The 288,358-nt window shown below is 48.0% G+C and overlaps 2 protein-coding genes across 2 annotated transcripts; one reads left to right on the top strand and one right to left on the bottom strand.

Moving 5' to 3' along the window:
- The first annotated feature begins 51,446 nt into the window (after nt 1–51,446).
- On the top strand, nt 51,447–182,347 carry TNIP1 (TNFAIP3 interacting protein 1). The gene is made up of 18 exons (XM_075344341.1): nt 51,447–51,582; nt 86,533–86,671; nt 95,724–95,861; nt 104,527–104,627; nt 113,937–114,008; nt 121,443–121,637; nt 130,236–130,330; nt 132,952–133,072; nt 134,877–134,966; nt 139,006–139,071; nt 139,291–139,422; nt 141,192–141,320; nt 141,440–141,568; nt 162,916–163,041; nt 165,993–166,061; nt 175,752–175,931; nt 176,034–176,118; nt 176,853–182,347. Exons 2-18 carry the CDS (start codon nt 86,572–86,574, stop codon nt 176,894–176,896), a joined length of 1,872 nt encoding a protein of 623 aa, XP_075200456.1. The 5' UTR covers nt 51,447–51,582; nt 86,533–86,571; the 3' UTR covers nt 176,897–182,347.
- A 305-nt stretch (nt 182,348–182,652) lies between these two features.
- On the bottom strand, nt 182,653–210,645 carry GPX3 (glutathione peroxidase 3). The gene is made up of 5 exons (XM_075344342.1): nt 210,458–210,645; nt 189,460–189,613; nt 185,676–185,793; nt 184,870–184,969; nt 182,653–183,216 (listed from the first exon to the last, which is right to left on the bottom strand). The coding sequence occupies exons 1-5, from the start codon at nt 210,539–210,541 to the stop codon at nt 182,974–182,976; spliced, it is 699 nt and encodes a 232-aa protein (XP_075200457.1). The 5' UTR covers nt 210,542–210,645; the 3' UTR covers nt 182,653–182,973.
- Between the last annotated feature and the right edge of the window lie 77,713 nt (nt 210,646–288,358).

Below are 288,358 nucleotides of genomic sequence, written 5' to 3' on the forward strand. Positions count from 1 at the left end.
GCAGCATAAATTGCTAGTATAATAGCTTTGTAACAATGAGCTTGGATGTTCAATGCAGACGTGCTGCAAATATCTTTGCACCAGTGGGACACTAATGAAGTCCAACAGCCACTTTTAGGATGCCACTGAGTTTCCTCAGTGTTTGGTATTATAATGGCTTAGTAACAATGAGTTTGAGTGTGCAATGCAGGCAGACGTGCTGCAAATATCTTTGCACTAGTGGGACAATGCAGAAGTCCAACAGCCACGTTTAGGATGCCACTAAGTTTCCTCAGTGTTTGCTAGTATAATGGCTTAGTAACAATGAGTTTGAGTGTGCAAAGGGCAGGAGGGTACAGTGGCAGGGTTGTGGGTCTGGGTAGAGGAAAGGAAGCCTGCCTTTCTATCCCTCCTAATGGGGAAATGCAGCGAGGATATCCCTGACCTTAGCTACACAGACGCTGTCATCTTGTGTAGCTGTTACAATCTGTTTTCACTGCCCTGCCTGTCACCTACGGCTCTGACCCTGCCGGTATTAGCTCTTAAAAGGACTAATAGAAACTTCTATCCCTATTCTGTATAGCGCTATGTATAGAGTGTACACAGCAGTATCGGAGTTAGGAGCTACGGCAGCGGTGACTGACACCAAGGACGCAGAAGAGATAATGGCGTCCGGACGGGCAGATACTCGTTTTTATAATGCAGGGACATCTGACATGGACATCCTATCACACATGCCGTTGCTTCTCTGGCTAAAAGTCCACTTAGCTGTGTGTGTGTCTGGGATTGGCTGACATGCTGGCCCGCCCCACTACACGCGCTCGCTTAGGGAAGGAAGACAAGGAAAAAAAAAAAATGGCGATCGCCATTATCCAAACAGCAGTGATCTGAATGCGCTGTTCCCGCACACTATACACTGAAATGTCATAATAGTGTGAGTCACAGAGTGACTTACACTATTACAGCGGAAAGCCAGCTAGGAATTAGCTTGTCTTTTTGCTGCTAGAACCGTTCTCGAACGTATCTAGAACTATCGAGCTTTAGCAAAAAGCTCGAGTTCTAGTTCGATCTAGAACAGCCCCCAAAATCACTCGAGCCGCGAACTGGAGAACCTCGAACCACGAACCGCGCTCAACTTTAGTCTTGAGAGCTTCGTAAGCACTGAATACAGGCAGTGTGGTGCACAGGCACAACAGAAAGTCTATGACCCCATTCTCCACTGTACGGGTTCACAGGCTTGCCAACCGGTGCACAAATAATATTGCTATCAAGAGGCCAAAGAACACGGCCAGACGGTCAATGAACTGCAGAATATTTCTGGATACACCTGATTTTGCCAAAATTTAATGACTGAATGTGCAGCCTTCACGGACGTAAGACATTAGGGCACATAATTTTGGGTCCTTTGTTTTAGTGCAAACAATAGATGCTGTTGTGGCAGCGGTTGCACCCTTCACTTGTGTAACAACGCTTTCGCTTGTTAAGTTATTTGTCTATATGTAACAGCGTGAAGTGGAAATTCCCTCGTTTGTTCCTCTTTAACCCTAAACTTCCTGATCGCTGCGATAGGCAGGTTACATGACTTGTAGAGAGAACCGTGCAAGTCATAATAAATGTTGATCTCATATGTTACCAAAGCAAATACAATAATAACACTGCAAGATGCCATAAAACATGCAAACTGCAGTGCAACCATGGACTAAATGCAAAATGTGAACATGAGCTTTGCTGCAGAACAGTGCTGGGAGATGTGGTGTCCAAGATTCACGCACTATTTACTTCCAGCAGAACTGCAAACAGCTGATCGGTCAGGGTACTGGGTAGCAGGCTCTGATACTGACAATCCATCCATATCTAAATTCTGGAAAACTGCTTTGGGTTAATTCCATCTTGTGCATTTATGGCATATAGTCAGGATAAATCAGAAATGTTTAATACCGGATTTCCCCAAAAATAAGTCCTACCACGAAAATAAGCCCTAGCAGGAAATTTCAGCCTTTTCAGAGTAAGGCTTAAATATACAGTGGCTACGGAAAGTATTCAGACCCCTTTAAATTTTTCACTTTTTGTTTGGTAAATTCAAAAAAGTTCATTTTTTTCTCATTAATGTACACTCTGTACCCTATCTTGACATAAAAAAACAGAAATGTAGAAATTTTTGCAAATTTATTATACAAGAAAACTAAAATATCACATAGTCATAAGTATTCAGACCCTTTGCTCAGTGTTGAGTAGAAGCACCCTCTTTTGAGCTAGTACAGCCACGAGTCTTCTTGGGAATGATGCAACAAGTTTTTCACACCTGGATTTGGGGATCCTCTGCCATTCTTCCTTGTAGATTCTCTCCAGTTCCGTCAGGTTGGATGGTGAACGTTGGTGGACAGCCTTTTTCAGGGTCTCTCCAGAGATGCTCAATTGGGTTTAGGTCAGGGCTCTTACCCATTGTAAGCTCTACTCTGAAAATAAGCCCTAGTTGTGATTCAATAATGAAGTGTCCATGCAGCTAAAAAAGTTAAAGAATTCTGCAGGACACTTCATTAAAGAACGTGGACACCCTCAAAAGAGAGAACGAAGATCCTGAAATCTTACTCACCAGACCCCAAACGGGAGGACCTGCGGTGGAAGGCATCAATGTGTTCCCCCACAGGTCATCGATGCATTCCACCACAGGTCCTCGCGCTCCACTGCATTGCGTCTCAGGCTCCCCTGCCGGCTGAAAGCCACAGGAAAACTGAATGTTGTATCTTTGTATCATCTGATTTGTGATTTTGTGTGCGATCTGATGTATGTAAGTGTGTCGGCCAGAAGTAGGTGAGGACCACTGTGGAGTACACCTGTTGGCAGCACCCGCCGAAGACCGCAGGAGGACCTGGGAGTAACGCAGACGTCCAGGGTCTGGTAAGTATAATTCTCCTGGGGGGTCTGCCTTTTTTGGGGATGTAAATGTACCCCCAACCTGTGTTTCCCCAATAGTAACCTCTACCCCGAAAATAAGCCCTAGGAAATTTTTCGGAGCAAGAAATATAAGACAGTGTCTTATCTTCAGGGAAACATGGTACATATGGGTCCAGCTGGGACCTTGAAAAGGGCACACAATGCTGTCAGTGGAGTGGTGGCGATGAGCAACTCTCTCCATTCAGTTAGGTATGTGTATCACTTTTCTTCGGCAACAGAGAAATGGCCGCAAACAAGCGCCTCTCGACATTCAGTTACTTTCTACATGAATGGACAGCAAAACAGGGGGTACAAGGGGGACACCATAACAAAAGTGGACCCTATCGCTATTGAGGGGGAAGATGGGACACCTCCTGCACTCACCTGCAACTGTACCCTACACTCCTAGCCAGTCCCTATACAGGTTCCTCAACTGTCACCGAACAGGATACCCAAGACCCTAACAGACCCTGTAATAGCCCTGGTTAGAAAGCTGGCAAGTGAGAGACTCTAACCCCACAGTTGCACTAAAACAACACCAGTGGAAGGGAAGACAGACAGGAGAAAACAACAAAAGACAACATCCAACAGACTGCTGCAGTCAGAACCAGGACTGCAGCCTAGACAGCAACTTGCAATAAGGGCTCCACCAGCTCCTTCCACCTCCAGGCCAAGCATCCAAATGAATCAGAATAACCAGCACCCTCTACTGGGAGAAGAGGGTATATATAGGGACTAGGAGTGGTCCCAAACTGGAAGAACCTGAGGAGGTAATGAGAAAGTTGCTGGCAAGGGAAACTGAAATTAACCCTTAGCTCACCAAAGGCAAAGAAACTATATTTAAAATACATAATTGTACATGGCATAGCCCTGAATCTGTCACTAGTCTCATAATGCAGAGAGATGGTTGTAACAACAACCTTAAACAGCGCATGCGCTAGATTACCTATCTTTGAGGGATAGCAACCAAGCTAAAGAACATTTTTGGGATTCTTCAGAAGTAATTTTCTAAGTATTTAAATTTAGTGAGGCTGTCTGGGCACACGATATTGATCAGTAGCCGGTTGGTAGGAATCCGTCACCCAGTGCCCCTACTGATCGGCTGTTTTATGCCCTGGCAAAATAAGAGCTGTACTACAGTACCCGACAGCGGTGGCTACACTTAGAAAAGAGCTAAAGAGTGTAGCCCCAAGCAAAGGGTTAACATCTAGATGCCAGGGCAAAAAACAGGTCATCAGTGTGATCAGTGGAGGCATTGGGAGTCAAACCCCCACTGATCTGCTACTGACAACCTATTGTGAAGGTAGGTCATCAACACCGTATGCTCAGAAATATCCCTTTAATTTTGTAGCTAATGCACTAATATTGTCAAACGGTATTTTGCTCTAAACTCACCAAGTGTCATGGCGGTGTAGTGCCCCTGAACCCATCAGGGAGCTACAAGGTACTGCATCCCCAGCAGGATGCAGGGCCTTCCCCCTAGGGACCCAGAAAACCAGTGCCGGTAACACACAAACACTCCAGATAATCCCTGTTTTTCCCCAATCATCCCCCATGGAATGGTACAGGCTAGGGTCGGACCAATGGATGGCCGCCTAGAGGTGGGGCCACTCCAGTCCACTAGACGACCAGATGGGAGGGGCAGACAGTGAGAGAGACAGTAGTGTGTCAGAGGAAGTGAAAATGAACAGACGAACGGAACGGAATGAACCTGAGGGCCCAGGCGATTAGTTGCCGGTGGAGTGCTCCCGGAACTATGCACCAACGGGGTACAGAATCCTAGGTCAGGCAAAAGCTTCAGGCAGACCTGATAAAATCTACACAGTGAGGGGACCATCAAGGACCTCACTGACCTTGAAGTTTGGGACTCAGTAGCAAAGGGAGAACCAGGGACAGGACCAGAGACTCCAACCCCACAGGGTTCACGCTACCGTCATAAAGACTGCTGAAGAAGACAACCAGGAGGGAACCCCCAGCTCTACGCCACAGGGACCCACCAACCAAAAACTGCTGCAGGGGAAAGAAGCCACCAGGTCACTAAACCGGCACTGGGACTAAGGGGACCTACGGTTAAGACCAGCCAGCCTCGGGTGACCAGTTTCCAGCTTACTGTGAGTAAAGGAACAACTTACACTGCAACCCCTTGTGTGGCCTACCTTCTTTCTGCACCCATCTATGTGACGCCCTGGCAAAGCCAGGTTGTCACAGAAAGAGTTAATCCTCCTTGGTAATCTGATCTCACACCGGTGCAGCAGGACAAACCACATCCCCCAGGGTAAGAGAAAAGCAGAGCAGAGGGGAGGGGCTGGAGCAGAGTGTTTGGAGAGACAGACAGAAGAGGAGTCTGGAGTTGTAGCTCCCAGGCTCATAGTGAAGCGTGCTCCGAGAGGGCCAGGACAGGCTGCAGTGAGGAAGGGGCCAGAGGTAGCCGGGCAGGGTAGTGGCCCCCCGGTACCTGGGTGACCCGGATCACTGCAGGGGAGTGGACTCCCCGTTCCCGGCTGAGGAGAAGGAGGAAGAGAGTGGAGAGAAAGGCACCTGGCTGCAGGGAAAGAACAGGAGCTGCTGCACCGTGTGTGGGACACTAACACCCCCGTACCGAAGGCTGCGGACACCGGCAATTCCTAGTTACCAGTGACTCTGTGTGAACTACTTGTGAGTACGCCCGTGCCCTCGGGCACCGCACCGCAGCACTGCACCCTGCTCCCTGCTTATCCCCGAACAGGCCCCGGGACCAACTGCCCCTACCCACGGAGGGGTTAACATCTAAGCTGCACCCCAACACCGCTCCCGGGAGTCCCGCACCTTCATCGCAGCGGTGGTGTCCACAATCACCACAACCATGGGTGGCGTCACGGACATTCTCCCTTAACAAACCCCCTTTTACTGTGGAGCCTGGGATCACAGACCGGGTCACGCTACCGTGATACCCACAGAAGTGACCCCGTGGCCCGGATCTGAGTACCCCCTGGTCCCCGGGCGACACATCTACATCACCTGTCCTCTGGGGCCCGGCCCTGCTTGCAGAGGGCTCAACATCCAGGCTGCCACCAAAACCAGACCCAGTAGTGAACATTGTGCAGCGGCTGCTCCATCCCTATAGCCGCAACCCGCAAGTGGCGTCACGTGATAAACTTTTATTTACTCTTTCCTGTAAATATACCCCTTTTTCAAAAAGCACCCAGGGCACAGAACCAGGCAACGGCCACAAAGTACCAGTTTGCAGTGAGTAAAAAGAACCAGTACACCAAACTTCCACTGTGGCCTACCTTCTTTCAACACCCACCTGCATCACCTATCCTCTGGGGTCTGGCCCTGCTTGCGGAGGCTGCCACTAATACATTGTGCAGCGGCGGCTCCATCCCTATAGCCGCAACACTGCAAGTGGCGTCACGTATAAACTTTATGCAACAATCCCCTGTAAATATTTCCCTTTCAATAGAGCACCTAGGGCACGGAACCAGGCAACAGCCACCAAACTGATATTCCACAGTTATACACTGCCCGGGACCGAGTACCCCATAACCCTGGTCGACACAGTGGCCTCAGATGCTATTCAGACCACAGACTCGGACACTCCTCACTATACTTTCTCTGGTGATTCTGAGTTGCACAGACAGGCTCAGGCATCGACCAGCTGTGGGCTCATTAATGACCGTACTAGCAGCAGTTAATTTCTGCTAGCCTGCTGTTTACCTTTTTGGCCTACATGTTGCTGGAGACCCACAGGTACGCCCCACTGTTACAATTTACCTTTGGCTGTGCTTATTGCAGACCCATTGGGTTTTGTCTATTGCTCGGTTGTTTGTATTACCTGGGTCCTTGCCTGTTGGTGGGGCTTGTTTGGTGCCTTGTTCCGGTAATCGCCTTGCATTATCTTTGGGCTGTTTCCACCGGACCTTCGCCAGTGATAGTTCCTGCTCTGCAGTGTCCATTTTTGGTTCCCGTGAGTTCATTCTGATCCTTTTCCCGCCATCCCAACTTCACTCCCTGTCAACCGTTCCATCCATCTTATCTGTACTCTCTGAATTCCTGACTCTTCGCTTGTCTTGTCCCATCAGTCCCACTTCCCCCTTTTGGACTGACATTTCCCTTCGGCTTCTGACCCTTGCTCTCTGACTATGGTTTTGCTCCCCATCTGTATCTGACGTTACCTCCTGGCTACTGAACTTTGGCTTCCATGTGACTTTAGCTCCTCTTCCTTCTTTGCATTGACGTGTTCTCCTGACTCTGACTCTCAGTGCGTACGACCATTCTGCTACCTCCCTATCTAAATACTGGTGACATCTAGTGGGCAGATGCCGCATTACACTTAGGCGCTCTACATCTCTGCTGTTTACCTGCACCCCCTGGTGGTAGCATTACACCCGCCTTTTTAAGATGGTGGAATCTGTCTTCCTATGCCCACTATAGCGGTCTGCTAAACCGGTCCAATTGCTGTTGTTTTCCAGTCTGGTAATTTACTGCATGTTGCTTGGTGTCCTTAGGAATTCCTCCTGTGGTCTGGTTCTTTCTTCTCTGCTTTAGTTTTCCTCCTTATCACTTATCTGTTTACTTTGTGTGAGTGTGCTGTGTGAGAATTTTGGTTTCCCCTGTTTATCTATCACTGTTGGAGTTTACACGCTTCTGTCCTGGCTCCCCCTAGGGTAGGGAGGGAGGGATAGTAGATCAGGGCTGGCCAGGAGCAGGGGTAGGAAGGCGGCCCAGACATCATCACCTTTACACGTATCTCTGGGATCAGGGACAGCCTGATGGCCAGTTTAGAAGCCCCGGACAACCTGTGACAAACACAATATTGTTATAGCTCTAACGAGCAGTGATTGTTTACTGGAGGCAAAATATCCTTCCAAGATTAACAATTTGAAGGGTCATCTAAACAGGTGAAGCTAACATTTTTCCCTGTACAGTAAACATCATTAGGGATCAGGTTTTCAGCCACACTCCTGCATAAGCTTATAAAGCCTACTTAGTAAAACAACATGTTTTACGATATTAATTATGGAGTATCGGTAATTTACACAATTGTGACAATGTGGAAAAAAATAAAACAAATAATCCTGATGGTTGAAAAATGCAAAATATACATAAATTCAGCAACCTGCACATATTAGATTAGAATTACTCATGATTGATGTCACCTTAAACAAAACACATCCCAGAAGGAAGTGAGAAACTGGCTCTAAAATACTGGAAGTCCCATTATACAAATGCTTTACTGTATATAGTGCACATGGACGGCTGCATTCCCCAGTATAAATAGTTACCACTGGTAGTCCTTACTGGCAAGGGATGGCTTATGCAAGATCGTGGTATTATTCGGTCCCATGGAATCAGTGTATCATGAGGAACAGAGGATACCCGTGTGATACCGAAATATTACAAGGTACATCCTAAAGGCCCCGTTAGACGCAACGATGTATTTAACGATATATCGCCGCAGTCACGGATTCCGTGACGCACATCTGGCATCGTTAGTGACGTCGTTGCGTGTGACACGTACGAACGACTGTTAACGATGGAAAATACTTACCAACTCGTCCATCGTTGACACGTCTTTCATTTTCATAAAATCATTGATTGTTGAGGACGCCGGTTGTTCGTCGTTCCCGAGGCACCACACATCGCTACGTGTGGCACCTCGGGAACGACGAACTACAGCTTACCTGCGGCCGCCGGCAACGAGGAAGGAAGGAGGTGGGCGGGATGTTACATCCGCTCATCTCCGCCCCTCCGCTTCTATTGGGCGGCCGCTTAGTGACGCCGCTGTGACACCGCACAAACCGCCCCCTTAGAAAGGGAGGTAAGTACGTGTGACGACTCCTAACGTTTTTGTGCACCACGGGCAGCGAGTTACCCGTGACGCACAAACGATGGGGACGGGTGCTTTCACCAGCGATATCGCTGCGTGTATCACCCCCTTTACTGTAATGGCTCTAGGGTCTCCTTACTAAGACATAAGGAGCAGCCAAACCTTACAATTTAACTTCTATTCCATAAAAATAATGGAAGATTTCATGTAGAACTATAAACTGATCCTTAAAGAGCAAACTTTTATTTATATATACAATATTTAAATCACAAAAGTAAGTACACCCCTCACATTTTTTATTATATCTTTTCATGAGAGAAGACTGAAGATATGACACCGTGGTACAATGTACAGTAGTCAGTATACAGATTGTATAACAGTGTCAATTTGGTGCCCTCCAAATAACTCAACGCATAGCCATTAATTTCTAAACAACAAAAGTGAGTACACCCCTAAGTGAAAATGGCCAAATTGTTCCCAATTATCCATTTTCACTCCCCAGTGTCATGTGACTCGTTAGTGTTACAAGGTATCAGGCGTGACTGGGGAGCAGGTGTGTTACATTTGGTGTTATCGCTCACACACTCTCTCATACTGGTCACTGGAAGTTCAACATGGCTCCTCATGCTAAAGGATTGTCTGGGGATTTGAAAAAAGGAATTGTTGCTTTATATAAAGATGGCCAAGGCTATAAGAAGATTGCCAACACCCTGATAATGAGCCGCAGCATGGTAGAAAAGACCATACATTTGCTAAACAAGACAGGTTCCACTCCGACCTAGCCATGGTCGACCAAAGAAGTTGAGTACACGTGCTCTGCGTCAGACCCAGAGGTTATCTTTTCAAAAGACAACGTTGCTGCAGAGGTTACAGAGGTGGGGTATCCACCTATCAGTGATCAGACCATACACCACATACTACATCAAATTAGTCTGCATGGCTGTCATTCCAGAAGTAAGCCTCTTCTAAAGATGATGCACAAGAAAACCTGCAGTTTGCTGAAGACAAGCAGACTAAGAACATGGATTACTGCTGGAACCATGTCCTGTGGTCTGATAATACCAAAATAAACTTATTTGGTTCAGATGATGTCAAGCGTGTGTGGCAGCAACCAGGTGAGCAGTAGACAGACAAGTGTGTCCTGCCTACAGTCAGGCATGGTGGTGGGAGTGTCATGGTTTGGGGCTGCATGAGTGCTGCTGGCTGTGGGGAGCTACAATTCATTGAGGTAATCATGAATGCCAACATGTACTGTGACATACTGAATCAGAGCATGATCCCCTCCTATCGGAAACTGGGCTGCAGGGCAATAATCCAACATGATAATGACCCCAAACACACCTCAAAGATGACCACTGCCTCGCTGAAGAAACTGAGGGTAAAGGTGCTGGACTGGCAAAGCGTCTCCAGACCTAAACCCTATTGAGCATCTGTGGGGCCTCCTCAAATGGAAAGTAAAGGTGAGCAAGGTCTCTAACATCCACCAGCTCCATGATATCGTCATGAAGGATGGAGGAGGATCCAGTGGCTCCTGTGAAGCTCTAGTGATCTCCATAACCGAAAGAGTTAAGACGGTGCTTGTATATAATGGTGGCCACACTAGGAACCCACTCCAATCAGTTTAAGGCGATTTTTAATTTCTTATTAGCAGGTTCCGGTTTACCCATAAAACTGAAGGCTGTTCAGCCCAGATAGAGGCATCATTAGACAAGGACCCAGCATATGAAATACGACTTGATGCTGGCTGCTGGGTTAGCGTAAAATTGGCCTTTTTTATATTCTAAGTGTCTCATTTTTTAAATGTATTTCCATAGCAGTTATGTATGTCCAAGTTTAGTACAAAAAGAAAGAAGAAGGTATACCTATTAAGGGATCACCAAGAAATAATATCGTATATAAAAGGATCTTTATTACACAAGAAAATACACAGATCTCTTGACTGGGAGTCAAAGCACACACAGTGACATTTAAAAACACTTAAAAACACATACATGAGTCCCCAAGCCAAAAACCAAAGTTATGAATACAAAGGTGAATTAGAGAGAATATATTACTTGACACCCCTCTCAAAGATACAGTATCAAAGATTAATAAAGTGGCCTGCTGTACAGCGTGCAATTGGATCCCCACAATACAGTTGAAGGTATAATGTGATATACAGATTGGGGCAAGGACTGAAAAAGATTGGTAATGCAACAAGGGAGACTACAGTATCTCCAAGGTCACAAACTATCATAAAGGATGGCAAATGGATCAAATGAGCTCATTCGATATAACCTGTACACATTGATCAAGCAGAAATATAAGTATACAGAATAAACAAAAGAACAAAATACACAAGCAAGGCCCAATTGTACAAACTCTTATTAGAGCTAGCGTGTTGTAATATATATCCAGGGTGTAACAGTAAACATTGACAGTATAGCTGAGCTTACAGAGGCGGTAGAGCCAATATGCAAGATTACCAAGTAAATGAAAAGGTACAAATACAACATGCAATTTTATCAAAAATCTGAAGGTTGTATAGAGTATGTTATAGTGTACACACAAGGTACAGTAGTACTGTGTAATAAAGATCCTTTTATATACGATATTATTTCTTGGTGATCCCTTCATAGGTATACCTTCTTCTTTCTTTTTGTACTATATGCCCCTGTATACCTGGAGATCCCATAAGGCTGCTTTCACACCTCCGGTTTCTGCAATGCGGCACACTCCGGCACTTTGCAGGAAAATCGCAACCGTTTTTTTTTGCTGCCGGTTGCGATTTTCCTGCATAGACTTTAATTAGTGCCGCATGGGCTTGCGTTCCATCCATTTTTTGACGCATGCGGCAGATTTAGCCGATGCGGCGGCCGGATGGAACGTTGCCTGGCACGTTTTTTCGTGCGGCAAAAAAACCGCATCGCACCGCATTCGGCATGCGGCGCATTTTTCAATGCATGCCTATGGCGGCCGGATGCGGCGCGATGCGGCAATAACCGCATCCAGCCGCCGCATGCGGTTTTTGCCACTGCGCATGCTCAGTAGCATGCCGCAAGCGGCAAAAACCGGACTGACCGCAAAGGAAAAACTTATGCAAAGGATGCGGTGTTTTCACTTGCACAGCCGGATTGAGCCGCACAGCTCAAGCCGGATGTGTGAAAGCAGCCTTAGGTGGTGCCCTTCCCTCTTCATACATTGTATGTCCACGTTTAAATATTCAATGCCTGTATATCTTAGCATCTCAGAGTGCAGCTATTTATTTAAGAGCCCGATTGTCAGCATTATATGATATTATATATTGTCAGCTGAGGTTGTTTGACCCACGATCAGAGGAGGACTTTAATCTGGTGACCATAATATACTCACCTGATGCTGGTCTTTAACTCTATACCCTTTCTACGTGAATTGGCAGGTGTGGTGGCAGTAATCACACCACCTCGCCAGCTATTGAATTAGTCACGTGATCATTGCTTTCTGTTGGAATTTTTCAGTGTTGCAATGCAGTCTGCTCCACCATTAGCCAAGATGTGGTGTAATATTTCACAATAAAGAAAAAAGATGTAATTGTCAATATTTTCCCCAAATTCTACAAAAAGAAAACAAACAATGCTTACATACGTAAATAAAGATTTTTGTTTTGTATTTTCTGTACTAATTGAGCTGTGCTCAAACTATTTCAAATGCATTGATACACCCCTAATGAAGCCAAAAGAGCATCCTTTTGTCATCTGACGGAATGGTATATGTCAGTATTAGTGATGAGCGGGCACTACCATGCTCGAGTGTTCAGTGCTCGTAACTAGTGATGAGCGGGCACTACCATGCTCGGGTGCTCAGCACTCGAAACTAGTAGTCAGATGTTCGGACGGGCACAACTTGTGTACCGAGTATAATGGAAGTCAGTAGGTAACTTGAACATTGCTCCTAAAGATCTTCCCATTGACTTCCATTATACGCGGTACACAAGTTGCGCCCATCCGAGCGTCTAACTGCTCTTTCCGTGTACTGAGCACCCAAGCATGGTAGTGCCCGCTCATCACTAGTTACGAGTACTGAGCACCCAAGCATGGTAGTGCCCACTCATCACTAGTTACGAGTACTGAGCACCCAAGCATGGTAGTGCCCACTCATCACTAGTTACGAGTACTGAGCACCCGAGCATGGTAGTGCCTGCACATCACTAGTTAGGAGTACTGAGCACCCGAGCATGGTAGTGCCCGCTCATCACTAGTTAGGAGTACAGAGCACCCGAGCATGGTAGTGCCCGCTCATCACTAGTTACGAGTACTGAGCACCCGAGCATGGTAGTGCCCGCTCATCACTAGTTACGAGTACTGAGCACCCGAGCATGGTAGTGCCCTCTCATCACTAGTTACGAGTACTGAGCACCCGAGCATGGTAGTGCCCGCTCATCACTAGTTACGAGTACTGAGAACCCGAGCATGGTAGTGCCCGCTCATCACTAGTTACGAGTTCAGAGCACCCGGGCATGGCAGTGTCCACTCATCACTAGTTACGAGTACAGAGCACCCGAGCATGGTAGTGCCCGCTCATCACTAGTTACGAGTACAGAACACCCGAGCATGGTAGTGCCCACTCATCACTAGTTACGAGTACTGAGCACCCAAGCATGGTAGTGCCCACTCATCACTAGTTACGAGTACAGAGCACCCGAGCATGGTAGTGCCCGCTCATCACTAGTTACGAGTACTGAGCACCCAAGCATGGTAGTGCCCGCTCATCACTAGTTACGAGTACTGAGCACCCAAGCATGGTAGTGCCCGCTCATCACTAGTTACGAGTACAGAACACCCGAGCATGGTAGTGCCCACTCATCACTAGTTACGAGTACTGAGCACCCAAGCATGGTAGTGCCCACTCATCACTAGTTACGAGTACTGAGCACCCAAGCATGGTAGTGCCCACTCATCACTAGTTACGAGTACAGAGCACCCGGGCATGGTAGTGCCCGCTCATCACTAGTTACGAGTACAGAGCACCCGAGCATGGTAGTGCCCTCTCATCACTAGTTACGAGTACAGAGCACCCGAGCATGGTAGTGCCCGCTCATCACTAGTTACGAGTACTGAGAACCCGAGCATGGTAGTGCCCGCTCATCACTAGTTACGAGTACTGAGAACCCGAGCATGGTAGTGCCCGCTCATCACTAGTTACGAGTACAGAGCACCCGGGCATGGCAGTGTCCACTCATCACTAGTTACGAGTACAGAGCACCCGAGCATGGTAGTGCCCGCTCATCACTAGTTACGAGTACTGAGAACCCGAGCATGGTAGTGCCCGCTCATCACTAGTTACGAGTACAGAGCACCCGAGCATGGTAGTGCCCGCTCATCACTAGTTACGAGTACAGAGCACCCGAGCATGGTAGTGCCCTCTCATCACTAGTTACGAGTACTGAGCACCCGAGCATGGTAGTGCCCGCTCATCACTAGTTACGAGTACTGAGAACCCGAGCATGGTAGTGCCCGCTCATCACTAGTTACGAGTACTGAGAACCCGAGCATGGTAGTGCCCGCTCATCACTAGTTACGAGTACAGAGCACCCGGGCATGGTAGTGTCCACTCATCACTAGTTACGAGTACAGAGCACCCGAGCATGGTAGTGCCCGCTCATCACTAGTTACGAGTACAGAGCACCCGAGCATGGTAGTGTCCACTCATCACTAGTTACGAGTACAGAGCACCCGAGCATGGTAGTGCCCGCTCATCACTAGTTACGAGTACAGAGCACCCGAGCATGGTAGTGCCATCTCATCACTAGTTACGAGTACTGAGCACCCGAGCATGGTAGTGCCCGCTCATCACTAGTTACGAGTACTGAGAACCCGAGCATGGTAGTGCCCGCTCATCACTAGTTACGAGTACTGAGAACCCGAGCATGGTAGTGTCCACTCATCACTAGTTACGAGTACTGAGCACCCGAGCATGGTAGTGCCCGCTCATCACTAGTTACGAGTACTGAGCACCCGAGCATGGTAGTGCCCGCTCATCACTAGTTACGAGTACTGAGCACCCGAGCATGGTAGTGTCCACTCATCACTAGTTACGAGTACTGAGAACCCGAGCATGGTAGTGCCCGCTCATCACTAGTTACGAGTACAGAGCACCCGAGCATGGTAGTGTCCACTCATCACTAGTCAGTATGGCTATTCTTATAGTACTCTGTGCTTGTCTACTTGGCATGCGTCCTGGGTGATCAATGGGGGAGAGGGGGCAGGTTGCCAACAAAAAACTCTACGGTGCGGAGCTGCACATTCTCGACCTCTGCTCCATTTATTGTCAAAAATAGCCGAGCTGGCTGCAATCCAGGTATTGTATTACCTCTTGTCCAATTGATAGGGGATGATTTACTATCTTAGGAGTAACCCTTTAATAACACTAAAGACAACTTGTCACCAGGTCAAGAGTGGAGAGTTTCTTCTACTAATTTTATTCCCACTGCTCCCCTGAGTATGCCTTTTTCCCTCTAAATTGCTTACATGACTCAAGTGATATGAGCTTTAGTATTTGTTTTTATTTTTATGGTCTTTAATAAGGGGGTGTGACTGACAGGTTAACGATGCTAAGCAGCTTAAAGACACGCCCCTGAGGATCCTGTGAGCCATGCCCCTGAGGACCCTGTGAACCACTCTACTTACTAAAGACAATGCAAATTAACACTAAGTAAAAAGGCCTATATGTCTGGATGCATATGGTGTCACAGGTGTGTCACAGGTGACAGACAGTCATGTAATTTCTGGCAATAGAAGGTTACAGCATTTGGCTGCGCAAAATGCTCGCTGACTTTCTATTTTTCCTGCTGTCAGTATTGATTGGTATAGATAGCTTTCCTACTGGATTTTCATCTCTTCCCCTTTAGGACCCAGCAGAGCTCTCCTTCTTACCAGCTGGTGACTTGGTGCTTAAATACTACTGGACTGGTGCCAGTGATATCATACAGTTCATTCTAGCTCTGGTTGCAAGCAGGTGGCTTGCACTCATCTGTAGGATCATTGCTGAACTCCTGCCTGTGTCATCTATCGATAAGTAGGTCATCCTTTTTCTCCCATGTGTCTTCCTTTAGCATTTAGTGGGTTTGACAAAGAGCTCATCCCACCCGTTAAAGCACCAGGAATCTGGCTCGGCGCATAGGTGCAGAACCTATCTAGATGGGTGGTGAGGGACCCCAGGGACCAGCTATAGGTTTGGTCAGGGGTCACCATCTCCCCCTTCCCTAGACGCAGGGCTCTCCTTCCCTTACCTTTTGTCGCTCGCATGGTACTTCTCTGTACCTAGTGTGACATAAAATGAAACACTTGGTGAGCAGAAGGAATACAATAAGAACAAAAACTGTCCACCTTTGACCTGATGACAAGTCCTCTTTAAGCTGCAAGAAAAAAAGGTGATCGCTCTGCATCCAAATGCCCAAACAGATCACTAGGACTCCATCAATGTATCATGTTTTCATCACATGCCATTCATTACATACAGTCATATGAAAAAGTTTGGGCACCCCTATAAATGTTAACCTTTTTTCTTTATAACAATTTGGGTTTTTGCAACAGCTATTTGGTTTATTGTACTAACAGAAAATGTGCAATCCGCATTTAAACAAAATTTGACCGGTGCAAAAGTATGGGCGCCCTTATCAATTTCTTGATTTGAACACTCCTAACTACTTTTTACTGACTTACTAAAGCACTAAATTGGTTTTGTAACCTCATTGAGCTTTGAACTTCATAGGCAGGTGTATACAATCATGAGAAAAGGTATTTAAGGTGGCCACTTGCAAGTTGTTCTCCTATTTGAATCTCCTATGAAGAGTGGCATCATGGGCTCCTCAAAACAACTCTCAAATGATCTGAAAACAAAGATTATTCAACATAGTTGTTCAGGGGAAGGATACAAAAAGTTGTCTCAGAGATTTAAACTGTCAGTTTCCACTGTGATGAACATAGTAAGGAAATGGAAGAACACAGGTACAGTTCTTGTTAAGCCCAGAAGTGGCAGGCCAAGAAAAATATCAGAAAGGCAGAGAAGAAGAATGGTGAGAACAGTCAAGGACAATCCACAGACCACCTCCAAAGACCTGCAGCATCATCTTGCTGCAGATGGTGTCAATGTGCATCGGTCAACAATACAGTTTGCACTTTGCACAAGGAGAAGCTGTATGGGAGAGTGATGCGAAAGAAGCCGTTTCTGCAAGCACGCCACAAACAGTCGCCTGAGGTATGCAAAAGCACATTTGGACAAGTCAGTTACATTTTGGAAGAAGGTCCTGTGGATTGATGAAACAAAGATTGAGTTGTTTGATCATACAAAAAGGCGTTATGCATGGAGGCAAAAAAACACGGCATTCCAAGAAAAGCACTTGCTATCCACATTAAAATTTGGTGGAGTTTCCATCATGCCTTGGGGCTGTGTGGCCAATGCCGGCACCGGGAATCTTGTTAAAGTTGAGGGTCGCATGGATTCAACTCAGTATCAGCAGATTCTTGACAATAATGTGCAAGAATCAGTGACGAAGTTGAAGTTACGCAGGGGATGGATATTTCAGCAAGACAATGATCCAAAACACCGCTCCAAATCTACTCAGGCATTCATGCAGAGAAACAATTACAATGTTCTGGAATGGCCATCCCAGTCCCCAGACCTGAATATCATTGAACATCTGTGGGATGATTTGAAGCGTGCTGTCCATGCTCGGCGACCATCAAACTTAACTGAACTGGAATTGTTTTGTAAACCGGAATGGTCAAATATACCTTCATCCAGGATCCAGGAACTCATTAAAAGCTACAGGAAGCGACTAGAGCAGGGGTCTCAAACACGCGGCCCGTCAGGCTGCTTCGTGTGGCCCCCAGGCCCGTGCCCCTGTTCACTATCGCTGCAGGTGCAGGGGCCGCAGCCACTGTCTGCACTTGGTTAGATGAATGTTTTGCCGGCGCTCTCAGAGTCAAGGGCTCTGCGCACGCAGCGCCGGCAATACAATCATCTGCCATAAATCACTGACAGTGGCTGCGGCTCCTGCACCGGCCGCGATAGTGAACAGGGGCACGGGCCTGGGGGCCGCACGAAGCAGAGATGAGGGAACACGGGACAGGTGAGAAGAATGGTGTTTTGTGTGTATATATATATATATGTGTGTGTGTGTGTGTGTGTGTGTGTGTGTGTGTGTGTGTGTATGTAGGACGGCACATTAACCCCTTAGCGACCTATGACTTACTGGGTATGTCATGGCTCCCTGGTACTTAAGGACCCATGACGTACCCAGTATGTCATGGCGAGATCGTGGCCCTGGAGCCCCGGTGTCTGCGATCGCTTTGCATTGCAAATACCTTAGATTCGGGGAGGAGGGGACCTCAGGAGGGGTGGTGTATCCTCCCCGGACCTACGGAGGCTGTGATTGGCTGAGCGGCGTTCGTCAGCCAATCACAGCCACTGTAATGTTTCAGCCATTGAAAATGGCTAAAACATTGAAATCCAGCCATGTCAGTGCAGCTGTAGCACCAATCATTGGCTGGAGCTGGGTGACCTTAGTTTCACCCGCCCCCAGCTCTGATTGGAGAGACCGGCCTTGTGACCGATCTGTCCAATCACTGTGGATCTGGGGCCAGAGACCACCCCCTCAGTTTCACTCCGGCGTCTGTGGAAATGAAGGGAGCGATCGGTAAGCTATAGCGCCCCTGCCCCTTTTCAGCCGCCACTGCCACTGCCCCCGCCCCCGACCCATTACTACAGCATGGGCACATGACTATAGGATGGGGACAAGGTGGGCACATGACTACAGGATGGGGACAAGGTGGGCACAGTACTATAGAATAGGGACAAGGTGAGCACATTACTAAAGCATGGGGACATTACAAGGATGGGCACAATACTATTGGATGGGGTCATTACTATAGGATAGGGATAAGGTTGGGGACATTACTATAGGATGGGGACTAGGATGGGCACAGTACTACAGGATAGGGACATTACTACAAGGGGACAAGGATGGGAAACATTACTATAGGATAGGGATAAGGCTGGACACATTACTATAGGATGGGCACATTATGATAGGATGGGGATATTACTATAGGATGGGGACAAGGTTGGCACATTACTATAGGATAGGGATAAGGCTGGGGACATTACTATAGGATAGGGACATTACTGTGGAATGGGCACATTACTAAGGAATGGGACAACTATATGATGGGGACAGTACTACAGGATAGGAAGATTGCTACAAGGGGAGAAAGATAGGGAACATTACTATAAGATGGGTTCAAGGCTGGGGACATTACTATAGGATAGGGACAAGGATGAGCACATTACTGTGGGATGGGGACTAGGATGGGGCACAATACTACTGTCACGCTCCCCGGCTCCCCTGCCATGCTCCCCGGCTCCTCTGCCTTGCTTACCGGCCCCCCTGCCACACTTCCCCGCTCCCAGGTTGCGCTCCGCCGCTCCCGTGCCAGGCTTCCCGGTCCCCCGCTCCACAGCCTTCCTGCTCCATCGCCTGCGGTCCCCAGGCAGCCCGGTCCCCGCTCCCGGCGCCCGTCGGCAACCCGGCCCCAGCCCGGCTCTCCTGCTTCCTGCTCACCGCTCCCTCCCCTGGCTTCTGGCACCCGGGCCTCGCGCATGCGCGTTAGGGCGCGCGCGGTCATTGACCCTCTCTTAAAGGGCCAGTGTCCTCCAACAGGATATTGAAGGATCAGGTACTGGGTATATAGGGGGATCCTTTCCAAGTGGGCGGGGCCTGTTCTTCGTGTTTTGCTAGCTAGGAGTCAGGTCTCCTTGTGTCTTGCAGTATACTCACCTATCTCTCTCCTAGAGCCGCTCCTGCCTCGCCATCCGGTCCTGACGATACCCGAACCCCGAACGGTGACGGCCTGCCATCCCGTCAGTCCATACCATCTCTGATCCCTGTGGTGACCCGTCTTCTCGCTCCATCGGTTCCGGACTCTGCCTGACAACATCTCGGCCTCCGAACCTGAGCTCCGTCACCCGGACTACCTTCGGTGACTCCGTGGTCCCAGGGACTTCTTCACTCCACTCCTTCGAACGGACTGTCCTGCTACCTGTAGTGCTCCGGCTACCGGACCCCTTGCCTTCAGTGAGGTGTTCGGCCCAGTGGATCCACCTCCCGGGTCTGCCCGTCCACCTGGCCCTAACAGTAAGAACAGGCCATGGATCCCGCCGAAGCACTAGCGGCCCAGCTGGGCACCCTGCAGCAGGAACTCGGACGTCAGCGCGAGACTCAGTCCCGCATGCTGGCCTTCATGACCTTGGTGGATACCCGCCTGCACACACTGCAAGCATCTGCCACGTCCCTGGCATCTCAGGTTACCACTGCACAGTCCACGGTCACGGTTCCCGTGGCGGCTCCCTCGGAAGCATCTAAACTTCGCTTGGCCTCTCCACCCCGATATGCCGGAGATCCCAAGACCTGCAGAGGATTCTTAAACCAGTGCTCCCTCCATTTCAAGCTGCTTCCGCACCTGTTTGCCTCCGACCAAGCTAAGGTGGCGTTTGTGATGTCCCATCTAGAGGGTGAAGCACTGGCCTGGATGAACCCCTTGTGGGAAAAGGAGGACCCTGTAACCACTAACATCCAGGACTTCCTGCAGGCGTTTAGAACCACCTTCGACGAACCCGGCCGTGCCGCCGCATCCGCCTCATCACTCCTCAGGCTACGTCAGGGGACCATGACGGTGGGGCAGTATGCCATCCGCTTCCGCACTTTGGCCTCAGAATTGGGCTGGAACAATGAAGCCCTCACCGCCGCCTTCTGGGAAGGACTCTCCAGTCGTAGTAAGGACGAGCTGGCAGGCCGCGATGTTCCTTCTACTCTGGATGCCCTGATCGCACTAGCCACCCGCGTGGACCTCAGATTCCAGGAACGATCCAAAGAGGTGTCCCGTGAGAGACTTCCGATACGGCATTCCTCTCCTCCGCAGAAGCCCGCCGTACTTCAGTCAACGTCGTCTGGTGTCTCTGTCCACGAGCCCATGCAGATTGACCGTTTGCGGCAGTCCGAACAATGCCGAGCAGAACGGCTCGCCAAGGGCCTCTGCTTCTACTGCGGAGAGGGCACACACCTTCTACGCTCCTGTCCAGAGAGGCCGGGAAACGCCAAAGCCTAGGGTTGGTAGGAGAGGCCACCCTAGGTGCTGGGACTCTCTCAGACCCGGTTACGTGGACTGTTCAAGTGACAACGGGAGAGACGCGGTTCACGGCCGAGGCGTACCTCGATTCCGGGGCAGCAGGCAATTTCATCCAGCAGGCCACGGTGGACAAGTACCAGGTGCCTGTTACTCCACTCGACAAGCCCCTCGTGATTGCCTCTGTAGATGGGAGACCCCTCTCTGACACCATCTCGTGGATCACCAAGCCGGTGGAACTACGTATCGGTGCCCTGCACACCGAGAACATCGCTCTCTACGTCCTCCCACACATGTCACATCAAATCCTGCTGGGACTCCCCTGGTTACGGACACACGAACCGTCAGTCAGCTGGGGTACTGGTGAAATCACCCGATGGGGCTCCTCTTGCCACGAGAACTGTCTGAAGACTATACAGCCCATCCGACGACCTCCAGTTCCGGAGTCCCTGCCGGGACTGCCCTCGGCCTATTGGTCCTTTGCGGACGTCTTTGATAAAAAGGAGTCAGAGGTACTGCCGCCACATCGTCCTTACGACTGTGCCATCGACCTACTCCCGGGAACTACACCACCTCGAGGACGGATATATCCGCTGTCTCCTGCTGAAACAAGGGCCATGTCTACCTACATCACAGAGAACCTGGCAAGGGGATTCATTCGGAGATCCTCCTCTCCTGCTGGAGCAGGTTTTTTCTTCGTTAAGAAGAAAGAGGGCGACCTACGCCCATGCATTGACTACCGGGGATTGAACCAGATCACCGTGAAAAATAAATACCCCCTGCCGCTCAACCCCGAATTGTTTGATCGGCTTAGAGGAGCTCGTGTGTTTACCAAGTTGGATCTTCGGGATGTCTACAACCTGGTCCGCATCCGCTCTGGGGACGAATGGAAGACCGCATTCAATACTCGCGATGGGCACTATGAATACTGTGTGATGCCCTTCGGCCTGTGTAACGCACCAGCAGTCTTTCAAGAATTGGTGAACGACGTGTTCCGGGACCTTCTCTACGTCTGTGTGGTGGTATATCTTGATGACATCCTGGTCTTCTCTCCGGACCTCCAGACCCACAGAGAGAACGTGCAGCTGGTACTACAAAGACTGAGAGAGAATCGGCTGTACGCCAAGTACGAGAAGTGTGTCTTCGAGCAGTCTTCTCTTCCCTTCCTGGGTTACGTAATCTCCGATACCGGCCTGCAGATGGACCCAGAGAAGGTCTCTTCCATTCTCAACTGGCCCCCACCTTCCGGACTGAAGGCAATCCAACGGTTTCTTGGTTTTGCAAACTATTACCGTCAGTTCATTCCTCACTTCTCTGCCCTGACTGCTCCTCTCTCCGCCTTGACCAAGAAGGGGGCTAATCCGAAGGACTGGTCACCTGCGGCCGCCGCCGCATTTGGCTCCCTGAAACAGGCATTTGCTTCCTCCCCTGTGCTCCACCGTCCTGAGTTAAACCGACAGTTCACCTTGGAGGTGGATGCCTCCTCCTCGGGAGCCGGAGCAGTGCTCATGCAGAAGTCCTCCTCCGGGAAGATGGTCACTTGCGGTTTCTACTCCAAGAGCTTCTCAGCGCCTGAACGCAACTACACCATCGGTGACCGAGAGCTATTAGCAGTCAAACTGGCTCTGGAGGAATGGCGCTACCTTCTGGAGGGAGCAGTGTACCCCGTGATCATTTACACGGACCACAAGAACCTGGAATACCTGCGGTCTGCTCAGCGACTGAACCCACGGCAAGCCAGGTGGTCCTTGTTCTTTGCCAGGTTCGATTTTCAGCTCCATTTTCGACCCGCGGACAAGAATGTACGAGCAGATGCCTTGTCCAGGTCCTTCATGCCCATGGAGCAGGAGGAGGAGACATTCCAGCCCATCATCTGCCCTAGTAAAATCATTCCAGTGGCCCCTGTCACCCTGGCCCAGATACCGCCCGGGAAGACCTATGTCTCTGAGACTGACAGGCAAAAAGTGTTGCACTGGGGCCATGCCTCGAAAATAGCCGGCCATGCTGGTCAGAAGAAAACATGGAGTACAATTGTACGTCACTACTGGTGGCCATCCCTTCGCACGGACGTCGCTTCTTTTGTCTCAGCCTGCTCCTCTTGTGCCAGGAACAAGACGCCCAAACACCTGCCATATGGTCGTCTTCTGCCTCTGCCTATACCCTCCGTTCCGTGGCAACACATTGCAATGGACTTTATTACGGACTTGCCCCTGTCCTCCGGACACACAGTCATATGGGTCGTGGTGGATCGGTTCTCCAAAATGGCTCATTTCGTCCCTATGGCTGGACTGCCCTCTGCCCAGGAACTCGCTGACGCCTACATACAGCACATCTTCCGGTTGCATGGCTTTCCCTCACACATTGTGTCCGACAGAGGAACTCAGTTTACCTCCCGCTTCTGGAGGGCTCTCTGCAAACATCTGGGAGTGACTCTGGACTTTTCTTCAGCCTACCATCCTCAGTCGAATGGCCAAGTGGAACGAGTCAATCAGATCTTGACCTCCTTCTTACGTCACTACGTCAACGCCCATCACGACGACTGGTCCACGCTTCTTCCTTGGGCTGAATTCTCCCATAACCACCACGTCAGTGAGTCCTCCTCCAGCTCTCCCTTCCATGTCGTTTACAGACTTCAGCCTTCCGTCCCATTACCTGTATCCTCTTCCTCGGATGTCCCTGCTGCTGATGCTGTAGTCCGTGACTTTGCAACAATTTGGGACTCTGTCAAGGCGTCCCTTGGACGTGCTTCCCTGCGGATGAAGAGAGACGCAGACAAGAGGCGTCTGGATCCTCCGTGTTTCTCTCCAGGAGATCTGGTCTGGCTTGCTTCCAAGTACGTCCGATTGAAGCTGCCATCATACAAGCTGGGCCCTCGCTACATCGGGCCGTTTAAAGTCCTCAGCAAAATAAATGAGGTCTCCTACAAGCTGCAGCTCCCGGCCACGATGAGAATACCCAACTCCTTCCACGTCTCCCTGCTCAAGCCGGTTGTCCTTGGTCCCTTCTCCGCTGCTGCCAGTTCTGCTCCTCCTCCTATTGCGGATGATGACATCTATGCGGTAAGGGATATCGTCGCCATGAAAACCGTACGAGGCCGACAGTTCTTCCTAGTGGACTGGGCAGGGTATGGTCCTGAGGATAGGTCCTGGGAACCCCGGGAGAATGTGGGTACTCCTCTGATATGTGCCTTCCTGTCCCGGTTGCGGGGAGGGGGGCGTGGGGGAGGGGGTACTGTCACGCTCCCCGGCTCCCCTGCTAGGCTCCCCGGCTCCCCTGCCATGCTCCCCGGCTCCTCTGCCTTGCTTACCGGCCCCCCTGCCACGCTTCCCTGCTCCCAGGTCGCGCTCCGCCGCTCCCGTGCCAGGCTTCCAGGTCCCCCGCTCCACAGCCTTCCTGCCCCATCGCCTGCGGTCCCCAGGCAGCCCGGTCCCCGCTCCCGGCGCCCGTCGGCAACACGGCCCCAGCCCGGCTCTCCTGCTTCCTGCTCACCGCTCCCTCCCCTGGCTTCTGGCACCCGGGCCTCGCACATGCGCGTTAGGGCGCGCGCGCGGTCATTGACCCTCTCTTAAAGGGCCAGTGTCCTCCAACAGGATATTGAAGGATCAGGTACTGGGTATATAGGGGGATCCTTTCCAAGTGGGCGGGGCCTGTTCTTCGTGTTTTGCTAGCTAGGAGTCAGGTCTCCTTGTGTCTTGCAGTATACTCACCTATCTCTCTCCTAGAGCCGCTCCTGCCTCGCCATCCGGTCCTGACGATACCCGAACCCCGAACGGTGACGGCCTGCCATCCCGTCAGTCCATACCATCTCTGATCCCTGTGGTGACCCGTCTTCTCGCTCCATCGGTTCCGGACTCTGCCTGACAACATCTCGGCCTCCGAACCTGAGCTCCGTCACCCGGACTACCTTCGGTGACTCCGTGGTCCCAGGGACTTCTTCACTCCACTCCTTCGAACGGACTGTCCTGCTACCTGTAGTGCTCCGGCTACCGGACCCCTTGCCTTCAGTGAGGTGTTCGGCCCAGTGGATCCACCTCCCGGGTCTGCCCGTCCACCTGGCCCTAACAACTACAAGGGGACAAGTATGGGCACATTACAAAAAGATGGGGAACATTACTAAAAGATGTTGGCCAAAATTTCTATATAGTGATAATTGTAACACTATTAGTTACAAGAAAGGGATAAAATGTAAAAAAAAAAAAAAAAGAAAAAAAAAGGCTTGACATTTTTTTTTACCATCAATTTTTTTTTTATATTTAAACAAAGAATGTGCACCTTTATTATAATAAACAAGTGAAAAATGTTCAAAATCAGTGATCCAAAAGGTGTATAAAAAAATATATGGTACCAATAAAAATGTCACTTTGTCCTGCAAAGAATGCGGCCCCCCAAATTATTTTTTTCCTTTGTGCGGCCCATACACCCAGCCGAGTTTGAGACCCCTGGACTAGAGGCTGTTATTTTTGCAAAAGGAGGATCTACAAAATATTAATGTCACTTTTATGTTGAGGTGCCCATACTTTTGCACCGGTCAAAATTTGTTTAAATATGGAATGCACATTTTCTGTTAATACAATAAACCTCATTTCAATCCAGAAATATTACTCAGTCCATCAGTTATTAGATATATGAAACTGAAATAGCTGTTGCAAAAACCCAAATTGTTATAAAGAAAAAAGGTTAACATTAATAAGGGTGCCCAAACTTTTTCATATGACTGTATACTTCCTTTTTTCTTTTCTTTTTATTTTCCCACTGATTTATGAAATGCCGGCAGTGGTATCTTATGTTGCCTTATTGTTTTACAGAATTTCATCACTGACACAGAACAATTGGATTTATAGGTATGACAAGGATAAATGGCATTTACTGTGCTTTTAGCAATAAATCTAGGAAGAAAAAAAATGACATGACATTTCCAGGATTTCCAAGTTCATATACAGTATATACAGTATATTCTAATATACAGTATATTCGGGATGTCACACATATTGGAGGAGGCTGATGGACCGCTCTGGTCACATGAACCTCCACCAGCAGCCATTGTATGGACAGGAGATCCGTGAAGGAGAAGAATCTGTAAAACGTCACTGTGCGCAGAATTAGGCAAGTGAGTATTATGATCACATCGGCCATTTTTATGCAGATTTTTTACCTCTGCGCTGCTCTGCGCTTCAATGCTTATTGGATGAAGCAGATCAGGTGATGGGTATTTGTCTTGTGCTGCTCCTGCAGTGGTTGAACTGCTTGGATCTGGGGGGTGATTACTCGTAGCTCGATGGCGTCCGGACCCGGGGGCTAGGGGCCACACTCGAATAAAGAAGGGGGCTATTTACAGGGGAGATATAGTTTGTGACGCCACCCGTGATGTACGGTAATTGGGAATACTACCGCTGCCAATGGGAGTATCCGGGGTGATGGAGTGGGGTAGGCAGGTGACGTTGCCCTCCACGGGTAGGGGTAGCCCCGGGACTCGGTGGGAAGCCGTGGGATGCAGGGGTCACTCAGGTACTCACTCAGTCAATAAGCAGACGCTGACAACCGGGTAAACCAAATCTCGGGGTATCGCTGCTGCTTGAGGGTCCCGTCCCCAATGGTGTTACCTGGTGATCCGTGACCTGCCTCCTGGCACTTAGTTTAACTTCAACATGGTGGCCCAGTAGTCTGAAACTTGCCAGGCCCTACTCCCCACTGTGGCTAAGTATGGGAGCCTGCTCTCAGGGCTCACGCTTGGGATTTTCTGAACCGTTTATTTGCAAGGCCCTATCCCCCTCGTTGCGCTAATGTCCTGATTCTGGAGCGGGTGGGAACAGATCATAAAGGCTCCGTTCTCCTCAGGTTAATTGTCGGGTTGCCTAAAGCTTCTCCCCGACCTAGGGTCCGTGTACCCCGCCGTGTCTTTGGTCCCGGACCGGTGATAGTGCCAGGCTGCTGACCGTCGTCCTTGACAGGTCCAGGCACCTAGCCGCAATCCCCTATGACCGGGGGTCTGACTCCTCTAGGTCCAGACCACCGTCTGCAACCTAGACAGCTTCTCCTGGGAGCCACCACTCTCAACCTCCTCTCACTCTTCACTACCGCCTGCTCACTACACTCACCTCCCCTCCCTGACCCCCCAGGTGGGCGACTCTATTCCACTCAAGCCATCCACTGGTGTGTCTGGTGGGTGTGGTGCAGGGTGTATCTAGGATTTGATTTGCTGTTGTAGGCAACACTGTAAGATAGGGACCCAGAACCATGAGGGACTTGGAATACTGCACGGGAGGGCAGTTTGTGCAGTACCCTGTGACGACCTGATAGTCCAGGGGCGTCACAGTGTAATGAGGAAGGATGTGGCCTAAACATACAACGGACGCTATCAGGCTGTGCACAATTATTAAGCAGCTTGTTTTCTAACCCTCAGGCAAAATGGGGCAAAAAATACATTGTGACCAGGCAGCCATTATCCTACAGCGCTGTTGTATTCCAGAACTGCAACCTCCCTGGAAGCCCAGAAGTACAAGATGTTCAGTGCTCAGAGGCGCGGCCAAGGAGAGGATGCTGAAAAATACCACCACTGAGCTAGACACAGGAGTACAAGGTGTTCAGAAACAATGCCGAGGTGCGGAGGCTGAACCCGACCACCACTGAGCAAGATACAAAAGTACAAGGTGTTCAGTGCTTAGAGACATAGCTGAAGTGAGGAGGCTGAACATAACTGTGCTGCCCCCGCGTCAGCAGCCTGCCGCCGCTGCTCGGATCCAGATCCGCGGTGGCTCGAGGGGTCTCCGGACCCGAGGAGTCAGGGTCACGCGGCCACTCGGAATTAAAAGGGGGTTATTTACAGGGGATTGTATGGACAGTTCGTGACGCCACCCGTGGTGCGTGGTAAGGTGTAGTACCACCGCTGCAATGGGGAGTACCCAGGGGCGATGGTGTGGGCAGCCAGATGTTTAACCCCTCCACGGGTAGGGGGAAAGCCCCGGGGCTCAGTGTCCAGGACACGGGAGATAATGTCTGTCGGTGTTGGTAACAGGGAGGTGCTGTTGGGACGGTCAGGGACCACTTTAGTACTGACTCAGTCCAGTAACGCTGACACCGACAACTGTGGTAAACCAAAGTTCTTAGTACCGCTGCAGCAGGGAGGGAGCACACCTGAATCCCGTGCCTGTTGGTGTTGCTTGTTAGCCTGTGGCCTTTTCCGTGGCACCTCACTTCTAACTGGTCCCTCTAGCATAGAACTATCGGGTCCCGCTCACCAGTATGGCTAACTGGGTGAGCTTGCTCTCAGGGTTCACGCTTGGGATTTTCTGGACTATGTAGTGGGAAAGTCTTATCCCCCTCGTTACGCTAGTACCCCGATTTTGTAGCGGGTGGAGAACGGATCTTGAAGGCTCCGTCCTCGTCGGGTAAATTGTCAAGACGCTTGAAGCTCCTTCTCGACCTAGGGTCCACGTACCCCGTCGTGCCCTGGCCCCTGCCCAGTGATGGCACAAGGCTGCTGGCTGTCTTCCTCAACAGTCCATGCCACTTGTCACAATCCCCCTGCGACCGGGGTCCAGCTCCTACCAGGCCCAGACCAACGTCTGCCACCTAGTAAACCAAGGAGCCCAGCTCCTGACCTCCTCTCACTTTCACCTCCAACACTACACTGCCCAAGTGGGCGACCCTATTCCCTTCAGGTCAGCCACTGGTGTGTCTGGTGGGTGTGGTGCAGAGTGTTCCTAGGATTTTGATTAGCCTGTTCTTAGCAACACCAAAGGTCAGGGACCCGTAACCAAGGAGGAGGTGGATACTGTGCAGAAGGGCAGATTTCACAATACCCTGTGACGACCTGATAGGCCAGGGCGTCAGACAACCACCACTGAGCAAGACACAGAAGTACAACGTGTTCAGTTCTAAGAGACATGGCCGAGGTAAGGAGGCTGAAAACGACCACCAGTGAGCTAGACACAGAAATACAAGATGTTCAGTGCTCAGAGACGCGGCCAAGGAGAGGATGCTGAAAACAACCACCTTTGAGCTAGAAACAGGAGTATAAGGTGTTCAGAAACATGGCCGAGGTGAGGAGGCTGAACCCAAGCACCACTGAGCAAGACACAGAAGTACAAAGTGTTCAGTGCTAGGAGACACAGCCGAGGTGAGGAGGCTGAACCTGACCACCACTGAGGAAGACAATGAAATACAAAGTGTTCAGTGCTAGGAGACACAGCCGAGGTGAGGAGGCTGAACCCAACCACCACTGAGCAAGACACAGATTTACAAGGTGCTCAGTGATCAGAGATAGAATAGAGGTGAGGAGGCTGACCCCGACCACCACTGACCAAAACACAGAACAACAAGGTATTCAGTGCTTAGAGACATGGCCAAGCTGAGGAAGGATGAACCTGACCATTATTGAGCAAGACGAAACATTAAGCCTGGGTCAAGAAATATCTGAAGACAGATTGCTCATAGGTTTTATGGACTGATGAGATGAGAATAACTCCTAGCGGATCAGATGGATGGTCCTAAGGCTAGATCACTAACGGACACAGACCTCTAATACAGCTCAGACGTCAGCATGGTGGAGCTGGGGTCTACTATGGACAGGGAATATTACAAATGAGCTAGTTGGACCTTTTCGAGTTGAAGATAAAGATACTTTATATTCAATAGTATTTTTTTAGGCCTCATTCAGACATCTGCAAATCACAGAATGCTCTTTTGTGTTTTCCCTGGATAGAACATGTATCTAATATAGTGTATAAGACAATTCAAATATCTGTGTTTTCTTCTGCAAATGGTATGTTAAAATATAAATTAAATCATATAAAATATTAGGTTTGCATATAGTACACATTTGCTAATGACCTTATACAGTGCTTTTTTTGCGGCGGTACGCTCCGGTACGGCGTCGGCGTACCGGAAAATCTGAAGAGCGCCTCTGGTCTGTCCACATGGCTAATTTGTAAACTATACAAATTAGCCATGTGGAGCGAAAGCACAAGCCAAAGGCGTCTCCAGGGGGCGCTGTCGTGCTGCCTGATGCGGCGGTGTGGAAGTCTGCCGGGTGGGAGCCACTATTCTCTGAGCGCAGCTGTCACGCTGACAGCCGCACTCATAGAAAGTGCAGCGCGCGGCTCTGCTCAATTGTCCTAGTATCTGTCAGACGCGAGGACAATTGAAGCGGTGATGCCGGAGCTGACTTCCGGGTCAGCGCGACGGCTGTCATGTGATCAGCTGATCAGACTGCTGACCCGGAAGCCAGGGCTACAGCGCAGAGGCGGCAGAGAAATGTTGAGAAGTGCTCCACTGTGGAGCTGAAGAAGACACGGATGGAGGATTATTATGGGGTAAGAGGGGAGTATTTATGAAACAGTATGGTGGAGAGAGGGGGGGAGAGGGAACTATCTGTGGACACACAATGGGGGGGACAGAGGGTGGGGGAGGGAACCATCTGTGCACACACTATGGGGGCGACAGAGGGTGGGGAGGGGGCAATATGTATATACACAGTATGGATGGGGGAGGGAACTATCTGTGGACAGAGTATGGGGAGAGAGAGGATGAGGTTTCATGCATGGGGAGAGAGAGAATGAGGGGTGATGTATGGAGAGAGAGGATGAGGTTTCATTCATGTGGAGAGAGTATGAGGGGTGATGTATGGAGAGAGAGAGGATGAGGTTTCATGCATGGGGAGAGAGAATGAGGGGTGATGTATGGGGAGAGAGAGGATGAGGTTTCATGCATGGGGAGAGAGGATGAGAGGTGATATATGGGGTGAGAGAGGATGAGGTTTCATGCATGGGGACAGAGGATGAGGGGTGATGCATGGGGAGAGAGAGGATGAGGTTTCATACATGGGGAGAGAAATGATGAGGGGTGATGCATGGGGACAGAGAGGATGAGGTTTCATGCATGGGGACAGAGAGGATGTGGAGCGAACTGGAAAGAAATTTTGAGGACACAGAATAAAGAGTGACATGGCATGAGGAGCAAGTGGGCAGGATGGGGAGTGAGGTGGAAAAGTATATGGACACACAGGAGGTAGTGAGGAGACAATATGGGATGAGACGAATGTGAGGGGCACAGAATAAAGACTGGGTAGTGGAGGGGGTGGTATGGAGAGGGGGCAGAATGGGAGGACAGTGTGAGGTTATAGCAAGGAGGGGGAGTGTGATGAGGGCACAGTATAAAGACAGGGCAGTATAAGCGGACACAGTGTAAAGGACAGTGTAAAGAGTAGGCTCAGTATAGAAAGAGAGGCAGTGTGGAGGGCATGTACCATAAGAGGGACAGTGTGGGTCATATTTTGTGCAGAGAACACAATAAGGGGGACCATTATTTATTCTGGGGCACTGCGTAAAGCAGATATTTTTAAGTAGAAGTATTATAATCATTTTGCTATTTTAGGGGCATCGTGTGGGGATGTGCTGCAGAAGACCGGAGAAGATGGAAATCTGCAGAGACGAGATGTGAATGTGAAAAGTCATCATGGCGTCAGGACAAGATGAAGAATAGAAAGAAATTACTAGAGACAACATCATCTATAAAGGTACCGTCACACATAACGAGATCGCTAGCGAGATCGCAGCTGAGTCACCGTTTGGTGACGCAGTAGCGATCCCGTTAGCGATCTCGTTATGTGTGACACCTACCAGCGATCAGGCCCCTGCTGTGAGGTCGCCGGTCGTTGCAGAATGGTTCAGGCCATTTTCTTCAAAGGCGCTCTCCCACTGTGACACACAGATCGCTATGTGTGACAGCGAGAGAGCGACAAATGAAGCGAGCAGGGAGCAGGAGCCGGCGTCTGACAGCTGAGGTAAGCTTGTAACCAAGATAAACATCGGGTAACCAAGGTGGTTTCCCGATATTTACCTTAGTTACCAGCCTCCGCAGCTCTCACGCTGCCTGTGCTGCCGGCTCCGGCTCTCTGCACATGTAGCTGCTGTACACATCGGGTTAATTAACCCGATGTGTACTGTAGCTAGGAGAGCAAGGAGCCAGCGCTCAGTGTGCGCGGCTCCCTGCACACACAGCTAAGCGGTGTGCGCCGGTAACTAATGTAAACATCGGGTAACCATACCCGATGTTTACCTTAGTTACCAGTCTCCGCAGCTTCCAGACGGCGGCTCCGTGCAAGCGCAGCGTCGCTTGCACGTCGCTGCTGGCTGGGGGCTGTTCACTGGTCGCTGGTGAGATCTGCCTGTTTGACAGCTCACCAGCGACCATGTAGCGATGCAGCAGCGATCCTGACCAGGTCAGATCGCTGGTCGGATCGCTGCTGCATCGGATCGCTGCTGCATCGCTAAGTGTGAAGGTACCTTAAGGTCCCTGAATGTAAATGTTTATTTGTGATACTGACAATGTCTTATCATTAGGCCTTGGTCCCACTTGCGCATTGCTTCTGATGTGAGCACAATGGGACCCCCACTGATCAGCTGATTATGGTGCAGGTGTCCGGAAATGCTTATTTCTGAATCTGCTCCGTCATCTGATGGTGTCCGCGGCCAGGTACTGCACATCAGCCTCATTGATTTTAATAGGAGACTGCTGCCACTATCAGAAGATGGAGCAGATCCAGAACTGAGCACTTCCAGCCACCTGCCACCACCGACACCTAGTGTAGGGAATTGGCGGGGTTGCCAGGTGCCGGACCCCGACCAGTCAGACATTGGAGACCTATCCTAAGGAAAGGTCATTAATGTTAAAGTAGTGGACAATCTCTTTAATAAAGTCTTGTGCCGTCTGACAAGTTAAGGGTTACTATGTTTTTATTTATGTTGTTAGCAGCATTAAAGGGGTTGTCCAAATTTGTGATGAGTCTGCAGTCACTCCTTGTGTCACTCTGTGACTGTAGCCTTATGAATTCTCACAGTGTGCACACTGCACGCTGTCAGGATTCTCTGGTGCCAGCGGTGACAGTGGGAGGTTATGAAGCTGCAAGTATGCGATTTACATAGATGTGGTCACAAGCTGAACAGACATGCTCAATGAAAATGAATTGACTGAGGCTGGACCCATCAAACCAGAATGTGGCCAGAAGTATACAAATCCCATACTTGTGCTCACATGATCGTCCACTCTCTCCACTGGCACCGGCACACCGCGCCGCAACCCCGCTACTCAATGTTGGCAGTCAGCGTGCCTGGCACCACCCCCAAACCCCTCCCCCCCCCCGCTCCTCGCCTCAGAGATGCGTACCAGCAAATATTTTTTTACAAAAAAAGCACTGACCTTATCTATCTCTGTATACTCTGGTTGGTGGCTCGACTAACATTCAAGGTTTCATAGAAAATTGGGTGAAATATTGTCTTCAAACAATAAAATAGACTGACAACGACAACTGGACTGTTTTCCCGTAGCTATTTCAGATATTGTATATATTGCTGCAATAATTAACTTATGAATACTATTAAAAACAAAAAGCTATATGGACGATTGTCTCTTGATGAGGGGGTTTGTCGAAGGGAATATTTCTGATTTATGAAGAGGCGCACTCTTTTTAATGAATCAGGTGAGGCACGTAGTGATGAGTGCCACTACCTGTGTCTTGCCACGAACGCCGTCGCTCACCATAAATTTGTTGAAATTGCATTTTTTCAGCGCAACCTCGCATCGCGGAAAAAATTTAGACTTTTCAAGAATCTTAACCTAGGACACCAGCACTATAAAAAATAGTCACAGCCCTACCATAGATTGTGCCTGAATCTTCAGACCTGAGTATAACATCTACAATATGGATGACAAACTTAATTAAAAAAAAAAAAAAGTAATATATATATGTTACCGTACGTATATATACAGTTGAAACCCGAAGTTTACATACACTATCTAAAAAGAGACATCTGCAGGTTTTTCCCACTATCTGACATGAAATCAGAATACATTTTTGTTTTAGGTCAAATAGGAACAAAATTATTTATATTTGCCAAATGCCAGAATAATGAGAAAGAGAATGTTTTATGGCATTTTTATTACTTTCTACAAAGTCTATAGTTTCCCTCCATTTCATTAGTATTTGGTGCCATTGACCTTACACTGTGTCACTTGGATGAGACGTTTTGGATCTCCTTCCACAAGCTTCTCACAATAGTTGGTAGGAATTTGGGCCCATTCCTCCTGACAGAACTGGTGTAACTGAGCCATGTTTGTAAGTCACCTTGCTCGCATCGGCATTTTCAGATTTGCCCCTAAATTTTCAATAGGATTAAGATCAGGGTTTTGTGATGGCCACTCCAAAACATTTACTTTGTTATCCTTAAGCCACTTTGTAACCAGTTTGGCAGTATGCTTTGGATAATTGTTCCTTTGGAAGACCCATTTCCGCCCAAGTTTTAAGTTGCTGACTGATGTCTTGAGATGTTGCTGCAGTATTACCACATAATCTACTTTCCTCGTGTTGCCATCTATTTTGTGAAGTGCACCAGTCTCTCCTGCAGCAAAAAAACCCCACAACATGATGGTGCCGCCCCCGTGTGTCACAGATGGGATGGTGTTCTTAGGTTTCAAAGCTTCTCCCTTTCTCCTCCAAACATAACAATTGTCATTATGGCCAAACAGTTCCATTTTAGTTTCGTCAGACCACAGGACATGTCTCCAAAAATTAAGGCCTTTGTTCCTGTGTGCATTTGCAAACATTAATATTTTTTTTTATGTTTCTTTTGGAGTAATGGCTTCTTCCTGGCAGAGTGGCCTTTCAGCCCATGTTGATAAAATTCTTGTTTCTCTCTGGATAATGACACAATCTTACCAGCTTCCGCCAGCATCTTCACAATGTCTTTTGCTTTTGTTCTTGGGTTGATATGTACATGTCTAACCAAAGCACGTTCATTTCTGGTACACGGAGCTCATTTCCTTCCTGAGCGGTATGATGGCTGGACATTCCCATCTTGTTTGTACCTGCATATAATTATTTGTATAGGTGAACAAGGCACCTTCAGGTATCTGGAAATTGCACCCAAGGATGCACCAGACTTGTGCAAGTCCACAATTCTCTTCCTGAGATCTTGGCTGATTTCTTTTGACTTTCCCATGATGCTACACAAAGAAGCAGTGTATTTCAGATGTGCACTAAAATATACTTATATTATCCAAAATAACAGATGCACTCAAGTAAAAGGGAGGGGGGAAAACTGAAGGGTGTAAATAGTGAACAATGAACTGTGAATATGCATTACTGCCCAGAAAAAATGAAAAACATTTTTGGGAAAAAAATAGTTACTTAGCAAATAAAAATGGCCAAATTTTCTTGGGCTCAGTTACCACGCCAAGGTATAACGCTCATCTGGGTCCTACGCTAATTTCTATGTCTCTCTTGTATAAACTGACCTCTTATATGGGCTGGAAAAGGACCTGCAAAAGAAAAATGAAAACACCTAAAGTAACTGGGAGGAGTGCGCAGACAAAGGACATGACTCCATAATACAAGAATAAGTTTAGGAAGTGCCGGCAATACTTTTATTTTTATATTATGGAGTCATGTCCTTTCTCTGTGCACTCCTTCTGCCAAGAGATTGACAGAATTACATTGTTGCCCAGACACATTACTGAAAATGCTAGAATTGGGAGGAAATTAACTCTCTTCCTCCTGGGAGTTGCCAGCTTTGAGTCATAAAGCGCGTCTGATAGCAGCTTCAATCACTGCTCAGTATACAGTGGCACTACTGGGCACTTTGATTGACAGCCAGTTCTGCAGCACATCTGTGCACAGCAAGCTGTCAATCAAAGTTTTGGGGCGTGTTTACAGCTGCTGCTCCCCGTGACTGAAGGTGCATTGGCACGCCTTTATGGCTGCAAACCAGAGGCTGCTGGGAGGAATAAAGTTAATTTTTTCCCCGAAGCTCTGCTTTCAGAGCGGCGGCCAGACAGTGATGTAATGTTATTTACCTGCAGATTGACACTACACGTAACACTTATGGAATCGAGAGTGTCCGACAAGTTATGTGCACCCTGCACCAAATCTTACTCCAGTTGGGGACTGGAGTATGATTCTGGCTAAGAAAAACCACAGAAACTATACTTCCCAACAGACCTGTCCTTAGGACAGAGAAAAGTGCAATGAGGCTTCTCAGTAGTAGAGCTATATAGACTAACAATTAAAGGGATCATTCACTATGCAGACAGCCCCTTCTCATTTGCAGTATTCGACACATACCTCCGCCCACCTAGACTGGAGTCCTGTGGGCTCTTGCTCCTTCTGGGCGTAATTTTCAGCAGAATGAAGTAAGAGTGAAACTGACTGGCTGCAGGGCTCATGTGCCATAAGAATGTCCTGGGAGACCAGACGTCGCCAGAGCGGGTGCCTGTATCGGGGGTGAGTATAAGGCATTTTTACTCTACATGGGGAATAGTGAAATAGAGAAGGGGCTATCGCGTAGTGGATGACCCCTTTAATTTGATTGGTATCACCTGTCTATCCTTTCAGGAGGACAGACTCCCCGTTGGTGCTACTGCTGAAAGACAACAAGGAATGGATATGTAGCATGCCTGAAAGAAGACATGAACACTGGTCCATACGGACGCCCGGCTCCTTCGCCAAGGAGACTTCATGTATGGGTGTGGCTTTGGGTGGGCTGCATGACACTTACTGGTTTCTTTAGGCTAGTGTCTATCACTCTGCTGCTGGTCCTCATTGTAGACGAAACAGTAACCCATGTAACACCAGAGTTCACTTAGCAACCAAATTTGTGGAGTTCATGTTTCACATCGTTATGACAGACATGGCCTCACTCCTGACGGTTCTGATTCTACTATTTTTGGGGTACTCTTTCTCGACCTGTCCTTCGCTATCTTGGAACTTGTCCTCAAGCTGCCAGGTCTGAGTCTACGTCCCCCCTCTTCCTTCCACCTTTGTCCGCTTCTGAGCCCCAATGGCTCCCTAGTCACTTAACCCTCTAAGCCCGCTGGGGTGAGCCATAGGCTTCGGACCTCTCGAGGTTACCTCAGGGTTCCATGACTGGCCGTCTCACTAAGGCAACATCTTCTCTTACTCAAACCCTATAATGAACTAACACCCCAAGAGGCCCGCACTACTAGCCAACCCAATTGCTATCTGCACTCCTGTAATTAACCCTGTCCTATCGGATATCTACAACTTATCCAAACAAATTTATAAGGGTCACCAGACAACAGACAAATTTATAAGGGTCACAAGACAACAGACAAATTTATAAGGGTCACCAGACAACAGATAAATTTATAAGGGTCACCAGACAACAGACAAATTTTTAAGGGTCACCAGACAACAGACAAATTTATAAAGGTCACCAGACAACAGAAATCATTCGGAAAGAGACCCCCATGACCACGAAGAGACACGAACCCTCAATCGTATGATCCGAAGTCAGACGCCTTATCCATTAGGCCATGCGGTCTTCACACCGCTGCTCCAGCCTGGTGGCGCCCACGGGTAAATGGCCCCACTCTGCTATATTGAGAACCTACACTCTGCTATCAGCATTTATTTATAACAATCAACACCATACAATATACCTTTCACAATACAGGTAGACAACTGTAGCATAAAACAGCATAGGGACTCGACCACTTCATCATACCCATGGATCAGTACAGAATTTGGGATCTGTGCCAGCACGGACGCAGTAACATATACCTCCTGGAGCGGTGCCCGTGGGGAAGCAACAATCAATGCATTTGTTTGAAAGGATAATATTGGAATCACCCTCAGTTGTTAAGGAGCGATGAACGATAAAATAATAATAGATTGCTAATAATACATCACCAAGCTTCACGTCATACGTGGCTCCAGGACGGCCTTTCGTGGACATACAAGGACTGCAAAATAACATAAAACAATGAGGAAACTCCATTTGAGCAGGTTGAGCACGGATTTCCCCATGGCCTCAGGGTGAAGAGAAGACAAAAGAACCATCAGAGATGACATAACCTCTCCGCTAGGCAGGTTATGTGCTGTTATGTGTTATACATATATCAATCTCAAAAAAAGGCAAAAAGCCTAGGGTTTGCAGCAGATTGGAGGATTTTTTTTTCTCATATATGAGAAATGGTCCATATTTTTTGTTGTTCTTTTGGGTTTTTTTGTGTATATTCATGCTGAGGGTTTTGTGAAGATTTTTGGGACTGGAAACTCTCTAAATGCTCCTCAAAAACTTAAAGTCTCCGCTCCAAAAATTCAGCAAAAAGACTGCGAAATCCCAAACCTCTTTTCCCAAAGGCATGTTTACAGAGGTTTTTTTTTTGCCAAAATACTTAATAAAAACTGTTCCAATAATGTTTGGAAAACTTTCCTTATTCATTTCTATGGGAAGTCAACTTTGCTTTCCATATAAGAAGTTTTTTTTCCTGAAAAGGTTTTATAAAATGGCTAGGCACGATACCTAGAGGACTCTGACAGAAAAATACACAGAAAAGTCAATGGAAATCCACAAACTAATACATTTTGTATGTGTAGTGTTATATTCTGCATATAGTGACTTTGGCCTCCCTTCAACATTTGCGGCGATGGTGGAGTAGGGCGCTGCTTCGGGCTGTGCGGTGGGTGTCCCAGACACTGGCTGCGGGCGCTGAGAGTGAGGCAGGCAAGATTCAGAAACTGTCGGCTATGCAGGCTTCAAAGAAATGGCGCCTGGAGTCGACGAGTGCGCAGATTGAGCTCTCGGTTCAATGATAAGCTGAGATCTCATCTGCGCATGTGCCACCTCCGGGCACCATTTTCCTTAAGTCTGCTGCTGGGAGATCAATGGGCCGGAGGCGACGCGTGCGCAGATGAGATCTTGACCTGAGAGCACCATTATTTGAACCCCGCACCGCCGCCTTTTTCAAGTTGGCCCCTGCCAGTGCCTCGCCGCACAGCAGCCCCAGCAGCGCAGCACCTGCAGCGCCAGCAGCACAGCACAGCGCTTTTAGCCCTAGCAGCACAGTGCCCGCAGCATCGCTGCTACCTCCTGCTACCCCTCTCCACTACCTCCCGGTAAGCTACATTCGGATTAGACATAGCCCTCATTTTCCTCCCAATATTTTTGAAGGAAATATAATTCGAAATAGGGTAAGTTTGTTGGTGTAATGTGGAAAAGTTCACGGGGTATGAATACTTTTTCAAGGCACTGTGTGTTTTCTTAGCTAACCATCAGTTCTGAACTAGATGCTCACTGATGTTCCTTCTGCAGACTACAGAGAAAAAAAAGGACAAGGCATGTTCAATTTCAACATGCCCAATTCTGTGTTCTCAAGGGAGATAAGCCAGTGCATGTGCATTAATTTAGTTCACTTTCTTCAATTGGAACACGTTTGCAAAGCTAAAATGACCGTGACATTGTCTATGCTGATTATGAGGGATAGATATTAGTGATGAGCGAGGACTACCAATCCTTGGGTGCTCAGTACTCGACATGAGCAGGTCGGACAATTGAAAGGAGACTTAAGGCTACTTTACACACTGCGATATCGGTCCCGATATCGCTAGTGTGCGTACCCGCCCTCATCTGTTGCGCGACATGGGCATATCGCTGCCCGTGCCGCACAACATCGCCCAGAGCCGTCACACATACTTACCTGTCCGGCGACGTCGCTGTGACCGGCGAACCGCCTCCTTTCTAAGGGGGCGGTCCGTGCGGCGTCACAGCAACGTCACTGAACCGCCACCCAATCGCAGCGGAGGGGCGGAGATGAGCGGGACGTAACATCCCGCCCACCTCCTTCCTTCCGCATAGCGGCCGGGAGGCAGGTAGGGAGACGTTCCTCGCTCCTGCGGCGTCACACGCAGCGATGTGTGATGCCGCAGGAACGACGAACAACCTCGTTACTGCTGAAGTAACGATTTTTGGGAATTAGGACCCGTGTAGCCGATTAGCGATAAATCACGCTTTTGCGACGATTTTACATCGCTGAACGCTGTTACACAAAGCTATATCGCTAACGATTGCGGAAGTGCGTCACCAAAACCATGACCCCAACGACAAAATTCGGGCGATATCGCAGTGTGTAAAGCCCGCTTTAGGCATCTCCACCATCAGAAGTATCCCAGAGATTATGGATAGCATAGGGTCCCCTAGCTTGAGTGACAGCTTAGGAACCCCGGTTCCCTGCTATCCCATAGTCATTGTGACAACTTGGCACACTAGTCAAGCCCGTTCAAGCTTCTGACTGCTCGTTACGAGTACTGAGCACCCCATAGTAGTGCTCGCAAAATACTTAATCAGTCGATCAAATAAGCATTTGCCCAACACCACAGACCTTTATTTACATGCTTTAAGGGTGAGCAGTATTTCAGGGAAAATCCCAAATGCACACATGGTTGCAACTTGTCATACCTTGTAAGACAGGTTCTCAGAGAATAGGTCTGGGCTAAGTTCAGAGGAGGCCGGTTACTGCACTGTTATCAGACAATGTCTTACATTATATAATGCAGTCACCCTGATGGTCTCTGCTATGTGTAGCCCCTGTTACATAACTTTTAGCTTTACCCTCTGTCCAAAGTAAACCACAAGATATGACAATGGTTGGTGCAAAAATTAACTACATCCTTAGGCTATGGTCACACGATCATCCGATAAAAATTGTTCCAGTTATGCGACGCAAACTGTGATCAGACGATGATCAGAGTGTGATCTCATTTTCTCAGAAGTGGTGAAAAAAAAAGAAAAAAAGTTTCTCCACTTTCTCTATATTCAGTCCATGAAAATCATTCCATGGACCTATAGAATTGAATGACATCTGATACGTGGATAAACACCAATTAACACAATCAAATAATGGGGATATTAAACCAGCCAAGTATAAACCACCAACAACATGTGCAATGCATATAACAATTGAATTTTATTGAATAAAAAGAAGAAGCACCGCAAGTGCGAAATGTGCGTCGGGTGTGTTGGACGCCATTACGTTTTGTCTATTGACCTCTTTATAGGTATACTATATGTGATCATGGCATATTTTATGTTTTCCTGGTTTTGTTTATTACTTTAAACAACACACTTGTGTTTATATATTTTGTCTGATTGATATACCAGGTATTGTTATATTTTTTGTATTATTCCCATTATTAATTTTGGCTGTTGTCATCAACATGATATAAGGGGGGTTGTTCTGAATTGGTATTCCCAACATAAATTTACATCTACCCTTTTTGTGGGGTTCTGTTTTTTTGGAGGCAGCCTGGTATGTTTGTGATTTTATACACTTTTTTATTGAATACAATTATTTTGTTATATGCATTGCATATGTTGGTGGTGGTTTATATCTGATACGTGTAAGCAAATTGTGCAATTTTTTTTTTTTTTTCCTCGGACAGACCCGGTTTGGGAAGAAAAAAAAAATAGGACATATTCATGACTCCATACAATAACATGGGGATGAGTGCCATCCATCAAGATGATGGTTAGCAGTCGTCAGATTTTCACGGTTGTGTGCACAAGCCCTAAGTGTAATTTTGTGATGATCACTGGTTTTATTCTAGGTACCGTGGAGGGTTCCCTAACTGATATCGATTAGCTGAATTTTTCTGCTGATGCAACTTAAAAAATTTAATCCTAATTCAGATTTTCCAAAAATATGGAGTCATAGCGGGCGATGGGCATGTTTCGTAGACTGCTCGCCATCGTCGGATTTCCCCAAAATATGGAGTCATAGCGGGCGATGGACATGTTACGGAGACTGTTCACCCTCGTCGGAATTCCTCAAAATATGGAGTCATAGCAGGCGATGGTCACTTTTCAGAGACTGCTCGCCATCGTCGGATTTCCCCAAAATATGGAGTCATAGCATGCAATGGGCACTTTTCAGAGACTGCTCGCCATCGTCGGATTTCCCTAAAATATAGAGTCATAGCAGGCGATGGGCACTTTTCAGAAACTGCTCGCCATCGTCGGATTTCCCCAAAATGTAGAGTCATAGCAGGCGATGGGCATGTTTCAGAGACTGCTCACACTCGTCGGATTTCCCCAAAATATGGAATCATAGCGGGCAACGGGCATGTTTCACACACTGCTCACCTTTGTATGATTTCCCCAAAAGATGGAGTCATAGCAGGCGATGGGCATGTTATGGAGACTGCTCACCCTCGTCGAATTTCCCCAAAATATGGAGTCATAGTGAGCAATGGGCACATTTCAGAGACTGATCACCTGATCACCTTTTTCAGATTTCCCCAAAACATGGAGTCATAGCAGGCGATGGGCACGTTACGGAGACTGCTCACTCTTATTGGATTTCCCCAAAATTTGGAGTCACAGCGGGCGATGTGCATGTTTTGGAGACTGCTCACCGTTGACGGATCTCCCATAATATGGAGCTATAGCGGGCGATGGGCATGTTATGGAGACTGCTTACCCTCGTTGGACGTTATCAAAATACGGAGTCAGCAGGCGATGGGCACGTTACGGAGACTGCTCATCCATGTTCTTTCCAGTAACAGTTGATAGGGTCCAGTCTCGTAGTCTCATTAGTTGCAGTTTTTTTATTACAATCTGTTACATTCCTCCATGAGTCATGTATGTTAGTTGTTTTTTTTTAGCTAATGCCTTCATGTGACAGATGACATGCAATCCACTGAACAACCACACCTATTGTGTAAATGTACAATGCGTGATCTGAACCCGCACTTTATACTGTGGCTGGAAATGGGGATTTTGTGCCCATATTATTTCAAATAATTACTTGGTGTATTCCTGTAAAAGTATTGAAGATTCTGAAATTAAAGGGGTATTCCCATCTCCAAGATCATATCTCGATATGTAGTAGGTGTAATAATAATAATATTAGCAAATACCTCCAATTAGAAATGTTATACAGCCATGTCTCTTAACTCATGTGCAGGGCATTGGAGGACCTTATGGATCAATAGTTATGACCACTAGCAACTAACTAACTGTGACTATATCTGTGGATACCTAAGCTGTAGGGCTGAGCGGATCCGGACTGTAATAGTCCGGATCCGCGCAGTTTCAGCGCTATATCTGTGCCAGACCCGGGCACGGGATTCAGGGTGCACGATCCGGAATCGGCAATTAATAAAAATAAACAAAACAAGAAATAAATGAGAGTTTCATACTTACCAAGACCCTGAGTCATGGCGGCACACTGCTTCCAGGTCGCGCATTCACTTCCTGTACTATCCATCGTAATCACACAGCTTTCCGTATTTTCCCCGCCCACCGGCCGTCCTCTCATCTGTGATTGGTTGCAGGCTGACGTGCCCCCAACCTGTGACAGTCTCTGCTGCGGTCATTGCTTATCGTGGCTCAGTCATAGGCTACACTCAGAGCGGGCAGCCGTGCTCTATGGCTGCTCGCTCTGACATGTAGCAGAGCTGGATGTGTCGCCGTGGGACGTCGTGTGGATTACGATGGAGTTGGAGGGGTGTGTTGGGGTTAATAAAGTGGTGAAGGAAGAAGAGAGTTTTGTACTTTAGTTCAAATAAAGGATTTTTCTCTGTCTTGTTTATTTACATTCACTTACAGGTTTGTGCGATGCAGGTATCTGATAGACGCCTGTGCCATCACACAACCCAGGGTTTAGTAGCAGCCATACGCTGCTATTAACCCCTGCTATTACCCCGATTGCCACCGCAACAGGGCAATCGAGATGAGCCGATATCACACCGGAATTGTCACATCTAATAGATGTGGCAATACCGGGCGGCTGCGGGCTGAGAATATACCAGCCCCCAGCCGACGTTATCATGGCTGGGGATGAAAATTAGGGGGAACCGCATGTCATTTTTTTTTAAATTATTTATTTAAAAAAAAACGAATGTGGTTTTTCTTAGACCGCAGTCACACTTGTGAGGGACATCCACGAGTCTGACATAGCAGCACAACCGCACACTTCTGACAGGAGCATGCATGTGTTTCTAGGTACATGCATGCTCATGCTCAGAGAACGGCAGGCTGTGCCGGGTGAGGTCATGCTTGGCAGACCCGCATGAGTCTGACATCACCGGCACAGCAGTACTCTTCTGACAGGTGCGTGCATGTGTTTCTAGGTTCATGCACGCTCATGTTCAGAGAACGGCAGGCTGTAAAAAGAAAAACAATAGAACAATCGGGGAGCTTAACACCAATAAGGCACCAGGCCCCGACGGTTTTAACAGCGAGTTTTATAAGGCTATGAGAGATCTGATCTCGCCGGATTTAACTGTTGTATTTAATGCATTTTTGGAAGGAGAGGAAATTCCTAAAAAATCAAACGTAGCATATGTCAAATTACTCCCTAAGGGAACTAAAGACCTGGATGATCCCTCTAGTTATCGACCCATATCACTTATAAACCAGGATTTAAAAATAATATCTAAGATTATGGCTAATAGATTGGCCATGATTCTTCCAAGGATCATTACAGAGCACCAGGTAGGGTTTATTAAAGGGAGAAATGCTGTCACTAATATCCGGAAGACAATACTAGTGGTGGATGCGGTGAGATTGGATCAGATAGAGAGTGGGGCAAGACCCGCTCTAGTTACACTCGACGCAGAAAAAGCGTTTGACAATGTAAATTGGAGCTGGCTGGACAAAGTACTAGAGGCCACAGGGATTGTAGGCAAAATGAGGCTTTACATTAGGAATCTTTACGCTAACTCGGGAGCTAGGATACACACTCCAGGTTTTCTATCAGATGTGTTCCCTTTGATGAAGGGAACAAGACAAGGCTGCACGTTATCTCCCCTTCTATTCAACTTGGCCATTGAACCATTATCAAGAATACTGCAGGGGAATAGTTTTAAAGGGATTAAGGTAAGGGGAACTGAAATAAAGACAGCACTTTTTGCCGATGATGTCATACTATATATGGGGGACCCTAACGTGGATTTGCCACAGACTCTAGCCCTAATTGAAAAATTTGGATTAGTCTCAGGATTCAAATTGAATAAAAAAAGTGTGAGATCCTGTTCCTAAAAGGGGGGAATGCAAGAGATGGTTGTATATGTGGCATTCCTATAGCACAGACATCACTTAAATACCTGGGAATTCACATAGGAAGAACGGTGGAATCAATTTACGAGATGAATTATGGCCCACTAATTAGGAAAATTATAGCACAACTAAAGGGATGGAAGGGTCTGCCTCTACCACTACTGGCAAGGTGCCACCTGATAAAAATGATGAGCTTTCCTAGACTGTTGTACCCATTCCAGACGATCCCGATATTGCTAAAACTGAGGGACGTAAATAGGCTCAACTCAGCGTATGCGGATTTTATATGGAGGGGGAGGAAACCTAGAATAAAGTTACGAACACTGATGAAGTCAACGGAGGAAGGAGGTCTCAGTTTCCCAGATGTTCGGGGTTATAACCTGGTGTGTATAATGAGACATGTGTTTGATTGGATGAGAGGAACGAGCAGGCACTCGGACTATGGCATGGAAGCCAAGTATGCATCACCGTGGGATTTGGCGTCCATTTTACACTCTCCATTGTCCAGGGCGGATGGGCATATAAGGAACTCAATCTTATTCCGAGACACTATGCTAACATGGAAACTGGTAAGAAAAAAATTGGGACTGTCATGGAAAGTATCTAAGTACTTAAATCCCTGGGCATCTCCGAACTTTCCAATGGGACGGGAAAATAAGCTATTTACTAGATGGAAAGAGAAGGGCGTCGAGAGAATGAAGGATGTCATGAATGTGGAGGAGAGAAGGTGGCTGACAGGACGGGAAGTGCTTGACAAGTATGACCTTAATAGCTCACATATCATCCAATATGAACAACTGAAGCATGGAGTATTTGTAGATTTGGGGGAGCTTGGAAAGGAATTGAATAAGAGTTTGATTGATGAGCTTATGGAAAGTGATGTAGCAAGTGTAAATGTTTCCCAAATTTACCGAACATTTCGGGGAATGCTTATATCTTGCGAGGATAGCCGTACTCTAACAGCGTGGGGGAAACAATTGAAAGGGCAGGAAGTTGTAGGGGATATATTGAAGGGATGGGTACAGATGCGGAAACATGTTACCAATGAGAGATGGAGAGACACCCAATTTAGAATTTTACACAGGGCTATTATGGGCTTCAACATTCCGGGAAGAGATATGCGGTGTCCTAAATGTCAAAGAGAAAAAACAGATATGCTACATGGACTATGGGAGTGTAAGGAAATTCACAGGTTCTGGAATCAAGTTAGATTATTTGTCCAGGCAACATGGGGAATTTCTGGAAATCTAGAGCTAATGGTGTGGATTTTCCATTCCTTTGAGGGAGGAGTAAGAGGGGGATCGGACATGCCGGGAAAGAAGAAATATACAATAGTACATGACATAGCCATGATAGCCAAACGGTCCATCTTAAAGCATTGGATACAAAGGGAGGGACCATCCATAAAAGAGGTCATCGGTGAATTACATAATTTATTGAGGCTGGAGAAAGTGGAAGCGGAAAGGGACAAAGACAGGTTGACACCCAAGTTCTTTGGGAAATGGAGAAACTTCATTGAAAGTCAATTTACTCAGGGAGAAATAGATAATCTGATGACATCTTTTGTACAATCGGAATGGTACCTTCTGAATGATAGCCAGGACAACCTGGGTAAACTGAAAATCACGTAGGTGTGGGTTCCGGAGGGAAGGGGAGACGAGACACTAAGGTAGCAACAAGACGTGCCAGAAAATTTGGAAGCATTCGGGGTTGGCTCAGGGGCTTAATGATTCTAATTGACTTGTATCGCATCTGTTATTTCTTAGTACTTTTGCCTTGGTTTAATAGAGACCATATCAATCAGATAAACAGTTTAAAATATCAAGTTGGGGCATCGCACCCTATTATGTCACATATTGTCAGACAAATGTTTTTCCTTGTGTAACCTTGAATATCTTGTTATGTTTATAAAAAATTGGAAAATCAATTAAAAGTTTTGGAAAAAAAAAAAAAAGAAAAACAATTCCTGCGAGCAGGTGGAAATTTGGTGCTGAAATCTGGTGCAGACGATTTCAGAACCAAAAGTGCACCTCTTGGCAAAAAAATCGCAGAAAAATAACTGCGGCAAAAACTGCGGCAAAAATAATACGTAAAAACACAGCGGGTTTTTTTTGCCAGGAGGTGTAGATTGGATGCAGGAATATGGTGTAAAAATTTCAGCACCAAATTTGCATCCCTTGGCCCAAAAAATAAAAAATAAAAAAAATTCTGCCAGCAAGTGGAAATTTGGTGCTGAAAGCTGGTACAGATGACTCCAGCACCAAATGTGCACCTCCTAGCAAAAAAATGCGGCAAAAAACGTGGAAAAATAACCGTGGCAAAAACCGTGGCAAAAAAATATGTCAAAACACCGCGTTTTTTTGCCAGGAGGTGCAGATTGGATGCAGGAATATGGTGTAAAAATTTCAGCACAAAATCTGCATCTCCTGGCAAAAAAAACCTGCAATTTTTCTGCTAGGAGATGCAGGTTTGTGAGCTCAGTGACCTCCACCTGAGGTCAGGTTACCTGAGATCAGAGATGAAGGACTGTGGGAACCTCCAGCTGTGACCGCAATTGACCTGAGTGACGTCACCGCTCAATGCGCAGCTCATTCATTCTCTGGAGATCACAGAGAGCGGTCGTGTTCTATGGCCACTCTCTGTGATATTCAGATGTAGCAGAGCTGAAGCGGCGTGGGACTTCTGTGGATTACATCGGAGCTGCGGGGTGTTGGGGTTAATAAAGAGGTGAAGCAGGGGGCGTTTGTATTTTATTCCAAATAAAGGATTTTTCTCTGTGTCTCTGTTTATTTACATTTACTTACAGGTTTGTGTGATGCAGGTATCTGATAGACGCCTGTGCCATCACACAAACCTAGAGTTTAGTAGCAGCTGTGTGCCGCTGCTAACCCCTGCTATTACCCCAATTGGCACCGCATCACACCTCCGGGAAGAGCCGGTAATGTACCGGTATTGTCGCATCTAATAGATGTGGCAATACCAAGCGGCTGCGGGCTGAGAATACCAGCCCCCAGCTGGCGGTATCTTGGCTGGGGATGAAAATTAGGGGGAACCACACGTCGTTTTTTTTTAATTATTTATTTAAATAAAAAAAAAAGCCGCATGCAGTTTCACTGCAGTCACACATGCAAGGGACTCGCGCGAGTCTGCCATGGCAGCAAAGCCTCGCACGTGTGACTAAATACACAGCACAGATACAGCCCGACAGCTGGGGCTGCAGCCGCGAGCTATATCTGTGCTACCGATTATTTATTTTTACCACCATGCTGACCGACAGTGCACTGCTTTCCCCACCCACCGGCCTGGCGCCTGTGATTGGTTGCAGTCAGCTGACACGCTGCTGTCGCGGGCGGCGGGGCGCTGCGCTCGCTAACGCTTGGGTCCGGCGCTGCTTCTGCTGCTGCTCGGTGGCTCGAGCAGTGGGCCGGATCCGGGGACTCGAGCGGCGCTCCTCGCCCGTGAGTGAAATGGGGGTGGTTTGTTTGGGGATTTAGTCCGTGACGCCACCCACGGGTTGTGGTGAAGATGGGCACCACCGCTGCTGGTGACGGGGATCCCGGGAGCGATGGTAGGGAGCAGCTAGGATGTTGTTTTCCCCCTCCGTGGGTAGGGGTTGGTGGTCCCGGGGCCCGTGGTGAGACGGGGAGGCAGAATTGGTGAGGTGCAGGGTTGCAGGGACAGCGCAGCGCGGTGCCGGATGGCACAGGTGTACTCACTCAGCAAGAGATGCACAAAGTCTCCGGTAAACCAAACGGCTGGATGGACGGGTCCCGCAGCCGGCTGCTGTGTCCCTCCCCGGACAGGTGATGGTGGCTGTCTTTCCCTGCACCTTTGTGTACTATCTTGACTACGATGGGTCCCCAATGGTAGTCCGCTTCCCGGTGTACGGATGCCGGAGGAGCCCGTTTTGCCCGCAGGCGCTGGCCCTTGGGTCTCTAGCAGTTGGCGGTGGCTGTATACCCTCACGGTGCGGACAGTTGCCTTCTAACGGGTCTTTGGCTGTTACGAAACCCCTGGGGTTCCTGTCACACTCGGATTTGACTGTTGACGGCGACTCCAAGCCTAGTCGGGGTCCGATGGCCCTGCCTGTGTGTGCTAGCTTCACTTCGCTCCCCGGTCGGTACCGGCGGGACACCGCCCGACACCGGTCCTACGGTTCCGCGTTGATCCACCACTCCTGCAGACGGCCACCACCGTCTGCCAACCTTGCTGTCCATGCCTGGGCCACAAACCCAGACACCCTCCACTTTACTCCTCTCACTTCAACCTCCAAGACTAATCTCTCTCCAAGACTAATCTCTCTCCAAGACTAATCTCTCCAGGACTGTGAACTCCTCGGTAGGTCGGGCCAACCGCCTGGCTCCGCCCCACCTGGTGTGGACATCAGACCCTGGAGGAAGGCAACAAGGTTTTTGTGTCTGGCTAATGTAACTGTCTGGGGTGTGGGGGTGTGTGTGTGTTACCTGTGACGACCTGGCTAGTCCAAGGCGCCTCACTGCTACTCAGGGTGGGGGCGCGTCTAGCTGCAACCAATTACACGCATCGGTGGGCGCGGAAAACAATGAATATTGAATTGTTGGCTCCGGAAGGGAATAGCGTGACCCGGAAGGTGTGTGCCGCCATAACAGTGCCTCGGTGAGTATGCCGCGCTCGATCCTACCCCCCTAACCCCTCCACAAACGTTTTTAACCTCCGAATTACGGTCCCCATTGATTTATATGGGCACCGGATTCCGGAGTGGATCGGACTCTTTTTAAAATCTGACAGTGATCCGCTGGTACCGGATTTTTGCCCGTTCGATCAACTCTACTAAGCTGCAATGCCCTGCACATGAGGTAAGAGACATGGCTATATCAGGAGAACTATACTACATTTCTAATTGGAGGTATTTTCTAATTTTATTATTATTACACCTATTACATATTGGGATAGGATCTTGGAGATGGGAATAACACTTTAAGGAAACTCAACAGAGTGGCACCAAAGAGTTGAAATTATGTTATCCTATTGTGGAGGCACTACTGCTGGCCTCATTCCAAGCAGTGGGATTATATTCAGGGGTGGGATTCAAGTTTTTAACAACATGATCCTACACAGTGGATTTGTGTTATGTTACGTGTCATCTTCAGTGCCCTGCTCCCCCAAGTGTCAACTATAGTATTCCCATTTGCTAGTGCCCCCCTCCCTAAATATCCACAGTGCCTCAGAAATAGAAAAAAGTGCCCCTTCAGGCATCAGCCAAAGTTCCCTTCCTTATTCCCATCATAAAGTGTATTTTTGGATAGTTCTTGTAAATACAAACAATGTTGCCATTTACTGTTTCTTAAAATTTCCAGCCATTCTTGAGATATTAACACTTTATTTCTTTTGTTTACAGCTGGTTGCCTTGGAGACCGACCACAAGTGCTGGCCAGACAGCAGTACACACACACAGCACTCACCAGCTCCTTTCTACAGAATGTTTAAAAGTGCTTTTATGCATCTGAAGTGTGCTGTTACCTCTTAGGGGTACTTTACACGTTGCGACATTGCTTCTGAAATATCGTCGGGGTCACGTCGTTAGTGACGCACATCCGTCGCCGGTAGCGACATCGCAACGTGTAAATCCTAGATGCGCCGATAAACGATCGCAAAAGCGTCGAAAATCGGTGATCTGTGTAGCGTCGGTCATTTCCATAATGTTGGATCGACCGCAGGTACGATGTTGTTTGTCGTTCCTGCAGCTCCACACATCGCTGTGTGTAAACCCGCAGGAGCGACAAACATCTCCTTACCTGTGTCCACCGGCAATGTGGAAGGGAGAAGGTGGGCGGGATGTTACGTCCTTCTCATCTCCGCCCCTCCGCTTCTATTGGCCGTCCGATTAGTGACGTTGCGGTGACGCCGAACGCACCTCCCCCTTGGAGGAGGGATAGTTCGGCAGTCACAGCGGCGGCGTCGAGCAGGTAAGTGCGTGTGAAGCTGCTGTAGTGATAATGTTCGCTACGGCAGCAATCACCACATATCGCATGTGCGACGGGGGCAGGTAATATCGCACTGGACATTGCTAGCCGATGCTAGCGGTCGCAACGTGCAAAGTACCCCTTAGTCCTGGCCAGTTTAGGTGCAGTGCTTATAAAGGTGGTCGGTCTCCTAGGCAACCAGCTGTAACCAAAAGTGTTACTATTCCAAGAATGGCTGCTTTAATAAGCAGTAAATTGCAGAAGTGCCTCATAAACCTCAATAGTCTCTCCGTTATCGTACCGACCTGGATGATCTTGTCGCCAGAGTCATCTTTTGCCTGCAGAAATGCATGGCATAAGCCCCCCCCCCCTAAAAATTGCCAAGTCTTGAAAGAGTTAATATTTCCCTATTCTAACACAGCAAAAAAAAATGCTGCGTGTTGAGATTTAATTATAGTCTTTTTAATGGTTAGTGACATTTTCCAGTTTAGTTTCACTTTGCAGACTCCTCAGTCTCTGCAGCCTCTGTCCTCACCAAGCAGCTCCAGCATACAAGGTGTTACTAGAAGTCTCCTCTGTGCGCATGCGCAGACTGCTACTGCCGTACGTGAAACTGTCGCACTGGACCGCGGCTTCGTAGCTTCGCAGCTAAGCGGAGATGAGGGGGTGTCCTCTGATCAATAGGGGCGTGGCCGTGAAAAGACCGGAAAAGTCGTGTCCCTTGGAGTGACAGCTCTGTTGGGAGGCGGGCTTTTGCGGTCCCTGACGTCTGCTCGCTGATTGGCTACCGTCATGCTGGGAATTTCCAATCTAGTGTTGTAGGAAGTGGTCAGTGTCCGGGTCGCATTGTGTCTATTCATGGCTGCGGGACCCTGCAGAGCGCACGGCGGAGGGAGCTGAGCGCACACGGCGGCGGAGGGATCCAGGTTTGTTTATGTTCTTCTTCATGTTGCACCTCATTCCGCTCCATCTGTACAGAGACCTATTGCTTTCCCTGCGGTATTATTTGCAGGCTCTGGCTGTTGATAATTTATGATTGGGATTTTATAGTATAGTATGGTATAATCCATATATAGTACACAATACATGTATAGTACAAGGCGAAACGCGAATTTGGCGAAACCATCGAATAGGTTAATGCAAGGTTTTTTTGTTGCAACTTGCAAATATGCAAAATAATTTGAGATCTGTTATCATTCCCATCATTGATGAACCTCAATTGCCCCAATATGGGTTAATTAGAATTCAGAACTACAAGTCCCTGCAATGCGTTCCCCATCTATAAATATTCGCACGTGCGCTGTCGCGTCACATTGTTTCGAAAATCGTAGACTTGGATCCGTCACACAACAGATGCCGCCTGCGACCGCCTGACCCAAATCCATTAGGGACTATCGCGTTTCGCTGCGTTCTCTGACGATATCGGCAAAGAATGGCAGCCGACCCTCAAGACCTTCACCAGCTAAGATGGGGCCGTTTTTTTTTTAGTTTTTTTTAATATACAGTATTAAATCTCTAAAAAAAAAAAATATCCGTTTTTTTGTTAATTTTTACCTTTTTGTGTGTAATTTATTCTTTTTTTGTGATTTATTTTAAAATATTTCCTACTTTTTTTGCGATACTTATTTTTTTCAATAATTTTTTTATCTTTTTTGATAGATTTATTTCTTTTAAAATAATTTTTACAATTTTGTTGTGATAGGTTGATTTAATTTTTTTTACCTTTTTTATCTCTAAATATTTTCCACCATTTTTGATAGCTTTATTTTAAAATTGTACCTTCTTTTTCTGCGACAATAGATTTATTTAAAAAGTTATTTTTACCTTTTTGTTTTGTGATACATTTTTAAATATTTTCTACCTTTTTAGGATTTATTTATTTTAAAATAATAACCTTTTTTGTGAGATTTTTGAAAATAATTTGTAACTTTTTTATGATAGATTTATTTATCTTTAAATATTTTCAACCTTTCTTGGGATATATTTATTTTAAAATAATGGTTACCTTTTTTTGATACATTTATTTTCTACCTTTTTATAATAGATTTATTTATTTTAAAATATTTACCTTTTTTGTGATTTATTTATTTTTTAAAAAATAATTTTTACTTTTTTATGATAGATTTATTAATCTTTAAATATTTTCAACCTTTCTTGGGACATATTTATTTTAAAATAATTTTTACCTTTTTTTTTTTTTTAATTTTTTTTTTATAGATTTATTTAAAAAAAAAAAATTGTACCTTTTTGTGATTTATTTGTCTCTAAATATTCTCTACCTTTTTTGGGATATATTTATTTTAAAATTTTACTTTTTTTGCAATTTTTTTTAAAAAAAATAAATCTTTTTACTTGTGATACATTTATTTTAAAATATTTTTTTTACCATTTTTTGTTAATGATTTATTTTTTTATTTTATTTATGTCTTTATTTCAGACATTGTTAGGGTCATAAGATATATTTAATTCTGTTGCCTATTTTAATTGCAAATTCAGCCTCAATCACAGGACCCCCCCGGGACTGGACAGGGGGATCCATCCTAAATCATCACTGAAGCGTTATCTGCAGTCCAACCCGATGTTAGAGGGTCCAGAAATGATGAACACCTAATAATATAAGCGTAAATACAAGATAAACTTCAATATATAAAAAATGAAAGCAAGCTTACAACCCTGTTAACCCAAAATTAAGACCTACCCTGAAAATAAGCCCTAATGGGGCTTATTTTGAGTATGCTTAAAATATAAGCCCTACTCCAAAAATAAGCACTAGTTGCGGTTCCATAAGGAAGTATCCAAGCAGCTAAAAAAGTTCAAGAATACAGCAGGAGTCTTCATCAAAGAAAGCAGACACCCCCAAAACAAATCTGGTATGTACCCACCACTATAGGACTGTTTCTGCATCACAAGAATAGCAGATCAGATAAGAAAATGTGCTGTAATATATAAAAACATGAACATTTCTGCACCAAATACTCGGCGTGTGCACATAGCTGTAACGGTAAACCAAAAATGTGTCCCTTTTAAGGTGCTACAGAGAGATGGTAGTTCACCTTATGGATGTGGCAAGATAATTAGTAGAGATGGCTAAAAACTGAGAACAAGATCAGCACTAAAACCACCATCAGTAGGTCTGAGAAAATAAAGCACCAAGGTACTGTATACCCATATCATATGTGGTGTTGAAACCAATGGTGACCAGGAACTCGGAGCCGCCGCACCCGACGCGCGTTTTGCTATGAAACCTTCATTCGGGAACCTAAAACATCATTCCAGTGTTATCTGCAGTCCAACTCAACGTTATTGAGTCCATAGTTAAATATAGTTTAAGCAAAGCAGCGGTGCCCATCCCGGAAGGGGCCGTGCCCATCCCGGAAGGGGCCGTGCCCATCCCGGAAGGGGCCGTGCCCATCCCGGAAGGGGCCGTGCCCATCCCGGAAGGGGCCGTGCCCATCCAGGAACTATTCCAATCAGTACTCAGTGCAGGGTTGGAAGCGCTGCTGTGAAGAGATAAAGAGGTCTCTCTACTTTCTTTGTGATCATGAATGTTCTTAGATGTGGGACCCCCATTAGTTGGTATGTTGTGTATTAAAGGACGGGGACAGATTAATTGAAAATGTGTTATTTTTGGCTCATGATATAAACAGGATAGTATACGGCTGGGACACCCACCGATCACGACAATGGGGCCCCACTTAAATGGAGGGATGGTCCCACGTAAGCACTTTTGATCTACGGTATGGGACTGATGGAGCTCAGAGTTTGGAGACCAGAGGGCATCGCTCATCGTTCACCATCAGAAAGGAGCAGCAGAGGACATGTTTGACAGTAACCTGTAGGTTTGGGCTTCCTAAACCATGGACAGAATCAATCAGACACCGGCTCTTTTTTTAAAGCCATGTATGTTTTACCCTAAAATGAAAAATCTATCTCGGGACTATGCACCTCAGATGACTAGTCCATGAGTCTGGTCCATTGAGATTCCATTGTTTAGATCGGAAGGGGTCCCATCAGTTGCCAATGGTTAATCTTTGTAGGATCCCTTTAACTATATCTTTGGCTGTCATTCATGATGTTATGCTTGAGCTCCACACTCTTCTCTGGAAATGTAGTATTACAGAATATCCTTTTGTATAGACGGGCTGTTTTCAGCCAAGTGTCGGCTCTAAAGCATGTCCAGCACCCGCACTCCCACTGATTAGCTGTTTTCATTTCCGATGGCTGTATACAGTCATGGCCAGAAGTGTTGGTATCCTTGAAATTGTTCCAGAAAATTATTGCAATTACATTTGTTTATCATACACAAGTTTATTTTCTTGTATTGGAACAACACAGATAACCCCCCCCCCCCCAAAATACAGAAAAAAGTCAAATTGGACTTAATTTCACACACAACCCCTAAAATGAGCTGGACAAAATTGTTGACACCTTTCCAAGATTGTGGGTAAACAACTTTGTTTCAAGCATGTGAGACTCGTTCAAACTCACTTGTGGCAAGTAACAGGTGTGGGCAATATGAAAATCACACCTGAAACCAGATAAAAAGGGGAGAAGTTGACTAAATCTTTCCATTATGTGTCTGTGTGTGTCACACTAAGCATGGAGAACAGAAAGAGAAGAGAACTGTGTGAAGACTTTAGAACAAAAATTGTTGAAAAATATCAACAATCTCAAGGTTACAATCTCCAGAGATCTTGATGTTCCTTTTTCCATGGTGCACAACATTATCAACAAATTTAAAACCGATGGCACTGTAGCTCATCTCCTTGGACGTGGAAAGCAGAGGTAAATTGAACAGTTTCAACACCAGATAGTCCGGATGGTGCATAAGCAGCCCCAACCAAGTTTCTAAGAAAGTCAAACTGTCCTGCAGGCTCAGGGGGCATCGGTGTCTGCGCAAACTATCCATCCACATTTGAATGAACTGAGACTCTATGGAGGAGACCCAGGAGGACCACACTGCTGGCACGTAAAAAAGCTAGGCTGCATTTTGACCACATGTACGAGACTAAACCAAAATGTTTCTGGGAAAGTGTCTTGTGGACAGATGAGACCAAGACACAGCTTTTTGGTAAAGCACGTCATTCTACTGTTTACCAAAAATGGAGTGAGGCCCACAAAGAAAAGAACAAGGGACCTATAGTCATGTATGGTGGAGGCTCAAAGATGTTTGGGGTTGTTTTACTGCCTCTGGCACTGGAGGCTTTGACTGTGTGCAAGGCATCATGAAATCTGAAGATTACCAAAGGATTTTGGTCCGCAATGTAGTGCCCAGTGTGAGCAAGCTGAGTTTGCATCCTATTTCATGAGTATCCAGCAGGACAATGACCCCAAACATACTTCAAGAAGCCACCAGGAATGGATGGAAACAAAGCACTGGAGTGGCAGCAATGAGTCCGGATCTAAACCCATTGACACCTGTGGAGAGATCTTAGAATTGCTGCTGGGAGAAGAGAAGACGCCTTCATATATGAGAGACCGGGAGCATATTATAAAGAAGAATCCAAGGTGAAAGGAGTAAGAAGCTTGTGGACGGTTATAGGAAGCCATTGATTGATTGTAGGTATTTATTCCAGAGTGCGTGCAACCATATATTAAGTTGAGGGTGCCAACAATTTTGACCGGCCCATTTTGAGGGTTTTGTGTGAATTATTTGTTTTTTTTTCCCCTCTGTTTTCTTAGGCTAGTTTCACACTTGCGTTGAACGGTATCCGTTGCATTGCGTTGTGTAACGGATGCAACGGATGTGTTGCATATAGTGGTACAACGGATGCAACGGATGCTGCAAAACAACGCAATTCGTTTTGATTTTTTTTTTTTTTAATTTTTTTTTTTTACAGTTTTACCAGCGGCAGACTATTGGGAACGATCAGCTGATCGCTCCCAGTAGCCGGTCGCCGGGTGATCAGCTGATCGCTCCCTGCAGCCGACCGCCGGGTGATCAGCTGAGCGCTGTCACTTGCCGGCGCCCGGGCATGCTGGCGGGCGGGCGCTCAGCTGAACGTTCGGCCACCGCGAGCCAAAATAAAGTTTGATTTAAAAAAAAAAGAGCATGCGCAGTGAAATCCAGAGGATTCCGCTGCTCAAAACAACGTTACATGCTGCGTTCCTTCCGCTGGGCGGAAGCAACGCAGCGTCGCCCAGCGGAAGCAACGCAGGTCCTTTTGGTACAATCCGTCACCCATACAAGTCTATGGGAAACAGCGGAATCCGTTAACGGAGTCTGCTGTTTTCCAAAAGGGCGGATTGTAACGGAAGGAAAACAACACAAGTGTGAAAGTACCCTTATTTGTGTTGTTCCAGTACACACAAAGGAAATAAAAATGTGTAATTACAGTAATTTTCTGGGAGAAATACTTCATTTTCTGAAACAATTTCAAGGGTGCCAACACTTTTGGCCATGACTGTGATGAGGGCACATTCTTGGAAAACCCCTTTGATAAAATTCTGAGAGCCCGCAATCACCACAAGGAGGACTTAGTGAAGTCAGAGGTGCCAACACTTTCGGCCATGACTGTATAGACACCACGGCTCCGTTCGCTGTGTAGTGGCCATTTCCAGGTACTGCAGCTCAGATCCTATTCATTTCATTAAGAGCTGAGCTGCAGTATGTGAAGATGTCCACTACGCCGTGTTCGGAGCTGTGCCGCTCGGCTCCATTCGCTGTTTACATTCCGCCGCTGGTGTTGATCTTGGCGGTGCCGGATGGCGGACCTCTTATAATAATAGCCTATAGATATATGATGCCTGGAAAACCCCTGTCTAGGTTGTTTTATTGATAGTCTTAGGTTTTCGCACTGTTTATAGCGACGTGTTGCCCAGCGCTGTGGCTTTGGTCTCGGAGGTTTATTTTCTTCTATACCTTTATCTGTTCGTCGCTGTGGTTTGCAGTCAGAACACTGATCGGGATCTTTTCACATAACATGCGGTGAGTACAACTACGTGACTGTGTGCGAGACCGACGTCATCCAGCTCCTGACACCGCGTACTGCAGAACCAGCGCAAAGGGAGGAATCCATGACACCCTGACCATGAAGATGATCGCACATTTATATGTGATGTCTGATATCTACATAATAAAGACTGGGGAATATATATATATTATATATATATATATATATATATCTCTATCTATCTCTATCTCTATCTCTATAATATATATATATACACGGTATATATATTATATATAATATCTATATATATATATCGTGTGATATATATATACACACAAACATCCTTGGTGGGGAAGGGGTTAAGCATATTAACACCTGTTTCTACAATCCTGCAAGCTATATATATATATATATATATATATATATATATATATATATATATATATATATATATATATATATATATATATATATATATATATATATATATATAAAATGTGTCGCCCTGGGCAAGCCAGGGGACACAGGTCACAACACCACCACACCCCACACTCCAGGTAGGCACATCACAGCTAACCAGAAATCCTTGTTGCCTTCCTCCAGAGGCTGATGATTCACACCAGGGGGTGGGCCAGGCGGTTGGCTCCGCCCACCAAGGAGATCACAGCTTTGGAGGCGGGAAGTACCAGGCAGTCCAGTGAGGGACATGAACGAGTGAACAGCAGATTAGCCCCGGGCAGGGCAAGAGTGAAGTCTAGCTGAGGGCTAGAAAAGAGTAAACAAGCAGTGAAAGTAGAAAAGTGGAAAAGGAGGAAAGCAAGTGAGGTGACAAGAAGGAAGGAACGCCTGAAGGGTCCAGCTTTGTGTAGGGCCAGAACAGCAAGGTCAGCGACGGCGGTGACCGTCTGGAGTGGGACCGTTTGGAAGTTCCTGGAAGGACCCCGTTGGCTGTGTGCCCGGTGGTCTGGAGCAGTGTTCCGAAAGACAGTCAGCACCAGGGCAGGGGCCTCTCGGACCCCGGCAAGGCTAGGAGTCGCCAAATTTGCCGAATCCGTCAGTGAAGGGGACGTAGATCCCCCAACAACCAAGTCCCGATTGACGGCAACAGCCCAACCTGAAGCAGAGAGACACCGCCACCGCCAAGGCACCAGTTTCTCAGGGCCAGCGCCTGCGGGCAAAGTGTAGAGCTCCTCCGGCCCAGATTGTAGTCGGGGAGCGGGTAACCGGAGGGAATCCACCGCTACCATCAGTCAAACATAGGTGCAAGGAAGAGGGACATCACCGTCAACTACCGGGAGTGCAGGTGCAGCCGTCTGTGGGACCGTCCTACCAGCCGTTTGGTTTACCGTACAAACTGTGTCCAAGTCTCAGGCTGAGTGAGTACGACAGTGCCGCAAGGCACAGCGCTGCCCCCGCGTCCCTGCGCCCACCAGGCCCCGCACCTCCTTCTCCACCACCGGGCCCCGGGATCACCAACCCCTACCCACGGAGGGGCAACACAACACCTGGCTGCTCCGCATCACCATCCCCGGGACCCTCGAATTGAGCAGCGGTGGTGAAATCACCACAACCGTGGGTGGCGTCACGAACTATAACAATTCCCCCACACCCAACCACAATCCCCTTTCACTCACGGGCGAGGAGTGTCGCTCGAGAAACCCTGGGATCCGGCCCACAGCTCGAGCCACCACTGAGCAGCTGCCGGACCCGAGCAGAGGGGGCGAGCGCGGTGTGCTGACACCCTCCTCCCCGCCCGCGACAACTTGGCGTCACGAACAGGATCTTACCGCTCTGCCGTCTGGTAGAGGTGCGCCTTGTTACCGCCGGAGGCATCCGGCAGGAAAATTTCAGAAGCCGCCATCTTTGGCGCGAAAAGTTCCCGCTCGAGCGTCTTCTCGAGCAGTAGAGGCGCGAAGGCCAAGACCCCGCCCCGAGAGAGGAGGGGCCGAAAAGAGCTAAGGGGGACGCGATGGCGGCTGGCCGCATGTAGCTGCGGCTATACAAGCAGAGACGCCAGGACTCTGCAGACTGACTGGGTTCCTGGAAGGCACGATTGCCAAGATGTACAACCCAACGCCCAACGAGGAGGCCCCCGCGCCCGGCACGGCGACGTGGTTGAGGGACCGGACCGTCCCACTGAGTAACCGTCTGCAGGCTCATATGCAACTCCTCCTGGAGGAGTGGGAGACCGACATGGCGGACGTGGTGGCTGCTATGTGGCGACGCGAGGCAGAAGAGGATTTGGAGGAGCGGGTAAGCGACCCACGCCCCTGTATTCCTGAGGGATCGGCCGTTGGAGCTGAGGGGCCCGGCCGGCTTCCGCTCACCCTGCCTCTCGCCCCGCTACCCCTGATAGTTGCTGCCGCCCCGCCATTAGGCCCGCTACCTGCCCAACCGGTAGCGATACCCTGCCCAGCCGCTCCGGCGGACCAGCCGGCTGCCGACGATCGGGACGTCCCTGAAGTACACCAGGGGGAACCGCTAGAGCCGCGGCCCCTTAACAGCATTGTGCCAGAAGCCCCGGCAGTGATGGTGCCAGGCCCCGAGTCCGGGACCGTGGCCTGGATGAGGGCCCGGGTGATTCAGTTCCACCAGCGCCAGCAGGAACAGATCTTCAGGATGATGGAGCAGTGGACCAACGAGGTGGAAGAGCTGATTACAACTGCCCCGATGTGCGGAGGGGAAATGGATGTAGCAGAGTCGACTAGTGACCCACGTCCCTATGTCCTACCAGGACCGGCTGCTGCGGCTGAGGGGCCCGGCCTAGTCTCGGCCTATGGACCGCCCTCACCGTTACTGATGAGGCGCCTCAGTGTAAGCTCGCCTAATATGCTGCTCCGTGCTACTGCGGAAGGGTCTGAAATGCTGGATGCTGGAGGTCAGGAAGCTGCGACAGCTGGCGGCAACCCGCCTGACGCAGGAACAAGAGATGACGACTCCTGCCCTAGCCTCGGGTCTGCTGTTGAGTGCGAAGAGGCAGGTGAGCGTACCTGCTGTGTAGGAGACCCTGTGGTTGTTCATACTCCGTGTACCGGTGGAAATGGGTACCGGATGCCCCTGTCACCGCGGGCATGTCAGTGCATGTTGGATATGCTGGTGGCAGAGGATGGGTCCGCCGCAGCCGAGGAATCTGAGTAGGGCAGCGGATGCCCGCAGCACCGTCCCCGTTGGGACCACCATTGTTTGTTTGTTGAAAGTTTGAAAAATGAAAATGATAATTAACCGAAGTTTACCTGATTGTCTGCTGTGATTGCAACCGGCTGGAGCCGGCACAGTTGTCCCCGGAGGGACCGTTTAAAAATGCATGGGAACTATCCATGGACAAGCCCGTGAACTTGCAGGGCAACCACAGACGTTAGTGGCTTGTAAATATGTTGGTTACCGTTACCGTTTTCCGCAATGCCGCCTCCGGAGAGGCAGGTTGGAGGGAGGGCCCTGAGCAGAGCAGGCCAGGGCCCAGCCGCCAAAGGAACCGGTGGCTACCCTCTGGAGGGAAGGACAGATCCCGCTCGGGTACCGTGTGCTGGACTGTGGGTCAAGGGGTGCTGCCTGGGTTTTAGGGGCAGCATCAGGGCCAGGCTGCTTGGGTGGGAGAGAGCGGAAACCGTAACCGTAAACCGTTGCAACGTTAAAAGTAAATGTGCCTCCCGTCTTGGGAAGAAGTTATTAAAAATGTTATTCATGTTTGCTTAACCTTGTTACCCCTTTTTCAGAAAAATAAAACCGGTGTAGGACGGCAGCCCGCGGACGGTCTGCATTTTGCTAAGGGGGAATGTGTCGCCCTGGGCAAGCCAGGGGACACAGGTCACAACACCACCACACCCCACACTCCAGGTAGGCACATCACAGCTAACCAGAAATCCTTGTTGCCTTCCTCCAGAGGCTGATGATTCACACCAGGGGGTGGGCCAGGCGGTTGGCTCCGCCCACCAAGGAGATCACAGCTCTGGAGGCGGGAAGTACCAGGCAGTCCAGTGAGGGACATGAACGAGTGAACAGCAGATTAGCCCCGGGCAGGGCAAGAGTGAAGTCTAGCTGAGGGCTAGAAAAGAGTAAACAAGCAGTGAAAGTAGAAAAGTGGAAAAGGAGGAAAGCAAGTGAGGTGACAAGAAGGAAGGAACGCCTGAAGGGTCCAGCTTTGTGTAGGGCCAGAACAGCAAGGTCAGCGACGGCGGTGACCGTCTGGAGTGGGACCGTTTGGAAGTTCCTGGAAGGACCCCGTTGGCTGTGTGCCCGGTGGTCTGGAGCAGTGTTCCGAAAGACAGTCAGCACCAGGGCAGGGGCCTCTCGGACCCCGGCAAGGCTAGGAGTCGCCAAATTTGCCGAATCCGTCAGTGAAGGGGACGTAGATCCCCCAACAACCAAGTCCCGATTGACGGCAACAGCCCAACCTGAAGCAGAGAGACACCGCCACCGCCAAGGCACCAGTTTCTCAGGGCCAGCGCCTGCGGGCAAAGTGTAGAGCTCCTCCGGCCCAGATTGTAGTCGGGGAGCGGGTAACCGGAGGGAATCCACCGCTACCATCAGTCAAACATAGGTGCAAGGAAGAGGGACATCACCGTCAACTACCGGGAGTGCAGGTGCAGCCGTCTGTGGGACCGTCCTACCAGCCGTTTGGTTTACCGTACAAACTGTGTCCAAGTCTCAGGCTGAGTGAGTACGACAGTGCCGCAAGGCACAGCGCTGCCCCCGCGTCCCTGCGCCCACCAGGCCCCGCACCTCCTTCTCCACCACCGGGCCCCGGGATCACCAACCCCTACCCACGGAGGGGCAACACAACACCTGGCTGCTCCGCATCACCATCCCCGGGACCCTCGAATTGAGCAGCGGTGGTGAAATCACCACAACCGTGGGTGGCGTCACGAACTATAACAATTCCCCCACACCCAACCACAATCCCCTTTCACTCACGGGCGAGGAGTGTCGCTCGAGAAACCCTGGGATCCGGCCCACAGCTCGAGCCACCACTGAGCAGCTGCCGGACCCGAGCAGAGGGGGCGAGCGCGGTGTGCTGACACCCTCCTCCCCGCCCGCGACATATACACACACACACACACACCGTATTTTTCGTTTTATAAGACGCACCGTGTTATAAGAGGCACCCCAAATTTAGAGAGGGAAAAAAAGGTATATAAAAATGGGGTCCGTCTTATACTTCGGTGCTGTCATGGTGAAGTGGGTCACAGGAGGCAGAGGCTGTGCTGGCAGTAGCGGCGGGTCCGTAGCGGCGGCAGCAGCAGCAGTGGGTCAGTAGTGGAGCAGGCCGGTGCGGTGAGTGTCCCAGTGTCCGCGGTCCCGGTTCAAATGATGGCGCCTGGAGCGGCGCATGCGCAGATGGAGCTCTCATCCAAGGGCTCCATCTGCACACGCGCTGACTCCCGGCGCCATCATTTGAACTGGGACACTCTCCGCACAGCCACCGCAGACCGCACAGCCACCTGCCTGCACACAGAGTGGCAGCCAGCAGGCCCGCCCACCCGCACAGAAAGGCAGCCGGCCTCCAGGACAGAGGAAGCCGCCGCCAACAGGCACCCGGTCGCCGCACAGACAGCCCCCCCGGTAAGCTATATTGGGATTTTAAGACGCACCCCTCATTTTCTTCTCAAATTTTTGGCAGGAAAAGTGCGTCTTATAATCCTAAAAATACGGTATATGTCTTTGGCTGTGTCTGTCCTTTTAATGCGGGCTCTCACGGTGAGCCTGCATTATTCCCCACACGTGTCTGCTGATCTTAACAGCTGACATGTGCTACTATCAGAAATCCACCCACACCTGTTAAGCCCTTAGATCGAGCTGCCAAAAACCCAACAGCGTGATCTAACCCCTGTGGCTGTCATGACTTATTTTCCGGAAATGCCAGCAGAGAGCCAGCACTCACAGGAGATCAGCATTTCTGCTGTACAGAACGGGGCTGATCCTGACGCTGAAACCCTGCTCTGATCAGCAGAAGTCCAGGCATAAAGCCAATAAAAACTGTAAAAAAAATAAATAAAAAATGCTTTTAAAAATATGAAAAACAAAAAAACCCCTACAAGTTAAAATCAGCCTCCTTTTTGCCCCATTGAAAATCAATTAAAAAAAACAAACACATATTTGGTATCACCGCTTTCAGAAATGCCCAATCTATCAAAATGTAAAATCACCTTATCTGATCGGTACAAGGCATAGCGATTTAAAAAAAAAATCAAACCGCTAGAATTTAGGTTTTTTTTTCACTACAACATTGAATTAAAATGCAATAACAGATGATCAAAACATGACATCTACCCAAAAATGGTAGAAATAGAACCGTCAACTCAAGACGTAAAAAATAAGCAGTCACTGAGCCCCTGATCCCGAAAATGAGAACGCTACAGGTCTCGGAAAATGGTGACAAAAGCGCAAATTTTTTTTTTTTGTCTTTTGAATTTTTTTTCATGACTGTAGATCAAAATGAAAACTATACCTGTTTGGTATCTACAAACTTGTACTGATCTGGGGAATCGTACTGCCAGGTCAGTTTTATCATATAGTGAACACGGTAAATAAAAAACCCTCAAAACAATTGTAGGATCGCACTTTTTTTTTTTTTTTTTTGCAATTACACTGCACTTATAGGGCAGAATGGTGTCATTTAAAAGTACAACTCGTCCCGCAAAACACAAGGCCTCATACGCTTATTTTGACGGAAAAATAAACACGTTATGGCTCTTGGAAGAAGGGGAGAAAAAATAAAAAAAAAACAAAAACGGAAAATTGCCAGGTGGTGAAGGGGTGTAAATGTCAAAGAGCACTGGTTTGTAATGGATGATGGTTCAGGTCAGGTCTAGTGATCACAGCAGCATAGTGTCAAGTCAAAATTCCAGGGAGGTTTTCCATAAAAATGCTTGAGTTCCCCATTAACTTCCATTATACGAGTCGACCCCGTCTGAGAGTCCGACCTGCTTGTTATGAGTACTGAGCACCCGAGCATTGTAGCACATGCTCATCTGGGCCCTATAGGACATATTGTGGATATGCCATTAATTTCTATGGGGTCTTATTCCCAGGTAAACAACAATTATTGAACCACTGAAGCCGCTCTCTGGTCGATCATACTTACTAGGTTTTTTATATTAATTTTACAGGACAGTCATAATCGTGTGATCGACTATCTGATCATAAACGTTATAGTGGCTCATGTGATCGTGCTGATGGAAATTTTCCATATACACATGTCACGGGGTCCTTCTCCGATATCACGCAGTCAACAGAGCAAGAGATGAGTGAACAATCCAAAGAATATTTATTCCATGCAATCCAGAATTTTCATCAAATAATCCACCACACAGAGGGTAAAATAGTCCAGTAATGGCATAAATGTCCCGATGATGAGTCACAATCCTCCCCCAGTCCTTTTCCAGGCAAATGGGGGTTTCTCAACGGCTCTCTGGGGTGCTGCCTTTAGCTGCAGGTTTTCCCTCAGAGGATCAATCTTCTTCCTTGCCTCTTGAAGTTCTGACAGACTGAACAATCTCCCAGGTAAACAGAGAGTTTAGGTGGATCCCAGGCCCCCCTTCCCCAGACTTAGGAACAAAAGCCCGGCAGGGGGTGATTAACCTAATTTAACAGGACACAGAGTACACAGAATGGACACCATCTATTCTGCTCTAAAAATACCTTCCCAAAATTCTAGGTATTGGAGCCCAGCAGCCTAGAATCTGGTTTCACACATCTGTAGAACATGGACCAAGCTCAAATCGAAAGACCTGGTGGTGGGACTGGGTATTGTAATCCGAGCACAGTCCGTGTGAAACCGTAATTAGAAAAAGTAGTATGTAAAAATACCACCCCTTATGCTAATCAGCTTAAAATAGTCCACTCCGTGGGTCCAGGTCTTCCAAGCCTCCTCTAATCTCCATAGTCAGCTCGCCCCTCTTCCATTGTGGATAAAATCCCCTACTCTACGCCCATGCACTTGTCAGTTTCCATTTTTCACTGTACAGCACCTGCACGTGTGCAGTGTGGGTGTAACACTTGCAGTCGATGGTGTTGCTAAGGTGGCGAGTGAGAGTGGACCCACTGGACCACAGGGGGGACCCAGGCTTACCCTTTAGTGGGAGGGGATTAACTAAGCGCCTGCTGCAAGGCAGACACCAGGTACCACTTCTATGGCAGTGACCAGGATTGTGGTAGCTGACCCCCGGGACAGGGGACACTCATGTATGGACACTGGAGCAGGCAGGTACAGGCGGGATGGTTTAGGCAAACAAGTATGGTGAGTTCGGCAGGGTAGACAGGTATGGGACACAGGAACAGCTAACTGAACAGGAGCATGGTACCTGACAACTAGCTACCAGACAGGCGCCGGCACCTCCCCTAGTGGGAGTGTGCCTTAAATACATAGTGCTATTCCGGGAAATAGTTTGCCGATCTTTTAAGAGGGGGGCAGATGCCCTAAGTGCATTCCCGGGGAGCTGTGCAGTGTGCACAGGCCCCAGAGCCAGAAGTGAGCAGGAGTACACATAGACGGCAGTGGGGGAGGACGCAACCCAGTCGTGATGTTGAGTAAGTAGATGTCCCTGTATGGATGTGGGTGCTACAATAGCTTGACTTTTCTTGACAAATGAGCCAACTCCCAGGTCCATGTGCTGATCCTGATGTCACTTCCGGGTCAATGGCTTTACCACTGCAGCGTGTAAGGCAATCTACAGGACCTCAGGACCGGCGCATGCGCAGAAGAGTTCATTCCTCTGTCCAGAGAAGGGCATAGATGCAAAAACAAATTACCGTAAAATTAAGATCCAGGAAAGTCCATTTTCTTTGCTCAAAAAAGGTCTAGACAAACTGCACATGCCCTGTGGTTATGTGTTGTATGGATGAAGCAGGGTTGTGGTTGACGAGGAGGGCATCATGCAAGGAAGGCGAGACTGGTTCAGCGTGGAATCCATAACCCGCTTAGTCAGTCTCGTTACAGCCAGCTGACGGCTGTAAGCCCATTAGCATACAAAGAGTTGGACGGCTGGGAAGGTTTTTCTTTTTGTTTTTGTTTTTGTAGTGAGATTATGTGGCAGAAACTCTCCAAAAACCGTATGTTTAAATACAAGTTTTGATTGGTGCATTGGAGATTTTCTGCTTAGAATATTCTGTGTGGAAAGCATGGTGGCAAAGCTGACACCTGGTAACAGGAGGCAGTATGTTATGCACGCACCTATGTTTAAAATTAACCTGATTGCAAGTTACCTGGACAGGGGCTGGACTGTACAACGGGTCTTCTGCTCTGGCCTCGGCCCTCTGCCTGCTTCTGGCGTTTGAATGACAAGTCACTGCTTTGTGACCGGCCTCCTGTTTCGAAACTTTCATCAGCGCTGTCCCTGGATGGTGCATGCGCTGGTTGATTTCCTGGCTGGTCTTCAATAAATTGGCGCTGGGGGTGGTGCATGTGCAGGTTGATTTCTTAGGTGGTCTTTTTAATGAATTGGGGCAGGGGGTGGCGCATGCGCAGACTGAGATCTTGACTGCACATGCGCCGCTCCTTTGTCATGGCCTTATGTGATCTCAGAGGCATCTGGGATCAGGAGGTCACAGCGTATTGTTGGTCGCAGATCCGTTTTAGTGTCCGCTTGTCATTTACCTTAAGTTGGAGTGTATTTTATTCCATACCGTACTGAAGGGGATAATGTTAATTTCTATCCTGCAGTGATCTAACAGGTAGTTGTAATCTCAGCTGCAACCACTCCCTTGTGCTATAAATATCCTCTCCTCACTCCTCCCTATGCTGGCTATAGCTCATTCCTTAGCTGTCCATGTTGAAGGAGATTGTCTCAGCAGAGCTGTGTTGTTGTTCTTATTGCAGCTGTGACATTCCTGTTGGAGGAACTTTGTAGTGCTCTTTTTTGTGTCTTTCCCCACCTGTTTGTCTTACCGCCCTTATGTCTTATTTGCAGTAAAAGACTAGTATCTCGTTGGCCTTCACAAGTAGGGGTGAGTTCAGGGCCAGCGAGGGCCTAGGCATGTGATCGGTGCTTGGGAGAAGGAACGTTAGCGAGAGCAGGGACCAGCTTCAGTTGAATGATAGATGTCCTCACACCCCTTTCCCTCGCACCAGGGTCCACTGTTGTATCGTTTCTCCGCCCTACCCTTGTGTGTTGCGGAGCTCCCTGGGAGTCCACTTACACCTAACCGGACCCTGGTAGTCACTACATGACACCTCAGCGCCATTTTATTTCAGATTATGCACATTTGCCTCATGAGCAAGCAATTCTCAATGATCGTCTAGATGACTTTCTACTGTTTACCTCGATGTGTTGTGTACTTACTGGGGTCCAATTTATGGATGTAGCCTGGAAATGGTTATGCTTCTGGTTAGTTTTAAAGAGAACCTGTCAGCAGATTAGGGACCTATAAGCTGCGGCCACCACCAGTGGGCTCTTATATACAGCATTCTAACATACTGTATATAAGAGCCCAGGCTGCTGTGTAAAGATCACTTTATAATACTCACCTAAACGGTCGCTGCGGTGGAGTTGGGACATATGGGCATCTCCGTTCTCCGGTGCTGGCGCCTTCTCTTTCGGCCATCTTCGTCCTCCTTCTGAAGCCTGTGTAAATGACGCGTCCCAGGCGCACTACCATACTTGCTCAGGGCAGATCAAAGTGCGCCTGCGCAGGACCTCAATGCCGGCGAGTGTGGATGACGTAGGACGCGTCATGTACACAGGCTTCAGAAGAAGGACGACAAAGATGGCCGAAAGAGGAGGCTCCGACACCGGAGAAGGGAGACGCCCATATGACCCAACTCCACCGCAGCGACCATTTAGGTGAGTATTATAAAGTGATTTTTATGTTCTACACAGCGGCCTGGGTTCTTATGTACAGAATTCTAACATACTGTATATAAGAGCCCACTGGTGGTGGCCGCAGCTTATAGGCCCCAAATCTGGTGACAGGCTCCCTTTCAAGTGGTTGTCCAGGATTAGAAAAAAGGGGTTTGCTCTCTTTTCCAATAACCTCACTCTTAAACTGACTAAATCTGAGCTGCTATACCGGGTATAGACTTTACACAAGAGTGGCGCTGTTACTGGAAAATCCATTTTAAAATATTGGAGTGGTCTTTGCAGTTGCTAAAATACTCCATAGTTTGTCACTTTCTGGGCAGGTAAGGTGATCACCATTGTGGCTGCCAGAACAGTTCCCATAGGGGCTGATTCCCAGAATCCTGATTTGCAAATCTGTCACTATAGTGTGATAAATCTGCCCTTTCTACTTGCGCACTTCGCATTTGTCGTGGATTTTATCATCGTGATTGATGAGGTCTTGCTTTCCCCTCTGTACAAATTTCCAGTTACGTTAACGATTGTGTAATCGAAGGAGAGATGGAATTTCTCGGAGCAGAATCCAAAGGAGGAGCTGCATTATGATGGAGGACGGCGGACTCATCAGGAGAGGATCGTGTCTATAGAGTGTGTCCACCCATATCCTGTCCACCGCCATTAACTTGAGAACGGCGGCAGCTATAGGCATAGAAGTGGTGTCTAGGTATAGTAAAGTAGCCATGTGCTACGTAATGAAACCACCTATAGCGCCACCTGGTGGAAAACAACGGAGTTAGCATTTTTATCTGGAAAACGGAACGAGATAGAGAAAAAAAGTGAATTACAAAGTTGTTGGGCATCATCAATTCAATATGAATCGACACCTTGCACATAGAAATGCCATGATTAGAACGTGTAAAACTCACAAGGCTGCGGACGTGAAGCGATACCTCATGGAGACCTCCCTACAAGTCATTGGGTATGGTGGCTGTGTGGAGTGGCCTCCACCCTCACCTGACCTGACCCCATTGGACTTCTTTCTGTGAGGTCACATCAAACAGCAGGTGTATGCGACCCCTCCACCAACATTGCAGGACCTAGGATGACATCACAGATGCTTGTGCAAACGTGTCACCTACCATATTGCACAACGTGCAGCAAGATACAGTATGCTGTGCAGAGTTCAGATGTGCATTGCAGCTGACGGGGGCCACTTTGAGCATCAAAGTTAAATGAGCGCCATATGCGTGACCAGCATTCAATGTTTTGGGGGGTCATGAGTTTCATATCATAGTATTTCTGTATGCAAGGTGTCGATTCGTATTGAATTGATGATTCTCTACAACTTTGTAATTCACTTTTTTCCTCGATCTCGTTCCGTTTTCGAGATAAAAATGCTAACTCTGTTGTTTTCCACCAGGTGGCGCTATAGGTGGTTTCATTGCGTAGCGCATGGCTACTTTACTATACCTAGACACCACTTCTATGCCTATAGCTGCCGCCGTTCTCAAGTTAATGGCGGTGGACAGGATATGGGTGAACACACTGTATAATCGTCTGTTGTGTCCATAGAATGGTCATTACACTGTAATCTTATTATTTTGCTTTTTTTTTTGGCTTTTACAATTGTTTTTAATTGGGAGTCAATGCTATAAAGCTCAGTTTACACTTCTTGGGTATTTTGTGAAGAGGAAAGCCCCTGAGAATGTCACGTTAGCACCTTAGGGGTGAACTGAAATTAAAGACACTTCTCGGGGTGACTCTTCTTCCAAATTCCTGATTATTCTTCCTTATTTCGTGCAGATTTTTTATGCTTTCTTTTTATATGGCAGGGTTATAAATATTTAACGCAGGGTATTTTCGCCCGTTTTTTCCCCTTTTGAGGATTTAGCTTTAATTTTCAGTTGCTATTGGAAGGAGACTAGCTTGCTATGATGTCTCCCATGCATGTTCCTGTCTCCATGTATCACATACACAGAAGCAGCCGCATGGAGGACATTGTACAGCAGTACTGAGCAGTGTGACTTTGAAACGAGCACTGGGGTGAGATGAAACACTTACTAGAAAGCAGCAGTAGGCTGTCTTTCTTCTCTCACTATTATCTTCTTTTCTTCTTCCTCCTCTCAGTATAAAATTTAATAAACAGCTATAATCCAATCTCTGAAAAGCTGGCAGTCCGATTTGATCACATACTCAGAAGCAGCCACATGGAGGACATTACACAGCAATACTGAGCAGTGTGGCTTTGAAACTAGCACTGGAGTGAGATGAAACACTAGAAAGCAGCAGCCTGTCTTTCTTCTTCTCTCTGTTCTCTCCTTCTTCCTCCACTCTGTATAAAATTTACTGTAATAAACAGCTATAATCTGATCTCTGAAAAGCTGGCAGTCTGATTTGATCACATACTCAGAAGCAGCAACATGGAGGACAATGTACAGTAGTACGGAGCAGTGTGGTTTTGAAACCAGCACTGGGATGAGATGAAACACTTACTAGAAAGCAGCAGCAGTCTGTCTGTCTACTCTCCTTCTTTGTCCTCTTTGTATAAAATTTAATAAACAGCTATAATCCGATCTCTGAAAAGCTAGCAGTCCGATTTGAGCAAATACTCAGAAGCAGCCACATGCATGACATTACACAGCAGTACTGAGCAGTGTGGCTTTAAAACCAGTACTGGGGTGAGATGAAACACTTACTAGAATGCAGCAGTCTGTCTTTCTTCTTCTCTCTGTTCTCTCCTTCTTCCTCCTCCACTATTATCTTCTTTCCTTCCTCGTCCTCTCAGTATAAAATTTAATAAACAGCTAAAATCTGATCTCTGAAAGCTGGCAGCCCGATTTGATCACGTACTCAGAAGCAGTCGCTTCTGAGTATACACACACACTGAGTATATACACACTCAGCAGTACTGAGCATTGTGGCTTTGAAACTAGCACTGGGGTGAGATGAAACACTTACTAGAAAGCAGCAGCAGTAGTCTCTTTTATGCTCACTCTGTTCTTCTCTCATTCTTCCTCCTTTGGGTATAAAATTTAATACACAGCTATTAAATTATATGATCTCTGAAAGCTGGCATTCCGATTTGATCTGTTTTTCAGGGTGAATGATGAGTTCAAGAGTCGTGGGAGGATGGAAGGGTTGAGAATAGAACCTACGTAGTAGTGTCTCATAATCTAAGAGAAGAATATATCTCCGATGAGACATTGTATATTTTCCTATATTTGCCTGTACTTCTGATTTCTCCAAAGTCTGTTGAAACGACATTGATTACTTAGAAGATGGCCACTACCTTTTTTTTTTTTTTTTTCTGATTGATGGCCTATCCTCATCATTGGCGGGGGTGAAACACTCGGTAACACCACTATCCAGCTGTTCCTGGTGTCAGCGGGAAGTTGTCGGTTGGTGTTGGAACACAGCAGCTACGTTAAAACTACCTCCTATTCATGTGAACATGGCCACTATAGATATGACGGAGCTGGTGTATTGCGGCTGCAACCGACCACCCCTAGCTGGTGCCTGTAACAGCCCAGACGGCAGGGGTACCAGGTGTCGCACCCCCAATGATCAGATTTTAAAGGCCTATCCTAAGAATACACTGCTCCAACTTTAAGAACAAGCTGCTCCTAACAGCCCCTGTTCTCCTGATTACCCCTAGGATCAGACGACTTTCCTCAAATCCCGGTATTTTAACTTTTTTTTTTCTTAGCCCTGAGCAGGGATTCACCGTAATCTCTCTGTACCCCCAAACGGTATAAAAAAATGTCGTTTTTTTATTTTGCATAAAATTAAAAATTTAAAATAAATGCTGAAATGCAAAGGGGGAAAAATAAAAATTGCTGCCTCCCCTCCCCCCTCATAAATGTAATTGTTTAATGGCTTGTTTTTAACGGGACAAGTTGTATATGGCACGCTACTGGTTTACAGATTAACATAATAAAAAAATATAGTAAAAAAAAAGCACTTGTTTAACCTTTATTCTTTTAAAGGTGAGCATAGAATAAAACAAATGACTGGGTGGGATAGATAATATGGCATTCTACAGCTTGGTACCAAAAATGTATATTTTTCTATATTTTGGAGTTTTTTAAATAGGGGACTTGAAAGTTTGATTACTCGTTTGGGCTCTGGTTTGGCATGGTAGCTCATTTCTACCCTAAGATCCCTTGTCAGTGGCTTTGATGGGCTGCCTGAGGAAGAGCCCTCCTTCTGTCAGACATCTTAGATGCCACAGTTCTGTTGACAGCAGCATCTAAGAAGTTTTTACAAAAGAAAAGGGTATTCTCAGCATCGAAAGTTATCCATTATCTACAGTATAGGTGTTAACGTTTTAGACGTCGGATTCCAACTTATCAATGGGGAAACGGTGAAATGCCTTGTTAGAATGAAACAGTAGCCACCACTCCATTAATATGACTATCTGAGAAAGTTGAGCACAGTACTTATATTTGGCAGTCCCATGGAAGATGAAGGGTGGAGTGGTTTGTAGGTGTGCCCACTAGGGAAGAGCAAGCACTACCGTTTTCTGTAGTCGTTAAGAGCAGTTGATGCTCAGATCGGCGCGGTTCGAATACCCAAGTATAATGGAAGTGAATGGGGAAAATCAGTTTTTTTTTTTTTTTTTTGGGGGGGATCTTCTAATCTTCTATAAAAATGATAAAGTTCCCCATTGACTTCCATTATACTCGGCTACTTGAGTGCCGCCAATCTGAGCATCCAACTGCTCTCAACGAGTACCAAGCATGGTAGTGCTCGCTCATCACTAGTGCCCACTCTCCGTCTGACAAAGAAACATTCTTCGGATCAGTAGGGGTCCCAATGGTCGGACCTTTCCCCCCTCCAATTGGTAGGCTATTACTTATTTTTTATAAACCTATAACTAGATAGTCATAACCCCCCACCTCAAAAAAAAAAAGCCCACATGCGAAACGTGCGTAGGGGTCTTGTAGACACACAGCCTTGACATATTTACTTTTTGTAAAATAAAAAAAATTAAAAGGTGGTTCTCTAGATACTTCTATATTTGCCTTCTGCTACAATATGTGACACAATAATCCTGAATCATTGGTGCAGTTTTGAGACAGTGGATAGAATTTGACGGCTTTGCGTCAGGATTGGAGGCATCTTGCTGCATCTCAAATCTTCCACCCTTTGCTTTGAACAGAGACCAGACTTGTTAGATCAACTATTCGGATCAGTGCTTGGGTAATGAGATGGTTCTCTATGAAATTGACTTAAAGGGGTTGTCCACTACTTTGTCATTGACGGCCGATCCTTAGGATAGGTCATCAATGTCTGATTGGCTTGAGTCCAACACTCTGCAACCCTACCAATCTGCGTCTCTCGGTCCCGGCGGTGGCAGCAGAGAGCCATAAATGCTCAGTTCCGGCACTGGTCTGTCTTCTGATAGTGGCCGCGGCCCATTCTAATCAATAGGAGGTAGATGTGCAGTACTTGGCCGCGGCCACTATCTGAAGATGTAGCAGCCCCGACACGGACTTTCCCATTATTAACGATAGGAGATGACAGTTGGTGCTCATAAAGTTCTACGGAGAAGTGTAACTGTCACTCCAGGAGAATGTCTTTCTGTCTCTAGCTTCTCCCCTCTCCATAGAACGGAAAAGCACCAACTGTCCCCTCCTACCTAAGTAAGGCTACATGCACACCGTGAGTATTTGGTGAGGTTTTTTTCACCTTTTAGTATTTGTAGCCAAAACCAGGAGTGGGTAAAAAATACAGACATGGTTCCCGTGCTTCTATTATACTTTTTCTTGATTGTTCCACTGCTGGCTTTGGCTACAAATACATGTGTAAGAGATGTTACGGGTGTGTCACGGTCACGGGTGACACAGTCAATTGGTTTCTGGCAGTAGAAGGTCACAGCGTTTGGCTGCGCAAAATGCTCCCGGACTTTCTATCGTTCCTGCTGTTGGTATTCATTGTATTAGGTATCTTTCTTGTTGGATTTTCATCTGTTCTCCTTTAAGACCCAGCAGGAGCGCTCCTTCTGTCCAGCTGATGATAATCAGTATTCTCTTGGTGCTTAAATACTCCCCTCTCCCCTGGACTGGTGCTGGTGATATTATTCAGTTCATACAAGCTCTGGTTGCAAGCAGGTGGCTTGTACTCATCTGTAGTATCGTTGATGAAGCTTGCTGAACTTCTGCCTGAGTCATCTGTGGATAAGTAATTCATGCATTTTCCTCCTGTATCTCCTCCTTGTATCTTCTCTAGTGTTTAATGGGGTTAACAAAGAGCTCATTCAACCCGTTTCCTTTTTAGGGCCCAGCACTAGGGATACCTAGGGTCAGGTATCCGGCTCGGCGCCTAGGTGAGGAACCTCTCTAGGGTGGAGAGGGGCTAGCACTAGGTTTGGTCAGGGGTCACCATCTCCTTCTCGTCTAGACACAGAGGTCCCCTTCCCTTCTTACCGTTCGCTGCTCGCTTGGTACTTCCCTGTACCTGGTGTGACAGGAGACATAGAAGAGATTTACTAAATACAGATTTTACCCATGAATTGCGAGTGAAAGATCAGTCCAGGAGGCAGAAATAGATCACAGGGGATGAAGGGTCAAAATCTGTGCTGCCGATAGAGAAGATGCACCAAATGTGAAGAGGACAAGCCAGGTAAGTATATTTCAAGTAGTTTATTAAGTCTACGCGTTTCACATTGTCAGGACAGAGACAGCTATAACCTGTCCTGAAGACGTTTATACTGTGAAACGCGTATACCTAAGACGTTTACGTGTTTCGCACTATAAACTTCTTCAGGATCGAGAAGTTTGTCCTGAAGAAGTTGGTATTGTGAAACACGTCAACTTATTAGGTCTACGCATTTTGCAGTATAAACTTCTTCAGGACAGGTTATAGTAGTCTCTGTCCTCAAAAAGTTTATACTGCGAAACGCGTAAACTTTTTAGGTGTACGCGTTTCACTATATAAACTTTCAAGACAGGTTATATTAGACTGTGTCCTGAAGAAGTTCACTGCGAAACGCGTAGACCTAATAAACTTCTTGGAATATACCTACCTGGCTTATCCTCTTCACATTCTGTACATTTTAGCCCTGTTCTCTATTTCTGAAATCCGAGGGGCCGCAGCAGCTACATCTTTGAGCATATTTATGGGTTGGGGTAGACAACCCCTACCAGGTGAGCACTCCGCGAGTTCAGATAAGACCCTATTACGTTAGTCTTTCCTTTAGTGTCTTCCAGGAGGAGACAGAAGCAGATTTCTCTCATAAGATATATTATTATTATTATTATTTATTATTGTAGCGCCATTTATTCCATGGCGCTTTACAAGTGAAAGAGGGTATACGTACAACAATCATTAACAGTACAAAACAGACTGATATAGGAGGAGAGAGGACCCTGCCCGCGAGGGCTCACAGTCTACAGGGAATGGGTGATGGTACAATAGGTGAGGACAGAGCTGGTTGCGCAGTGGTGTACTGGACCGAGGGTATTGTAGGTTGTAGGCTTGTTGGAAGAGGTGGGTCTTGAGGTTCCTCTTGAAGCTTTCCACCGTAGGGGAGAGTCTGATATGCTGAGGTAGAGCGTTCCAGAGTATGGGGGAGGCACGGGAGAAATCTTGTACTCGATTGTGGGAAGAGGAGATAAGAGAGGAGTAGAGAAGGAGATCTTGTGAGGATCTGAGATTGCGTGCAGGTAGGTACCGGGAGACTAGGTCACAGATGTAGGGAGGAGACAGGTTGTGGATGGCTTTGTATGTTATGGTTAATGTTTTGAACTGGAGTCGTTGGGCGATGGGAAGCCAGTGAAGGGATTGGTAGAGTGGCGAGGCTGGGGAATAGCGAGGGGAGAGGTGGATTAAGCGGGCCGCAGAGTTTAGGATAGATTGGAGAGGTGCAAGAGTGTTGGAAGGGAGGCCAGAGAGCAGGAGGTTGCAGTAGTCGAGGCGGTAGATGATGAGGGCATGCACTAATGTTTTTGCTGATTCTTGGTTAAGGAAAGCACGGATCCGGGAGATATTTTTGAGTTGTAGTCTGCATGAGGTGAAGAGGGCTTGGATGTGTGGCTTGAAGGCTAGAGCAGAGTCGAGGGTTACTCCAAGGCAACGAGCTTGTGAGACTGGGGAGAGTAAGCAGCCATCGAGTTGATGGAAAGGCTTGTTGGAGGAGATGAGTGAGGAGGAGGAAAGACAATGAACTCTGTTTTGTCCATGTTAAGTTAATATATCACAAAGTGTCTTATTTTCCTCTGTACTATTGATTTATGAAATAAAAATGAAAGTGATGGTTACTCCTTTTAAGGTATTTGCTCCATTTTTTTTATTTTTGGCGGAAAGATAAAGAATGACCTTATAAGTGGTTGTTTGTTGTGACCGCACTTGGGAAAGTAAAATAATTTCTAAAAGGATAGAGCCTGTGAAATCCCCAGCATTTTTGGAATACTATGCCTGACGTCAGCTCATATTGGTAGAAAAACAAGCGAAGGAGACCGCGGATTTGGCATCATCATGACCCATGAAAGTCCCCGTGTCAGATGCTATACCGCTGGGACTTACACTACAGTTCAGAAGTTTGGGGTCACCCGGACAATTTTTTGTCTTTTCCATGAAAAATCCTACTTTTATTTATCCTATGAGTTGCATAATGAATAGAGAATATCGTCCAGACATTGACGAGGTTAGAAATAATGATTTTTACGTGAAATAATCATTTTCTCCTTCACACTTTGCTTTTGGCACAGAATGCTCCTTTGCAGTAATTCCAGCTTTGCAGACCTTTTGCATTCTGGCTGTTAATTTTCGGAGGTAATCTGGAGATATTTCATCCCGTGCTTCCCCCTCCCACGAGTTGGATTGGCGTGATGGGCACTTTTTGCACCATACGGTCAAGCTGCTCCCACAACAGCTCTATAGGGTTGAGCTCTGGTGACTGGGCTGGCCTCTACCATTACAGATAGAATACCAGCTGCCAGCGTCTTCCCTAAATAGCTCATGCATAATTTGGAGTTGTGCTTTGGGTCATTGTCGTGTTATAGGATGAAATTGGCTCCAATCTAACGCTGTCCACGATGTAAAATGGAGTGATAGCCTTCCTTATTCAAAATCCCTTTTACTTTGTACAAATCTCCCACTTTACCAGCACCAAAGCAACCCCAGACCATTACATTACCTCCACCATGCTTCACAGATGGCGTCAGGCACTCTCCCAGCATCTTTTCAGTAGTTCTGTGACTCACAAATGTTCTTCTGTGTGATCCAAACACCTCAAACTTCGATTCGTCTGTCCATAACACTTTTTTCCAATCTTCCTCTGTCCAATGTCTGTGTTATTTTGCCCATATTAATCTTTTCCTTTTATTAGCCAGTCTCAGATATGGCTTTTTCTTTGCCACTCTGCCCTGAAGGCCGGCATCCCGGAGTCGCCTCTTCACTGTAGACATTGACACTGGCGTTTTGCGGGTACTATTTAATGAAGCTGCCAGTTGAGGACCTTTTGAGGTGTCGATTTCTCAAACTAGAGACTCTAATGTACTTATCTTGTTGCTCAGTTGTGCAACGGGCCTCCCACTTCTTTCTACTCTCTTTAGAGCCCGTTTGTGCTTTCCTCTGAAGGGAGTAGTACACACCGTTGTCGGAAATCTTCAGTTTCTTTGCAATTTCTCGCATGGAATATCCTTTATTTCTAAGAACAAGAATAAACTGTTGAATTTCACATGAAAGTTCTCATTTTCTGACCATTTTGAGAGTTTAATGGAACCAACAAATGTAGTGCTCCAAATTCTCACCTAGCTCAAAGGAAGGTCCGTTTTATAGCTTCTCTAATCAGCAAAACTGTTTTCAGCTGTGCTAACATACTTGCACAAGGGTAGACGTTGACACTGGCGTTTTGTACTATTTAATGAAGCTGCCAGTTGAGGACCTGTGAGGCGTCGATTTCCTATTATTTGGGGGGGCATAAGTATGTCTTGGGGCTTGGGCACCTGATCTCTTCTGATTAGTGGGTCATATTTCTAGATATGGAGGACAGAGCTGCCACCTGCACGCGCTCACAGGCCTCTGTCATAACATTATAGGACGGGTTTCTCTTTGTACCAAGCCGGCGGCCATTTTTATTCTCTAGTGAACCCCTTTAAGTGACGGCATTTCCTTATGATATCCCACAAGTGATGGGGATACCACCTTTTATATAAGATGGTCACTTCTTTGGGGCCTTCATCCACCAGTTGTATAAAGCTTTGTGGGATCCAGCCCGCTCATGCATTATACAGACAAACCGATTATTGTAATGAGAGCTGTCTAGCACTTCGAGGGGTTTTCCAAAATCCTAAGAATAATTAGCCAGAGGAAGGCAATCGTGGCATAACAAAAGAACCCACACTCACCTGTTAGATGGCCCTACAATCAGTAATAAATCATACTGGGAACTTCCAGCAATAAGCTCTTATCTGCGGGAAAACCTCGCAATAAGTGTTTAGTTTCCCTTTAGCGCCCCCCCCCAGGGGAAATTAATTATTATCCAGTGTCCTCTTCAGTAGGTTGCCTGTAAAATGCGGGACAGGACAGGTCCTCCGAAACGAGAGGAGTTCTTTATAAATACTCAACACTCCACAAAGATGAGGATCACTTCGAGTACTGAGCACCTGAGCATGGTAGTGCCCGCTCATCACTAGTTACAAGTACTGAGCACCCGAGCATGGTAGTGCCCGCTCATCACTAGTTACGAGTACAGAGCACCCGAGCATGGTAGTGCCCGCTCATCACTAGTTACAAGTACTGAGCACCCGAGCATGGTAGTGCCCGCTCATCACTAGTTACGAGTACAGAGCACCCGAGCATGGTAGTGCTCACTCATTACTAGTTACGAGTACTGAGCACCCGAGCATGGTAGTGCCCGCTCATCACTAGTTACGAGTACCAAGCACCCGAGCATGGTAGTGCCCACTCCTCACTAATTACAAGTACTGAGCACCATAGCATGGTAGTGCCCGCTCATCACTAGTTACGAGCACCTGAGCATGGTAGTGCCCACTCCTCATTAATTACGAATACTGAGCACCATAGCATGGTAGTGCCCGCTCATTACTAGTTACGAGTACTGAGCACCCAAGCATGGTAGTGCCCGCTCATCACTAGTTACGAGTACAGAGCACCTGAGCATGGTAGTGCTCACTCATTACTAGTTACGAGTACCGAGCACCCGAGCATAGTAGTGCCCGCTCATCACTAGTTACGAGTACCGAGCACCCGAGCATGGTAGTGCCCGCTCATTACTAGTTACGAGTACAGAGCACCCGAGCATGGTAGTGTCCACTCATCACTAGTTACGAGTACTGAGCACCAGAGCATGGTAGTGCCCGCTCATCACTAATCACTAAAATTTATTTTCTTGTAATCCCATCGGTTTGTCATCCCAAATGGTTTATATGTCGATCCTTTTAAAAATAGATAAAGCAGCAAAGTTGGGAATTCCCAGCTTCCTCTTCCCTGAGCCCCTCCTCTCTGCGATCCATGACGGCCTATCACTAATTTTTCTCAGGCTCCGATGGCAGGTGGCTGACAATAATCTCATCACATGATTTACTGTGTGTTTTATTACCTTTTTTTTTTTACCACATTTACTTTTTTTTTTGCTTTTACCAGTCTGTCAACTTCTATAATTTACAGGGGAGAATCCCACCTAAAAAAAGACCTTCTGCGTAGAAGTGAAACTCTTCGTCGTCTTCTTAGAAAATGCCAATTCTCTTACGTGACTCTAGAATAAGGGATCTACAATAAGTAAATAACCTGCCTTTTTAAAGTAAAAATAAAGTAAAATAAAAATTAAAAAAAAATTCTACGAAAGGCTGCCAGGAAGTTTCCTTCGTGTGTGTGGAAAAATTTTGGGAATTTTTTTGACATTTAAAAAAAATAGTTGGTAACAAAAAATTGAAGAACTTGTCATTAGATCCTTTATATAAAAAAAAAATAAGCCCTGCGGAAACGTAGATAATCAGTGGCGCCACAAAATATTAATAAATGGTAAAATTAGACTTAAGTTTTGTTAGTACCGCATCGGGAATGCGGTGGTGCTACACTGGTGTCAATGAGAGCCTAATTAGGTAATCCATCCTAAAATTTACATTAGACTTGTTCCACACTTCTACATTTCCGGTTCAAGTTTGGACCTCAATGTCTGGACCTCATGTATCAGTTGACTTGATGGGAATATGTCCTACTGTGGCAATGGTTAAAGTTGCTACGCTATTCAGTTTCCCCCACACTGCTCGATGGAGGTTGTTGACTGCGAGCCCCATAATTTTCTGGGAGTTTAATAGTAATGACCTATTCTTGGGATAACTCAATATCATATCAGTGGTGGCCTAATTCCCCCCCCCCACCACCACTAATTTGTTTATTATGGTGCTCTTAAACTGGCATAGGTCCATAAAGGATGTAGTGGCCATGAGTGGTACTGAAGGTCTCATTCATTGAAGTAAATGAGATAGCAGCAATACCATTCAGGGCCACAACATAATATAGGGCACTGTAGCAGTTACATTGCACTAGAAGTCTTCATTTTTTGATGGGTGGTAAATTGAAGTCAATATTGATGATCTGTCCTAAGGATAGTCCCAGAGAACCCTTTAAAGAGGACCTGTCACCAGGTCCTAAGTCACCATTGTTTGGTCATATTTTATTCTCACTGCTCCCCTGTGTATTCCGCTGTTTGAATTTTTAAAATCCGCCATATGTTTCCAGAGATATCAGCCTTTCTATTCAGTGGTACTTATTATGGTCCTCGGGGGCGTGTCTCTTATCCTGTGAGTCACGCCCCCTTGAAAAGAATATAAAGGCCCATATCTTCGGAACCGTATGACGGATTTTTAAAAAATAAAAAACAGAATACTCGGGAGCAACAGGAATGAAATAAGGCTACATTTGACAGGTCATCTTTAAGCGTTAAAAGTTACTTATACAATTGTTTTCATACTTCGGCAGCATAGCTTTTTTTTTTTTTTTGTTAGTTTCTTTCTTGTAGTTTAGGAAATGTTAAAGTTCCCCATTTAAACATTCTGATCTGATTGCTGAATTGTTCACACATGCTACAAATACTGAAAATATCAATTATTGTGTTTGACACATGAAAGTGACTTGCGGGGTGGGGGGGGTGATGGGAAGCAAAAGAGCTAAGGTTGTGATGGTGGAATATGGGCGGGTTGTGTATAATTTTGTGTAGGTTCGTATTTTAGGTGTGGTGTTCTGTCCATTCTGTGTACATTGTCCTGTTTACAGACTAATCACCCCCTGCCGGGCTTTTGTCCCTAAGTCTGGGAGAGGGGAGCCTGGGATCCATCTAAACTCTCTGCTTACCTGGGAGATTAGTCAGTCAGGCTGGGAAGGACAAGAGAGAAGGAGTAAGATTCATCCTCCGGGGGAGAAGCTGTGGCTGCAGGCAGCACGCCAGAGAGCCGCTGAGAAACCCCGATTTCCCTGGAAAAGGACTGCTGGAGGATTGTGACTGATCCTCGGGACATTTATCCCATTACTGGACTACTTTACCATCTGTGTGGTGGATTATTTGATGGACCTTCTGACTTGCTTGGAATAAATGTTCTTGGGATTGTTCGATTACCTCTCGCTCTATTGATTGTGTGATATCGGAGAAGGACCCCGTGACAAGCTTTACTACAGAAAACTGTTCTTTGAGCCTGCAGCAAATTGTCTCAAAAGTAGGTCTCGTCTCGGTTAGGAAATACCCGTTTGTTTTCTGTCTAAATTTTGCTGAATATATATATATATAACATGCATATATAAATACGTAACATATACACGCATATATACAGTATATGTGTGTGTGTGTATGTATACGTGAATATATATATATATGTATGTGTATAATATAAATAAATATATATATATATATATATATATATAATATATATATATATAATATAATATATAATTTTATATATATCAGAAAAATTTAAAATATATATATATATATATATATAATTCTGCGTCTAACACTGAAAGGATATAAAATCTCAAAAAAAATACAAAAAATGAAGATATATTTTAGAATATATTTTATTTTAGGTTCGGGGTGAAATAAATTTTCTGTGGGGGATCTTAAATAAGATTAAATCTATTATAAAATATAAATTTTTTTTTAATTTTTTTTTTTTTTTTGTGATTTTATATCCTTATGGTATTAAACACAATAGTTAAAGAGATTGTGCACTACTAAGATTTTGATGATCTGTCTCTAATATCAATGAGGGTCGTACACCCAGCCCCCCACAGATCAGCTACTAACAGCCCTACGAGTTGTGAGCCGTACACTAGTGGTCTCTGCTGGGAAAGAAAGTGATGACAGGACATTCTTTAGTCACATGGTGTTAGTGATTGGCTGCAGTGGTTAAGTCACTGGAATTGAAGGGTGTTCTATATATTTTATTTATTTTTTTCAAGTCTTTAAGTATGCCCCAACCCACATCCGTATCTCTAGAATAATGCAAAATCTGTGTCCGTGTTCATCTTTGCATGTTCAGTTAGGCTGCTTTCACACTATGTTTTTTTAACATACGTCATGAACGTTTTTTGCTGTAAAAGCGGATCCTGCTTTTACAGCAAAAAACGCATGCTAACGCATGTTATTTTGCAGGATCCTGTCACTGGATGTTTAGGGGCGGGCATTGGAGTCATGTGATCGGGAGTGAGGGGAACTAAACGTGCCAGACTGGGAGCCGGCTTCTTACAACTGCGGAGGTTCGTAACCAAGGTAAACATCGGGTAACTTGCTTGGATACCCGATATTTACCTTGGTTACGAGCGTCTGTACACGTAACCAACGTAAACATCGGGTAACTAAGAGAAGTGGTTACCCGATATTTACCTTGGTTACGAGTGTCCGCAGCTCTCAGGTGGGGGAGAGAGACAGGGGAGGGAGGGGGAGAGACAGAGAGAGAGAGAGGGAGGAAGGAATGAGAAGGTGGAGGGAGAGGGTGAGAGAGGGAGGAGAGAGATAGACTGATCACCCGAGGCTGGTTTCTGTGCATGCTCAGTAGAGCAAGCAGGATCCTGTCTATCAGCACGCCAGCGTTCACCTGCGTTTGCATGCTGTTTAGTCAGGATCCAGCGATTTGCAGTATTTGGACGCAGCTCAAAAAACGCTACAAGTAGCGTTTTGGAAAAATGTTAAAAAACTGCAAGTCGCTGGATCCTCACTATAACGCACGCAAACGCAGGTGAACGCATGTTAACGCGAGTCCATTGCAAATGCATTGAAATAAAAACGCATTTGCATTGGATCCGCTTTTGCGTTAAAAAACGTTCATGACGGATGTTAAAAAAACGTAGTGTGAAAGCAGCCTTAGTCAGTAATGAAGGCTATGATGATGAGCCATATTTGCGCTGTATGGATGTCTCTGACTCGCTCATGACTCTGCTTTTTCCTCCAATGTGTCACATGCTGTAAAGTTGATGAAGAGTCATCCTCATGATTTTTTTTTAAGGATGTCATGAAGACTAATCATTGACTGTCTAGAAAAGTCCCAGAGGGGGATTTACATATCAGCTGTCTCGGACACTCTAATTCAGAATTTGCCCATTATGCCATCGTCTATATATTGCCAATCCCTGACTCTAATATGTATGGCGGCCTCCTTATTGTCTCCTGACAGATGATTGTAGGGGAGACTAAAGATTCGTAGAAGTTTTACACCAAATCCTTTTCAAGAACAAAGGGATTTTTACTTGTATTATTTTTCTACTCATTACCTAGGTTACCGGCCTCCTCCGCTGTCTATCAGCAGTGGCCAGTATCCTAGGCAACGAGCGCAGTGCTTGCAAGCTATTTCCTTTTCATATAAATTTGGATGGATTCGGGAAACTTAAGTGCTTTTTTTTTTCTCTTTTTCGTTGTGGGAGAGGGAAATCTGCCCCTGCTTGCAGCAGCAGGGCCAGAGCAGTCATCAGGAGGATACTGCCCCTTGACAAGCAGGAGGCAGGGGAAAGATATCCTGAAAATCTATGAGAAAAACCTTTTTAATACCTGATCCTTTTGTTTTCAGGGGAGGTAAGGCCTCACAATGCTTTCTGTTCCATCGCCATTTGGTACATATGGACGCTCAGCTGTTCTGAGCATGCATGTGTGTAGAGAAGTGAGAGGAGACAGCTGTCAGACGTACTCTTTAGCTATTTTATTTTTATGGTTTCTTTTTCTTTAATATAGACTGCTTTTTTTTTATCTACGTTGGCTCTGGGCAGCGCTGGGAAAATTTTACTGATAGCATGTTCTATTAGATAAGGGAATTGTTTTGCGTTTTTACTTCTCCATTTACTGTAAGATTGAGTTGATCATTTCGAAACTCAATTTTTGTGGCCGCACTGTTACAATATTATGTGGACATTAGGTTATGGAGTCAACATATGCTCGTTGATTTGTATTTGTATTGCTTGGGTGGGTGGGATGTGGGGGGATTGGGGGAGGGGGTTACCTGGCACATAGCGGGCAAAAGGTTTGACATATGGAGGTGGACACGCTAGTTCACTTTAGTAATTGGTGCCCCATGGATGCTGAAGCCAACCGTCCCTTTAATTGGGTGTCCCATTTCTAAAATGATCAGCCTGATATCAAATTAAGGTTTACTCACCCTCACCAGGTCCAGTGCTGTCTCTTGGGATTGTTCGCATGTGTAGCGGTGATATGCTGCAGCCAGTCATTGAGCTCAGCGGCTTGGGCTGACATCATTGACCTGGCCGCCGAGCGTAGTGATAGGCTGCAGCATTGTCTATGTGATGTAGCCAATAAGACTGGAGTAAGCTATGGACCTGCGGAGGGTGAGGAAAAGATCGTTTAGTTAGTTTTTACATTACCGGGCCAATAATCTTGGAAGCAAGGCAGCCCATTTAAGTGTCACTTTATATACAGAGTGACATCTACCATCTTCTACTCTAACGTTGGTGTCCCCCCATGTGGATTTTAAAGGGTACCCATCATCACATTTTTACATATGGGAGTAATGGTATTGATGCATAGGTACTTGTCCCCCAATAAAATGGATACCTTTTTTGTAGAGATCCGATATGACAGTCTTGAGATATCCGGTAGAGAAGCCATATGCAAATCAGGCTGAGGTACACTGGGGGCGTGTCATAAGAAGCAGTCTGATACGCCCCCAGTGCACTTTGAGACTGATTTGCATATTTTCCTTTATTAGATATCAGAATATAGGAAAAATTTTGTTTTGGATGACAAGCGCCTATACAGCCAAAAACAGAAAAATGCGCTGACGGGTTCCCTTTTAGGACTTTTACTTCTCACTATACTTTAAGTGAACCAGTATACTTTTTTTTTTATACTTTTGTATACTTTTTTTTTTATAATATATATATATATATATATATATATATATATATATATATATATATATATATATATATATATATATATATATATATATATATATATATATATATATATATATATATATAATTATGGTGGTCCAAAAGTAGATTGACAGTATGTGTAATAGGGTTATGAAGGGGGAGGTTTATCAAACATGGTATAAAGTGAAACTGTCTCAGTTGCCCTTAGCAACCAATCAGATTCCACTTTCCATTCTTCGCACACCATTTGGAAAATGAAAGGTGAAATCTGATTGGTTGCTAAGGGCAACTGAGTCAGTTTCACTTTAGACCATGTTTGAAAAACCTGCCCCTTCATAACCCTACTACACATACTGTCCACCTACTTTTGGACTACCATGTGTGTATGTATGTATGTATGTATGTATGCATGTATGTATGTATATAATTAGATATATAATAAAAGAACCTGTCCCTTTTAAAGACCCTATAGTTCAGCCACTGATCTGCAGAGCAGGGGGCAAAAATATATATAAAAAAATACTCGTCTAAATTAAAAAAAAAAAGGATGTCTCGAACTCTAGGCGGACCAGGCATGTCTCTGATATAGGCAGCTCGCAGCCACCACTAGGGGGAGCATGTTACAATGCAAAGCTGTATGAATGAGTGTGCAGTGAGCTCCACCTAGTGGTGGCTTCGGATAACGTGCGCTGATAACGAAACTGAGAAAAGGGAGGAAAATAATTTAAATTAATGATAGTGACAAAAAAGCAATAAACTATTATTGATCATCAGAACAAATGTAAAATGTAACAGTTGTTTGTTGTCTTTTTGTATTTGTATTTTTTACCACTGTGAAGTAACTCCTGCATATTCTCTCCTTTCGTCCTAGAGATGTAAGTTTTCCATCTGGCGGATGTGACGCTGATTAATGGAAGGCAGAAGTCCATATAGAATATATGATCCAGGTGGCAGTGCCCCCAAAGTGGTTAATGATCAGTTGGAACACATGGCAGGAATCCCAAGTCTTGGTAAATGTCACATGTATAACCATATATCGGTGTACACAATTTCATATCTAAATGGATTTTCATCCACAGGTTAGGTGATTTATTTTCTGAGTGCTGGGACCCCCAATAAGAATATTAATAGGCATCTCAAGTGTTTGCGTTTTATCGGAAAGGTGGTCATGCGTGTTCACTATGGGACTGTAGATCTGGGGCTATTATTGCCTATCTCCATTAGGGCATCTGTTTGACCACTGCTTTATTTAAACACTTCCTCAATGCAGAGACCCCCTTTCTTTTCCTGATATAGACCTATGACCGCTAAATGATGTTGGATATAGGTGTATGTGAGTCCTTGATACTCACAATGAGACCCCTTTCTATCCCACCTTTGGCTTGACGAGAATAAAGATTTGGCATCTAGTGCCGATAATCGTGACTCTAAATGCATCCAACCCCTCAACCCTGGGAGCCTCTCCCACTTTATACAGTGGGTGAAATAAGTATTTCAACACATCACCAATTTTCTAAGTAAATATATTTGTAAAAATGCTGTTGACGTGAATTTCTAACCAGATGTCAGTAACAGCCTATGCTATGCACAGGCAAAGAAATAAAATCATAGATGTCCATAAATTAATTAATGTGTAATAATGAGAAATGACACAAAATCTATCAGTAATTAAAAAACAATCCTGCCACAAAAATATCAGCTTTTTCAAAAGATGGCTTTATAAAAGTGCCACACAAGAAACATCTCATAATGGGTAAAACCAGTGAGCTGTCTCAAGAAATCTACAATCTTATTGTTGCAAAACATACTGATGGCATTAGTTACAGAAGAATTTCTAAACTACTGAAGGTTCCTGTTGGGGCCATAATCTAGAAGTAGAAAGAAAATCATTTCACTATATGCCGGCCACAAACAGGTGGTCCCCGCAAGATTTCAGACAGAGGAGGGAAGAGCATTATCAGAAGGATTGTCCAAGAGCCAAAGAGCACCTATAGGGGGTTACAGAAATATCTGTATTCAGCAGGTACAATTGTTTCAAAGAAAACAATAAGTAATGCACTTTCCCTCCATGGCCTGTATGCACGCTCCTGTATGCACGCTCACCACACCAGACTCCATTGCTGACCAAAAAGCATGTTCAAGCTCTTGTAAAGGTTGCTCAACAACATATAGACAAACCTATGAAATATCGGGGGAATATAGTCTGGTCAGATGTGACCAAAATTGAACTCTTTTGACGCCATAATACACACCATGTTTGGAGGCCAAAAGGCAAATCCCCACCAAAACGATAGTGAAGTTTGGAGGGGGGAACATCATGGTGTGGGGCCGTTTTTCAGCATACGGCACTGGGAAACTTCATATGAAGGAAGGATAAATGGACAAATGTACAGAGACGTTCTTGATAAAAATCTGCTGCAATCTACCAGGATGATAAAGATAAAACGAGGCTGAACATTTCAGCAAGAGTAAAGGATGCTTTACACACTGCGACATCGCTAACGATGAAACAACAAAGAGCCAGCACCAATGTGCACTAAGGCATCAAATATTCCAAACTGCATTATAAAAATTTTAAATTAAAAAAAAAAAAAAAAAAAAATTTTTATAATGCAGTTTGGAATATTTGATGCCTTAGTGCACATTGGTGCTGGCTCTTTGTTGTTTCTTTGTTGAATTGGTCGGTGGTTGACCTCCACCTTGCTATGCACCCCAATTTGGGATGTATTCCATCTGTATAGATTTTGGCGTTTGGTGACTGTTCACATTGGGTCATCAGGCTTTGTCCACAGGCTATATATATACTTCATGCAGCATTTGCTTGGACCTGTCCCGCCCACAGCCATGACTCAGTCATGGGTACGGGACTGCAATAGACCAGGTGAGTGCTGCTGAGAGCAGTTCTGCTATTTATATGTGAGGCCGCATGGCACATTTTATAAAAATATTTTAGTGTAGGACTGCTTCAAATGAGATTTGCCGTGACGTGGCGAAGCAGCTCAAGAAATTGCAATTTTTTGCCAAAAATCTCCAAAAAAAAAATTTTTATAATGCAGTTTGGAATATTTGATGCCTTAGTGCACATTGGTGCTGGCTCTTTGTTGTTTCTTTGTTGAATTGGTCGGTGGTTGACCTCCACCTTGCTATGCACCCCAATTTGGGATGTATTCCATCTGTATAGATTTTGGCGTTTGGTGACTGTTCACATTGGGTCATCAGGCTTTGTCCACAGGCTATATATATACTTCATGCAGCATTTGCTTGGACCTGTCCCGCCCACAGCCATGACTCAGTCATGGGTACGGGACTGCAATAGACCAGGTGAGTGCTGCTGAGAGCAGTTCTGCTATTTATATGTGAGGCCGCATGGCACATTTTATAAAAATATTTTAGTGTAGGACTGCTTCAAATGAGATTTGCCGTGACGTGGCGAAGCAGCTCAAGAAATTGCAATTTTTTGCCAAAAATCTCCAAAAAAAAAAATTTTTATAATGCAGTTTGGAATATTTGATGCCTTAGTGCACATTGGTGCTGGCTCTTTGTTGTTTCTTTGTTGAATTGGTCGGTGGTTGACCTCCACCTTGCTATGCACCCCAATTTGGGATGTATTCCATCTGTATAGATTTTGGCGTTTGGTGACTGTTCACATTGGGTCATCAGGCTTTGTCCACAGGCTATATATATACTTCATGCAGCATTTGCTTGGACCTGTCCCGCCCACAGCCATGACTCAGTCATGGGTACGGGACTGCAATAGACCAGGTGAGTGCTGCTGAGAGCAGTTCTGCTATTTATATGTGAGGCCGCATGGCACATTTTATAAAAATATTTTAGTGTAGGACTGCTTCAAATGAGATTTGCCGTGACGTGGCGAAGCAGCTCAAGAAATTGCAATTTTTTGCCAAAAATCTCCAAAAAAAAAAAATTTTTATAATGCAGTTTGGAATATTTGATGCCTTAGTGCACATTGGTGCTGGCTCTTTGTTGTTTCTTTGTTGAATTGGTCGGTGGTTGACCTCCACCTTGCTATGCACCCCAATTTGGGATGTATTCCATCTGTATAGATTTTGGCGTTTGGTGACTGTTCACATTGGGTCATCAGGCTTTGTCCACAGGCTATATATATACTTCATGCAGCATTTGCTTGGACCTGTCCCGCCCACAGCCATGACTCAGTCATGGGTACGGGACTGCAATAGACCAGGTGAGTGCTGCTGAGAGCAGTTCTGCTATTTATATGTGAGGCCGCATGGCACATTTTATAAAAATATTTTAGTGTAGGACTGCTTCAAATGAGATTTGCCGTGACGTGGCGAAGCAGCTCAAGAAATTGCAATTTTTTGCCAAAAATCTCCAAAAAAAAAAAAATTTTTATAATGCAGTTTGGAATATTTGATGCCTTAGTGCACATTGGTGCTGGCTCTTTGTTGTTTCTTTGTTGAATTGGTCGGTGGTTGACCTCCACCTTGCTATGCACCCCAATTTGGGATGTATTCCATCTGTATAGATTTTGGCGTTTGGTGACTGTTCACATTGGGTCATCAGGCTTTGTCCACAGGCTATATATATACTTCATGCAGCATTTGCTTGGACCTGTCCCGCCCACAGCCATGACTCAGTCATGGGTACGGGACTGCAATAGACCAGGTGAGTGCTGCTGAGAGCAGTTCTGCTATTTATATGTGAGGCCGCATGGCACATTTTATAAAAATATTTTAGTGTAGGACTGCTTCAAATGAGATTTGCCGTGACGTGGCGAAGCAGCTCAAGAAATTGCAATTTTTTGCCAAAAATCTCCAAAAAAAAATTTTTATAATGCAGTTTGGAATATTTGATGCCTTAGTGCACATTGGTGCTGGCTCTTTGTTGTTTCTTTGTTGAATTGGTCGGTGGTTGACCTCCACCTTGCTATGCACCCCAATTTGGGATGTATTCCATCTGTATAGATTTTGGCGTTTGGTGACTGTTCACATTGGGTCATCAGGCTTTGTCCACAGGCTATATATATACTTCATGCAGCATTTGCTTGGACCTGTCCCGCCCACAGCCATGACTCAGTCATGGGTACGGGACTGCAATAGACCAGGTGAGTGCTGCTGAGAGCAGTTCTACTATTTATATGTGAGGCCGCATGGCACATTTTATAAAAATATTTTAGTGTAGGACTGCTTCAAATGAGATTTGCCGTGACGTGGCGAAGCAGCTCAAGAAATTGCAATTTTTTGCCAAAAATCTCCAAAAAAAAAATTTTTATAATGCAGTTTGGAATATTTGATGCCTTAGTGCACATTGGTGCTGGCTCTTTGTTGTTTCTTTGTTGAATTGGTCGGTGGTTGACCTCCACCTTGCTATGCACCCCAATTTGGGATGTATTCCATCTGTATAGATTTTGGCGTTTGGTGACTGTTCACATTGGGTCATCAGGCTTTGTCCACAGACTATATATATACTTCATGCAGCATTTGCTTGGACCTGTCCCGCCCACAGCCATGACTCAGTCATGGGTACGGGACTGCAATAGACCAGGTGAGTGCTGCTGAGAGCAGTTCTGCTATTTATATGTGAGGCCGCATGGCACATTTTATAAAAATATTTTAGTGTAGGACTGCTTCAAATGAGATTTGCCGTGACGTGGCGAAGCAGCTCAAGAAATTGCAATTTTTTGCCAAAAATCTCCAAAAAAAAAAAAAAAATTTTTATAATGCAGTTTGGAATATTTGATGCCTTAGTGCACATTGGTGCTGGCTCTTTGTTGTTTCTTTGTTGAATTGGTCGGTGGTTGACCTCCACCTTGCTATGCACCCCAATTTGGGATGTATTCCATCTGTATAGATTTTGGCGTTTGGTGACTGTTCACATTGGGTCATCAGGCTTTGTCCACAGGCTATATATATACTTCATGCAGCATTTGCTTGGACCTGTCCCGCCCACAGCCATGACTCAGTCATGGGTACGGGACTGCAATAGACCAGGTGAGTGCTGCTGAGAGCAGTTCTGCTATTTATATGTGAGGCCGCATGGCACATTTTATAAAAATATTTTAGTGTAGGACTGCTTCAAATGAGATTTGCCGTGACGTGGCGAAGCAGCTCAAGAAATTGCAATTTTTTGCCAAAAATCTCCAAAAAAAAATTTTTATAATGCAGTTTGGAATATTTGATGCCTTAGTGCACATTGGTGCTGGCTCTTTGTTGTTTCTTTGTTGAATTGGTCGGTGGTTGACCTCCACCTTGCTATGCACCCCAATTTGGGATGTATTCCATCTGTATAGATTTTGGCGTTTGGTGACTGTTCACATTGGGTCATCAGGCTTTGTCCACAGGCTATATATATACTTCATGCAGCATTTGCTTGGACCTGTCCCGCCCACAGCCATGACTCAGTCATGGGTACGGGACTGCAATAGACCAGGTGAGTGCTGCTGAGAGCAGTTCTGCTATTTATATGTGAGGCCGCATGGCACATTTTATAAAAATATTTTAGTGTAGGACTGCTTCAAATGAGATTTGCCGTGACGTGGCGAAGCAGCTCAAGAAATTGCAATTTTTTGCCAAAAATCTCCAAAAAAAAAATTTTTATAATGCAGTTTGGAATATTTGATGCCTTAGTGCACATTGGTGCTGGCTCTTTGTTGTTTCTTTGTTGAATTGGTCGGTGGTTGACCTCCACCTTGCTATGCACCCCAATTTGGGATGTATTCCATCTGTATAGATTTTGGCGTTTGGTGACTGTTCACATTGGGTCATCAGGCTTTGTCCACAGGCTATATATATACTTCATGCAGCATTTGCTTGGACCTGTCCCGCCCACAGCCATGACTCAGTCATGGGTACGGGACTGCAATAGACCAGGTGAGTGCTGCTGAGAGCAGTTCTGCTATTTATATGTGAGGCCGCATGGCACATTTTATAAAAATATTTTAGTGTAGGACTGCTTCAAATGAGATTTGCCGTGACGTGGCGAAGCAGCTCAAGAAATTGCAATTTTTTGCCAAAAATCTCCCAAAAAAAATTTTTTATAATGCAGTTTGGAATATTTGATGCCTTAGTGCACATTGGTGCTGGCTCTTTGTTGTTTCTTTGTTGAATTGGTCGGTGGTTGACCTCCACCTTGCTATGCACCCCAATTTGGGATGTATTCCATCTGTATAGATTTTGGCGTTTGGTGACTGTTCACATTGGGTCATCAGGCTTTGTCCACAGGCTATATATATACTTCATGCAGCATTTGCTTGGACCTGTCCCGCCCACAGCCATGACTCAGTCATGGGTACGGGACTGCAATAGACCAGGTGAGTGCTGCTGAGAGCAGTTCTGCTATTTATATGTGAGGCCGCATGGCACATTTTATAAAAATATTTTAGTGTAGGACTGCTTCAAATGAGATTTGCCGTGACGTGGCGAAGCAGCTCAAGAAATTGCAATTTTTTGCCAAAAATCTCCAAAAAAAAATTTTTATAATGCAGTTTGGAATATTTGATGCCTTAGTGCACATTGGTGCTGGCTCTTTGTTGTTTCTTTGTTGAATTGGTCGGTGGTTGACCTCCACCTTGCTATGCACCCCAATTTGGGATGTATTCCATCTGTATAGATTTTGGCGTTTGGTGACTGTTCACATTGGGTCATCAGGCTTTGTCCACAGGCTATATATATACTTCATGCAGCATTTGCTTGGACCTGTCCCGCCCACAGCCATGACTCAGTCATGGGTACGGGACTGCAATAGACCAGGTGAGTGCTGCTGAGAGCAGTTCTGCTATTTATATGTGAGGCCGCATGGCACATTTTATAAAAATATTTTAGTGTAGGACTGCTTCAAATGAGATTTGCCGTGACGTGGCGAAGCAGCTCAAGAAATTGCAATTTTTTGCCAAAAATCTCCAAAAAAAAAAAAAAAAAAAAAAAAAAAAAAAAAAAAAAAAATTTTTATAATGCAGTTTGGAATATTTGATGCCTTAGTGCACATTGGTGCTGGCTCTTTGTTGTTGCTAACGATATATCGTTGGGGTCACGGTGTTTGTGACGCACATCCGGTGTTGTTAGCGACATCACAGCGCGTGACAGCTAGGAGCGACGATCAACGATCGCAAAAATCGTTGATTGTTGACACGTCGCTCCTTCTCATAATATCGTTGGTGCTGCATGCCGCTGGTTGTTCATCGTTCCTGCGGCATCACACATCGCTATGTGTGACACCGCAGGAACGACGAACATCTCCTTACCTGCGTCCACCGGCAATGCGGAAGGAAGGAGGTGGGCAGGATATTCCGCCCGTTTATCTCCGCCCCTCCGCTTCTATTGGACAGCTGCCGTGTGACGTCGCTGTGACGCCGCACGAACCGCCCCCTTAGAAAAGAGGCGGTTCGCCGGCCACAGCAACGTCGCAGGGAAGGTAAGTACATGTGACGGGTGTAAGTGATGTTATGCGCCACGGGCAGCGATTTGCCCGTGACGTGCAACCGACGGGGGCGGGTACACCCGCTAGCGACATCGCAGTGTGTCAAGTGCCCTAATGAAAATAAAGATGCTAGAATGGCCGAGCCGATTACCTGAGTAGAATTCAGTAGAAAATTTATGGAAGGAACTAAAGCTCAGAGTTTATAGAAGGAGCTCACAGAACCTTCAGGATTTGTAGAGTATGTGGAAGAATGGGCCAAAATGACAGATGAGCAATGCATGTGACTAGTTTCTCCATATAGAAGACGATTGAAGCTTCTTCACCAACCAAAGCTTTTGTACGAAGTATTAAATAAATTTCAGTAAGCGTTTTCAATACTTTTACCCTGTGTCATTTCTCAATATTACATATAACCTAATTTATCGACATCTGCGGTTTGATTTATTTTCCTGTGTGGATTGGATGGGTTGTTACCGACATCTGGTGACAATCATGTCAATATCATGTTAAGTAATATATTTACTTGGAAAATTAGTGACGTATTCAATACTTTTTCCAGCTGCTTGTTAACCTGCAAATTTTGTCTATTGTAAAGTTGATGGCCTTAAGCGGGCTTTACACGCTACGATATCGCTAGCAATTGCTAGCAATATCGTACGCAAAAGTACCCGCCCCCGTCGTGCATGCGATTTCGTGTGATCGCTGCCGCAGCGAACATTATCGCTACGGCAGCGTCACACGCACTTGCCTGGTCGGCGTCGTCGCTGTGACTGCCGAACAATCCCTCCCTCAAGGGGGAGGGACGTTTGGCATCACAGCGATGTCACCGCGACGTCACTAAGCGGCCGGCCAATCAAAGCTGAGGGGCGGAGATAAGCAGGACGTAACATCCCGCCCACCTCCTTCCTTCCGCATTGCGGCAGGTAAGGAGACGTTCCTCGCTCCTGCGGTGTCACACATAGCGATGTGTGCTGCCGCAGGAATGACGAACCACATCGATAATCAACCATTACTGATTTTTGGTTTTGGGACGACCTCTCCATGGTGAACGATTTTCACCATTTTTGAGGTCGCTTAAGGTCGCTGGTAAGTGTCACACGCTGCGATATCGTTAATGATGCCGAATGTGCGTCACTAACAGCGTGACCCCAACGATAAAATATTAACGATATCGTAGCGTGTAAAGTTCTCCATTAGACCGGGCTTCATAAGTGTCCAAATATGACAGTTGCTGCCGTTTCAACATGATTGCCACTTTGCGATCCCACCATAGGGGATAAAGGGGTGCGATTGGCGATGGAATGATATCCCTTCCTTTTCCAACTGCTTCAATGACTGACAGCGGCAGTGTATGGGTGTATGGAGCGGGCTCTGCTCCTGATCCTGCTCCGTATATGTATACCAGGGGTGCCCCTATGATTTCCAGCTTGTGACCCCCTCGGTCAACAGCTATCAAGCACATTTATGAGTGACTTTGGGAAAAGGAAACCCCTGTTATGTCCTAGAACTGATCGCCCCGATCTGTTACCAGTGTGCGGTTGGTTTCTTTTCTCCTCCAGCACTTTCTCTTTCCTTTCTTCTCCATGTGTACACATCCCACACCTCCCCTCCCCTCTATTTCAGCTCCCTCTCCTCTATTCTGACACTCTCGTCCTCTTCTCTCAGGAGAACTGCTGCAAGAGTCCCAGAACGTGGCCCAAAACCTGCGCCAGAAAGCAGAAGCCCTCATACAAGACACCCGGGATCTACAGACATCTTCTCCAGCAAATCCTCATGATCTGTTCACTGGAAACATGACCGAAGGTGAGAATTTCTCTGATTTTCCAGGGGTGAGCCCTGATGTAACTGACTGACTGTGCAGATCTTCAGTAAAATCCCTTTTTATCAACCCTTCATGTTCAGGATTGAGGGGTCCTAGAGGTCGAAATGCCTCCTGCATACAGTGATGGCACATGCTAGTCATTACTTTATAACATGGGGAAAACTCATTTTAATTCCAATAATCCAAAATTCTAGTAATGGAGCACATGTTTCCTGTTACGGCATTCTGGGGACTGGGAAAGCTGGGTGTCAACCTCTAGTAAAGGGCATTCAGGAGACTAGGAAAGCTGGGTGTTAACCTCTAGTAAAGGGCATTCAGGGGATTGGGAAAGCTGGGTGTCAACCTCTAGTAGAGGGCATTCAGGGAACTGGGAATGCTGAGTGTCAACCTCTAGTAGAGGACACTAAAAACTAGTGGATGCAATTTTTTATAATTTGACAACACAGGGTCTTGAGTACTTATTCATAAAGTTATTTGCTTTTTTTTTTTTTTTTTTTTCATGGATGTTCCTTTATCCCCTTTAACCTGTCTTAATAGTACAGTGCACGTTGGATACAGGTGTAAGCAGCGGGCTCAGGAGCTGAGCCTGCTCTGTGCTGGATAGGTGTTGGCTGTGTTATTCCCTTCAACCCCCTGACAGCGGCATTTAAAGGATCCTTTTCTAATATGTAGTGGGTGTAATAATATTAGCAAATACCTTCAATTAGAAATGTAGTATAGTTCTCCTGATTAGCTGTGTCACTTACCTTATGTGCAGGGCATTGCAGGACCTTAGTTATCCATGGTTATGACCATATGTATAGTCACCGTTATTTAGTTAGTTGCTTGTGGTCATAAACATGGATACCTAAGGTCCAGCACATGGGGTAAGAGACATAACTAATCAGGAGAACTATACTACATTTCTAATTGGAGGGAATATTATTATTATTATTATTACACCTACTACATATTGGAATAGGATCTTGGAGATGGACAATACCCCCTATTAAGGCACGTGATCCCCGGGGGCGCAGCGTTTAGGGAAAACATTGGCTCCTGCCCTACAAAGTGATTATGAATGGTGTCGGACCCATTGCAGCCATATTTTTATGCCTATGAAGCCCTTCATAAGAGACCGTATAGCTATATTCTCCAATAAAATCAATGTTTTTTTGTTAGAAAATATAAAAATAAATTGACTTTTCCCTTCTTTAAAAACAAGACTTATTAAATACACTTTTTTTATTTTCATTTTGTCGTGTCTATAAAAGTCTGGTCAAAATTATAAAATTATTTAACCCATACAGTAAATACCAGAAGGCAAAGTGAAGAAACAAAAATCCCAGCATCATGTAGTTTTTTGTGGGTTTTTTTTCATGTTTTTTTTCATGGTCATCCACAAATGTAATAAACGCGCGCGTTTTTTGCCACGGGTGCGGTTTTTTCCGCAAAAAATGCACAAAAAACAGTGTGTGAACCTAGCCTAACTGTGCTAGAAGGCTAAAGGATGTTTAGAAATACCTTGAAAACCCTTGTGCAAGTATGTTAGCACAGCTGAAAACAGTTTTGCTGATTAGAGAAGCTATACAACTGACCTTCCTTTGAGCTAGGTGAGAATTTGGAGCACTACATTTGTTGGTTCCATTAAACTCTCAAAATGGCCAGAAAATGAGAACTTTCATGTGAAATTCGACAGTTTATTCTTGTTCTTAGAAATGAAGGATATTCCATGTGATAGATTGCAAAGAAACTGAAGATTTCCTACAACGGTGTGTACGACTCCCTTCAGAGGAGAGATCAAACAGGCTCTAACCAGAGTAGAAAAAGAAGTGGGAGGCCGCACTGCACAACTGAGCAACAAGACAAGTACATTATAGTCTCTAGTTTGAGAAATTGATGCCTCACAGGTCCTCAACTGGCAGCTTCATGAAATAGTACCTGCAAAATGCCAGTGTCAACGTCTACAGTGAAGAGGCGACTCCGCGATGCTGGCCTTCAGGGCAGAGTGGCAAAGAAAAAGCCATATCTAAGACTGGCTAATAAAAGGAAAAGATTAATATGGGCAAAAGAACACAGGCATTGGACAGAGGAAGATTGGAAAAATGTGTTATGGACAGACAAATCGAAGTTTGAGGTGTTTGGATCACACAGAAGAACATTTGTGAGACGTCGAACAGCTGAAAAGATGCTGAAAGAGTGCCTGATGCCATCTGTCAAGCATGGTGGAGGTAATGTGATGGTCTGGGGTTGCTTTGGTGCTGGTAAAGTGGGAGATTTCTACAAGGTAAAAAGGATTTGGAATAAGGAAGGCTATCACTCCATTTTGGAACATCATGCCATACCCTGTGGACAGCGCTTGATTGGAGCCAATTTCATCCTACAACAGGAGAATGACCCAAAGCACACCTCCAAATTATGCATTAACTATTTATTGAAGAAGCAGGCAGCTGGTATGCTATCTATAATGCAGTGACCAGCCCAGTCACCAGATCTAGACCCTATTTAGCTGTTGTGGGAGCAAAAAGTGGCCATCAAGCCAATCCAACTTGTGGGAGGGGGAAGCACGGGGGTGAAATATCTCCAGATTACCTCCGAAAATTACCAGCTAGAATGCCAAAGGTCTGCAAAGCTGGAATTGCTGCAAAGGAGCATTCTGTGCCGAAAGCAAAGTCTGAAGGAGAAAATTATTATTTCTTCATCGTTCCTTATGGGAGACCCAGACCATGGGGTGTATAGCTTCTGCCTCCGGAGGACACACAAAGTACTACACTAAAAGTGTAGCTCCTCCCTCCGAGCATATACACTCCGAGGATGACAAATCCAACCAGTTCAATGCTTTGTGTTCAGGAGGTCACACACACACATGCATCCTCTGATTTTTGATTTTTGATTTTTAATTTCAAAGAATTGGAAGAAAAGCGGGTCCATCCTGGACTCCCGGCATGTCCCTTCTCACCCCACTGTGTCGGCGGTGCTGTTAAGGTTGATTTTACAAGGCTGGAGCCTTCACATGCCGCGCTCCTTCACCATCCCTCGGGCTCTGGCTGAAGTGGGAGCCATCACGGTTCTCACTGCTTTGCAGGAGACCGGTCTCCATCCGCAGCCCTGTACAGGATCCTGTCGGACGGAGCGCTCACCTCCCAGGGACCTGGCACCTGCATCTCACAAGCTAAGTACTGAGACGTTATTACCACAGATAGTGGTCTTTTCAGGGGTCCCTTGTACTTTATATTTTGGGGAGAGTGTGTTTTATGACTGTGTTAACATTTCCGGCCGGTTCTCCAGTTTTCACTGGAGAACCGCGCCGATGGTGCCTGCACGCTGGCCGCATGTTGAAATCTAGGCCCCGGCTTCAGTTGCGGCCTACTTTCGGTTTCACTCCCCCTGCATGTCAGTCATGCAGAGGGACAGTGTGGCTCCGCCCAGCGGCTGTTCAGCACAGGGAACGGACACTCCTCACTGAGGAAAGATTCCCTCTCCTGTATATCTCATTTGTCCTCCGGATCCAGCTCTCACAGTAGGCCCCGCCCCCTCTCCTCGCTCTGGCGCCATTTTCTCAGCGTTCTCAATGTCTGCATAACACATTATGACAAATGGGGGCCTTGGGCTGGGGGATCTGGAGGGCACAGAGATGTCCCTATGTTAAACGGTCTGGCAGCCACAACCTCCGGTTGTGCAGCTGCTTATATACTCTGTTTATATACTCTGCTGGGGGTCATTCTGTACAGGAGCCCCCACTTCTGCAGCATGTCTCACATCAGAGCAAGGCTGTTCTTAATATGCACTGCATGTAGACTCGTACTGCCTGTACCGAGCACATAACCACATTGTGATGCTTGCTCTAACATAGTGGTCCCTCAGCCTGGAAGCTCATCAGTGGTCCCTCCGGCTGCTCCGGCTCCGGTGGCTGATCCCCCGGTTTGGGTAGAATCCCTCTCTCCAGGGGACAGCTGTCCCGGACACTGATGACCATGCATCAGCCCCCTTCTCAGGGCGCTTCTGCTGCTACGGCTCGCTCAGCAAAGCTCACAGAGGATTCTTCTTCTGGTCTCAGTCCCCGTCCTCCTAAAATGGAGTCGCAGGGTCCCCTTTCCTTCCTCGTCCCGCAGCTCTGATTCACGAGCGACTCGCAGGACGAGGAGGATGCCTTTACTAGGGGCTCGGACGGATCTGTCCGAAGGTGACGCAGATGCTAATGAGTTGATTGCATCCATTATATTTGTACTGGACCTCAATCCGCCTGTATCAGGGGAGCACCCCTCTCTGGCAGGAAAGTATCAGTATACCTTGCCTAAGAGAACAAGGAGTGTGTTCCTTATCCACTCCAGTTTTCAGGCCACTGTGACCAAGCCCAGAGCCTGTCCTGACAGACTCTTCCCAAAGCGTGGTTCTGATGACTGTTTCCCCCTTCCACCAGTGGTGGTCAAGGAGTGGGCTCATTCACCAAGGGTGGACCCTCTGGTGTCTAGACTTTCAGCCCGGACAGTTGTATCAGTTGCTGACGGCACCTCTCTAAGGATCCCACTGTCCGCCAGGTTGTCCTTCTGGCCAAATCTATATATGAGGCGGCGGGGGCCTCGTTCTCCCCATCTTTTGCAGCAGTGCGGGCTCTCAAAGCCATCTCTGCTTCTCTGGAGGAGATGCATTCCCTCACCAGGGATTTTATGCCCGAAATGGTTGCCTTAACTTCCAGGCTTCAGTCTTTTCATCCTATGCCATGTCTGCCATGCTGAAGACTGTCACCGCACTGCGGTGGCCTCGGCTACTTCCCTCGCTATCCGCAGGCTCCTGTGGCTTCGAGAGTGGAAGGCAGATGCTTCTTAAGAAGTTCCTTGCTGGGCTCCCTTTTGCTGGGACCAGTCTATTCGGTGAACATCTGGATGAAATTATTAAGGAAGTTTTTGGCAGGAAGTGTACTTCCATGCCACAAACCCAGGAAACCTGTCCAGGGCAGGAACCAGTCGAGGTTTCGTTCCTTTCGTTCCACTAACTGGTCGTCCTCTAAGCCCTCGGCCTCGTCCACTAACTCAGCCAAGGTTCGTAAACCAACTGGCGCATGAAGCCGCGTCCTCAGAAGTCCGCAGGAGCTGCGGCCCCCAAGGCAGCCTCCTCTTGATTATCTGGCCGCGCCAGTAATGTCCTTGGTCGGTGGCAGGCTCTCCCTCTTGGGCGACGTGTGGTTTCAACACGTCTTCGATCAGTGGGTGTGGGTTACCATCTCCCACGGCTACAGAATGGAATACTATCCAGCCCGCCAAACAGATTTTTTCTGTCAACTCTCCCCTGCTCCAAGGCCGCCGCCTCCTCACAGGCCGTGGCATTCTTGCAGGCCAATGGAGTAATTGTACCAGTTCCCGACTGGGAACGGTTCTGAGATTTCTACTCAAATCTCTTCCTAGTCCCCGAAAAGGACGGTGCTTTCCGACCTGGATCTCAAGCTTCTCAACAAGCATGTCAGGTGCGGCATTTTTTGCATGGAATCTCTGCGATCAGTCAATGACCCAAGGAGATTTCTTAGCAGCCATCGACATCAGAGATGTCTTTCTGCTTGTGCCAATCGCAGTTTCACACCAGCGTTGGCTACGTTTTGTAATCGGAGAGGAACTTTTCCAATTCGTAGCTCTCCCCTTCGGGTTAGCCACGGCCCCTCATGTATTCACAAGGTCATGGCAGCAGTGGTTGCGGTTCTGCACCTCCAGGGGTTGGTAGTGTTTCCTTACCTGGACGACCTTCTAGTCAAGGCTTCATCCAGTGCAGACTGTCAGCGGAGTATCTCGCTCACTCTCAGCGGAGTATCTCGCTCACTCTCAGCGGAGTATCTTGCTCACTCTCAGCGGAGTATCTCGCTCACTCTCAGCGGAGTGTCTCGCTCACTCTCACCACGCTTGCAAGTCCACTCTGACCCCGACCTAGGACCTTACGTACCTAGGGATGCAATTCGAGACTCTGCTGGCACTTGTGAAGCTGCCCTTAGTCAAACAGCAGTCCCTTCATCTGGCGGTTCGCTCTCTGCTGAGGCTCCGCCGTCATTCCATCAGGCACCTCATGCAGGTGCTGGGTCAGATGGTGGCGTCAATGGAAGCGGTTCTCTTTGCCAGTTCCATCTGCGTCCCCTGCAGCTGGACATTCTCCGCTGTTGGGACAAGCGGACCTCTTCCTTGCACAGGCTGGTGGCTCTGTCGCCACAGACCAGGAGCTCTCTTTTGTGGTGGCTTCGGCCCCTCTCTCTGTCCCAGGGACGCTCCTTTCTGGCCCCGTCCTGGGTGATTCTCACCACGGATGCCAGTCTATCCGGTTGGGGAGCAGTGTTTCTCCACCAACGAGCACAGGGCACTTGGACTCCGTCCGAATCAGCCCTCTCAATCAAGGGCTGGAAATCAGGGCTGTACTCCTCAGCAAGTGGTCTTTCTAGCTCTCTTAGTTTTTCACCACCTGTTGGCGGGCAGGCACATTCGTGTCCAGTCAGACAACGCGACAGCAGCTGCCTATCTCAATCACCAAGGCGGGACTCGCAGCCGCCTAGCAATGTCGGAAGTTCAACGTATCCTTCAGTGGACGGAGGACTCCAAGTCCACCATATCCGCAGTCCACATCCCAGGCGTAGAAAACTGGGAGGCAGATTATCTCAGCCGTCAAACCGTGCAGCGGCGAGTGGGCCCTGCATCCGTCAGTGTTCCGGTCAATCTGCCGCAAGTGGGGCACTCCGGAAGTGGATCTAATGGCATCCCGGCACAACAACGAGGTCCCGGTTTACGTGGCTCGCTCCCACGATCCTCAGGCCTTGGCAGCGGACGCGCTGGTTCAAGATTGGTCCCAGTTCCGTCTGGCCTACGTGTTTCCCCCTCTAGCTCTCTGGGCAAGAGTCCTGCGCAAGATCAGAATGGAGGGCCGTCGGCCGTACTCATCGCCCCAGACTGGCCCAGGCGAGCTTGGTTCCCAGCCCTGCTCCGTCTGTCCGTAGAGGTGCCGTGGCATCTCCCGGACCGCCCAGACCCTCACAGGGTCCGTTTTCCGCCAGAATTCTGCGGCTCTCAGATTGACGGCGTGGCTCTTGAGCCCTGGATCCTTACGGCTTCAGGCATTCCTTCCGAGGTCATCTTCTCTATGACTCAGGCTCGGAAGTCTTCCTCGGCCAGGATTTACCACAGGACTTGGAGAATTTTCCTGTCCTGGTGTCGTTCTTCCGGCCATGCTCCTTGGCCGTTTTCCTTGCCGACCATCCTGTCCTTCTACAGTCCGGTCTGCAGCTAGGACTGTCTCTCAATCCCTCAAGGGACAGGTCTCGGCTCTGTCAGCGTTGTTCCAGCGGCGTATCGTCCGGCTGGCCCAGATGCGCACCTTTTATACAGGGCGCATCTCACATCATTCCGCCTTACTGGCGGCCTCTGGATCCCTGAGACCTTAATCTGGTCCTCACGGCCTTACAGAAACCCCCCTTTGAGCCTCTTAGGGAGGTTTCGTTGTTTCGTCTTTCACAGAAAGTGGTCTTTCTGGTGGCCATAATTTCTCTCAGGAGAGTCTCTGATTTGACTGTGCTCTCTTCGGAGTCACCCTTTTTGGTCTTTCACCAAGACAAGGTGGTTCTCCGTCCGACTCCGGGTCTTCTCCCTAAGGTGGTGTCTCCTTTCCACCTTAACCAGGACATTTCATTGTCTTCCCTTTGTTCGGCCCCTGTGCATCGCTTTGAGAAAGCGTTGCATGCTTTAGATTTGGTGCGGACGCTCCGGATCTATGTGTCACGCACCGCTGTTCTTAGGCGGTGCACCTCTCTTTTTGTGCTGACCACAGGTCAGTGCAAGGGTCTCTCGGCTTCTAAACCGACCCTAGCTCGTTGGATTAGGTCGGCCATATCCGATGCCTACCAATGTTCTCAGGTTTCTCCCCCGCCGGGGATTAAGGCGCACTCGACCAGAGCTGTCTGTGCCTCTTGGGCTACGGCTCAGTAGGTCTGTCAGGCTGCCACTTGGTCTAGTCTGCACAACCTTTCGAAGCACTACCAAGTGCATGCTCATGCTTCGGCAGATGCGAGCTTGGGCAGACGCATCCTTCGGACGGCTGTCGCCCATTTGTGAAGTTAGGTTTTGCCTACTTCTCAGTTTCTGTTTATTTCCCACCCATGGACTGCTTTGAGACGTCCCAAGTAAAGTAAAGTAAAGTAAAAATCATTATTTCTAACCTCGTCACTGTCTGGACGATATTCTCTATTCATTATGCAACTCATTTGATAAAGTATAATTTTTCATGGAAAAGACAGAATTGTCGTGGTGACCCCAAACTGTATATATATATATATATATATATATATATATATATATATATATATATATATATATATATATATATATATATATATATATATATATATATATATATATATATATATATATATATATATATATATATATATATATATATATATATATATATATATATACATAATATATATATAATATATATATACATAATATATATTATGGTGTGTTTGTTGAATATATACTGATGCAGCTGGGAGTACTTCTGTATGTTGATGATGGGGTAGATCTTCTGCTCTGACCCATCTTTATATATGGCACACATTTCTGAGAAGATATAGGCGGCCTTGTCACTTCTGTACATTTTATATATTTCTGGTGTACTTACTCATGGTTTTCCTTTACATTTCAGTGCCGGAAAAAGTAGAAGATTTTTTGCATGTTGAACTGTCAGACGTAAAGGACTCCAAATCAGATGTTCAGATCACGGTCATAGCCAAAACCCCAGCAAGTGTAAGTGGTTCTTGTAGTATAAGATTTTACTTTGCCTAGAGGAGTTTTTTGTTTTTTTTTTTACTTCTTACTGCATTTCACATACATAACACTGGAGGACAAAGGTGTATGATCCTTTTGAATAGGAATATTTTATTACTAGAAGTGCATTCAAAAATATACCGATACGGACCTTAGATTGTGAGCCCCAATGGGGACAGTGTTGCTAATGTATGTAAAGCGCTGTGGAATTAATAGCGCTATATAAATGAATAAATATTTATTATTATTATTATTATTTATCTGTAATTGATCGTACAAGAAGTCGCCTCAGTCCTGCACAAAAAGGCTCTGCTATTAGCACAGGCATAAAGAGCGATTTCTTAAGTACATACCACCTATGAGCCTACATGACATAAACGTCTTAGTATGTAAAAGTGCATTTACAGAGGCCACACATAATATGTATACATACCCATATTATCAATGAGAGCCAAATAGCTGAAGCCACAGCACCTGTTCGCTAATGGAGGGATCCCCAATGCACGTTTCGCAGTGTTAGTATATCAGCTTCATCAGGGGAAGGAAAAAGTTGTTGCACCAGCCAAAGATAGTTCTTATTGCCGTAGTGTGGCTATACGCGTCATTGGGGCTGCCTGAAGTGGCGCATGCATCCAACACCACAATCCAGGCAGTCAGGGCTGACAGCGCATGCGCAGAAGTGGAGGTGCGTCACCCTGGCTCCCGAGCATGCGCAGACCCCCACATAGATGGTAGAGAGAGCGACCGTGTGTGCACAGCAGTACCCATAGTTCAAGGAATTGGAGTCTAACAGCTGTACAATATTTACAATGGAAGTCTAGAGGGAAATTGAGCATTTTTCCTGGAAATCTTCTTTTCTTCGGCGCTCCATTGGGAGACCCAGACGATTGGGTGTATAGCTACTGCCTCCGGAGGCCACACAAAGCATTACACTAAAAAGTGTAAGGCCCCTCCCCTTCTGGCTATACACCCCCAGTGGGATCACTGGCTCACCAGTTTTCTGCTTTGTGCGAAGGAGGTCAGACATCCACGCATAGCTCCACTGTTTAGTCAGCAGCAGCTGCTGACTATGTCGGATGGAAGAAAAGTGGGCCCATATGGGGTCCCCAGCATGCTCCCTTCTCACCCCACTTGCGGTTTGTAAGGTTGAGGTACCCATTGCGGGTACGGAGGCTGGAGCCCACATGCTGTTTTCCTTCCCCATCCCCCCTCAGGGCTCTGGGCGAAGTGGGATCTTACCGGTCTCCAGGCACTGAGACCGGGGCTCCATCCACAGACCCAGGGAACCTGCTGGATATGGAGCTGAGTATCGTCAGGGACAGGCCCTGCTACATTAAGGTACTCTGTGTCCCCGGGCAAGCGCGCACACACACACCAGCATTGCTGGGAGTGTTAGTGCGCCGGGGGCAACAGCGCGGAGCGCTCGTGCTATTATTCACTACAGCTTTGCTGAGTGACTTTATGTATTGGGAACTGCCGCGCCGGCCGTTGCTGGGTGTTTTTGACATTGTGGCGCGGCTGGGACTTGTGGTGCGCCGGGGACTTCCGCGCTGGCCGTGCACATGGACGGCCGCGCTTATTACTCGAGTCCCCGGCTTTGCGGCCTAGTTTTCGTTTCGTTCCCCGCCTCCAGCCCTGCCAGTCAGGGGAGAGGCGGGACGCTGTACAGACAGTCAGCGCCGAGGGCTGGAGTCTGCTTTGCATTCTCCAGCCCCCTTCACTGGACACAGTGGGACGCCAGTTTACCGCTCTTGTCTGGGGCACGCCCACGGCCCCGCCCCTCGTCACACGAGCTGGAGAAGGACGCCGGCAGCCATTCCTGCACGCAGTCCGAGCTGGGGAACGGAGACATGCTCTGGGCAACAACACAGGGCTCTGGCGACCACACACCCGCGTTATAGGCGGGCGGTAAGCAGCACCTGAAGTGCTGACCCCACTAAATACCGAAGTGTCCATTTGTATTTTATGCTTGTATGCTATACACTGCACTGTAGGTCGCTATCTTTGGCTATATGCCCTTCTAGATGGCGAGATAACAGCAGCAAAAACGCAAGGGTGCTAAGGCACAGGTTTTCTAGGCTGCTTGTATTGCATGGCTGAAGTGTTCATTTGTACTTATGCTTGTATGCTATACATTGCACTGTACGGTCGCTACTCTTGGCTATATTCTCCTAGAGGGCTGGACAACAGCAGCAAAAAAGCATGGGTGCCAAGGCACAGGCTTTATAGGCTGCTTGTACTGCATGTGCTGAAGTGTTCATTTGTATATATGCTTGTATGCTATACATTGCACTGTACGGTCGCTACTCTGGGCTATATTCTCCTGGATGGCCGGACAACAGCAGCAAAAAAGCAAGGGTGCCAAGGCACAGGCTTTCTATGCTGCTTGTATTGCATGTGCTGAAGTGTTTATGCTTGTATGCTATACATTGCATAGATGACTAGAATACAGCAGCAAAAAAAGCAACACAGGCTTTCTATGCTGCTTTTCCTGCATGTGTTACTGTTCCACCGGCAGGTTCCACTGACCCCCATTGTGTGCAATGCTCCCCTGTAGCACTTGGTCAGCCGGGGTCTCTACTAGAGGTGGCCAAAGGAACCACCTGTGAACCCTGTCCAGGGACAGGGACGGAGATTGTCATGGGATGGAGACTTTGCGGTCCAGACAGGCCATGGGCAATCTTGATTAATGCTCCCTGGCCACCCTCATTTGGAACGCACTCAGTGCTCCGGGGGGGTCCCAGGCATTCCAGGGTGAAGGCTCTGACACGGACGGCAGTCCCAGACAGCCGTCCCAGACAGCCTAAGCTAGCTCGCTGGGTGCGGCACTCGGCTTCATCACTGGTCAAGGTCCCAGCAGGACGACTCTCTGTATGATGAGGCAGACGTAGCTGATCAGGGCTTTGGTCCTGACACCGCTCTCAATCCGGATACACCGGATGGTGACGCCATAGTGAATGATCTTATAGCGTCCATCAATGGAATGTTGCATATTTCTCCCTCAGCTCCCCCAGTGGAGGAGTCAGCTTCACAGCAGGAGAAATCCATTTTCAGTACTCATGCATAGATTGAGTACTTTTTTCTGGCCACGCTGACTTCAGAGACGCAGTTCAGAAACACCACGCTTACCAGATAAACGTTTTCTCCAAACGTATTAAGGATGCACGTTATCCCTTTACCCTGACGTGGTAAAGCACTGGACCCAGGGTCCAAAGGTGGATCCCCCAATCTCCAGGCTTGCGGCTACATCCATAGTTGCAGTGGAGATGGGACTTCACTTAAAGATGCCATTGACAGACAGATAGACCTCTGGTTGAAATCGGTCTGTGTAGCTATCAGAGTGTCGGTTGCTCCGGCATTCGCAGCCGTACGGGCACTCTAACCTATTTCAGCTGGTCTTGCGCAGCTGCTCTTGAGCACATGTACATCTGTGCCGCAGGTGGTGTCCTTAACTTCGCAATGTCTGCATTGCGACTTACCCTAGTAATGCTGTCCTGGGGGGACAGTCGAGGTTGGTCCTTCCCAGGCTCGGGCAAGTCCCAATGGTCCTCGTCTAAAAGGGCTCAAAAGGCTCAGAGGGGCTCAGATTCCGGCCGGGCTCATTCACGCCCAAGGAAGGCAGCAGGAGGAACCGCTACCAAGGCGATCTCCTCATGTATTTCAGCTCTCTCTCTCCGCATCCGCGATTGGTGGCAGAATCTCCCGCTTCTGGGTACATTTAGCTGCCACAGGTCACAGACCGGTGGGTGAGAGACATTGTGTCTCACGTGTACAGGATAGAGCTCTGTTCTCGTCCTCTGGCTCGACTCTTCAGAACTTCCCCCCCCCCACCGAGCCGATGCTCTTCTGCAGGCAGAAGGAGTGGTAATCCCTGTTCCTCTTCAGGAACAAGACACGGTTTTTTCCTCCAATCTTATTGGGGTGCCAAAAAAGGGTGTTTTTTTCCGTTCCGTTCTGGACCTAAAACTGCTCACCAAGCACGTGTAGGCCAGGCGATTCCGGATGTAACCCTCCGCTCCGTCATTGCCTCAATGTCTCAAGGAGATTTCCTAGCATCAATAGACATCAGGATGCTTATCTCCACGTGCCGATTGCTCCAGAGCACCAGCGTTTGCTACGTTTCGTTATTGAAGACGAGCATCTTCAGTGCGTACCACTGCCCTTCGGTCTGGCGACAGCCCTACGGGTTTTCACCAAGTTCAGGGCAGCAGTGGGAGCAGTCCTGCACTCTCAGGGTCACTCTGTGATCCTTACTGGACGATCCACTTGTCAAGGCACCCTCTCAAGAGGCATGCCGACACAGCCTGAACGTGGCGCTGGAGACTCTCCAGAGTTTCGGGTGGATCATCAACTTTTCAAGGTTACATCGGGCACCGACCCAATCGCTGACATATCTGGGCACGGAGTTTCACACTCCCTCAGCGATAGTGAAGCTTCCGCTGGACAAGCAGCGTTCACTACAGTCGGGGGTGCAGTCTCTCCTTCAAGGCCAGTCACACCCCTTAAGACGCCTCATGCAGAAGCAGTCACTTTCGCGCAGTTTCATCTGCGTCCACTTCAATGGGACATGCTTTGCCAATGGGTTGGGGAGTCGACGTCCCTAGAAAGGAACGTTTCCCTTCTCAGACGGTCAAGGACTCTCTTCAGAGGAGTCCATCCTTCAGATCAATGTTCTGGAAATCTGGGCAGTGCATCTTGCCCTGCAAGCCTTCCAGCAGTGGCTGGAAGGAAAACCGATCCGAATTCAGTCGGACAATTCCACAGCGGTGGCAGACATCGCCCACCAAGGCGGAACACGCATCGCCAAGCCTACCAGGCAATCCGGCGGATTCTGATGTGGGTGGGGGACAGAGCATCCACCATATCCGCAGTTCACATCCCGGGCGTAGAAAATTGGGAAGCAGACTTCCTCAGTCGCCTGGGCATGGACGCAGGGGAATGGCCTCTGCACCCAGTATGGTGTCAGGAAATCTGTAGCCGCTGGGAGATGCCGGACGTCGACCTAATGGCGTCTCGGCACAACAACAAGGTCCCGATTTTCATGGCGCGGTCCCACGAGCAAAGAGCTCTGGCGGCAGGCGCCCTAGTTCAGGATTGGTCGCAGTTCCAGCTACCCTATGTGTTTTCTACTCTGGCACTGTTGCCCAGAGTGCTACGCAAGCTCAGCTCCGCTTGCCGCCGCGCCATCCTCGTCGTCCCAGACTGACCGAGGAGGTCGTGGTCCCGGATCTGTGGCATCTCACGGTCGGCCAACCGTGGGCACTCTCAGACCGGCCAGACTTACTGTCCCAAGGGCCGTTCTTTCCACTGAATTCTACGGCCCTGATCCGGCCTGTGCGGCCATCGAGTCCGAGATCCTAGCGTCTTCAGGATTATCTCAAGACGTCATTGTCACCATGAGACGGGCTAGGAAGCCGACGTCTGCCAAAATCTACCACAAGACGTGGAAGTTATTCTTATCTTGGTGCTCTGCTTAGGGAGTGTCTCCCTGGCCATTTGCATTGTCTCCTTTTTCCCCCCTTCCTGCATCTGGATTGGGAAAAGGTTTGTCGCTCGGCTCCCTTAAAGGACAAGTCGCAGCGCTGTCGGTATTCTTTCAGAAGCGCCTAGTACGACTTCCTCAGGTACGCACGTTCCTGCAGGGGGTTATCACATTGTCCCTCCGTACAAGAGGCCGTCAGACCCATGGGATCTGCACAGGGTATTAATTGCTCTCTAGGAGCCGCCCTTCGAGCCTCTGAGGGATGTTTTCACTTTCTCGACTTTCACAGAAAGTGGCCTTTCTGGTAGCGGTCACGTCTTTTCGGAGAGTGTCCGAACTAGCAGCGCGGTCATCCAAAGCTCCCTTCCTGGTGTTCACCAAGATAAGGTAGAGCTGCGTCCGATCCCAGAGTTTCTCCCTAAGGTGGTATTCCCTTTTTATCACAATCAGGATATCTCCTTACCTTCCTTTTATCCATTTCATCGATATGTAATGGCTTTGCATTGTTGGATCTGGTGCAGAGCACCCAGAATCTACATTCCCGCACGGCGCTCCTGCGCCGCTCGGTTGCACTCTTTGTCCTTGTCACTGGTCAGCGCAAGGGATCGCAGGCTGCAACATCCACCCTGGCTCAATGGATCAAGGAACCAATCCTTGAAGCCTACCGTTCTACTGGGCTTCCGGTTCCATCAGGGCTGAAGGCCCATTCTACCAGAGCCGTGGATGCGTCCTGGGCATTACGGCACCAGGCTACGGCTCAACAGGTGTGCCAGGCAGCTACCTGGTCGAGTCTGCACACTTTCACCAAACATTATCAGGTGCATACCTATGCTTCGGCGGACGCCAGCCTAGGTAGAAGAGTCCTGCAAGCGGCAGTTGCCTCCCCGTAGGGGAAGGCTGTCTTGCAGCTCTAACATGAGGTATTTCTTTACCCACCCAGGGACAGCTTTTGGACGTCCCAATCGTCTGGGTCTCCCAATGGAGCGCCGAAGAAGAAGGGAATTTTGTTACTTACCGTAAATTCCTTTTCTTCTAGCTCCTATTGGGAGACCCAGCACCCGCCCTGTTGTCCTTCGGGATTTTTGGTTGTTTTCGGGTACACATGTTGTTCATGTTAAATGGTTTTCAGTTCTCCGATGTTACTTCGGAGTGAATTTGTTTAAACCAGTTATTGGCTTTCCTCCTTCTTGCTTTTGCACTAAAACTGGTGAGCCAGTGATCCCACTGGGGGTGTATAGCCAGAAGGGGAGGGGCCTTACACTTTTTAGTGTAATGCTTTGTGTGGCCTCCGGAGGCAGTAGCTATACACCCAATCGTCTGGGTCTCCCAATAGGAGCTAGAAGAAAAGGAATTTACGGTAAGTAACAAAATTCCCTTCTTTTTTGGTTCATTCTGCCATTAAAATTAGCAACTAAACAATTAATCTCCAAAATATGGTAACCAGAAATGATGCCTAAAAATATACAACTTATTTGGCATAAAACACAGGGGACATTTTATAAAGGACCCTGGAGTTAAAAATAAATACATTTAAATAAAAAATTGAGCAAAAATTTACCTCTTGCTTTTTTTTCTGCCTACCTTACCACTTTAAAATCTGTGAAGGAATTGGGCCTGTGGTATCTCAGCAGTTCCTCCAAAAATTGGCTCCATTATAGTGAAAATTCAGATTGTGGCATACAGTCTGCCCATGATATGCCAAAGTGAGTAAAAAGTGTGGTCCTCTTAAATTTGACACTTTTCACTATAGCGCTTTAGGACTTAAGGGGGCTTTACACTGTACCGATATCACTAGCAATTTGTAGCGATATCGAGCGTGTAAATACCCGCCCCCGTCGCGCATGCGATTGTTTGTGATCGCTGCCGCAGCGAACATTATCACTACGGCAGCGTCACATGCACTTACCTGGTCGGCGGCGTCGCTGTGACTGCCGAACAATCCCTCCCTCAAGGGGAAGGGACGTTCGGCATCACAGCGATGTCACTAAGCGGCCGGCCAATCAAAGCAAAGGGGCGGATCTGAGCGTGATGTAAACATCCCGCCCACCTCTTCCTTCCGCATTGTGGCCAGCGGCAGGTAAGGAGACGTTCCTCGCTCCTGCAGTGTCACACATAGCGATGTGTGCTGCCGCAGGAGCGATGAATCACCTGGATAAACAACCCTTACCGATTTTGACTTTGGGACGACCTCTCCATGGTAAACGATTTTCACCATTTTTGAGGTCGCTGGTAAGTATCACACACTGCGATATCGTTAATGACGCCGGATGTGCGTCACTAACAACGTGACCCCGACGATAAAACATTAACGATATCGTAGTGTGTAAAGCCCCCTTTAGTCTGGCTAACATAATTCTGTTCTTAAAGAGGTTATTCAAATAACAAAAGTTATCTTCTATATATATCATAGGGGACAAGTTGCTGATCTGTGGGAGCTCAAGGGCTTAAGACCCCATTTTGAATGGAGTGGAGGTGCACATGCCCAAACTCTCCTCCATTCATTGTCTATGGGACTATTGAGTAAGCGGCAGACCAACAGACAATGGATAGAGCAAAGGTCAGGCATGTGCACTTTTCCTCTTCTAAGATGGGGCCCTGATCCCTGGAGATATTATTTATCCCTAACCCATATGATCGGGGACATTGTCCAAATTGTCTCTCCAGGAAGGAGACAAACTCTAGCGCCACCTATTGGAAGTAGCAATCCTAAAAGTCAAAAGTGACTCTCCAAAGAGGCTTTTCATATGACCTAGGATTTATGCCAGATCAGAACGTCAATTTGCAGACTGTGTTTCGGGTGATTGTCCCTAGTCAGTGCAAAGTATGGGATCTGATCTGGCTTATGAGAAACTATAGTATAGTTTGTCAGGTCTCCGCAAGGAGAATAGTCTTCCCCGTGGTCCCCACTATAGCTTCTCATGCAGCCAGATCAGATCTCATACTTTGCACTGATGAGGGGCAATCACCCCGAAACACCGTGTCTGCAAATTGGGGTTCTGATCTCGCATAAATCCTAGGTCATATGAAAAGGCTTGTTGGAGAGTCACTTTTGACTTTTAGGATTGCTACTTCCAAAAGGTGGCACTAGAGTTTGTCTCCTTCCTGGAGAGACCATTTGAACATTTCCCAGAGGGGCTTTTCAGTTATAAGACCCCCTCGCTGGCAGCCAGACTGGTTTGTCAGGTCTCCGCAAGGAGAATGGTCTTCCCCGGGGACATTGTGTGATTTTTGGAAAAACCCCATGATGTACATTTTTCCAGTGCCTCAAAAAAAGTCATCTTTGTCCTAAGAATAGGAAAATAAGTTATGATTGATGGATTACTGGGAGGGAAAAATGGTTGCAGGTCTTCATGTGCAAACGAGCTTGGTCTCCAAGGTTTTCAATGGCATTTCTAATATTATTGTACAGAGTCAGGCTCTCACAGGGGACACATTTCCCCTCCGACGCCTTGTCCTGTATACACCATATAAGTGATACTGCATGTCTAGGACCCCCTTAGATAGACCATTATGGTTACTTGTTCTCTTACTAGGAGAAAGGGATAATTGGTGATGATGATGATGATGAGCATTATTCAAAAACAGGTGGTTTATGGATTCAACGCGTTTCGAAGCTGCCTCTCTTCTTCATCAGGAAAAAGAAAAAATCCAATCCTGATGAAGAAGCCAGATTGCTTCAAAATGGTTATAGCTGACTATTAATGCAGAAAACGTACAATTCCTCGTGGCTATTAGACCGCTCTGTCATCAGTCGCCAAACTACAACTAAACCCTCGTCGTAGTCCTAATAAACTATTCTCTTTTAGGGATCTTCAACAGAATTTGACATCCTGGACCCTAGTGAGAGGAGAAGAAGAACTCCTGAATCCCGGCTGTCGGTGAGTGTCACAGAGGTGGATTTTCCTTGGTGAAGTCTTTAAGGAGTCTGAAACGCGTTAGCTTCATCAAAGTCCTTATGTCACTCTGTGCTAGTTAGGCCAGGGCCACACGGGGCACTAGTGCGATCCTCGCGTGACACTCGGCTCTTTCTGGCAGCACAGCCGGAGCCGAGTGTCATGCGAGTGTCTCTGCTACTGAGGTTCGACTGTGCGAGCGGAACTCAGCTGCGGGGGGCGGGCCGGCGCTGAAGAGGGGAGGAAGGGATTTATCTCCCTCTCTCCTCTGTAGCCGGCTATTGCCATTCTCGCTCTGCACTCGCTGTAAACCGGTGTACTGCGAGTGCAGTGTGGTTTTTCCCATAGACTTGAATGGGTGCGAGAGAAAGAGTCTCGAATTGCACTCGCAGCATGCTGCAATTGTTTTCTGGGTCTGATTAGGGCTGAGAAAATAATCGCTCATGGGAGCTGACACATAAGGTAATATTGGTCCAAGTGGAATGTAATGTTTTATCGCACTCCACTCGCACCATTTTTATCGCCGTGTGGCTTTCCTAGCACCCAACATTTTACAGGATATTAGTTTCTTATTGGATCATATTTTTCTTTTTTTAAATGAATTGACTTTGCAAAAGATCTTTAAAGGGAACCTGTCCACAAGTTTATGCTGCCTAATCTGAAAGCAGCATGATATAAGGGCAGGGAAACTGATTCCTGCAATGTTACTTACTGTGCTACTTCCTGTAGTTTTGATAATTTCCAGCTAATAAAACACTGATTTTATCATTAGAGGACTAGTAACCTGATGCCATGTAGTCCAACCACACCTACACCACTGATTGGCAGCTTTCTGCTCATACACAGAAAGCTACCAATCAGTAGTATGGGTGGTGTTATACAGTACTGGTAGATATGCAACAGATAACTGCAGCAAGTAGCCCAGTAAGTGATACTTTGCTGGAATAAATGTCACATGTATGAACCATCAGGGCTTTTCTTGTGGTTCTGGTGTTTATTTTTTCACAGAGACCATCCTAAGAACATTTCTTAGAGGGGCTTCTTTAATATCAATGGGATTGACTCGCGAGGACAGTCACTGTGTGGTCTAAATGACCTGTAACTGTTTGTTGTGCTGTTCCTCTGTTGTTCCTCCTAAAAATGTAGGAGAAGTTCCTGTTACCAATTACACTGTATAGCGACACGACACGCCCCCCCCCATCACTGTCTAATCAGTGCTGATCATTCCAAATTGTGAAGTGACGCACCGCCATCACTGTCCAATCCGTGCTAATTATTCCAAATACTACAGGGACACACTGCCATCACTGTCCAATCCGTGCTGATCATTCCAAATTGTGCAGGGACACACCCCATCACTGTCCAATCCGTGCTGATCATTCCAAATAGTGCAGGGATACACCCCATCACTATCCAATCCGTGCTGATCATTCCAAATTGTGAAGTGACACACCCAATCACTGTCCAATCCGTGCTGATCATTCCAAATTGTGCAGGGATACCCCCCCTCATCACTGTCCAATCCGTGCTGATCATTCCAAATAGTGCAGGGACACACCCCCATCACTGTCCAATCAGTGCTGATCATTCCAAATTGTGCAGGGACACACCCCCATCACTGTCCAATCCGTGTTGATCATTCCAAATTGGGAAGTGACACCCCCATCACTATCCAATCCGTGCTGATCATTCCAAATTGTGCAGGGACACACCCCCATCACTGTCCAATCCGTGCTGATCATTCCAAATTGTGCAGGGACACACCCCCATCACTGTCCAATCCGTGCTGATCATTCCAAATTGTGCAGGGACACACCCCCATCACTGTCCAATCCGTGCTGATCATTCCAAATTGTGCAGGGACACACACCCATCACTGTCCATTCCGTGCTGATCATTCCAAATTGTGCAAGGACACCATTTGGAGAATGGTAACTATCAGCTTCATATTTAGTAAATTTCTAGGAGTAAAAGAGGAACAATACAATGTGGAAATATAGGAAACAAAGCTCCTGAATTCTTTTGTTTTGTTTTTTTCCATGGGGAATGGAAGAATTTAGTAAAGAGTGAGGACAGATCTACTCTAAAGGCTTCCCCTGGAAAAATCAGCTTTTTGCCTCAGGTGCTAGGAGGCGAGACAATACCTTTTAACCCTTCAAAGACATCGGCTGTACATTTATTTTGCAAGGTTTTGATGGGTTGTCCTGGCAGCTGGGGACCTACTGATGGCCTCCGTGTCTGCCATGTTAGTATATCTATGTATATCCCTTACACTTCACTTACTAGACTGCTTAGTGTATAGCCCTGTACATATATGTGGGCTTTACAGAAAATCCCCCAAGTACAAGGGCTGTACAAGAGCTGTCCCCAAGTACAAGGGCTGTACGAGAGCTGTCCCCAAGTAGAAGATCTGTACGAGAGCTGTCCCCAAGTAGAAGGGCTGTACGAAAGCTGTCCCCAAGTAGAAGATCTGTACGAAAGCTGTCCCCAAGTAGAAGATCTGTACGAAAGCTGTCCCCAAGTAGAAGATCTGTACGAGAGCTGTCCCCAAGTAGAATGTCTGTACGGAAGCTGTCCCCAAGTAGGACTGTACAAGAGCTGTCCCCAAGTAGAAGGAGGACTGTATGAGAGTATGTATGTATGTATGTATGTATGTATGTATGTATGTATGAGAGCTGTCCCCGGCTAGTAGGGCTATACGAGAGCTGTCCCCGGTTAGTAGGGCTATACTAGAGCTGTCCCTTGATATTGGGTCAATATAACAGCCGTCCCTGGGTATTAGGGCTACACGAAAGCTGTCCCTGATTTATTAGGTCTATATGACAGCCGTCCCTGGGTATTAGGGCTACACGAGAGCCGTCCCTGGGTATTAGGGCTACTCGAGAGCCATCCCTGGGTATTAGGCCTATGAGAGAGCTGTCCCTGGATAGAAGGGTTGTACATGCACTTTTTCTGGGTATTAGGGCTACACGAGAGCCATCCCTGGGTAGTAGGGCTAAAAGAGAGCTGTCCCTTAGTAGAAGGGTTGTACATGCACTGTCCCTGGGTTGTTGGGCTAAGGCCGCTGTCCCTGGGGTTGAAACCCCACAAAATGTCCCCCTTCCTCAAGCATTGCACACACCCTTTCCCCAAATCACACACAGGCGTCCCACCAGCATCTAACAATCCCCAAAATCTTAAATTTGACACAACTAGTAAGCAGTCTATTAAGAAAAGAAAAAAAAGCAAGAAATGTTAAAAAGAAAAAAAAAATAATCAGCCCACTTAAAGTCCTATAGAACCCAAAATGGAATCAGTCACAAAAAGAAATGGTTTGAAAAAAAAAGTTATTCTCACTCTCCGAATAATGAGAAATAATGAAAATGAAGCCACATTTTTTTTCTTGGCATTCTATTTTAAATGCTCTAGTAAAATAAAAAAAAAAATGATGTAAATTTGTGTTCTGACCCATAGAACTGTTTTTGTCAATGCTTTTTCTCACCCGTGTTGGCCATGATGCGGCTCTTGTGTGATTCCAGGAACATTCTGTTCTGGTTATTGTTTCCTTTTACCGGCCGACATTGCGTTGTGTAAGTCGCTCATCAAGGACACGTTTCCTTCTTGTGCAATCTTGTAGTTTTTTTTGTACTTGTGTTTCCTCTGATCTGTGTCTGTGACTCATGATGGGTTTAGAAGGTGGAAGTTATAGTCTAGGCGATTGAGTCGCCGCAATCTGGGGCTTTCTAATATTAGGCGGCACTGTGATGGTGCGGAGGACAGCAGGACTGTGAGTAACGCTGCCATCCTGCTACCAGGTCATCGAGGAATCAGTCACGCGCTTCGCTCCAGCTGAGCCAAGGGTAGTTTGGCTCAAAAACTATTCTGTGGCTACAGTGTGCCAAGTTTTTAAGTGTCTCAGAATTAAAGGGAATCTCTCACCAGGTTTTTACTACCCCATTTCAGTGCAGCATAATGTAGAGGCAGAGATCCTGATTCCAGCGATGTTTTACATACTGGGCTGCTTAATGTAGTTTTTATAAAATCACAGTTTTCTCTCCTGCAGATCCATCAGTTCTCTGAATGCTGAGCTCTCTATAACCCCACCCACACCACTGAAAGCTGCCCTTCAGTGGTAGGTCGTGGGGTTGGACTAAATGGCAGCAGGTTTACTAGTCCTCGATCGCCTGCTAATAACTAGTGATGGGCAGACCCGGCCTGTAAATGTCTGGATCCACGTGGGTTCAGTGGAACCAGAGTACCAACCTCGGAACCAGAGTTCTCAGGGAGCTCTGGGTAACGATTCAAGTCCGGCCACCTGGAAAGAAAATAAAAATATAAAAATAAAGCAAGTCTCCACGCAGCTGTAACACTACTTCCAGGGCTGCTTATTACCCTCATGCATATGCATTGCTTTCCCCACCCACCGGCAGTCCCCTCATCTCTGGTTGCAGTCAGAAAGCGCCCCCACCTTGTGTGACAGCATGTCTGACTGCTTTCAGTCACACACGCTGTCTGCATCTAGATTGGTGTAAATATAAATAAAATTGTAGGATCCCCCCCATATTATGATACCCAGCCATAATAAAGCATAAAGCTACAGGCTTGGCTGTGTATTAAAATAAGAAGAACCGCATGCTTTTTTTTTACCCACCCCCTTTCACACCTTTATTAGCCCCCAAAATAACCAGGTCTGATGGTAATCCACACGAGGTCCCACGACGATTCCAGCTCTGCTATATCTGAAGTGACGGCGTGCAGGCATAGAATATGACCGCCCGCTGTGAGCTTCAGGCAGAGACTGAGCTGCAGCGATGACCGAGGTCCCCCGATAATTCCAGCTCTGCTACATCTGAAGTGACAGTGCATAGAATATGACTGCCCCTGTGAGCTTCAGGTGGAGACTGAGCAGCAGCAATGAACGAGGTCCCACGATGATTCCAGCTCTGCTACATCTGAAGTGACAGTGCATAGAATATGACCGCACCTGTGAGATTCAGGCGGAGACTGAACTGCAGCGATGAGCGGTGACTCCACTCAGGTTATTTGCGGTCACAGCTGGAGGTTCCCACGTTCCTCCACTTCAGTTCAAGGTGAGGTCAATCCGTTCAATGAGGTCAGGTTACCTGCGATCACAGGTGGAGGACCGTAGGGAACACTTGACTATTTTTTTTTTTTTTTTTTTTTGTCACTGGAGCTATATAAGGGCTTTTTTATTTTTATATATATATATATATATTATATAATTATTATTATTTTTTTTTTTTTTTGCGTGGTGAATTGAGGTTTTTATGTTTTTTTTGGTGTTATGTATCAAGGTTTGATAGCTTTTTAATTCTTGAATGTTATTGTTTTTCCTTTTTTCTCTTAACAGTATTTGCTATACGAGATAATACATATTTTGGTCAATTTTTGAAGCTCAATCTTTTCCATATAGGGAGATAAATGGTGTAAATATAGACTTGATAGTTTAAAAATGCTCCAGATTTTACGGGCAGGATCTTTTCCTTTCCCTGGCACTTCTGTTTGAATGAAATGTTGAATTCCTCATCACCTCTTTTTGTAGAATTCTGCATTTTTTAAACTTTTTATTCCTCATTTACTCTTCCTGGAAATGTTTAAATTTAAACAACTGGAAGTTATCAATAGGATGTGTCCCTGCATAATCTGCCACTGACAGCACGGCATGGGCGGTATCAGACTGCGGAGACACGCCCTAATGGCAAGGAAGAATGGCAACGCCCAGTTGTCAGTTTCTAATTATTACATTTCGAGGAGGTATATTGCAGTAAAAAATATATTCTTGAATTATTTTAAATTTTTTTTTATTTTTTATTACTAAGAGACATATGAATGAAGTCGTAAGGTCTATTAAAGGGGTCTGTCCAAAAATTTCCCTTTTCACTTGTCTAAACTAATACAGCAGATATCAGCCGCACATTTTTTTTCATCTGGTTTAGTGTTACCGCACCTTCTCTGTTGGGGGGTACTGGTTTTTTCCACGATTTCGCAATGAAAATGTGCGGCTGTCTTTGCAAAGTGAAATATTCTTTTTGTTCTGTATTTTGCACTTAATTTCTCACGATTTCTTGGTTGTTGTTTTTTTTTCTGCAGTTATTTTGTTTCTTTATAACATTGAATTTTCTTTCTGAATTACTTGTTAAATGTATTTATCAGGTTATAACAGTGGATCCTTTAAAAGTGTGCATCTTTGAAAAAAAAAATGTTATCTTTGCGCTACAATATTATTTTTTAGGGGTTTATTTGGCCATGTTCACACGTGTTTTTTTTATTTTGCTGGCTCTTCCTTTTTTTTTCTTGCTGCCCTTTTCTTTTTTTTTTTTTTTTTACTGCCTCCACTTTTTTTTATGCTAGCCTCTTTTTCTGCCTTTTTTTGCTGCCTCTTATCTTCTGCTTGTTTTGTATTTTCCCTTATTTTTTTGCTGCCTCATCATTTTTATTTTTTTTTTAACTGCCTTTTTTTATGTTACTCTTTTTTCTTGCTGCCTCTTTTCTTTTGCTTGTTTTGTATTTTTTCTCTTTTTTTTGCTGCCTCATCTTTTTTTTTGCCTTTTTGTGTTTTTTTGCTGGCTCTTCTTGGTTGGGTTCCCTTCTTTTTTATTTTTTGCTGCCTTTTTTTGTTGACTTTTTTGCTGTGTTTCTGCTTTGTTTGTGGATAACTGTATCTAAACATACTGTAGACAAATTACGCATCAAAAACGCAGCTTATTTTACTGCCAATAGAGCAGGTTGTGCTGCAGCAAACAAGCAACATGTGAACATAGCCTAACAGCCTAAAGGCCCCCCAACCAAACGACCATCAGATATATGTGGGGCTCCCGACTTTTTCCTGCCAGATGATATCGGGGGAGAGGAGGATCAGGCCGCTGTCAGGAGTCTCCTCCATTCATTTTTGTGTATGGGGGAATTTGGAGAGAATGGTCTGCCAATCCTTCACTCAACAGACAGCTCGTGTATGTGGCCATGGGGTCAACTACCCACTCCCCAATTGTGCCCCCAGGGATTATATCAACCCTATCGAGGTGGGGTGGACTTTTATCAGGTCACGTTTGGACACTGAACTCAAAAGACTAATTGACCGAGATTTGAGTTTTCTCCGATCCCAGTTGTTCGGGAAAGATCTCGAGCAGAGCTTATTCTACATTGCTGTGAAAAAGGCCCCATCAGCCTCCTTGAAGACCACTATTTCTGCGCTGCTCTGTATTAAGAAAACTTTGTTTTTACATAATGGGCCACAAAATGGTCGTGACTAGTATTTCATCTCATCTCCGTTAAAATGCCAGGTATGAACTGCAATACCAGCGACAACCTTCAGACAGGTGTGGCGCTGTTTTTTGAAATCCCACAAATTATTTTTTTAACTGTGAACATTTCCTGTGACCTATTTTACTTTTTTTTTTTTTTTTAATTTTGATTTTGTAGACCCCAGGTTTTGGCGCACAAAATGACGATGACAACCTCCATCATCACCTTCAGCGTATGGAGAATTCCCTCAGTATGTTCGCTGAGGAATCTGACCAGAGCCGACTTCTTAATCACATGAGCCGCCTGGTCCTGGAGTTTAACCGGCTGGCAAGTAAAGTGCACAAGAATGAGCAGCGGACATCGGTTTTACAGGTACTGGAGAGTATGAGTCGTAATTGTTCCTGTGTCCGTTTTCATAGGCAGTGTGCTATCTAATATATAAAGCTGTGTGTGTGTGTCCGCTAAAGGAATTCACACCGCCGCATTTACAATCACAAAATTTTGCACAGACACTTCATGTGACTCAAGGAAAGTCCTAGACTTTGTTTTGACGGGAAAATTTAACCCCACGCTTTACAGTTACTCTCCAAAAAACCTGTTTCCATTAATGTCAATGGAGCTGCGAGCTACAGGTCATTAATAACAGCTGTGATTGGTTTCTATAGGAACAAAATAAATTCTTAGTATAAGAAGCTTATGTGTGAGGTAATAAGATATCGGTGGGGAGATGGATAGAGAGAGATAGAAAGAGACAGACAGAGAGACACAGGGAAAGAGACAGGCGGACGATTAAAGAGACAGACGGAGAGACAGCTAGTAATGTATAAATCTAAACTGGGGGATTATTGCAATAAATTGGCTTTTATCACTTTCCATAAAAATGGGCAAAATTACAGCTTATTCTAAAATAGCAAGCAAAAAAAAAAAACTTAGTGTTTTTCCAGCACTATGGGTGCAGGAACTTCCTTCCCCTCCCAGCATCCATTAGTTTTGAAATTTACCTATCTTGGACTGAAAGCCTGTGTCTCTGTTATACTGTTTAACAGATTGCAATATGATGCAAAGTTGCCTGTTACAGGCAACTAAAAATTTGTTCCATGCTCGAAAGGAACCAGATATGTTAATGAGAAATTATGATCTTTCTTTGTCGCTCCATTGGGAGACCCAGACAATTGGGTGTATAGCTTCTGCCTCCGGAGGCCACACAAAGTATTACACTCAAAAGTGTAACCCCTCCCCTCTGCCTATACACCCTCCCGTGCCTCACGGGCTCCTCAGTTTTATGCTTTGTGTGGAAGGAGGCACACATCCACTCATGCATTCCCATTTTAGTCAGCAGCAGCTGCTAATGTCATCGTTTGGAAGAAAAGAGGGCTCCCACGGGGCCCCCGGCATGCTCCCTTCTCACCCCACTACGTCGGCGGTGCTGTTAAGGTTGAGGTACCCATTGCGGGTACAGAGGCTGGAGCCACATGTCGTATTTCCTTCACCATCTTTTGGGGGCTCTGGGAGAAGTGGGATCCTGAGCGGTCATCCAGGTACTGGGACCGTGCTCCCTCCGCAGCCCCAGTGTGGAATCTGCCGGACCGGAGTATTTCCTTTATCAGGGACCGGACCCTGCATCTGTCAGGTACTCGTGTGTCCCCATGGGGACGGTTCATGGAGCGCCTGGCACCCGGACGCTGCAAGGGCTGCTAGGCCGTGAAAGCCGGGGGACTTCTGCGCCGACCGCGCCTGTTTGTCGGCCGCGGTCATAAATTTAGTCCCCGGCTTCAGTTGCGGCCTACTTGCAAAATCTCGCCCCCGGACCTGTCTGTCAGGGTAGGGGCGGGACAGCCGACCGGACGCTGCCTGGGACACACAGCGGCTGCTGATCCGTGAAAGCTGGGGGACTTCCGCGCCGACCGCGCCTGCTTGTCGGCCGCGGTCATAAACTTAGTCCCCGGCTTCAGTTGCGGCCTACTGGCAAGACTCCCGCCCCCGGACCTGTCTGTCAGGGAAGGGGCGGGACAGCCGTCCTGACGTCGGCAGTGAGGGCCGGAGCATCCTGTATGCTTCCTCCCCCCTCTTTGATCACAATGGGGACCCCAGATTCCCGCACTTTTTCCTAGTGCCGCCCACCGCTCCACTCCCCCTCTGAGAGCTCCAGCAGCCATTTTTTTCAGACATTCTGCGCTGAAGAATCATCAGGAAAGAGCTCTTCACCGCTGGGAGACCTGGAGCAGGGAATCTGGAGGACACACACGCCGCTTTTTAGCGGTCGGTAAGCCACACCGGTCATCCGGTGCTGGTCCCCCTGGGTTGCCTGAATAGATACGTATTATATATCTTTATATATATATAGATCTCTGTTCGGCCGGGCTGTATACTCTTCCCTTATACCCTCTGTGATCACTCTCCTGGCACACAACAGCATGTCGTCCACAAGGAGCAAGAGCGCTAAGGCACAGGGTTTCTTTGCGACCTGTACCTCTTGTGGGGCTATGTTGCCTGCGGGTTCCACCTACCCTCACTGTGAGCAATGCTCGACCCCTGTTACACTGACTCAGCCGGAGCCGGGACCACTTGTGGGCCCCTCGGCTCAGGTAGACCCCCATGCTACCACTGTCCAGGCGGCAGGGACAGAGTTTGCAGTGTTTGCTGAGAAGCTCTTTGAGTCACTTTCACAATCCATGGCTAAGTCTATGGACAAATGGTCTGCCAAGCTGCTAGAAGCCTTGCAGTCCAGACCGGTCCTTACACAGACCCAGGACACTGTTGGATCGGCGCCTCCAGGTCCCTCTCGGTCCACGCCGCAGCGCGCTCCTGGGGTGGGCTCTAGGTTTCACGTGGAGGACTCCTCCACGGTCCATAGCCCCAGACCAGCTAAGCGGGCCCGCTTGGAATCATCAGCTTCATCACGCTGCTCAGGTTCCCGGCTGAAGGACTCGCTGGAGGACGAGGCGGAGGTCGCAGCTCAGGGCTCTGACCATGACGTTGCCCTCAACCTTGATACACCTGAAGGGGACGCCTTAGTAAATGATCTTATCTCGTCCATCAACCAGGTGTTAGATCTATCTCCCCCGCCTCCACCTATAGAGGAGTCGGCTTCTCAGCAGGAGAAACACCAGTTTCGGTTCCCCAAACGTACACAGAGTGCGTCTTTCGACCACTCTAACTTCAAGGATGCTGTCCAGAAACCCAGAGCGGTTCTGGACAAGCGCTTTACTAAGCGCCTTGCTGACACACGTTACCCCTTCCCCTCTGACGTAGTTAAGGGTTGGGCTCAGTGTCCCAAGGTGGATCCTCCAGTCTCTAGATTGGCGGCTAGATCTGTGGTATCGGTTGCAGATGGCTCATCGCTAAAAGATGCCACTGACAGGCAGATAGAGCTCCTGGTGAAATCCATTATGAAGCCACGGGCGCGTCCTTTGCCCCGGCTTTTGCAGCCGGGTGGGCACTCCAAGCTATCTCGGCTTGTCTAACCGAGATTAATGCGGTCACACGTACTTCTGCTCCGCAGGTTGCGTCTTTGACTTCTCAGGCGTCGGCGTTTTCTTCATACGCCATGAAGTCAGTCCTAGACTCTGCTAGCCGTACAGCGATCGCATCCGCTAATTCTGTGGCAGTCCGCAGAGCCATGTGGCTGCGCGAATGGAAGGCAGACTCGGCTTCCAAGAGATTCCTAACCGGTTTGCCGTTTTCTGGCGACCGATTGTTTGGAGAACGATTGGATGAGAGGGAAAAGACTCCTCCTTACCCCAGTCCAGACCGAAGCGACCTCAGCAACGTAAGATACAATCGAGGTTTCGGTCCTTTCGCCCCTCCGCCAAGTCCCAATCCTCTTCGTCCAATAGGCCGGAGAAAGGTCAGAGGAACTCCTACGCGTGGCGGTCTAAGTCACGCCCCCAAAAGGCTGCCGGAGGCACTGCCTCCAAGGCGGCCTCCTCATGACTCTTGGCATCCCCGAACCGCATCCTCGGTCGGTGGCAGGCTCTCCCGCTTTTGCGACACCTGGTGGCCACATGTTCAAGACCGATGGGTGAGAGACATTCTGTCTCACGGTTACAGGATAGAGTTCATCTCTCGTCCTCCAACTCGTTTCTTCACAACCTCCCCCCCCTGCTCGGGCCGACGCACTTCTTCAGGCAGTGGCCGCTCTGAAGACAGAAGGAGTTGTGATTCCCGTCCCCCCTCAGGAACAGGGGCGCGGCTTTTACTCCAACTTGTTCGTGGTGCCAATGAAGGACGGTTCATTCCGTCCCGTTCTGGACCTCAAACTGCTCAACAGACATGTGAGAACCAGACGGTTCAGGATGGAATCTCTCCGCTCGGTCATCGCTTCGATGTCACAGGGAGACTTTCTCGCATTGATCGACATCAAAGATGCTTATCTCCATGTGCCGATCGCACCCGAACATCAACGCTTCTTGCGTTTCGCCATAGGGGACGAACACCTTCAGTTCGTGGCATTGCCTTCAGCTTGGCGACAGCCCCACGGGTTTTCACCAAAGTCATGGCATCCGTTGTGGCGGTCCTACATGAGGCGCCTCATGCACTTCCTAGGGAAGATGGTGGCAGCGATGGAGGCAGTGCCCTTCGCGCAATTTCATCTACGCCCACTCCAATGGGACATTCTCCACAAGTGGGACAAGAGATCGACTTCCCTCGACAAGAATGTCTCTCTTTCCCTGGCAACCAAGACGTCTCTTCAGTGGTGGCTTCTTCCCACTTCTCTATCGCAGGGAAAATCCTTCCTGCCCTCAACCTGGGCTGTGGTCACCACGGACGCGAGCCTGTCAGGGTGGGGAGCAGTGTTTCTCCACCACAGGGCTCAGGGGACCTGGACTCCGAGGGAGTCTTCCCTTCAGATCAATGTTCTGGAGATAAGGGCAGTGTATCTAGCCCTATTGGCGTTCCATCAGTGGCTGGAGGGCAGGCAGATCCGTATCCAGTCGGACAACGCCACTGCAGTCGCCTACATCAATCACCAGGGCGGCACTCGCAGTCGTCAAGCCTTCCAGGAAGTACGGCGAATTCTGCAGTGGGTGGAAGCCACAGCATCCACCATCTCCGCAGTTCACAGAGCTCTGGCGGCGGATGCATTAGTACAGGATTGGTCGCAGTTTCAACTGCCTTATGTGTTTCCTCCTCTGGCGATGCTACCCAGAGTATTACGCAAGATCAGGTCCGACTGCCGCCGCGCCATTCTCGTCGCTCCAGACTGGCCAAGGCGGTCGTGGTACCCGGATCTGTGGCATCTCACGGTGGGTCAACCGTGGGCCCTTCCAGACCGCACAGACTTGCTGTCACAAGGGCCGTTTTTCCATCTGAATTCTGCGGCCCTCAACCTGACTGTGTGGCCATTGAGTCCTGGATCCTAGCATCGTCAGGGTTATCTCAGGATGTCATTGCCACTATGAGACAAGCCAGGAAACCGATGTCCGCCAAGATCTATTACAGGACTTGGCGGATCTTCTTGTCCTGGTGCTTTGTGAATGGGTTTACTCCCTGGCCTTTTGCCTTACCCATTTTTCTTTCCTTCCTTCAATCTGGAATGGACAAAGGTTTGTCACTAAGCTCTCTCAAGGGACAAGTATCGGCGCTCTCAGTATTTTTTCAAAGGCGCCTGGCCAGGCTCCCGCAGGTCCGCACGTTCCTGCACGTTCCTGCAAGGAGTATGCCACATAGTCCCACCTTACAAGCGCCCACTAGAGCCCTGGGACCTTTACAGGGTGCTAACGGCTCTTCAGAAACCACCTTTCGAGCCGCTGCGAGATGTCTCCTTATCACGTCTTTCGCAGAAGGTGGCATTTCTAGTGGCAGTTACATCACTCCGAAGAGTGTCGGATCTTGCAGCGCTATCATGCAAAGCCCCCTTCCTGGTTTTTCACCAGGATAAGGTGGTTCTGCGTCCTGTTCCGGAATTTCTCCCTAAGGTGGTATCTCCTTTTCATCCAATCAGGATATCACCTTACCTTCTTTTTGCCCTAATCCAATTCACCGATGTGAAAAGATTTGCACTCATTAGATCTAGTGAGAGCACTCCGGTACTACGTGTCTCGCACAGCGCCCCTGCGCCGTTCAGATGCACTCTTTGTACTTGTCGCCGGTCAGCGTAAGGGTTCGCAGGCTTCCAAGTCAACCTTGGCTCGGTGGATCAAGGAACCGATTCTTGAAGCCTACCGTTCTTCTGGGCTTCCGCTTCCTTCGGGGCTGAAAGCCCATTCTACCAGAGCCGTGGGTGCGTCCTGGGCATTGCGGCACCGGGCGACGGCTCAGCAGCTGTGTCAGGCAGCTACCTGGTCTAGTCTGCACACTTTCACGAAACATTATCAGGTGCATACCTATGCTTCGGCAGATGCCAGTCTAGGTAGACGAGTCCTTCAGGCGGCGGTTGCCCACCTGTAAGAGGGGGCCGTGTCGGCTCTATTATCGAGGTATTCTTTTACCCACCCAGGGACTGCTTTTGGACGTCCCAATTGTCTGGGTCTCCCAATGGAGCGACAAAGAAGAAGGGAATTTTGTTTACTTACCGTAAATTCCTTTTCTTCTAGCTCCAATTGGGAGACCCAGCACCCGCCCCTGTTCCCTTCGGGCTTGTTGTTCAATTGTTTCTTTGGTTTCAGTTCTCCGAACATCCTTCGGATTGAATTTACCTTAGACCAATTTATGTTTCCTCCTTCCTGCTCTTGCACCAAAACTGAGGAGCCCATGAGGCACGGGGAGGGTGTATAGGCAGAGGGGAGGGGTTACACTTTTGAGTGTAATACTTCGTGTGGCCTCCGGAGGCAGAAGCTATACACCCAATTGTCTGGGTCTCCCAATTGGAGCTAGAAGAAAAGGAATTTGCGGTAAGTAAACAAAATTCCCTTCTTTTGTCACATGCAGCCCCAGCTTACAAGTGCAAGTGTTAGCCCCCAATAGTTTTAAAGCATACCTGTTAACTTTTTAGAATAGGCACATGAGAAATAACACTATATCTGCCCATTATAACTGTTAGCCTATATCTTTCCCCATTTTCCCATCTGCGGGATCTATCTCTGATTTTCAGTTGTCTCTGAGCTGGTAAGTGGAAACTAGCTGCTATGATGACTGCCATACACAGCGCACTCAGATATGGGGAATTCCTGTTACTGCTTCTATCTCATGTACTATAGAGAAAAAAAATAACAGGAATCCCTCATATCTCTATGTGCTGTGTATGGGAGACATCGTAGCAGCTAGTTTTAATCCACTAGCTCAGAGCTGGATGCACAGCCACACAGCTCAGTATGGCTATATAATATCTTACCTACTACTTCTATCTCATGGACTATAGAGAAAAACAATAACTGGAATCCCTCATATCTCTGTGTGCTGTGTATGGGAGACGACATAGCAGCTAGTTTCCATCCACTAGCTCAGAGCTGGATGCACAGCCATACAGTAGAACTGTATAATATCTTACCTGATACTGCTTCTATCTCATCTACTATAAAGAAAAAAAATATCAGGTAAGATATTATACAGTCGTACTGAGCTAGTGGATGGAAACTAGCTGCTATAATGTCTCCCATACACAGAACACAGAGATATAAGGGATTCCTGTTATTTTTCTCTCTATAGCACATGAGATAGAAGCAGTAATAGTATCAGGTAAGATATTATACAGTCGTACTGAGCTGTTTGGCTGTGCATCCAGCTCTGAGCTAGTGGATGAAAACTAGCTGCTATGATGTCTCCCATACACAGCACACAGATATGAGGGATTCCTGTTATTTTTTTCTCCATAGCACATGAGATAGAAGCAGTAATAGTATCAGGTAAGATATTAGCTGTGTGTCTGTGCATCCAGCTCTGAACTAGTGGATGGAAACTAGCTGGTATGATGTCTCCCCTTCACAGCACTCAGATATGAGTGATTCCTGTTATTTTTTTTCTCTATAGTACATAAGATAGAAGTAATAGTAGGTAAGATATTATACAGTTGTACTAAGTTGTGTGGCTGTGAATCCAGCTCTGAGCTAGTGGATGGAAACTATCTGCTATGTCTTCCCTACACAGCACACAGAGATATGAGGGATTCCTGTTATTTTTTTTTCTTTTTATAGCACATGAGATAGAAGCAGTAATAGTATCTCATGTGCTATAGAGGAAACAAAATAGCCACACAGCTCAGTACAACTGTATAATATGTTACCTGATATTATTACTGCTTCTATCTCATGTGCTATAGAGAAAAAAATAACAGGAATCCCTCATATCTCTGTGTGCTGTGTAGGGGAGACATCATAGCAGCTAGTTTCCATCCACTAGCTCAGAGCTGGATTCACAGCCACACAGCTTAGTACGACTGTATAATATTTTACCTGATAGAAGCAGTAATAGTATCAGGTAAGATATTATACGGTCGTACTGAGCTGTGTTGCTATTCATCCAGCTCTGAGCTAGTGGATAAAAGGTAGCTGCTATGATGTCTCTCATACACAGCACACAGCGATATGAGGGATTCCTGTTATTATTTTTCTCTATAGCACATGAGATAGAAGCAGTAATAGTATCAGGTAAGATATTATACAGTTGTACTGAGCTGTGTGGCTGTGAAACCAGCTCTGGTGTGAGCTAAACAGCTCCATCTGCTGCATAGTTCTGCACTGCCTCCCCCTCCATAGAGTATAATAGGAAGTGTAACCTGACACCTCACTGAGCTGACAGTCATTCTTGCTTTGACCAAGACAGATTTCAGTTATTTTTTTCTGAATGGATGGTGAGTTTTGGAAGTAAGAGAGAGAAGTGGCTCCTAAGTGGAAAAAAAAGATAAGATATGTTAAAAAGTTTCTTATATTTTCTTGAACTGTTGATTTTATGCAAAGTTTGTTGAAACGACCTTGATCATTTAATGATCATGTTTAGGCTGTTTCCCCCCCTCCCAAAGCGTCTTTTTTTTTTTTTTTTTCTTTCTGTTTTCTGGGTTATATAACAGAGTATGATAACTTTATCTATGTGCAGACTTTGTGCGAGCAGCTACGGAAGGAGAATGAGGACCTGCGGTCTAAACTGGAGGTCGATTGGAATCAGAGACACCAGACAGAACAAGACCTGAGGTGAGAGGCATCGCATGTAGGGGAGGGGAGGGGAATATTTTCCAAATGTATTTGTTTGTTTTTTTGGTACTGATTGTTTTTGCATTATATACTTAAAGGGAATCTGTCAGCAGGTTTTTGCTACCTCATCTGAGAGCCGCATGATGTAGGCAAAGAGATCTTGAAGCCAATGATGTATCACTTAGATTACTGGGTGCAGCCGTTCTGACAAAAATCGGAATTTTTAGATTTAGCCATGTAGCAGAGCTGAGAGAGCTGACCCCGCCCACACCAGGCTCTCTAGAGATTGTACATTGACTGTAAGGTGTCAATAGAGGAGGGGGCGTGCCAGACAACAAGGCACAAGACAATGTTGTCTGAGCAATGATAAGTCCTGCTGCTTAAACAAACATTGCAAATAACAGATTGGACCTTGAGAAGACAGACATCCCTGAATTCTATGTTTTAACCCATGCAGCATGCTGTCTTTAGATTACATGGCAAAAACCTGCTGACAGATTCCCTGTAACTTTGAAATCAGACCTTCTAAAATGAATGAGAAATTAATATTATTATTATTAAAGAGATTGTCCAGGATTAAAAACAAAAAACCCAAAACAAAACAAAAAAAAACAGTGCCACACCTGACCATTGGTTGTGCGTGGTATTGCAGTTTTAGCTCAATTTGCTTCAATGGGGCTGAGTTGAGTTGCAATACCAAACAGAACCCCTGGTCAGAGGTGGCGCCGTTTCTGAAAGCAGCAGTGTTTTTTTTTGTTTTTGTTTTTTAATCTTTCACAATCCTTGTAATTTATTATAAATTGCTTTTGTGTAAAACCCTATAATGAGCAGTAGAGGGAGACATGATACCTCCTAATGCAAAGTCAAACTTTTCTAGTGCTGAGTTGCTTCCTTACAGTCATATGAAAAAGTTTGGGCACCCCTATTAATGTTAACCTTTTTTCTTTATAACAATTAGGGTTTTTGCAGCAGCTATTTCAGTTTCATATATCTAATAACTGATGGACTGAGTAATATTTCTGGATTGAAATGAGGTTTATTGTACTAACAGAAAATGTGCAATCCGCATTTAAACAAAATTTGACCGGTGCAAAAGTATGGGCACCCTTATCAATTTCTTGATTTGAACACTCCTAACTACTTTTTACTGACTTACTGAAGCACTAAATTGGTTTTGTAACCTCATTGAGCTTTGAACTTCATAGGCAGGTGTATCCAATCATGAGAAAGGGTATTTAAGGTGGCCACTTGCAAGTTGTTCTCCTATTTGAATCTCCTATGAAGAGTAGCATCATGGGCTCCTCAAAACAACTCTCAAATGATGTGAAAACAAAGATTATTCAACATAGTTGTTCAGGGGGAGGTACAAAAAGTTGTCTCAGAGAGTTAAACTGTCAGTTTCCACTGTGAGGAACATAGTAAGGAAATGGAAGAACACAGGTACAGTTCTTGTTAAGCCCAGAAGTGGCAGGCCAAGAAAAATATCAGAAAGGCAGAGAAGAAGAATGGTGAGAACAGTCAAGGACAATCCACAGACCACCTCCAAAGACCTGCAGCATCATCTTGCTGCAGATGGTGTCAATGTGCATCGGTCAACAATACAGCGCACGTTGTACAAGGAGAAGCTGTATGGGAGAGTGATGCGAAAGAAGCCGTTTCTGCAAGCACGCCACAAACAGAGTCGCCTGAGGTATGCAAAAGCACATTTGGACAAGCCAGTTACATTTTGGAAGAAGGTCCTGTGGACTGATGAAACAAAGATTGAGTTGTTTGGTCATACAAAAAGGCGTTATGCATGGAGGCAAAAAAACACGGCATTCCAAGAAAAGCACTTGCTACCCACAGTAAAATTTGGTGGAGGTTCCATCATGCTTTGGGGCTGTGTGGCCAATGCCGGCATCGGGAATCTTGTTAAAGTTGAGGGTCGCATGGATTCAACTCAGTATCAGCAGCTTCTTGACAATAATGTGCAAGAATCAGTGACGAAGTTGAAGTTACGCAGGGGATGGATATTTCAGCAAGACAATGATCCAAAACACCGCTCCAAATCTACTCAGGCATTCATGCAGAGGAACAATTACAATGTTCTGGATTGGCCATCCCAGTCCCCAGACCTGAATATCATTGAAAATCTGTGGGATGATTTGAAGCGTGTTGTCCATGCTCGGCGACCATCAAACTTAACTGAACTGGAATTGTTTTGTAAACAGGAATGGTCAAATATACCTTCATCCAGGATCCAGGAACTCATTAAAAGCTACAGGAAGCGACTAGAGGCTGTTATTTTTGCAAAAGGAGGATCTACAAAATATTAATGTCACTTTTATGTTGAGGTGCCCATACTTTTGCACCGTCAAATTTTGTTTAAATGCGGATTGCACATTTTCTGTTAGTACAATAAACCTCATTTCAATTCAGAAATATTACTCAGTCCATCAGTTATTAGATATATGAAACTGAAATAGCTGCTGCAAAAACCCAAATTGTTATAAAGAAAAAAGGTTAACGTTAATAGGGGTGCCCAAACTTTTTCATATGACTGTATATTGGTTGATTGTGGGTAAATCTATCTAATAGGGGATTGATTTGTCTTTTCTTTCTTTTCCTGTCTACGGCTGAAGGTCCGAAAATATAGAATTGAAGAAATTGTTTTTGCACAGAGGGAAAGTACCAGCAGCCACAAATGACAGTACTCCAGCAACGGGGGAGACCACACATGTTGAGAATGCGACACATGAACAGGTGAATACACTTCTGACCACACAGCAGTGTCCTGTTCTACTGAATCTGTTTTATAAACCTTCACTTACTATAGGAACTGTCATTAAAGATAGCACCTCCTGCTATGGTCAGTAGACCGCAAAAGATCTTGCAAAAATTCCATAAATAAGGTTGGTGATAATACACAAGAGTAGTTGGAAACTTAACTGGCTGCAATCCCCTGACTACACAAAGACAACTAAAAGTAGCGGTGGAGATAAGATGCAATATATTTTCTCTGTATTGATTCCTAATTGTTTAATAAAAAAGATCTGGTTTAAAAAATAAGTAGCGGTGGAGCGTTCCTAACAAACCTAAATGCCTCGTCACCGCCGGAGAACTAACTAACCTCAAAGATGGAATGAGGAATCCTGACTTGCGTCAGAAAAGCCCCAAAGGAAAGTCAAAAGCACCAACATATAACAACGGTGATGTAAGAAAAAACAACACACTGATGGTAGGTATAGGGTTAAGCAAAGTGAGGCCCTGCTCGCTAGATACAAAAGTATAGGATAGATTGCTGATTGCAGCCAGTAAAAACCCTAAAAAAATACCAACACCTGATAATCAAAAATTCCCTTAAAGATCACACGATCTTTCCTCCCACTACATCAGGAACTCTTGTGCAAATATATTTAATAGAAAATGCAAAAATAATAGAAAAGATCTTCACTACAAAAAACACATGAGATACAAAAATATAAAAACTCCTGATCAAACAGGGCGTAAAACTCCCTTTCTTTCTGGGAATAAATAGTCCTCCAAAAATAGTACAGGAAGAGCTCTCATTCACCAGCAAGAAACAAAAAAGGGAATATTCTCAAACTCCGATTTAGAAAAAGACATGGATCAAGCAGAAACGCCCTCTGAGATTGCACAGTTCCCATAAACTGCAAACAAAAGGACAAAAATATGCATGAGAAGAAAACAAATCTAAGGAAGAAAAAACAAAATATTTATCAGGCATAGCTGCAGACTCAGGATGACATGGAAACAAAACTGATGCAAGGGAACAAAAAAACCGCTGTAGAAATCATTCCTGGAGAATCCAAAAAGGAGCAGGAAAAAAAGCAAAAACAACCTACAGGGAAAGGTAAAAAGCCTAAAGGCTGGAGGACAAAATTCAGGACATCTTCACATGGAGCAGAAACAATTATCACCGGAAAAGATTAGACAGAGACTGCCTTCCTTTATCCGCCCAGGCTGGGCTCCATAGGCTTCCTGGAACAGCAATAATCTCCTACACCTGTTTGAGCGACAGATGCAGAATCAGACTCACTTCCAGCACTAGCCACCAGAGGGAGCCCAGAAACACTCCCGGGAACAACACCATCTCTAATATTCACAACAACCTCCTATATAGGAGTCACGTGCTCGTCTGCTTGCTTTAGTTTTCATTCAAGTTTACTCTGCTGCAGATCTAGCAGTGCTCACAATGCTGAGCCCTATATAACCCCGCCCACAGTGTTTTTGGGGTTTTTTTTAGACTCTAACTTCCTTTTTCAGGAAACAACACATGTACATTAGCCACAATCCTATCTGTTGTATTGAAGCGTCTAATGAGCGTGTGCAAAGGTGTTACGATTACATTAAACGTATACAGACCGTTCCAAACAGCGGCTACTCTGCTTTTCCTGCAATTTATTAATATAATTTGTAAAGTGGCTAAAACAAAGGGCAATTTATATCATTATTTGTCCTATGACAGAATCAGCTCATCCGCACTGAATACTGAATGTTTAAATATCTTGTATATTAATACTTGAATTTTCTTTTATTATTCCAGTCGGCCAAATTGCTGGAAAAATCTTCCAATAAAGACCAAATTGGGTCCTTATTAAAGAAAGTGAAAATTCTGGAACATCAGAGAACAGAGGTGATTAAAGCCAAAAACCACATGTACCTGATGGAGAACTGCTTACATAGCAATTCCCTACTATCTGCGAGCGATTGGAGTCTCTTCTTTTAGAGCAGCAGCGATTGATGTATGTTAGGGAATTGCATATATAACAATTACGCATTATGCTAGTGTAACATAAGCAATAGTGAACCTCCACTTTGTAGGGTACCTGTTGTTTCACGTAAAACCTGTAGAAAAGCATGGCTTGTTCCCCCAAAACAAGTTTGAGCTGATTTTCGTGCACTTACCTGACTCTCCTGTTGTGCAACTTGCCATACAAATGAGCATTGCTTTTTCATTAGCATTCTGCCAGCACTATAGGAGCTGGAACTTAATTTCCCCTTCTTCCCAGCATGCATTGCATATACAATAAGCTAGTGCGACCATGCGTAACATGGACACACATTTGTCTGTCTGCAGGTTTTCAGACCTGTATGCCGGGAATTATGGCCACTGGGCCCCATTAAATCATGGGAACACCTTCATTTTAGGAAGGGGGTGTCCAGTTGAGACAATCCTTATAACTACATGATGGCATTCAGGGTTAAATAATGCCTGGGATTTGTGTTACCATATGGCCTTTACAACGCATTTAGCCGACTCGCGGTGTTAAACAACCGCCGATTAAAAGGTGATCATTTAATATCCTATGAGACGGGTCATCAGCACTTCTCATGCACTCCCAATTTATTAATAATAAAAATAATAATAATAATATTATTATTAATATTTATTTATAGAGCACCATTAATTCCATGGTGCTGTACATGACTGTCCTTGTCCTCGGCAGCACGTGTCTTGTTTACACAGTGATGATGTGCTGTCGAGAACATTGTTTTTTCTTTAAGTAATCTCAAAGGGAGCCAACCAGCAGGGTTTTGCCCTATAAACTAGAGGCAGTATAAACAGGCTGCAAATCACCGGACAAACGATCAAAATGCTTGTCAGTCAGGTGAAATAATTCAGAACACTGTTCAAATCGCGAGCGCCGGTGATGTTGTTGCACAGGTGCGAGATTATGGGCGGGTACTTGGATGACGCTGGTGATGACATTGTCATCACTAGCGTCATCCAAGTAGCCGCGTGCGCAATAACATCACCGGCGCTTGCGATTTGAAAACAGTGCTCAGTCCCACGATACTGCCACTGGGCATGCGCGAGACTTCAGGAGCACTGTGTAACATGAGGGCGGCGGCCTCATCTATGTCAATCAACACTCGGGGACAGCGAACAGCGGTAAGAGAGGGAATAACGGACGCAATACAGCCCGCCCCCGTGGCCAGCAAAGCTCATTAGCATACCAAAAGGTAAGATTTTATAAAGTGTTTATTTAGGTCTGAAAGGGGGGCAAGTAGCAAGATGAACCTTTCTAGTATGCAGCCCAGGAGCTGCAGAAGGGGATTCTTTTACTTTTATAGCGAAAATTCAGGTGACAGGTTCCCTTTAAAGGGAACCAACCAGCAGGTTTTTGCCCTATAAACTAGAGGCAGTGATATAATGGCGCTAGGATGCTAATTAAAATGACACCTTTAGTTGAGAACTCCGAGGCTTGATTGCAGAATAATCCATCTCTAAACCTTCAGAAATTACATAATTTGTGCACAGAGAAACCAAGGGAAAAATTGTGAAAACATACCCTGCTGTAACTAAATAAAAGCATAGTGCATATAAACATAGGGTACTTAGTAAACACTGTTTTTGATCAAAAAAAGCATAAAGCCATCCCACCAACGCCAAGGTGTACCCAGTTGGGATAGTACCTACACTCTCTAATATTAAAACCTTACCATGGGTCTAAAATAGGCCTCAATGTGGCTAAGGGCTGAGAGCGACCGGGTCCCAACAGGACACACACAGTCAGGGGGATTCACAGAATGAAATGCCCAGCTCACCAAGAGAGGGAGGGCCACACCCCATTTGTACTGAATACAAAAAACAGTGGTATGTTTTCACAATTTTTCCCTTGGTTTCTCTTTGTCTAATGGCCAGTGTGAACATGAGCTCACAAGCTGCATGTATACCATCTCATACTCCGGCTCACTTTTTTGTTTTTATATAATTTGTGCACAGGCCTGAGCATCAGGGCGGGACTTTGTGGGGCGGGTCCTCTGTGATGATTCCTCCTCATGCCTTGTCTCTTTTTCTTTATTTAAATTTTGCGCCGCGCATTGCTATTGTGATATATTCAATAAAATGGGGCTGGAATCGGTGCATGCGCGTACCGCGATCCCCGGCGCCATTTTACGGAGGACACAGTGGACATGACTGAGTGGTGTATAACACACTATGAAGAAAAAGACATGAATCGCACATCCCAAAAAATACAATGATCTAAAGCCGCTAGGCAAAAAATTAAATAGAACATGAGGTTTTTTTGTTACCATTCTGATCAGATTGTATTAAGCCCACTGCCACGTCACGGCGAACCTCTTGAGTGGGTCCGTATCCTAAACCTTTTAGTGCGGCGCTGTGCACTAACCACTGCTGTAGCAACAAAGCTCCAGCAGGGCAGGCGACCCGGTGCCTCACAGCGCCCTTGCTGCAAGGCGAAGCCCCTAAGGCTCCAGGCTGCACCGCCCCACCGACACGACACCACCACAACAGCGGCCACCACACAGCACCAGCAGAGTGAGAGGAGCTGCGCACTCACCTCCCACTGGCTCCCATATGTGAAATGGGAGCAAAAAAAGGCTGACCCCTCTTGCAGTCCCCTGCTGATTAAAATCACCTGTGCCAAATGGGGGGAGTGCAGATCCAAGCAAAAAAAGAGGGGGATAGAATGATATATACCATACTATGAAGAAAAAGACATGGATCGCACATCCCAAAAATACAATGATCTAAAGCCACTTGGCAAAAAATTAAATAGAACATGAGGTTCTTTTGTTACCTCTCATTGTGTGCTGGTGCTGTGTGGTGGCCGCTGTTGTGGTGGTGTCGTGACAGTGGGGCGGTGTGACCTGGAGCCTTGGGGGCTTTGCCTTGCAGCATGGGCGCTGTGAGGCACCGGGTCGCCTGCCCTGCTGGCGCTTTGTCGCTGCAGCAGTGGTTAGTGCACAGCGCCGCACTAAAAGGTTTAGGATACGGACCCACTCAAGAGGTTTGCCGTGACGTGGCAGTGGGCTTAATACAATCTGATCAGAATGGTAACAAAAGAACCTCATGTTCTATTTAATTTTTTGCCTAGCGGCTTAAGATCATTGTATTTTTTGGGATGTGCGATCCATGTCTTTTTCTTCATAGTGTGTTATGACGGTGCATGCGCTGATGAATAAAAAACTTCAACCAGTGCATGCACGTACTACGATCTCCATTTTACTGAGGACAATGTGGAGATGACTTTGAGCGGCGGCGCATGTGCTGATGAAAGAAACAAACTTCAACCAGCGCATGCACGTACCATGATCTCCAGCACCATTTTACTGAAGACACTGTGGAGATGACTATGAGCAGCGGCGCGTGTGCTGAGGAAGAAAACCTTCAATGTGCGCATGTGCCTCTGCCGCTCATATTGGTCTTATCAGTGTTTTTCATTAAAATGGCACTAGAGATTGCGGTACATGCACGCGCAGATTCCAGCATCCTTTTATTAAAGACAACATTACAATAGCAATGCGCGTATGCCGCCAACAGCGCTAATGGCAGCGGCAGCGTGAAATGCAAGTAAAGAGGAGGAGGAATCATTACAGAGGATCTAACCCACAAAGTCCCCAGCCTAATGCTCGGGCCTGTGCACAAACAGCGTCATTTCTGAAGGTTTGAACAAGGATTATTCTGCAATCAAGCCTCGGATTTCTCAAGTAAAGGTATCATTTTAGTCCGCATCCTAGCACCATTATGGCATTGCCTCTAATTTATAGGGCAAAAACCTGGTGGGTGGTTCCCTTTAAGAATTATTTCACCTGACTAACAAGCATTTTGTATGTGTGGCTGCAGTTAAGTGGTAGTGTGAACACTGCCTTAGGGATGGTCTTCTGCAGCTAATCGGTGATATCCTTTCTATCCTTCTCTACAGCTCCTGGAAGTGAATAAGCAGTGGGATCAGCAGTTCCGGTCCATGAAACATCAATATGAAGAGAAGGTATTGTATTGTCACATATATCCCTCCTGTTTTTAGGCTTCAAAGAGCCATAACTTTTTTTTTTTAATTTTTGCATCCACCTAGCCATACGATGGTTTATTGATTGCGGTATAGATTGTAGAATGACACTATTTACTTTCCCATATTATGCACTGACGTTGGTGTTTTACATTTTTACATTTTCATCTCGATTGGCTGGCTGAAAACGGATCCATACAGATCACATCTCTGCGTCAGAAGATTTTACTAGCTACCAAATCTGAGAGCGAGCAGGAGGCCGACCGAGACCGGAAGCAGAGAGACTTCGACCGCAAACTTCTCCTGGCCAGAGACAAAATAGAGGAAAAAGAGGTGAAGACTTTGGCTTTGGTTATGGGTTAATACCGTCAACCTTTTTGGGCATTTTTAATCCCTTAAAGGGATGGTCCACTATCTGGACCAGCCCTTTTTTAATTTAAGTAGTCACTGTTAAAGAATAAGTTTCACACTCACCTCCCGCATCGGGGCTCATGTGATATTGCGGCTCCACGTGAGCCCTGCAGGCAATCACTTTTTTGCTGCTGCACTCTCACATCTTCTGCTTGTCCGACATTCGTCTGAAGGAAGTAGGAGCGCAGCAGCCCTATAGTTGACACTTGATTGGCTGCAGTGCTCACATGACATAACATTGTCACTGGAGTTTCGGCGCCGACAATGGAGTCTATTTATATAGGTGTTTATCAAGGTAGTGGATACCCCCTTTAAATACGTGTATTTTTGTTGGCAACAGTTTTTTTTTTTTCTTACATATTTTTAAAAACATTTTTCCCTCCAGTTTTAATTATACTTACTAGTCCACCTTAGGGTACATGAAGCTGTATAGAGCAGGCATCCGCATCAGTATCAGCACCGCTTCTGTACAGCAGAAATCACAATGTCCTATGAATGGCGGCGCTCAGCCGATGATCACAGGAAATTTTGTCATGATAGACACTGGGGCCATTGGCTAACCTTCCAGCTGGGGCCATTGGCTAACCTTCCGGCTGGGGCCATTGGCTAACCTTCCGGCTGGGGCCATCGGCTAACCTTCCGGCTGGGGCCATCGGCTAACCTTCCGGCTGGGGCCATCGGCTAACCTTCCGGCTGGGGCCATCGGCTAACCTTCCGGCTGGGGCCATGGGCTAACCTTCCGGCTGGGGCCATGGGCTAACCTTCCGGCTGGGGCCATGGGCTAACCTTCCGGCTGGGGCCATGGGCTAACCTTCCGGCTGGGGCCATGGGCTAACCTTCCGGCTGGGGCCATGGGCTAACCTTCCGGCTGGGGCCATGGGCTAACCTTCCGGCTGGGGCCATGGGCTAACCTTCCGGCTGGGGCCATGGGCTAACCTTCCGGCTGGGGCCATCGGCTAACCTTCCGGCTGGGGCCATCGGCTAACCCTCCGGCTGGGGCCATCGGCTAACCCTCCGGCTGGGGCCATCGGCTAACCCTCCGGCTGGGGCCATCGGCTAACCCTCCGGCTGGGGCCATCGGCTAACCCTCCGGCTGGGGCCATCGGCTAACCCTCCGGCTGGGGCCATCGGCTAACCCTCCGGCTGGGGCCATCGGCTAACCCTCCGGCTGGGGCCATCGGCTAACCCTCCGGCTGGGGCCATCGGCTAACCCTCCGGCTGGGGCCATCGGCTAACCCTCCGGCTGGGGCCATCGGCTAACCCTCCGGCTGGGGCCATCGGCTAACCCTCCGGCTGGGGCCATCGGCTAACCCTCCGGCTGGGGCCATCGGCTAACCCTCCGGCTGGGGCCATCGGCTAACCCCCTAATTCCTTTTGTTCTATGAGAGATAACCTGCCTCCAGAGATGTCCGGTAGCGCCTATCTCGTAGAGAACGCAGGAGCGCTCTTATGTTTGGGATAATTGCCAGCTGAATCATTGTGGGCCTGACACCGGTCTATTCTGCATGTCACCCTTAAGCCCACTTCCACCTATAGCTATAAGACTGCAAGCGGCCATTCTGTAGCAGATTACTGTAAAGGCACAGTCAGTGAGATTTTTTTTAAAACCTCCACGCTCTGCAGGATAACATCCACTCGTACATTGACTTGTGATGCGACCATGCCATGATGTTCCTTTTATTCCTTCACAGTCACAAATTCAGAAGCTGGAGTCTGAGATAAGAGATCTGAGGCAAAAGAACCGCTTCCTTCATGACCAGATGAGTTCCACAAGCAAACAGCGGGAATATCAGGAGCGCGAGATCGGCCGACTAAATAAAGTAATTCTTAATATTTGTTGTATACAGCACATGTCATTTTTACACATCCACTGTTTGAGAGAAGAACGTCTTCACCTGTCTCCACTCGGGACTTATTGTTATGGTCATTGTCCTCACAGGCTCTAGAAGAAGCTCTGAAGCTGCAGGCATCAGGTCCACGTTCTCCATCTTTCTCTGCCTCCTCAGAGGACACTGGGCTCCTTCAGCGCCAAGAACTCATAACCCAGATTGACCTCCTCAAACAGCAGGTAATGAGCTCTTTCTACTCAACTGATGCCCTCGAGTAATTCTTCTTCACCAAGCGAGCATCTGCTATGAGATTGTCTTATGGTAGATTTTTGGGATGGACTAGATTTTCTTTGTCGCTCCTTATTGGGAGACCCAGACAATTGGGTGTATAGCTATGCCTCCGGAGGCCACACAAAGTATTACACTAAAAGTGTAACGCCCCTCCCCTTCAGCCTATACACCCCCCGTGCTGCCACGGGCTCATCAGTTTTTATGCTTTGTGCGAAGGAGGTCAGACATGCACGCATAGCTCCACAGCTTAGTCAGCAGCAGCTGCTGACTATGTCGGATGGAAGAAAAGAGGGCCCATAACAGGGCCCCCAGCATGCTCCCTTCTCACCCCACTCTTGTCGGCGGTGTTGTTAAGGTTGAGGTATCCATTGCAGGTACGGAGGCTGGAGCCCACATGCTGCTTTCCTTCCCCATCCCTCAATTAGGGCTCTGGGTGAAGTGGGATCCTTTCGATCTCCAGGCACAGGAGACCGTGCTCCATCCACAGCTCCTGAGGACCATGCTGGATAGGAGCCGAGTATCGTTCAGGGACATGGCCCTGCTACTTTGAGGTACTCTGTGTCCCCGTGGGGACCGCGCACAGCAACACTCCAGCATTGCTGGGTGTGCTAGTGCACCGGGGACAGCAGCGCTGACTGCGTTTGTGCCATTACACACTTCAGCATCGCTGAGTGTGTTCGTGTAGGGGGACTGCCGCGCTGACCGCCGCTGCCATGGTTATCACTGCGGCGCGGCTGGGACTGTTAGTGCGCCGGGGACTTCCGCGCCGACCGCGCTTATACGGCGGCCGCGCTTATAACTCGAGTCCCCGGCTTTTGCGGCCTAGTCTCGTTTTCTTCCCGCCCCCAGCCCTGCCAATCAGGGGAAGGGCGGGACGCTGTACAGGACGGCAGCAGTGAGGGCTGGAGCATGCTTTGCATACTCCACCCCCCTCACTCTGCACAGTGGGGCACCAGTTCCCGCACTTTTCTGGGTCACGTCCACGGCTCCCTCCTCTCCTCAGGACGCCGGCAGCCATTCCTCTCAGCTCTGCTAACGCTGGAGAGGAGAGACAAGCTCAGGGAGACCCAGGCAGGATTTCTGGTGCCCACACAACCGCTTTGCGCAGGCGGTAAGCAGCACCTGTGGTGCTGGCCCCACTAGTGCAGAAGTGTACTTATAGATTATATGATTATAGACTATACTTTACACTGTATGGTGCACTGTTGATTTTTGTCTATATACCCTCCTGTATTGCTCAGAGGAGACAACAGCATGTCGTCCACAAATAGCAAGGGTGCCAAAGCACAGACTTACTATGCTGCCTGTGCAGCATGTACGGCTATACTGCCGGCAGGTTCCACTGACCCTCATTGTGTGCAATGCTCGGCCCCTGTGGCACTTTCTCAGCCGGAGCCTCTGCTAAGGGCGGCCCAGGGAGAACCACCTGTTAACACTGTCCAGGTGACAGGGACGGAGTTTGCAGTTTTTACTGAAAGACTTTCTGAGACTATGGCTAAGATATTAGAAGCCTTGCAGTCCAGGCCGGCATCTCAAGCCAGGGGCACTGTGGAATCATTGCCCCCTGGTCCCCCTCAGTTGGAACAGCAATGTCCTCCCGGGGTGTCTCATGGATCCCAGGGTGAGGTCTCTGACACGGACCGCAGCCCCAGACCGATTAAGCGAGCTCGCTATGATATCCCCTCGACATCATCACAATGTTCAGGGTCTCAGCGAGAGGACTCTCTGTATGATGAAGCGGAGGTAGCTGATCAGGATTCTGATCCTGAAGCCGCTCTCAACCTTGATACTCCTGATGGGGACGCCATAGTGAATGATCTTATTGCGTCCATCAATGAAATGTTGGATATTTCTCCCTCAGCTCCTCCAGTGGAGGAGTCAGCCTCTCAGCAGGAGAAATTCCGTTTCAGGTTTCCCAAGCGTACAAAGAGTATGTTTCTGGACCACTCTGACTTCAGAGAGGCAGTCCAGAAACACCGAGCTTGTCCAGATAAGCGTTTTTCCAAGCGCCTTAAGGATACACGTTACCCTTTCCCCCCTGACGTGGTCAAGGGCTGGACTCAGTGTCCCAAGGTGGATCCTCCAATCTCCAGACTGGCGGCTAGATCCATAGTTGCAGTGGAAGATGGAGCTTCACTCAAGGATGCCACTGACAGACAGATGGAGCTCTGGTTGAAATCCATCTATGAAGCTATCGGCGCGTCTTTTGCTCCAGCATTCGCAGCCGTATGGGCACTCCAAGCTATCTCAGCTGGTCAGGCGCAAATTGACGCACTCACACGTACGTCTGCGCCGCAGGTGGCGTCCATAACCTCTCAAACGTCGGCATTTGCGTCCTACGCTATTAATGCTGTCCTGGACTCTGCGAGCCGTACGGCGGTTGCAGCCGACAATTCGGTGGCAATATGCAGGGCCTTGTGGCTGCGGGAATGGAAGGCAGATTCGGCTTCCAAAAAGTGCTTAACTGGATTGCCATTTTCTGGCGACCGTTTGTTTGGTGAGAGATTGGATGAAATCATCAAACAATCCAAGGGAAAGGAAACATCCTTACCCCAGGCCAAACCAAAAACACCCCAACAGAGGAGGGGACAGTCGAGGTTTCGGTCCTTTCGGGGTGCGGGCAGGTCCCAATTCTCCTCGTCCAAAAGGCCGCAGAAGGATCAGAGGAACTCCGACGCATGGCGGTCTAAATCACGCCCTAAAAAGACCGCCGGAGGTGCCGCTACTAAGGCGGCTTCCTCATGACTTACGGCCTCCTCACACCGCATCCTCGGTCGGTGGCAGGCTCTCCCGCTTTTGCGACACCTGGCTGCCACAGGTAAAAGACTGTTGGGTGAGAGACATTTTGTCTCACGGTTACAGGATAGAGTTCAGCTCTCGTCCTCCGACTCGATTCTTCAGAACATCTCCGCCTCCCGAGCGAGCCGAGGCTCTTCTGCAGGCGGTGGGCATTCTGAAGGCAGAAGGAGTGGTGGTCCCGGTTCCTCTTCAGCAACAGGGTCACGGTTTCTACTCCAACCTGTTTGTGGTTCCAAAGAAGGACGGGTCCTTCCGTCCTGTTTTGGACCTAAAACTGCTCAACAAACACGTAAGGACCAGGCGGTTCCGGATGGAATCCCTCCGCTCCGTCATCGCCTCAATGTCCCAAGGAGATTTCCTAGCATCGATCGATATCAAGGATGCTTATCTCCACGTACCAATTGCTCCAGAGCATCAGCGCTTCTTGCGCTTCGCCATAGGAGACGAACACCTTCAGTTCGCGGCACTGCCGTTCGGCCTGGCGACAGCCCCAAGGGTTTTCACCAAGGTCATGGCTACAGTAGTTGCGGTCCTCCACTCTCAGGGTCACTCAGTGATACCTTACTTAGACGATCTGCTGGTCAAGGCACCCTCTCAAGAGGCATGCCAACACAGCATCAACGTTACTCTGGAGATTCTCCAGAGTTTCGGGTGGATCATCAATTTTCCAAAGTCAAATCTGACACCGGTCCAATCGCTGACATATCTTGGCATGGAGTTTCATACTCTTCCAGCGATAGTGAAGCTTCCGCTGGACAAACAGCGTTCACTACAGACAGGGGTGCAATCTCTCCTTCAAGGTCGGTCACACCCCTTGAGGCGCCTCATGCACTTCCTGGGGAAGATGGTGGCAGCAATGGAAGCAGTCCCTTTCGCGCAGTTTCACCTGCGTCCACTTCAATGGGACATCCTACGCAAGTGGGACAGGATGCCGACGTCCCTAGACAGGAACGTCTCCCTCTCTCAGGCAACCAAAGCTTCCCTTCGGTGGTGGCTTCTTCCCACCTCATTATCGAAGGGGAAATCCTTCCTACCCCCATCCTGGGCGGTGGTCACGACGGACGCGAGTCTGTCAGGGTGGGGAGCAGTTTTTCTCCACCACAGGGCTCAGGGTACGTGGACTCAGCAAGAGTCCTCACTTCAGATCAATGTTCTGGAGATCAGGGCAGTGTATCTTGCCCTAAAAGCGTTCCAGCAGTGGCTGGAAGGCAAGCAGATCCGAATTCAGTCGGACAACTCCACAGCGGTGGCTTACATCAACCACCAAGGTGGGACACGCAGTCGGCAAGCCTTCCAGGAAGTCCGGCGGATTCTGCTGTGGGTGGAAGCCACAGCATCCACCATATCCGCAGTTCACATCCCGGGCGTAGAAAACTGGGAAGCAGACTTTCTCAGTCGCCAGGGCATGGACGCAGGGGAATGGTCCCTTCACCCGGACGTGTTTCAGGAGATCTGTTGCCGCTGGGGGATGCCGGACGTCGACCTAATGGCGTCACGGCACAACAACAAGGTCCCAACATTCATGGCTCGATCTCAAGATCACAGAGCTCTGGCGGCAGACGCCTTAGTTCAGGATTGGTCGCAGTTTCGGCTTCCTTATGTGTTTCCTCCTCTGGCACTGTTGCCCAGAGTGTTAAGCAAGATCAGGGCCGACTGCCGCCGCGTCATCCTCGTCGCTCCAGACTGGCCGAGGAGGTCGTGGTACCCGGATCTGTGGCATCTCACGGTCGGCGAACCGTGGGCACTGCCAGACCGACCAGATTTGCTGTCTCAAGGGCCGTTTTTCCATCTGAATTCTGCGGCCCTCAACCTGACTGTGTGGCCATTGAGTCCTGGATCCTAGCGTCTTCAGGATTATCTCAAGAGGTCATTGCCACTATGTGACAGGCTAGGAAACCAACGTCCGCCAAGATCTACCACAGGACGTGGATTCAACCCTGGCTCGGTGGATCAAGGAACCAATTCTCGAAGCTTACCGTTCCTCGGGGCTTCCGGTTCCCTCAGTACTGAAGGCCCATTCTACCAGGGCCGTGGGAGCGTCCTGGGCCTTGCGACACCAGGCTACTGCTCAGCAGGTGTGTCAGGCAGCTACCTGGTCGAGCCTGCACACTTTCACGAAACACTATCAGGTGCATACCTATGCTTCGGCAGATGCCAGCCTAGGTAGGCGAGTCCTTCAGGCGGCAGTTGCCCACCTGTAGGACGGAGCCGTTACGGCTCTATTATGAGGTATTATTTACCCACCCAGGGACTGCTTTTGGACGTCCCAATTGTCTGGGTCTCCCAATAAGGAGCGACAAAGAAGAAGGGAATTTTGTTTACTTACCGTAAATTCCTTTTCTTCTAGCTCCAATTGGGAGACCCAGCACCCGCCCCTGTTTTTGTATACACATGTTGTTCATGTTAAATGGTTTCAGTTCTCCGATATTCCTTCGGATTGAATTTACTTTAAACCAGTTTATAATTTTTTCCTCCTTCGGGCTTTTGCACCAAAACTGATGAGCCCGTGGCAGCACGGGGGGTGTATAGGCTGAAGGGGAGGGGCGTTACACTTTTAGTGTAATACTTTGTGTGGCCTCCGGAGGCATAGCTATACACCCAATTGTCTGGGTCTCCCAATTGGAGCTAGAAGAAAAGGAATTTACGGTAAGTAAACAAAATTCCCTTCTTTGGGTCCAATAAAGTAAATGTGATCGCTTGCTGACAACCTTGGGGATCAGCTGAAATGGTCACAATGGTTTTGTCCTTATGGTTAATTTCTCTGATTTTAGTTTTGTATCTTTAAATAAGTGTCCACCTTTCAGCCCCAGCTTCTTAGTTCCACCCCGTGCTTTTGGTACCTACACAGTAAACAGATGTCTACCACTCACCAATTCATCTGTGCATGTGCCGGGTGCCGTGGAGGTGGCTCATGATGACACAGGGTTGGTACATGTCACTAGGAGGTTTTTACAAATATAGCCGACTGTCATGGCAGCATCCGGACCTGTGGAAACTACAGATTCTGTCACTCTGCCTGCTAACTTCTCTGATGTCTTTGATCAGCGCAGGGAGACTCTGGCATCAATCCACAGACTTGTGGTTTATAGGCAGGTTAGCAAGAGTTAAACTCTGCTGAGTTGATTGTTAGTCCTTTTTTGATCACATGCTGTGGGGGAGCCAGTCACATTCGCTTAATTCCAATATATGCTGGCTGGATTCTTCCTTTAATGCAAGCTATAGCTTCTATAAACTGGTTTAGTGAGGTGTTGTGATACAGACTAACTGGTGGTTGTAGTACTTTGTTGCTTTGTGCGTTTCCTTCCTTGGGGTGGGAGGAGAAAAGTGGGAACAGATTAGTTTTTTTTTTAGTATAGTAAAGCACGGTACTCCGGCATCTCCACCATCAGGGGTAATCCAGTGATTAGGGATAGCCTAGGGTCCACTAGCCTGAGGAATAGTATAGGAGCCCCCTGTCCCTTGCTATCCTACAGTCACATGGCACCCAGCACATGCGCAGATGAGCCAGTGAGCGGCAGAACACTCTTTACTGTGCAGATGCCATATAGGTGGACTGTGTTGATGTACCACCCTAGAGGGTGACTGGCCACTCTTGTGCCTTCTAAGGCTTTTTTGCTGCATGACGCCACAGCTACTATTGTTATAGTCCTGGATAACTTCTGGTGGCCATTTGGGAGCCTTATTCCGATTTACAGGTTCCATTAACTGTGTCAGGAGCGTTACAGGCATTGTCGAGAATTAGAAAGACATGTTTTTGTTTTTTTTTTGGGGGGGTTATACAGAAACAGCACCCCCACTTGACAATGGGTTGTGTCTAGTATTGCAACTTAGCCCGGTTGAAATGAAACAGCTAATCACCCCCGTCTGACCGAGAAATTCATCGTGTGGGTCCTTAGTATGGAATGATTTGATTAGATTTGGAATACAGTGACTTAAGAATACAAACAATGCCTGTATAGTAGAGATCCGATGTGCCAGTCGTAAGAAATCTAGTGTTGAAGCCGTATGCAGATCAGGCTGGAAGTGCTCCGGGGGATGCTCGGTACTCGTAACTAGTGATGAGCGAGCACTACCATGCCCGGTACTCGGTACTCGTAACTAGTGATGTGCAGGCACTACCATGCTCGGTGCACGGTACTCATAACTAGTGATGAATGAGCACTACCATGCTCGGGTGGTTGGTACTAGTAATTAGTGATGAGCGGGCACTACTATGCTCAGGTGCTTGGTACTAGTACATAGTGATGAGCAAGCACTACCATGCTCGGGTGCTTCGTACTAGTAATTAGCGATGAGCGAACACTACCATGTTCGGGTGCTCGGTATTAGTAATTAGTGATGAGTGAGCACTACCATGCTCGGGTGCTCGGTACTCGTAACTAGTGATGAGCGAGCACTACCGTACTCGGTACTCGTAACTAGTGATGAGCGAGCACTACCATGCTCGGTGCACGGTACTCATAACTAGTGATGAATGAGCACTACCATGCTCGGGTGGTTAGTACTAGTAACTAGTGATGAACCGACACTACCAGGCTCGGGGGCTCGGTACTTGTAACTAGTGATGTGCGGGCAACATAATCCGAGATCGGATGGGATAGGCATCGGGCGGCCGGTGTGCGACGCAATAGGCTAACAGATAATCTCGGCTTATCATTTAAACAGCCCATTTCACTGTTCCTGCACTTCCCGATAAAGCTGATGCAAAACGCGCGTCGAGGTGCAGGGTGGTGGGGTCTGTAGGGTCCACTGTGCAGCATTTGGTTGGTTACTTAGTCCCACATCTTTTATTTTTAAGGATTGCATATTTGTACATGCGTGTCCAATGCTTTGCACATTGTTACTATGTGAGCATTTGAATGTTTAGATGTCTCTTTTTTTGACAGTTGAACGTGCTTGTGCAATTGATGTCAATGGGACTTTTCGTTGCTTACCAGGACATTTGTCCAATCTCTTTAGGGACTAGTGTGGAATATTATCCTATATTTAAAATCATCGAATATATAAACCTTTGTTTGCACTTGCTATTTTCCTGACTGCAATTCTGCTGTAATTTGACACTTTCTTTGTCGCTCTATTGGGAGACCCAGACAATTGGGTGTATAGGCTATGCCTCCGGAGGCTGCACAAAGTATTACACTTAAAAGTGTTAAGCCCCTCCCCTTCTGCCTATACACCCCCCGTGCTCTCACGGGATCCTCAGTTTTTTGCTTTGTGCGAAGGAGGCAGACGTGCAAGCACAGCTCCACAGATTAGTCAGCAGCAGCTGCTGACTAGGTCGGATGGAAGAAAAGTGGGCCCATATAGGGCCCCCAGCATGCTCCCTTCTCACCCCACTTTTGTCGGCGGTGTTGTTAAGGTTGAGGTATCCATTGCGGGTACGGAGGCTGGAGCCCACATGCTGTTTTTCCTTCCCCATCCCCCTTAGGGCTCTGGGTGAAGTGGGATCTTATCGGTCTCCAGGCACTGAGACCGGGCTTCATCCACAACTCCTGTGGAGCCTGATGGATAGGAGCCGATACCGTTCAGGGACATGGCCCTGCATCTTAAAGGTACTCTGTATCCCTATGGGGACCGCGCACGGCATCACCTCAGCTTTGCTGGGTGTGCTAGTGCACCGGGGACCGCGGCGCTGACCGGGTCTATATGTGCCATTACACACTCAGCGTCGCTGAGTGTGTTTATATGTAAGGGCTACCGCACTGACCGCCGTTGCCACGGGACACTGCGGCGCGGCTGGGACTTGTAGTTTGCCGGGGACTTTCACGCGACCGCGCTTTTACGGCGGCCGCGTTTATTACTACAGTCCCCGGCTTCATTGCGGCCTAGTTTCCCTTTTTTTCTCCCGCCCTCAGCCCTGACAGGCAGGGGAAGGGCGGGACGCTGCACGGAGCGAGCAGCAATGAGGGCTGGAGTATGATTTACATGCTCCACTCCCCTCACTGTGCACAGTATGAGCGCCCGTTTCGCGCTCTTTCTAGGCCACGCCCACAGCTTCCTCAGCTCGTCAGGACGCCGCAGCCATTCCTGTCAGCTCCACCGACGCTGCAGAGAGGGACATATTCATCGGAGACCCAGACACGGTCTCTGGTGGCCTCACAACCGCTTAGGCGGCTGGTAAGCAGCACATGTGGTGCTAGCCCCATGGTGCTGTATTGTATTGGTACATTATTTGTGTACTGTATATTATTTACACTGTATGAGCACAGTTCTTTCTGGCTATATACCCTATTGTGTTACTCAGGGAAAACTATAGCATGGCGCCCACAAAAGGCAGGGGTGCCAAAACACAGGCTTATTATGTTGCCTGCGCCGCATGTAAGACCCAGCTACCGGCAGGTTCCACTGACCTTCATTGTGTACAGTGTTCGACCCCTGTGACACTTCCTCAGCCGGATCCTCTGCTAAGAGGGGCCCAGGGGGAGCCACCTGTTGTCACTGTACAGGTGACAGGGACTGAGTTTGCAGCCTTTAAGGATCAACTATCTGAGACTATGGCTAAGATACTAGAAGCCTTGCAGTCCAGACCGGTATCTCAGCAAAGGGACTCTGTTGAATCATTGTTCCCTGACCCCCCTCAGTTGGACCAACAATGTCCTCACGGGGTATCTCATACACCCAGACGGAGGGTTCGGACTTAGAACCTAGCCCCAGATCGTCTAAGCGGGCCCGCTTAGAATTCCCTCGACATCATATTGTTTAGGGTCTCAGCGGGGGGATTCTCTGGTTGATGATGCGGAGACAGCTGATCAGGATTCTGATCCTGGGAGCGCTCTCAATCTTAATTCTCCAGACGGGGATGCCATAGTGAATGATCTTATTGCATCCATTCATCAGTTGCTGGATATTCTTCCCTCAGCCCCTCCGGCGGAGGAGTCAGATTCTCAGCAGGAGAAATTTCGCTTCAGGTTCCCCAAGCGTACACAGAGTATGTTTCTAGACCACTCTGATTTCAGAGAGGCAATCCAGAATCACCATGCTTGTCCGGATAAGCGTTTCTCTAAGCGCCTTAAGGATACACGTTATCCTTTTCCCCCGGAAGTGGTTAAAGGTTGGATTCAATGTCCCAAAGGGGATCCTCCAATCTCCAGACTGGCGGCTAGATCCATACTTGCAGTGGAAGATGGGGCCTCGCTTAAACATGCCACTGACAGGCAGATGGAGCTCTGGATGAAATCCATCTATGAAGCTATCGGAGCTTCTTTTGCCCCAGCATTCGCAGCCGTATGGGCGCTACAAGCTATATCAGCAGGTCAACCGAAAATTGAAGCGGCCACGCCACAAGTGGCTTCCATTACCTCCCAGACCTCGGCAATTGCGTCTTACGCTATGAATGCTGTCCTGGACTCTGTGAGCCGTACGGCAGTTGCGACCGCCAATTCGGTAGTAGTCCGCAGGGCCTTGTGGCTACGGGAGTGGAAGGCAGATTCCGCTTCCAAAAAAGCGTTTAACCGGTTTGCCAATTTGTGGCGACAGGCTCTTTGGCGAGCGCCTGGATGAAATCATCAAACAATCCAAGGGAAAGGATACATCCTTACCCCAGCCCAAGCAGAACCTCTCCCAACAGAGGAGAGGGCAGTCGAGGTTTCGGTCCTTTCGGGGCGCGGGCAGGTCCCAATTCTCCTCGTCCAAAAGGTCTCAGAAAGAGCAAAGGAACTCTGATGCATGGCGGTCTAAGTCACGTCCTAAAAAGGCCATTGGGAGCACCGCTAACAAAGCGGCTGCCTCATGACTTTCTACCTCCTCTAGTAGCATCCTCGGTCGGTGGCAGGCTCTCCCGCTTTTGCGACACCTGGCTGCCACAAATAAAAGACCGCTGGGTGAGAGACATTCTCTCTCACTGTTACAAGATAGAGTTCATCTCTCGTCCCCCGACTCGATTCTTCCGGTCCTCTCCGCCTCCCGAGCGAGCCGAGGCTCTTCGGCAGGCGCTGGGCACCCTGAAGGCAGAAGGAGTGGTGGTCCCTGTTCCTCTTCAGCAACAGGGCCACGGTTTTTACTCCAACTTGTTTGTGGTCCCAAAGAAGGACGGGTCCTTCCGTCCTGTCCTGGACCTGAAACTTCTCAACAAACACGTAAAGACCAGGCGGTTCCGGATGGAATCCCTCCGTTCCGTCATCGCCTCAATGTCCCAGGGAGATTTCCTTGCATCGATCGATATCAAAGATGCTTATCTCCACGTTCCGATTGCCCCTGAGCACCAACGCTTCTTGCGCTTCGCCATGGAAAACGAACACCTACAGTTCGTGGCACTACCATTCGGCCTGGCAACAGCCCCACGGGTTTTCACCAAGGTTATGGCTACTGTAGTAGCGGTCCTCCATTCTCAGGGTCATTCTGTGATCCCGTACTTGGACGATCTGTTGATCAAGGCACCCTCTCAAGAGGCATGCCAACACAGCCTCGACGTTACCCTGGAGACTCTCCAGAGTTTCGGGTGGATCATCAATTTTCCAAAGTCAAATCTGACACCGGCCCAATCGCTGACGTACCTTGGCATGGAGTTTCATACCCTCTCAGCGATAGTGAAGCTTCCGCTGATCAAACAGCAGTCACTACAGAAAGGGGTACAGTCTCTCCTTCAAGGCCAGTCACACCCCTTGAGGCGCCTCATGCACTTCTTGGGGAAGATGGTGGCAGCAATGGAAGCAGTCCCTTTCGCGCAGTTTCACCTGCGTCCCCTTCAATGGGACATCCTACGCAAATGGGACAGGAAGCCGACGTCCCTCGACAGGTCCGTCTCCCTCTCTCAGGCGACCAAAGCCTCCCTTCGGTGGTGGCTTCTTCCCACTTCATTATCGAAGGGGAAATCCTTCCTTCCCCCATCCTGGGAAGTAGTCACGACAGACGCGAGTCTGTCAGGATGGGGAGCGGTTTTTTCTCCACCACAGGACTCAGGGTACGTTGACCCGGCAAGAGTCCTCGCTTCAGATCAATGTTCTGGAAATTCGGGCAGTGTATCTTGCCCTGAAAGCGTTCCAGCAGTGGCTGGCAGGCAAGCAGATCCGAATTCAGTCGGACAATTCCACAGCGGTGGCATACATCAATCACCAAGGCGGCACACGCAGTCGTCAAGCCTTTCAGGAAGTCCGGCGGATCTTGATGTGGGTGGAAGCCACGTCCTCCACCATATCCGCAGTTCACATCCCAGGCGTGGAAAACTGGGGAGCAGATTATCTCAGTCGCCAGGGCATGGACGCAGTGGCCGAGGAGGTCGGGGTACCCGGATCTGTGGCATCTCACGGTCGGCCAACCGTGGGCACTACCAGACCGAACAGACTTGCTGTCTCAAGGGCCGTTTTTTCCATCTGAATTCTGCGGCCCTCAACCTGACTGCGTGGCCATTGAGTCCTGGATCCTAGCGTCTTCAGGATTATCTCAGGATGTCATTGCCACTATGAGACAGGCTAGGAAACCAACGTCCGCCAAGATCTATCACAGGACGTGGAAAATTTTTCTGTCATGGTGCTCTGCTCAGGGTTTTTCTCCCTGGTCATTTGCATTACCTACTTTTCTGTCCTTCCTTCAATCTGGACTGGAAAAGGGTTTGTCGCTTGGCTCCCTTAAGGGACAAGTTTCTGCGCTCTCGGTGTTTTTCCAGAAGCGCCTAGCTAGACTTCCACAGGTACGCACGTTCCTGCAGGGAGTTTGTCACATCGTTCCACCTTACAAGCGGCCGTTAGAACCCTGGGATCTGAACAGGGTGCTGATGGTTCTTCAGAAACCACCATTCGAGCCAATGAGAGATATCTCTCTCTCACGCCTTTCGCAGAAGGTGGTCTTCCTAGTAGCAGTCACCTCTCTTCGGAGAGTGTCTGAGCTAGCAGCGTTGTCATGCAAAGCTCCTTTTCTGGTGTTTCACCAGGACAAGGTAGTTCTACGTCCGGTTCCGGAATTTCTCCCTAAGGTGGTATCCCCCTTTCATCTCAATCAGGATATCTCCTTACCTTCTTTTTGTCCTCATCCAGTTCACCAATGTGAAAAGGATTTGCACTTGTTAGATCTGGTGAGAGCACTCAGACTCTACATTTCTCGTACGGCGCCTCGGCGCCGCTCGGATGCACTCTTTGTCCTTGTCGCTGGCCAGCGTAAAGGGTCACAGGCTTCCAAATCAACCTTGACTCGGTGGATCAAAGAGCCAATTTTCGAAGCCTACCGTTCGGCTGGGCTTCCGGTTCTCTCAGGGCTGAAGGCCCATTCTACCAGAGCCGTGGACGCGTCCTGGGCTTTGAGGCACCAGGCTACGGCTCAGCAGGTGTGTCAGGCGGCTACCTGGTCGAGCCTGCACACTTTCACGAAACACTATCAGGTTCATACCTATGCTTCGGCGGATGCCAGCATAGGCAGACGTGTCCTTCAGGCGGCGGTTGCCCACCTGTAGGAAGGGGCCGTTTTTTTCGGCTCTATTACGAGGTATTATTTTACCCACCCAGGGATTGCTTTTGGACATCCCAATTGTCTGGGTCTCCCAATAGAGCGACAAAGAAGAAGGGAATTTTGTTTACTTACCGTAAATTCCTTTTCTTCTAGCTCTAATTGGGAGACCCAGCACCCGCCTCTGTTTTTTGTGTACACATGTTGTTCATGTTGAATGGTTTCAGTTCTCCGATATTCCTTCGGATTGAATCTACTTTAAACCAGTTTATAATTTTTTCCTCCTTCTTGCTTTTGCACCAAAACTGAGGATCCCGTGAGAGCACGGGGGGTGTATAGGCAGAAGGGGAGGGGCTTAACACTTTTAAGTGTAATACTTTGTGCAGCCTCCGGAGGCATAGCCTATACACCCAATTGTCTGGGTCTCCCAATTAGAGCTAGAAGAAAAGGAATTTACGGTAAGTAAACAAAATTCCCTTCGTTTTCTGCGTGAATTTTTGTTGTCCCCAATAAAATGGTACATGCTCTTTTTTTTATTATCAATTGGTCTATTGAGATACTGAGTATCACATTTTTATAAAAAGTCAATTATAGGTACAATTTATAATTTGGATGGCTTTAGTCAGGATTATTTAATTATTATTATGGACCTTGGTATTCTTTCTCTAATTTACCCTTCTTGAAGTATGTTTGGGGTCATTCTGTTTCTGGAAGACCCATGACCTAGGACGCAAACACAGCTTTCTAACACTGGGCACTACATTGCCACCCAAAATCCTTTGGTAATCTTCAGATTTCATGATGCCATGCACACAACCAAGGCCACCAGTGCCAGAGGCAGCAAAAGAACTCCAAAACATCTTTGAGCCTCCACCATATGTGACTATAGGTAGTGTGTTATTTTCTTTGTAGGTCTCATTCCGTTTTCGGTAAACAGTATAATCTGCTTTACCAAAAAACTCTATCTTGGTCTCATCTGTCCACATGACTCTTTCACAGAAGTATTTTGGCTTGCTTGCATACATTTTGGCAAACTGCAGTCTAGCTTTGTGTTTGTGTCAGCAGTGGGGTCCTCCTGGGTCTTCCAAAGCATTTCATTCATTCAGATGTGGATCTCTAGTTCCCGCTGACACTGATGCACCCTGAGCCTGCAGGACAGCTTCAATTTCTTTGGAACTTGATTAGGGCTGCTTATCCCTCATCCGGACTATCCTGTGTTGTAACCTTTCATCAATTTTTTTTTTCTTCCCTCCACATCCAGGTAGTTTAGCTACCATGCCATGGGTTGTAAAGTTCTTGATTATGTTGCACATAGTGGACAAAAGAGCGTAAAGCTCTCTACAAATGGACTTGTAACCTTGAGATTGTTGATATTTGTCATCAGTTTTTGTTCTCTAGTCCTCAGACAATTCTCTTCTCTTTCTGTTCTACATGCTTAGTGTGGCACACTCAGACACAAAATGCAAAGATTGAGTCAACTTCTCCCCTTTTTATCTGGTTTTAGGTGTGTTTTTCATATTGCCCTCACCTGTTTCTTGCCAGAGGGGAATTTTAAATGAGCGTAACATGGTTGAAACAAAGACGTTTACTCACAATTTTCGAAAGGTGGCAACAATTTCAACGCTTTTGTCCAGCCCATTTTAGGGTTTTTTGTGTGAAATTATGCCTTTTCTTTGTCGCTCCATTGGGAGACCCAGACAATTGGGTGTATAGCTTCTGCCTCCGGAGGCCACACAAAGTATTACACTTAAAGTGTAACCCCTCCCCTCTGCCTATACACCCTCCCGTGGATCACGGGCTCCTCAGTTTTATGCTTTGTGTGGAAGGAGGCACACATCCACTCATGCATTCTCATATTAGTTATGTCGATTGGAAGAAAAGAGGGCCCCCACGGGGCCCCCGGCATGTTCCCTTCTCACCCCACTACGTCGGCGGTGTTGTTAAGGTTGAGGTACCCATTGCGGGTACAAAGGCCGGAGCCTCATGCCGTCTCCTTCACCATCCCTTAGCGGCTCTGGGAGAAGTGGGATCCTGAGCGGTCATCCATTTACTGGGACCGTGCTCCCTCCGCAGCCCCTGTGGGAATCTGCCGGACCGGAGTCTATTCAACCTCAGGGACCGGGCCCTGCAACTCTAAGGTACTCTGTGTCCCCATAGGGGACTGTGCAGGGAGCGCACCTTCTTCCCGGACGCTGCGGCAGCTGCTGAATTGAGAAGGCCGGCGGACTTCCGCGCCGACCATGCCTGCTTGTCGGGCGCGGTCTCAAATTTAGTCCCCGGCTTCATCGCGGCCTAGTCGCAAAAATCCCGCCCCCGGGCCTGCCTGTCAGGGGTAAGGGCGGGACTGCCGACCTGACGTCGGATGTGAGGGCCGGACCATCCTGCATGTTTCCTCCTCCCTCACTGATCACTGTGGGGACCCCAGATTCCCGCACTTTCCTGGCGCCGCCCACGGCTCCACTCCTCCCCTGAGAGCTCCGGCAGCCATTTTTTGGGCATTCTGCCGGTGGAGGATTCTCAGTGAAGAGCTCTGCAGCTCCGGGGGACCTAGGGCAGGGAATCTGGAGGACACACACGCCGCTTTTTAGCGGTCGGTAAGCCATACCGGTCACCCGGTGCTGGTCCCCCTAGGGTGCCGGAATAGATACGTATTTATATATGTATTTCTGTTCGGTCGGGCTGTATACCCTTTTTTGCCCATATACCTTCAGTGATCATTCTCCTAGGAGACAACAGCATGTCGTCCACAAGGAGCAAAGCTGTTAAGGCACAGGGTTTTTTTGCGGCCTGTACCTCTTGTGGGGCTATGTTACCTGCGGGTTCCACCTACCCTCACTGTGAGCAATGCTCGACCCCTGTTTCGCTTGCTCAGCCGGAGCCTCGGTCACTAGTGGACCCCTCGGCTCATGTAGACCCCCCTGCTCCCCCTGTCCAGGCGGCAGGGACAGAGTTCGCCTCCTTTGCTGAGAAACTCTCTGAGTCACTTTCACAATCCATGGCTCAGTCTATGGACAAATGGTCTGCCAAGCTGCTAGAAGCTTTGCAGTCCAGATCGGTCCTTACACAGGCCCCGGCCCCTGTTGGATCGTCGCCTCCAGGCCCCTCTCGGTCCGCGCCGCAGCGCGCTCCCAGGTTGGGCCCTAGGTCTCACGTGGAGGACTCCTGCCCGGACCACAGTCCTAAACAGGCTAAGCGGGCTCGCTGGGAATCTTCCCCGACTTCTTCACGCTGCTCGGGTTCCCAGCTTGAGGACTCTCTGGAGGACGAGGCGGACGTCGCAGCTCAGGGCTCTGACCCTGACGTCGCCTTTAACCTTGATACACCTGAAGGGGACGCCTTAGTGAATGATCTTATCTCGTCCATCAACCAGGTGTTGGATCTCTCTCCCCCGCCTCCTACTGTAGAGGAGTCGGCGTCTCAGCAGGAGAAACACCAGTTTAGGTTCCCCAAACGTACACGTAGTGCGTTTTTCGATCACTCTAACTTCAGAGATGCTGTCCAGAAGCCCAGAGCGGTTCCGGACAAGCGCTTTACTAAGCGCCTCACTGACACGCGTTACCCCTTCCCCTCCGAGGTCGTTAAGGGTTGGGCTCAGTGTCCCAAGGTGGATCCTCCAGTCTCTAGATTGGCGGCTAGATCTGTGGTATCGGTTGCAGATGGCTCATCGCTAAAGGATGCCACTGACCGGCAGATAGAGCTTATGGTGAAGTCCATCTATGAGGCCACGGGCGCGTCTTTTGCCCCGGCCTTTGCAGCCGTGTGGGCACTCCAAGCTATCTCAGCTTGTCTGGCTTAGATTAATGCTGTCACACGTAATTCTGCTCCGCAAGTTGCGTCTTTGACTTCTCAAGCGTCAGCTTTTTCTTCCTACGCCATGAACGCAGTCCTAGACTCTGCTAGCCGTACAGCTGTGGCATCCGCTAACTCTGTGGCAGTCCGCAGGGCCATGTGGCTGCGCGAATGGAAGGCAGACTCGGCCTCCAAGAGGTTCTTAACCGGTTTGCCGTTTTCTGGCGACCGCTTGTTTGGCGAACGATTGGATGAGATTATTAAGGAATCCAAGGGAAAGGACGACTCCTTACCCCAATCCAAACCTAAGAGACCTGAGCAACGGAAAATACAATCGAGGTTTCGGTCCTTTCGTCCCTCCGCCAAGCCCCAATCCTCTTCGTCCAGCAGGCCGGAGAAAGGCCAGAGGAACTCCTATGCGTGGCGGTCCAAGTCACGCCCCCAAAAGGCCGCAGGAGGCACTGCCTCCAAGGCGGCCTCCTCATGACTCTCGGCATCCCCTAGCCGCATCCTCGGTTGGTGGCAGGCTCTCCCGCTTTGGCGACGCCTGGTGGCCACATGTTCAAGACCGATGGGTGAGAGACATTCTGTCTCACGGTTACAGGATAGAGTTCAGCTCTCGTCCTGCGGCTCGTTTCTTCAGAACCTCTCCGCCCCCAGCTCAGGCCGACGCACTTTTTCAAGCAGTGGACGCTCTGAAGACATAAGGAGTTGTGATCCCCGTTCCCCTTCAGGAACGTGGTCGCGGCTTTTACTCCAACTTGTTCGTGGTGCCAAAAAAGGACGGATCATTCCGTCCCGTTCTGGACCTCAAACTACTCAACAGACATGTGAGAACCAGACGGTTTCGGATGGAATCTCTCCACTCGGTCATCGCATCGATGTCACAAGGAGACTTCCTAGCATCGATCGACATCAAGGATGCTTATCTCCACGTGCCGATCGCACCCGAGCATCAACGCTTCTTGCGTTTCGCCATCGGGGACGAACACCTTCAGTTCGTGGCATTGCCTTTCGGCCTGGCGACAGCCCCACAGGTTTTCACCAAAGTCATGGCATCCGTTGTGGCGGTCCTACACTCTCAGGGCCACTCGGTGATTCCCTACTTAGACGATCTCCTAGTCAGGGCCCCTTCTCGGGTGGCGTGTCAACACAGCCTTACCGTCGCTCTGGCAACTCTCCAGCAGTTCGGGTGGATCATCAACTTCCCGAAATCCAAGTTGACGCCGACCCAATCACTGACTTACCTCGGGATGGAGTTTCATACACAGTCAGCGGTAGTCAAGCTACCGCGGGACAAACAGCTTTCTCTGCAGGCAGGGGTGCAATCTCTTCTTCGGGGTCAGTCACACCCCTTAAGGCGCCTCATGCACTTCCTGGGGAAGATGGTGGCAGCGATGGAGGCAGTGCCGTTCGCGCAATTCCATCTGTGGCCACTCCAATGGGACATTCTCCGCAAATGGGACAGGAGGTCGGCTTCCCTCGACAGGAAAGTCTCTTTCCCTTGCAACCAAGACGTCTCTTCAGTGGTGGCTCCTTCCCAATTCTCTATCGCAGGGAAAATCCTTCCTACTCCCAACCTGGGCTGTGGTCACCACGGACGCGAGCCTGTCAGGGTGGGGATCGGTTTTTCTCCACCACAGACCTCAGGGAACCTGGACTCCGATAGAGTCTTCCCTTCAGATCAATGTTCTGGAGATAAGGGCAGTGTATCTAGCACTATTGGCTTTCCATCGGTGGCTGGAGGGCAGGCAGATCTGTATCCAGTCGGACAACGCCACTGCCGTCGCATACATCAACCACCAAGGCGGCACTCGCAGTCATCAAACCTTCCAGGAAGTCCGGCGGATTCTGCAGTGGGTGGAAGCCACAGCCTCCACCATCTCCGCAGTTCACATCCCGGGCGTAGAAAACTGGGAAGCAGATTTTCTCAGTCGTCAGGGCATGGATGCGGGGGAATGGTCTCTACACCCAGAAGTGTTTCGAGAGATCTGTCGCCGCTGGGGAACGCCGGACGTCGATCTCATGGCGTCACGGCACAACAACAAAGTCCCGGCATTCATGGCTCGGTCTCAGGATCACAGAGCTCTGGCGGCGGACGCGTTAGTTCAGGATTGGTCGCAGTTTCGACTGCCTTATGTGTTTCCTCCTCTGGCGATGCTGCCCAGAGTGTTACGCAAGATCAGATCCGACTGCCGTCGCGCCATTCTCATCGCTCCAGACTGGCCGAGGCGGTCGCGGTACCCGGATCTGTGGCATCTCACGGTGGGACAACCGTGGGCGCTTCCAGACCGCCCAGACTTGCTGTCACAAGGCCCGTTTTTCCATCTGAATTCTGTGGCCCTCAACCTGACTGCGTGGCCATTGAGTCCTGGCTCCTAGCGTCTTCAGGGTTATCTCAGGATGTCATTGCCACCATAAGACAGGCCAGGAAGCCAACGTCCGCCAAGATCTATTACAGGTCTTGACAAATCTTCTTATCCTGGTGCTCTGATAACGGTTTTCCTCCATGGCCGTTTGCCTTACACACTTTTCTTTCATTCCTTCAATCCGGAATGGACAAGGGTTTGTCACTCGGCTCTCTCAAGGGCCAAGTATCGGCGCTCTCCGTATTTTTTCAAAAGCGCCTAGCCAGGCTTCCGCAGGTCCGCACGTTCCTGCAGAGAGTTTGCCACATAGTCCCACCTTACAAACGTCCGCTGGAACCCTGGGATCTTAACAGGGTGCTAACGGCTCTTCAGAAACCACCTTTCGAGCCACTGCGGGATGTCTCTTTATTCTTTTTTTCGCAGAAGGTGGCCTTTCTAGTGGCAGTTACATCACTCCGGAGAGTGTCTGAGCTTGCAGCGCTGTCATGCAAAGCCCCCTTCCTGGTGTTTCACCAGGATAAGGTGGTTCTGCGTCCGGTCCTGGATTTTCTCCCTAAGGTGGTATCTCCTTTTCATCTCAATCAAGATATCTCCTTGCCTTCATTTTGCCCTAATCCAATTCACCAATGTGAAAAGGATTTGTACTCTTTGGATCTAGTGAGAGCACTCCGGCTCTACGTGTCTCGCACGGCGCCCCTGCGTCGTTCAGATGCGCTCTTTGTCCTTGTCGCTGGCCAGCGTAAGGGTTCGCAGGCTTCCAAGTCAACCTTGGCTCGGTGGATCAAGGAACCGATTCTCGAAGCCTACCGTTCTTCTGGGCTTCCACTTCCTTCAGGGCTGAAAGCCCATTCTACCAGAGCCGTGGGTGCGTCCTGGGCATTGCGGCAGCGGGCTACGGCTCAGCAGGTGTGTTAGGCAGCTACGTGGTCTAGTCTGCACACTTTCACGAAACACTATCAAGTGCATACCTATGCTTCGGCAGACGCCAGTCTAGGTAGGCGAGTCCTTCAGGCGGCGGTTGCCCACCTGTAAGAGGGGGCCGTTGCGGCTCTTTTTATTGAGGTATTCTTTTACCCACCCAGGGACTGCTTTTGGACGTCCCAATTGTCTGGGTCTCCCAATGGAGCGACAAAGAAGAAGGGAATTTTGTTTACTTACCGTAAATTCCTTTTCTTCTAGCTCCTATTGGGAGACCCAGCACCCGCCCCTGTTCCCTTCGGGCTGGTTGTTCTTTTGTGTACACATGTTGTTCATGTTGAATTGTTCTTTTGGTTCATGGTTTTCAGTTCTCCGAACATCCTTCGGATTGAATTTACCCTAGACCAATTTATAAGTTTTCTCCTTCCTGCTTTTGCACCAAAACTGAGGAGCCCGTGATCCACGGGAGGGTGTATAGGCAGAGGGGAGGGGTTACACTTTTTTAAGTGTAATACTTTGTGTGGCCTCCGGAGGCAGAAGCTATACACCCAATTGTCTGGGTCTCCCAATAGGAGCTAGAAGAAAAGGAATTTACGGTAAGTAAACAAAATTCCCTTCTTTTTTGTTGTTGTTCCAATGCAAAGGAAAGAAACGCATGAAAAACATGTAGTTGAGAGGAATTTTTGGGAGAAATACTTCATTTTCTGGAATAATTTCAAGGGTTCCAACAGTTTTGGCCATGGTTGTATGTGTTGAGGGCCATTTTTTTCACATTCTTGGAAAACCCCTTTGATGATAGAAGAGCCAGCAACATGACATGGCTCGCACATCCAGAAATATACATTGATCGGCTGAGATTTCATGTCAACAAAAGGTTCTCTGCTTCTATATCAGGAAAACGACATCCATGGTGTTACATTATCAGGGTCACGCACACGGTGGTGGTCACTCTGAGTCTTACACATTGGATAACTCCATGTTTTCTTAGGACTCATTACTTGTAGGCATCTCTGAACATTTGATCCTTATTCATACCTTACTTATAGGTGGCTATCTTTGAAGAAGACTTTAAGAGGGAACGTAGTGATCGGGAACGTATGAACGAGGAGAAGGAGGACCTGAAGCGAGAGATGGAGCAGCTTCAAACACAGCTGGCCCAGGCCAACACTAAGGTGAAGAACGTCTCCTGATTCCGGGTTTATTTTCTTTTAATTTTGTTTTTTTGGGGGCTTAAGAATCCAGTGTGTGGCCTACTCAATGTATGACACCTGTGATTCCCCAATAAGACCGCCCACTGGACTCCATAGCCAAAAATCATCAGAAATAAATAAAATGCAGGTTACATTCAATCTTTTTACTAATAGATCAATCTTTTCAGGGGCTCTACACCATGCTACAGATTGTACTCCAGATTTTTTGGTTACAGACCCTTCCAGTTAATTTTAGGTTTCCTGTCATCTTTAAAGCCCTGGCACTAAAAAGTGTCTATACATTTAGTCACAGTTGCCCTCCCTGGTGCCCTCTGACTGCCTCCTCTGCTAAGATTATAGTCCTGGCCATCTTTTAACCAAGATGGCCGCTAAAGGGGCAAAAGAAACATTGGTAAGTCTGAACCTTAGCACAGTAGAGGATGCAGGGGTACTTGAACGGGGGGGTCTCACTGGAGAAGGCGGACAGAGGGTACCAGGGTAGGGTGACTATAGAAGGCAAATGTATAGTCCCTTTTCAATGCTAGGGTGAAGAATCGCTTCTTTATAAAGGGAACCTGTCACCAGGTTTTTCTCATATAAACTGCAGCCACCACCAGTAAGACCCTATATACAACATTATAAAATACTGTATACAAGTCCCTAAGGCCATCTGTATAACATAAAAACAACCATTTATTATACTCTCCCAGTCCAATGGGCGTCTCCAATTTTGATCCGGTGTCTCTTCCATTCTTGCTACCGCTGTCCTCTTTTCCTGCTCCTTGTGGATGACGCGCCCTATGTCATCCACAGAGTGTCCTCCATTGTCCTCCTGTGCATGCACACTTCTTTATACCCCGCCGAGGGCAGAGCAAAGTACTGTAATGGCGGGTGTTCTTTGACCTTTAATTGATCCAGCGCATTACAATACTTCGGTCAACCCTCGGCAGGGAACCGAAAAGTGCGTGTGCGCAGGAGAAAGGAAATTTTAAAGGACCGCCCGCGCATGCGCACTACAATACTTTGCTCTGCCCCAACACCAGCGACGCCCATTAGACCGGACCACCCCGCAGGTTAGTATAATTTTTTTTATGTTGTACACAGCGGCCTGGGCACTTATATACAGCATTCTAGAATACTGTCTATAAGAGCTCAGTGGTGGTGGCCACAGCTTTTATGGGAAAAACCTTTTGACAGGTTCCCTTTAAATTTAATCTTGAATTAAAAAATAGGAGGTTGTCCATTTACTATCTCTATTGAAGTATAATTTTATTATTATTTCTGATCTGTCTTTATATACCGTATTTTTCGCTTTATAAGATGCACTTTTGTTCCCCCAAATTTTGGGGGAAAGTAGGGCGTGCGTCTTATAAACCGAATATACGGGGGGGTGTACACATATATACTGCAGGGTCCGCTCTGGAGCGGTGCTGTGGGTAGGGAAAGCTGGGAGCGGCAGCGTTAATCTCCTGCTCCCGCTCATATAATATGCACAGCCGCTGTCCAGCAGTGTGGTGCTGAAACTGCATCACGCTGAGGGGCTGGGGCAGCGGGGCATATTATATTTGCCTGTGCTCCCTTTGATCGCACATGATCCCCCCTGTGTTAGATATGGCACCCGTGCTGCTGCCCATAGTAAAATAAAAAAGCTTTACTTACCTCCAGCGCTGATCTCCGGTCTCCTGCTACTGTTGTCTGTGATAAGGCACGCAGAGATGATATCACTCTGCCGTGCCGATCACATGACCGGCAGCAAGAACCAGGAAGTAAGGAAGCCGGAGCTCAACTGCGAGGAGGGAGACACGAGGAGGGACAGCGCTGAGAAGGTAAGGAAAGAGTGTTTTATTTTATTATTGGCAGCAGTCTGTGGGGCATATCTAACACAGGGGAGATGTGCCATCTATAGGGGCCATGGGCAGCAGTATGGGGGGGCATATCTAACACAGGGGAGATGTGCCATCTATAGGGGCCATGGGCAGCAGTATGGGGGGGCATATCTAACACAGGGGAGATGTGCCATCTATAGGGGCCATGGGCAGCACACATTGGGGGCATATCTAACACAGGGGAGATGTGCCATCTATAGGGGCCATGGGCAGCACACATGGGGGGCATATCTAACACAGGGGACATGTGCCATCTATAGGGGCCATGGGCAGCACACATTGGGGGCATATCTAACACAGGGGAGATGTGCCATCTATAGGGGCCATGGGCAGCACACATGGGGGGCATATCTAACACAGGGGAGATGTGCCATCTATAGGGGCCATGGGCAGCGCACATGGGGGGCATATCTAACACAGGGGAGATGTGCCATCTATAGTGGCCATGGGCAGCACTATGAGGGCCATATCTAACAGGGAAGATTTGCCATCTATAGGGGCCATGGGCAGCTGTATGGGGGCTATATCTAACAGGGGATATGTCCCCTCTATAGTGGCCATGGGCAGCTGTTTGGGGGCCATATCAAACACAGGGGAGATGTCCCATCTATAGGGTCCATGGGCAGCACAGGGGGACGTGTCCCAGCACAAGGGGGCTATATTCAATATAAGGGGGCCATATCCAGATTAAGGGGGGCTAATTTTAGGATGGGGGGCTATGAGGGACATATACCCTATATGATTTGTTAGACGGACACTGGCATTATAAGATGGACCCCATTTAACATTAAAAGAAAAAAAGCTCTCTTTTCCTTCACCAAATTTGGGGGTGCGTCTTATAATCAGGTGCATCTTATAAAGCGAAAAATAGGTAATTATAAAAAACAGAAGCAACTTCACAAATGGTGACCATGAACAATATCCTACCTGTCTGTGTCAATAATTCCTAAGTGTCTCCATGGTAACAGACTACAAACATCTCCTGTGTAGTCAGGCCCTGTCCTTCTTTGCCTGGTGTTTACTGTCCTTTATTAATTTCCATTTCAGCTACACTCCTGTCAGGAGGATTTACGTAGAGAGAAAGACAATTCACGGCAGCTGTCTAGGCCTCAGGAGGTAAGACGCTACTTTTATTGTAGTGTTTTAAAGAGTAACCCTTTATTTTTCATATGTCAATATTGCGCTGACCAAAAGAACCTTTGTATTCTATCTTATGAAAGAAATCTGCTTATTTCTCCTCCTGGACCGATCTGTAATTGTAATCTCTGTATTCAGTGAGTACAGATTTTCCCATTACTGAGATAGATGACAGTTGGTGCTCATAAAGTTCTATGGAGACCTGTAACTTGTTTTAGGAGAATATATGTCTGCCTCTAGTTCCTCCCTCCTCCATAGAATCTTAAAATCACCAACTGTCATCTCCTATCTCAGTAATGGAGAAATCTGTCTTCGCTGAAGACAGATTTTACACATGAATTGAGAGTGAATGATCAGTCCAGGAGGAGAAAGAAGCAGATTTCTATGATAAGATGTATTATAAAGTTTCTTATTTTCACTTGTACTATTGATTTATGGAATAAAATTTTAAGTGACGCTTACATAATGCGAGCAGAGTGTGGAATCAATGGTTAACATGGCCGAAACGTGCAAACAAACAGCCCTAAATCCACATTCTCAGAGCTGCACTTTGTTTTGCTGATTTGGTAACATTTTGCCCTCTGCAAAACACACGGGATGTTCCAGTATGTGTTTATTACTATAACCGCACTTTCCCCCCCCCCATATGTCTGTAAATATTTGCTAGTTTGTGCTGTGAACCGTAAAAAACATTAACCAGTTGATTAGATGCTCAGGTAATCATTGCTGCCGACAATCCCCATCGTTAGAAAAATTAATTAACAATAAGCAGATAATCCGGACAGTAAATGTTTAGCTTCCCTACAGTGCCACCACAGGAGACATTCGGTATTGCACACTGCTCATATAAATCATTCATTTGTCCGTGTAATGCAGGACAGTGGGAATGATACTCTTCATAACCACTTTCCTCTCTAACCCATCACATGGTTTTAAGAATTGAACAGGACAAATCATTTAAATGGAATGTCTTCTGTAAATTACCTATTTAAACTGTTTTTTTTTTGTTTTTATTTTACAATTTTTTTTTTAATATTACAATCATTAAAAATTATAAATCTTGCCATTGTCACATTGGCCACTTAGGCTTTTATAGACTGTAATTTCCTGCTGTTTCAGGAAATAGCACATGCACATTAGCCACATTGATCAAACTTTTGCACCCGCTTTAGCTACTTCAATACAAAGGTCTTTGTGAAGGGAGAGAAAGTGGGATCCATCTGTGATATTGCCTATTGTGGATCCTGTGTTCTCTTTATACACAGGTGTAACCTGTGTAAACCTGACTCTGATGGTAATGAGCCTGCTGTAAAACCACTGAAATTTAGATTCTAAAATAAAGCCCTAGTGGTTACTGAAAGATAACCCTTTTTTAATTAATTAATTAATAGGGATGATCGAATACCTCAAATATTCGGCTTCGCAAATATTTTCTGAATAGGTCGCCGCTATGCGAACATTCGATGTACAATGTAAGTCTATGAGAAGCCTGAATAGTTCCGAATAGTTGTTATTCAAGTTTCTCATACACTTACATTGCGCATCGAATATTCGCGAATAGTTGAATAACGGCGACCTATTCGTCAAATATCCACGAAGCCGAATATTTGAGGTATTCGATCATCCCTATTAATTATTTAATTAATTTTTATTTATTTTTAATAAAGACTGTGATTTAAACAAAAAAGTTTCAGAAAAAGATACTAGTAACACAAAAAACCTGATTTAAGCAATGATTCATACACTTGCATTGAAAAGGATTGTGTCACTGAAAGTCCCATTGAACTAAGGATTAAAAAACATACAACAGTGGAACAGAAGTCACAAGCTATAGACCCGACAGTATATTCCTCATTGATTGAGTGAGTCACCGGACCTGCGTCATCACTCTGCATTAATGAGACTGTGCAATGTTCCACCACAATGAGTTTTGTACTGACGGGATGCTAATTGCTGTCCATTCTTCCATCAATGTCTGCTTAAGTGCTTGCTCTGTTGCCCAGTGTTTGCCGGAGTCTTATTACTGTCACTGCGGCTTGGAGAGGAGATTGCTGCAACTTTTACAGGGCAAATATAAGTATTGTAATTAACTTATCCACATGGTTAGAGAGGTTGGCCACTACTTTACCTACCCTGTGGTCCACACCAGCATTAAAGAGCTTGGCCACTACTTTAAGGCCTGTTTCACACATCCAGCATTTCGCCGGATTGACGGATCCGGCACACTGCAGTGTGTAAATACTGTACAATGACATCGCGGCAAGCTCCGGTCACATGTTCCGGTCACATTACAGCATGTGACCGGAGCTGCCGCGATGCCATTGTACTGTATTACACTGTACAGGAGTGTGCTGGATCCGTCAATCCGGCGAAATGCCGGATGTGTGAAACGGGCCTAACATTGATGGTATCCTTAGGATAGGTTATCAGTGTCTGATCAGCCCGGATCCGACACGCCTCACCCCCGCCGATCAGCTGTTCTTTGTCCCAGCGGCGGCAGCAGGTATCCCGAAGAAGGGAATTTTGTTTACTTACCGTAAATTCCTTTTCTTCTAGCTCCAATTGGGAGACCCAGACAATTGGGGTGTATAGCTCATGCCTCCGGAGGCCACACAAAGTATTACACTAAAAGTGTAAAGCCCCTCCCCTTCTGCCTATACACCCCCCGTGCATCACGGGTTCCTCAGTTTTAGTGCAAAAGCAAGAAGGAGGAAGGCAAATAAATTGGTTTAAAGTAACTTCAATCCGAAGAACCTCGGAGAACTGAAACCATTTAACATGAACAACATGTGTACACGAAAAAACAACAGGGCGGGTGCTGGGTCTCCCAATTGGAGCTAGAAGAAAAGGAATTTACGGTAAGTAAACAAAATTCCCTTCTTCTTTGTCGCTCCATTGGGAGACCCAGACAATTGGGACGTCCAAAAGCAGTCCCTGGGTGGGTAAAATAATACCTCATAATAGAGCCGTAAAACGGCCCGTTCCTACAGGTGGGCAACCGCCGCCTGAAGGACTCGTCTACCTAGGCTGGCATCCGCCGAAGCATAGGCATGCACCTGATAGTGTTTGGTGAAAGTGTGCAGGCTCGACCAGGTAGCCGCCTGGCACACCTGCTGAGCCGTCGCCTGGTGCCGTAAAGCCCAGGACGCACCGACGGCTCTGGTAGAATGGGCCTTTAGCCCTGAGGGAACCGGAAGCCCAGAAGAACGGTAGGCTTCAAAAATTGGTTCCTTGATCCACCGAGCCAGGGTGGATTTGGAAGCCTGTAACCCCTTACGCTGACCAGCGACAAGGACAAAGAGTGCATCCGAGCGGCGCAGAGGCGCCGTACGGGAAATGTAGATTCTGAGTGCTCTCACCAGATCTAACAAATGCAAATCCCTTTCACATTGATGAACTGGATGAGGACAAAAAGAAGGCAAGGAGATATCCTGATTGAGATGAAAGGTGGATACCACCTTAGGAAGGAATTCCGGAACCGGGCGCAGCACCACCTTGTCCTGGTGAAACACCAGGAAAGGGGCTTTGTATGAAAGCGCTGCTAGCTCAGACACTCTCCGAGGTGAGGTGACTGCTACTAGGAAGACCACTTTCTGCGAAAGGCGAGAAAGAGAAATATCTTTCAAAGGTTCAAAGGGTACCTTCTGAAGGGCCAGCAGAACCCTGTTCAGATCCCAGGGTTCTAACGGCCGCCTGTAAGGAGGAACAATGTGACAAACCCCTTGCAGGAACGTGCGTACCTGAGAAAGCCTGGCAAGGCGCTGCTGAAAGAACACAGAGAGCGCTGAGACTTGTCCCTTAAGGGAGCCGAGCGACAAACCTTTTTCCAATCCTGATTGAAGAAAGGAAAGAAACGTGGGCAATGCAAATGGCCAGGGAGAAAATCCCTGACCAGAGCACCAAGAATGGAATATCTTCCACGTTCTGTGGTAGATCTTGGCTGACGTTGGTTTCCTGGCCTGTCTCATAGTGGCAATGACCTCTTGAGATAATCCTGAAGACGCTAGGATCCAGGACTCAATGGCCACACAGTCAGGTTGAGGGCCGCAGAATTCAGATGGAAAAACGGCCCTTGAGACAGCAAGTCTGGACGGTCTGGCAGTGCCCACGGTTGGCCCACCGTGAGATGCCACAGATCCGGGTACCACGACCTCCTCGGCCAGTCTGGAGCGACGAGAATGGCGTGGCGGCAGTCTGACCTGATCTTGCGTATCACTCTGGGCAACAGTGCCAGAGGTGGGAACACATAAGGGAGTTGAAACTGCGACCAATCTTGAACTAAGGCGTCTGCCGCCAGAGCTCTGTGTCGTGAGATCGTGCCATGAATGCCGTGACCTTGTTGTTGTGCCGGGACGCCATTAGGTCGACGTCCGGCATCCCCCAGCGGCAACAGATCTCCTGAAACACGTACGGGTGAAGAGACCATTCCCCTGCGTCCATGCCCTGGCGACTGAGGAAGTCTGCTTCCCAGTTTTCTACGCCCGGGATGTGAACTGCGGATATGGTGGAGGCCGTGTCTTCCACCCACCTCAGAATCCGCCGGACTTCCTGGAAGGCTTGTCGACTGCGTGTTCCGCCTTGGTGGTTGATGTATGCCACCGCTGTGGAGTTGTCCGACTGAATTCGGATCTGCTTGCCTTCCAGCCACTGCCGGAAGGCCTGTAGGGCAAGATACACTGCCCTGATTTCCAGAACATTGATCTGAAGGGTGGACTCTTGCTGAGTCCACGTACCTTGAGCCCTGTGGTGGAGAAAAACTGCTCCCCACCCTGACAGACTCGCATCTGTCGTGACCACCGCCCAGGATGGGGGTAGAAAGGATTTCCCTTTCGACAATGAGTTGGGCAGCAGCCACCACCGAAGAGAATCCTTGGCCGCCTGAGAAAGGGAGACGTTCCTGTCGAGGGACGTCGACCTCCCGTCCCATTGGCGGAGAATGTCCCATTGTAGTGGACGCAGATGAAACTGCGCGAAAGGGACTGCCTCCATTGCTGCTACCATCTTCCCTAGGAAGTGCATGAGGCGCCTCAAGGGGTGCAACTGGCCTTGAAGGAGAGATTGCACCCCTATCTGTAGTGAACGTTGTTTGTCCAGCGGAAGCTTCACTATCGCTGATAGAGTATGAAACTCCATGCCAAGATATGTCAGCGATTGGGCCGGGGTCAGATTTGACTTTGAAAGTTGATGATCCACCCGAAACTCTGGAGAGTCTCCAGCGCAACGTTCAGGCTGTGTTGGCATGCCTCTTGAGAGGGCGCCTTGACCAGCAGATCATCTAAGTAAGGGATCACAGAGTGTCCCTGAGAGTGCAGGACTGCTACTACTGCTGCCATGACCTTGGTGAAGACCCTTGGGGCTGTCGCCAGACCGAAAGGCAGAGCTACGAACTGAAGGTGTTCGTCTCCTATAACGAAGCGTAGAGAACGCTGATGCTCTGGAGCAATCGGCACGTGGAGATAAGCATCCTTGATGTCCATTGATGCTAGGAAATCTCCTTGAGACATTGCAGTGATGACGGAGCGGAGGGATTCCATCTGGAACCGCCTGGTTTTCACGTGCTTGTTGAGTAGTTTTAGGTCCAGAACGGGACGGAAAGACCCGTCCTTTTTTGGCACCACAAACAAATTGGAGTAAAAACCGTGACCTTGCTGCTGAAAAGGAACAGGGATCACCACTCCTTCTGCCTTTAGAGTGCACACCGCCTGCAGAAGAGCATCGGCTCGGTCGGGAGGCGGAGACGTTCTGAAGAGTCGAGTCGGAGGACGAGAACTGAACTCTATCCTGTACCCGTGAGACAGAATGTCTCTCACCCAACGGTCTTGGACCTGTGGCAGCCAAATGTCGCCAAAGCGGGAGAGCCTGCCACCGACCGAGGATGCGGAGAGAGGGGGCCGAAAGTCATGAGGAAGCCGCCTTGGTAGCGGTTCCTCCGGCTGTCTTTTTTGGGCTTGACTGAGCCCGCCAAGAATCTGAGCTCCTCTGATCCTTTTGAGACCTTTTGGACGAGGAGAATTGGGACCTGCCCGAGCCTCGAAAGGACCGAAACCTCGACTGTCCCCTCCTCTGTTGGGGTTTGTTTGGTCTGGGCTGAGGTAAGGATGAATCCTTACCCTTGGATTGTTTAATGATTTCATCCAATCGCTCACCAAACAGTCGGTCACCAGAAAATGGCAAACTGGTTAAACACTTTTTGGAAGCAGAATCTTCCATTCCCTTAACCACAAGGCTCTGCGTAAAACCACGGAGTTGGCGGACGCCACTGCCGTACGGCTCGTAGAGTCCAGGACAGCATTAATAGCGTAAGACGCAAATGCCGACATTTGAGAGGTTAAGGATGCCACTTGCGGAACAGATGTACGTGTGACAGTGTCAATCTGCGCCAGACCAGCTGAAATAGCTTGGAGTGCCCACACGGCTGCGAATGCTGGAGCAAACGACGCGCCGATAGCTTCATAGATGGATTTCAACCAGAGCTCCATCTGTCTGTCAGTGGAATCTTTAAGTGAAGCCCCATCTTCCACTGCAACTACGGATCTAGCCGCAAGCCTGGAGATTGGAGGATCCACCTTGGGACACTGGGTCCAGCCCTTGACCACGTCAGGAGGGAAGGGATAACGTGTATCCTTAAGGCGTTTGGAGAAACGCTTATCTGGATAAGCGTGGTGTTTCTGGACTGCCTCCCTGAAGTCAGAGTGGTCCAGAAAAATACTCAATTTACGCTTGGGATACCTGAAATGGAATTTCTCCTGCTGTGAAGCTCACTCCTCCACTGGAGAAGCTGAGGGAGAAATATCCAACATTCGATTGATGGACGCTATAAGATCATTCACTATGGCGTCACCCTCAGGTGTATCCAGATTGAGAGCGGTCTCAGGATCAGAATCCTGATCAGCTACCTCCGCTTCATCATACAGAGAGTCCTCCTGCTGGGACCCTGACCAGTGTGATGATGTCGAGGGCCGTTCCCAGCGAGCTCGCTTAGGCCGTCTGGGACTGTCGTCCGTGTCAGAGCCTTCACCCTGGGATGCATGGGACATCCCCGGAGCCCGGAGTCGATCCAACTGAGGGGGACCAGGGGGTAATGATTCAACAGTGCCCATGGTCTGAGGTACCGGTCTGGACTGCAAAGTTTCTAGAATTTTAGTCATAGTCACAGACAATCTATCAGCAAAAACTGCAAACTCCGTCCCCGTCACCTGGACAGTGTTCACAGGTGGTTCTCCCTGGGTCACCTCTAGCAGAGACCCCGGCTGAGCAAGTGCCACAGGGGCCGAACATTGCACACAATGGGGATCAGTGGAACCTGCCGGTAGAACAGCCTCACAAGCAGTACAAGCAGCATAGAAAGCCTGTGCCTTGGCACCCTTGCTTTTTGCGGACGACATGCTGTCCTCTGAGCAATCTAGGAGGGTATATAGCCAAGAATAGCGACCGTACAGTGCAATGTATAGAATACAAGCATAAAAGTACCAATGAACACTTCGGCGCTAGTGGGGTCAGCACTTCAGGTGCTGCTTACCGCCCGCTGAAAAGCGGGTGTGTGGTCGCCAGAATCCCGTGTCCGGGTCCCCCAGAGCTTGTCTCCCCTCTCCAGCTCCGACTGCACACAGGAATGGCTGCCGGCGTCCTGTGAAGAGGGGCGTACCGTGGGCGTGCCTCAGACAAAGTGCGGGAAACTGGCGTCCCACTGTGTTCAGTGAGTGGGCTGGAGTATGCAAGCAGACTCCAGCCCTAGGCGCTGACGTCCGGCACAGCGTCCCGCCCCTCCCCTGACTGGCAGGCCTGGGGGCGGGAAAACCACGAGACTAGGCCGCAAAAGCCGGGGACTCGAGTAATAAGCGCGGCCGTCCAGAGGCACGGCCAGCGCGGAAGTCCCCGGCGCACTACAAATCCCAGCCGCGCCGCAGTGTAAAACTGACAGCAGCGGCCGGCGCGGCAGTCCCCAATACATTAACTAACTCAGCAAAGCTGTAGTGAGTAGTGGCACAAGCGCGCAGCGCTGTTGTCCCCAGCGCACTAACACACCCAGCAATGCTGCGGTGTGTTGCGCGCGGTCTGTACGGGGACACAGAGTACCTTGACGTAGCAGGGCCATGTCCCTGACGATACTCAGCTCCATATCCAGCAAATACCCCAGTGGCAGTGGATGGAGCACGGTCTCCTGTGCCTGGAGACCGGTAGGATCCCACTTCACCCAGAGCCCTAAGGGGGATGGGGAAGGAAAGCAGCATGTGGGCTCCAGCCTCCGTACCCGCAATGGATACCTCAACCTTAACAAACACCGCCAAGAGTGGGGTGAGAAGGGAGCATGCTGGGGGCCCTAGTATGGGCCCTCTTTTCTTCCATCCGACATAGTCAGCAGCTACTGCTGACTAAACAGTGGAGCTATGCGTGGATGTCTGACCTCCTTCGCACAAAGCTTGAAAACTGAGGAACCCGTGATGCACGGGGGGTGTATAGGCAGAAGGGGAGGGGCTTTACACTTTTAGTGTAATACTTTGTGTGGCCTCCGGAGGCATGAGCTATACACCCCAATTGTCTGGGTCTCCCAATGGAGCGACAAAGAAATGCTCTGTTCCAGGGTTGCCCCGTCAACGGATTGCAGCCTCAGCCGGGTACTGCACATCCACCTCCCATTCAAATCTATAGGAGTCGGATGTGCCGTACCCAGCCGATATTAGACCATAGAGCAGCTTCGGAACTGAGCATTTTTGGCACATTGCACAGCTGATCGGTGGGGTTGCTGGGTGTCTGACCCCAGCCGATCAGACATTGATAATCATTGATAACTTGTTAAAGTAGCAGCCAACCTCTGGTGTGGACCACAGGTTAGGTGACAGATACTGATTGCTAGGGGATCTGCCAGCTGGACCCTCAAATATCACAGTAATTGGTGACCTCAGTAACCCATGGAAGTGAATGATGTGATGTTCTTCAGAACTGGGGCGGCACGGTGGCTCAGTGGTTAGCACTGCAGTCTTGCAGCGCTGGGGTCCTGGGTTCAAATCCCACCAAGGACACTTATCTGCAAGGAGTTTGTATGTTCTCCCCGTGTTTGCGTGGGTTTCCTCCGGGTACTCCGGTTTCCTCCCACACTCCAAAGACATACAGATAGGGACTTTAGATTGTGAGCCCCAATGGGGACAGTGTTCCTGATGTATGTAAAGCGCTGTGGAATTAATAGCGCTATATAAATGAATAAAATTATTATTATTATTATTATAACTTGACTTCTCTGTGGCTTCCAGTAACCTTGCTACCTGTCTGAAGCATGTGAGGTCTGACCCCGTGGTCCTTCTCCCACTTATTTTTTCCATAGTCTTGCTAAACTATCATATCAATGTTCTACTAGGAGTAGAGGACGGATAGTTGTGGGGTCAGACTACACAGAATTCGTTTGTAGTCTGTTACTATGGAGACACCACTTTGCAGAGTAGATCATGAGAAGCTTTTTAATCAAAATTCCAAAATGTGCTACATTTTTTTTTTCCCCTCTATCGACTGGTTCCACAGAATTTTTTTAAAATATTACCCTACCTTGGTCGCCCCACTTAAAACATATATACCATACGTAGTGTTTTAATGGCTGGTGACTTATATTGGGTAGCCACATTTATGATGACATACTATATGTAGTTGATTTATATACTTTTCCTATATGTTTTTCAGGCTGTTGGAGAGCGATATATCATAAATCATCACATGGGACCCACCTGTCCTCCATACCAATATCCTTACAGCCCCCCGGCCATGATGTACCCGGGATATGAGGACTGGCCCATCCATTATCCACCACCAGTTGTTGGTCCAGATCACAGCCAGGTTCAGGATCTGCCAAATATTCCACCTGTGAGTTCCCAACAGGCCGCTTGTTTCCTCTTCCTTTCTTTATCTGTTCTAATCTGAACTGAAATTGATCTGTTTATCTGTTCTAATGATATTTCTTTACAGCCGGCATATCAGTGGCGAGCCTCTAACGCCCCTCCAAGACAGTTCATGGCAAAAGAAATGCCCAAGCCTAAAAAGAGGGAGACCGGTAAGTAGTGAATATCAAATTTGGAGTAACAGTTTAGTAAAGGAGTGAGGTGCTCTCAAATTTGAAAGTTATCAATCATCCTTTAGATAAAGGATAATTTTCCGATCATTATGGGTCTTCTGGTCGTGACTCTTGGAAGAAAGGAAGAAAAAAAATGAAAGCCAAAAAAACCCCCAGAAAAACAAGGTGGTGAAGGGATTAAATGACCGCTTTCATGGATAAGGTTAAACAGTTGCAATCTGAGCTGGTCCAATCACAGCAGATGCCAGCTGTATAACACAGCCGACACTTGCATTGTATGAAGCTAATTTTGTTTCTGAGCCCGTACATCGGTCATGTATTGTACTGTGGTGGGTGTTAACTGAAACCTGGGTAGAGTGGGCTTCCTAGTTGCCGTTAGCCCCAATATTTGCCCAGGTTTGCCTGGAGCTGGCTCTGGCTCGGTCATATGTAACTATAGAGAATATTTGACTTTGTTTACATCCTCTACACAGTTACAGAACCAGGCACAATCAGTACCAATGTACAGAGCTGTGTCTGATAAATAATGAAGAGGTTGTTTGAGCTGATGGTTGTGTTGAAATTCTGGAAAACCTCTTTATCTGCACCTCTTTAAATAATATTGGAGGTCAGCAGCTTAGCAGCATATTGTCTTAATATTGGGTATGATGTATGAAGTATGCAGGAAGCTCTTAGGCTCTACATCTTTATATTCTGGTTATTTGTTATTGTAGATGCCACAAAGAAAGGAACTCAGCACTCTCAGCGGCTAACCTAAAGATCTGCAGAGAAAACGCCATATATACTGATATTCACGCTTCCTCCGGGCTAGGTGTGAGGTCTTTACGCAGCCTTCAATTCCTAAACCATATGAATGAAAAGGAGCAGGTCGGTCATGACCAGGCAAAGGACAGCGTGACCTGGATGACTTTGATCAGTGGATACATGGAGCATACATACATATATGCCACTAGCCAGTTCTGTGTACAGTAGAAGAGGGGCACATATTTGTTTATATGTTTAATTATATAAAAAAATGTAATATTATGTGTAGCTAACAGAGACTTTACCTCAATGCAAGAGATTTTATCCGTGTAACCAATATAATAAAGTTCTTCCTTCCCTTTCTCTTCTTTACTCTTCTTCAGTCTATCCTTCCCCTTCTCTGTCTACTGTAATCCCTGCCTAATTTTCTTAGTCTGTCCTTATTCTCTTCCCTTTCTTCCTTCCACCCCTCCTTTTTTCCCTTTCTTTTTGTTCCTCCATGCACCCTCTCTCTCTTCCATCCTGTCTGCCATATATTTTCTTCTCTGTTGCCTTTTCTTTCTTTCTCTCTCCCTTTATAATCCCCCCTCTTTCCAACATTCTCCTCTTTTTTTTTATGTTCCCCATGTTCTTTTCCTTCTTCCCTCCCCTTTCTCTTTTCCTTCCTGTTCCCCCCCTTTCTCTTTTCCTTGCTGTCCCACCTTTCTCTTTTCTTTCTCCATGTCCCCGCCCCTTGTCGTTTTACTTCCTGTTCCTCCTTTCACTTTTCCTTTCTGCTCTCCTTTCTTTTCTTTACTGTTCACATAGCTATTTCTTCCCATCCCCCTCATTTTATGTTCCTCTCCCCCTCTTTTCCTTCCTGTTCCCTCTTCTCGTTTCTTACCTGGCCTTTCTGTCTTTGTTCACGTCCCTCTCTCACTTTCCTTCCTGTTCCCCTCCCCTTCTCGCTGTATTTACCTGCCCCCACTTCCTTTATGTTCCCTACCCCCTCTCTCTCCCTTCCTGTTCCCCCGTTCTTTCTTCTCTTTCCTTACCTGCCCCCCTCTTCCTTTGTGTTCACCACCCCTTCTATTTTCCTTCTTGTTCCCGCCTTTGTTATTGCTTTCCTGTTCCCCCTTCTCTTTTCTTACCTGTTCTCTATTTCTTCACATCACCTTCTCACTTTCCTTGTCTGTTCCCCTTTTTCTTACTGTTCCCCCTTCTCTCTTTCCTCAACTGCCCCCCTCTTCCTTCATGTTCCCTTTTCTCTTTCCTTACCTCGCCCCCTCTTCCTTCATGTTCCCTGCCCCCTCTCTTTTCCTTCTTATTCCCCAATTTCTCATTTCTTTCCTATTCCCCTCCCTCTGTTTCTTCATGTTTTCTCCCCTCTTTTTTGCAATCCATCCCAATCTCCCTTGATTGCCTTTAACCTATTAATAAGATTGGGCTAATACTTAGGCCAAAAATATATAGAGATATTTTGCATTTCGGGAGAGAAACCCCAGTAGGTTCCTACAGTTGCTACAGTAGCGATAATACTCAATGGACGCACCGTGTTCAATAAAGGATACAAGTTCATTGTGAATCATTTCCCTGTATTTTACCAACATAAATCATAGAGACCGGACTCTGTTTTGATAAGTGCGTCCTACCTTCTTTGCACGTGGGAGAAGAAGAAATGAAAAACTTGTACATTTTCTGCTGATTACCAGCCATTTGTTTAGACCCGCAGAGATGATTGCTGTGAGCCGGTGCCACCTACTTCTCCATCCCGCTCTGTGTGTGATCGGCGCGCTCCGGCTGAATGGACTAATCCGCTTGTTATGTTAAAAAAAAAAAAATTGAGTTCTTAATATTAAAGCGTAGGAAGCAAATAAGAAAAAAACCTTAACCATTGCACTGCAATAGTGCCCCCTACAGGGAAGAAATGACCAAGACAGGTGGCGTAGGAGACATGCTCATCTAGGCTGGGCATTAATGTTATTATATATGATACTCAAGAATTCAGTGCCGAAAAACATCATATTTGACCAATATTTTTGTGAGATTAAAAGCAGCAAGTCTGATATCAGAAATTAATGCGAATTGGGCCAAAAAGACTAAACGCAGAGGATGCATGAATCTATTACCAAGAATGTTGAGATCTTTCATTATTTTGCATGTAGCCTGTGTACTTTAGGCTTCCAAGATATCGGACAACCTTCATTCTTCTCTGCTTATAGTTTTGAGGACCTTTTTATGATCAAGGTTTTGGGAAGTACAAGTTCTTTAGGAGGAACTAAATTTTGTCTGGTCCAGTTTGGTCTCATCTATATGGACAATATAGACTTCTAGGCCCTTGAGATCCTATGGAATTATAATTACAGAGTGGTTCATTGTATTGTTGAGCTTGGTTGTTGTCTACTTGACATGGTCTATCTAGACCAACCAACGTTCTCCATCTGCCTGTCCTCTGAGCTAGACCACATAAGTGGTGGCTCCGGGGCCAAAATCCATAGAGGATGCTGAGGTAGAAAACACAGCAGGAATCTGGTGTCTAACGGGGCAATTTATATCTTCTACATGTCATGTGTAGAGGTTGTAACTCTTTATCCCAGAACCTCAGTGACCTGAGGGCCACCCTTCAAGAATAGTGGGATGCGATGCCTCAGCAGACAAGAGCTCTTCTTGTGAAAAGCAGGAGATGTTGCTGGGACATCTGTATTATGTCATGTAGTAGGAGAAACCCTATTACAGAGTCAACAATGTTGCATAGGATTTGTGCAAAATTGCATGAAGGAGGCATTAGTATGTTGTTGTAGTATGGTTTCTAGGACGTTCTTTTGATATCCTTCAAGCAGAGACACAAATGTTGGGAGGAACGTGTTACATTCTGAGAATAAGAGGTCATTTTAGAGATCGTTTTGTCAAGTGTGGACCTGGTGGGTCATTGTTTTATTACTTTTACCTTTTTGATGGTTTGGATGGTCAGAAGATTTCTTATGTGGACCAATGAAGAATTGAATGTTTCGGTCAACATTGTTGATACTAGCCTAAATGGTGGCCCAGTCCAGTTTGTACAAGATGCAGGTTGGAAAGATTGAAAATTTATAATATGGACAACTAAGTTTTGACCATGTATGAAGGTCTCTTGTCTGTGTACTATATGGGAAGAAGAGGTTAGGATGGCCTACAGAGGTTCTAGGAGTTAGAGATTTTTGGAATTTTAACAGATGAGTCATTTTTGAAAATTCTTTGATGTGCAATTTTGAGATAAATTAATTGATCTACCCAACGTCCTGTTCTTTGCTGTCCACCGGCCTATAAATCATAATAGTTGGATAACTTACCTATCATCCATTTCAGTGTTCTTCAAACTGTGAAATGGATCCACCCAAAGGCAACAAATTAACGACCAAGGTGGACACCCGGATTAGGGATTTTATTAAACTGGGTGTCCACCTTGGTCGTGAACTTGTTAGGGATTTTATTAAAATGTGGAGAAGAGCCTATTCCTTTTTCAGCAGGTGGACAAGTCGTATTGTGTCTTGTTTCCTACTGGAATCTAAGGGGGATGGCATCTGCTTCATCCAGTTGCCCAACAGCCAGACTTCAAAAAATGGATGATCTCATAGGACGCAACAAAAGATCTCTTTTGAGTACTTTTGACAGACTTAATGGTCGTCAGGTACTCCGTAGGTTCTACCGGCATAATCCCTAATAATTTATACCACCTTTTTGTGGCGTAATTTACAAAGAATCTGTCATGAGGGGTTTAGTATAAGGGGTAAAAGGTTTTGTTACATAACCATTTTGGACTTTTTAAAGCCAGTCCTCTGACGTAAAATGCACGATGAACTGGTCCCTAAGACTTGTTGGGGGAGTCTCTGAAGACTGGAGTGGAGACTTGGTTTTGCGAATTCAGCATCTTATAACCTTCTTTTCTTCAGCGACAGATATTTGATGAATGAATAGCCAGGGCTTGTGAGAAGCAAGATTTGTAACTATTCATCTGAATCTTTGACAGAAGCAGAACAAACTCAAGAATAGAATAAAAGAAATCAATAAACTCATAAGCCCGTCATGACGCAAATTCTGTCTTTGGCTTGTAACAAGTGACAAATGTTCCTGCGTTTTCAACAGCAGTTAATATAAACTTTAAACATAGTCTTTAGCGTTAAGATTTTAAGGGGTTATCCAGGATACAAAAAAGGGATCTGCTTTCTTATTTCAGGACCGGTATCACTTTTGTCCTTGGGCTTTGTCTGATTTTGCAGTTTATTCCCATTGAAGTGAAGCACGTTGAACTGTAATGCCAAACAACCTGTGAACAGATGCCGATTAGGGAAAAATAAATCCTTTTCTTGTTTAAAGGAAACCTAATGTCTAATCTGCAAGCAAGAGAAACTAAACCAATTAATATATTGTTTTGTTGGAAAAGATCCACTATAATTCAAATGTTACTCATGCATACAGTGTTAGCGGTCCAGTAATTAATGTAATGGGGCCGCCCTCTAGATTCTTAGGGGCCGCCCGCTGGACTCTTAAGGCCCCGTTACACGCAACGACGTATTAACGATATATCGCCGTGGTCACTGATTCCGTGACACACATCCAGCATCGTTAGCGACGTCGTTGCGTGTGACCAACGAATGGCCGTTAACGATCAAAAATACTCACCTTATCGTTGATTGTTGACACTTCGTTCACTTTCAAAATATCGTTGATTGTTGAGGTCGCAGGTTGTTCGTCGCTCCCGAGGCAGCACACATCGCTACGTGTGACACCTCTGGAACGACGACCTGTAGCTTACCTGCGGCCGCCGGCAATGAGGAAGGAAGGAGGTGGGCGGGATGTTACGGCCGCTCATCTCCGCCCCTCCACTTCTATTGGGCAGCCAGTTAGTGACGCCGCTGTGACGCCGCACGAACCGCCCCCTTAGAAAGGAGGCGGTTCGCCGGCAACAGCGACGTCGCTGAGCAGGTAAGTATGTGTGATGGCTCCTAACGATATTGTGCACCACGGGCAACGATTTGCCCATGACGCACAAACGACAGGGGTGGGTACGCTCGCTAGCGATATCGTTAACGATATCGCTGCGTGTAACGGGGCCTTTAGGGGATGCCCGCTGGACTCCTGGGACCGCCCACTGGACTCCTAAGCATAAAGCCAGAATTTATAATAAAAAAAATACAAGTTATACCAAATCTTTTCCATCAAAATTATATATGAAGCTGTTCAGCACCCTCTAGTTTATAACATGCTGGCAGATGTACAGATTTTCTTTTAATAGTTCGATGATATATGTACTTATGATTATGGACCCATAGAGGTTGTTTGTGAACTATGTAATAAACTGTTAAATTAATGTCTGTACAGTACACTATTGTTGGAAAATATAACAATGCATATAATTGCCTGTAAAAGCCTCATATGTTATATAGTTTTTTAAAATATAAGCCTAGTGTCACATTCCATGTATATGAATAAAGTTTTTTCAAATCAATGTGAGTTTTTACAATTATTGAGTGTACTTTGACTTTAGCCGATAATGTTGAATTGCGTTTAAGACCAATTTATTATGTGCAGTTTGTGGACTAAAATGTGACATGTGCCAAATTACACCAAAATGTATGTGCAAAAGACATGGTGTGCTAAGCGAACCCAAAGGGTTGTAGACTTATTTTCCATCATAAATCGATGTGATAACTTCGGTGCCTCTTTGGACAGTGGTCTTCTATTGTTTCCACCAGTCCTTCTTACCTTCCCATTCCCACTACATTATTTTCCACCAAGTAAGACTGCAAAAAGTTGTATACGAACAATTTTTATTGAGTTCCAGCACAGATAAAGCTTCACCATAGAGCTCAGGCAGCAAGAAGAAGACCTCCGGTTTCCCCAGAGAGCCCATCCCAGATTGGTAGAGGTGCCGGAATGCACTGAACAGCAGTCTACCAAAACTCTGGTTTCTAGATAGGTCCCACACCCGTGTGCTTTCTGACCTATCCTTCATACAGATGGCATCTCCAGAATACCTTCCGTCTCCCACCAGCTGCTCAAAGATCTGGCACAAAAGAGCACAAATATATATCTATGTATACACAAGCTCCAGAATATTAATCACAAAGGTGTCTACTTCTCCTCCCTTTCCAGCCTAATAATCCTTTGAAGGTCCGACTGGGATTTCATGTAAGTGATGACATCTTTCCTGACTTGATTGACTGCTGTTCGGGGATGCCATCGTTTCATGGGACGTCCATCGGGTCCAACAAGGAATTTCTCAAAGTTCCACTTGATATCATTGACTTTTAGATCATCCCAGAAGAGACGATTTAATGGTTGGCCTAAGACATCTCCAACAGGGGGACAGGAGTTCTGAGAAGAACAGGAGACCACGTTATCACATTTTACTTAGATTACTCCCTGGATTACATTCTCAAAACACACTTGGAGTTTTTTTGAGGCATTTAAAAACAATTAATTTTTCAAGCAGAAACCGATTTAGAGGTATTGTTTTGGGTAGTGTTTGAAGGAGACCTATTTAAGAAAAAAGTTTTTGAAGTTTTTTTTTTTTGTTCTGAAGTGTTTGGCAGCCTTTTGATTAAACAGTGCCTAATTTAGATAGGTTTCCTTCAGAATAAACTTTTAAAAAGTTTTACAAGCCTCTCTAGGAAAAAGAAAAACTAAACAGACCTTTCTATAGAAGTTATGAATTGTAATAAAAATATTCAGCCTATCGTATTTTGCAAACTGCATGCTTTCTTATATAATGAAAGCTGCTCAGTGCTGTTCAGTAGAATACATTAGAGAATGTAATCCAACTGCTTGACCTGTAACACCTCTTTGTGATGTTTCTTTTATATAATTTTAAGGGTGTCCATTTGGACTTATGTTCAGGAGCACAAAGACGGGAGTTTCAGACTGAGAATCAGGGATAGTCTGATGTATTGGACACTGAAAAGGAATGAGCAGCCTGCAATGCAATACGTGCAGTCTGAAAATTTTCTATAAAATGAAATTGCAAAAATAATTTTTAGCCCAAAAATGAATGCATTTCTTTTAAAAGGCATACTTATGTAAAAAGTGATACCTTGCTGTGAAATTAATGTAGCATTGCTGCTTATTTATTTTGTATTGGAATACCCATGTTGCTGTCATGGGAGACAATCATGGGGTTTCTTGCAGTAGAAGGTCACAGCGCAAAAGGCTACATGACCTTCTCTTGTTCCTGCTGTTATTATTCATTGTAATAGGCCACTTTCCTGCTGGATTTTCATTTATTCCCCTTTAGGACCCAGGGAAGCTAAACTTCTGTCCAGCTGCTGATTATCAGTATTCCCCTTGTGCTTAAATACTCTCATCTTCCCAGGACTTGTGCTGGTAATATTATTCAGTTCATGCAAGCTCTGGTTGCAAGCAGGTGGCTTGTACTCATCTTTGGTATATGGTATGCTGAAGCTTTGCTGAACTTCTGCCTGAATCATCTGTGGATAAGTAGTTCATTGTTTTTCCCCTGTGTGTCCTTACTTCTTCCTTTAGTGTTTAGTGGGGATGAGTAAGAGCTCATCCTACCCGTTCTCTATTTAGGGTCCAGCACTAGGGATACCGGCTTGGTGCATAAGTTCTGCACCTATCTAGGGTGGTGAGGGACCCCAGGGACCAGCAGTAGGTTTGATAGGGGGTCACCATCTCCCCCTTCCATAAACACAGTGCTCGCCTTCCCTTCTTACCTTTCGCCGCTCGCTTGGTACTTTCCCGTACCTAGCGTGAGAGTTGCACATAAGCATTTGTCACACCAAACCAATATTTGTGCCAAGGCAAATATTTGTTTATGGGTTGCTACTTCTATATATAATCTATTTTAAAGGTGTCTCTAGTTATAAGGTGACTGATAATGGTTCGTTGGCCAACAACTCAAAAATCTGCACACCTAGCAGTTGTGGATTTCAATATAGAAGGTCAAAAAGTAACCCTTGGACATCTTGACATTGGCAATACATGTTTTGAACATGGGAAGTTTATAGATACCTTCAAAAAGGTAAATACTTTCTGCTCTTTCTTCCCATTAACATCTCCTTTCTCAAACATCTGGAAATTTGGAGTGAAGCCATTACCAGGACGAACATATCTGTAGGAACCAAAGAAGATCACCTTGAATTTTACATTACGAAATAATATGATTTCACAGTATGACTGAGAAATATATTGCAAAAGTTGGAGAGCCGTAGGTTTTAAGTCTCCTCATCCAAACACAACAGCCTTTAGGGCGTATCTATTGAGTTTGAATCATGAGACCCGGACATATGAACATAGCCTAATTCTAAGGCTGTGGACTAATGAGATCCTCGCATGACACTCGGCTCATGCTGGCAGCACCGCGGGAGCCGAGTGTCACTGCGACTGAGGTCCGATTATGCGATCGGACCTTAGCTGCGGGAGGGGGGCCGGCTCTGAGGAGGGGAGGGAGGGATTTATCTCCCTCTCTCCTCCGTTGCCGGCTATTGCCATTCTCACCCTGCACTCGCAGTACACCGGTGTACCGCGAGTGGTTTGCGATCTTTCTTTCGCCCCATACACTTGAATGGGTGCGAGAGAAAGAGTCTCACATTACAGTCGCAGCATGCTGCGATTGTTTTCTCGGTCCGATTAGGGCCAAGAAAATAATCACTCATGGGTGCTGGGACATAGGCTAATATTGGTCCGAGGGGAATGCGATGTTTTATCGCATTCCACTCGATCCGATTTTCATGCCGTGTGTCTTAGGCCTTATACTCTTCATTTTCCAGACTTCTATCATGGCTTCCGTACCACCAGCTGCATTGATTAGTACTTACTTCAATCCTAGAGCAATTTCTTCATTACTTCCAGGTTCTTGTAGACCAAATTGGTTGCAAGGAAACCCCAAGATGACCAACCCATTGGGTCCTAATTCGTCTTGTAGTGCATTCAGTTCTGAAAATAACAGCAAGTATAAAGACATTAAAAGGAGAAGCTCATTTGTATAAAGCCTTGTAAAAGTATCAAGCTTTACTATATCAACTAGAATTCCACTGGGAATAATGAAGCACATTTCAGATACAACCATGTAATCAATGATCATCTGTACACTCAAACCAGCAGTAATTGTTCAATATTCCTGTAGCGCCAACTCAGGAGATATGAAGCTTTTTGGAATTCTTATTTAAAGATGACCTGTCATTTGTTAAAAAAAAATGTCGATAAATACCTTGTAAAAATCCCTAAGCTCCCCTGATTCTCCCACTGTTTTCCTTTTTTTTCCTGCATCACTCCATCGCAGAGATATTCACATTTTTTGTTCTGGAGAGCAGTATGTGAAATTTCTGCTTTGCAGTCCAACTGAGCATTTTTTCAGTCTTTCCTGAGAGCGTGTGCTTGCTCTTCTCCCTCCCAGATGCTGCCAATCAGAACTTAGCAGCTGATCTTGCAATTTTTTAGTCTAAAGGGGGCTTTACACGCAGCGATTTCGCTAGCGAGCGTACCCGCCCCTGTCATTTGTGCGTCACGGGCAAATTGCTGCCCGTGGCACACAATATCACACGGACTTTACCTGCCTAGCGACGTCGCTGTGGCCGGCGAACCGCCTCCTTTCTAAGGGGGCGGTTCGTTCAGCGTCACAGCGGCGTCACTAAGCAGCCGCCCTATAGAAGCTGAGGGGTGGAGATGAGCGGCCGTAACATCCCGCCCACCTCCTTCATTCCTCATTGCCGGCGGCCGCAGGTAAGCTGCAGTTAGTTGTTCCCGAGGTGTCACACGTAGCGATGTGTGCTGCCACAGGAACGACGAACAACCTGCGTCCTCAACAATCCAACGATTTTTTGAAAATGTACGACGTGTCAACGATGGACGATTTGGTGAGTATTTTCCATCGTTAACGGTCGCTCCTTGGTGTCACACGCAACGACGTCACTAATGATGCCGGATGTGCGTCACGGAATCTATGACCCCGGTGATATATATTATACGTCGTTGCGTGTAACGGGGCCTTAAGACTGCTGAACTGTAATTGACAGCATCTGAGTGGGAAGGGGTAAAGTGCACCCCAAGAAGAAACACCCAGTTGCAGTATCAGTAGAGATTTCACATACTGTGTAAATATCTGCGATGCATCACAAAATGGGAAAAAAAAGTTGCAGAATCACTGGAAGTCAGGGATTTTTACTATTTTATTTTTTTGAGGAAGGTACAGATCCTTTTTACATCTATAGGCTGTCTAACACATGAAAAATGTACTATGTTCACCAAAATAAGTGGCGCTCTCTTCATTGGCTTACAAAAAGTTAGGGATATTTGGCTTTTGGGTGAAATGTCAGGATGCCCTCTAACCTTTTCAGGAGAACTTAATGTGACCTTCTTTAAACCTCTGAATGCACATGTCCAACTGTTCAATTTTTCAGGACTTTTTGCACAACTTACTGTCCTCTAACAAGGAGCCTAATGGCAAAATTCCCAACAGGTCTTTGATCCATAAATCACTCCATACATTTTGGGGTTAAATTTGAATTGATATTTAAACAATCCTCCTCGTCATGCTGTTCACATTTTAATATCATGAGACCTAGACAACACCGAACAATGGATAAGCAGTACCGCACCATTGTGAGGCTTCAAGCAGGATGTTCTTGAATGGAAGTGGCCACTGAGCTTACAGTGTCATCAGCAGGTTGGAACAGAAATACAGAGAGACTGGAAGAGTCACAAAAAGGCACAAAAGTGGACGTCCTTTTGCCATATCTAAAAAAAACACACCAAAAAGAGGAATAAAAACCTCCAAAAGTTAAGCAAAAACTCACAGACTAATGGCAGAAGATGTAAACTGCCGAGGCCAAAAAGACTAATGCACTGCCAGGATGCAGCAAGACCTCCATTAAATGGAGACATCACAGGTGCAAAGGGAGATGGTAGTAAAATTGCACACTTGTGGCTTGCATAGGTCACTGTTCACACACACAGGCACACAGTATCTGGTAAGCAGCCTATTAGTTACGCCCATCACAATCGATGCAAGCGGACCAATACCTCATATATTTATTTATTCTTTTGCACAGAATATTTTATACAGGATGCAGCCAGGCCTCTTTATGTTAGGCCTTGCATACTATAGTCACTGTCCCTGCATGGTGCACATATATAGTACTGGCGCAGCATCGATTGTGAGTTTTTGCTTACCTTTTGCCATATCCCACACTGATGACCGCTTCATTGTGAACAATGCTTTTCAGATCGGATGATGAATGCCACACAACTCAGGCACGTTTAAGTGGAGGTACGAGGCACCCACATGTCACGTCAGACCATTCAAAACCATTTACAAAAGAGTAGTCTGCGTGCTAGATCATCTGCAATATACCTGACCACACCACCAGGCACAAGCATCATCGTCTTGCATGGGCCAGGGAGCATCTACGCTAGATGAAGGACCAGTGGGCCTCAGTGCTGTTCACTGATGAAAGTCGATTCACGCTGAGCAGAAATGATGGACGCCAACGGTGTTTGAGACCTAAAGGAGAGTGTATCAGCCACTGTTATTACTAGACGACCCTTTGCTAGCAGTGGTGTTAGTGTGGCCAAACGTGTCTAGTCAATACCGAACTGCCCTACACTTTGTGAACGGTACAGTGACAGCGCCTACTACTGGAATTACATCATTAATCCCGTTATTGTGCCTCTGCATGAAAAAAAACAGGCCTAATATCTTCATGGAGGACAATGATTGAGGTCACGTCATTTGAGAATGGTTGTTAGAAACTAGGGGACCTCAAATGGAGCAGCTGCACTTTCTCCAGACCTGAATCCCATAGAATACCTATAGGATCACCTGAGTAGCCATGTAGAGGATCATAAATCTGTACCCCAGAACCTCAATGACCTGAGGGCCGCCCTTCAAGAAGAGTGAGATGCCATGCCTCCGCAGAAAATAACTCCACTTGTGACCAGCAGGAGACATGTTGTGATGTTCAAGGCCTCATGACAAGTTATTGAGACATTGACATTTTGGGGGGTATACTCACCATTGTTGGTGTTTGTTTCAATAAATTGTTTGACATGAGGATATCACCATTGCGGCTTCTACGTAAATGCCTTACTGTCATGATATAATATCACTGTAGCGTAAAGGTTTTACGTTTTCCATAAAGTTCACTCGAAAGCCAAATATCCCTAAATTTACTTTTTGTGAGTAGTTTAATTGAGAGAAAACACACAAGGATTTGACTACCTCCGCACATCAGCTGCAAAGATCCTATTGACACAACACTGTGCAATATTAGCTCGTTGAACACAATGAACGGTAATTACACGGACACCACAATAATCCAAAAAGGTTGCACTGTTAACTGTTTAACAGATATTTCAAAAACCGCTCCAGATTCTCTGAAGTGGATTTTATTGTAGATTTTGATGCAGATCTGTTTCAAAATCCACGTAAAAAAACTTAGTGTCAACATACCCCAAGGAACCAGGGCCAGTCACAACCTCTATATTTACCCCTTACGATATTGACCTAAAAAATGTGGTTAGTTAACGGTCAATATTGGATCTCAAGACCAGACAAAACATTGTGTAACGATTATTATGCCTTGGTGTTTACCCCCTACGTACCTAGGTACTGCATGGTGAGCCCTCAGTACGTGGCCACATTCACGAACAGGAGTGTCTTCCCCTCGTACTGTTTAAAGGGGACAAGCTGACTCCCCTCTAGAGTGAGAGCCGCGTAGTCGTAGACCGTTCCCGTCACAGAATCGTAGCAGTTAACCTATAACAAACAGAAATCAAAGGCATTAGCAACCACAAAATGCTGATATTTCACTACAGTGTATCAATGCAGGGAAAAAGGAGAACAAGGTTGCGTAGACTGGTTTTGTAAGGGTGCATGGGCGTGGAATTATTTGACATGAATTTATCAGACTGAAGAATATACACAATTTGCAGGAGAGAAGGGTTTACATGTTATTTTTTTTATACACAATTTGGAGGGGGAAGGGGTTTACATGTTTTTTTATACACAATTTGGAGGAGGGAGGAGTTTACAAGTTATATTCTTATGTGTAGACTTTTTTTTATTTGACGTGGGAAACTAATTAGAAAAAATAGTACTTTTTTAATTATTTTTAATAGTTTTTGGGTATGGAGCATATTTTTCCACATTCAATAGTGAAATTTGTAGAATTTTTTCTTTAACCAGAAACAGCGCCATGTGCATTACAGAATGTTTCTTCTTATAATCAATAAGAAGCTTTTTCAAAGAGTTTTGGACACTTTTCCTATGTGAATTTTTGCCCAGAATAAGCTCCAAAATCCACACAGAATACGTTCATAGGGTTTTTTTTAAAAGGGTATGGTCATATGTTGCATTTTTTTGATGGCAGGAAAAATGCTGATTTCAATGTGTTTTCGCAGCTTTTTTTTAAAATTCATTTGAATGAGTGAAAAGCGATGCAAAAACACATCTTGGCAAAATTCCAACACAGCTCAAAATACGTGTGGGAAAATACAGTATATGCATGTGCATGAGATTTCAGAAATTCTGCAGATTAGGAGAACTACATATTTTATGCACCGAATGCAAATTATGCTGCAAAAATGTGAATTCCATAAACAAACCCCTTTCACTTTCGCGGCATGGCAAGACGCAGCGTTTCTTTTGTACAGCGTCAAAAACTCCTTGTGGGACGTAGGCTAAGGGTTGTGCTTTGGTAAGGCCTTTACACATCCTTGAAATTCACGCACGTTTTTTACGAACGTGTCAAAGGTGCGTATTGCCCTCCGTGAGCCGTGTTTATGGCACACGTGTGTTCTCCGTGTGTTATCTGTGATAACACACGGAGAACGGGAACTTTCTGCTCACCTGTCCCTGGCTTCGTTATCCGTGGTGCTGATCGTCGGTCTCCGGTCCTGTCGACTCCCCGCTGCTGCTGCTTCCGGCCCACAGTGGAGTGAATATGCAATGAGCATAATGAGCAATCGGTCGGAAGCAAGTGACAGCTGCGGCTGAGACTGCAGGGCTGGAGAAGGTGAGTAAAGTTTTTTTTTTTTTTCTCGCAGACACGTGTTTTCTCTGGTGCGTGTCACACAGAATACATCCGTGTGGTCCGTTTGCGTTCCGTGTGACCCGTGTGCGTTCTGTTTGACACTCGTGATGCCGGAGAAAAACGGACATGTCTACGTGTGGAGCACACGGACACACGTATGCTCCACACGTACACACGGTCCATGGCAGAATACGCACGTGGGTCTACATGTGCCCGTGTCTCCAGTACGTGAGGAAACGGACCAAACACGTACCGGAGGCACGGGCGTGTGAAAGAGGCCTAATGCAAATCCCTGCAATTGCTGAGGTTTCTTGCCACGTACAGGTAGAGCAGACAGAAATCATGTGCAGTGTAAATGCCTCTGGCAAAACACTGACAATTTTGCCACGTGGTTCTCGGCTGTGACACTGTCTCCCAGCCTCTGGATCTAAAAATGAACCGACAGCAAACAAAGATATTTAAAGGAGCAAAGAACTCAAATACAAGCTGTAATACAGTTAACACCAGATAGCCCCTTTAAGTAACCAATGACTGATAATGAAGCATAAATCACACAGCCGTCTTCCATATCCTCACCCCTGAGCATTTGATCCCCTGTGATACTATATAGTATCATATTGAAATATACAGTAAGTTGTGAGAAATATATTAAGAAGTTGTGAAAGTGAAGATTATCCATTTCCTCCAAGCTCCAATCACACCTGTCTCTGGCTGTGAGACAACTGCCTGCAGCAGAAGATCTACCCCATAAGAGACCATGAGCCACAGTTTAATTAATTTCACACCTTTTGTCTACCAAAGCTACTACCTGATTGTTTGTTTTGGGAGGTGCAGATTGATGAACGCTAAAGGCAAGATATATTTACTTTAACTCCTTCACACCAGGCAATTTTCTGTTTTTCCGTTGTTTGTTTTTTTTTTTTTGCCCTCCTTCTATCAAGAGCCGTAACCTTTTTATTTTTCCGGCAATCTTACCACATGAGGGCTTGTTTTTTTGCAGGACGAGTTGTACTTTTAAATGAAACCATAAGTTTTACAATATAGTGTACTGAAAAACGGCAAAACAATTGCAAAAAAAAGTGTTTTTGGGATATTTAATTCACTGTGTTCACTATTTGGTTAAACTGATGTATCGCTTTGATGCCTGAGGTTGGTACGAGTTTGTAGACACCAAACATGTATAGGTTTACTTTTATCTAATGGGTTAAAAAAATTCAGATGTTTATCCAAAAAAAGTGGCACACTTTTTGCGCCATTTTCCGCGACCCGTAGCGTTCTCATTTTTCAGGATCTGGGACTCAGTGACTCCTTTTTTTTTTTTGCATCTTGAGCTGACGTTTATAATGGTACTATATTTGCACAGATGCTACATTTTGATCGTCTGTTATTGCATTTTGCGCAAAGTTTGCAACGACCAAAAAACTTAATTTTTGCATTTGGAATTTTTTTGCCGCTACACCCGTTTACCGATTAAGTTAATTGATTTTAATTGATTTTATATTTTGATAGACCGGGCGTTTCAGAACGGGGAGATATAAATGTGTGTATAGTTTTTATTTTTTTAACAGTTTCATTTTCAATGGGGTGAATAGGGGGTGATTTGAACTTTTATTTTTTTAATTTTTTTAAAACTTTTTTTTTACTTTTTTTTAATTTTTTTATTTTACTAGTCCCTCTAGGGGGCTATAAGGATCAGCAGTCTGATCGCTCATTCATTTCTTTTGATTGGAGCTGCACAGCTCAGAACAGGAGAAATACTAATCTCTTGTAACAGCAGCTGCTCTGCGGGCTGAAACAGGAAGTGAGTCATAATAGTAGTCACAATAGTGAGTCACATGATGCTCTGCTACCAGGGCAACTATCGGCTCCTCGTGATCACGTCACGGGGCTTCCAATGGCAGCGGGTAAGTTTGCGTTACCTGCTCCAGGCATTTAAATCGCGCTGTCACATTTTAACAGAGCAATTTAAGTGGAAACAGGCATGGGTGGATCCTTAATCCACCCGCGCCTGCGAGGCACACATCTGCTGTTCAAATCAGCTGACATGTGCGGGGATTGCCACAGGCTCACTGCAGTAGTAGTGATGAGTAGACACTACCATGCTCAGGTGCTCAGTTCTTGTAACTAGTGATGAGCGAACACTACCATGCTTGGCTGCTCAGTACTCGTAACTAGTAATGAGCGGGCACTACCATTCTCGGGAGCTCTGTACACGTAACTAGTGATGAGCGGGCACTACCATTCTCGGGAGCTCTGTACACATAACTAGTGATGAGCGGGCACTACCATGCTCGGGTGCTCAGTACTCGTAACTAGTGATGAGTAGGCACTACCATGCTCGGGTGCTCAGTACTCGTAACTAGTGATGAGCGAGCACTACCATGCTTGGGTGCTCAGTACTCGTAACTAGTGATGAGTGAGCACTACCATGCTCAGGTGCTCAGTACTCGTAACTAGTGATGAGCGAGCACTACCATGCTCAGGTGCTCAGTACTCGTAGCTAGTGATGAGCGGGCACTACCATGCTCGGGTGCTCAGTACTCGTAACTAGTGATGAGTGAGCACTACCATGCTCGGGTGCTCACTGCTCAGTACTCGTAACAGGTGATGAGTGGGCACTACCATGCTCAGGTGCTCACTGCTCAGTACTCGTAACAGGTGATGAGTGGGCACTACCATGCTCGGGTGCTCTGTACTCGTAACAGGTGATGAGTGGGCACTACCATGCTCAGGTGCTCAGTACTCGTAACAGGTGATGAGTGGGCACTACCATGCTCAGGTGCTCAGTACTCGTAACAGGTGATGAGTGGGCACTACCATGCTCTGTATTTGTAACTACTGCAGGACAATATAAATAGACAGCTGTGACTCCTATGTGTCGTAGGTAATTGGGTGGGAAAGCTGAAGAAGGTTTTGTAGTAGTAATCTACCTGAATGCACTGGCTCTTCCGGGCCCTGATCCATGCTGTGTGATAAGCTGGACTTTTGCTTTGCATACCTGTCTGATGTAAGATTGTTCTTTTCAGTTTGCTTCCACTGTAAATAAAACACTGAGTTTTGGACTGAGAACCTGTGTGTCTCTTTACTGCGTCCTTGTCACTGCCTACCAGAGCTAATTCCCCACACTACACATCGTATGTGGCACAAACACTGTATGCTAAACACACACAGCACACATGCATGTATTCACCAAGTACATATATACACAGACACACATATATTCATCTGGTGAAATACCGTATTTTTCGCTTTATAAGACACACCGGATTATAAGACGCACCCCAAATTTAGACAAAAAAAGGTAAAAAAATAAAAATGGGGTCCGTCTTATACTCCAATGTTGTCTTACCTGAGGGGGGCAGCAGTGGAGGCGAAGCGGAGTCACGGGAGGCAGAGGTTGTGCTGGCAGGTGCGTCGGCGGGGTCCGTGGTGGCAGGTGCCGCGGGGTCCGTGGTGGCGGCAGGTGCCGCGGGGTCCATGGTGGCGGCGGGTGAGTGGTGCAGCAGGCCAGTGCGGTGAGTGTCCCAGTGTCCGCGGTCCCGGTTCTAATGATGGCGCCTGGAGCGGCGCATGCGCAGATGGAGCTCTCATTCCAAGGGCTCCATCTGCGCACGCGTCCGCTCCCGGCGCCATCATTTGAACCGGGACCGCGGACACACTGTAACACAGGGTAACCTGTTGCACAGCCGCCCGCCTGCACAGAGTAGCAGCCAGGAGGCTGCCTGCACACCCGCACAGAGAGGCAGCCGGCACCGACAGGCACCCGGCTCCCTCCCGCACGGAGGCACAGGCACCCGGCTGCCGCCCGCACGGAGGCACAGGCACCCGACTGCCGCCCACATGGAGGCACAGGCACCCGACTGCCGCCTGCACAGGTACCCGGCTGCCACCGCACGCAAGCACAGGTACCCGGCCGCTTGCACGCAGCCACAGGCACCCGGCCGCCCGATTGCCGCACTGACAGGACCCCCATGTAAAGCTATATTTTTTTTGTGAGAAAAAATGCGTCTTATAATCCGAATAAAAAGGGTAAGTATTGAACACGTCACCACTATTTTTAAGTAAATATATTTCTAAAGATGCTATTGATCTTAATTAATCACCAGATGTCAGTAACAACCCATCCAATTCACACAGGGAAAATAAATCATAGTTTATTTTACTCACTTATATAGCACTATTAATTCCACAGATGTTATTATCTCTATCCCCATTGGGACTTACAATCTAAATTCCCTATCAGTATGGCTTTGTAGTGTGGAAGGAAATCAGAGTACACGGAGTAAACCCAAGCAAACACTGTGTCTATAAATTTAGGGATGTGTAATAATAACAAATGATACAGGGAAAAAGTATGGAAACCATGAAGAAAGAGAAGTGCAAAAAGCCATGGAAAGTCATTACACCAGCTGAAATCTATCAGTAATTAGAAGGAATTCTGCCACTTAGTGAAAAATAATATCAGTGTCACAATGTGACTGTAGGATAACAAGGGACAGGCGCTATCCATCATGCTAAGGGTCCCTAAGCTATCCCTAACCTCGGGATTACCCCTAATAGTGGAGATGCCTGAGTCACGTGCCTGGCTATGCTCCTGACCAGAACAAATCTGATTCCCCCTTCCCAATAGGGAAAGAAGGGGCAGGAGTGAGATGGAAACACAGACAAAGCTAGACAGGGGAAAACCAAAACTCTGGCACACTACAAACTCACAGGAAGAAACCATGAGAGACTCAGGAGAAAAGCAAGAGCAGGAAGGTAGCAGCAAAAAGACAACCAGGGTTAACTCCACAACTGCACACAGCAACAAGTACTAGAACCACCAGTTGGTCTGGATCATAACACCTCACCAGACCAACTTAGATTAAACTATAGCTGTCATAGAAGGAAGGATTTAGCCAGGATATATAGGAGGGGAGCAGATGTGATTGGCTCCCCCACAACATGTGACAAAAGGAGACTCACAAGCAGACCAGCAGAGATTAACTCTTGCTAGCCTGCCTATGAACAACCAATCTGTTGGTTGATGCCTGAGTCTACCTGCGCTGATCACAGACATCAGAGAAGTTATCAAGTGGAGTGTCAGAATCTGTAGTCTGAACAGATCCCGACACTGCCATGACAGTCGGTGATGTTTGTAAAAATCTTCGTGTGACAATTAGCTGGTTCAATTGATAGCTTATTAAAAGGTGTCTCTTTACCAAGGTGCCACACAAGAAACATCTGACGATGGGTAAAATCATTGAGCTGTCGCAAGACCTTCGTAAACCTGTTGTTGCAAAACATACTAATGACATTGGTTACAGAAGAATTTTTAAACTATTGAAGGTTGCAATAAGCACTTTTGGGGAAATAATCTAGAAGTGGAAAGAACATAATTTCACCATAAACCAGCCCATCCTGGTATATATGTCTTCGGACGCACATCCAGCTGAAGTAAGTGCTTGGGTCATCGGGCCCTCTCCATCCCCGGGCATGGTCGCGAGCTCTGGGACTGTCATCATTATGCACCTGCTAAATTGGTTTCAAAGAAACAAAATAAAGCTTCTAGAATGGCCGATCCGATCCCCGGAGCTGAATCCAATGGACAATTTATGGAAGAAACTAGAGCTTAGAGTTCATAGAAGGAGCCCATGGGACCTTCAGGATTTCAAGAGGTTTTGTGTGGAACAATCTGGTTCTGCTGTATGCCAGAAGCAGTCCTGAACCTGAACTCAAACCTGTCTGAGTCTTTGCTGTTCTGAACATAACAGATGATTATTGATAATCTCTTGCTAATAAAACTATGATTTTATCAAAACATCAACAAGCAGCTCAGTAAGTGACACATCTCTGGAATCAGTATTTCTCTCTCTCTATATTAGGCTGATGTTTACGTTGAAAAAAACTGGTGATAATTTCCCTTTAAGCAGTACAGTCGCATGACCCGCACTGTGCTGAGGAGATTTACTATTCATATGAAGCTAGGATTGCATATTAATGTCTTCTGGAAGAGTCTAATCACATACTCAGTAATTTTCCATTAGCTGATATGCGAATTCTAGGCAGATGTAATCCCAGCACAATGATGTCCAATAATGTCGTTATAATTAGGATATGCTCTGAAGATTTAGCATGAATGCGTCTTATCAGGAATTACTGACAAGTGTCCGCTGATGAATGTCACCGACGGGAGCTAACTGTTTCCTGCAGTGAGCAGAAATGGGGTCTACTATCTATGATCCGCCACTATAGAGATGGACCTTCCCATTACACTGGACTGATGCTCCACTATTATATTAGTTAAAGGGTGACTGTCAGCAGGTTTGTGACAGCAGCATGAAGTAGGGGCAGAGAGCCTGATTCCGGCGATGTATCACTAATTTGGCTGATTAGAATAGTTTGGATAAAATCCCTGTTTTCTCTGCTGTAGCAGTAGCAGAAATAAGAAGGCTGAGCGGTGTATAGCCCCGCCCACACCCCTGATTGGCAGTTTTCTGTGTACACTGTGAGAAAGCTGCCAATCAGTTGTGTGGGCGGGGTTATACACAGCTCAGCATTCTGAGCTCTGCTACATCTACAGGAGATAAAACAGAGATTTTATTCAAACTACACTAAGCAGCCTAATAAATAATACATCACTGGAATTGGGCTCTGACTGGCTTGCACATGAGACCTAGTCCTGTAGTGATCATCTACTGATAAAACACTGTATTGAAACTGCAGCACACAGTCTAATAAAAAACACATTGCTGGAATCTGGGTCTGCTGCTCTCAGATTAACTAGCTAAAAGCCGCTGACAGATTCCCTTTAACAATTCTTTTAAAGAGAGAAGTTCTGTAAAGGTTTTACCCATCCACAAACTCGTGTAGGACCCCATAGCAGCCACACTGTATGTCTCTATCATTACAGCTCAGAAAATAATAAACTAATTTTATACATAAGGAACTGTACCTAAAGTGGAAAAAAAGAAGAAAAAAAAATTAAAAAAATAAAATAAAATTAAAAAAAAATTAGAAAAAAAACCCCCAAAGAACAGGAAAATAAAAAGAATTAACTGTCTGTATAACAAATTAATTCTAATTGTTATACTTTTGCTTCCAGAGAGCATTGCCAGGCCTATAAAGTTCTCTATATGTGCTGGTGGTCTCTAGAAGAAAAACTTTACCTCTTCCCCCATAGGCTCTAGACTCATCTGAAAAAAAACAAAAAAAACCCAAAAAACCTCTAAAAATGAGCCTCCTGCACACAAACGTATTAGGGTGGCCATATATATAAGTAAATCTAGCCCACTTATAAGGGTTACTTAATATAAACACCTTCTTTTCAAAATGCTTCATGATACCTTGACCTGATTTAGTGAGTTCCTGTAAAAGTCCAATCAAACTTTCAAATGAATGAGGATTTTGTTTGGCTGAAGCCACCACTAGGGGGAGCTACCTATATTTGGATTATAGAAATAGTATTTTACTCATCTATATTAATCTGTATGCAGTGTGCTCCCACTAGTGGTGGCTGGAGGTAAAAAGTTTATGTCTATATATGTTGAAACAGTTGAGTGCTGGATCTTGCCTTACCACAGTGACACCATAGGAGTTGTGTGGTCAGCCTTTGCGGTAGTTATGGCACTGGCCCAAGAAGGAATTGTAGTTCGGAAATCTATAATATTTTATTAGCCAAATAAGATAACCACAATATAAATTGACATGTAGGCAAGACAAGGCCAGAGTTAAGAGAGTGGAAAGTGGGCAAAGGGAGCAATTCCCCAGGGCCCCCATTCCCCCAGCATTGACCCCAGCTATAACAAACCAGAAACTAATGCCACTCCTGCATAATCAGTGCAGTTTCCGAGGGTTGATGTGTAGAAGGACCTCTAGAGAGGTCCATGACACTGCAGAAGTATGGAAGAACTGAAGAGGAGGAGAGATGGGGGTGTGACATACAGTGTGTGTAATATGCAATGGTATGTAATATGGAATGTGTGTAGTACCCATATTTATAGATATGACCATGCACACGATAGTTCATACCATGCTGTTCTGAAAATAAGACAGTCTTATATTATTTTTTGCTCCAGGCTACTTTCACACTTGCATTGAACGGCATCCGTCACAATGCGTTGTGTGATGCTTGTGATGGATGCGTTGTAAATGGTGTGATACAAAGTCAACAGATTCCCGTGAAATAACGCGTTGTGTTAAGCCGAGAGAGAGACAGAGCCCCCATTATCACCGCACACACAGGCACTACCGCTCCTATCATCACCGCACACACGCAGGCACTACAGCACTCATCACCGCACAGACCCCGGCACTACTGCTCCCATCATCACCGCACACACCGGTGTTGCGCCCTGGACTAGACAGGTCGTCACAGGTAACACACACACACCTCCACCCCCAGTAGACCGTAACATTAGCCAAACACAAAATCCTTGTTTCCTCCCTCCAGTGTCTGATGGCCACACAGGGTGGGGCGAAGCCAAGCGGTTGGCCCCTCCCACCGAGGAGTTTCCAGGCCTGGAGGCAGGACAAGGAGTCAGAAGAGTTTAGGAGTTGAGTCCAGGAGGTTGAAGTGAGAGGAGCCAAGTGGAAAGTGTCTGGGTTTGTGGCCCAGGCACTGACAACAAGGTTGGCAGTCGGTGGTGGCCGTCTGCAGGAGTGGGGAATCAACGCGGAACCGTAGGACTGGGGACGGGCGGTAGCCCGCCGGTACCGACCAGGGAGCGAAGTCAAGCCAGCAGACACAGGCAGGGCCATCGGACCCCAACCAGGCTTGGAGCTGCCGACAATAGTCAAATCCAAGTGTGACCAGAACCCCAGGGGTTTCCTAACAGCCAAAGACCCGATAGAAGGCAACCGCCCACACCGTGAGGGTATACAGCTACCGCCTAAGGCTAGAGACCCACGGGCCAGCGCCTGTGGGCAAACGGTCTCCTCCGGCATCCATACACCGGGGAGCTGACTACCGTTGGGGATCCATCGTAGTCAAACAAGTACATCAAGGTGCAGGGAAAGACAGCCACCATCACCTGTCCGGGGAGAGACACTGCAGCCGGCTGTGGGACCCATCCATCCAGCCGTTTGGTTTACCGAGGACTTTGTGCATCTCTTACTGAGTGAGTACACCCGTGCCATCCGCCACCGCACCGTGCTGTCCCTGCAACCCTGCACCTCACCAACCCTGCCTCCCCGTCACACCACCGGGCCCCGGGACCACCGACCCCTACCCACGGAGGGGGAAAACAACATCCCAGCTGCTCCCGGGATCCCCGTCACCAGCAGCGGTGGTGCCCATCTTCACCACAACCCGTGGGTGGCGTCACGGACTAAATCCCCCAAACCAACCACCCCCTTTCACTCACGGGCGAGGAGCGCCGCTCGAGTACCTGGATCCGGCCCACCGCTCGAGCCACCGAGCACCAGCAGCCGCAGAAGCGCCGGACCCGAGCGTTGGCGAGCGACCAGCAGCGGTGGCTTCCTCCCCGCCCGTGACACCAGCACCTCTGCACCCATCATCACCGCACACACTACCTCAGTGACGTCCCCGCTGACAGCGCGACTCACTTCAGTTGCTGCCTGGAGCTGACAGAGAGCAGCGGTGTTCTACGGCCGCTCCTGTCAGCTTGATGAAGCAGAGCTGGATGCGTCACGGGACCTTGTGTGGATTACGCCGGACCTGGAGGGGTATTTGGTGATTAATAAAGTGGTGAAAGAGGGTTTTTTTTAATCTTTTTTTCCAAATAAAGTATTTTTTCAGGTGTATGTGTTTATTTACTTTCACTTACAGGTTAATCATTGGGGGTGTCTCATAGATGTCTGCCATGATTAACCTAGGACTTAGTGGCAGCTATGGGCTGCTGCCATTAACTCCTTATTACCTTGATTGCCACCGCACCAGGGAAATTCGGGATGAGCCGGGTAGAGTCTCGGGACTGTCGCATCTAATGCATGCGGCAATTCTGGGCATCTGCTAGCTGATATTTTTAGGCTGGGGGGCTCCCCATAACGTGGGGCTCCCCATCCTGAGAATACCAGCCACCAGTCGTGTGGCTTTACTTTGGCTGGTATCAAAATTGGCGGGGACTGCACGCCGTTTTTTTTAATTATTTATTTATTTAATGTACTGCACGATATAGACACGCCCACCGGCGGCTGTGATTGGTTGCAGTGAGACAGCTGTCACTCAGCGTGGAAGCGTGTCTGACTGCAACCAATCATAAATCATAAGCGCCGGTGGGCGGGGGAAGCAGGGAATACTAGATGGAATAATTGACGGCCAGCATTTTCAAAAGAGGAGAAGCCGCCAGAGCAGTGTGACAACCGTGCAGCGTTGCGCCGGTGATTGGTGAGTATGAGAGGGGGAGAGAGGGAAAGACAGACCGACAGAGAGAGAGACCGTCATTGCCAGAGAGAGAGACGAGGAGTGCTTTTAAACGATTTAGAACGTTCTGCTGGACATGGTGAGCATGCTCAGTAGAACGTGACGGGATCCTGCACTGGAATCCGTCGCCAAACACATGGCGACAGAATCCAGCACCATAGACATTCATTATGCCTCGTAACGGATCCCAACGGAATCCTGCGGAGTGCGTTTTTTTACAGCAACATAAAACGCTACATTCAGTGTTCCCTCCGCCTGACGGTCACCGACAAAACAACTGATGCGCCGCGGGGCGGATGCAACGCAAGACCATCCGTAGCTAATATAAGCCTATGAGGAATAAACGTTTTCCTGCAACGGTTACCGTAATTCCTCAAGGCGGCGGATAGCAACGGATGTCGTTCAACGCAAGTGTAAAAGTAGCACTTTCAGGGGATGTCTTATTTTTTTCAACCATGAACAGCAATCCACATTTATTCTTGAACAAAAAAAAAATCATCATTTATTCAAATATAGTCATGTCGCTTTCTAGAACATGCAGAATAAATGTTTCTGCGTGATAGTGCGCTGAGCTTCCATATGTGTAAATGCAAAATAAATGTTTCTGCGTGATAGTGTGCTGAGCTTCCATTTGTGTAAATGTAGAATAAATGTTTCTGCTTCCATTTGTGTAAATGTAGAATAAATGTTTCTGCGTGATAGTGCGCTGAGCTTCCATATGTGTAAATGTAGAATAAATGTTTCTGCGTGATAGTGCGCTGAGCTTCCATATGTGTAAATGTAGAATAAATGTTTCTGCGTGATGGTGCACCATGTTTCCATATGTGTAAATGTAGAATAAATATTTCTGCGTGATAGTGTGCTGAGCTTCCACTTGTGTAAATGTAGAATAAATGTTTCTGCGTGATAGTGTGCTGAGCTTCCATATGTGTAAATGTAGAATAAATGTTTCTGCGTGATAGTGCACCATGTTTCCATATGTGTAAATGTAGAATAAATGTTTCTGCGTGATAGTGTGCTGAGCTTCCATATGTGTAAATGTAGAATAAATGTTTCTGCGTGATAATGTGCTGAGCTTCCATATGTGTAAATGTAGAATAAATGTTTCTGCGTGATAGTGTGCTGAGCTTCCATTTGTGTAAATGTAGAAAAAATGTTTCTGCGTGATGGTGCGGCATTTTTCCATATGTGTAATTGTAGAATAAATGTTTCTGCGTGATAGTGTGCTGAGCTTCCACTTGTGTAAATGTAGAATAAATGTTTCTGCGTGATAGTGCGCTGAGCTTCCATTTGTGTAAATGTAGAATAAATGTTTCTGCGTGATGGTGCGCTGAGCTTCCATTTGTGTAAATGTAGAATAAATGTTTCTGCGTGATAGTGTGCTGAGCTTCCATATGTGTAAATGTAGAATAAATGTTTCTGCGTGATAGTGTGCTGAGCTTCCATTTGTGTAAATGTAGAATAAATGTTTCTGCGTGATGGTGCGCCATGTTTCCATATGTGTAAATGTAGAATAAATGTTTCTGCGTGATAGTGCGCTGAGCTTCCATTTGTGTAAATGTAGAATAAATGTTTCTGCGTGATAGTGTGCTGAGCTTCCATATGTGTAAATGTAGAAAAAATGTTTCTGCGTGATAGTGCACTGAGCTTCCATTTGTGTAAATGTAGAATAAATGTTTCTGCGTGATAGTGCGCTGAGCTTCCATTTGTGTAAATGTAGAATAAATGTTTCTGCGTGATAGTGCGCTGAGCTTCTATATGTGTAAATGCAGAAAAAATGTTTCTGCGTGATAGTGCGCTGAGCTTCCATATGTGTAAATGTAGAATAAATGTTTCTGCGTGATAGTGCGCTGAGCTTCTATATGTGTAAATGCAGAAAAAATGTTTCTGCGTGATAGTGCGCTGAGCTTCCATTTGTGTAAATGTAGAATAAATGTTTCTGCGTGATAGTGTGCTGAGCTTCCATTTGTGTAAATGTAGAATAAATGTTTCTGCGTGATAGTGCGCTGAGCTTCCACTTGTGTAAATGTAGAATAAATGTTTCTGCGTGATAGTGTGCTGAGCTTCTACTTGTGTAAATGTAGAATAAATGTTTCTGCGTGATAGTGCGCTGAGCTTCCATATGTGTAAATGTAGAATAAATGTTTCTGCGTGATAGTGCGCTGAGCTTCCATATGTGTAAATGTAGAATAAATGTTTCTGCGTGATAGTGCGCTGAGCTTCCATTTGTGTAAATGTAGAATAAATGTTTCTGCGTGATAGTGCGCTGAGCTTCCATTTGTGTAAATGTAGAATAAATGTTTCTGCGTGATAGTGCGCTGAGCTTCCATATGTGTAAATGTAGAATAAATGTTTCTGCGTGATAGTGTGCTGAGCTTCCACTTGTGTAAATGTAGAATAAATGTTTCTGCGTGATAGTGTGCTGAGCTTCCATATGTGTAAATGTAGAATAAATGTTTCTGCGTGATAGTGCGCTGAGCTTCCATTTGTGTAAATGTAGAATAAATGTTTCTGCGTGATAGTACGCTGAGCTTCCATTTGTGTAAATGTAGAATAAATGTTTCTGCGTGATAGTGCGCTGAGCTTCCATATGTGTAAATGTAGAATAAATGTTTCTGCGTGATAGTGCGCTGAGCTTCCATATGTGTAAATGTAGAATAAATGTTTCTGCGTGATAGTGTGCTGAGCTTCCACTTGTGTAAATGTAGAATAAATGTTTCTGCGTGATAGTGTGCTGAGCTTCCATATGTGTAAATGTAGAATAAATGTTTCTGCGTGATAGTGCGCTGAGCTTCCATTTGTGTAAATGTAGAATAAATGTTTCTGCGTGATAGTGCGCTGAGCTTCCATTTGTGTAAATGTAGAATAAATGTTTCTGCGTGATAGTGCGCTGAGCTTCCATATGTGTAAATGTAGAATAAATGTTTCTGCGTGATAGTGTGTTGAGCTTCCATTTGTGTAAATGTAGAATAAATGTTTCTGCGTGATAGTGCGCTGAGCTTCCATATGTGTAAATGTAGAATAAATGTTTCTGCGTGATAGTGCGCTGAGCTTCCATTTGTGTAAATGCAGAAAAAATGTTTCTGCGTGATAGTGCGCTGAGCTTCCATTTGTGTAAATGTAGAATAAATGTTTCTGCGTGATAGTGCGCTGAGCTTCCATTTGTGTAAATGTAGAATAAATGTTTCTGCGTGATAGTGCGCTGAGCTTCCATTTGTGTAAATGTAGAATAAATGTTTCTGCGTGATAGTGCGCTGAGCTTCCACTTGTGTAAATGTAGAATAAATGTTTCTGCGTGATAGTGCGCTGAGCTTCCATATGTGTAAATGTAGAATAAATGTTTCTGCGTGATAGTGCGCTGAGCTTCCATTTGTGTAAATGTAGAATAAATGTTTCTGCGTGATAGTGTACTGAGCTTCCATATGTGTAAATGTAGAATAAATGTTTCTGCGTGATAGTGCGCTGAGCTTCCATTTGTGTAAATGTAGAATAAATGTTTCTGCGTGATAGTGTGCTGAGCTTCCACTTGTGTAAATGTAGAATAAATGTTTCTGCGTGATAGTGCGCTGAGCTTCCATATGTGTAAATGTAGAATAAATGTTTCTGCGTGATAGTGTGCTGAGCTTCCATTTGTGTAAATGTAGAATAAATGTTTCTGCGTGATAGTGCGCTGAGCTTCCATTTGTGTAAATGTAGAATAAATGTTTCTGCGTGATAGTGCGCTGAGCTTCCATTTGTGTAAATGTAGAATAAATGTTTCTGCGTGATAGTGTACTGAGCTTCCATATGTGTAAATGTAGAATAAATGTTTCTGCGTGATAGTGCGCTGAGCTTCCATTTGTGTAAATGTAGAATAAATGTTTCTGCGTGATAGTGCGCTGAGCTTCCATTTGTGTAAATGTAGAATAAATGTTTCTGCGTGATAGTGCGCTGAGCTTCCATTTGTGTAAATGTAGAATAAATGTTTCTGCGTGATAGTGTGCTGAGCTTCCATTTGTGTAAATGTAGAATAAATGTTTCTGCGTGATAGTGCGCTGAGCTTCCATTTGTGTAAATGTAGAATAAATGTTTCTGCGTGATAGTGCGCTGAGCTTCCATTTATGTAAATGTAGAATAAATGTTTCTGCGTGATAGTGCGCTGAGCTTCCATTTGTGTAAATGTAGAATAAATGTTTCTGCGTGATAGTGCGCTGAGCTTCCATTTGTGTAAATGTAGAATAAATGTTTCTGCGTGATAGTGCGCTGAGCTTCCATATGTGTAAATGTAGAATAAATGTTTCTGCGTGATAGTGTGTTGAGCTTCCATTTGTGTAAATGTAGAATAAATGTTTCTGCGTGATAGTGCGCTGAGCTTCCATATGTGTAAATGTAGAATAAATGTTTCTGCGTGATAGTGCGCTGAGCTTCCATTTGTGTAAATGCAGAAAAAATGTTTCTGCGTGATAGTGCGCTGAGCTTCCATTTGTGTAAATGTAGAATAAATGTTTCTGCGTGATAGTGCGCTGAGCTTCCATTTGTGTAAATGTAGAATAAATGTTTCTGCGTGATAGTGCGCTGAGCTTCCATTTGTGTAAATGTAGAATAAATGTTTCTGCGTGATAGTGCGCTGAGCTTCCATTTGTGTAAATGTAGAATAAATGTTTCTGCGTGATAGTGCGCTGAGCTTCCATTTGTGTAAATGTAGAATAAATGTTTCTGCGTGATAGTGCGCTGAGCTTCCATTTGTGTAAATGTAGAATAAATGTTTCTGCGTGATAGTGCGCTGAGCTTCCATTTGTGTAAATGTAGAATAAATGTTTCTGCGTGATAGTGTGCTGAGCTTCCATATGTGTAAATGTAGAATAAATGTTTCTGCGTGATAGTGCGCTGAGCTTCCATTTGTGTAAATGTAGAATAAATGTTTCTGCGTGATAGTGCGCTGAGCTTCCATTTGTGTAAATGTAGAATAAATGTTTCTGCGTGATAGTGTACTGAGCTTCCATATGTGTAAATGTAGAATAAATGTTTCTGCGTGATAGTGCGCTGAGCTTCCATTTGTGTAAATGTAGAATAAATGTTTCTGCGTGATAGTGTGCTGAGCTTCCACTTGTGTAAATGTAGAATAAATGTTTCTGCGTGATAGTGCGCTGAGCTTCCATATGTGTAAATGTAGAATAAATGTTTCTGCGTGATAGTGTGCTGAGCTTCCATTTGTGTAAATGTAGAATAAATGTTTCTGCGTGATAGTGCGCTGAGCTTCCATATGTGTAAATGTAGAATAAATGTTTCTGCGTGATAGTGTGCTGAGCTTCCATTTGTGTAAATGTAGAATAAATGTTTCTGCGTGATAGTGCGCTGAGCTTCCATTTGTGTAAATGTAGAATAAATGTTTCTGCGTGATAGTGTGCTGAGCTTCCATATGTGTAAATGTAGAATAAATGTTTCTGCGTGATAGTGCGCTGAGCTTCCATTTGTGTAAATGTAGAATAAATGTTTCTGCGTGATAGTGCGCTGAGCTTCCATTTGTGTAAATGTAGAATAAATGTTTCTGCGTGATAGTGCGCTGAGCTTCCATTTGTGTAAATGTAGAATAAATGTTTCTGCGTGATAGTGTACTGAGCTTCCATATGTGTAAATGTAGAATAAATGTTTCTGCGTGATAGTGCGCTGAGCTTCCATTTGTGTAAATGTAGAATAAATGTTTCTGCGTGATAGTGCGCTGAGCTTCCATTTGTGTAAATGTAGAATAAATGTTTCTGCGTGATAGTGTGCTGAGCTTCCATTTGTGTAAATGTAGAATAAATGTTTCTGCGTGATAGTGTGTTGAGCTTCCATTTGTGTAAATGAGGAATAAATGTTTCTGCGTGATAGTGTGCTGAGCTTCCATATGTGTAAATGTAGAATAAATGTTTCTGCGTGATAGTGTGCTGAGCTTCCATTTGTGTAAATGAGGAATAAATGTTTCTGCGTGATAAGATGCTGTGTTTCCATTTTGGGCCCCAGTTTTAGTTTTGTCTAGAGCCACACTTTGCCTAATACCTGGATGTAAGAACATTATTGGATATGTGAGACCCAAACAAGGGCCGGCTCCTTTTAAGCAGGGTGTGAAATCGATGCTGACTGCCACAAATAAACTATAATAAGCGATGGCGTGAAGAATTGTGGCAGCGCGCTTTTCAGAGAACGGTAATAATAATGATTGGAGCAACCGGTAAAAAGCAATTAACTGGAAAAATGTGTTCATGGATTTGTGAAAAGAAGCAGCCACCCCCGGCCCTGTGCGGAGGAGACGATTTCTGCACACACCGCCTGCTGATCCCAGCAGAACGCTCCAGAGTCCGCTGTGCTGGGTCCAGTGGCCTGCGGTCATCGGGTCGTCCTGTTTTTCCAGATTTAACCAGTTGCAGAGGAGGACTTTTTTTTTCTTTTTGCAAAAACAGTGAGGTCATGTTTGTCCAGTCCCAATGTTTATACACAATGTGCTTATGTCAATCACACGGCATCATGCGAGGGCTGCATTTACGAGTAGGAACGCAGCGTTTCCAAATAATCGTGCACTGGAAACAGGCTGTAAGTCACTCAATCAATGAGTAGAGGGCAGTCACATGCAAAAGTAACCTTTTCTGATTAAAGAGAATCTGTCAGCAGGTTTTTGCTATGTAATCTAATACCAGAATGATGTAGGGATAGAGACCTTGATTCCAGCAATGTGTCACATAGTATACTGGGTGCAGCAGTTGTGATAGAATCAGAGTTTTCTCTGTTGCGGATCTAGCAGAGCTCAGTTGTTGAGCTATGTATAACCCCGCCCACAGCACAGCTTTCTGTGTACAGTGTATAGAGACAGAGAGCTACTAATTAGTACTGGGGGTGTTGGACTCGGAGGCACTAGAAAGCTTGTCCTGTGGTGAGATTGTATTGAAACAGAAAAACACATTACAATAATCACTGGAATCAGAGTCTCTGTGTGACAAACTTCCACTAGGTGTCACCAGAAGCAACTAGTGACGAGGAAGTAAACAAACCGGAGGTCAGGAACCAGGCGGTTACGTGTGAAACACAAGAATGAAGCAGAGCCAAGGTCAGAGCACAAGCCGGAGGTTAAAAGTCAGGAAATCACGTAAGATACACTGGGGGGAAGTGGAGCCAAGGTCAGGGTACAAGCCGGAGGTCAGAAGCCAAGAAGTCATGTAAGATACAGTCTGGGAAAGCGGAGTTGAGGTCAGGGTGCAAGCCAAAGGTCAGAAGCCAAAAAGTCACGTAAGATACACTGGGGAAAAGCGGAGCCGAGGTCAGGGTACAAGCCGAAGGTCAAGAGCTGAGGAACAACATCAGCGTTAGGAACACGGGAGGAGAGGGTAACAACAGGTCCGGGATAGGAGGACAAGATCAAAGTACATACGGGAGCCAAAGCACTTACTGCAGGTAGGAACTACGACTGGCGGCATTCTGGTATGAGGTTGCTCCCTAATGAAGCAGAGCAATCACCCGGAATGAGGCCCCTCCTAACACCAGCGCAGGACCTGAAGACAGGAACGACCCATCCACCGGCACAAAATACAAAATAGAACATCAGCTCTGCTGGAGAACAGAACACCCCGGATCAGAACCATGACACTCTGCTCCTACATTATGTTGCTCTCAGATTACATAGTAGAAACCTGGTGACATATTCCCTTTAGGCCCTCAGACATCTATGTCCAATGACCACACATTCCTTAGTTCAGAGAGAATGCCGGGCACTGCCAGGCCTCTCTCCAACGATGTGGCAATCACCATATTCCTGGGGCATAAAGGTCCAGCTCTGGTTCACCCTCTCTATTCCAGCATTTCACTCCTACATCGAGGGTTGGCAAAGATTTAAAATGGATCTGTCATACCTCAGTAAACAGACCTTAGAGCTGATGAGGCCGGTGTACTTACTTTTAAAATTGCAATCACAATAACGTCATAATCCTGATATCAAACTGAGCATTTGTATGCGTCATGCTCTACCTGGACTTATAAAATTCTCATTTTAATATCAGGGGGTTAAAGGAAAATACAGCTATTTGAAAATGTGTGGGTTTTTCTAGTAAGTACACCAGCTTCAACAGGTCTAAATTATATATTTAATATTTTAATAATGTATACAGTTTGCATTGTGAAATTTGATGGCAGATCCCCTTTAATGTCTTTTTTTAATGCATTTTTCAAACCTGAGATGGGGCCCGAGAGCCTTTAATTGAGTGATGTCATCAGGAGCACAACGTGATGTCATCATGAGCACACAGTGATGTCATCATGAGCACACAGTGATGTCATCATTCGCACAAAGTGATGTCATCATTCGCACAAAGTGATGTCATCATTCGCACAAAGTGATGTCATCATGAGCACACAGTGATGTCATCATGAGCACACAGTGATGTCATCATGAGCACCAAGTGATGTCATCATGAGCACCAAGTGATGTCATCATGAGCACACAGTGATGTCATCATGAGCACACAGTGATGTCATCATGAGCACACAGTGATGTCATCATGAGCACACAGTGATGTCATTAGCATTTCCTCTATAAAGATGATACCTTACTCATCTACAAATTACAGGGAGATCATCCAGTCTCTGTCATTTCCTCAGAATGGCACTCTCATCAATTTCCGCACATCTGGAGTGTCATTGGTCAGCAATTGCAAAGGGAGCTGCCAGCAGTGGATCTTGATGAACATTTGTCAGATAACCATTACAACTTGATTGATAGCAGCCCAGGCATGTAAGTGCAGGAATTTTGGTATTTTAGTTATCACGGTGGATGGAGTATGGTCCACATACAGCCAGCTGCACCGTCTTGGCCTTCCCTTAAAGGGGGGATGTGTGATTGGACAACCCCTTTAAATCTCTATTGCTATTTGTGCATTATTCCAACATAATTAGAATTTAAGCTAAAGTCTATAGTGTTATACTAGAAAAGGAGAGAATTTCTGGCTTCTTCAGATGGCACCACAAGCAGATGTAGCAGAGCTGAATGCGCCATTTAACTGTTATTTGTGATATAAGATGTATTAGTCAAATCACCTACAAATCCAACATTCACAGCCTATCAGGCTGTCGAGTTTAGGTCAGAAGACCCGCAGTCTTTCCGAAAAATCAGCCGTCAACTAAGTGACAAACTCAGCTCTACTACATCGTTACATACCATAGTCATTCGATATCATAAATGAAGAGAATATGAAATCCTTACCGACTTATCGCTGTCCTTATGTGCCTGGACAACAGCAGTGAGGATACATGGCAGAAGCCACGACAATCCAAATTTAGCCCCCATCTTGGGGGAGCGCAGCAGCTCCAGCAGCAGAGGGGATTGTCTGTGGTCACAGCTGGCAGCAGAGCTGTTCTCTGTACTCAGGACTAATGACACATTCCAGGGATCACACAATATAACACTCAAGGCTGAGCCAGTGGCAGCCAATAGGAAAGCAGGAATAAGATAGCGAGAACCTGTTAACCCTGCGAATGACTGCGTTGTCAGAGGCAGTAATACTCTACATCTACATGAATGATAGTCACGGATGTACACAATATACACCCTTACACACACATATTTACACACACACCCACCCACACACACACCCACACACATACACACACACCCACACACACCCACACACACACACACACACACACACACACACCCACCCACCCACACACACACACACACAGACATGCACTCTAACACATACATGTACACACTCAAGCATAGACTCATATACAGATGCTGAAATACAAATGCATCTCAATGAATTAGAATATCATCAAAAACCTAATTTATTTCAGTAATTCAAAGCCAAAAGGGAAACGCATATATTATATAGAGTCATTACACACAGAGGGATCTATTCCCATATATTATATAGTCATTACACACAGAGTGATCTATTTCTATATATTATATAGAGTCATTACACACAGAGGGATCTAGTCCTATATATTATATAGTCATTACACACAGAGTGATCTATTCCTATATATTATATAGAGTCATTACACACAGAGTGATCTATTCCTATATATTATATAGAGTCATTACACACAGAGGGATCGATTCCAATATATTATATAGAGTCATTACACACAGAGGGATCTATTCCTATATATTATATAGAGTCATTGCACACAGAGGGATCTATTCCCATATATTATATAGAGTCATTACACACAGAGGGATCTATTCCTCTATATTATATAGTCATTACAAACAGAGGGATTTATTCCTATATATTATATAGTCATTACACACAGAGGGATCTATTTCTATATATTATATAGAGTCATTGCACACAGAGGGATCTATTTCTATATATTATATAGAGTCATTACACACAGAGGGATCTATTCCTATATATTATATAGTCATTACACACAGAGAGATCTATTCCTATATATTATATAGAGTCATTACACACAGAGTGATCTATTTCTATATATTATTAGTCATTACACACAGAGTGATCTATTTCTATATATTATATAGAGTCATTAGACAGAGTGATCTAGTCCTATATATTATATAGAGTCATTACACACAGATGAATCTATTCCTATATATTATATAGAGTCATTACACACAGAGTGATCTATTCCTATATATTATATAGAGTCATTACACACAGAATGATCTTCAGGGTGCCCTGAAGAAGCTGACATCTATGTGACGCAAAACGTGCGTTGGAGGGGTTTTGTTGTGTATCCATCAAAGTTGATGGCTGCTCACTCTCCCCAGTCTAACAAGCTCGTTGCCTTGGAGTAACCCTCAACTCTGCTCTATCCTTCAAGCCACACATCCAAGCCCTCTTCACCTCATGCAGACTACAACTCAAAAATTTCTCCCGGATCCGTGCTTTCCTTAACCTAGAATCAGCAAAAACATTAGTACATGCCCTCATCATCTCCCACCTCGACTACTGCAACCTTCTGCTCTCTGGCCTCCTTTCCAACACTCTTGCACCCCTCAAATCTATCCTGAACTCTGCAGCCCACTTAATCCACCTCTCCCCTCGCTATTCCCCAGCCTCTCCTTCCTCTGCCAATCCCTTCACTGGCTTCCCATCGCCCAAAGCCTCCAGTTAAAAACATTAACCATTACCTACAAAGCCATCCACAACCTCCTTACATCCTTACATCTACCTCAACATTAAGAGGAAGAGAAGTTGGCAAAATATACCGTGAAGGAGCGGTCAGAGAGGTAGGAGGAGACCCAGGAGAGAGCGGTGTCCTTGAGGCCAATAGAGCGGAGCATAGTGAGGAGGAGCTGGTGATCCACAATGTTGAATGCAGTAGAGAGATCCAGGAGAATCAGCAGGGAGAAGTGACCATTAGATCTAGCTGTTAGTAGATCGTTACAGATTTTAGTAAGAGCATTATCTATAAAGTGTAAGGAGCAGAAATCGAAAGGTTCAAAAAGAGAATTATCTGAGAGGCAGTGGATTAAATAAGAGTAAAACAGGTGTTCCAGGAGTTTGGAGATGGAAGGAAGATAAGAGACAGGTCAGTAGTCAGCAGCGCAGTTCTGGTTGAGGGATGTTTTTTTAAGTAAAGGGGTTATGAAATCATGTTTGAAAGATATCAGAAAAAGTGAGGTTAAATATTTTAGCTAGCCTGGTAGTGACAACCAGGGAGAGAGACTGCAGGAGATGTGAGGGAATAGGGTCAATGGAGCAGGTTGTAAATCGAGAAGAAGCAAGGAGCCTCGTGATGATTTCTGTGTCAGGCTCAAACATGAGGTAAGCGTATCCTCTGAGAGGATTGTGCAAAAATATCCTCATAGATATGGTTGATTTATTTTAGGAAATAAGTGGCCCAGATTGTCAGTGCTCAAGTGGGAGTGGAAAGTTTCAGAGTGATTTTGGATTGTCGGATAGTGATGTGATAAGGGTGGTGAAGTAGACTTGTGTGCCCAGATGGAGAGCAGAGTTATAAGATTTGAGTATGAACTTATATTGCAGGAAGTCTTCTGCTAAAAGTGATTTCCTCCACAGACAACCATCACATCTAAGAGCAGCGCCGGAGAAAACATGTTTGTAGCCTGTGCCAGGGTTGCCGTTGTCTAGGTCGGGTCTTTCTGCGAGTAGCAGGTGCTGCTTCATCCAGGGCACTCTATGACATATAATTATATTGTGATGTAACGCCCTGACAAAATCAGGTTGTCACAGGAGACTGCATTCATCTTCCAGATGCAGGATTCCCTCCTCCTTGGCCTTCCAACACAACCCCACACAGGTACATACACCAGCCACAAAAGCCTAGTCACCCCCCCAAGACAATAAGGACACACCAGTGGGCGGGGCTAGGCAGATGGTGACACCCAACTAGGGGTTCTGAGGTGTCAAGGGAAGGGAACAGAGGAGTTGAGAGGAGACAGTGGAAGTGAGAGGAGTAAAGAGGTAGTCGGGGGTTGTAGCTCCCGAACTACCGGACTACCTGAGCTGACTAGGTGGCAGACGGCAGAGCAGGGCCACAGGCGACGGAGATCCGGTCTCGGGAGACCTTAAGCGGACTGGGAAAGGGTTGTAGCCCGCCGGTGCCGACAGCGGGAATCCGGTCCGGAGGCCGTGCACAGTCGGGTTACCTGGACGCTAGGGCGAGGACAGCTGCAAGCACATCTCCAATTAACCAGCCAGGGACAAGATTACAAGTCTTGTCCCACTAACAGCCCAGATGGAGCAAGACAGAAGCCCAACGAGGGGGATAGGGCATCTGCAAGTGGATGCTAAAATCTCACGGGTCAGTTCTCGTGGGCCACAGCTCCCACGGAAAAGTCACCGGGAGTGGACTTCCCCATTTCATGCGGACTAGTCAACATAGAAGACACCAACCTAAAGTGCAGGAGGAAGGGCCCCTGTTCTGTCCACCGATGTGTGGGGCCCGAGCACACCCCTCTGGAGGCTACCGGTTTCCAGCAGTTGGTTTACTATCTGGACTCTGTGTGATTCTATTCAAAACAGTGAGTACACCGGTCCAGCCCCACAGAGTGTGCCCGATCACTCTATCTCACCGACAACTGGGCCCCTGGACAACACCTCCCCTACCCGTGGAGGGGATACCATCTTGCTGCCCCGCTCCAACAGCCCCGGGCACCCCATGCCAAGGCAGCGGAGGTGTCACCAACAATCACCGCAACCCATGGGTGGCGTCACTGACAAAACCTCCCCCATCTAATAATCCCCTTTTCACTTGCGGGCGATGGATGGGTGATCAAGCCCGGGTCCAGCTTCCCCTCGAGCCACCGCAACGACCCCGGAAACGAACGTCTCGAGCAGCCCTCCACCTGCCGTGGTCTGTCCCCCGCCCCCAACAGTGACAATGCTGAGTCTCGACTCGAGAGAGAGGAGATCAGAGCTAAAGACGACTGCAGATTGTTCATAAGCTGCTGTGTATTAATCTTACGTAGATTTCTGTATGTGTGATAAGTGAGGGTGTCGTGGGCGAAGAGACAGGTCTTGACAGAGAAGGAAAGAAGGTTGTGGTCGGAGAGTGGGAGAGGGGACATAGCAAAGTCATACACTGAGCAGAGTTGGGAGATCAGGTCCATCATATTCCCGTCTTCATGTTTAGAAGAGTTAAGCGGGCTTTACACGAGACGATAGATTGTGCGATGTGTCGTTGGGGTCACGGTTTTCGTGACGCACATCCGGCATACCGCACGACGTCGTCTCGTGTGACACCTCCTAGCGACGCAGTATCACTCACAAATCGTGAGTTGTGTACTCGTCGCTAGGTTTCATAAAATTGATTAAAATGGCCGCGGTTGTTCATCGTTTCCGTGGCATCACACGTTGCTCCGTGTGACACCACGGGAACGATGAACAGCAGCTTTACCTGCGTCCCGCGGCACCCGACGGCTTAATGGAAGGAAAGAGGTGGGCGGGTTGTTTACATCCCGCTCATCTCCTCCCCTCCTCTTCTATTGGCCGGCTGCCGTGAGACGTCGCTGTGACGCCGAACGTCCCTCCCACTCCAGGAAGTGGACGTTCGTCGCCCACAGCGAGGTCGTCCGGAAGGTAAGTGCGTGTGACGGGGGTTCAACGAGTTTGTGCGCCACGGGCAACTAATTGCCCGTGACGCAAAAACGACGGGGGCAGGTACGATCGATTGTGCTATCGCACAATCTATCGTCTCGTGTAAAGCAGGCTTTAGTAAACTGTGAAAAGCCAAAGGGGGAGGTTAGAGAAAGGAGATGAGTGGTAGATGGTGAGAGTGGGTCATCAATGGAGTGTTAAAGTCCCCCATGATGATAGTGGGAGTGTTAGAGGATAGAAAGAGTGTAAAGTGGTGGTAAAGTAATCCAGGAACTGGAGGACAATAATAAGCGCCTCTTGCATGGAGAAGGGATTGAAGAGTCAAACAGTGTGGACGTCAAACGAAGCAAACATAACTGAGGGTGTGCCGCCCAGGATGGTCGCGGCTCCAGGGGTCCGGACCCGGGATCGGCAGACACTCCGATCCTTGAAAGTGGTTTATTTACAAGGGAGGAGTTTGTGACGCCACCTGCGGGTTGCAGTAGTGGGAGTACCACGGCTGCTGGAAGGAGTACCGGGGCATATGGTGTGGAGCAGCAAGGTGTCAGTCCCTCCGCAGGTAAGGAAGGCCCCGGCCACTAGGGTTTTGGTGGATATTTGGGAGCGCAGGGTGCAGGGGAACCAGGGTACTCACTGTGGGTAGTCGTGGTGCTGAATGAGGATTATAAGGGTAAGTGCACACATCAGTTTTTTGCCATCAGGCACAATCTGGCAAAAAAACTGATGCGACGGATCCAGCGAAAAAACGGATCAGTTGCATCAGTTTTTTCCATCAGTTTCTTCAGTTTTTTGCCAGATCCATTGTGATACTAAGCATGCTTAGTTCAAAAAAACGGATCCGGTGGTTGTAATCCGTTTTTTGTCGTATTACGCCAGATCCAGCGTCCATAGGCTTGCATTATAAAACACGCCATACGGTGCCGGATCTGGCACGATACGGTTTTTCTCCGGAGACAAAAAACGTTCACCTCAGCATTCCATCCAGCTGCCGGACAAGCAAATTTTGCCGGAACGCAAGGCCATCCGGCGCAATCCGGCGCTAATAGACGTCTATGTGTTTTTTCATGTTTCTGCTGGATTGCGCCTGATGGCCAAAAACTGATGTGTGTACGCAGCCTAAAGCAGACACTCACACTGAAGATAAACCAAAGACTCTGAGCATCACAGTCACTACGGGGAAACCCGTCCAGGTGTCTGCTCCCACCGGTGTCACTTGGTAATCCAGAGCCGCATCCGTGCACAATTTAGTTCTCCATTGTGGCCCCTTGGCTTGAAGCTGTTAGGGCCCCGCTCACTATATTTAGTGTAGCTGTGCTCTTGATGGCTGGCACTTGGTATTTTAGTGAGCCGCTTTCCTGGAAAGCCCTATCCCCAGTGGTGTGCTGTCGCCTTCAATCTCTGAGCTCTTAGGGAAGTTCATAAAGAGACTCTCCCTTCCAGATTAATTATCAGGACGTTGAATCGGTTACTGACAAAGGGTCCTGTACCCCGTCGTGCTCGGTACCGGTCAGTTCTTTTGGGTTTCTGATGCAGTCCTCCTAGACTATGTCCGTCGCACCCTTTTCCAATGTCTCTGCCACCGGTCCCCGACTCCTCTGGTCCCGGACCACTGTCTGCAACCCAACCTTGGTCTAGCTCCCCGGGAGCTACTACTCCAGCTCCTCACTCCTTGAGGGCTCTCACTACTCTGCTCTCTTCCTCCCTCCCTCCCAGTAGTCTGCCTGACCCCTAGGTGAGTGGCCCTATTCCAGCTTGACCAACCCACTGGTGTGTCTGACAGGTCATGATGTGAGGAGTGATTGGGATTTGTGGTGCTGATGGTAGTGACACCGGTTTCTTAGGAATCTGGAACCATGGGGGGTAGGCCCTGCACCCTGGGTAAGGATTGCAGTACCATGTGGCACCCTGATATACTCAGAGGTGCCACAAGGGTACCAAGGAGATAACCTGAAAAAACATTTTGATGAAAGGAGCAGACCAACACCTCAACCTTGGTCTAGGGACTGGGGGTATGTGAAAATTGTAACCCACCGTACGATAGAGCAACAGTGTCTGACTCCTGGATCAAGGTGTGGGGGGCACGGGGCAGGCAGTGGTAGTCGTGTGTGCAGGGGTTACCAGGCCGCAGCGCAGCCGCTTGGTAATCCCTTGCCTCCCAGTCGCCGCTCCACTAAAAGGATGACTTTGCCACAGTCCATTCTTTCATCCATTCTCTCTGTGAGACAATAAAGTGCACACCGGAGTATTTTTTTTCAACAACAAACCTTTACTATTCTTCTTTATAGTATCTGTCTTCACTTGCACTACACGGGCATCGCTTCTGGTTCTCTCCAGACTCCACTTCCACATATAATTAATGGCCAACCGCTTTCCTGGCACCTGGGCTCCATTAGATACCACTAGACCTATCATTCTCCTGTCTGACGTCCCGCTGCAAGAACCAAGTCAAATAGTCGTTAAGCCTATCCGTCCCACCCACAGGGATTAGCTTTCACTTTGGAAGGGCTACGTGTGACAGCACTCCTCCATTCGTGCTTTAGGCCAGGACCTACCCTTCTAAGACAAAGCCCACTGACCTTCGGTCTCGCTGGGGATTTCTTAGGGCTTTCGTATACAGGAAAGAATGGATGCCTCCCCGACTGACTGGAATAAACCCAGCTTCTGTGGACGCAGTTCCACAGTCCTCTAATGAGCAGGACCCCACATGTCCGGGATCAAAGGGGTGACCCTTAGGATCGTTAATCAGTACAATAAATGGCTTCTTCTTTCTTTCTCCTACTGTGGAGTCTCCTACTCTCCTTTTATATCCTGTCCTATATATATATACATTATCCTATCCTCCGCCTTTCTCTTAACCCATTGTTTACCTAACCAGGTGCCAGGGCAGCTGTTACAAACCCACACTGCTACCTGGTGGCCATTTACAAAATACACATACAAATTACTACAGGAGATAAACCCATTCTGTGTGCAGGCTTCTTCTGCAGGGAGTTGGCATAGCCTTAACCCCCCTACACAGGTTTCAGTGAGCGCCAGAACGTTAAGGGAATTAGAAACAAATAAGTGATGGATGTTACACGCTGACCATGAGTTCCATAGGATATAATTAAAAGAGACAGGAGAAGGCATGCACTGAATGTTGATAAGATTAGCAGGGTTTCTATGTGCAGCAGGAAAAGAGTTATAAATACTACGGTAGTATACTAGTGGAAGGAGGGCCATGGTTAGGGGGTGATGTCACCAGCGACTAGGAGAAAAAAAGCCAGCTTAATGATTTATGGGAGTATTTGTGTGCTGTATGGTGATACTGGATGGTTTGGAGTAATTCAAGAATGTCAATAGAGCCTCACCGTTCTACATAGGGGAGGGGAAAACAGAAGGGCTGATGTGGAGAGAGTGCACAGAATATGTAAAAGGGCGATAGCGGTGAAAGAAAGCAGCAGCTAAAACATACAAAGAAAAGAGATATGAAAAATAAATAATACAGTACAACTGAACAAGAAGTATGTTTGTTAGAATATTTGGTATAGCTTACCTGTCTCCCGTCCTGTCGAACTGCCATGTTAAACTGCAATGCACTTGAAAATATTGCACTTAGAAAGAGATTGCACATGTGCTCCCCAACACGTGTGCTCTCCCTAAAGGGTGCTTTACACGAAACGATCTATCGTGCGATGCACATCCGGCATCACTTGCGACGTCGGGCTGTGTGACACCTCCGAGCAACGCAGTATCGCTCACAAATCGTGAGTCGCGTATTCGTCGCTCGGTTTCATAAACTCGTTTAATTAAAATGGCGCCGGTTGCTCATCGTTCCTGGGGTAGCACACGCCGCTCCGTGTGACACCCTGGGAACGATGAACAGCAGCTTACCTCCGTCCCGCGGCACCCGCCGGCTATGCGGAAGGAAGGAGGTGGGCGGGATGTTTACGTCCCGCTCATCTCCGCCCCTCCGCTTCTATTGGCCGGCCGCTGTGTGACGACGCTGTGACACCGAACGTCCCTCCCCCTTCAGGAAGAAGTTCACCGCCCACAGAGACGTCGCACAGCAGGTAAGTGTGTGTGACGGGGGTTAACGACTTTGTGCGCCACGGGCAACTAATTGCCCGTGACGCACAAACGACGGGGGCGGGTACGATCGATCGTGAAATTGCACGATAGATCGTACCGTGTAAAGCAGGCTTAAGCCAGATCTGAATATATTAGCAGTATCTTCTAAGAACTAGGAACAATGCTACTATACACACATACTAATTCCAACTTTGAATCCCAGTCGTCCGATCTCCGATGCAGGTTTAAGGAGAGGGGGTATAGCAATAGGTGTATAAAGAAGGGCTATCTCGGTGCAAAAAATACCCCCAGGGATCAGCTACTTCATTACCAACCACGTCGGCCAACCACAGACCACCAAATTAGATTTATTGGTACTTTTAATTTTCAGTGGGACGCGATGAGGGATATCCTGGGCAGACATTGGCCGGTCCTTTTCACAGACCCAGTTTTGGCCGATCTTCTGCCCACGAGGCCCCTCATGACGGCCAGGCGGGCAAGGAACCTTGGAGATCTTCTTGTCAATAGTCATTACATCCCTCCCCGCTCTAACCCCTTTGGCTCAGGTGCCCCTCTCCGGGGCTGTTTTGCGTGCGGTCACTGTGTAGCATGTCCTAACATTTTGAGAACCACATCTTTTACTTGTTCTGAGGGGAAAAGAACGTTCTCCATTGACCAGCGCATTACCTGCGCTTCTTCGCACGTGGTGTATTACGCTACCTGTCCGTGCTCCCTGATTTATGTTGGTCTAACTTCGCGCGAATTGCGGGTTTGAGTCAGGGAGCACGTCAGGGATATCAATGCTGCTGGTTCCGTGGAGGACGTTTCTTTGCTCAAGACACTCCCCCGCCATTTTCGTAGACACCATGCATGTGATGCTAGGCTCCTAAAGGTTCGAGGTATTGACGTGGTCCACGGGGGTGTTCGGGGGGGCAATCTGCGGAAGACTCTCACACAACGGGAGTCTAAGTGGATTGTCTCCCTGAACAACCTGGTCCCCCATGGCCTCAAGGAGACGGTCAATTATTCTCCCTTTTTATAAGTCTCCATCATAATCCCCTTTTTTATCCCCCTTCTCCACTTTATTGCATCTGAACTGCACTCCTGGCCTCTTGGGGCCTTCCTATCAATACTTTATGCGAGATCTTTATGTATTGATATAATTCTATAATTTTTGTCTATTATAGTGCCCCTGTCTATAATGATGCACCACCTACGTGAAAGCAATTGTTGTTGTTGTTTTTATGCTGTTTTTAATCTTGTCTCATGTTAATTTTTCTTCTTTTTGTATATGATCCCCATATAGGCACTTCCACTTTAATCTATTTGTGGCCATCACATTCCTCACGACTTTTCATCACTACTCCCTCCCCATCGGTGGACTCTTTGAAAGCCTGCAATGATTGGATCTACATTTGGTCGCTGTTGCTATCTTTTCACTGCATGATGTACCCTGTTTTCTGTTGTGCTTGTGCCTTCACGTCCTTGGTATTCATATACTGCTTATTACATTACTTATGCCGTGTGGCTGCGCGCGTCTGCCGGCAGGCTGATCACTGGAGGGCGTTCGCAAGACGCTGCCCACTCTGGGCGCATGCGTGGGAGTTGTGGAGATGTCCGCTCTCTCGCGCATGCGCCCTGCGATGCAATAGTCTTCTGTTTTGCTTCGTCCTCTGGTCTCCGCGCCCGGCGCATGCGCACTAGCAGCCCTGGCATTATCATGATTCAGTACACCTGCGCTGACTCCTTATATGTTGTCAGCACCTCCAAACACATTACCTTCTTGAAAAAGCGCCTAAGCGAAACGGACGTTGAAGATCCCGCTCCACCTCCCCGCCCTGCCACTTCCCAGGTAACCCTCCGGTCCTTTGAACTCCCGTGTCAGTGATGCCTTAGGCACCTTTTACATCATCCTTTCTGACACGGTCTCTTACTTTTTGTCTTACCATTTCCCTGCCTGTCTTTGCTCTTACTCCCCTGGGTGGTCCGGTTTGCAGTTGCGCCGCTGCCCACCATAGCGGCACCATTTACTTTTTTCGTCTACCCTTTGGCATTCCCTGTTTATACAGGCTTATGCATCTGGGCTGTATATTTTTTGTTACTTCCTTATTGCTGCTGTGGTTGACACCGGTGCTTCTGCTCGCCATACCACCCCTCTACCTCTCTTGAGCTTCCTCTTCTGTAATAGCCTTACCTCTGTGACCTACGGCTATTCCCCCTTTAACACCGGAGGGTTATTTTGTTGACTTTCTGGGTAGGCTGCTCAGCCAGTGATTCCTGACTTTGCCCTCCTGACTCACGACTAGATATATTGTACTAAGTGCTATTGTTTTTTATACTTCATGTGGTTTGGTCATATTATAGCTTTACCTCTGTGATCCACGACTACATACATTTCAAATAGTGCTGATTATATACACTTCATGTGGTTTGGTCAGGATACTGGTTTTTTCACAGCCTTACCTCTGTGACCCACGGCTATTTATACATCCTATAGCCCTAGGGTCCGTTTTGTGATCAGTCGTGAACTGCAAACACATTTACCTTTGGCCCCTTCCCCTGCTATCTATGACCACCTTGCAGCCATTTAGCTCCATATTATAATACTCCCTTAGGGGGCCTTTTATACTATGTTGGTAATTTCACCTTTTGATCCACGACTAGTCCATTGATTCTTTCTTGCGGCAGGGTTCAGAGGGCTGGTGATGTGGTTTTATTACAATTGTGTTCCTCTTAGTATCCTAAATTTTGTCCTCCATCCACACCCCTGTGGCCTCGTCTTTTATTATTTTTCTTCCAAAAAACCTTGATTGTTTTTCTACTCAAGAAAAAATATTTTTGATGTTTAGTATTTTTCAATAAACAAATATTTTTGCATAATCTTAGTGCCTTTTTTCCTTCTTTGTTCTCCTTGTTTAATATACACACATACATATGCAAAAACACATACATATATATACACACACATATACATATACATACATTATATATATTTGTCATACCAACTTGTCACGATTACTGCCCACTTGCTGCACACATCATTAGGATGTGACTGTAAAGTGGAACTCCGCTTCTCACACTCACTTGTCCACCCTACTATTACAATAGGCTGGCAACGAGCAAAGTGCACCCCACAGCCAGATCATAGGCCCACCTATTTTGATAGGCGAGGGTCATGCCTACCCTGGGTAACACACTACGATACACACTACTCAGCTTTCCCAAGTAGATGATAGGTACTGGTCCTACATTCTGGAATACAGGGGTTAACACAACCATGCTATACTTTCCCTCTTCAAGATTGTGGGTACAATTAGAGCAGGAAGGAACAAATAAACATACACATATGTAATATACAGTACAGACCAAATGTTTGGACACACCTTCTCATTCAATGAGTTTTCTTTATTTTCATGACTTTGAAAATTGTAGATTCACATTGAAGGCATCAAAACTATGAATTAACACATGTGGAATGAAATACTTAACAAAGAAGTGTGAAAGAACTGAAAATATGTCTTATATTCTAGGTTCTTCAAAGTAGCCCCCTTTTGCTTTGATTACTGCTTTGCACACTCTTGGCATTCTCTTGATGAGCTTCAAGAGGTAGTCACAGGAAATGGTCTTCCAACAGTCTTGAAGGAGTTCCCAGAGATGCTTAGCACTTGTTGGCCCTTTTGCCTTCACTCTGCAGTCCAGCTCACCCCAAACCATCTCGATTGGGTTCAGGTCTGGTGACTGTGGAGGCTAGGTCATCTGGTGTAGCACCCCATCACTCTCCTTCTTAGTCAAATAGCCCTTACACAGCCTGGAGGTGTGTTTGGGGTCATCGTCCTGTTGAAAAATAAATGATGCTCCAACTAAACGCAAACCGGATGGAATAGCATGCCGCTGCAAGATGCTGTGGTAGGCATGCTGGTTCTGTATGCCTTCAATTTTGAATAAATCCCCAACAGTGTCACCAGCAAAGCACTTCCACACCATCACACCTCCTCCTCCATGCTTCACGGTGGGAACCAGCCATGTAGAGTCCATCCGTTCACCTTTTCTGTGTCGCACAAAGACACGGTGGTTGGATCCAAAGATCTCATATTTGGACTCATCAGACCAAAGCACAGATTTCCACTGGTCTAATGTCCATTCCTTGTGTTCTTTAGCACAAACAAGTCTCTTCTGCTTGTTGCCTGTCCTTAGCAGTGGTTTCCTAGCAGCTATTTTACCATGAAGGCCTGCTGCACAAAGTCTCCTCTTAGCAGTTGTTCTAGAGATATGTCTGCTGCTAGAACTCTGTGTGGCATTGACCTGGTCTCTAATCTGGGCTGCTGTTAACCTGCGATTTCTAAGGCTGGTGACTCGGATAAACTTATCCTCCACAGCTGAGGTGACTCTTCGTCTTCCTTTCCTGGGGCGGTCCTGAGGTCATGAGGATGTGAGCCAGTTTCTTTGTAGCGTTTGATGGTTTTTGCCACTGCACTTGGGGACACTTTCAAAGTTTTCCCAATTTTTCGGACTGACTGACCTTCATTTCTTAAAGTAATCATGGCCACTCATTTTTCTTTACTTAGCTGCTTTTTTCTTGCCATAATACAAATTCCAACAGTCTATTCAGTAGGACTATCAGCTGTGTATAGACCAGACTTCTGCACAACACAACTGATGGTCCCAACCCCATTTATAAGGCAAGAAATCCCACTTATTAAACCTGATAGAGCACACCTGTGAAGTGAAAACCATTTCCGGTGACTACCTCTTGAAGCTCATCAAGAGAATGCCAAGAGTGTGGAAAGCAGTAATCAAAGCAAAAGGTGGCTACTTTGAAGAACCTAGAATATAAGACATATTTTCAGTTGTTTCACACTTTTTTAAGTATTTCATTCCACGTGTGTTAATTTATAGTTTTGATGCCTTCAATGTGAATCTACAATTTTCAGAGTTATGAAAATAAAGAAAACTCTTTGAACGAGAAAGTGTGTCCAAACTTTTGGTCTGTACTGTATATACATACACACACACATTCATACACACACACATACATACACACACACAGACATACACATATACACACAGACGTTATCGACGTGCCGCAAACAAATGTGGTCTATTTGCTCTTCTCCATGTGATTTTGTGCTAACACTGAATGTGATTTGGGCTGTAATTACATAGGCTTTTTCATGATTTCCTAAGATGGGATACACTTTTGTTTTGGAAAAATATATACACGTAGCTCACATGCAACCGTGGTCAAAATTGTTGGTACCCCTTGTTTAACGAAAGAAAACCCCACAATGGTCACAGAAATAACTTGAATCCGAAAAAATTAGTAATAAATAAATCTATGAAAATGAACAAATGAAAGTCAGACATTGCTGCTTTTCTGCTTCCACAGGATTTAAAAAAAAAAAAAATAAAACTCATGAAACAGGCCTGGACAAAAATGATGGTACCCCTGAAAATAATGTGACAAAAGTTACATGTAATTAGAATCAAAGGTGTCTACAATCTTGTAATCAGTCAGTGGACCTGTATATAGGGCTACAGATACTCACTGTGCTGTTTGGTGACATGGTCTGTACTACACTCAACATGGACCAGAGGAATCGAAGGAAAGAGTTGTCTCAGGAGATTAGAAAGAAAATTATAGTCAAGCATGTTAAAGGTAAAGGTTATAAGTCCATCTCCAAGCAGTTTGATGTTCCTGTGACTGCAGTTGCACATATTATTCAGAAATTTAAGATCCATGGGACTGTAGCAAACCTCCCTGGACGTGGCCGGAGGAGGAAAATTGATGACAAAGCAAAGAGACGGATAATATGAATGGTAACAAAAGAGCCCAGAAAAACTTCTAAAGAGATTAAAGGTGAACTTCAAGCTCAATGAACATCAGTGTCAGATCACACCATCTGTTGTTGTTGAGCCAAAGTGGACTTCATGGGAGACGATGAAGGAGGACACCATTGTTGAAAAAAATCATTTAAAAGAAAGACTGGAATTGCCAAACTACATGTTGACAAGCCACAAATGTCTGGGGGAATGTCCTATGGACAAATGAGACACAAATTGAACATTTTGACAAGACACATCAGTTCTATGTTTACAGACGGAAAAAGGAAACAAATCAAGAAAAGAACACTGTCCCTACTGTGAAACATGGAGGAGGCTCTGTTATGTTCTGGGGCTGCTTTGCTGCATCTGGCAGAGGGTGTCTTGAATCTGTGCAGGGTACAATAAAATCTCAAGACTATCAAGGGACTCTAGAGAGAATTGTGCTGCCCAGTGTCAGAAAGCTTGGTCTCAGTCACAGGTCATGGGTCTTGCAACAGGATAATGACCCAAATAATGACCACACAGCTAAAAACACCCAACAATGGCTAAGAGGAAAACATTGGACTATTCTGAAGTGGCTTCTATGAGCCCTGACCTAAATCCTATTGAGCATCTTTGGAAAGAGCTGAAACTGCCGTCTGGAAAAGGCAACCCTCAAACACGATACACAAGGAGCAGTTTTCTCTTGAGGAGCAGCCAAAATACCTGTCGAGAGGAGCAGAAGTCTCATTAACAATTACAGGAATCTTGTGATTGCCTCAAAAGGTCATGCAACCAAATATTATATTAAGGAGGAGGAGGGGGAGGGGGGAGGAGGAGGAGGAGGAGAAGAAGGAGGAGGAGGATAAGGACAAAGAGGAGGAGGAGTAGGGCGCCATCATTTCTGTCCAGGCCGATTTCATGAGTTTTATTTTTTTAAAAATTCTGTGGAAGCGGAAAAGCAGCAATGTCTGACTTTCATTTGTTCATTTTCATAATTATTTATTATTATTTTTGTCAGATTCAAGCTATTTCTTGACCATTGTTGGTTCTTCTTTCATTAAACGAGGGGTACCAACAATTTTGACCACATGTGTATACTGTTAATGCAGAGGTGTGCATGGATTTAAAGGGTTCATCCACCCTCTATGTAAATTTGGGAGAAAAATGTGGTTAAAATCTTCAGCATATATTGAAAAGCAGCTGATTTAATTTATCCTGTACCTCCCAACTCAGAAGGTAAGAGGGACACCTAGTGCGGCCCACAGCAGCAATTTGATTGATAGGTAAATCATTTCCACAGTCCCCACGCAATGAAGCCCCAACACAAGTTATGATGCCCACAGTGCCCTCTGGCCAAAGGATTTGCTCTCCCACAAAATGATCATCTCCAAAAATTATGCCCCACAGTGATCCCTACACATACTATGCAGCCAACACTGCCCCACAACCTCCCCTGATTCACCTACAGCATTTCTCACACAATGATGTCCGCACAAAAGAAGTTACATGTTGCTTTTTAGAACGCATCGATTTTGTCAAAAATTTGACATCCAAATCATTGCGTTTTAAAACGCAACGTGGGCATAGAATTTGCTAAATTCTCATAGACTTTGCTGGGGAAGCAGAACGCATGCGTTTACGCTGCACTTTAAAACGCTGCGTAAACGCATGAAAAAATGCAACGTGCGCACATACCCTTAGAGTGCACTTTTATTGTGGCCAGCCTAAAGTCCGCTTTACATGCGGCGATTTATCGTGCGATTGCATGTGCGATCGCACCCGCCCCCGTCATTTGTGCGTCACGGACAATTTGTTGCCCGTGGCGCAGAAAGTCAGTAACCACCTGTCACACGTACTTACCTCCCGGACGACCTCGCTGTGGGCGGCAAACATCTTCTTTCTGAAGGGGGAGGGACGTTCGGCGTCACAGCGACGTCACACAGCGGCCGGCCAATAGTATTGGAGGGGTGGAGATGAGCGGGACATAACATTCCGCCCACCTCCTTCCTTCCGCATTGCCGGCGGGACGCAGGTAAGCTGAAGTTCATCGTTCCCAGGGTGTCACATAGAGCGATGTGTGCTGCCTCGGGAACAATGAACAACCGGCGCGCCGAAGGACGATCGAATTTTTGAAAATGAGCGACGTGTCAACGAGCAACGATAAAGTGAGTTTTTTTTGCCCGTTCACAGTCACTCGTAGCTGTTACACGCTACGATATGTCAAACGGCGCTGGATGTGCGTCACTAACGACGTGACCCCAACGGCATATCGTTAGATATATTGTAGCGTTTAACGGGGCCTTAAGGCACACCTGTGCACTAATCCTGCTGTCTAATCAGCATCTTGATAAGGCACACCTGTGAGGGGGATGGATTATCTCCGCAAAGTAGAAGCGCTCACTAACACAGATTTAGGGAAATTTGTGAACAATATTTGAGAAAAAAAAAGGTCTTTTGTGTAGATAGAAAAAGTTCTAGATCTCTGAGGTCAATGGGAGCAAAGCCAAAAGTGTTGTGATTATAATTTTTATACATATGGAGATATATATATATATATATATATATATATATATTGTGAGACAGGGAATATAGCTCAGCTTTGATATTTGCTTTTGTCCAAGCGAGTGGCTATGGATTCACAGATGACAGCGGCAGACTGGCATTTTCCACACAGATACGGCCACTGCCGTGTTTATTGTGTACATTTATCCCTCAGTGTTACACATGCAAAAACAGGAAAATAAACGTCTAAGGCCGTCTGGCCACTAACTAACAACAGAATGCTAACTACAAAGTAAACCTATGTAACAAACAAAACAGTATTCTCTTACTGTGTGGGTTCCTCAGCACAGCCAGTGGAGGTATGGAGTCTCAGCCCCAGCAGCCATGAGCCTGTACCTCTCCTCAGCAGCCTCCCTGTTCTGAATGCCTCCTGATTATTTCAGCTGATCCAGTGAGGAATCAAAACCCTGGATTGAATGTGGGAGAAGGGAGCAACCAGTCCCACTGCCATTCCTGCTGATTGCTCCAGGAAAAACCGAGCCCAAAATTACAATGAAATAAACAGGCTTCAGTGACTAACTTATTGCTGAGCCAGATATAACTTTCCCAAACTTTCCCGACCGCTCCACAATCAATACATGGAGACATATGAAATGAACCGAGGGGAAACATACCTGTTCTCTAGTACTTCTCCCCTCAGCATCTCACATACTCCCCCCCTCTGTTCGAGCCCGTGGGGTCAGACACAATGACTTAGCAAGCAGTGCGTTCTAGACAACGCGTCTGCATTCCCATGCGCCGTGCCTGCTCTGTGCTCCACTGAAAATTTAAAATTTTGTAACGCCAAGAACTAGCGTGTCACCCGCGCATTGCCCTCTTTTGCCTGGGACATCCATGTCAGGGGTGAATGGTCCGTCACTAGCCTAAATCGGCGTCCTAGTAAATAATAGCGCAGGGTTTCCAGGGCCCACTTCACAGCTAAGGCTTCTCGCTCAACCACACTGTATTTTTGTTCTGCCTTCGTAAGTTTTCTGCTTAGAGAGCCCACTGGGTGTTCCTCGCCGTTCACTTCTTGTGAAAACACTGCGCCGAGGCCAACACCAGAGGCATCTGTTTGAACAATAAACTCCTGTGTAAAGTTTGGGGTAACCAACACTGGTTGGTCACATAAAGCCTTTTTCAACCTTTGAAAAGCGTCCTCTGCTTCTGCGTTCCACTTTATGGAGACAGAGGTTGACCCCTTGGTAAGATTCTTGAGTGGGGCTGCGATGGTAGCAAAATTTTTGATGAACCGCCGGTAATAACCAACGATCCCCAAAAAGGCTCTGACCTGTCTTTTGGTGACCGGTTGTGGCCAATTCTGAATGGTGTCCACTTTGTTTGCCTGAGGTTTTATAACTCCTGTACCAATGATGTATCTGGCTGAACCTAGTCTCTCTATAAGTTCATCAACTCTTGGCATGGGGTAGGCATTGAATTTCGATACCTCATTCAACTTGCGAAAATCGTTACAGAATGGATAGTCCCATCGGGCTTGGGCACCAGCACGATAGGACTAGCCCACTCACTCCGGGACTCCTCAATAACCCCGAGCGCCAGCATTTTCTCTACTTCCCGGGCAATGGCTTGTCTCCGAGCCTCAGGAATTCGATACGGTTTTAATCGTACACGTGTCTGAGGGTCGGTGACAATGTCATGTTTAATTAGGTGAGTACGGCCAGGTAGTTCTGAAAAAATATCTGCATTTCTCTGTACGAACTCCTTGGTTTCTTGTATTTGGGTCTTGGATAGCGTGTCTGCAATACCCACCTCTGGTGGTACTATCTGGGGGTCACTTACCTCAGATGTTGGTGCCACTCGAGGTCCACTATCAAAGGTAGTTTCCACTACCAGACTCTCTCTGTCCCGCCAGGACTTAAGCAAGTTTATGTGTTAGATTTGTTGGGGTTTTCTCTTGTCTGGTTGGCGTACCTTATAATTCACTTCACCTATTCTTTCCAGCACCTCGTATGGTCCCTGCCATTTTGCAAGAAATTTATTTTCTATAGTAGGTACCAAGACTAACACTCCGGGTTGAAAAACTCGTGTTATAGCCACCCGGTTGTACACCCTTTGTACACACCTGCTTTGGGCGCGTTGTGCGCGCTCCAAACATTCTTTGACTATTGGCATAACTGCCGCAATTCTGTCCTGCATAAGTGTTATATGTTCAACTACACTGCGGTAAGGAGTCACATCTTGCTCCGAAGTCTCCTTGGCAATATCCAACAGACCTCTGGGACACCGCCCATAGACCAATTCAAAAGGTGAAAAGCCCGTGGAGGATTGGGGTACCTCTCGTATGGCGAACAAGAGATATGGCAGGAGAGTATCCCAATCCCTCCCGTCCTTATCCACTACCCTTTTCAACATCCCCTTTAGGGTTTTATTAAAGCACTCAACCAGACCGTCCGTCTGAGGGTGATACACTGAGGTACGCAGGTGGGAGATTTTTAGTAATTTACATAGCTCTTTGAGAATACGAGACATAAAGGGGGTCCCCTGATCCGTAAGTATCTCTTTCGGAATGCCTGTGCGAGAAAACATGTTCAAAAGCTCCTTTGAAATTGCTTTTGCATTGGCATTCCGTAAGGGTACAGCCTCTGGATAACGGGTGGCGTAATCCAGTACCACCAAAATGTATTGATGACCCCTGGCAGATTTAATTAATGGACCGACTATATCCATTGCTATCCTCTCAAAGGGCACCTCTATTATTGGCAAGGGTACCAGGGGGCTTCTAAAATGTGTCATAGGCGCAGTCAACTGGCATGCAGGACAGGATTGACAGTACCAAGTTACATCTCCCACCAGACCCGGCCAAAAGAAACGTTGCAGAATACGGTCTTTTGTCTTTTCTCCAGCCAGGTGGCCCCCCAAGGGATGTTTATGTGCCAGGTCTAAAACCACCTGACGAAAGGATTTGGGTACCACTAGCTGTTCCACCACCACTCCTCGCATCTTGTCAATGTGGTATAGCATGCCCTGTTGCACTGCCACATGTGGAAACACATTTTGAGCCCCTGGGTACACTGGGTTTCCCTCAGAGACCTTCACATTTTCCCATGCCCTTGTTAAAGTTGGATCTTGGTGTTGAGCGGTCCCAAAATTATCACGGGCCACCTCAAGACCTGGCATCTCTATAACATCCTCTAGCGTGTCCGCCTTGCCTGCAAACACAGCCAGAGGAGAGTCTACAGATTCTGGCGCTACCCCTGTGTTGGGTCCCCTATCATCTTGCTCCAGTGGCTCAGGGGCTAACGGGGCTATCGTTCACCAGTTTTTCTTCAACCGGGGTGTTCACGCCATTTTTAACATTCCACAAGTCCCAGAATAAGGGAGAGTCTCTCCCCAGGATTATATTATGCAACATAGTCTTTACAATCACCGCCTGATGTCTTTTGGCCCCCAAGGGCGTGGCAAGAGTTACCCAGGCTGTGGGGTAGTTTTTAGTATCGCCATGTATGCAACTAATGCCCACAGTTGAACCTGTTATTACTCCAGGGTCCACCAAGCTAGCATGTACCAAGGTTACTTGACTGCCAGAGTCTAAGATGGCATTCACACTATAGCCGTTGACCTCAATGCAACACACATGTTGTTCATTTCCTGTGAGGATCTCCGCAGCACAGACTGACTGTACGTATAATGACAGACGCCTTGTAGTGTTACAGTCCATAGGCTCTGTAGTTAATGGGCAGTTAGCAACTACGTGGCCGAGCCCACGACATCGCCAACACTGTATAGGCCCTTGCCTCCCAGTTGGGGACCTCAGTCTGGGCCTGGTGACTTGCTGAGAAATTACACCACTAACATAGTCCTTTGTGGACCTGCTACCCCTAGTTTCAACATTCTCCTTTGGAAAAGGAGTAGTTTTAGCAGGACTTTCAGGCGATTTCCTAGAACCCCAGCAAGGTGAAAGCGTCCCCTGGAGTAGGCTTTCAGAAGCGCTGTAACGCTCGACCATATTCACCAACAGGTCAGCGCTAGTTGGGTCACCCTGTCCGACCCACCTCTGGATCTTAGCCGGTAAGGTTCGCAGGTACTTGTCTAGGACAACACGTTCCACCATCTGTGCGGGCGTCAAAGTTTCTGATTGCAGCCATTTTTTGGATGGATGAGGTCATGCATTTGTGAACGAGCTGGCTGATGTGCCACAAAAGTCCATAGATGTACCCGCTGTGCCCGTACATATGTGTTTACTCCCAGCCTTGCCAGGATTTCGCCTTTTAGTTTACTATAGTCCATAGCATCAGCTCCACTTGGATCATTATATGCCTTTTGCGGATCTCCAATCAGGAATGGAGCGACCACTTCAGCCCATTTGTCCACCGGTAAGTGCTCACGTTCTGCAATACGTTCAAACACTGCCAGATATGATTCCACATCATCATCAGCAGTCATTTTCAGTAAAGTCTTTTGTACAGCTTTCCGCGCACTGGCAGGGTTTTGTGCACGGTCCTCCGCGTCTCGCGGCTGCCGAACCAAGGCCTCCTTTATTGCATTTAACTGCTCTTGGTGAATTTGATGCTGCTGCTCCAGCGCCTTCTGGAGGTAAGTATTGGTCTGTTGTTGCCAGGCACTGGCCTGTTGTTGCTGGACATTGGCCTGTTGTAGCTGGGCATTGGTCTGTTGTTGGTTAATGTTGGCCTGCACCAACTGTTTCAGCAGCTCCTCCATATTGCTGGTTTCTTGGCTCTTCAGCAGCACAGGAGCTTTTAGCCAGGACATTAACAAGAGACAATGCCCATAGAATGGTTTATCTGCAGTCACAGTCCAATAGCCACTAATGCCCGCATTCGAGACACCATTTGTGAGACAGGGGATATAGCTCAGCTGGGATCTTTGCTTTGGTCCAAGCGAGTGGCTATGGATTCACTGATGACAGCGGCAGACTGGTAGGTTCCAAACAGATACGGCCACTGCCGTGTTTATTGTGTACAATTATCCCTCAGTGTTACACATGCAAAAACAGGAAAATAAACGTCTAAGGCCGTCTGGCCACTAACTAACAACAGAATGCTAACTACAAAGTAAACCTATGTAACAAACAAAACAGTATTCTCTTACTGTGTGGGTTCCTCAGCACAGCCAGTGGAGGTATGGAGTCTCAGCCCCAGCAGCCATGAGCCTGTACCTCTCCTCAGCAGCCTCCCTGTTCTGAATGCCTCCTGATTATTTCAGCTGATCCAGTGAGGAATCAAAACCCTGGATTGAATGTGGAGAAGGGAGCAACCAGTCCCACTGCCATTCCTGCTGATTGCTCCAGGAAAAACCAAGCCCAAAATTACAATGAAATAAACAGGCTTCAGTGACTAACTTATTGCTGACCCAGATATAACTTTCCCAACTTTTCCCAGCCCATTTGCATGGGCCAGTCGCTCCACAATCAATACATGGAGACATATAAAATGAACCAAGGGGAAACATACCTGTTCTCTAGTACTTCTCCCCTCGGCATCTCACAATATATATATATATATATATATATATATATATATATATATATATATATATATATATATGTCAAAAGAATAAAGGGAACACCAAAATAAAAAATCCTTGTTTAAGTGTCCCCTTAATTTTTTTTAGTATATATATGTGACGCCCTGGACTATGAGGTCGTCACAGGGTATTGTGCTTCTGTGCAATATCCACCTCCTTCTTGGTTATGGGTCCCCAACTATGTGGTGTTGCCTACAACAGCTAATTAAAATCCTAGGTGCACTCTGCACCACACCCACCAGTGGACGGCCTGGGTGGAATAGGGTCGCTCACTTTGGGGGGTTGGTTAGGGGAGGTCAGGAGTGTCAAGAACAGGAGAGTTGTAGTTTGGAAGTGAAGGAGAGAGGAGGTCAGGAGCCGGGCTCCTTGGAAGAAACTAAGTGGCAGACGGTGGTCTGGGCCTAGTAGGAGCTGGACCCCCGGTCGCAGGGGATCGTGACAAGGAGCATGGAACTGTCGAGGAGGACAGCCGGCGGCCTTGTACCATCACCGGGCCGGGACCAGGGCACGACAGGGTACGTGGACTCTAGGTCAGGGAGTAGCTTCAGGCAACCTGACAATTTACCCGACGAGAATGGAGCCTTCAAGATCCGCTCTCCACCCGCTCCAGAAACGGGGTACTAGCGCAACGAGGGGGATAGAACTTTCCACTAAAGCGGTCAAGAAAATCCCAAGCGTGAACCCTGAGAGCAAGCTCCCTCAGTTAGCCACACTGGGGAGCAGGACCCGACTAGTTCTACACTACAGGAACCAACTGACAAGTAAACATAGTGCCAGGGGGAAGGTCACGGATCACCAGGCAACACCAGTGGGGATGGGACTCGAACTAGCTCCCCTCAGCGGCAGCGGTGTCCAGAACTTTGCTTTATCCAATTGTCGGTGTCAGCTTTGTGGACTGAGTGAGTACGCAAGTGACCCTTTCACTCCCACCGGCACTCCCCAAACATCATCACCGAATCCCGGGGCATCCCCCCTACCCGTGGAGGGCTCCAACACCTAGCTGCCCACTCCATCACCCCCGGGTACTTCCAACTGCAGCGGTGGTATTCCATATTACCACATATCACGGTTGGCGTCACGAACTCTAAATATCTAATCCCTTGTAAATACCCCCTTCATTTGAGTGGCCTGGTCTGGAGACCATTGAGCCACCACGGATCTGGATCCAAGCAGCCCGGCTGCTGGCACGGGGGCGGCACATATGTATATATATATATATATATATATATATTTTTATATATATATATATATATATATATATATACAGTATATATATATATATATATATATATATATATACATATATGTATATATATATATATATACTGTATAAATACACATGCGCATGATATGTATCTCTGTGTACCAGTACAATGGGCCTGTAAAGAGGAAGCATTCTATTGAGATCTTTAAACAATATAAAATACGGTAATATCCCATAAAATAATATACGAATTGCTCACAGTTGAAGCTGCTGCCTGCCATGCAAGAGGTTGTGAGTTTGAATCCTGGGATAGACAATATTTTTTAAAAGTAATGAAGTACATGAAAGCATAAAGAGGTAAAGGGGCCATTTCTCCAATGTCCTGGGTCGGACAAAATTACATAGAGAAATTGGATTGATCACAGCAGTGACTGGGCTGCAGATGTGATATATCTGCCCAGCTTTTTACCTGGTGTGAATGCCGCTATTCTGAATGAGACGCTATCTCTCTTGATCCTCATCTCCAATTCCTGAGATATGGTCTTCTGTTCCCTGTAAATAAATCTAGTCTTTGGAGAGAGTAATCCTAAAGATGACACTAATAGAATAGAGGACCACGCCCTCTTGGCTAAAAATATTTATATACAGAGAAAATGGAGTGGCATCTCAGGCACAGAAGAAAAACATCAGATTGAGGAGGACAGTGGCATTTACAACAGGATAATCAAGTAGAGATATTTATGGCTAGTGACAGGTCCTCTGTCCCAGCACAGATAACCCTGGCACACTGGTTAGATGTTACCTCAGCTCCATGTGGCTCTGTCCCTAGTAATAGATTATGTAATGTGACGGTTCGCACATCCTGGGAAGCCATTAGTGTATAATTCCAGTGAGTTCATTACTAGAAAGATTGTCAGCGATCTTCTCTACAAGTTACAGCTCAACTAGAAGAGTGACAGGACAAGGTACAGATGTAGTAAAGCTCATTTCTTTGGCACAACTGATAGCACCCTGAATTTACATGGGACTGCAGATTAACTTACTCCCTAATCTTTGTCTCAGAATTATCATTACTACTCCAGGGAGGTATATGACAAACTCTGCTCTGATAGAAATACCTACAAACTTTGAACCATTTGAGCTAAAATATTTGATTTGGCCAGGTGAGATGAGAGGCCTCCGGCTGGGATTACTACATCCAATAGGTGGCGCCAGAAATCAAGTCATCTTCCTTCTGAACAGGCCATCAACGTATTCAAATTCACTATAAGTCTCCTTGTGCCAACTTAGCACTGGCAATGAGGAGAAACGTTCCCCTTTTAGATCTCCATTCAGCAGCCTCTCATACAGCCAAATCAGATCTCATGCTTTGCACTGTGGAGGGTCAACATCCCGAAACATGTGTCTGCAAATTGAGTTTCTGATGTGGCAAAGCCGGTTAAAGGGTCTATATTGACTTTTAGAATTGCTACATCCAACAGGTGGTGTCAGAGTTCAACTCTTCTTCCTTGTGTAGAGGATATTTGCAAAAACAGTGAGTAACATATTCACTGTATGACCAGCGGGGAACAATATGTCTATGGCGCTGTTCCAGGAGGTGATTAAAGTGGTAATATTCTTACTTAATTTTTTAACATACTCCCAAAAATCTTTTTATGGTTACTTGATGTAATTAGAAAAAGAAGGGTGGGCAGATGTGGGGTCACTTTACCAGCTGTGCCCACCCATCCAGCATATAACTGTACTGATGTTTACTACAGGCAACAGACTGTTTACTCACATATTATCACTAATAGGAAACAATAATAGAGTTGGTCAAACTCACAGAAAACCGGGTCCGGTGGGTCCCTGCTGAATTTAAAAAAAACAAAAAACGGATCCGGCCCGGAATTTGGCACCCATATAAGTCTATGGGAACCAGAACCCGGAGATTAAAAATGTTGGTAGAAGGGATACAGGTTTAGGAGTACGCAAGCTACTTCCAGGTCACACTTTCCCTTCCGGAGCCAACAATTAACCTTCATTGAATATTCACTGCTTTCCCCACCCACCAACGCATGTAATTGGTTACAGTTAAACGCGGCCCTACCCTGAGTGTCAGCTGACTGCAACCAATCACAGGCGCTAGGATGGCCGGTGGGCGGGGACAGCAGTGAAAGTGTCTGTGTGTCAGTATCGTGGTGTAAAAATAAATGAATAAATAAAACAATCGGCGCAGGGTCCCCCATATTCTGATACCAGCACAGATAAAGCCCACAGCTGCAGCCGCCAGCTGTCGGGCTTTATCATGGCTGTGTATAAGGCTGGAGTCACACACTTGCGCAAGTCTCTCATCACATCACTTGGCAGCCGCACACTCTCCTGACAGGAGCGTGCAGCTGCATAGACATACATGCAGATGCACGCTCTTGTCAGGAGAGTGTGCAGCTGCTGGGTGATGCGATGTGAGACTAGCAAGTGGGTTACGATGTGCTCACACGAGCCGTATGATTCGCACAAGTATCAGATCTCATAACTCGGAGCCGCACACTCTTCTGACAGGAGCATGCATCTGCATGTATTTCTATGCAGCTGCACGCTCATGTCCGGAAAGTGTGCGGCTGCCAGGGGATGCGATTCAATACTTGTGCGATTCATATAGTTCTTGTAAACACACCGTGAGGACAGAGTCACACACTTGCACAAGTCTCGCATCGCATCACCCAGCAGCCGCCACACTCTCCTGACAAGAGCGTGCAGCTGCATGTATTTCTATGCAGCTGCACGCTTGTGTCTGGGGAGTGTGCGGCTGCTGGGTGATGCGATGCGATACTCGTGCACAGGGCCGGCTCCAGGTTTTTGTGGGCCCTGGGCGAGAGAGTCTCAGTGGGCACCATCCACACATAGACATGCACAGATACATACACATACAGGCATACGTACGCATACTTATTTAAAGAGAAATTCACAAAAACACATAAATAGACATAAATCTAGACACAGTCATATACACTGACATACATAGATACACATCATACACGCACGCACACACACTCACACATTATTTTTATATACAGTTAGGTCCAGAAATATTTGGACAGTGACACACTTTTCGCGAGTTGGGCTCTGCATGCCACCACATTGGATTTGAAATGAAACCTCTACAACAGAATTCAAGTGCAGATTGTAACGTTTAATTTGAAGGTTTGAACAAAAATATCTGATAGAAATTGTAGGAATTGTACACATTTCTTTACAAACACTCCACATTTTAGGAGGTCAAAAGTAATTGGACAAATAAACCAAACCCAAACCAAATATTTTTATTTTCAATATTTTGTTGCGAATCCTTTGGAGGCAATCACTGCCTTAAGTCTGGAACCCATGGACATCACCAAACGCTGGGTTTCCTCCTTCTTAATGCTTTGCCAGGCCTTTACAGCCGCAGCCTTCAGGTCTTGCTTGTTTGTGGGTCTTTCCGTCTTAAGTCTGGATTTGAGCAAGTGAAATGCATGCTCAATTGGGTCAAGATCTGGTGATTGACTTGGCCATTGCAGAATGTTCCACTTTTTTGCACTCATGAACTCCTGGGTAGCTTTGGCTGTATGCTTGGGGTCATTGTCCATCTGTACTATGAAGCGCCGTCCGATCAACTTTGCGGCATTTGGCTGAATCTGGGCTGAAAGTATATCCCTGTACACTTCAGAATTCATCCCGCTACTCTTGTCTGCTGTTATGTCATCAATAAACACAAGTGACCCAGTGCCATTGAAAGCCATGCATGCCCATGCCATCACGTTCCCTCCACCATGTTTTACAGAGGATGTGGTGTGCCTTGGATCATGTGCCGTTCCCTTTCTTCTCCAAACTTTTTTCTTCCCATCATTCTGGTACAGGTTGATCTTTGTCTCATCTGTCCATAGAATACTTTTCCAGAACTGAGCTGGCTTCATGAGGTGTTTTTCAGCAAATTTAACTCTGGCCTGTCTATTTTTGGAATTGATGAATGGTTTGCATCTAGATGTGAACCCTTTGTATTTACTTTCATGGAGTCTTCTCTTTACTGTTGACTTAGAGACAGATACACCTACTTCACTGAGAGTGTTCTGGACTTCAGTTGATGTTGTGAACGGGTTCTTCTTCACCAAAGAAAGTATGTGGCCATCATCCACCACTGTTGTCATCCGTGGACGCCCAGGCCTTTTTGAGTTCCCAAGCTCACCAGTCAATTCCTTTTTTCTCAGAATGTACCCGACTGTTGATTTTGCTACTCCAAGCATGTCTGCTATCTCTCTGATGGATTTTTTCTTTTTTTTCAGCCTCAGGATGTTCTGCTTCACCTCAATTGACAGTTCCTTAGACCGCATGTTGTCTGGTCAGAGCAACAGCTTCGAAATGCAAAACCACACACCTGTAATCAACCCCAGACCTTTTAACTACTTCATTTATTACAGGTTAACGAGGGAGACGCCTTCAGAGTTAATTGCATCCCTTAGAGTCCCTTGTCCAATTACTTTTGGTCCCTTGAAAAAGAGGAGGCTATGCATTACAGAGCTATGATTCCTAAACCATTTCTCCGATTTGGATGTGAAAACTCTCATATTGCAGCTGGGAGTGTGCACTTTCAGCCCATATTATATATATAATTGTATTTCTGAACATGTTTTTGTAAACAGCTAAAATAGCAAAACTTGTGTCACTGTCCAAATATTTCTGGACCTAACTGTATTTATCCTGTATATATATTTCTAATATTGGGAAGCCGGCAACAGCCTCACTCACCTCCCGACTTGTCTAACAGACATGGCCGCACATAGAGCACACTAAGGCTATGTGCCCACGCTGCGGAAAATGCGCGGATTTTCCCGCGGATTTCTCACGGAAAAACCGCGGATTTTCCAAAAATCTGCAGCAGCGGCACTTCCAAGCCATTTCAATGGCATTTTGGAAATGCTGTGTCCATGCTGCGGATTTTTCCGTGGCGGATTTGCCGCGGATTTTGATCCGGAAAAATCTGCAGCATGTCAATTATTGTTGCGGATTTTGGCTATAGAATTGGGGAAAAAAAAAAAATCCGCATCAAAATCCGCGGCAATTCCGCGGTAAATCCGCGGTAAATCCGCGGCAAAGAAAAGGTGCGGATTTGCCGCGAAAGTCGCGGATTTTCATGCAGAAAAATCCGCAGCAACATTCTACCGTATACACATAGCCTAACACTGCTGTATATACATCACAAGAGAGGCTGGGGACAAACACATTACTGGGGGAATATATATTACTGAGGAAAGGGGTATACAGCAATGGGGGGCATACAGCTCTAGAGGAGGGCAGTGACTGAGGTGGGGGGGGACAAACAGCTGTGAGGTGGGGGGTGACATTCAGCTCTGGGGGTATACAGCTCTGGGGTGGGGGGGACATACAGCTCTGAGGGGGTATACAGCACCTGGGTGGAGGGAACATACAGCTCTGAGGGGGTATACAGCACCTGGGTGGAGGGGACATACAGCTCTGGGGGTATAGTAGTTTGCAGCCCCCATATTGTGTTATGAAGCCCCCATTGTCCTCCATATAGTATTATGTAGCCCCCATATGCACTATGCAGCCCCCATATAACATTAAGCAGCCCCCCTATAGCACAATGCAGACCTAGATAGCATTAGGCACCTTCATGTAGTATACAGCCCACATATAGCACAATGCAGACACATATAGCATTAGGCACCTTCATGTAGTATACAGCCCCCATATTGTGTTATGAAGCCCCCATTGTCCTCCATATAGTATTATGTAGCCCCCATATGCACTATGCAGCCCCCATATAACATTAAGCAGCCCACATATAGCACAATGCAGACCTAGATAGCATTAGGCACCTTCATGTAGTATACAGCCCACATATAGCATAATGCAGACACATATAGCATTAGGCACTTTCATGTAGTATATAGCCCACTTATAGCACAATGCAGACCCAGATAGCAATAGGCACCCTCATGTAGTATACAGCCCACATATAGCACAATGCAGACACATATAGCATTAGGCACCCTCATGTAGTATAGAGCCCCTAAATACCACAGTGCAGAGCCAGATAGCATTAGGCACCCTCATGTAGTATATAGCCCCTATACCCTATATACCACAGTGCAGAGCCAGATAGCATTAAGCACCCTCATGTAGTGCAGAGCCCCTATATAGTACATTGCAGAGTCAGATAGCATTAGGCACCCTCATGTAGTATACAGCCCCTATATACCACAGTGCAGAGCCAGATAGCATTAGGCACCCTCATATAGTACACAGCACCTATATAGCACAGTGCAGAGCCAGATAGCATTAGGCACCCTCATGTAGCATACAGCTTGCATATAGCACAGCCTGTATATAGCACAGTGCAGAGCCAGATAACAATAGGCACCCTCATGTAGCATACAGCTTGTATATAGGCTATATACAAGCTGTATGCTACATGAGGGTGCCTATTGCTATCTGGCTCTGCACTGTGCTATATACAGGCTGTGCTATATAACATAGCACAGCCTGTATACAGCACAGTGCAGAGCCAGATAGCAGTAGGCACCCTCATGTAGAATACAGTGATTAATACTCAGTGGCGTTACTAGAGTTTGATGGGCCCTGGTGCAAAATTTGGACCGGGGCCCCCCTCCACGTACACCGACATTTAGGGTACGGAATAATGACACTGACACTTGGGGTACAGGATAATGACGCTGACACTTGGCTCTTACCCTCAGCAACCAGGTTTCCCATGATCTGAAAACCCTCTATCAGTACCCTGCTTTCCCATGTTCTGATATCCATCTTGTCCTCAGCACCCAGCTTCCCCATGCTCTGCTATACATTTTACCCTCAGCACCCAGCTTCCCCATGCTCTGCTATACATCTTACCCTCAGCACCCAGCTTCCCCATGCTCTGCTATACATCTTTCCCTGAGCACCCAGCTTTCCCATGCTCTGCTATACATCTTTCCCTCAGCACCCAGCTTTCCCATATCAGAGCATGGGAAAGATGGGTGCTGAGAGATGTACAGCAGAGCATGGGAAAGCTGGGTGCTGAGGGAAAGAGCCTTTTTCCCTCAGGACAAAACATTTCCATCCCATACTTGTATCTTTGTCCCCCCTTGTATATAGATCTCCAAATACTATAATGGCCCCCACATAGCCTTCCGTATAATATAAAGGGTCCCACATAACCCTTGATATATTAGAATGCACCCCCATAGTTCTCCATGTATTACAATGCATTTCCCCAAAGTTCTCCATGTATTATAATTCACCCCATAGTTCTCCATATATTATACTGCACTACCTAGGCCTCCAGTTTTATAACGCACACCCATAGTCCATGTATAAGGTAGCCTCCATATTCCTCCATATATTATAATGTAGCCCCCATAGTCCTATATGTATTATAATGTAGCGCCATAAATCATCATATTGTATTATGCAGCTCCATACTCCTCCATGTATAATGCACCCCTATATTCCATGTATAAGGTGTCCTTCATTTTGTATTATGCAGTCCCATACTCCTCCATGTATAATGCACCCCTAGTCTATGTATAAGGTGTCCTTCATGTTTATTATGTAGTCCCATAGACCTCCATGTATCATGCAGCCAGCACCCCCAGGCCTCCATGTGTCATGCAGCTAAAAAAACAAGTACCTCTCTTTTCCTTCTGACTCCTGCAACCGCGGTAGTTACTCCCCTGCCCCCATATCTCACACACCCTGCTCCCCATACAGCCTGCACCCCCAGATCACACACACACTACACCCCCATATGTCACACACCCTGCTCCCCATACAGCCTGCACCCCCATATCACACACACACACTACACCCCCATATGTCACACACCCTGCTTCCCATACAGCCTGCACCCCCATATCACACACACTACACCCCCATATGTCACACACCCTGCTCCCCATACAGCCTGCACCCCCCAGATCACACACACACTACACCCGCATATGTCACACACCCTGCTCCCCATACAGCCAGCACCCCCATATCACACACACACTACACCCCCATATGTCACACACCCTGCTTCCCATACAGCCTGCACCCCCATATCACACACACTACACCCCCATATGTCACACACCCTGCTCCCCATACAGCCTGAACCCCCATATCACACACACTACACCCCCATATGTCACACACCCTGCTCCCCATACAGCCTGCACCCCCATATCACACACACTACACCCCCATATGTCACACACCCTGCTCCCCATACAGCCTGCACCCCCATATCACACACACTACACCCCCGTATCTCACACACCCTGCTCCCCATACAGCCTGCACCCCCCAGATCACACACACTACACCCCCATATGTCACACACCCTGCTCCCCATACAGCCTGCACCCCCATATCACACACACACTACACCCCCATATGTCACACACCCTGCTTGCCATACAGCCTGCACCCCCATATCACACACACTACACCCCCATATGTCACACACCCTGCTCCCCATACAGCCTGCACCCCCCAGATCACACACACACTACACCCCCATATGTCACACACCCTGCTCCCCATACAGCCTGCACCCCCATATCAGACACACACTACACCCCCATATGTCACACACCCTGCTTCCCATACAGCCTGCACCCCCATATCACACACACTACACCCCCATATGTCACACACCCTGCTCCCCATACAGCCTGCACCCCCATATCACACACACTACACCCCCATATGTCACACACCCTGCTCCCCATACAGCCTGCACCCCCATATCACACACACTACACCCCCATATCTCATACACCCTGCTCCCCATACAGCCTGCACCCCCCAGATCACACACTACACCCCCATATCTCACACACCCTGCTCCCATACAGCCTGCACCCCCATATCAGACACACTACACCCCCATATCTCACACACCCTGCTCCCCATACAGCCTGCACCCCCATATCACACACACTACACCCCCGTATCTCACACACCCTGCTCCCCATACAGCCTGCACCCCCCAGATCACACACACTACACCCCCGTATCTCACACACCCTGCTCCCCATACAGCCTGCACCCCCCAGATCACACACACTACACCCCCGTACCTCACACACCCTGCTCCCCATACAGCCTGCACCCCCCAGATCACACACACTACACCCCCATATCTCACACACCCTGCCCACATATCTCACCCTGCCTGTACCCCAACTTACCCCTCTCAAACACTCTGCACCCCTTCACATCCTTCTGTCACAGTCTGCAGCCCTCATATGCCACTCACCCTGCAGCCCCCTTTCCCCTCATGTCCCCTCTTTTCTTATTACCAGTCATGTGTCCAAATCTCCTTCACGATTCAGTATCTTTGCTTTCTGCTCGGCCTCCTGTGTCTCCTCCCACACAGTCACATGGGCGTGACATCATCGCAGGTCCTGCAGGATGGCTTATTCCGTCTTCTGTGCAGGTCAGGAGCGCTCCTGCAGCTCAGACACGGCTGGTGGGCCTCTCCAGGTCAGGGGCCCCTCTACTGACTTTGGGCTCCCCTGACTCACAGGCCGCCCCCCTGACGGTCGCATTGTCGGCCACTTCACAGCGGCACAACACATAGGGGCCCGGCAGCCGGCTCTGCAGAGCGGCTGCCGTGCCCCTATGTGTACTAGTGCCGCTGTGTAGTGGCCGGCCTGTGAGTCAGGGGAGCCCAGTGTCAGTAGAGGGGCGGCTCACTTCTCCTCGTTCCCCCGCTGATCCGGTCTCCTCGGACCGTCGATTGCCGTCGCTCGCTCTGACCTCTCAGCAGGCGTGCAGTGATGACGTCACCGCGGTCCTCTGCAGAGCTGTCAGAACGCCGACAGTCACAGCGGGGAGAATGATAAGAGAGGGAGCACGCCGCTCACTCTCTCATCATTGCTCTCAATTGTATCAGCACCTGCGATGCAGATGCAATTGAAATCACGATCCTCGGGGGGGGGAACGGTGACAGCGCGGCCACCGGGCCCCCCTGAGTAGTGGTGCGCCACTCCTGCCACCGCGAGTGGGCCCCCCCGGCAGCTCAGGGCCCCGGAATTTGACCGGGTTTGCCAGGTGCTGGCGCTGGCCCTGCTCGTGCAAGTCATACGGCTCTTGTGAGCATGTGGCGCCCTGGACAAGCCAGGGGCCACAGAGAACAACACCAACACACCCCATAATCCCGGTCATGCACACCGAAGTCAGACACAAAACCCTTGTTGCCTTCCTCCAGGGGCTGATGATCACACCAGGGGGTGGGCCAGGCGGTGGGTCCCGCCCACCGAGGAGTTCACAGTCCTGGAGGTGGGAAAAGAAGTCAGTTTTAGTTTGGAAGTGAAAGTGGAAGGAGGAAAGTAGCAGTTGAGCAGACTTAAGTTGGTCCGGGTGTGTGGCCCGGACGGATCAGCAAGGTTGGCAGACGGTGGTGACCATCTGCAGGAGTGGCCTATCAGAGCTTACCGTTAAAAAACGTGGACGGGCGGTGGCCCAGCGGTACCGGACCGGTACGCAAGGAGAAGCCAGCACCACTGGGCAGGGGCTTACGGACCCCGGCATGGCTAGGAGTCGCCGTGAATTTGCCGAATTCATTAGTGAAGGGAACCTCCTGGGTTTACCAACAACCAAGTCCCGACAGAAGGCAACAGTCCAACCAAGAGAGGGAGACACCGCCAAGGCAACCGTTTCTCAGGGCCAGAGCCTGCGGGCAAAAGGGGCTCCTCCAGCCCATATCCAAGCTGGGGAGCGGGTTACTGGTGGGAACCCATCGGAACCATCTACCGTACATAGGTGCAGGGAAAGGCAGTCACCATCAACCTGCCGGGAGAAACAACACCGCAGCCGTCTGTGGGACCCGTCCATCCAGCCGTGTGTTTTACCGAGAACTGTGTCCTCATCATTGGGCTGAGTGAGTACCACTGTGCCGTACGGCACTGCGCTGCCCCCACGACCCTGCACCTCACCAGGCCCCGTAACCCGCCTGCCATCCATCCCTACCCCATCACCGGGCCCTGGGACAACCAACCCCCTACCCACGGAGGGGAGAACTAACAACAAAGCTGCTCCCTGTCATCGCTCCCGGGATCCCCATTCAGAGCAGCGGTGGTGTCACAAAAAATCACCACAACCGTGGGTGGCGTCACGGACAATAACCATAAATCCCCACAATCAATCCCCCCTTTTCACTCACGGGTGAGGAGCGCCGCTCGAGTCCCCGGGATCCGGCCCACCGCTCGAGCCACCGCCGAGCAGCAGCAGCAGCAGCGGCCGGACCCGAGCAGTGGGAGAGCGCAGCGTCCCTTCCTCCGCCCGCGACAACTTGGCGTCACGAACAGGATCCTACCGCTCTGCCGTTTGGTAGAGGTGCGCCTTGTTACCGCAGGAGGTGTCCGGCCGAAAATTTTCAGAAGCCGCCATTTTGGGCGCGAAAAATCCCCGCTCGAGCGTCTCCTCGAGCAGTGGAGGCGCGAAAGCCAAAACCCCGCCCCTGTAGAGGAGGTGCCAGAAAGACACTAAGGGGGGGCGGATGGCGTCTGGCCGCATGTAGCCTGCGGCTATGAAAGCAGGGAAGCCAGGACCCTGCGGCCATTTACTGGTTCCTGGAAGAGGCCGCTGCTAAAGATGCTGAGTCCGACCGACAACACCGTGGTCCCCGCGCCTGGCACTGCAGCGTGGGTGGAAGTCCGGACCGTCCAGCTAAGCAGCCGTCTGCAGGTCCGCATGCAGCTCCTCCTGGAGGAGTGGGAGGCCGACATGGCGGAAGTGGTGGCGGCTATACGGAGACGCGAGGTGGAGGGAGTCTTGGAAGGGAGGGTAAGTGACCCACGCCCCTGTACCCCTAGTGGGTCGGTCATCGTGGCCGAGGGACCCGGTCCATACCCGCTCGCCCTGCTACTACCCCCACTACCCGTGTTGGCTGCTGCTGCCCCGCCACTAGGCCCACTACCACCACCACCGGTAGCGGTACCCTGCCAATCCGCCCCGGCGGATCGACCTGCAGCAGAAGCCTGTGACCACCCTGATCCGCTTCCATGGAAGAAGCCGAAGGCTGAGCCCGTCAGCAAAGATGCACCGGAGGCACGGCGGGGATGTAGCTGTCAGGAGGCAGAGCAGGCCATGTCACAGCGGGGTCTCTCATTACCGAAGGTACTGGTCGTAGCCGACACGGGGGGACTCCAGCTGGGCCCATCCCCCACCCCGACTGAACCGGAGCAAGCAGAAAGTGCTCCGCATCGGGAGCGGCAGCAAAGGCAGCTGCGCCGCGGGATTGCTGATTAAGAAAGAAAAGTTAAAGCATGGTAGCGGTTCCCGGTTACCTTGCTTGTCGGTCCCCATTGGGACTCTGCTGACGTTTCAGACGGCCCTCAAGGCTAAGGAGTCCGGTTGGAGGAGCAGTCATACCCGCATCATCGGCAGCTGAAAATGGACTCCTGTTGGACAGTGTCACCCCTGTGTGAGGGTGGTGTTGGGGGCTCGTGCTGTTCGATGGTGGACTGTGGGAAAGCTGCAGAAGGAAGCTGTACCGGAGCCCTGTGTTGTGGATGGCCCCTGGGACCCAGCTCACAGTCCCCGTCGGGACCCTACGGCAAGTCTCCGTTTGGACCCTACAGTTTTGTTTGTGGTAGCCCGTTGGCTACGAAGCACTGTTGTCCCCGTGGGGACTGTTTGCAAATTTTGCGTAAGGGACTCCTTATGGACAAGCCTGAGAACTTGCAGGGCAACCACGAACTTGTGGCTTGTAAATAATTATGTTTGTGGCCTTCACCGTTGCCGCCTCCGGAGAGGCAGATTGGAGGAAGGGCCCGCAGTGGAGCAGGCTGGGGCCCAGCCACCACCGGAACTGGTGGCGATCCTCTGGGGGTTTCAGGGGTTCCCCATGGACGTGGGTCCCCTGAAAAGGACAGGACCCGCTCGGGCAACTTGTGCAGGACTGGGGTCAAGGGGTGCTGCCCGTTTGCTTAGGGGCAGCATCAGGGCCAGGTTGCTTGGGTGGGAGAGAGCGGAAGCCGTAACCGTTACGCAACATTTAAATAAGAGTACCTCCCGATGTGGGAAGATGTTATTATGCTTGTAATGTGTTTACCGTTATCTTTTTCAGTTTGTGAAAAATAAAACCGGTGATGGACGGGCAGCCCGCGGACGGTCTGCATTTAACTAAGGGGGAATGTGGTGCCCTGGACAAGCCAGGGGCTACAGAGAACAACACCGAAACCCTTGTTGCCTTCCTCCAGGGGCTGATGATCACACCAGGGGGTGGGCCAGGCGGTTGGTCCCGCCCACCGAGGAGTTCACAGTCCTGGAGGCGGGAAAAGAAGTCAGTTTTAGTTTGGAAGTGAAAGTGGAAGGAGGAAAGTAGCAGTTGAGCAGACTTAAGTTGGTCCGGGTGTGTGGCCCGGACGGATCAGCAAGGTTGGCAGACGGTGGTGACCGTCTGCAGGAGTGGCCTATCAGAGCTTACCGTAAAGACCGTGGACGGGCGGTGGCCCGGCGGTACCGGACCGGTACGCAAGGAGAAGCCAGCACCACCGGGCAGGGGCTTACGGACCCCGGCAAGGCTAGGAGTCGCCGTGAATTTGCTTAATTCGTTAGTGAAGGGAACCTCCTGGGTTTACCAGCAACCAAGTCCCGACAGAAGGCAACAGTCCAACCAAGAGAGGGAGACACCGCCACCGCCAAGGCAACCATTTCTCAGGGCCAGAGCCTGTGGGCAAAAGGGGCTCCTCCAGCCCATATCCAAGCTGGGGAGCGGGTTACCAGTGGGAACCCATCGGAACCATCTACCGTACATAGGTGCAGGGAAAGGCAGTCACCATCAACCTGCCGGGAGAAACAACACCGCAGCCGTTTGTGGGACCCGTCCATCCAGCCGTGTGTTTTACCGAGAACTGTGTCCTCATCATTGGGCTGAGTACCACCGTGCCGTACAGCACAGCGCTGCCCCCCGCGGCCCTGCACCTCACCAGGCCCCGTAACCCGCCTGCCATCCATCCCTACCCCATCACCGGGCCCCGGCACAACCAACCCCCTACCTACGGAGGGGAGAACTAACAACAAAGCTGATCCCTGTCATCGCTCCCGGGATCCCCGTTCAGAGCAGCGGTGGTGTCACAAAAAATCACCACAACCGTGGGTGGCGTCACGGACAATAACCATAAATCCCCACAATCAATCCCCCCTTTTCAATCACGGGCGAGGAGCGCCGCTCGAGTCCCCGGGATCCGGCCCACCGCTCGAGCCACCGCCGAGCAGCAGCGGCCGGACCCGAGCAGTGGGAGATCGCAGCGTCCCTACCTCCGCCCGCGACAACCACACCGTAAGGACAGAGTCTAATTTTTTACTCCCCCAGGGAAGGAAGGGGCAGGAGTATGATGGAAACATAGATTAAATTAGACAGGGGAAAACCAAAGCTCAGAAACACTGCAAACTCACAAGAGCAACAGTAAGAGACTAAGGAGAAAACAAAGAGCAATAAGGCAGCAACAAAAGTGAGGATCACAACACCTCATCAGACCAGTATAGGTAAACTATAGCTGGCATTAATTGAATAGTCTAGCCAGCATACATAGGAGAGGAGCGAGCGTGACTAGCTACCCTACATCATGTGATCAAAGAGACTAAAAAGGAGCTCAGCAGTGATTAACTCTTGCTAGCCTGGCTATGAGTCGACGCCCGCATCTCCCAGAACTGATCACAGATATCACAGAAGATAGCAGGCAGTGCCAGAATCTGTGGTTTCCAGAGATCTGGACGGTGCCATGACATTTGGCAATTCCTGCAAAAATCTCCTTGTGACAATATAGGTGTGCCGCCCCGGTTCAGACCGGTGTGCTCGGATCCGGGATGGTCGTGGCTCGAGGGGTCCAGACCCAGGTTTGGCAGACACTCAGATGCTTGAAAAGGGGATTATTTACAGGGGAGAAGTTTGTGATGCCACCTGCGGGTTGCGGAAATGGGAGTATTACCGCTGCTGGAAGGATTACCGGGGAAGATGGTGGGGAGCAGCAAGGTGTCAGTCCCTGCTCAGGTAGGGAAGGCCCCAGCCTCTGGGGTAGTTGGGGTAGTGTTTGGGAGTGCAGGGTGCAGGGGAGCCAGGTTCCTCACTGTGGGTAGTCGTGGTGCTGGATGAGGATTATAAAGCAGACACTCACACTGAAGATAAACCAAAGACTCTGTGCATCACTGTCTCTACAAGGGAGTCCGTCAAGGTATCCGCTCCCACCGATGTCACTGGGTAATCCAGAGCCGCCTCCATACACAAGTTAGTTCTCTGTGTGGCCCCTCGGCTTGAAGCTGTTGGGGCCCCGCTCATTATGTTTTAGTGTACCTGTGCTCTTGATGGCTAGCACTTGGGATTTTAGCGGGCCGCATTACTGGAAAGCCCTATCCCCCGCGGTGTGCTGTCGCCTTCAATCTCTGAGCTCTTAGGGAAGTTCATAATGAGACTCTCCCTCCCAGGTTAATTATCAGGACGATGAACTGGCTCCTGATCTAGGGTCCTGTAACCCATCATGTTCGGTACCGGTCAGTTCTTTTTGATGTCTGATGCCAACAGTCCTCCCAGACTATGTCCGTCGGACTCGCACCCTTCCAATGTCGCTGCCACCGGTCCCCGACTCCTCTGGTCCCGGACTACAGTCTGCGAACCAACCTCGGTCTAGTTCCCCGGGAGCTACTACTCCCCAGCTCCTCACTCTTTGAGGGCTCTCACTCAACCCAACTCTAACTGAAACTGACTTCCTTCCCTCTTACCAGTCTTCCTGACCCCTAAGTGGGTGGCCTTATTCCACTTATCCAACCCACTGGTGTGTCTGACAGGACAGGATGTGAGGTGTGATTGGGATTTGTGCTGATGGTAGTGACACTGGTTTATTAAGAAGCTGGAACCATGGGGGATAGGTCCTGCACCCTGAGTAAGGATTTCAGTACCCTGTGGCACCCTGATATACTCAGAGGCGCCACATAGGTACCCAGTGGTGTAATTTGAACATTGTGGGTACAATTTCCAAGAGGGACTTCAACTATCATGGCTTTCTTCTTCTTCTCATATGGACCAAAGGAACCTTTTAGGTCCTAATAAGCTCCAACTGTGACTCCTGTGCCCAGTATAGTCACTACTGTAGGTTTCCAGTCCTGACAATATACTGTACATAAAGTGACAGTCTCATCAGTAAGGGGTACTTTGCACACTACGACATCGCGATGCCGAGCGTGATAGTCCCCGCCCCCGTCGCAGCTGCAATCTCTTGTGATAGCTGCCGTAGTGAACATTATCGCTACGGCAGCTTCACATGGACTTACCGGCCCTGCGACGTTGCTCTGGCCGGCGATCCACCTCCTTCCTAAGGGGGCGGGTAGTGTGGCGTCACAGCGACGTCACACGGCAGGCGGCCAATAGAAGCGGAGGGGCGGAGATGAGCGAGACGTAAACATCCCGCCCACCTCCTTCCTTCTGCATAGCCGCAGGACGTAGGTAGATGTTCCTCGCTCCTGCGGCTTCACACACAGCGATGTGTGCTGCCGTAGGAACGAGGAACAACATCGTAACATCAGTCCTTCCGAAATTATGGAAATGTCGGACCCTACACCGATGATACGATTTCGACGCTTTTGCGCTCGTTAATCGTATCAAAAACGATTTACACACTCCGATATCGGCAGCGACGCCGGATGTGTGTCACTTTCGATTTGACCCCACCGACACCGCACCTGCTAGGGTTATCCCTAGGAGTGTGTAATTTGTGCAGAGCATGGTATCACAGAAGCAGCTGGTTTGGACCATTACCCAAATTAATTTCCATAAGGTGTAATGTAGGGATAGATATACAGTACTGGGGAGGTTGTAGTTAAAGCATTTTTCCTAGGGTACAAATAGTGAGTACACACAGGGATGATAACAGCAGGTAGGAGCTGGATCAAAAGCAGGAATCAAGGAGATAAGGTTTATTTGCAAAGTAAATATGGGTTTCATCAGCTTTGGAAAGCAAAGATCATGTTTTCTATTATTTTTGGATTATTTTGTAGTCATTTTGGTTTAGGATTTGCAAAGGGTGTATCACAGGATCTGCCCACCCTATAAAGAAAACAGAACCAGCCATGGCATAGGAGCGGAGTGTGTGATACCTTTTTATGGCTTTTCATTTAGGCGACCAAACAACCCAAGAGAGAAAGACACCCCAACCAGATGAAAAAACCTCCAGTAGCAAAAAAAGTGTTCTTCGCTGTTAGCTGTGAAGATGTAAAATAGTTTCTTACCTAATAAATTGGCCTTAGTAGATTGGGGGATTTTATGAGAGGCTTAAGGTGGCCACACTGGACCATAGTTTCCTCTCCACACGCTATCGGTGTGCCCTTCTGCTGGCATGCTGACATTTGGCTGCCCAACCTTTTTGACAGGTAGCTCTTCTGGCCATTGTTAATGATCAACCAACCAGCCAATCAGGATAGTTGGACAGTGGATTAATTGCAAAGTGGCCTATCAATGGTCCTGGGTGCTCTTGTATATTCTATATACCACTGAGTGGCCTTTCTGGACAATATTCTTAGAAATCTGTCCATTGTCTATTCTTCTGTCCATTGTTCTCTTCCTGTGTACTGTGCATGTATAAGAGGGTTGACAAGACCCGTGCGCTCCTGCCCTGAAGGCAATGATTGTCCTTGTGTTACAATAATGTGAACTGTGTTTATGTATGTAATGTGTTGAATTCATGCATAGCGTATAAGTGTGGCCATCTAGTGGCCAGTTTTAGGTACTGCTCCCTGGTGTAAATAGTAGATTCTTCCTAGCAGCAGGAGGACTACAGGCAGGGAACAGTTAAGCTCTATGGGTCACCCACAGTAGGAAGAACCAACAGCCTGACTCCATCTATGTCTAGTCAGAAAATCTACATGCTTGATCCTTCTTTCCTCTGCTGTTAGGAAAGGGTTAGGACACCTCCATACATATTAGATTGTCAGAGCCTTTAAATATTTCCATGTGTATGTCTGAAGATCCAGTCTTATCATCATATTTAATGTAATGCCCATACTGTCATCCTCGCGCTGTCCTGCCCACCTACCCTGGCAGGGACGTAGGTTCCCTCACCCGCCCAGGCGTCCTGTGGTGGCTGTCCTGTCCCGGTCCATGCTGCTGCCTCTCAGAGCCTGTGTACACCTCACATTCTTCCTGGTTCTGTCCAAAGGGTGCACACATGGCCATGCCCATTTTATTAAAGGGCCAGCGTAACCTAACCCGGAACTGCCTCTCAGGTCAGTAGAGAGTTTGCAGGTACTTAAGGCACCTTTCACCTAAGGAAGGTGCCTGGGCAGTGAGTCAGATACGTTGCTAGTTTTCAGGTCCCACTACTGCTACTGCTACTGCTGTACTGTGATATATGCTGCTGCTGATTTATGTTTGTATTTTAGTGTTGTGCTGATACACTGCTGCTGTTATCCCAAGTCTGACGCTGCTGCTACAAGCTGCCACGCCGGCCTCCAACCACAATACCCACTGCCACAAAGTATCCTACCAGCTGCTGCTGCTGCCGCATCCATGCATCCCGGTACCCAACACCAGAGTCTCTCCTGTACCGCTGGGGTCAGCCGTCACAGCACCAGTTTTTCCAAATGACACCCAGTCTCATACCTGCAGCGTAACACCCTCACCATTAGAGGCTCTGGTGAAAACCAAATGTGGTTCCACAATCAAGCCCCTCTGGGTTTTCTGTGCGCTATCGCCCAGTGGGTTCGCTAAATCCCCTCCTCACCCGATGAGCATAACATTTATCCCTTCATGAAGAAACTGGGTAATGTCTTATACAACTTTTTTTATATCCTCATATTTATTTATTTTTTTATTTTTTGTTTTATATAGCGCTAACATATTCCGCAGCTGTCCCCATTGGGGCTCACAATCTAAATTCCCTATTTGTATGTCTTTGGAGTGTGGGAGGAAACCGAAGTACCCGGAGGAAACCCACGCAAACACGGGGAGAACATACAAACTCCTTGCAGATGTTGTCCTTGGTGGGATACGAACCCAGGACCCCAGCGCTGCAGTGCTAACCACTGAGCCACCGTGCTGCCCTGGATGCTTTAGAGGAAACTAGTTCTTCTTTTCATCCCAAACCACCTTCCCCTGGATAAATTAGATGGACAGTAATGTAACTATAAAGCATATCACATTGTAACAGAACTTCAGGGAACCTTGGTTGTAAATCACTTGATCTTGATGAGAGTTACAGGCAACAATATTAAAAATATCAATATTTCTATATTTGTGGTGACCGAATAAGTTCCTCTGTCCCCTACAAGACAACCAGTATTATAAATGACATTTTATATTTGGGGACATTGTGACAGATTTCACATAAGACTTCCTGGAGCTTCTAGTCCCATCATTGCGCTGCCCACTGCCCGGACTGACCAGTCAGTCTGACCCCAGCTGATAGTAGATATCAAAGAGCATGATACAGTATCACAACAGCCGAGGATTGGGCTGATTGTGGGAGATAACACAGGACGATGAGTGAAATTTGGTGCAGAGTCTGGCAAACGAGATTGGCGTATTTTTGGTTCTGGCAAAACACAAATCCGAATGAAGATCAAAGACCGCGGATGATGCTTACAGCAAATGATGAAAGTCTAGATAGTGATTTTCTACGTGTTCTAGATAATAATAGTAATCATTGACTTTTATTGGCAAAAACACCATTTATTTTACATTTTTTTTCAAAACATTTGATCCAGTGTGGAGCCCGCCCTGTTTATAACTGGTTTTATTTCTAATACAATTATTTATTATTATATGTTCCTTGTGAGATCAGTCAGCTCCCTCTAGTGCTTATTAGTGGAAATAAATAGCAGCCCAAACAAACAATAGAAGAAAATGTTTTCCATCTCTTGTGACATGAATGTTGCTTGTACCTTGTGCAATAGTCAGCAAAAATCCATGGGTGGTCAAGCTATAAAGGGGTTGTCCACTACTAGGACAACCCTTCTGATTCCACATATTTCCCCCATGTAACAAAAAAAGCCTATACTCACCTCCCATGCCGGTGCCGTTCCTGGGGCTCACGTGATGTTGTGACATCACACAAGCCCCGCATCCAATATGTGCCAGCTTCTGTCCTTTGGATCAAAAGAGCAATCAACAGGAAGTGAGCACAGCCGGAGCGCTCACTTCCTGTTGATTAACTAGTTTGGTCCAGAAGCCGGAGCTGATTGGACCCGAAACTTGCTTTACATCAGAACATCACGTGAGCCCCGGGAACGCAAACCGCAGCAGCGCTGGAATAGCGCCGGCATCGGAGGTGAATCTAGGCTTTACTATTTTACCTACGGAAAATGCCGAATCAGAAGGGGTTGTCCTAGTAGTGGGCAACCCCTTTAAGATGTTATCTCACAATTTGGCAACTCCTTATCATTATTAGATAGGGGGTCCAGAACCCACATTTCAGAGGTTCTACTTGAGTGGTGGTCACACATGACCACAAGTCTTGGAACCTCGGTTCTGGTGACTGGTGGAATAAGAATGTTTATAGAGGTATGGTGAATAATAAGTTATTATTACCTATCCAAGGCATCACAACGGTGCACTTTTCTACCAGTTAGAATGGTAGCACAGTATGGTCAATCGGTGCCATTCATTCCCTATGGTGCTGCTGCGTGCTGTGCTTAGCTTTGTCCAGTAGCCCATAGAGAATGAATAGAGGCATGGTTGGGAGTTCGACCTGCTGCCCCAATTGTAAGAGGGATAAAAGTGCCCCATAGGGGATAAAAATTTCCCATTCTGCCCATGGGTCCATTTCAGCAGTTGGACCCCCACCGGTTACTGGACAACCTCTTCAAGTCCTCCCATCAACCCTTACCTGAAAATGCCGCATGGCCTAATATTCAATTTTAAATGGGGGCTACAAAAATCCACTGTTTTCAGTCCAGGACACTCAAATTTTCTAGGATAGTGATTAAAAATTAAGCACGATATGAGAAAATTCAGAAAAGTCGGCAGGTATGGCTTTATGGCACCCCAGGTATCATTTACTATTTGCTGCATCCGGTTGGGTTTCATATGTCATGTGTGACGCCCTGGCAAAACCAGGTAGTCATAGAAGTAGTCCACCCTCCTTGTTACCAGCAAAACCCACACCCAGGTACAACACACAGCTGGTAAAGCCTAATCACCCCCTCATGACAATAAGGACACACCAGTGGGCGGGATCAGGCGGATGAGAACGCCCACCTAGGGGTGCTGAGGTGTCAGGGGAGGGAAAAATACAGTGGAGTTGGAAGTTGAGAGAGGAGAGTTGACAGTTGACAGTGGAGGAGTGAGGACGTGCAGTGGTGTCAGGGGTAGGGGCCCCTGGACGACCTGGTTACGTGGCAGACAGTGAACAGGGCCACAGGCGACGGAGAGCCGGTCACGGGAGACCTTAAATGGACCGGGGCAGGGTTCTAGCCCGCCGGTGCTGACAGCGGGAATCCTAAGGTACCTGGACCCTAGGACGAGGAAGGTTGCATGCCCCTTGTTAATCAACCAGCAGAGGACAAGGTTTCAGGCCTTGTTCTCCAGAAGCCCAGAGAGTGAAACGGAAGCCTAACGCGGGGGATAGGATGTCCGTCAGAACCCACTGAGATCCCAAGGGTCAGATTTCGCGGGCCACAACTCCCAACACACATACAGTACCGGGAGTGGACTTCTCTGTTCCCTACAGAGTTGTCCCTGAGAAGACAAACACAGAGTGCAGGAGGAAGGGACAATTGTTCACTACACCAGGTGTGGGACCCGAATACACCCGCTAACGGCGACCAGTCACTGGCAACTTGGTTTACTACTGGACTGGTGTAAGATTCTTGACAGTTAGTACACCATCGATCCCCGGTCCAACCCGGCGTGCCCCCTCCAGCAGCCATTACTCCTTGTACCAAAGAGGGCCCCGGACTACACCTCCCCTACCTGTGGAGGGGATCCCACCTTGCTGCCCCCGCTCCAACAGCCCCGGGCGCCCCATCACCGGGTAGCGGCGGTGTCACCATCCCTCACCGCAACCCACGGGTGGCGTCACCAAAACATCGATCCCCTGTAAATATCCCTTTCCGACGGTTGTGAGGACGGACGGCTGTGCGAGCCCGGGTCCGGTCACCACTCGAGCCGCAGCAGCGTACCCGGATCCGAGCGGCTCCAAAAGCGGCAGTGGCCCTCGCTCGCAACACATGCAGTGGCTACCGAAGTTCCGCCAGGTACACGTGAACTCCCGTAACACACAGGGTACACGTTGCAAAGGTGGGCCCTTGCGCTAGGGAAAGGGGGTCACCTCCTAAATTCACCTGAGACTTATCTCTTCATTCCCTAAATGGGTTCTTTCACCCCGTCGCCGATCAGGTGCCTATCTCTGTCTTTCCTCTAGATTCAGCCCTGTATAGTGCCACTAGTATAGTTCCACGATAGGTTAAAGACACAGAGAGGATTAGACAAACGGGAAAAAAAATAAACAACAATTATACAAAGCACTCCAAACAACAAGAGGTAATAATGGGTAACAGACCAGAGGGGAAAAACCAAAGAGAAACAAGGAAGAGAAAAACAGCACAACTTTCACTCAGCAAATGTTCTCTGGTCCTCAGCTCACAGGTTCCCTCTAGAGGCAAGTAAAGAAGAAACTATCACCAGTGGTTACCTGGACTAGGAGGGAAGTCATTATACCAGTGCTAATTAGCAATAAAGAACAGCTGACGATTACTTATGTCGCGGGCGGGGAGGAGGGTGTCAGCACACTACGCTCACCCCCACTGCTCGGGTCCGGCCGCTGCTGCTCAGTGGTGGCTCGAGCGGTGGGCCGGATCCCGGGGGTTTCTCGAGCGGCACTCCTCGCTCGTGAGTGAAAAGGGGATTTTGGTTGGGGAGATTGTTTATTGTCCGTGACGCCACCCACGGTTGTGGTGATTGAGTGTACACCACCGCTGCTCTATATGGGGATCCCGGGGATGGTGAGGCGGAGCAGCCAGTTGTTGTGTTGTCCCTCCGTGGGTAGGGGTTGGTGATCCCGGGGCCCAGTGGGGTGCAGGGGCGCAGGGGCAGCGCTGTGCCTTGCGGCACTGAGGTACTCACTCAGCCAGTAAACACGACACAGTTCTCGGTAAACAAACGGCTGGTTGGACAGGTCCCTCGGACGGTTCACGGTGCTGCGGTTCCCTGCAGTTAGCGGTGACGGTCTCTTCCCTGCACCTTTGAAATGTCTGTTTGGTAGCGATGGATTCCCACCGGTTACCCGCTCCCCGACTACAATCTGGGCCGGAGGAGCTCCACACTTTGCCCGCAGGCGCCGGCCCTGGGAAACTGGTGCCTTGGCGGTGGCGGTGCTTCCCCGTTGTGGTTGGACCTTTGCCGTCAATCAGGACTTGCTTGTTGGGGGATCTACGTCCCCTTCACTAATGGATTTGGCAATTTACGGCGACTCCAAGCCTTGCCGGGATCCGAAAGGCCCCTGCCTTGGTGCTGACTGCCCTTTGTATACTGCTCCAGACCCCCGGGCACACAGCCTCCGTGGTCCTTCCAGCAACCTCCAGACAGTCCCACTGCAGACCTTCACCACCGTCTGCTGACCTTGCTGACTCCGTCTGGGCACACAGCCCCAGACCAACTTCAGACTTTCTGTCACTTCCACTGATGTTTCACTTCACTCTAGCTCCCTCCTGAGCTACACTCTGTTCACCTCCTACTCCTCACACAAGCCCTGCCTGGGCTAAACTTGCTGTTTTCTCCTTCACGTCCCTCACTGGACTCCTCACTCAAGCTCTTCCCTGAGCTGACTGCCTGGTTTCTCCCGCCTCCAGAGCTGTGACCTCCTCGGTGGGCGGAGCCAACCGCCTGGCCCACCCCCTGGTGTGAATCATCAGCCTCTGGAGGAAGGCAACAAGGATTTGTGGGTTAGCTGGTGTACCTGCAGGGAATGTGGGGTGCGTGTGGTGTTGTGACCTGTGACCCCTGGCTTGCCCAGGGCGACACATTCCCCCTTAGCAAAACGCAGACCGTCCTCGGGCTGCCCGTCCAACACCGGTTTTATTTTCCTTTTTGTTTTCTGTAAATGTAAAAAGGGTATAAAATGATAAACGGTAAATTATGTACATTTTTAATAATAACTCTTCCCAAGACGGGAGGCACTTTTCTTTAACGTTGCAAACGGTTTACGGTTACGGTTTCCGCTCTCTCCCACCCAAGCAACCTGGCCCTGATGCTGCCCCTAAAGCCCAGGCAGCACCCCTTGACCCACAGTCCAGCACACGGTACCCGAGCGGGATCTGTCCTTCCCCTCCAGAGGGTAGCCACCGGTTCCTTTGGTGGCTGGGCCCCAGCCTGCTCTGCTGAGGGCCCTCCCTCCAACCTGCCTCTCCGGAGGCGGCATTGCGGAAACGGTAATGGCAAACAACATATTTACAAGCCACTTAACGTTTGTGGGTGCCCTGCAAGTTCACGGGCTTGTCCATGGATAGTCCTCCATGCAAAACTTTCTTTTTAAACGGTCCCCACGGGGACAACGGTGCCGGCTCCGGCCGGTTGCAAATCACAAAGACAATCTGGTTACTTTCACGGTATCATCATTTTTCATCATCTTTCAAAACTTTTAAACAAACAAACTAGTGGTCCCAACGGGGACGGTGCAACGGGCATCTTTTGCCCTACTCCGGATATTCAGGCTCTGGTGCTCCTTCCCAGGGAGGGGGCGCGGCGCTCGCTCGGGCCTCTGGGCTGCCCCTTAATTTAGCGTCCAGCGCGAACCACCCCCGCTCCCCAAAGTACCGGGTGTATTGCACGATGTCACCCGGCATCAGATTGCGGCCGGGATGCTCTTCAGGCAGGTGGGCATTCACATCCCGCCGGGCTACAAACACTTCGGCCTCCAGGCCCGGCTCGTAGATGAACCCGTAGCCCCGGCGGACATCAAACCGCCTCACCTGCCCCTCGTACAACGGTCCCCGGACACGGGCGGTGGCTTGCTGGAGATTCTCCTTCTTCCTAATGGCCCTGGCCACCAGCTCGGCCTTCTTCCGTTCCCTCTCAGCGATCTCCAGGCCCAGCGGTACCGGCTCCCTATCCCAATACGGCGCTGCTGCCAGCTCCGGCGCACGGGTCGGGCCCCGCGGGACATCCTGGACATTACCCACTGTCAGGAATCTGGGCGGCATGTCCCGCGGTGTCTTGGCCTTGGGCGCTGCCTTGCAGCAACAACCCGGCGCTACCTCAGCCGAGGTGTGGGGGATGGGCATAGGGGCTTTCCGCTGCTGGGCCTTCGGCTCGGAGCGGTCATCAGCTCCGGCTCGGGGGACTTCTCGGGGGATGCCTCCAGTGCGGACTTCGGGGCCTTCCATGGCAACACCTCCGGTCGACTACGGGCTCCGGCTACAGGTCGGCCCGCCTGGGCGGGGACGCTGGGTACTGCTACCGGTTGTGGTGGTAGCAGGCCTAATGGCGGGGTCACAGCCTCTGGGACGGGTGGCGAGGGAGGCAGCGAAGGGAGAGGGCTTGGACCGGGCCCCGCAGCCGCGATGACCGGCCCTTCCAGGGCATCGGGACGTGGGTCACTCACCCTCCCTTTCTCCGCTTCCTCCTCACGTCTCCGCACGGTGGCTACAACGTCCGCCATGTCGGCCTCCCACTCCTCCATGAGGAGCTGCATCTTCACCTGCAGCCGTTGGTAGAGCTGCGCGGTCCGGATCTCCACCCACGCCGCGGTTCCAGGCGCGGGGGCTACGGTGTCGCGGGACGGCATCCACATGATGGCTTTCTCTTCCAGGAACGGTATGTTTGCAGAGTCCTGGCGTCCTTGCTTTTATAGCTGCAACTACATGCGTCCAGCCGCCATCGTGTCCCCCTTAGCTCTTTCCGGCCCCTCCTCTCTCGGGGCGGGGTTTTGGCCTTCGCGCCTCTACTACTCGAGAAGACGCTCGAGCGGGAACTTTTCGCGCCAAAGATGGCGACTTCTGAAATTTTTCTGCCGGATACCTCCGGCGGTAACAAGGCGCACCTCTACCAAACGGCAGAGCGGTAAGATCCTGTTCGTGACGCCAAGTTGTCGCGGGCGGGGAGGAGGGTGTCAGCACACTACGCTCACCCCCACTGCTCGGGTCCGGCCGCTGCTGCTCAGTGGTGGCTCGAGCGGTGGGCCGGATCCCGGGGGTTTCTCGAGCGGCACTCCTCGCCCGTGAGTGAAAAGGGGATTTTGGTTGGGGAGATTGTTTATTGTCCGTGACGCCACCCACGGTTGTGGTGATTGAGTGTACACCACCGCTGCTCTATATGGGGATCCCGGGGATGGTGAGGCGGAGCAGCCAGTTGTTGTGTTGTCCCTCCGTGGGTAGGGGTTGGTGATCCCGGGGCCCAGTGGGGTGCAGGGGGCAGCGCTGTGCCTTGCGGCACTGAGGTACTCACTCAGCCAGTAAACACGACACAGTTCTCGGTAAACAAACGGCTGGTTGGACGGGTCCCTCGGACGGTTCACGGTGCTGCAGTTCCCTGCAGTTAGCGGTGACGGTCTCTTCCCTGCACCTTTGAAATGTCTGTTTGGTAGCGATGGATTCCCACCGGTTACCCGCTCCCCGACTACAATCTGGGCCGGAGGAGCTCCACACTTTGCCCGCAGGCGCCGGCCCTGGGATACTGGTGCCTTGGCGGTGGCGGTGCTTCCCCGTTGTGGTTGGACCTTTGCCGTCAATCAGGACTTGCTTGTTGGGGGATCTACGTCCCCTTCACTAACGGATTTGGCAATTTACGGCGACTCCAAGCCTTGCCGGGATCCGAAAGGCCCCTGCCTTGGTGCTGACTGCCCTTTGTATACTGCTCCAGACCCCCGGGCACACAGCCTCCGTGGTCCTTCCAGCAACCTCCAGACAGTCCCACTGCAGACCTTCACCACCGTCTGCTGACCTTGCTGACTCCGTCTGGGCACACAGCCCCAGACCAACTTCAGGCTTTCTGCCACTTCCACTGATGTTTCACTTCACTCTAGCTCCCTCCTGAGCTACACTCTGTTCACCTCCTACTCCTCACACAAGCCCTGCCTGGGCTAAACTTGCTGTTTTCTCCACGTCCCTCACTGGACTCCTCACTCAAGCTCTTCCCTGAGCTGACTGCCTGGTTTCTCCCGCCTCCAGAGCTGTGACCTCCTCGGTGGGCGGAGCCAACCGCCTGGCCCACCCCCTGGTGTGAATCATCAGCCTCTGGAGGAAGGCAACAAGGATTTGTGGGTTAGCTGGTGTACCTGCAGGGAATGTGGAGTGCGTGTGGTGTTGTGACCTGTGACCCCTGGCTTGCCCAGGGCGACACACTTACACTCAGAGTATCAGGAAACCAAAGGATCTACTTAACCCTAGAATTGCTGAATAAAGGAGAATCTGCACAGCCAGCAGTATTAAAGGCAAGGTGTTGCGTTTTTTTATTTTTGTATTAATAATAGTGATTATGAAATCCAGTATTTTTAATAAAAAAAATAAATTCACTGTTTATTTAGTTTTTATTTAATTCTAGTTTTACTGAAGCCATGAGGACTGCCATCTTGGATTTGCTGTGAGTAACGACAGTTACTCACCTCAAATATGGCAGCGCCTGTGCATAGAGGACAGTTGTCGGTCTCCAACCCCTATACTTAACGTTGAGACAGTGTCTGCTGTGAAATGGACACTCCCCCTGGGCTGTCCAGACTACAGCAGAGGGAGGAGATCAGTGCCATCTTTGTGGAGCTCACAGCGTATGCTGTGTGGTGCACTTTCCCCCTGTCATCCAATCAGGTTGTGTGAGTACCCACACCGCCCCTCCCCACTCTCCCCGCCACCGCCCCTTCCCCTCGCTACCCCTCCCCACTACCGCTGCTCTCCCCGCCACCACCCCTCTCACCCACTACCCTCACCCCTCCTTTGCTCTCCCCGCCATCGCCCCTACCCCTCTGTTATCCTCACTCCGCCACCGCCCCCCCTCGTGTGTTCACCTCGAGACGCCGCTTCTATGGAATACAGCGGAGCGCTGTATACAGAGGAGCATGGAATACAGCATAACGTGGTATACAGCAGGGTGCAGAATACAGCAGCACGGAATACAGCAGAGCACAGTATACAGTGAAGCGCGGTATACCGAGGAACACGGAATACAGTGGAGCACGATATATGGAGGAGCACGGAATACAGCGGAGCACGGATACAGCAGGGTACAGAATACAGCGGAGCACGGATACAGCAGGGTACAGAATACAGCGGTGCATGGAATACAGAAGAGCACAGTATAAAGCGAAGCGCAGAATACAGTGGCGCGTGGTATACAACAGGGCACAGTATACAGTGAATTGCAGAATACAGCAGGGCACAGAATACAGCGAAGCGCGGTATACCGAGGAACACGGAATACAGTGGAGCACGATATGTGGAGAAGCACGGAATACAGCGGAGCACGATACAGCAGGGGACTGAATACAGCGGCGCACGTAATACAGCAGAGCACAGTATAAAGCGAAGCGCAGAATACATTGGCACGTGGTATACATTAGACCACAGTATATAGCAAAGCACAGAATACAGCTGAGTGCGGCATGCGGAGGCGCATAGAATACAGCAGAGCACGATATACAGTAGTGCGCAGAATACAGCGGCGCACAGCATACAGTGATGCGCGGTATACAGAGGAGCACGGAAAACAGCAGAGTGCGGTATACAGCGGTACATGGAATACAGCGGAGCGCAGTATATGAAGGTGAGCTTGCGTGTGGCAGAGCATTGCAGGCTGGCGTGCGTGCGGCAGAGCATTGCTGATACGAGCACTATATGGGGTGCACTATGCAGCGGTCCTCGGTGACACTTTAGACATTAGGATCACTTTGCAGCCACCAACCACCAAAATGGCTCCGCACGTTGATCCTGAACTTCGTTCTCTCTTATCCTTTTGGAAACACCCAGATTGGGAGAGGAGCTGTGACATCACACACAGGAGAGCAGACACCGCCCAATTTTACTGTAGATGTAATGTGAGCTAGTTCTACAGTAGGATTTCAGCAGCTGCTCCCCCTAGTGTTTAAGAGTGAAAAATATCAAACTTTTAAAAAAATATATATATATATATATTTTGCTCAATTAAAAACAAATAACAATATTTATACAAAACATTAAAACTGTACATTTTTTTAGTTATTGGTTTTTTTTTTATTACGAAACCTTCCCTTTTACCTGAGCAAGTGTGTATGAAGCCCTGCGTTGTGATCTTCTGACACCAGAAATAAGAGGGACCACTCTCAGTCGTAGTACCCTCGTGACATTGTATGTGCTGCTTCTAAATTAAATAGAAATTGCAAAATAGTAAAAAATCTAAATTCTATGGAAACTATTTAATCTTGGTTTGATTCTGTTGTTTTTCCTTCCAACCACCGAGTCCATTCATCTCTGCTATTCACCGTCCATGTGGTTTAGCAAAGGAACATTTAGTACACTGCTCTGCCCTGTTATCCCTATGGTTTATTTGTACAGATGGTTTCCAGAGCAAAATATTAAAAACCTGTACAAAGCCCCAAGACAGGACCAAATGTTTTACTGGATGATGTTTTTGTAGTTGGTGCCAAACATAATGGCACTGCTATGGGGGGGGGGGAGTATAGGTAGTAGCCACAGTAGGGTCGTGACTCCTGCTCCCTACCCAAGAAGGTCCATTAACCCTTCATACACTGATGACAAAAGAAAACATCCAAACCTATAGAGACATTTTTAAATAACAGTGGACGTAAATGTCGCGGGCGGCGGGGCGCTGCACTCGCCAACGCTCGGGTCCGGCGCTGCTGCTGTTGCTGCTGGTGGCTCGAGCGGTGGGCCGGATCCGGGGACTCGAGCGGCGCTCCTCGCCCGTGAGTGAAAGGGGTAGTTTGGTTTGGGGATTTAGTCCGTGACGCCACCCACGGGTTGTGGTGAGGTTGGGCACCACCGTTGCTGGTGACGGGGATCCCGGGAGCGATGGTAGGGAGCAGCTGGGATGTTGTTTTCCCCCTCCATGAGTAGGGGTCGGTGGTCCCGGGGCCCGGTGAGGTGACGGAGAGGCAGGGTTGGTGAAGTGCAGGGTCGCGGGGACAGCGCAGCGCGGTGCCGGATGGCACGGTTGTACTCACTCAGCCACAAATATACGCAAGTCTCTGGTAAACCAAACGGCTGGATGGACGGGTCCCGCAGCCGGCTGCTGTGGCTTCTCCCGGACGGTTGGTGGTGGCTGCCTTTCCCTGCACCTGTGTGTATGTTCGGCTCCGATGGCTTCCCACCGGTAACCCGCTCCCCAGCGTATATATGTACCGGAGGAGCCCTTTTGCCCACAGGCTCTGGCCCTCGGAACTCTAGCTGTGGCGGTAGCTGTATTTCCTTCTGCTGGTCGGACGGTTGCCTTCTATAGGGACTTGGCTGCTAGGAAACCCCTGGGGGTCCGGTCACTGACGGATTTGACCTTTGACGGCGACTCCAAGCCTGGTTGGGGTCCGCAGGCCCTGCCTGTGTGTGCTGGCTTCACTTCTCTCCCCAGTTCGGTACCGGCGGGCCACCGCCCGACCCCGGTCCTATGGTTCCGCGTTGATTCGCCTCTCCTGCAGATGGCCACCACCGTCTGCCAACCTTGCTCTTGGTGCCCGGGCCACACACCCGGACATGGTCAGTTTACTCCTCCACTGTTACTTCACTCCTCACACTTGCACTTCCCTAACTGATCTGACTTCCTTTTCCCGCCTCCAGGACTGTGAACTCCTCAGTGGGTGGGGCCAACCGCCTGGCTCCGCCCCACTTGGTGTGGACATCAGACCCTGGAGGGAGGCAACAAGGATTTTGTGTCTGGCTGATGTGCCTGTCTCGAGTTGGGGGTGTGTGTTGTAGTACCTGTGATGACCTGGCTAGTCCTGGCATACATGTTTTTATTATATAGGATGAGACTATATTGAATTGGTAACATAACAACCAATATAACTTAAAGGGATTTTCCAACAAAAAAAAGTTCATTGTAATCAATACATCTTGGAATGACAATAAATTTGACAATTGTACGTGATTAACAAAAACTTTCCTGTGCCGAGATAATCTTATATGTGTGTCCCTGCTATGTACTGTGTAATGGCCGTGTCTGACCATACAGGGACATGGTCTGATCATACCACATCTCCTGGGCCGGGGAGGAAGTAATAAAGTATACAGACATTACAGCATGGGATCACAAATAATTCTTTCTTTGAGGTAAAGTGTCGCGGGCGGAGGCGTTTTGGGAACGCCGCTCGCCTGGAATCGCTGGTGCTCGGGTCCGGTGTTTCTGCTCCTCGGTGGCTCGAGCACAGGGCCGGACCCGGGGGCTCGAGCAGTGCCTCCTCGCCCACGAGTGAAAAGGGGGAGGTTTGTGGTGGGATGTCGGTCGTGATGCCACCCACGGGGTTGTGGTGATGGTTGGGCACCACCGCTGCTGGTGATGGGGGTTCCCGGGAGAGATGGCGGAAAGCAGCTGAGGTGTTAGCACCTCCGTGGGTAGGAGTTGTTGGTCCCGGGGCCCCGGTTGGAGAGGGAAGGTATAGGTGCAGGGGCCGGATGCGGGGAGGCAGCGTGGGCGCGGGTGCAACGTTGCGGTGCAGCGCGGTGCCAGATGGCACTGTTGTACTCACTCAGACACAGAAGGACAGAGTCTCTGGTAAACCAAACAGCTGGATGGATGGGGCCCGCAGCCGGCTGCGGCGTTCTCACTCTCCCCGGACAGGTTGATGGTGGCTGTCGTTTCCTGCACCTGTAAGTGTGTTTGACTCCTATGGTTTCCCACGGGTAGTCCGTTCCCCGGCTTCTACGTGTCGGCGCTGGCCCTTGGATCTCTGGCCCTTGGCGTTGGCGCTTTTCCGGACAGGTTGGGCTGTTGCCTTCTGAAGGGACTTGGTTGGGAATGAACCCCTGAGGTCCAGACCGCAATCAGAGAATTTGACCTTTACGGCGGCTCCTAGCCTAGTTGGGGTATGAGTACCCTGCCTTGGTGCTTGGCTTCAATCTGCTCCCCGGTTCGGTACCGGCGGGCCACCGCCCGACCCCGTTCCTACGGTTCTGCTGACCTCCACCAACTCCTGCAGACGGCCACCACCGTCTGCCGACCTTGCTGATTGTGCCTGGGCTCCGACCCAGACACACACATTCTTTGCTCCTCTCACTTCCACCTCTCAACTTCAACTCTCCCTTCAACCAACTGACTTTTTCCCGCCTCCAGGCCTGTGTACTCCTCGGTGGGTGGGGCCAACCACCTGGCTCCGCCCCACCTGGTGTTGACATCAGACCCTGGAGGGAGGCAACAAGGATTTTGTTTGACTGATGTACCTAACCAGGGGAGGGGTGTGTGTGTGTGTGTGTTGTTACTGTACTGTGACCCCTGGGGTCCAGGGCGTCACAAAAGCAGGCAGGGAAATGTTTTACCTCACAAAAAGAATCAGCTGCGATCGCGGGCTCTCTTTATACTCATTTCTACCCTCCTCTGTCCAGGAGCTGTGGTATGATCAGGCCATATCCCTGAATAGGGGTTGACAGCCAGTCCCCAAATCACACACACACACACACACACACACTCAGGGGTACTGTAACGGGGTGCTTAGGGACTGGGAAACAAACCTCGCCATGAATGGACCCTTACACGTACAGTGTATGGGGGTGTCACGGGTGTATCACGGTTGACAGACAGTCCTGTAGTTTTCGGCTGTAGAAGGTCACAGGATTTGGCTACACAAACTGCCCTCTGATTTTCACTATTTCCCTGCTTGCGGTTTATCCCATTCTCTTTAGGACCCTGTGGATTTCCTCACCTTTTCAGCTGTTAATCTTCAGCACATCCCTTTGGGTCTTGAAATACCCTCATTCCCCCTTACTTTGTGCTGGTGATTTGTCTAATTCCCTTAACCATAGAACGCGCAACCATAGAAATCTATGACTCGCCCACCCCAGGGCTATGGGACACCCAGTGCCGGGCCGAACTAGTCCGGGGATCGTCAGTGGTGGCTGGGCCCGACTCCGTACCCTGGTGGGGTCAATTAATATGGCTTCAGTGTTGGGGGTGATAAAAGTTTATATTTGTCGTGACGCCACCTGTGGTTTGCGGCTATTAAGCCGCCGCTGCTGTATGGGGCCTCCGGGGCTGATGGAATGGCAGCTTGGATGGTCCTGCTCCCCATAGGTGGAGCGGTACCCCGGGGCACAGTTGGTGCTTGTAAGTGTCTATGCAGTGATGGAAGTCTATGAAGATGAAATAACAGAGGCAACACCAAGGATGCAGTTTCAAGTTGTTTACTCACAGTTCCTGGTAGGTGCACACTGGTGCCTCTGGACTGCTGGGACCCACTGTCAGTGACCGCCGCCGATTCTGGGTAGATCTGGGGGTAAAAGCCGGTGCACCCCTCTATGTGTTCCTTTCTTCAGCTGTCTCCTTAAGCCTTGCCCTTGTTGGCTGAACCTGGCTCGGCCTCCACTACAGCCTCCGGGCCAGGGGCTTGCCTGTCGGTAATTTACCCCCTTTCTAGAGGTTCTGCTGTGGGCTGTGGCCCGGGGAGCTTGCAGCTTTCCCTGGGCCTCGGTTTTTACTTTTGGAAATTACTTTTCCTCCTCCAGTGTCTAGGGACCGTCCCCTGTGTGCAGCTTGATCCCTCCACTGAACCTTCTTATTGTGGAACAGGCCACGAGCCTGAAAGCTATCTGTGGCCCTGGAATCCCTTCTTTTCTCTACTTGGTGTCACCTGGACCCTCTGAGTCCCAGGGTCTTCACCAGGAAGCGTCACTTTCTTCTTCTTGCTCCTGACTGACTAGAGCACTTCTTTCAGCTCTCTCTGCAGACTCACACTTCTCACTTCTCTGCCTCCCGCAGACTTCTTCACTCCCCTCCTCCCTGAGGTAAAACTGAAACTCTCTCTCTCTTGACCTTCCTTACTACTCTGCTCTCAGGTGGCTCCTCCCACCCCCCCAGTTGCTAAGCTACCACCCTATGGGAGCAGGGATGGGTCTTACGGCCCCTCCCAGCATGCAGCATGGGAAGGTTGCTGCCGCTGTCCCTGGTCCCTGTGTGTACCTAACAATGGGTGTAGTGTGAATTTGCCTGTGGACCGGCGTTCACCCCTTTCCTTACCCAGGATGGGACATTACACCTCTGGCTGGGGTGCAATGTCTCTGTGGCGACGGAAGCCTCAGGTGCGCCACACTCCCCCACAGCGAATCCCAGCACGTCCTCGGGCTGAAAGACAAGAACAGTGGAAGAAACTGCAAAATACATTTTTACATCAATGTAACAAAAACATTTTTAAAACTTTTCATCCCCTTATGGGAGGCACATTTTCTTGAATGTTGCAAAAGGATAAAATAAACTTTAAAGTCTTTTTAAACTACAGCAGACCAGCCACATTACGTCCAGTGGCCTGGTTACACATCAACAGTGGGGGGGTGACATCTTCGAAAAGCACAAAGGGGCAGGAATGCAGGGAAGGGTGTCATCTTCAAAAAGAACAGTGGTGAGACATACAGGGGCTATTTACAGTTCGGCATCTTCTTTCTTTTAATTGCAGAGGTACTCTTCTGGCTCAGCTCCCGGTGACATGGAAGCTGCAGCCAGGTTGGTCTGGGTCCCCTGGGAGCTCGTGCTGGGACTGTTGCGGGGTAATGGTATCGGAGCTGCGTCCTCCTCTGGCTGTTCAGGAGTCTGCTCTTCAGCCACAACAGATGCTGGGATAGACAGCGTTGCGGCCTGGTCTGATCTGGCCGGATAGGGTGTTTCTGCGCCGGACGTCTCAGCAGGGACTTCAGTCAGGATCGCAGCATAGATCACAGCTTGGGTCTCAGCGGGCATCGCAGCATGGATCTTAATGGGCATCGCAGCAGAGACTTCAGTCGGGATCGCAGCAGGGATCGCATTCGGGATCGCAGCAGGGATCGCGGCGGGCATCGCAGCGGCCTCTGGTAGTAACGCCGGCGGGGTCAGCACACCCGATCGGGCAGGGGCAGTATAGGACTCACCCAGGTCTAGGCCGGAGATGCTCTGCAGCAGGATCGCCATCGCTGGTGTGGACTCCGGATGGTCGTGGGCGGCACCTCCACACAGGCCTCGCTGCACTGACATCTGCAGACTCCTCATGGCCAGCACCATCTCCTTCCCCCACACGGCTGTCTCCCGTCCGCTCTGCTCGTTCATCCTGTCAGCCGTTCTCCCGACCTCAGCCTCCAGCTCAGCGGTGGTCACAGGCCTGATCCAGGTGAGCTCCTCCTGGCCTCCGCTTGCAGGAGCCATCTTCTTTCTTCCTCCATACAGCAGCATGCACTGCCAGGGATTGTCTTTTTCTAGCGCGCCATTTTTCATTCTCTGCTCTGCATAGCAGACACGGTCTCAGCTTCGCGCTCTTCTGCAAGACCAAGGGGGTGGGGCTTACTTTCGCGCCCTTTCCTCAGGCACGCCCTCCTTCTTCCCGCTCTTTGCAAGCTGTAATGGCGGCGGTTCTCACAGTAAAACACACAGTCTTTTCAAAGGCGCACAGTACCCGGTGGGCGCCGGGCACGTTATCCTGTTCGTGACGCCAAAGTTGACTCGCCCACCCCAGGGCTATGGGACACCCAGTGCCGGGCCGGACTAGTCCGGGGATCGTCAGTGGTGGCTGGGCCCGACTCCGTACCCTGGTGGGATCAATTACTATGGCTATGTGTTGGGGGTGATTAAAGTTTATATTTGTCCTGACGCCACCTGTGGTTTGCGGCTATTAAGCCGCCGCTGCTGTATGGGGCCTCCGGGGCTGATGGAATGGCAGTTTGGATGGTCCTGCTCCCCACAGGTGGAGCGGTACCCCGGGGCACAGTTGGTGCTTGTAAGTGTCTATGCAGTGATGGAAGTCTATGAAGATGAAATAACAAAGGCAACACCAAGGATGCAGTTTCAAGTTGTTTACTCACAGTTCCTGGTAGGTGCACACTGGTGCCTCTGGACTGCTGGGACCCACTGTCAGGGACCTCCGCCGATCCTGGGTAGATCTGGGGGTAAAAGCCGGTGCACCCCTCTATGTGTTCCTTTCTTCAGCTGTCTCCTTAAGCCTTGCCCTTGTTGGCTGAACCTGGCTCGGCCTCCACTACAGCCTCCGGGCCAGGGGCTTGCCTGTCGGTAATTTACCCCCTTTCTAGAGGTTCTGCTGTGGGCTGTGGCCCGGGGAGCTTGCAGCTTTCCCTGGGCCTCGGTTTTTACTTTTGGAAATTACTTTTCCTCCTCCAGTGTCTAGGGACCGTCCCCTGTGTGCAGCTTGATCCCTCCACCGAACCTTCTTATTGTGGAACAGGCCACGAGCCTGAAAGCTATCTGTGGCCCTGGAATCCCTTCTTTTCTCTACTTGGTGTCACCTGGACCCTCTGAGTCCCAGGGTCTTCACCAGGAAGCGTCACTTTCTTCTTCTTGCTCCTGACTGACTAGAGCACTTCTTTCAGCTCTCTCTGCAGACTCACACTTCTCACTTCTCTGCCTCCCGCAGACTTCTTCACTCCCCTCCTCCCTGAGGTAAAACTGAAACTCTCTCTCTCTTGACCTTCCTTACTACTCTGCTCTCAGGTGGCTCCTCCCACCCCCCCAGTTGCTAAGCTACCACCCTATGGGAGCAGGGATGGGTCTTACGGCCCCTCCCAGCATGCAGCATGGGAAGGTTGCTGCCGCTGTCCCTGGTCCCTGTGTGTACCTAACAATGGGTGTAGTGTGAATTTGCCTGTGGACCGGCGTTCACCCCTTTCCTTACCCAGGATGGGACATTACACCTCTGGCTGGGGTGCAATGTCTCTGTGGCGACGGAAGCCTCAGGTGCGCCACACTCCCCCACAGCGAATCCCAGCACGTCCTCGGGCTGAAAGACAAGAACAGTGGAAGAAACTGCAAAATACATTTTTACATCAATGTAACAAAAACATTTTTAAAACTTTTCATCCCCTTATGGGAGGCACATTTTCTTGAATGTTGCAAAAGGATAAAATAAACTTTAAAGTCTTTTTAAACTACAGCAGACCAGCCACATTACGTCCAGTGGCCTGGTTACACATCAACAGTGGGGGGGTGACATCTTCGAAAAGCACAAAGGGGCAGGAATGCAGGGAAGGGTGTCATCTTCAAAAAGAACAGTGGTGAGACATACAGGGGCTATTTACAGTTCGGCATCTTCTTTCTTTTAATTGCAGAGGTACTCTTCTGGCTCAGCTCCCGGTGACATGGAAGCTGCAGCCAGGTTGGTCTGGGTCCCCTGGGAGCTCGTGCTGGGACTGTTGCGGGGTAATGGTATCGGAGCTGCGTCCTCCTCTGGCTGTTCAGGAGTCTGCTCTTCAGCCACAACAGATGCTGGGATAGACAGCGTTGCGGCCTGGTCTGATCTGGCCGGATAGGGTGTTTCTGCGCCGGACGTCTCAGCAGGGACTTCAGTCAGGATCGCAGCATAGATCACAGCTTGGGTCTCAGCGGGCATCGCAGCATGGATCTTAATGGGCATCGCAGCAGAGACTTCAGTCGGGATCGCAGCAGGGATCGCATTCGGGATCGCAGCAGGGATCGCGGCGGGCATCGCAGCGGCCTCTGGTAGTAACGCCGGCGGGGTCAGCACACCCGATCGGGCAGGGGCAGTATAGGACTCACCCAGGTCTAGGCCGGAGATGCTCTGCAGCAGGATCGCCATCGCTGGTGTGGACTCCGGATGGTCGTGGGCGGCACCTCCACACAGGCCTCGCTGCACTGACATCTGCAGACTCCTCATGGCCAGCACCATCTCCTTCCCCCACACGGCTGTCTCCCGTCCGCTCTGCTCGTTCATCCTGTCAGCCGTTCTCCCGACCTCAGCCTCCAGCTCAGCGGTGGTCACAGGCCTGATCCAGGTGAGCTCCTCCTGGCCTCCGCTTGCAGGAGCCATCTTCTTTCTTCCTCCATACAGCAGCATGCACTGCCAGGGATTGTCTTTTTCTAGCGCGCCATTTTTCATTCTCTGCTCTGCATAGCAGACACGGTCTCAGCTTCGCGCTCTTCTGCAAGACCAAGGGGGTGGGGCTTACTTTCGCGCCCTTTCCTCAGGCACGCCCTCCTTCTTCCCGCTCTTTGCAAGCTGTAATGGCGGCGGTTCTCACAGTAAAACACACAGTCTTTTCAAAGGCGCACAGTACCCGGTGGGCGCCGGGCACGTTATCCTGTTCGTGACGCCAAAGTTGACTCGCCCACCCCAGGGCTATGGGACACCCAGTGCCGGGCCGGACTAGTCCGGGGATCGTCAGTGGTGGCTGGGCCCGACTCCGTACCCTGGTGGGATCAATTACTATGGCTATGTGTTGGGGGTGATTAAAGTTTATATTTGTCCTGACGCCACCTGTGGTTTGCGGCTATTAAGCCGCCGCTGCTGTATGGGGCCTCCGGGGCTGATGGAATGGCAGTTTGGATGGTCCTGCTCCCCACAGGTGGAGCGGTACCCCGGGGCACAGTTGGTGCTTGTAAGTGTCTATGCAGTGATGGAAGTCTATGAAGATGAAATAACAAAGGCAACACCAATGATGCAGTTTCAAGTTGTTTACTCACAGTTCCTGGTAGGTGCACACTGGTGCCTCTGGACTGCTGGGACCCACTGTCAGGGACCTCCGCCGATCCTGGGTAGATCTGGGGGTAAAAGCCGGTGCACCCCTCTATGTGTTCCTTTCTTCAGCTGTCTCCTTAAGCCTTGCCCTTGTTGGCTGAACCTGGCTCGGCCTCCACTACAGCCTCCAGGCCAGGGGCTTGCCTGTCGGTAATTTACCCCCTTTCTAGAGGTTCTGCTGTGGGCTGTGGCCCGGGGAGCTTGCAGCTTTCCCTGGGCCTCGGTTTTTACTTTTGGAAATGACTTTTTCTCCTCCAGTGTCTAGGGATCGTCCCCTGTGTGCAGATTGACGAGCCTGAAAGCTATCTGTGGCCCTGGAATCCCTTGTTTTCTTTACTTGGTGTCACCTGGACCCTCTGAGTCCCAGGGTCTTCACCAGGAAGCGTCAATTTCTTCTCTTGTTCCTGACTGACTAGAGCACTTCTTCTTTCAGCTCTCTCTGCAGACTCACACTTCTCGCTTCTCTACCTCCCGCAGACTTCCTCACTCCCCTCCTCCCTGAGGTAAAACTGAAAACTCTCTCTCTTGACCTTCCTTACTACTCTGCTCTCGGGTGGCTCCTCCCACCCCCCCAGTTGCTAAGCTACCACTCTATGGGAGCAGGGATGGGTCTTACGGCCCCTCCCAGCATGCAGCATGGGAGGGTTGCTGCCACTGTCCCTGGTCCCTGTGTGTACCTAACAATGGGTGTAGTGTGAATTTGCCTGTGGACCGGCGTTCACCCCTTTCCTTACCCAGGATGGGACATCACACCTCTAGCTGGGGTGCAATGTCTCTCTGGCGACGGAAGCCTCAGGGGCGCCACATCTACAATAGAACACAAGTAACCTAGCAGGCCTGTGAGGCCCCAGGTATGCATTCTAGGGTTAACAAGTCTTCAGTGCAAGCGGTCGGCTTGTATTCATCTGAAGAATCTTTGTGGTTGATGCAATTCCTCTCCGAGAAATCTGGAGATGTTAATCTTTAACTTTCCCCTGTGTGTTATACCCTGTGTGATCTTTAGAGCTTAGTGGGGTTGACTAAGTGCTCATCCCATCTATCCCCTACCAAGGGTCTATTTCAGGGTCAGCCAGGGTCAGGTACCTGGCTCAGTGCATAGGTGCAGAACCAATCTAGGGCGGGAGGGAAGCCGGGGGCCAGCAGTAGGTTTGGTCAAGAGTCACCATCTTCCCCTGCTCTAGACACAAGGTTTCACTTCCCTTCTCTTTCACCAATCACTTCATACCTCCTCATACCTAGCATGACAGGGGGGCACTTTTGGACCATCATACTGATTGTGGGGGTACTCTGGGAACATCATGTGTTTGAAAGTCACTGCAGGGCATGAGTTTGAGTGTGGGGGTGATGTGAGATCATTATACTATGGGTGGCACAGTGTGGTCATGGTACTGTGGGGCGGTAGTATGGTGGTGTCATAATGTGTGGAGGAACACTGTAGGGGCCTAATACTGTCTGTGGGGGCACTGTTGGGACATCATGTGTGAGGAAGGAACTGTTGTGTACCTGATTTTGTGTAGGGGCTCTTTGAGAGCATTATACTGTGGGGGGCACAGTGTTGTCATGATACTGTGGGGTGATATTATGGAGGTGTCATATTGTGTGGAGGAACACTGTAGGGCCCTAATACTGTCTGTGAAGTTACTGTAAAGACATCATGTGTGGTTGAAAAACTGGTGTATACCTAATCATGTTTGGAGGCTCTGTCAGAGTATTATATTGTGATATTGTGTATGTGTGGGCACTGTGGAGGCACTGAGGGGCCTAATACTGTCTGTGGGGGCACAGTAAGGATATTATATGTGGTTGAGGAACTGTTTTGTACCTGATTTTGTGTAGGGGCTCTTTGAGAGCATTGCACTGTGTGGGGGGCACAGTATGGCCATGATACTGTGGGGAGATAGTATGGAGGTATCACATTGTGTGGAGGAACACTGTAGGGCCCTAATACTGTCTGTGAAGTTACTATAAAGACATCATTGGAAGAAGTATGAACTGTGGAAAAAGAAAGCGCAATAGGGTTTTACCCGAGTAATATGGGGTGAACAAGAGCAAATGCACTCACCGAATCGAGTTGTGAGAGTCACAACTACTATACACGTATGATACTCCAGGTCACGGCAGCAGCACCCAGGATGGCTGATAACGGAGAGTAGTAAAATTGGGTTTTTCAAACCGCGCCAATGACCGCTATGAACGTCTGTAAGATTAATGTTACTTTTATTTCATTTACAGGTCAACGCGTTTCTGGAGTCTCTGCTCCCTTCCTCAGGACATGCAGGAAAAAATGGGATTTGATGAAAAAAATACATAGCGGTCATTGGCGCGGTTTGAAAAACCCAATTCTACTACTCTCCGTTATAAAGACATCATGTCTGGTTGAAAAACTGGTGTATACCTGATCATGTTTGGAGGCTCTGTCAGAGTATTATATTGTGATATTGTATATGTGTGGGCACTGTGGAGGCATTGTACTATTCAGTAGTGTATGTGGGGGAACAGTGAGATCATACTGTGTATGTGTCACGGCCGGGCGGTCGGGCAGACCCAGGAGGTGGATCCACTGGACCGAACTCTCTGAGATGGTGGTAGGGAGTCCGGCAGCTGAAGCACTGATGGGCAGTAGAACAGTCCGTGCAAGAGAAGGCAGCGGAGGAGTCCCAGGGACCACGGAGTCACAGAAGGTGGTCTTGGTGACGTAGCTCAGGTTCGGAGGCCGAGGTGATATCAGGCGGGGTCCGGAACCTCTGGAGCAAGATGACGGGTCACCGCAGGGATCCGGGATGGTACGGACTGTCAGATGGCAGACGGACAGCGTGCGGGGATCAGGACACGGCAGACTGGATGGCGAGGCAAGTACGGCTCTACAAAGACAGATAGGTGAGTACAGGCACATAAACACCAAGAGACCTGACTCCTAGCTCAGGGAACACGAAGATCAGGCCCCGCCCCCTTGGACAATGACCCCCTATATACCCTGTACCTGTGCAACCTCATTTCCTGTTAATGGACGCTGGCCCTTTAAGAAAGGGTCAGTGACCGCGCGCGCGCCCTAATGCGCATGCGCGCCGCCCGGGTGCCAGAAGCCAGGGAAGGAGGCTGCGAGGAGGACGCAGGGGAGCCGGCCAGGTCCAGGGAAGCTGTCGGGCGCCGGGATCGGGGGCCCGGAGCCCTGGGAGGGACGGAATCCGGTGACTGGGGAGCGGAGAGCGTGGCAGGTGAGCCGGGGAACGGGGGTGAGGACCCGGGGAGCGTGACAGTACCCCCCCCCCCACGCCCCCCTCCCCGCAACCGGGACATGAAGGCACGGATAAGAGGAGTGCCCACGTTCTCCCTGGGCTCCCAAGACCTATCCTCAGGACCATACCCTTCCCAGTCCACCAGGAAGAACTGTCGACCTCGTACGGTCTTCATGGCCACGATATCCCTTACCGCATAGATGTCATCATCGGCAATAGGAGGAGGGGCCGGACTGGCAGCAGCGGAGAAGGGACCAAGGACAACCGGCTTGAGCAGAGAGACGTGGAAGGAGTTGGGTATCCTCATCGTGGCCGGGAGCTGTAGCTTGTAGGATACCTCATTGATCTTGCTGAGGACCTTAAACGGCCCGATGTAGCGAGGACCCAGCTTGTAGGAAGGTATCTTCAATCGGATGTACTGGGAAGCAAGCCAGACCAGGTCACCAGGAGAGAAACACGGAGGATCCAGACGTCTCTTGTCAGCGTGTTTCTTCATCCGCTGGGAAGCGCGCCCAAGGGACGCTTTGACAGAGTCCCAAATGGTAGCAAAGTCACGAACTGCAGTATCAGCAGCCGGGACATCCGATGAAGGGGATATAGGCAATGGGACGGCGGGCTGGAGTCCATAAACAACATGGAAGGGAGATTCGGAGGATGACTCACTGACGTGGTGGTTATGGGAGAATTCAGCCCAAGGCAGAAGCGAGGACCAGTCGTCGTGATGGGCGTTGACATAGTGACGTAGGTATGAGGTCACGATTTGATTGACCCTCTCCACTTGGCCGTTAGACTGAGGATGGTAAGAAGAAGAAAAGTCCAGAGTCACTCCCAGATGTTTGCATAGAGCCCTCCAGAAGCGGGAGGTGAACTGAGTTCCTCTGTCGGACACTATGTGGGATGGAAAGCCATGCAAGCGGAAGATGTGATGTATATAGGCTTCCGCGAGTTCCTGAGCAGAGGGCAGTCCGGCCATAGGAACGAAGTGGGCCATTTTGGAGAATCGATCAACCACGACCCATATGACTGTGTGCCCGGAGGATAATGGCAAGTCCGTAATAAAGTCCATTGCTATGTGTTGCCACGGGACTGAGGGTATCGGTAAAGGCAGAAGACGGCCATGGGGCAAGTGTTTGGGCGTCTTGTTCCTGGCACAGGAGGAGCAGGCAGAGACAAAAGCAGCGACGTCCGTGCGAAGGGATGGCCACCAGTAATGGCGTACAATCGCACCCCATGTTCTCTTCTGACCAGCATGCCCGGCTGTTTTTGAGGCATGACCCCAGTGTAACACTTTTTGCCTGTCGGTATCGGAGACATAGGTCTTCCCGGGCGGTATCTGGGCTAGGGTAACAGGGGCCACCGGAATGATGTTGCTAGGACAGATGATGGGTTGGGTAGTCTCTTCCTCCTGCTCCATGGGCATGAAAGACCTGGACAAGGCATCAGCGCGTACATTCTTGTCCGCGGGTCGGAAGTGAAGCTGAAAGTCGAACCTGGCAAAGAATAAGGACCACCTGGCTTGCCGTGGGTTCAGTCGCTGAGCGGACCGCAGGTATTCTAGGTTCTTGTGGTCCGTGTAGATGATCACGGGATACACTGCACCTTCCAGGAGGTAGCGCCATTCCTCCAGTGCCAGTTTGACTGCCAAGAGCTCTCGGTCCCCGATGGTATAGTTGCGTTCAGGCGCTGAGAAGCCCTTGGAGAAGAATCCGCAAGTCACCATCTTCCCGGAGGAGGACTTCTGCATGAGCACTGCTCCGGCTCCTGAGGAGGAGGCATCCACCTCCAAGGTGAACTGGCGGTTCAACTCCGGACGGTGAAGTACAGGCGAGGAAGCAAAAGCCCGCTTCAAAGAGCCAAACGCGGCGTCGGCCGCAGGCGACCAGTCCTTTGGATTTGCCTCTTTCTTAGTCAAAGCGGAAAGCGGAGCAGTCAGAGCAGAGAAGTGAGGGACGAATTGGCGGTAGTAGTTGGCGAATCCCAGGAAGCGTTGGATTGCCTTCAGTCCAGAAGGGGGAGGCCAGTTGAGAATGGCGGAGACCTTCTTGGGATCCATCTGCAGTCCAGTCTCAGAGATGATGTACCCCAGAAAGGGGAGAGAAGACTGCTCAAAGACACACTTCTCATACTTTGCGTACAGACGGTTCTCTCTTAGTCGTCGTAGAACCAGCTGTACGTGCTCTCTGTGGGTTGGGAGGTCCGGAGAGAAGACAAGGATGTCATCTAGATATACTACCACACAGGTGTAGAGGAGGTCTCGGAACACGTCGTTCACCAGTTCTTGGAAGACGGCAGGGGCGTTACACAGGCCGAAGGGCATCACGCAGTACTCATAATGTCCATCGCGCGTATTAAACGCGGTCTTCCATTCGTCACCAGAGCGGATGCGCACCAGATTGTAAGCACCCCGAAGATCCAGCTTGGTGAACAGACGAGCTCCTCTAAGCCGGTCAAACAATTCGGGGATGAGCGGCAGAGGGTACTTGTTCTTAACAGTGATCTGATTCAGACCCCGGTAGTCGATGCAGGGACGTAAATCGCCCTCTTTTTTCTTGACAAAGAAGAAACCTGCTCCAGCAGGAGAGGAGGATCTCCGAATGAATCCCCTAGCCAGGCTCTCTGAGATGTAAGTCGACATAGCCCTTGTTTCGGCTGGAGATAAAGGATATATCCGTCCTCGTGGTGGCGTTGTTCCAGGGAGCAGGTCGATGGCACAATCGTAGGGGCGATGTGGCGGCAGTACCTCGGATTCTTTTTTATCAAAGACATCAGCAAAGGACCAATAAGCCGAGGGCAGCCCCGGTAGGTTCTCAGGAACCGGAGGTCGTCGGATGGGTTGTGTGGATTTTAGGCATCTCTCATGACACGAAGCACCCCAGCGGGTGATTTCGCCAGTGCCCCAGCTGACTGATGGTTCGTGAGTCCGTAACCATGGAAGGCCCAGCAGGATCTGATGGGACATGTGCGGAAGGACGTAGAAGGCGATGTTCTCGGTGTGAAGAGCACCGATGCGCAGTTCAACCGGCCTGGTGGTCCAGGAGATGGTGTCAGAAAGGGGTCTCCCATCCACAGAGGCAATCACCAGGGGCTTGTTGAGTGGGATAACAGGCACCTGGTATTTGTCCACGGTGGCTTGCTGGATGAAATTGCCTGCTGCCCCGGAATCAAGATAGGCCTCAGCCGTGAACCGCGTCTCTCCCGTTGTCACTTGCACGGTCCATGTGACCGGATCAGAGAGAGTCCCAGCACCTAGGGTGGCCTCTCCTACCAACCCTAGGCTTTGGAGTTTCCCGGCCTTTCCGGACAGGAACGGAGGAGGTGTGTGCCCTCACCGCAGTAAAAGCAGAGACCCTGGGCAAGCCGCTCTGCTCTACGTTGTGCAGACTGACGCACTCGGTCAATCTGCATGGGCTCGTGGACGGGACTCCCTGCTGTTGATGACTGAGGTACGGAGGGCTTCTGAGGAGGAGATGAATGCCGTAACGGGCGTCTCTCACGAGATAGCTCTTTGGAGCGCTCCTGAAAACGTATGTCCACACGAGTTGCTAGGGCAATCAGGGCATCTAGGGTGGAGGGCACGTCCCGACCCGCCAACTCATCCTTGATGCGACTCGAGAGTCCCTCCCAGAAGGCGGCTGTTAGGGCCTCATTATTCCACCCGAGTTCTGAAGCCAAAGTGCGAAAACGGATGGCGTATTGGCCCACCGTCAGTGTTCCTTGACGTAGGCGGAGGAGTGATGAAGCAGAGGCAGAAGCGCGTCCCGGCTCGTCAAAGGTGCTGCGGAATGCCTGCAGGAACTGTTGAAGATCCTTGGTCATGGGGTCCTCCTTCTCCCACAAGGGGTTCATCCACGCCAGCGCCTCGCCCTCTAGGTGGGACATTATAAAGGCGACCTTGGCTTGGTCGGAGGCGAACAGATGTGGCAGCTGCGTGAAATGAAGGGAACATTGATTTATGAAGCCCCTGCAGGTCTTGGGATCTCCAGCATAACGAGGAGGTGACGCCAAACTGAGTCGGGAAGCATCTGACGAGGTTGCCACTGGTGCGGGGGCCATGGCTTGCCTGGCGGGGGACCTGGGTGCCGCAGGCGTCATTGATGCTTGTAATGTGTACAGGCGGGTGTCCACGGAGGTCATGAATTGCAGCATGCGGGTCTGGACTTCACGCTGGCGTTGGAGTTCCTCTTGCAGAGCCATTAGTGCTGCAGCGGGATCCATGGCCTGATCTTACTGTCACGGCCGGGCGGTCGGGCAGACCCAGGAGGTGGATCCACTGGACCGAACTCTCTGAGATGGTGGTAGGGAGTCCGGCAGCTGAAGCACTGATGGGCAGTAGAACAGTCCGTGCAAGAGAAGGCAGCGGAGGAGTCCCAGGGACCACGGAGTCACAGAAGGTGGTCTTGGTGACGTAGCTCAGGTTCGGAGGCCGAGGTGATATCAGGCGGGGTCCGGAACCTCTGGAGCAAGATGACGGGTCACCGCAGGGATCCGGGATGGTACGGACTGTCAGATGGCAGACGGACAGCGTGCGGGGATCAGGACACGGCAGACTGGATGGCGAGGCAAGTACGGCTCTACAAAGACAGATAGGTGAGTACAGGCACATAAACACCAAGAGACCTGACTCCTAGCTCAGGGAACACGAAGATCAGGCCCCGCCCCCTTGGACAATGACCCCCTATATACCCTGTACCTGTGCAACCTCATTTCCTGTTAATGGACGCTGGCCCTTTAAGAAAGGGTCAGTGACCGCGCGCGCGCCCTAATGCGCATGCGCGCCGCCCGGGTGCCAGAAGCCAGGGAAGGAGGCTGCGAGGAGGACGCAGGGGAGCCGGCCAGGTCCAGGGAAGCTGTCGGGCGCCGGGATCGGGGGCCCGGAGCCCTGGGAGGGACGGAATCCGGTGACTGGGGAGCGGAGAGCGTGGCAGGTGAGCCGGGGAACGGGGGTGAGGACCCGGGGAGCGTGACAGTATGAAGGAGGACTGGGCAAAAAATTATGTGTAAGGGGACAATCTGGGGTTTCATCATATGTGTATGGGCACCATATTGTGGGGACACTATGGTGCATCATGCCATAGGTGGGCATTGTGGCGGCATCATACTGAAGAGACTTCATTATTATGTGGTCTGTATTTGCAGCATTATTTGAGGGAGTGTATGGTGGTATTAATTGGACACTGAATTAGTGTTATAGGAAATCCAAAGGCTGTATTGTGTAGGCAATGATATATGGGCACTCTGTGGAGGTATTATTTAGCCCGGTATACATGGTGGTTAATTTGGGCACTAAATAGCCAATGTATTATAGGCTCTTAGTATGGAAGTATTATTTGTCATTTTGGGTGAGTATTTTGTACTTAAAAGTTTATACTGTATCTGTCTGCATATATTACAGTGAAGGGAGGTCTGAGATTCCAGTTTTCGCCAATGTCTTCTTCTGACATGTATCTGTGACGTCTTGTTGACTAGAATTCCTCCGCCTGAAAAAGCCATTATCTTTGGATGAACCCCCAGTCCCAGTCCGGCAGTTTTGAGCCTCTTATTATCGTCTAAGTCAACAACCATAAATCCTGACGACATTAGCACATACGTTTGGCATTTCAGTGTACGTGTGAAGCCCCACAGGTGTTGTATCGGTGCATACCTTCAGGGACTCCACGTAGCTGGTGCTGGTCACAGGTAGGGAATCTTCAGTTTTAATCGTGACGCCACTCTCAGTATTGCGGTCAGTGGGGACCGCCACTGCAGGTTAGGGGACGCCTGGGGCTGATGGTGGGTGCAGTCGGATATAGTAGCCTCCTGAGAGTGAGGCAAGCCCCAGGGCCCGGTGTGGGTTTGTAGTACCACAAGTCGCAGAATGACTCAAACACAGTCCAAGAAGTCTTTTAACGTGTTTACTCACTGTTTGGAGGTCACGGTGAGATGCCCGGGCGACACTGTGATAACCAGGTGGAACCAGGAATTCCAGGAGGCCGTTCTGAGGGTAGCTGTCCACTCGCCTTCCTTGCACTCTTTCTGTTTTAGGAGGATCCTTTGCTTGAAGCGTGGTAGGACCCCTCCAGGGAAGCTGTTACCACTCTGCTCCCCTCTCTCTGGCTCGTCTGCCGGCAGCGTGGCCTTGGTGGGATGGCTTCTGGCCCTGTCCCCTTATGGGCCTGGTGTGCTGCTTGGCTCAAGCTCTGCGTAGTCGTGGTGAGGGCATGAAGTACCCCCCCAACCTGTAGGTTAAGCAGCTCTGGATGATCTGCTGCCTGTTCTGGGGACCTAGTTCCCCTTGTGTGCTCGGATACTGGGATCTCCGTACTCAGCCACCCCTCTTTCTCTGGATGCTCTTCAGGCCGACCCACAGTACTCCGTTCTCCTCCGCTTTCAGCTACCGCACTCCTCAGGACCTGTCTGCACGGGAGCTTCTCTGCTCCCCCACCATACACTTCAACTTCTTCCTCTCGACTCCTCACTTCCTCTCTCTCTCTGCCCTGCTTCCTAGCAACCAGCCCCTGAACACACCCCTAGCTGGGAATTGAAAGTTAACCCCTTCTGGCTACCCAAGGGTCCCCTCTGGTGATGTGGGAGGCCTGGTCACTATATGTTTGTGTGTGCACCTCATCCTGGCCTTTGGAGATTACCTGGAAGCATTGCTCCCGCATGGGTGCAATACTCTGTGGCGCCTGACCAGGTCAGGGGCGCCACATTCCCCCTTAGTTATCATCAGCACGTCCTCGGGCTGCAAAGACAAGAGAAAGAAAAAAAGGTAATTACAAACTTTTCCCACACAGGGGCAATTATTTACATTTAAACATGCCAGGTACCATTCCACCACCAACCACCCACATGTCCGAAACCCACCCAAAAACCTTCAGGAGGTAGGTCACCGGTCCTTTTGGTAACCAGGTCTGGGCCATCACATTCCCCAGACCTTTCCTCCAATCTTCCTCTCCTGAGGGGAGTGGTGTAAGGTAGGCCCCATAAACAGGCGTACCCGCTTCCGAGTGTTGGAGGGCAGGCCCCATAAACAGGCGTGCCCCCTTGTTGGTGCAGAGCCATGCCCCTCAACAGGCAGACCCTGTGGTTGGTACCAAGAAGGCAACTTTTTTACAATGCAAAGTTTGTGGTTAAAGCCAGTTCATAACCAGTGGTCTAACATTTTAAGGAAGTCTCACAATAGTCCTTGTGGGCACATTTCGCTTAAACGTTGCTTAACTATAACAGGTTAAACATTACACTTCATACCGTCACTTTCAACTAAACTGTACTTTGTCTATAGCGTAATGGGAGCTGACCAAAGTTGCTGCGGGTTGATCTACGCAGTACTATACTGTCATCTGTCTGAGGTTGTGTCCTCCCACCCGATGTATGTGTCTCAATGTGAATAATGGGTGTACTGGGTATTGATACCAATGCATGGTCTTCTGCTTCAGCTACATTTGGCACTTCTAGGTTCTGAACAGGTGCTTCTAGGTCTCCTACTTCTCTAGATTGAGTGAATGTAATGACTGGAATAACAACTGCTCCATTGTATTGAGGCCAACTTGCTGGAAAATCTCCAAGCGCAGTATGGATCATCCTTTCTTTTGGTTCTTGAACTGGCACAGGGTTGGGAATTTCTTCAGGGATTCTTAGTTGTTCAGGACATTTCTTTAGGCGATCTCTAGAAACGACAGCTGTTGTTTTTCCTCCATCTTTGCTGATAAGGCATGTCTTTTCATTGCTAAGCGTTGATGGTAACACAGTATAGGGTTCTTCTTCCCAGTGATTGTCAAGTTTATGACGCCTTCTCTTTCCCTTGAGAACTATATCTCCTGGCATCAAAGGAACAGCAGGTGCTTTTCGATTGTAGGCCTTTTCTTGTTTCTCACGCTGCTGAGTCAGGCTTCGCTCCACACACTCTTGTACTTTCTTGTATTGGGCTTGGCGGTTGGAATCCCAATCAGCACCTTGTTGATGGTCTTCAGGGGTCTCAACTCCCATTTCCAGATCTACTGGCAATCTCCCTGGTCTGGCCCTCATCAGGTATGCCGGTGTGCAGTTCGTGGAACTCACAGGGATGTTGTTATACATGTCCACTAGATCGGGCAGCTTTTCCGGCCACTGACTTCGTTCTTCTAGTGGGAGCGTCTTCAGAAGATCGAGAATGATGTGGTTCATCTTCTCACACATGCCATTGGTCTGAGGATGGTAAGGCGTAGTACGAATCTTCTGGCAGCCGTATAGGTTACAAAACTCCTTAAACACTTCAGCTTCAAAGGCTGGTCCTTGGTCAGTGAGCACTTGATCTGGATAGCCATGTGGTCGACAGAAGTGTGTCTGGAAAGCTTTGGCTGCAGTTTGACCTGTCAAGTCCTTGACTGGTACTACCACCAGGAATCTGGAGTAGTGGTCAACCATAGTGAGAGCGTAGTTGTAGCCTTGTCTGCTGGGTGCCAACTTTACATGGTCCAGGGCCACGATCTCCAGGGGCCGTTTAGTTTGGATGGGCTGGAGTGGTGCTCTCTGGCGGTGCTGGTCTTTTCTTCTAAGATTGCAAGGCCCGCAGTTTCGACACCACTTCTCTAGGGCAGATCTCATGCCCACCCAGTAGAATCTTACTTTAAGTAGGGCCTCCAGTTTCTTCCAACCAAAGTGGCCTGCACCATTGTGATAGGCTTCTAGCACCATCCTCGTATCCTTCTGTGGTACAATCACTTGCCACACCTTCTCATGCGTCCTCGGGTCAATGATGCTCCTGTAAAGTTTGTCTTGATAGATGAATAATCGACCCCTCTCCTTCCATAGGTACTGTGCCTCAGGTGGGGCTCCTTTGTCAAGGCTGGCGCCAGGCTGGTTGATCAGTTTCTTTACCAAGCCTACCGCTGGATCATTTTCCTGGGTCTCCTTCCAATTGTAGTGAGGTAGTGGGTTCAGGGTCACCTCTTGGCGGTTGGCACGCAACTGCCGACACTGTTTTGCTCCATGGCGATGGAACGCTGGCAGCTCAATCTCTTCAAGATCATCTACATCTTCACCGTCGTCTGCTAGGTGAGGCATCCTGGACAGAGCATCTGCGTTGCCGTTCTTGCGGCCAGCTCGATACTTGACAGTAAAGTCATAATTCGCCAGTCGGGCTACCCAACGCTGCTCCATGGCACCCAATTTAGCAGTATCCAAGTGGGTCAGGGGGTTGTTGTCCGTGAAGACAGTGAATTTGGTGGCTGCCAGGTAGTGCTTGAACCGCTCTGTGATAGCCCATACCATGGCCAGGAACTCTAGCTTAAATGAGCTATAATTCTCTGGGTTTCTTTCAGTAGGCCTGAGCTTCCTGCTGGCGTAAGCAATCACACGCTCTTTGCCTCCCTGCACCTGTGAAAGCACTGCTCCCAGTCCCACATTACTGGCATCTGTGTACAGTACGAATGGCAGACCGTAGTCAGGGTAGGCTAGGATCTCTTCACCCGTCAAGGCCCCTTTCATTTGTCTGAAGGAGTGTTCTTCTGCTTCTCCCCAGTGAAATGGCGGGCCGGAGATCTTTCCTCTCTTCTTTGGGTGGCCTACCAGGAGCTCTTGCAAAGGCGCTGCCATTTTCGTGTAGCCCTTGATGAACCGTCTGTAGTAGCCTACCAAGCCAAGGAACTGACGTACCTCCCGGACGGTGGTAGGTGTGGGCCATTCCTGGATGACTGTGACCTTCTCTGGGTCCGGTGCTACTCCTTCTGCACTGACCACGTGACCTAGGTACTGGACCTTTGGCTTCAGTAAATGGCACTTGGATGGTTTCAGCTTCATTCCATATCGGGATAGCGCTTCAAAGACTTCAGCCAGGTGTTTCAGGTGGTCCTCGTAGGTCTTGGAGTACACGATGACATCATCCAGGTAGAGCAGGACGGTCTCAAAGTTGAGGTGCCCTAGGCAGCATTCCATAAGCCTCTGGAAGGTCCCGGGGGCATTGCAGAGTCCAAATGGCATGCTGTTGAACTCACAGAGGCCCATTGGGGTGGTGAAGGCCGTCTTCTCCCGATCTTCTTCTGCTACAGATACTTGCCAGTAGCCACTAGTAAGATCTAGGGTAGAAAAGTAGTTAGAGGCTTTCAAGGCAGCGAGGGATTCCTCTATCCTTGGCAAAGGGTAGGCATCCTTGTGTGTTATCTGATTTATCCGTCTGTAATCCACACACATCCTCATCGTGCCATCCTTCTTTCTTACCAGGACCAGGGGAGCCGCCCAGGGGCTACAACTGTCCCTTATGACGCCTGCCTCCTTCATGTCCTTCAGCATGTCCTTTGTGCGCTGGTAATGGGCTGGTGGAATAGGCCTATGTCTTTCCTTAATGGGAGGATGACTGCCTGTGGGTATGTGATGTTGCACCCCTTTGATCCTACCAAAGTCTAGTGGGTTCTTACTAAAGACCTGCTCGTATTCCTGCACGACCCTGTAAACCCCATGTTTCTGGTAGTCGGGTGTAGAGTCAGTCCCCACGTGTAGTTTCTGGCACCAATCCTCTAACTGCTTTTGGGAGGTCTCGCCCTCTTTTGAGTCAGCTTGTGTCAGGGGACCTACAGGTGTTATGGCGTCATCTGAGCATGTAAACAGTTTGGCTATGGTAGCGTACCTTGGTAGTCTGGCTTCCTCCTCCCCACAGTTCAACACTCGTACAGGCACTCGTCCCTTGTGTACATCAACTACCCCCCTGGCTGTCAGAATCGTGGGCCAGTGGTCTGAATGAGTGGGCTCTAGTACAGCCTGGTAAACTTGTCCTCTGAGACCTACCGCTGCTCTACACCACATCATCATTTCACTCCGTGGGGGTATCACAATGGGGTTAGCATCCATCACCCGTACACTACCAATCTCACCGCCAGTCTGTTTTACCTGTTGCTTCCTCAGAATGATTCGGATCTCCTTTTGCAAGGCTCTTTGCGACCTGCCGTCAGCACCTTCAACAATCTGGTGAAGCAACAACAACACTTCCCCCAGGCAATTTTCTATGACATTAGTGCCTAAAATCATTTGCGGGTTCCTTTCTCTAATATCAGTGTCCACAACAATCAGTCCTTGTCCCTTCATTTCCTGCCTTCCCACCTTTATGGTTACCTCTTTGACCCCGATCTGGTCTATAGGTTGTCCGTTGGCAGCATAGATGGTGAGGGAGGGGTCCGGTGGTCGGAGATCGCCGTCCGACCAAAACCTCCGATAAAGGACATGCGGGATCGTGGTGACCTGAGAGCCGGTGTCCAATAATGCCGGGGTAGGGATCCCGTCCAAGACGATGGACAGGACAGGACGTCCACCCACGTACTGATCACAGCAGCGACTTGGGCCTGATCTTCTTAATCCTGAGGACTGGCCCTCGGCCCCAGGTTTGACTCGTTTAAAGGACAGGCCCTTGCATAGTGACCTGCCTTCTGGCAACGACGACAGATGGGTTGTCCAGCTGAGTCATAGCGATCACTGCTCCTGCCTCGAGTTGGGGGACCCCTTCTCCTCCGCATCCAAGGGACGTCCTCTGGGTTGTCGGCTAGCAGGATCTGATGAGGGACTTTGGTCTCTGAGGGCAACTGCATTGCTTTCAGGATTTGTGCGACGTCCTTAGTGAGCTGCTGCACTTGGGAGGATAGCGTACTTATGGTCTCTGCTGGCGCGTTGAGTCCTTTTGCAGTCATCAGGGCCTGCGTGGAGGATTCTGCTCCTGCAGCCGTGGAACTGGCAGGGTCTGTGTCCACAGGGGGTTGGAGTGCTTTCACTGCCCGGTCTTTCAGAATGGCAAAGTCCACGTCGGGGTGTTCTAGGGACCACAGCTTCATCTGCTTCCCATCCTCAGGAGAGCGCAGGCCCCGCAAGAATTGTTCCTTCATCATCCGGTTTCCTTCCTGATCACTGACAGGGTCCACCAGCTTGAGAGCCCGTAGTGCAGCCTGCAGCCTTAGGGCATAGTCTCTTATACTATCTTGGGGCTTCTGACGGCAGTGATAGAAGTCCGTCCTCAGCTCTCCCTCCGTGCGGTGTTCAAAAGCAGCTGCTAGTTTGGCAAAGATGGTCTCAACAGAGCTCCGGTCATCATTGGTCCAGGACTCAGCTTCCAATTCTGCTGCCTCAGTCAATTGTCCCAGCACCACAGCGGCCCTCTGTTTACCAGTCATCGCGTGCATGTCTAGCAGGGTGTTGATCTTT

Source organism: Anomaloglossus baeobatrachus, chromosome 4 (assembly GCF_048569485.1).
Source record: "Anomaloglossus baeobatrachus isolate aAnoBae1 chromosome 4, aAnoBae1.hap1, whole genome shotgun sequence".
Taxonomy (NCBI): domain Eukaryota; kingdom Metazoa; phylum Chordata; class Amphibia; order Anura; family Aromobatidae; genus Anomaloglossus; species Anomaloglossus baeobatrachus.

Excerpts from the sequence above, each read along its gene's own strand:
- TNIP1 (XM_075344341.1), top strand. The coding sequence starts at position 86,572 with ATGGAAGGCAGAAGTCCATATAGAATATATGATCCAGGTGGCAGTGCC. Across the intron at positions 95,862-104,526 it reads CACTGGAAACATGACCGAAG|TGCCGGAAAAAGTAGAAGAT; the intron begins GTGAGAATTTCT and ends TTTACATTTCAG. Across the intron at positions 130,331-132,951 it reads CAGACAGAACAAGACCTGAG|GTCCGAAAATATAGAATTGA; the intron begins GTGAGAGGCATC and ends CTACGGCTGAAG.